Raw genomic sequence first — 209,854 nt, 5'->3', positions numbered from 1 at the left:
AAAATCCATGGACAGAGGAGTCTGGCAAGCTACAGGCCATGGGGTCGCAAAGAATCGGATGCAACTGAACGACTAAGCACAAGCACCTTCTGTAGCGTAGCCGCTGTGACCCAAAGCAAGACTACCTCTGCTAGGGTCTGTACTGGAATAGGACCTTCCTGGTGTCCAGATGTCGTGTCGTGTCAATTCCAACCTGACCTGCCTCCTAACTATGAATAAGAAGATTTTCTGGCCAGTTTCCCTCTCCTCTCCTGACCCCCAAATGGGAGGCATATGCCTCCAGGCTTGAGGAAGGGTGGTGAATCTACTGATTTTTCCCTCGACCAGTGCACTTTAACCCTTCCGACGTCTGGACCCTTTGAAAAGTTGATGAAAAGTATGGTTGTTCACGGGCGGAGAGGGAGGTGGGAGGGGGGATCGGGATGGGGAACACATGTAAATCCATGGCTGATTCATGTCAATGTATGACAAAACCCACTACAATATTGTGAGGTAATTAGCCTCCAACTAATAAAAAAATAAAAATAAAAAAAAGAAAAGTATGGTTGTTCAATCCTTCAGTCGTATCCAAATCTTTGCGGCCCCACGGACTGCAGCACGCCCTGCTTCCCTATCCTTCACCATCTCCTAGAGCTTGCTCAAACTCATGTCCATTGAGTCAGTGATGCCATCCAACCATTTCATCCTCTGTTATCCCCTTCTCCAGAGGTCCTCAATGAAAACATTGCTCCTAATAATTGAGCTCCACAGAATTTCCCCAAGTGATTCGTAGGCCCAAGTTAAAAACCTCTGCTTTACCCCTTCCTCTCTGTCTGTGAAGTCAACTGTAGAATATCAGGCTTGTGAAAACAACAACTTTCTTGAGCTGTAATCTCACTGTGTGACGTTGCTAGGTTAAAAGGACTAATAGGCCTAAGAAGTAAAGTTCAAATACTTTATGCAGAAATATAAATTTGCCTGAAACTTCTATGTTTTCCCTAAAATTCTCTACTTACAGTCTCCAGACACACCTTAACCTTGGGGCCTTGGTATATTGGTTCATTCTCATTTCTTTATTTAAAGTGTCGACCTTAAGGGTTTGGTTCAAATGCCTTTTTTTCAGAAGGCTTTACTCCAACAGGAAGTCTCTGAGTGCCACCATCTCCTATTGTCCCTCCTCAACCACCACCATGGCCTGATGCTCCATGGGCCCTATATTTCCACCAGCCCTGTGGTCCCCACCACCAGTCACAAGGCCTTCTCCCCTGGCTTCACCGTGTCATCAGGCCAAGGTCACACTCCCTGGGGCACTGGGTTCTCCTGCCACTGCCCGACTTGGAGGAGGTGCCTCCTCACAAGGTGTGTGAGTTGCCTTCTGAAGGGGATAAAGGCATAAACCCAGAAGTGTAGAGAGCGAATTTAGTGTGTTACCGTTGGTCACTCAGTCGTGCTCAACCCTTTGCAGCCCCATAGGCTGTAGTCCACCAGACTCCTCTGTCCTTGGGATTTCCCAGGCAAGAATACTGGAGCAGGTAGCCATTCCCTTCTCCAAGCGATCTCCCCACCCAGGGATCTGTGCAGGATCGAGCCTCCTGCACTGCAGCAGATTCTCCACAGTCTGAGCCAGCAGAGAGCAAATTTAGATCCACAGGAACAAGGCAGGTGGGAACCTAAGAAATGCATCCCCTTTCTTTCCCCTCTGCCAGGCTATTCCACAGCGCGGTTTCTCTGCACAGCCTGCCAGGAGACATCCTTTGTGGCCGAGCAGGCACGCCTGCCCAGCCGTCAGCTGAGTTTCTGGCAGTGGCCAGTGCAGTGCTTCCTACCCACCCCTGCTCCATTTCCCCTTGCCTTTGTCCTCTCTCTTGGGCTGAAGCATCAGCTCTCATCAAGTCTGCCTCCAGCCCTCGTTTCCAGGGACACGGCCCACAGACAGTGTCCTGTGCTGCTTGTGGTCCAGGCTATGAAGCAGCCACTGAAAGGCTTCACCCGGCTCCCCCGAGTGCTCCCTCGTCTGCTCGTAAGGTCTCCTCAAGATGCCTCTCCATGGCCTCAGCCTACGCTGTTTCTCGGGACTGGAGTTTCCTAAAACACAGGACTTCCCATTTAATTTATTTTTGGATGGGAACGGTGCTTCAAAAAAAAAAAGTTTAGTTCTTTCAAGGATTTTTTTTTTTTTTTTGCCGCACCACAAAGCATGCAGGATCTTAGTTCCCTGACTAGGGATGAACCCGTGTCCCCCAACAGTGAAAGTGCGGCGTCTTAACCACTGGACTGCCAGGGAAGTCACTAGAGGGACATCTTTAAACAGCACCATCCCTTTTCTGAGTCTGACAATTTTACTTCCCATGTGGGTGGTTTATTGCTGCTGCTGTTGTTGTTGTTGTTTTGCCTATAGAATGAATTTTCATGCCAAAGAGTTCCCGAAACCACAAGAGGAAATAGTTTTATTCCACTATCATGTTCGCAATACTGAATGGTAAATTTTCCTTATACCGTTTTGGAATGACTATGGAAGCCATTGTTCTGGGAGAGCCTGGAATTAACCTGAGCGATTCTGCTAAAGTTTCTTCATGGCCCTGGCTCCTGGTCAGGGCATGAAGCCTACTCATTAGTAATGTTGATTTGTGGGATTGAGGAGGTTCAGGGAGATTTGTACCAGCTTGTCAGTGCTGTTTATTGGAAACAGTGAGATACAAGGACCTACTGTCCAACACAAGGAACTATACCCAATATCTTCTAATGATCTATAACGGAAAAGAATCTGAAAAAGAATATATGTGTGTAGTTTGTGTATAACTGAATCACTGTGCAGTACATTTGAAACTAACACAGCATTGTATATAAACTATAATTTTTAAAAAAATTTTAAAATAAAGAAGAAAACAAAAAACAGCGAGTTACAGGATTTGCACATGGCCTCGGTGAGACCCCAGGGCTTCCCTGGTGGCTCACATGGTAGAGTCTGCCTGCAGTGAGGGAGACCTGGGTTCAATCCCTGGGTTGGAAGATCCCCTGGAGAAGGAAATGGCAACCCACTCCAGTATTCTTGCCTGGAAAATCCCATGGATGGAGGAGCCTGGCAGGCTATAGTCGATGGGGTGGAAGAGTTGGACGCGACTGAGTTAACATGTCCATCCATCGGTGTGACCCCTAGAGGGCGCTGCTGTTGAAGCCAGTTATGCCTTGGCAGTATGCCTAGGTGACCCCGGACATATAAAAAGCCCCAGCTGAACTTCTCTTTGGGGCTCCCTGGTTCCGAAGTGTTCCCAGTGGTTCCTGATCCAAGAGAGGGAGCGCATCTGGCCACACGTCTTCCAGAAAGGGTGGACAAAGGATCCTGTGCCTGGTCTCTCTAGAATCCTTACAGTAAAACAACCATTAACTGTGATGCATATTAACTTACTGCTGTTGTTATATTGCGTCCTGTTTCTGTAGCAAACTGTAGGAGTTGGATCTGGTGAGTCTTTTTAGCAACTGGATTCCTGTTTAACTGTCACTTAGTTATACCAGTACTCTTGCCTGGAAGATCCCATGGATGGAGGAGCCGGGTAGGCTGCAGTCCATGGGGTCGCTAAGAGTCTGACACTACTGAAGTGACTTAGCAGCGGCAGCAGTTATACCAGCGCCCTTATGTTCAATGCAGTATTCCAAATGGATTGCTTCACCTGACACACGGTCCCCCAAGAGTTTACACCTGTACTCCCAGCATGCTGTTCAGTGCACTGAACGGAGGGTCTTCCATGCACCATCTACATTGCCCAAGAAACTACCTGAGACTGGTGCTTCCCCTAAGGTGTGGGGTGTCCTGAGTGGACTTTCTTACAGGCACCATCTCAGTTCCCTAGCAAACTTCAAGAACTTGGCCCTTAAATGTATTTCCAACATGTTGCTCAGCACACGATGTGGGGGAGAAGTCAAGGGGCTTAGCCTCTGTCATGCTGCAATGTCATTTATGTATTAATAGTACTGAAACCACCAAAAATTATGACAGGGCTGGCATGAAGGGAGCGCCAATGATGCAAATACTGAAATCTTCAAGAGGAGAGACCCAGGGGTCTGTAGTGACCTCAGCAGCCAGGTCTGATGATATGAGACTCTGGAAAGAAGGACAGAGAATGGTCTTCAGGCATCAAGGAGAACACCACCTCTGGGCTCAGGGCTGTGAGTGCAGAAGGCAGGTTCAGCAAAGAAAAGCCAGGGTGCTGTGATGGGAGGACCATGGACTGGCTGCTGGACAACTGAGAACCTTGACTGGCATTTGGGTCAATGAGACTGGGGCTTCCTGATGGAGATAACATGCATTAGCTCAGTGACACACTCCAGGTGTTGATCTTATACCTTGAAGTGAGCACGTGCTCCGTAGATTGTTGTGAAATCATGAGTGAATGAATGGCTCTCTGGCACTGAAACTAGTTTGAGACTGTTTCTCGGCACATCATCATTCACAGAGTATGGTTCCAGCAAGCCAGGTCCCGAGATATTGGGTGGTCTCCACTGTGTTAACGTGAATGGGAGGAGACAAGCTTGAATCGGGGGTCCACGTGGCAGACTGGAGGCAGGAGTGGAAAGTCAGTCACAGGCCTCAGTTGGGGACAAGGCTGAGGGGGTGAGGGGGTGTCTGTGGAGGTGGGGCGGCCGACAGAGGGAGGGTGTGGCTTTGGATCAGGGCCACTGATTCAGCAAGTCCACTCCTGGGCATAGACCCAGACCAAAGGTAATTCAAAATGACACATGCACTCCTGTGTTCAGTGAAGCACTGTTTACAACAGCCAAGACACAGAGACAGCCTACATCCACTGACAGATGAATGGATAGAGAAGACGTGGTGCGTGCATACAATGGAGCAGCAGTCAGTTAAAAGAGTGAAATAATGCCATTTGAGGAACATGGATGGATCTAGAGATTATCTCACTAAGTGAAGCACGTTGGAAAGAGAAAGACAAATACCGTATGACACCACTTAGAGGTAGAATCTAACACAGGACACCAACGAACATCACTGTGAAAGAGAAACAGACGCCCAGAACAGACACATGGCTGCCAAGCAGGGCTAGGGTGGGGAAGGGAAGGACGGGGAGTTTGGGGTTAACTGGTGCAAACTATTGTATATAGGGGGTATAAACAACAAAGTCCGACTGTATAGCCCACATGGAACTATATTCAATATCCTGTGATAAACTATAATGGAAAATAATGTGAAAGACAATATATATGTGTATAATTGAGTCACTTTACAGCAAAAATTAACACAATGTTGCAAATCAACTATATTTTAATAAAACAAAAAAAAATAGATTAGGGTCGTTGATGACTGACTGTTTACATCTTTCATGTGTAGTTTGGCCTGCTCTCCTGAGGACTTCAGTTGTTAGTCTTGTATCTCGTCACTGATATCCTGAACATGCTTGATAACTGGACTGTATTCACAGTGTCACTTGATTTAAGACACAGCCCTTCTACACTTGACTCAGTGGGAGCTGCCTTCCCTGGCCTCTGGATGAACACTGCTATGGGCCATTGACATGCTCTCTTTTCCTTACGTAATAAAAGTAGGGGCTCCTCCTTGTAATGTGCAGAGTCCCATCAGATATAAGAGAGTCTAGGACACTGGAGTGTGAGTTTCAGGTTGGTGTCGCCTTGCTAAAGTTGCACAAATGTTAAAAAAAAAAGTTGCACAAATGTAGCCTTTTGGGCTACATCCTATAAGGATGAGAATAGTTGTATAATATGGGATCTATTTTTTTCAAAACTAACATTTCCCATCACATATCTTTATAATTAGGACATTAACAGTCAATAACATTCAGATGCATGGCAAGTATGAAATTAAAATGGTAGAATCAGAACTTCCCTGGTGGTCAAGGGGTTAAGATACTGTGCTCCCACTGCAGAGGGCATGAGCTCAGTTTCTGCTTGGGGAACTAAGATCCTGCATGCCAGAGGGCACAGCCAAAAAAATTAGAAAAAAAAAATACAGTAGTCAGTAACCTACATTTTAGCTAGTGTTGATGTCTGTGGAAGTTTTAAAACAATGCTGTAAATCCTTTGACACTTCCATCATCAAGAGGTAGGGGTTATGGCTCTTTCCCAGGAGGGTAGGGTTGTGATTGTATCCACCATCCATCAAGAGAGTCTGGCTTAGTGGAGTCAGGTGACCTCTGAGGCTAGGTTTTGAAAGGCCACACAGCTTCTATCGTGGTCACTGGAAGGAATGGTCACTCTTGGAGCCTAGAGTTTCCTTGTAGGACTTCCAACTACACCTAGGCCACCGTGGGGAAGCCTCATGTAGGTGGTCTGGTCTGCAGCCCTGGACTTCAGAGTCCTCGCAGTTTAAGTACCAGCTGTGTGAGGATCAAGGACTGGCCAACTTCTGTAAAGGGCCAGACCACGTGGCTTTGTGGCCTCTGATCTCTGTCACAGCTGTCCGACTCTGCTGTGACAACATGGGAGCAGCCGCGTGGCTGTGTTCCGGGAATCCTGATCTGCAGACACGGGCAAAAGGCCCACCAGCGACAGTCTGCGGATCCCTGTTCCAGATGCTTCTAGTCCACAGTCACTGAACCCAATATTTCAGCAGAGATGGAAGAGGTAAGACAAGTCATCTTCTTTGTGCCCTGTCTAAATCTCTGACCCACGGAATCTGTGAATCTAACACAGCAGCTGTTGTTTACCCATGCTGTGTCTGGGGTGGTATATCACACAGGAATAGATAACTAGACAGTTTTATACTAGGAAAGCCTACTCATCAACAGTGTATTAAAAAGCAGAGTCATCACTCGGCCAACAAAGGTCCATATAGTCAGAAGTATGGTTTTTCCAGGAGTCATGTATAAATGTGAGAGTTGGACCATAAAGAAGGCTGAGCACCAAAGAATTGATGCTTTCAAATTGTGGTGCTGGAGAAGACTCTTGAGAGTCCCTTGGACTGTAAGGAGATGAAACCTGTCAATCCTAAAGGAAATCAACCCTGAATATTCACTGGAATGATGGATGCTGAAGCTGAAGCTCTAATAGCTTGACCACCTGATGTGAAGAGCCAACTCATTGGAAAAGACCCTGATGCTAAGAAAGACTGAAGGCAGGAGAAGAGGGTGGCAGAGGATGAGATGGTTGGATGGCATCACCAACTCAATGGACATAAGTTTGAGCAAACTCCGTGAAATAGTGAAGGACAGGGAAGTCTGGCATGCTGCAGTCCATGGGGTTGCAAAGAGTTGGACATGGCTTAGCGACTGAACAAGAACAAAAGCCTCATCAAGAATGTGAGGCATTGCAAAGACTTGAAGGAGGATAATTAACCAAGAGGGTGTGAGTCCAGCGGAAGAGCATTTCAAGCCAAGGAAACAGTTGGTGCAAAACCCTGGGATGGAAGAGAGGCTGGTGTATACGAGCAGCAGCAAGGACACTGCAGGAGAACAGGGCTCTGCTGAGATGCCCTGGCGACCCTGCACATCCACGGAGGTGTGCAGGTGAGGCTTGACTCCAATTCTACCCAAGTCTTGGGAAATTGTGCCATGACTCCTCCTGGGGCAGGGGGAGGTGAGGCTGGTGGGCAGCCGTTGGAGGCATTTTCTTATCCCTATCTCACAGCACGCCTGTTTCTCTTTCTTCTCCAGACTTTCAGCTGGGCACGTGAGTTAGTTTCCACCCCTCCTCACCATGCCCTCATCCCCCCACCCAACAACACAGCAGCAGTCACCTCTGAAAATCAATGAGCTGCTCGGCTGTACTTTAGAGTTGGCTGCTCATCAGAGGAGCTACCCACTGCTCTTGTCCACCCCTCTGGCTGGGTGTCATCCAATGGGAATAGGGATGCCAGTAGCTGACATCATGCTGATTTTGCTGTCAGTTAAGTAACAATGGATCTAAATCCCTTTGGACTGGTTGCCTCCTTACAGCCAAATCTAGCCCACTTGACCAGCCAGACTGGGGTCAGGAACTCTGGACCAGAAAGCAGCATAAATGGAAGTGGAGAAAGGAGATGAGGTCAGAGACGAGAGGGGACCAGGCATGTATTCCCCTGTAGGCCACAAGGCAGGACTCTGGCTTTCGTGCAGAGAGGAAGTGGGAATCACTCTCCGGTTTTGAGCAGAGGAATGGCATTATTGATTCATGTTGTCCAAGGATCACATTAAAATACATTAATTCTAAAGATGTTGCCTTAAAGATAGTAATGCGTGCTGAGTCGCTTCAGTCCTGTCCGACGATTTGTGACCCTATGCGACCCCTGTGGACTGTAACCTGCCAGGCTCCTCTGTCCATGGGATTCTCCAGGCAATAATACTGGAGTGGATTGCCATGCCCTCCTCCAGGGGATCTTCCCCACCCAGGGATCGAACTCATGTCTTTTACCTCTCCTGCATTGGCCCCACCAGTATGTGTGCATATCTATATATAAAATGTTAAGTCACCCTTTCAATTATGAGTACAAGTGGCTGACATTTCTTTCACCGTTAACTTTCTGTGCGACTGCCCTCTTGGCCCCGCCACACTTTAATCACTGGGGGGCCTTCTCTTCCCACTTCCTAGGTGTTCATCTCCCTCCACGAGCATCACCTCTTTTGAACTTCACAAGGGGGCACAGCAAAGAGTTCTTCCCGGGAGGCGGTGAGCTCCTAGATGCCAGGACTGTCTCACAGCTTCGGCCCGGAAAGGCGCTCGGCCGGGAGCGGATGGATGTGGCGATCGGCAGAGAGCGCCGCCAAGGTGGCCTCGGCCTCTGGGAGCGTTGCTGCCTGGGTTTTAAGTCTGCTGAGCCGCGATTGCGGGACTGCCTCCGCCTCCAAGCCGCAGGCACCCTAAGTCTGCCGGCAGCCTCGGGCACCCTACGCTCCTCCTCAATTTACTCTCTGTCCCTCCCACCTGCACTAGTCGGCCGTCGGGATCCCCGGGAGGCCGGGGGCCCTTTCTCCTCCGCAGACCTCCAGTCACCCCTCCCCTTTACGGTCCTCACCTCCCTCCCCTCGCTTTCAGCCCCGCACCCCCGCGCAGGTCAACCCAGGCTCAACCCCACCCCGCGGCCCGCCCCTCTCCGCCCCTTGGGTCTAGCCCAGTCCCCTTCCACCCTCTCCGCCGCCCGCCTCTCCCGGCCGCCTTCCCGCCCCCTCGTCTCCCCGACTGGCTGGGTGGGCTCAGACTCGGCCCCCGGCCCGTCCCCCTCCCTCCCTCGCCGCCTTCAACCGCGGCTCCGCTCTGCGCCTTCGGAGTGGGCTGCCCGGGTCTCCGGGACGGGGCTGTTTTCGCGCGCGCTAGGCCGGCGACGCGGCAGGTTCCGGACGTCCATCTATCCGTCGGTCCAAAGAGACTTTTCAGGTCCGCGATCTCGGGATGGGGCGGACAGTGCTGCTGTTCCTGCCGTGGCTCTTCCTCCCGGAGCTCTGGACGCGAGGTGAGGGCAGGAGGTCGGGGGTTCGCGCCCGGGAGCTCCGGGGAGGGAGCGCGCAGATCGGGGCGTACCCAGCTGCTGGCAAGCTTGCAGACCCCTCCCCGCGCCCCAGAGGTGCCAGGTGCTGAGGTGCAGGGCTCCCGCGTACCCACCGTCCTGGCATCCAGGCTGGGTAGTGGGCGCGCGTCCCGGCGGAGCCGGGGAGGGGTGGGCGCCGAGGGCTTGCAGTGACCGCGGAGAGGGAAACCGAACTCGGCCGGTTGCGCTGCAAGTCCTAAAGTTTTCGGCGGAGGGAAATGCGCCAAAAACTTTTCACTGGAAGTAGTTGTGTGGTTGCACCCCAGTTGCTGGCGGTAGTTCTGGGAGCCGCAGGCAGACACCGTCTCCACCCCGGGGGACGGGAGACCCGCCGGCTGCGGGAGTTGAGGTCGCAGTCCCGGTGCAGCGATGCCCCGAGGCCAAAGCGCGGTCCGGAGGGACTCGTCGGGCTGCTCCCCTGGGCCTTCAGGGGCTAAGTTAACAGCGACGCCCTGTGAGTGGAAAGGGTTAGAAGTTTAACCTCTGAAGTATTTCTTAAGGAAGCTGGAAGAAACTTAACCAGGCTTTATGCTGAATAAACACACATCAGGCATTTTCCCTTAGCTTAAAGGTTTAGCTTTTATAAAAACCTATTGTGGTCAAAGGTGTTTTTGAAGAGTACCTGGAAACTTGAGTTACACTTAAGCAGTTTACTTCAGAATTTTTCCTGAGAGAATTTCACTGGAAAGCTCAGTTGCTCAAATCAGAAATTCTTAAGCAGCTGCACCGTCTTGTTACACATTAAATTACACGTGCAATTTATAATTTGAGGCAATGTAGCAAGCCCTCGCCCCCCCCCCCCTCAGAAATTCCTCAGCACTTCTGCTAGATCCGTTTTTCATAATCTGTTACATTTTGCTACCAGGGAAGTCTGGCCATAAATAGTCTTGGATGTAGTGAGTGTGGTGAAGATTATGGGAAAAGTAACAGAAGCAGTCGTTTTGGGGAAGATTTTTTAAAATGGAGTGTTTTTCTTTTTCTACTTTTTTTAAGCATTAGTAATAATAATAAACCTTCTGTAGCTGATAATTACTTTAAGCAGATAATCATAAAAGTCTGTTAAAATCCACCCAGCTGGAAGAATGAAGAGTTTCTCCAATTTTTCTTCTCCTACCTTTTGTTTTCTATCTTGAATGTACCTGTGAGATGTCTGACAGTGTTTCATTTTGTGGACAGCAGTTCAAAGAATGGGATTCTCACTAGCTGAACTAGAGCAGACCTGGTGGCTCAGATGGTGAAGAATGTGCCCACGGTGTGGGAGAGCCGGGTTCCATCCCTGGGTCAGGAAGATCCCCTGGAGAAGGGAATGGCTATCTACTCCTGTATTCTTGCCCGAAGAGCTCCATGGACAGAGGAGCATGGCGGGCTGCAGCCCATGTGGCTGCAAAGAGTCAGACATGACTGAGCAACTAACACTTTCTCACACTCGAGGGTCCTTGTCTAGTTTTAAGATTTTCATATTACATGTTGTGGTTCTAAGTGGTTTACTCAGCAGACAGCAGAGCCAGGAGAGATAGGGTATGAATGTGTGCATAGACTCTACACTGTAGGGAGTGGGTAATTACAATTTACACATCACTTCAACCCTGAAATCTTCCCTTCCCCTTACCCCCACCCCACACACACAAACACCCTCTCACAAAGATAAACACACAGAACTGAAACTGCTGACCCAGGGGCATTTCTGGACTCTCCGGTTCTTTCTGTTCCGTCTCTGATGGGGGTGCCAGTGAGCAACAAATCAGCAAAGGGCAGCTCTAGAGGCCCAGGAGAAGCTGGAGGATGAAAATACAGAAGTGCATCTTGCTGTGATTTATGGTGGTACTGATGAACCTATTTGCAGGGAGGCAATGGAGACAGAGACACAGAGAACAGACTTACGGCCCAGGGCTGGGGAGAGGACCGAGAGGATGAGATGAATGGAGAGAGTAGCATGGAAGCATATACACCACCATATGTAAAGCAGACAGCCAGTGGGAATTTGCCGTTTGACTCAGGGAACTCAGATGGGCTCTGTGACAACCTAGAGGGGTGGGTGGGGTAGGAGGCAGGGAGGTTCAAGAGGGAGGGGAGATATGTATAGCTATGGCTAATTCATGTTGATGTATGGCAGAAATCAAACCAATATTGTAAAGCAATTATCCTTCAATTTAAAATAAACTTTAAACAAATGCAGAAGTGGATAAAAGTGAAGGCACTGCAAGGACCTAACCAGTGATGAAGCTGTGCATTTGCCTTAGCACAACCCTTAGAACTAATTGGGCTTTTTTTCTTTTAATCTCACATTTTTTTTCCCCATATATTTGGCTTCATCAAGTCTTAGTTGCAGCATTCGGGATCTTTATTGCCTTACACAGGATCTTTCGTTGCAGCATATGGACTCTCTAGTTGGGGTTCAGGCTTTGTTGCAGGGAGGCTTGTGGGATCTTAGTTAACCAACTGACCAGGGATCGAACCCAAGTCCCGTGCATTGCAAGGTGGATACCAATGGACCAGCAGGGAAGTCCTTAATTGGGCTTTAAAACTCTTCGGTATTACGGTTTCTCTCCCAAGCTGAAGCTGTCACCATATTACAATATACTGTAAACATTATTCCAGAAAGAACTTTAAGCTGTCTAGTTGCTCATGGGCTTTGTATCAATGGACTCAAATGCTTTGGGGGAAGAAGCAGGGCACATTTCAAAAATAAGTAACTTTTCAAAAGTTATTCTGATCTACTTCCTTAGAGTGATGATTCTGTGTGTGTATGTGTGTATGCTCAGGTGCTCAGCTGTGTCTGACTCTTTGCAACCCCATGAACTGAAGCTCGTCAGGCTCCTCTGTCCATGGAATTTTCCAGGCAAGGATACTGGAGTGGGTTGCCATTTCCTTCTCCAGGGGATCTTTGACACAGGGATCGAACCTGAATCTCTTACTCTGGCAGGCAGATTCTTTACTCCTGAGCTACTAGGGAAGCCAATGTGATGAATAGAACACTATTATTTTTCAAAATGATAACTATTGTTTCAATCTTATTTTTGAAAATAACTTCCAAGTAATCCTAGGAGCAGGGTCAGTGGGTTGCCAGTCAGAGCTGGTTATAAACAGTGCCAGTGAATTGATAACACCCCACCAGGTAGAGAGGCTGAGGCTTGCTTTAAACAGGTTCCCCCACCTGTAAATGAACTCGTGCCAACCCGCCACTTTCTGAGTAGTGGCCAGAATGAGACTTTGAAGCTGAATTGGACTGGGCTGTCCCCTTGGCGGACATCCTCCGGTGGCCTCCCCTTCGGTACCAAGGTTGGCAAGGACTGGGGTCCTGCCTCTCCTCTTTGACTCATTTTCAGTTTCAGTTCTTGCTGCTCCAGCCACACTGGTCTTTTTGGCTCTTTTGCTGTGGAAGTTCCCTCTGGCTGGAATCTTTTCCCGAAGATTTCTGCATGCTAGCTCAGTTGCTCTCCTGAAGAGGCCTTCCCTCACTGCCACCTTAGCTATACTTACGCACACACTCTATTAAACCACTCTACTGCTGTCTGATGGGTTCCTCTCTGTTTTCCAAGCAGGGCGCTCAGTATCTGCTGTTGCTTAGTCGCTAAGTCATGTCCTACTCTTGTTGACCCCATGGACTGTAGCCCGCCAGGCTTGTCTGTCCATGGGATCTCCTGGCGAGAATACTGAAGTGGATTGCCATTTCCTTCTCCCGGGATCTCCATGACCCAGGGATTGAACCCTCGTCTCCTGTATGGGCAGGTGGATTTTTTAACTACTGAGCCACCCGGGAAGCCTGCTCAGTGTCTGCAAAGACCAAGGCCTCTGTGGGTGTCGCTGTGTCTTCCTCCTGCTTCTTTCTCCCTTCTGGCTTTTCCAGAAACAATTGCCGCAGCACCCATTCCCTTGTGCTTGGGGCTTGGTTGTTAGAAAACAATTTTTCATTTCACTGTTATGCCAAAATGATTTCATTACTAGAAAGGTTATAGTAGATTTGTGGACTGTATTAAGGCCAAGAGAGCAAAATTAGCATTTTTTATAGTCTCCTGACTTAAGATAAAATTAAAAGCCAATTTTTCATGTTAAAGATACAGTTTAACAGCTCCTTGCCCAGAGTGATTGCCTAATTCCCAGGTCACTGTGGCCCCGAGTGTCTTGACTTTGGCATGTTGTTACTAGTTTAATCTTAACCCAAAACACAGGGCTCAGAGTGGGGGTGGGGGTGGCGGAAATGCATCTCAGCAGGGAGTTAATTATTATAAAAACGTGGAAAAAAAGCAGGTTATTATTAAACCTGTGTGCTTCAAGGGATTGGAATGGAAATGTTAACAGGGGCTGAGTGACCAAGTGGGCTGGGCTTCCTGTCCTGCCTGGCTGGCCTCTGGGGAGCCCTGGGTGCAGTGACTAACTCTCAGGACCTCAGTTCCCTCGCGGGTCTAGTGGAGCTCTTCGTTGTTTGTGGAACCACTGGGAAGATAAAGGAGCCAATGTCATGTGGTAAAGCCTCTCAAACTATTAGCCGTTGTTACCTGTGCTCCCTCCCTTCTGAACTCAAATTTTGTGGTAATTGTTTTCCTAAACAAAAGGGACTGGGGGAAAAGTTTCTCCTTTTCTCACTGAAATGTGTCCTAAGTTGCAACTTGAAACAGGAGGGCAGATCTGTGGGCCAGCCCCGCCTCCACTGGTCATAGCGCTTTGGTGGAGGGCTGTGGGGGGGTCCATTCTGGAGCGCAGAATTCCTTGCTCGGCAGGACTGTTTCCCGGTAGTTCTTCGAGCAGAACCCACACTTGCTACCTCAGACAAGGCAGGACCTGTCCTGACTGCTCCCCTTCCTGCCCCACCATGACCCTCACTCCTTGAATTCAGGCTTAACTTGGTCCAGGAATAGCTTCCCGCCATGTGCCTCTCAGGAAGGCATAAAAATGAAGCCCAGTTCCTGCTCGGCCTTTCCCACACCACTCTACTCTGAAGTGGGTGTGGTTTTGTTTTGGTTACTTTTTTTTTTTTTTTTGGTTGAGTGTAAACATCCAGATAATTCCTTTCCTTTTTTCCAGATAAAACTAGGTTTGCCAAATGCAGGCTTCCGGTTGCAGTGGCTACAGAATGAAGCTTTGTTCCTTAGGCGGTGCTGTTTGCCTGTGTCTGAGTGGGCACGTGCAGGTGGTCTGTAGCAGATGGACCAGGCAAGGAGCCCCAGGTGTGCTTCTGCTTTCCAGGTGCATCCTGCCTAGTGGCAGGTGTGAGCAAGCCCCCCACGTACCCCAGGAAAAGCCCAGACTCCTCTGCCTCCCATACTCTGGGCATTTGCTAACCCCTGACCCAGAGGGAACTTGTTCTCTATCTTGTTCCTGGTTCCAGCCCTGCTGCCTCCAGCTAAAATGCTGAAAATGCCACCTGACAGGAAGATCTTGTGGCCCGTTTTAGAGAGCAAGAATACTCAGGGTACCTACCAGCCAGCACTTTCTCAATCCTAGGCCTTAATTTTCTTTGAAGTGAGGCTGTTGAACTGTATGAAAGATTTTTTTTTTAATATGGACCATTAAAAAAAATAATTGTATTTATTTATTTATGACTGTGCTGGGTCTTCCTTCTTTGCCGCTCGGCTTTTTCTCTAATTGCCGTGTGAGTGCGCGTGCTCAATCGCTTCAGTCCTGTCCGACCGCGCCAGCCAGACTCTGTCTACGGAATTCTCCAGGCGAGAATACTGGAGTGGGTTGCCATGCCCGCCTCCAGGGGATCCCTCCGACCGAGGGGTCGAACTCTCGTCTTTTACATCTCCTACACTGACAGGCAGCAAGTGGGGGCGACTCTCTAGTTTCGGTGCACGGGCTTCTCATTGCAGTGGCTTCTCGTTGCAGAGCGTGAGCTCTAGGGTGCATGGGCTTCAGTAGTTATGGCTCCTGGGCTCTAGAGCACAGGCTAAATAGTTCGGGTGCACGGCTTTAGTTGTTCCTCTGCATGTGGGATCCTCCCAGATCAGGGATGGAACCCGTGTCACTTGCATTGGCAGACGGATTGCTTACCCCTGAGCCACCAGGGAAGCCCGGGATATGGACGATTTTTAAAGTCTGACACTCTGTTTTCTGTTGTGGCCTTTTGGCCAAGAGGCATGTGGGATCGTAGTTCCCTCGCCAGGGACCAAACCCGCACCCCCTGCGTTGGAAGATGAAGTCTTAACCCCTGGATGATCAGGGAAGTTCCATGGAAGATTCTTAACCACAGCGAAGGCCCAGGTCTCCCTGGGTTCATGAGGCCTGGAAGCTTGGCCCCGCCAGCTGCTGGGCCGCCTGCACTCGCGGTCGCCATTTCCACTGTCTGAGCCTCTGTCGGCCAGCAGGGTCCGGCGGGCTCGGCCTGGCTGCCACGTCAGGTCACCTCCTTGGGCCCCAGTGTTTCAAAGAGAAGGGAGGGTGCTGTTGCTGCTGTTATTTAGTTGCTAAGTTGTGTCCAGCGCTACTTGTGACCCCATGGACCATAGCCCACCAGGGTCCCCTGTCCATGGGATTTTCTAGGCGAGAATGCTGGAGTGCGTTGCTATTTCCTTGTCCAAGGGATCTTCCCCACCCAAGAATCGAATCCGAGTCAAGGAAGAATAGTTATGTCTTAAAGAGTTTGTTGAAAATTCAGCACTCCATTCTAAAACATTTTATTTCATCCTTTTGCCCCCAGTCCAGTATTCTTGGGCTTCCTTTGTGGCTCAGCTGGTAAAGAATCTGCCTGCAATGTGGGAGACCTGGATTCGATCCTTGGGTTGGGAAAATCCCCTGAAGGGAAAGGCTACCCACTCCAGTATTCTGGCCTGGAGAATTCCATAGACTGTATAGTCCATGGGGTCACAAACAGTCGGACACGACTGAGCGACTTTCACTACACTCACTTGTCCATTTCATCCACCGTTAGTTCATCTTTCACTTAATGGTAAAATGGATTTTCCAGGAGTCTTGGGGGATGGCAGGGGTGCGGGAAGGAGCAGGGCAGAGGGGAGAGGGAGAAAAAGAGAGAGGAGACATGTTGACTTTATGTTTGGACTGAGATCATAGATACACGAGAAATTTTACCCCAAAAGCTAAGCAAGCATGTTGGAGTGACTTAGGCTTAGAGAAAAACCGTTGCATTTCATAATCACAACGCATAGGTATTTGTGGCAGCAGATTTTATGCTTGTATGTTTCTCCCTGTCCTCAGACATTAATGGGGTCTTCTGGACTTTTCCCAGTCAGGCCCTTCATAGGTGTTGTCTAGCTTCTGGGGAGTCAAGCAAGGCCCCGGCAATATCTGATCATCACTGGTTAGAGCTTTGCCCCAGCTCACTCTGGGATGGGGCCCATCCGCAGAATTTAGGTCTCAGGCTGGAACTTGAGGATCAGGCAAATGCTGTCTGCCAGGTCCCTTTTCTTTATAACCTGCTTTTGGGTTCAGGGATTGGGGGTGGAGGGCTGACGGCTCCAGTTATGTCAGCATTCAGAGCCAGTGGACGTCTTAGAATTTGCTTAGCTCTGGTCCTTCCTCTCCTTGGACATACAAAGGAAAGCCTTGTTTATTTTGGAGAAGGGATTGTTTTGCTATTGTAAGCCACAGGGCTTTCAAAGCTGCTCATAAAAGACCGACCTCACTATCGTTGTTGAAAATGATCTTTTCTACAAGTAAGAACAGGCTGTCTTCATGGAGAATATTAGAGCATAAAGTCAAACTTGCTGAAAGCACTTTTCTGTCCCGGTGCTGCGCAGTGAATGCGCAGTGAGGTGATGAATATTCATGGCCTCCCAAGGGTGGCCTGTTTTCCACTCGGCACAGTTCAGGGCAGGCTGCCTCCACACAGGAAGTGAAAGCACCCTTTGAGGCTCTTTTTTCTTTTTTTTTTTAAAATTCGGGCACATGATTTGAAGATTTGTTGATGAAAACAAGGTTCTTTGAAAGTTTGAGGACAAAGGAAAAAGGAAGCTCTTAGACTTTAGCAGGAAATCTACAGCATTAGGTTAAAAAAAAAAAACCACTTTGAGAGTCTGAACATGTAAAGTCCTCAGCCCAGTTGCAACGTGCAGGGATGGTCATGTTGCAGAAACTGCATGTCTCCGTTGATCACATAGGGGGCAGATAGGTGATTCTGGGGTCTCTTCTGGGCAGGAAACAGATTGCATCTGAAAGAGAGATGTGGGCTGGAACAGTTTCTCTCCTTGAGAGTCAGACATAGGGCCTGCGTGAGTATGGTCCCCCAACCCACCGACCCCAGCCCTGTGCCTGACTCTGGCTATAAGTGTTTTCAGCCTAGAAATGGGGCCTGAGGCAGTGTAGGGTGTCCCTTAAAAATGAGTCATGGGACTTCCCTGGCAGTCCAATGGTTAAGAGTCGATGCTTCCAATGCAAGGGGCACCGGTTCGATCCCTGGTCAGGAAACTAAAGATCCTGCATGCCTTGTGGCATGGCCAAAACCTAACTAGCTAAATAAACTAATAATACAGTCTTCACAATTCCCTGGTGCTCCAGTGGTTAGGACTCAGCACTTGCACTGCCATGGGCCTGGGTCAAAAAATAAATGAAGTCTGGAAAAAAAAGAGTCCTGCCTGTATGGTCTTTCCGTGGGCAGCTGCCGTTCCCTGCTGCCCTTGCTGACTGTGTCCCCATGAACTGCCCTCCTCTCCCCACCCCCACCTCCAGTTCTATCTGGGGCAATAGAAGAGTCTGGAAACACAGAGGTGTATTTCTGAGGATCCCGGACGTGCTCAAAATCCTTCAAGCTAGGCTTCAGCAGTACTTAAATTAAGAACTTCCAGATGTACAAGCTGGGTTTAGAAAAGGCAGGGGAACCAGAGATTAAATTGCCAACATTCGTTGGATCATAGAGAAAGCAAGGGAATTCCAGGGAAACATCTGTTTCTGTTTCATTAATTACTTGAAAGCCTTTGATTTCGTGGATCACATAAAGCTGTAACATTCTTAAAGAGGTGGGATTACCAGATCACCTTACCTGCCTGCTGAGAAACCTCTATGCAGATCAAGAAGCAAGAGATAGAACTTGACATGGAAAGAAGTACATCAAGGCTGTGTGTTGTCACCTTGCTTATGTAACTTGTATGCAGAGTACATCATTCGAAATGCTGGGCTGAATGACACACAAGCTGGAATCAAGATTTCTGGAAGAAAGATCAACAACCTCAGATATGCATATGACACCACTCTAATAGCAGAAAGCGAAGAGGAACTAAAGAGCCTCTTGATGAAGGTAAAAGAGGGGAGTGAAAAAGCTGGCTTAAAACTCAACATTCAAAAAACAAAGATCATGGCATCTGGTCCCATCACTAAATGGCAAATGGAAGGGGGAAAAGTGGAAGGAGTGACCTATTTTCTCTTCTTGGGCTTTAAAATCAATGTAGATGGTGACTGCAGCCATGAAATTAGGAGACTCTTGCTTCTTGGAAAGAAAGCTATGACAAATCGAGACAGTGTATTAAAAAGCAAAGACATCACTTTTACTGAAAAAGATCCATATAGTCAAAGGTATGATGGTCTTTCCAGTAATCATGTATGGATGTGAGAGTTGAACCATAAAGAAGGCTGAGCACTGAAGAAATGATGCTTTCAAATTGTTGGCCTGAAGAAGACTCTTGAGAGTCCTTGGACAGCAAACAGATTAAACCGGTCAATCCTAAAGGAAATCAACCCTGAAGATTCAATGGAAGGACTGATGCTGAAGCAGAAGCTCCAATACTTTGGCCGCCTGATGCAAACAGCAGACTCATTGGAAAAGATCCTGATGCTGGGAAAGAGTGAAAGCAAAAGAAGAGGATGGCAGAGGCTGAGATGGTTGTTGGATGGCCTTACCAGTTCAATGGGTATGAACTCGGGCCAACTCTGGAAGATAGTGAGGGACAGGGAGCCTGGCGGTGCTGCAGTCCATGGGGTCACAAAGAGTCAAACACTACTTAAAGATGGAACAACAACAGTGTGTGGAATTGGTGTTAATTCTTCTTTAAGCATTTGGTATAATTCTCCAGTGAAATTGTTTGGGCCTGGAAATTTGTGGGTGTTCTTTAAATTATAAATTCAATTTCCTTACCTGGTGCTATTCAAATTATCTGTTTCACATTGAGCAAGTTGTGGTTCAGTTCAGTTGAGTTGCTCAGTCGTGTCTGACTCTTTGCAACCCCAGGGACTGCAACACACCAGGCCTCCCTGTCCATCACCAACTCCCAGAGTTTACTCAAGCTCATGTCCATTGAGTCAGTGATGCCATCCAACCATCTCGTCCTATGTTGGCCCCTTCTCCTCCTGCCCTCAATCTTTCCCAGCATCAGAGTCTTTGCAACTGAGTCAGTTCCTCGTATCAGGTGGCCAAAGTATTGGAGTTTCAGCTTCAGCATCAGTCCTTCCAATGAATATTCAGAACTGATTTCCTTTAAGATGGACTGGTTTGATCTCCTTGCAGTCCAAGGGACTTGTGAGTTGTGGTAGTTTGTGTTTTTTGAGGAATTGGTCCATTTCCTCTATGTTGTTGAATTTGTATGTAGATTTGTTCATAGTGTTTAGTTATCATTATTATGATTTTTATGGTTTTTTGACAGGAAAGTAGGATTTATTGGTGGACATGAGTAAGGAGGGGACAGTGCCAAGGCTCTCCTGAGTGCAGAGCCTGCCATTTGTCCAGGGGCCATGATTACGATGTATTTAACCAACAGCTATCTGGGATGAGCTGCTTTTCTGTCACCGTGTCTTCAAATTCATCTATGTTAAACTTGGTAAATCCCCACATCTTGGAGATGTGGATCTTCTGGCAGCCTGGGAACTTGAACTTGGCCCTGTGAAGGGCCACAGTCACATGTTCTTTTTTCTGCAACTTGTTGTGGGTGGACATTATGACTTGACCAACGTGGACTCTGGCCACTGCCCTGGGGCTTTCTAGAGGCCCTGCATATACTTGTCTGGAGCCGAGATTGGGGACAGCATACTAGACATGAATGTCCACTGGAAAAGGCTGTCTGCAGGGTCTGTTAGAGCAACCCTTACAGGCAGCAGGCTGCAAAAACTCTGGAGGAGGCTGCTGTTTGCAGTTATTGCACTCTAGATTCCCCCGGGAAAGGAGCACAGTGGGCTTCAGTTCAGTTCAGTTCAGTCACTCAGTCGTGTCCGACTGTTTGCGACCTCATGAATCGCAGCCTGACAGGCCTCCCTGTCCATCACCAACTCCCGGAGTTTACTCAAACTCATGCCCATTGAGTTGGTGATGCCATCCAACCATCTCACCCTCTGTCGTCCCCTTCTCCTCCTGCCCTCAATCTTTCCCAGCATCAGGGTCTTTTCCAATGAATCAGTTCTTCGCATGAGGTGGCCAAAGTATTGGAGTTTCAGCCTCAGCATCAGTCCTTCCAATGAACACCCAGGACTGATCTCCTTTAGGATGGACTGGTTTGATCTCCTTGCAGTCCAAGGGACTCTCAAGAGTCTTGTCCAACACCATAGCTCAAAAGCATCAATTTTTCGGCGCTCAGCTTTCTTCATAGTCCAACTGTCACATCCTTACATGACTACTGAAAAAACCATAGCCTTGACTAGACAGACCTCTGTTGGAAAAGTAATGTCTCTGCTTTTTAATATGCTATCTAGGTTGATCATAACTTTCCTTCCAAGAAGTAAGCGTCTTTTAATTTCATGGCTGCAATCACCATCTATGCAGTGATTTTGGAGCCCAAAAAATTAAAGTCAGCCACTGTTTCCACTGTCTCCCCATCTATTTCCCATGAAGCGATGGGACCAGATGCCATGATCTTAATTTTCTGAATGTTGAGCTTTAAGCCAACTTTTTCACTCTCCTCTTTCACTTTCATCAAGAGGCTTTTTAGTTCTTCACTCTCTGCCATAAGGGTGGTGTCATCTGCATATCGGAGGTAATTGATATTGCTCCCAGCAATCTTGATTCCAGCTTGTGCTTCTTCCAGCCCAGCGTTTCTCATGATGTACTCTGCATATAAGTTAAATAAGCAGGGTGACAATATACAGCCTTGACGTACTCCTTTTCCTATTGGGAACCAGTCTGTTGTTCCATATCCAGTTCTAACTGTTGCTTCCTGACCTGCATACAGGTTTCTCAAGAGGCAGGTCAGGTGGTCTGGTATTCCCATCTCTTTCAGCATTTTCCACAGTTTATTGTGATCCGCATAGTCGAAGGCTTTGGTGTAGTCAATAAAGCAGAAATAGATGTTTTTCTGGAACTCTCGCTTTTTTGATGATCCAGTGGATCTTGGCAATTTGATCTCTGGTTCCTCTGCCTTTTCGAAAACCAGCTTGAACATCTGGAAGTTCACGGTTCATGTATTGCTGAAGCATGGCTTGGAGAATTTTGAGCATTACTTTACTAGTGTGTGAGATGAGTGCAATCGTGTGGTAGTTTGAGCATTCTTTGGGATTGCCTTTCTTAGGGATTGGAATGAAAACTGACCTTTTCCAGTCCTGTGGCCACTGCTGAGTTTTCCAGATTTGCTGGCATATTGAGTGCAGCACTTTCACAGCATCGTCTTTCAGGATTTGAAATAGCTCAACTGGAATTCCATCACATCCACAGTGGGCTTCCTTAGTAGCAAACATATTGTTTCATTATTATACTTTTGATGTCTTCAGAGCCTGTAGTTATATTCCCTGTTTCATTCCTGATATTAGTAATTTGCGTCTTTTTTTCCTTTGTCAGTCTTGCTAGAGACTTACCAATTTTATTGATTTTTTTTTCAGACAGCTAGCTCTTTGTTTCATTGATTTACCCTACAGCTTTTCTTTTTTCAATTTATTTTCTATATTTATTTTCTTCCTTCTTTTTGTTTTGGGTTTGCCTTGCTCTTCTTTTTCTATGTTATGAGCACAGACTACTAAATAAAATTTCCACTCAAAACTGTGTCAAATATGTCCCACATATTTTGATATATTGTAACTTCATTTTCACTCTGTTCAATGTATTTAAAAAAAATTTTCCCTTGAGACTCTCCCTTTGCTCCATAGATTATTTAGCACTTAGTTTGCAAGTATTTGGAAAATTTCTAGTTACCTTCTGTTATTAATTTATATTTATTTCCATTGTAATCAGGGAATAAAAACTGTACCACTTTAGTTCTTTTAAATTTGTTAAGATTTGCTTTATGGCTCACAAAGTAGTTTATCTTAGTTTATATCCCATCATCATTTGGAAAGGATGTGTATTCTGCTGCTGTTGGGTGGAATGTTCTATAAATGTAATCTAGATTCTTTTCATTGGCAGTCTTATCAAGTTCTTCCATATCCTTGCTTATTTTGTGTGCAGTTCTTTTTTCCATTGTTGAAAGAGAGATGTTGAAGTCTTTCCTATCATTGTTGATTTCTCTGTGTCTCCTTTCAGATCTTTTCTGTTTTGCTTCACATATTTTGCAACTCGTTGCTTTGGTTCATGCTTGTTTAAGACTGCTATGTCTTCTTGGACTTTTATCATTACATAGTACGTCTTACTGGTAATTTTCATTGTTTTTGAAATCTACTTTATCTGATGTTAATGTAGTCATCCTGCTTTTCTTTTCATTGTGGTTGTATGATTTTTTTTTTTTCTATCTTTTGTACTCAACTTGCCTGTATCATTTTATTTGGAGTGAGTTTTTTTATAAATGGCAGATAGTTGGTTCATGTTTCTTTAATCTACTCTGCCAATCTTTGTATTTTAATAGAAGTATTTAGATCATTTATGTTTAATGTAATTAGTGGTCTATTAGGTGTTGATGTTTTACCAGTTCAAGTAAATTACACAATCCCTACTTCCTTTTAAGTCCCTTTCAGTTCAGTTCAGTCGCTCAGACGTGTCCGACTCTTTGCGACCCCATGAACTACAGCACGCCAGGCCTCCCTGTCCATCACCAACTCCTGGAGTTCACCCAAACCCATGTCCATTGAGTTGGTGATGCCATCCAACCATCTCACCCTCTGTCGTCCCCTTCTCCTCCTGCCCTCAATCTTTCCCAGCATCAGGGTCTTTTCCAATGAGTCAGTTCTTTGCATTGGGTGGCCAAAGTATTGGAGTTTCAGCTTCAACATCAGTCCTTCCAATGAACACCCAGGACTGATCTCCTTTAGAATGGACTGGTTGGATCTCCTTGCAGTCCAGGGGACTCTCAAGAGTCTTGTCCAACACCATAGCTCAAAAGCATCAATTCTTCGGTGCTCAGTTTTCTTTATAGTCTAACTTTCACATCCATACATGATCACTGGAAAAACCATAACCTTGTCGAGATGGACCTTTGTTGGCAGAGTAATGTCTCTGCTTTTCAATATGCTGTCTAGGTTGGTCATAACTTTCCTTCCAGGGAGTAAGCATCTTTTAATTTCATGGCTGCAATCACCATCTGCAGTGATTTTGGAGCCCAGAAAAATAAAGTCAGCCACTGTTTCCACTGTTTTTCCATCTATTCTGCCATGAAGTGATGGGACTGGATGCCATGATCTTAGTTTTCTGAATGTTAAGCTTTTTTTTTTTTTTTTTTGAAATTTAAGCTTTAAGCCAACTTTTCCACTCTCCTCTTTCACTTTCATCTAGAGGCTCTTTAGTTCTTTGCTTTCTGCCAGAAGGGTGGTGTCATCTGCATATCTGAGGTTATTGATTAAGTCCCTTTAGCTCCCCCATTTAAGCATAATTATCTTAAATATTTCTTCATCATGTATAAAATCACATCAGACAGTGTTGCAGACAGTGTTGCTGGTTCTTCAACCATCAGACATAGTTTAGAAAAATTAAAGAGTAGAAATTCTATTGTATTGATCAATATTTTTGTTTTCTGTGTTTTTTTCCTTCCTCCTAATGATTTAGGCTTTATTTTTTTTTTTTTTTATTGTTTCCTTTCTGTTTGGAGAATTTCATTTAGCTATTCTTTTAGAGTAGGTCTGCTGATGACAAATTCTCTTAGTTTTCCTTAGTATGAAAATATTTTGGTTTTCCTTTCATTCCAAAAGAATTCTGAGTTGACATTCCTTCTCTCTTATCACTTAGGAAAACATGCCACTTCCTTCTAGAAATTCACTGTCATTTGAATTGGTTTCCCCTGTAAGTAAGGTATCATCTCTCTTAGTGCTTTAAAAATGCTTTTTTTTGTCTTTAGAATTCAGAAGTTTAACTATAATGTATCTTTGTGTGGATGTTTTTTGAGTTTATCTTATTTTAGATTCATTCAGATGTTGTATTTTGTAGGTTTATATCTTTTTTCATATTTGGGAAGTTTTCAGCCATTATTTCTCTAAGTGCTTTTTCAGCTTTGCCCTCTTTATCTTTTCTTTTCAGAACTCTGATGATACAAATGTTAGCTCTTCAGTAATAGTCCTACAGGCTGCAGAGACTCTGCTCATTTTTTTATGTTGTTCAGATTGGATAATTTCCTATTGCTCTATCTTCTGGTTCACTTATTCTTTCCTCTGACCCTTCATTCTGCTGTTGAGTCCATCCACTGAGTTTTCTATTTTGATTATTGTATTTTTTAGTTCAAAAATTCCCATTTGTTTCTTTTTTCACTCTTCTATTTCTTAACTGAGACTTTATATAAAGTATTTGCTAAAAGATTTCCTATTTTATTCATGAATTTCATATTCATTGAAGTATTTTTCAAATATCTATTTAACTGCACCAGGCCTTAGTTATGGCATGCAGGATCTTCAATCTTTGTTGTGGCATGTGGGTTGTTTATTTGTGACATGTGGGATCTTTCAGTTATGGTATGAGAACTCCTAGTTGTGGCATATGGGATCTAGTTCCCCAACTAGGGATTGAACTCAAGCACGTCACATTGGAAGTCGGAGTCTTAGCCACAGGACCACCAGGGAAGTCCCTCATTGAAATATTTTTATGATTCCTTCTTTAAAAGCTTTTTTGAATAACTCTCTGTTATCTTGGTTTTTGTATTTCATTCAGCTTGAGAAAAAAAAAATTTTTTTTTATTGAAACCTAGACATTGAGAGTATTATGTGACTGACTCTGATTTGCCTTTTGTTTCATGTAGTTTCCTTTGAACTGCTTTGGGGGTAGAATTCTACATTCCCCAGTGGGTAGCCTTTCCCTTCTCCAGGGGATCTTCCCAACCCAGGGTCGAACCCAGGTCTCCCACATTGCAGGAGGATTCTTTACCAGCTGAGTTATGAGGAAAGCCCTGAGTTCCCCACTCAACCTCCATTGACATCTGAGGGTGGGATGTTTTTGCCAGTCAGAGGTAGGGTGGCAGCTCTGGCTGGGGAAAGGGTAGGAGTGCCTGGTTACTTTACGACAGTTCCCACCTGATCGCCCCTGACCCTAGAGGAGTGGTGAAATCTCTGACTCCTACTGGGTCTCCTCTCACACCACCCTGCTGGGGACAAGGAGAGATGCTGTATTCGTGCCATGTGGAAATAAAAGTCTAGGCATCCCATATGGGCTTTACTAACACCAGCCAGTGGGGTGAAAATGCCACCTCTCTTCTTGGCCTTCTCTGATACCACCCAGTGGAGCATTTGTGGCACCTCTTTATAGCCTGGTCAGGGTTCAAGTCTAGGTTGCCCACTTGACCTTTGCTGGCGTGGGTGGGGATGGGGCCAAGGCTTTTTCTGGATTGTTTGCCTGGAGAAGAGCAGTTTGCTGTTTAAAAGCCTTCTGTCTTGCCCGGCTGCCCTTCCCCAGTCCTTTGATTAGAGGTAACAGGCTTTTGTTGTTGTTTTTTGTCTTTGCCTGTTAGCATTTCCAGATCTGGGATACCCCGAACAAGAGGAGACTCGGGGAATTCATCACCATGTTGTTCTTAGGTCCCCAAGACCCTAGTCAGACTACCATCTCTCCACTCTTCAGAGTTTTTAAAAAAGTTCCTTTTATACCTAATACCCTGTGTTTTCATGTTTACTTGGTGGAAGAAGTAGGGAAAGATCCATTTACTCTGCCTTGGAAGGGAATTTCTTGCCCTCTTGTCACTTGGGAAAGTTATGGACAAACAGTGCTGTCTAAGGATTTGGTCCTTAGAGATGGTGACCTTTTTTTTTAATGATTCATTTATTCATTTAATTGTTGGTTGTGCTGGGTCTTCGTTGCTGCACTTGGGCTTTCTCTAGTTGTGGCGAGCAGGGGCCACTCTTCATTGTGGTGGCTTCTCCGCTTGTGGAGCACGGCCTCTAGGCGCACGGGCTTCAGCAGGTGCAGCTCCTGGGCACCTTAGTTGCCGTGCAGCCCATGGGAGCTTCCCAGATCAGGGATCAAACCCACGTCCCCTTCATTGGCAGGCGGATTCTTAACCACTGGACCACCAGGGAAGTCTGAGATGGTCACATTTTATTTTATTTTATTTATTTATTTTGAGATGGTCACATTTTAAAAGGAAATGTTTCTTCCTGGAAAGAATGGCTAAAATGAATAGGATTTCAAGTATTAGTGGGCTGGAGGATGTGTATTGCAGGTGGCAGGGCAGAAGAGTTAAACCTGGGGACAGAGCGTCTCTCCTGGGTCTTGTGAAAGCCACAGCTGGCCCTTGCAGACAGCCAGCCCCAGACACGAGGCCAAGCTTCACAACCCTTGCCAGAAAGCGTCCCCTCAGACCCTTGGCGTGCCGCCAAAGGGGAAAGAGAAGGAAAACCACCCTTGGTTGGGTAAACATACATTCCTGTTTCCCTGCAAGAGGCGGAACAAGCCAAGTCAGCACCGTCGGTTCTGTGTGTCCGCCTGTGGAAGTCCAGGCACGACTCGCTGTGCCTTGGAAACGAAGCAGATCAGATGTCTCAGGTGACCGTGCACGTCCTCAGTGGTCTCCTCTGGCTGCCGAGAGAAGCAGGCATCACACATCTTCCTTCACAGACCAGGAGAGTGAGTCCCAGAAGGACACGTGCCTGGGGAAGGGAATTCCTGGTGGTCCAGTGGTTAAGACTCTGGACTCCCACTGTGAGGGATGCAGGTTCAATCTCAGGACAAAGAACTATTAATAAGGTCCCACATGCCTCTGAGGTGTGGCCAGAACAAGAAAGGACAAGTGATTGGCACAGGGTCATCTCTCTTCTGAGTGGCTGAGCCAGAACTGAACTCTGGTACCATAGGCCTTGTTCATCCCAGGCTCCCAAGCCACAATGCATTTAAAACATCAGGGTTCCCAGGCAGGAGCCCCCACCCCCCACCCCACCCCCCCAGATGGTTTGGGCCACCAGATGGATCCATTCCCTAATACCCTAGGAATTAGGTCTGACCCCAATTCCTCTAGAATCACTAGAGGAGATTTTTGAAAATCTCAATACCTAAGCTGTACTGCTGGCCAATAAATTCAACCTCTGAGTGAAACACAGACATCAGAGTTTTAAAAGCTTCCCTGGAGATCCTAACATTCCTCTGGTTTTGAGAGCATGGTGGAGAGTTAGGAGATGATGTGAAGATTCACAGTCCGAATCTGGAGCTCTGTTTTCTGGGTGCATTAGTGCTCAACTACCAGAAAGGACTGGACTTCCCAGGTGGCTCAGTGGTAAAGAATTCACCTACCAATGCAGGAGACACAGGTTCAGTCCCTGGGTTGTGCAGATCCCCTGGAGAAGGAGATGGCAACCCACTCCAGCATTCTTGCTTGGAGAATCCCATGGACGGAGGAGCCTGGCGGGCTACAGTCCGTGGGGCCACAAAGAGTCGGGCACGACTGAGCAGCTGAGCACGCAAGCAACAGAAAGGACTCGGGGGTCACAGTCTGCGGGGAAAGGTGCCTTTGCAAAGCACTTCTGTTGAGAAGTCAAATGCTCAAATCAAAAAATGGGTGCAGGCAGAAGGGGTGATGGGGGCTATAAAGCCCTTCCGGCTTCTTGCAGCTTCTGCGGCCGAAGTGTGTGCACAAGGCTCTTCTTGGAAGGAGAGCTGCCAGCAGTCCTGGAGAGAGATCTCAGTTCCCAGCCCAGGAATTAAACCTGGGTAGCCTGGAAAACCAAGAGCCCTCGCCACTGCACCACCAGGGGCTCGGAGCAGAGTGGCCTGGTTCCTGACCCTGTTTGAAAGCAAGAATGTTTCAAGGAGGCAAAAACTGCAAAACAGACACAAAATTTATTATTAGAGACACAGTACAATGTATGGGAGAGAATGACTATGAGGGAAACTGGGTCTTGTTCTGTCAGTCTTTCCCATCAGGAAGCTTCCATAAGCCTCTTATCCTTCTCTGTCAGAGGGCAGATAGAATAAAAACCACAGTCACAGAAAACAAATCAAACTGATCACATGGACCACAGCCTTGTCTAACTCAATGAAACTATGAGCAATGCCGTGTGGGGCCACCCAAGATGGACGGGTCATGGTGAAGAGTTCTGACAAAATGTGGTCCACTGGAGAAGGGAATGGAAAACCACTTCAGTATTCTTGCCTTAAGAATGAAAAGGCAAAAAGATATGACACTAAAAGATGAACTCCCCAGTTCGGTAGGTGCCCAATATGCACCTGGAAAAGAGTGGACAAATAACTCCAGAAAGAATGAAGAGATGGAACCAAAGTGAAAGCAACATCCAGTTGTGGATGTGACTGGTGATGGAAGTAAAGTCCAATGCTATAAAGATCAGTATTGCATAGGAACCTGGAATGTTAGGCCCATGAATCAAGGCAAATTGGAAGTGGTCAAACAGGAGATGGCAAGAGTGAACATCAGCATTCTAGGAATCAATGAAATAAAATGGACTGGAATGGGTGAATTTAACTCAGATGACCATTATATCTGCTATTGTGAGCAAGAATCCCTTAGAAGAAATGGAGTAGCCATCATGGTCAACAAAAGAGTCCGAAATGCAGTACTTGGGAGCAATCTCAAAAACGACAGAATGATCTATGTTCGTTTCCAAGGTAAACCATTCAACATCACAGTAATCCAAGTAATGCCCTGACCAGTAATGCTGAAGAAGCTGAAGTTAAACAGTTCTATGAAGACCTATCAGACCTCCTAGAACTAACACCCCAAAAAGATGTCCTTTTCACCATAGGGGACTGGAATGCAAAAGTAGAAAGTCAAGAGATACCTGGAGTAACAGGCAAATTTGGCCTTGGAGTACAGAATGAAGCAGGGCAAAGGCTAATAGAGTTTTGCTAAGACAGTGCACTGGTAATAGCAAACACTGTCTTCCAACAACAGAAGAAAAGACTCTACACATGGATATCACCAGATGGTCAACACCGAAATCAGGTTGACTATATTCTTTGCAGCCAAAGATGGAGAAGCTCTATACAGTCAGCAAAAACAAGACTGGGAGCTGACTGTGGCTCAGATCATGAACTCCTTATTGTCAGAAACAGACTTAAATTGAAGAAAGTAGGGAAAACCACTAGACCATTCAGGTATGACCTAAATCAAATCCCTTGTGATTATACAGTGAAAGTGACAAATAGATTCAAGGGATTAGATCTGATAGACAGAGTGCCTGAAGAACTATGGACGGAGGTTCATGACATTGTACAGGAGGCAGTGATCAAGACCATCCCCAGAAAAAGGAAAGCAAAAGGCAAAATGGTTGTCTGAGGAGGCTTTACAAATAACTGAGAAAAGAAGAGAAGTGAAAGGCAAAGGATGAAAGCAAAGATATACACATATGAATGCAGAGTGCCAAAGAATAGCAAGGAATAAGAAATAACAAAGAATAAGAAAACCTTCCTCAGTGATCAATGCAAAGAAATAGAGGAAAACAACAGAGTGGGAAAGACTAGAGATCTCTTCAAGAAAATTAGAGATACCAAGGGAACATTTCATGCAAGATGGGCTCAATAAAGGACAGAAATGGTATGGGCCTAACAGAAGCAGAAGATATTAAGAAGAGGTGGCAAGAATACCAGTTCAGTGACTGAACTGAACTGACATTATATAGGAGAGCACACAGAGAAATGGTTTATTTATGTCAGAGGCAAGGCAGAGATCCACCTGGGAGGAATGTGGGTGTCCTGAGTGAGCAGGCGCACAGTAAGGAGGTGACGTAAATCACTTATACAGGACAGTCCTTCCAGGTCTTCATTTACCTTTGGCCAATTATCTTTTTTCTTTCTTCACACCTGACTGGTCCGTTCAGTTCAGTCACTCAGTCGTGTCCAATTCTTTGCAACCCCATGGACTGTAGCATACCACACCTCCCTGTCCATCACCAACTCCCAGAGTTTACTCAAACTCACGACCATTGAGTCAGTGATGCCATCCAACCATCTCATCTGTCATCCCCTTCTCCTCCTGCCTTCAATCTTTCCAAGCATCAGAGTCTTTTCAAATGAGTCAGTTCTTCGCATTAGATGGCCAAAGTATTGGAGTTTCGTCTTCAGCATCAGTCCTTCCAATGAATATTCAGGGCTGATTTCCTTTAGGTTGGATTGGTTGGATCTCCTTGCAGTCTGAGGGACTCTCAAGAGTCTTCTCCAACACCACAGTTCAAAAACATAAATTCTTAGGCACTCAGCTTTCTTTATAGTCCAACTCTCACGTCCATACATGACTACTGGAAAAACAATAGCCTTGCCTAGGTGGACCTTTGTTGGCAAAGTAATGTCTCTGCTTTTTAATATGCTCTCTAGGTTGGTCATAACTTTTCTCCCAAAGAGCAAACGTCATTTCATTTCATGGCCACAGTCACCATCTGCAGTGATTTTGGAGCCCCTCAAAATGAAGTCTGTCACTGTTTCCACTGTTTCCCCATCTATTTGCCATGAAGTGATGGAACCCGATTCCGTGATCTTTGTTTTCTGAATGTTGAGCTTTAAGCCAACTTTTCCACTCTCTTCTTTCACTTTCAAGAGGCTCTTTAGTTCTTTACTTTCTGCCATAAAGTTGGCATCACATGTGTATCTGAGGTTACTGATATTTCCCCTGGCAATCTTGACTCCAGCTTGTGCTTCGTCTAGCCCAGAGTTTCTCATGATGTGCTCTGCATAGAAGTTAAATAAGCAGGGTGACAATATACAGCCTTGACATACTCCTTTCCCAATTTGGAACCAGTCTGTTGTTCCATGTCCAATTCTGGTCCATGGACCCTCCCCAAAATGTGTGTGCAACTTTTTTCTAAGATGGATCCCACCACAGAGGCCTATGAGTATATGTCCACACTTATTATGGGGTGGGGTCAGCTCCCTTTTCAATCCCCAAGAAGCTTTCCTGCGCATGTGAAGACGGGAAAGTCTTTTTGACCTCTGGAGTGGACACCTTATCTCTTTTTTTAGCAGAGCTCAGCTTTTGCCACTAGCCTTGTCCTTGGCGTGTCTGAGCACAGAGGAGGCTCAGTTTTACTCCACTTGACAAACACCAGGTGTCCAGCCCGGAGGCCCACCGTCTCCTACCGCAGCTCCACAGTTTTTATTGAGTCAGTGTATTGGGGGAACCAACGGAAGTAGAGTCACCCTGATAATCGTGGGTTTGGCTCTGAGACCCGAGCCCCTGCACTCCTCAGGTCAGGGCTCAGAGAGGGTAGGTAGCTGGCTTAGTGTGTTGGGATCCTTGTTTGCCCCTTCACACCCCCTCCTCCCTCTGCTCTCTGCCCTAGGAGGTCAGTCTATGGGGGCGGGGGTGAAAATGAACTCCCTGGACAGTGCTACAGCCAGTGTGTGCTGAAAGAGACTGTTTTACTTATTTGACTAAGTATAAACCGCATAGGCATGTTTATCTGAAGTTCATGTGAAACTGGGGCATGGTGCTTATTAATCTGGCAACCATCCCAACCCTCTCCCCGCACCCCAACCCCAGCCAATGGACAAAATCTGACCCGCCAACACCATGTTTTATACCAGCCCCACTTTCTTCTCTCTGTGCAGGTCTCAGTTCACTGGTGTCTCTGCTTTTTTTCTGCTGAGGCTGTGACTCCTCTAGGCACATGCAACCTACCAGTTATTCCTCTTTCTTTCCGGTAAAGCCCCTGCTAGGGCCCCCTCCCTCAGGTCAGCTCGTGGTTTCTGCCTGCAGGCTTTTGCTGCACTGTTAAATTTTCTCTAAGTGGCGGAGTGCTCATGTTTACCATTTATAGTTTGGTAGCAATCAGGTCAAGTGATTTTAGGTTGAAAGGTTTTGGAAAAAATGTCCTCTTATTCAGTGTTGCTTCTGTTTATCAGCTGAGACTCCTGTTTTCATAAAGTGACTTGATACTAAGTAGAAAGTTTTTGCTTGTGCTGGGTTTGGCCTCAGCCAGCTCTGGGGATGAGAGGATCAGGTTTTGACCAAGTGACAGGGAAGCCCGTTAGGGACACGGTTCAAACGTCAGCCAGGGAGGGGGCTCGCCTGGAAGGGCTGTCCTCTGGTCCGCATGCAGCCCTTTCCCCTGGGGAGGGGGGACCGTGGGCTGCGACAGGGAGGGGGACAGGGAAGCGGTCGCCAACAGGATTCCAGGGGCCAGAAGCCTCTTCTGTGAACTGCAAGCCCACCCCAGAAGGGGGCCTTTCTCCTTCCAGCCATGGGGGCTGCTTGATAGCAAATGCCACCCTGGGACAGAGGGGCTGAGGAACTCTTAGCGCCTGGACAAAGCACATCCTATGCTTTCCGGGTGGTTCAGTGGTAAAGAACCCATCTGCCAATGCAGGAGATGTGGGTTCAGTCCCTGGGTCTGGGAGATCCCCTGGAGAAGGCAGTGACTGCCCACTCCAGTATTCTTGCCTGGAGAATCCCATGGACAGAGGAGTCGGGCGGGCTACAGCCCTTGGGATTGCAAAGAGTCAGACAGGACTTAGCGACTAAACCACAACAAAATCGCATCCTCCTGGCCCACTCCTGCTCTGCAGTGGGGAGCATGAAACCCCGAAGAGTTCAGCAAGAAGTCTTCACTCTTGCATCCTCCTCTGGGCCTCCGGATTTTGAGGCTGAATTTCAGAGAGGTCAGGTCATGTCACCACCTGTTCTGTTGTCTGAAAAGGAATACAAAGAGCCAGATGTGGGTTATATGACTGACACTTCAGCCCTGCCCTCATTTGACCCATCTGGCCAAGGTGCTTCCAGTCCCTCCGCAGGTCCTGGGTAATAACACAGGCTGACAGAGCAGCAGTCTGCATTCTCGCTCCCACACGGGCCGCTGCCCTGCCCAGCTGTCCTCCCACAGCTTGGAGGGACTCCAGGGCCAGGAGGCGGCGGAAGGCTGCCACTCCACCCGCTACTCCGAGTCCTGCCATTTCAGTAGCTGCTGCTTTTTCCCTTGATCCACCTTGGGCTGTGGTCCTACAGCTTCAAGAGAACTGGAAGGTTCTCCTGCTGGGAGAGGGTGGTGACCAGCCCTGGGGAGACTCCTTTGGCCATCACAGACCACAGATGTGATTTTTCCTCTCATTCGTGGGTGGCAATGATGTGGCTGCCATGTTGCTGTTCTCTGCGTTGTCTGAGACAGACCTCACCTGTTAGTCCCAGCACTCATTCCACAAAGCCCCCAGATTCCCCCTTCCGGTGTTCAGCAGGTCAGGTTCAGGGCTTCCCTGGTGGTGGTCCAGTGGGTGAGAATCCACCTGTCAGTGGAGGGGATGTGGATTCAGTCCCTGATCCAGGGAGCAGTTAAGCAGGTGCGCTGTAAGTACTGAAGCCTGCTCGCCTCGAGCCTGCGCCCTGCCACAGAAGCAGCCGCTGCGGTGAGAGGCCCCTGCACCGTAACCAGAGAGCAGGCCCTCTCGCCTCAACTGGAGAAAATCCGGCACACAGCAATGCAGACACAGCACAGCCAGAAAAAAAAAAAAACCCAGGCCAGGTTCAGAAGCAGGAAGTCACAGCAGCAGCCAGCGTCTGTGGCATTTGCTGATGGATCGCTTTCTTCTCCTTATGCCCCGCAGTGCTTCTGTCCTTGAAGAGGATCCGCCAGTTACAGGACTTTCCCCAGGTCATCTCTCAGGCGCCCCGGGACGGGGTGGTCCTCGGCTCTGAACACTGAGCTACTGGTTAGCCCTGAGCATCACTGCCCACCAGCCTGTCTGCTATCATGCACGCTCAGCTAGTGCCCCGCAAATATTCATGAATTTAAGGGTGGGGTGCCCTATGTGATCACACAGAAAATAGCCTACTTTTTAAAAGCTTATTTTAGCAAAGTATAGTTGATTCACAGTGTTGTGTTAGTTGCACGTATATAGAAAAGTGATTCCATTATATAATGTTTTTATATTCATATTCTTTTCCATTATAGCTCATTACAGGATACTGAAGATAGTGCCCTGTGCTGTACAGCAGGACCTAGTTGTTGATCCAACTCATGTATAAGAGTTTACATCTGCCAATCCCAATCCATCCTTCCCCATCTCCTCTCCTCCGTGACAGCCACAAGGGTGCTCTCTGTGTCTGTGAGTCTGTCTCTGTTTCATAGATATGTCCATTTGTGTCATAGTTTAGATTCCACATATGAGTGATGTCGTATGACGTTTGTCTTTCTCTGACTTACTTCGCTTAGTGTGATAGTCTCTTGTTCCATCGTGTTGCTGCAGATGGCATTATTTCATTCTTTTTATGGCTGAGTAATATTCCATTGTATATATGTACCACATCTTCTTTAGATCCAACCAGTCCATCCTAAAGGAGATCAGTCCTGGGTGTTCATTGGAAGGACTGATGTTGAAGCTGAAACTCCAATACCTTGGCCACCTGATGTGAAGAGCTGACTCATTTGAAAAGACCCTGATGCTGGGAAAGATTGAGGGCAGGAGGAGAAGGGGACAACAGAGGATGAGATGGTTGGATGGCATCACTGACTCAATGGACGTGGGTTTGGGTGGACTCTGAGAGTTGGTGATGGACAGGGAGGCCTGGCGTGCTGCAGTTCATGGGGTTGCAAAGAGTCAGACACGACTGAGCAACTGAACTGAAGCTGAACCACATCTTCTTTAGCCATTCATCTGTCGATAGACATTTAGGTTGTTTTACGTGTCTTATCTATTGTGAACAGTGCTGCTATGAACATAGGGGTGCATGTATCTTTTTGAGCTAGAGTTTTGTCCAGATATGTGCCCAGGAGTGGAACTGCTGGATCATGCATTCAGTCAGTCGTGTCTGACTCTTTGCAACCCCCAGAGTATAGTCCACCAGGTCCATGGGATTCTCCAGGCAAGAATACTGAGGTGGGTTGCTATTTCCTTCTCTAGGGGAATCTTCCAGACCCAGGAATCGAACCCACACCTCGTGTGTCTCCTGCATTGGCAGGTGGGTTCTTTATCCCTGCCCCACCTGGGATTGCTGAACCATTCAGCAACGGAATTTTTGGTTCAGAAAATGGCTCTTTCCTTAGTGTCCCCTCATGTACCAGTTTTGAGTCTAAGAGACTAAGACCCCTCGGTATCTGCCCCTCCACAGTTTCGCTGTGGTTGGAGAAAGAGGTGCTGCTGTGAGGCCCTGGCTCCAGCCCCACCACAGTCCCACTTCCGGTCACAGCAGTGTCCCTGCCTGGACCACCTCTCTTCCCTGCTCACTCTTCATAGTCCCCCACCCCTGCCTGTATCACACTCATTTACCCCATAGATGCATGCCAGGCATCAGCCCGGGTTCAGAGAATGCCAGTTCCAGCCCTCAGGGAAGCTACAGGTAGATTTGTTCAGAAGAACCTGGCAAACCCCACACAGTGGACAATAGATCTAATCACTTATTCGTTTGCTGGAGAAACATTTGCTAATCTTATCTCCTGGAGCCTGTCCCCCGACCTGAGCACTGGAGGAAGACGGTGGGCACACAGGCCCTTGTCTTTGTGAAGATGACCTTGGAATCTGGTCAGGGGCTGGAAACGCATGGGCACAGGGCAGGGGCGCTCCGTGACAAACTCCAGGATGCATGTGGCCCCAGGGTTGGCAAATGCAGCTGCTGGAACCCCTGGGCAGCTGTACTTGGATGTGAGTGGGAGGCCGCTTATCTGGGTTGCTCAACTGCGTTTGCTTCTGAGGCAAAACTTCCCACTTTAGCTACTGTCCAGTCCATACAAAGAAATAACCTTAAAAGAAGAGAGGGGAAAGAAGAGGAGGAGCGATTTCTGCTGAATTTCACAAGCAGCTTGCTTTTCCACCTGTTACATGGAGAAAGGATGAAATCCTTGTTAAGTCTGAGGCTGTGGGTGTTTAATACATCTCTGACATGGCCTAAAAAAAATGGTCTCCACAATGGGGATCATCAGACAGGCCCACCACGTTCACCTGTGTCATCTTGAAGATGCACTAATGAGAACGTGGTAATAGAAATCGTAAACTTTGAAATTTTTGATCTACTCTCACCCTCCCAGCATCACACGCTCCCAAATAATTTTAAAGTGTTCTACTTCTTCGAGGAAAAACAGGGGGAGGGGCATTTTACAACTGACATAGAATACTGAAAAATTAGCAGCTTAAAACATCATTTATTTTTTAAAAAGAACTTCTGTTTACTTGTTGACGCTGGGTCTTCATTGCTGCGCGGGCCTTTCTTCGGCTGAGGTGAGCGGGAGCTGCTGTGTAGTCGTGACGTGCAGGCTTCTCTCCTTACAGAGCGCGGACTCTAGGACACGTGGGCTTCAGTCACTGCCGCTTCCGGGCTCCAGGCACAGACTCAGTCGTTGTGGCCCACGGGCTTAGATGCTGTGCAGCATGTGGGATCTTCCCGGACCAGGGATCCAACCCGAGTCTCCTGCACTGGCAGGCAGATCCTTTGTCCCTGAGCCACCAGGGAAGCCCAAGTGTCATTGCTCTGACCCTGGGGCCCAAAAGCTCGGCCCTGTCCTCACTGTGCCTTTTTCCCCATTGTCCGTGTTCATTTAGTCAAGGCCACCTCACAGGTCACAGGTCTGGGGAGGCCATGCACTGCATAGCACATATTGTGAAGACTCCGTGAAAGGTAACACCCCACTGCAGCCACCCCTCTAGCAAGAGCTCTGCCGTGAGACCTCACTGGGCCCCGAGAGTCAGCCCCTGTGAGCAGCGATTCTTAAGGACTGGGCCGTGGCAGGTTTCCTGGGTTCACAGTGAGTGCTTACGATGAGCCAGACAGAGCACTGACTTTTTTATTGCTATCGGTGATCCTATGGGCCACCATTACTATCATCCCCATGTTCCCAGTGGGGGCCTGCTCTTCAAACCACGGCCAGGATTAACCTGCCAAATGGCCACTTCTGAGAACTATTCTCAGTCCAGAGATTATGTGCTTCCTAAATATTTGTGTCCAATTTACCTCTTTTTTTTTTAAAGATTTTTTTGACATGGACCATTTGTTAAAAAGTCTGTACTAAACTTGTCACAGTACTGCTTCTGCTTTTTATTTTGGCTTCTGGCTGGAGGCGTGTGGGGTTTTTGCTCCCTGACCAGGATTTGAACCTGCACCCTTTGCACCTGAAGGTGAAGTGTTAACCATTGCATCACCAGGGAAGTCCTGTGACATTTTTTTAAGTGTATTTTAAAATTTCTTTTATTGAAGTATAGCTGATTTACATGGTTGTGTTACTTGCAGGTATACAACAAAGTGATTCAGTATTATATATAATGTGTATATATATATATACATATATATATATATACACATACATATCCATTTTCATATTCTTTTGCATTATGGTTTATCACAGGATATTGAATATGGGCTTCCCTGGTGCCTTCGATGGTAAAGAATCTGCCTGGAATTCAGGAAACATGAGTTCAGTCGCTGGATCAGGAAGATCTCCTGGAGAAGGAAATGGCAACCCACTCCAATATTCTTGCCTGGAGAATTCCATGGACAGAGGAGCCAGGCAGGCTGCAGTCCATGGGGTCACAAAGAGTCGGACATGACTGAGTGACTAACATTTCTATTGAATATAGTTCCCTGTGCTATACGGTAGAACCTTGTGGGTTATCCACTCTGTATATAGTAATTTGCATATGAACTGACCTTTCCTTTTGGGGTGATGGTAATGCTGAGAGCGCTGTCAGGATCAGTCCCTGCTCTGTCTCCTGCATCCTTTCTATTGCTTCCCAGCCGCTCCCGTAGTTAGGCCTCAGTGTCTTCCTTCTGGGTTTCCCACTTCCTGGCCGTCTCCTTGCTCTCTCCCTCCCTCCTGTGTCCTGGTCAAGCACAGCTCTGATCTCCCTCCCCTGCTCAGAAATCTTCCAGGCATCCCTCTTGTCCCCACTGGGATTCAGGGCTCTCCACGTTCAGCCTAATTCCATTTTTTTTTTTTTTTAATTTTTATTTAGTTGGCTCCTCTGGGTCTTAGTTGTGGCATGTGGGATCTAGTTCCCTGACCAGGGATTGAACCAGGCCCCCTGCATTGGGAGTGAAGAGTCTTAACCCTGGGCCACGAAGGAAGTTCTCTAATTTCATTTCATCTCTCTTTTTCTCCTAGCACAGAAGTACCACCATGAAGCTAAATTGGTATTCCCAAACTCTCAGGGCCTCTTCCTTTCCCTCTAGTTTTCCACCACCTCGGCCCCTGGAAACCCTGGCCATCTTCGCCTACTCCTTCTTTAATTCATTCCTTTACTTACTCATTCAACAAACCTGTAATATTTTGAGTACCTTCTAGGAACCGACTACAGTGTGGGGCTTTCAGTCCGTCCAGCAGCAGAGAAAGAACTGAGAATATTACAGCAGATACTACGAAGGTGGCGGTTCCGAGCCCCTGACCTGGGAGGTTAGCTAGACAGAGTCGGGTGGGGGGCTGGGGAAGGCCTCCCCCCAACAGTTGGCTGTGTCCCATCCCCCGTTTAACTCCTGGGACTCTCTGCTCCCCCTCTCCTGGGACATTTGCCTTTCTGTATCCCATTTGACAGTCACAGCTAATCTTAGACCTGCAAGTGCTGAATAAATAATGTCAGCAGTTAAATCATACTGTACCAGCTTCTGGCAAATCAAATTCTGGAGATTACTTATCTTTTAAACCATCCGTAATGATTATAGGTTTTGGCTGTGCCCCAGTTTCAGTGACGTCATCTGACTGGGTGGCTTTGCCATTAGTTCGTTAGGTGAGCTGCTCAGTTCATAGAAAACTGAAGCTTTTACACTAAATTGTAGTCAGAGGTTATCTGGCAGGGTTGGGATTATAAAATAGCTTTCCATCTTATACTTTCTGTGCTCCCATAAATACTTGAATTTTTTTCAGCAGATTTGTGCTACCTTTATGATTAGAAATATTCAATGTTTTTAAGGAAATGAAACAAACCAAAAGAAGTATTATCTGCTTCTCCCAGTCTACTTTTTTTGCCCTTTATTTAACATACAACAAAAAAAGTTGGAGGCTTCCCTGGTGGTCCAGTGGTTAAGACTCCAGGCTTCTGCTGCACGGGGCACCAATCCTTGGTTGGGGAAGAAAGAGCCTGCACACCATATGGTGTGACCAAAAAAAAAAAGAAAGAAAAGTTATTTGGACAAAACCCCTGACTCCCAAGCTCAACAAATAGGAAGTGCTACAGGTAAGTTGGCTCTAAGAGGCACAAGTGAATTATAAGTGTTTTGAAGCCTATAGAAAAAGAGTGTTCTTGAGGAGGGTCTGCAGGCAGACCAGATAAATAGCCAGAGCATCCATAACTGCAGAAGGGACCCCAACATCAGAGAAGATGGACTTCACCTCTTCCTACCATCCCTGTGCATAAAATTTGCCTGGCGTGAGGGTGACAGGAGGGGCAGGGACCCCTCTCGGGAGAGTTACTCTGATCTCGACTCCTTGGAATAAGTGACCGCTCCCATCATAGCACACTCATCTGTCCGGATCACTGGGCTCCAGGACAGCCAGCAGCTGACCCACAAAGCCCTCTCCCAGAGGCTGCAAAGGACACCTGCACCCCAAGAACCCCTGAGACCTCAGCCTCAAGAACAAGCAACAAGCTTTGCCTGTTTTTAGAGTGAAGCCTCTTGTCCTTCAACCTGGAATTCACCCAGGAACCAGTTCCCAAGTACAGCAACCATGAGTCTCCCTGGTGGGAGAGAGAACTGGGTGGAGAGGACTTCTGTCGGGAAGTCCACTGAGGCAGGAAGTCCAGCCCTCCACTGAGGGATGAGTGTGTTCCGAAGTGTCCTGCAGGGAGGAAGCCAGAGGCATAAATTCTCAGATTCCTCCTTCTACCCCCAAATCTGCTTGTACTTCTATCCACCAAATAAGTACTTAACTGAATACTTACATTAAAAGTTACTTCTTGTTTATCTGAAGTTCAAGTTTAACTGAGCGTCTTTTGTTGTCATTTGCTTAATCTGCCGTCTCTGCACGCGCACACAGACACACACACACACTCAGGGAGCCTAGGAGGTGTGGTATCCTGAGAGCGGCAGGAAGCACGGCCTTTCTGCAGGACTAGGTGCCTCTGTGTACCCCCATCACTCGCCCACAACCTGCCAGCCTGTGACTCTCCTCCCTGTCTGTCTCGCCACCTCTGGTCAATGTGCTTTTTTGTTTCTAAAATTTTTTTTAAATGCTCTTTCCCCTCACGGAATGTGCCTTTTATTTCTGGCCATGCCACACAGCATGTAGGATCTTAGTTTCCCAACCAGGGATTGAACCCATGTCCCCTGCATTGAAAGAGCTGAGTCTTAACCACTGGACCATCAGGGAAGTCCTGATGTGTTTGAATAGATAACAACTATTAATAGTACAGAATGTATATTCCAAAACTGCCATTAACACTAAAAATATAACAGCTGTGAGCCTCTATTTTAGAAATTCTTGTGGGTCAGATGAAATCAGCATATTTCCAGGTCTATTCCAGCAGGCAGGCATTTTGCTGGAAGCTCCAAGTCACTGTATAGCTGGAGACATCAGCACACGTTGACTTTTCCCCCATCCCTAGAAATGGGTCGTGCTGAGGCACAGAATTATAAACTTGCCCCTCTGTGACCAGCAGCAGCCTTTCCCGGACTGGTGGCCGAACTTCCTGCATAAAGCCTTGTGGCTGATGGAGAGAAGGAAGGTGCCCTCAGGCACCATCGCCTGCCCGCCACGCTGGTGGGTTAAGTATGAGGGATTTGGAATGAGTCGCCGTTCCAAAAAACGGGTGAAGGTGGCCAAAGGTACAAACTTCCAGTTATAAAATAATTAAGTCCTGGGGGTGTAATGTCGAGCATGCTGACTGTAGTTAGTAATACTGTATCGTAGCAAATTCCCTGGCGTTCCAGCGGTTAGGACTCTGTGCTGTCATTGCCGAGGCCCCAGGTTCAATCCCTGATCAGGGAACTAAAATCCCACACATGGCTATCTGAAAGTTATTAATGGCAGATCTTAAAAGTTCTCATCACAAGAAAAAAAAATTTCCATTTGTGAAAATGGATATTAACTAGACTTATCCTGGCAGTCATTTTGCAAACTATACAAATATGGAATCATTCTGCCATACACCTGGAACTAATATATTATATATATATGTCAATTATATCTCAAATTTAAAAAATTTTGATGGTGAAGATTATATTTCTTAAGTTTTCTATAGGAGGAAGTCTACAAATGAATAAAACTGTGAAAGAAAATATTCACACTATTCATAAATAAATTAAATAAATTCTGATCATGATTTCTGAGGATATTGAGGATGCCCAGTTCTCTCTCATGCTGGCCTAGAAAGTTGGGAACCTACTTTGGAAACTCCATTATTTAAAAGGCTAAAAATCCAGGACTTCCCTGGCGGTCCAGTGGTTAAGACCCTCCCCTTCCAATGCAGAGGGCGCAGGTTCAATCCCTAATTGGGGAACAAAGATCCCACATGCTGTGTGGCTCAGCCAAAAAGTGAAAAAGTTAAATAAAAAAGAGTGTGGGATGAATAGAGAGAGTAGCATGGAAACACATACATTACCATATGTAAAATAGAGAGCTGGTAGGAATTTGCTGTATGAAGCAGGGAGATCAAACTCGGTGTTCTGTGACAACCTGAAGGGGTGGATGGAGTGGGGGTGGGAGGGAGGTTCAAGAGAGAGGATGTACTCAGATGTATAGAACAGACTTGTGGACTCTGTGGGAGAAGGCGAGGGTGGGATGTTTCAAGAGAACAGCATCGAAACATGTATATCTAGGGTGAAACAGATCACCAGCCCAGGTGGGATGCATGAGACAGGTGCTCGGGCCTGGTGCACTGGGGAGACCCAGAGGGATCGGGTGGAGAGGGAGGTGGGAGGGGGGACCGGGATGGGGAATACATGCAAATCCATGGCTAATTCATTTCAATGTATGACAAAAACTACTGTAATGATGTAAAGTAATTAGCCTCCAACTAATAAAAATAAATGAAAAAAAAAAAAGAGAGGATGTTTGTATGCCCATGGCTGATTCATGTTGATGTACGACAGAAACCAACACCATATTATGAAGCAATTATCCTCCAATTAAAAATAAATAAATAAAGTTAACATGGTGGAATTAGCAATTAGATTAGGTATATGTTAGGAAACATCTTGACAGGGGAGAATATCCACTATATATTTTCAAGAAAAAAGGAAGTTTTTTTATGTTCAGTTTGATCCAAGTTTGTCACATAGGTGTTTTTTATGTGTTGAATAAAATGAAAGGATTATACCTAAAAAAAAAAAAAAAAGGCTAAAAGTCTGATATTCTGTTTTGCAGCTATTGCTGAGATGAAGGAAGGAACCAGCCCCAGCCTGCCGTTCTCTGGCTCTCTGCCAGGAAGCTTACAGGCTGACCACACTCCATTTTTCTTTCCTCACACTGGTGGCTACCAGCCCACCACTGTGTCTCCACCCATCCAGCCTGGAATCCCAGACCCTGGAAATGTAGCCTTTCCCAGGGTGACCTCTGCCAGGTCCAAGTTCCTACCACCTCTTGCATTTAATCACACGGTTGGCCATATAATACTTTCTGAACACAAAGATGTCAAGTTTAATTGCTCCATCAACATACCTAACATCTACCAGGACAGTGCAACTATTTCTTGGTGGAAAGATGGGAAGGAATTGCTGGGGGCCCATCATGCAATTACTCAGTTTTATCCAGATAATGAAGTTACAGCAGTCATCGCTTCCTTCAGGTAAGTGTTCTCTCTCCCTTTCTTTGAAAATGTTATGTTTTTGCTGATTCAAAAGCAAAAGGCTTGTCAGTAATCAAAACAGCCTTTTGTCTTCTGTGTTCACAGCCCCACCAGTCCATTCAGAGTGTAGATTAATAGCCGGTTGTATTGTTGATCTCTTTCATTGGATTTTGGCCCCAGTGGAATTCTTGGTGATCGGACGCTCTTCCCAGCTGGCCTGCAAGTCCCACCAAGTCCTGCTGGACTCCAGAGCTCTCCCAGTGGGTGAGAGCTGTGTCCTTGCCTGGCATGAGGAGCCATCAGAATCGCTGGGCGGGCGTGGCGCCTGTCAAACCGTGTATCCCTTTCGTTTGCCCTGTCTCTTCTTCCCCCTCCTCTCCCAGCAGCCCTTGTGGCTGCAGATACTGGTGCTGATGTTGACCTCGTGCCGGGGCGGGAAGGAGGCTGCGAGTCTGAGTCTGGGAAGCTGAGACAGACCTTCAGCCACTTGGCTCTCCACCTCAACGTTCCACTTGGTATTGGCCCGGCCAGGCCAGGCCATAACCTAATAACCCGTCATCCCAAGGACTGAGTCCTTATATGCCAGATCCTGGAGACAGTGAGACAGTCGCTCCTCTTCTCACCATCCCTTTTCATTCTCTCTCTCTCTCTTTTTTTTGCTATGTCATGTGACATGTGGGATGTTAGTTCCCCAACCAGGGGTCGAACCCATGTTGCCTGCAGTTCTGCAGTGGAAGCATGGAGTTAAACCACTGGACCTCCAGGGAACCCCCTCCCCCTCCATCCTCTCCTGTTTCCTCTTAGCCAGGAGGGCATTTGTGTTTACATCAGGACCTCCTAGCACATGCAGATGTAGAATTAGGTGGACGGTGGTCAGGCTTACCTGGCGGCACTGGTGGTGAAGAACTCACCCGCCAGTGCAGGAGATGTAAGAGATGCAGGTGTTATCTCTGGGTTAGGAAGATACCCTGGAGGAGGGCATGGCAACCCTCTCCAGATATTTTTGCCTGGAGAGTCCCACGGTTGGAGAAGTCTAGCGAGCTATAGTCCATGGGGTCGCAAAGAATCAGACACGACTGAAGCAACTTAGCAGGCACACATGGACTGTACTCACTGAAAGCTCAAGATGAGGTCGGAGCCCAGCAGCGATGACGCAAGAGCCTTTTCTCTGGGACTGCACCACGCCGAGCGGAGCGTCTGTGATCTGTTGTTTTTACTTTCTCTGACCTGATGTTTGGGCCACTTCCAGGCTGTGTCACATCTTTGGGTGAGTCACTGTATGTTTCCTTCTCAGGGAAACCACCTCTGAGTTACCACAGACCTGGTGAGTCCAGCTGGAGTTCACTGTGTCAACATGTCTGTAAGACTCCACCTCCTTTTTTTTCTGCATTTTCCAAGTTATCTTGGTCATCATCAAGGCGTAGGAAACAGCTTGCACGTCTCTCATCGGTCGATTTAAACTCTGGCTCCGTCTCCTGGGCTGCCACTCTCAGCTAGCGACTGAGACCACGCAGGAGACTTGACTGTAGTTTTTTCTCCATCGTCTACAGAACACAGATGTTTTTCCATTATACAGACACAGCTTCTGATGGGAGAACTAAAATCACCATTTCATAAGGAATAAGGTGTAAAGGCTTATAAAACCAAAGTCTTGGTCCCACTGAGTGTCATTTACAAGGAAAGCGCAGCCCTGCTCTGGCTGGGAGTTCCAAGCTGGGGTCCTGCCACTGGCTCCCGTGAGACCGTGAGTGAGCCTCTGTGTCTTTCTTGGTCTTCTTGCCAAAGAGATGGAATTGGACCACCAGACTGAAAGCTCTGGGTGTGCTCTGAAGGGCCATGACATATTTAAAAGACTTGGAGAATTTTTATACCTAGAGTAGGCAGTGTCTTGTTTTGAACTTAGGTCTTTAGAGATCGGAAGGTGAGTAGGTGAAATTTTCAGAACTTTAGAGAAAAATGTATACTTTTGCACATATTTGGTTGAACTCTCATAAAGTCATTCGGAAGGGAAGCAAATCTTATGTGACCTCCCAACTGAGCAAATTTAGTGATCAGAATTCTTACAAAGAATGGATACTCAGCTGGACTGAGTAATATTTGGAGCAGCATCAAGTACACCACTGAGATATTCACTTTATTAGTGTTCAGGTAGCTGTGGGTAATTCAGTGAAGTAAATTGAAGTAACTTGATCCAAGATGATAAATATTTGTATAATTTCTTTGCAAGATAGAAGGATTAAGAGCCTAATTTGATGTCTTTTAGATGAGGACCCTGAGGTCCTTATAAATTAGGATGACTTGCCCAGGGTAACTAGGTAGTAAGCTGGGAGTAAGCTTAACTAGGGAGCCTGATTTGCACATCTCTCCTCATATCCTCTTTTCTCACATCTCATGGGCCCCAAGGAAATTCACTCTGGTTCCCAGCAAAGTGAAGAGTTAAAAACTAGTTCTAAGCTTTCAGTGGATGCCATTTTACCAGGAATTCATTAGCTTGCAATTTTGTTGGAGATGCCACTAACAGTACCTGCATGGACCACATTTATTTAAGCAAATATGCAAATGATAGATGACTACATATAAGCAGGGATCAGATGTCTATTAGTATTGATAGAGTCAAGAGTCATCTTGCATTAATAGGTGTAGGGAACACTCAGTGTCTGGTTGGAGTATCCCTAACCAATAGCTTGGTGGTTAATACAGAAAATCTCCACTCCTGGCCCCATGCCCCCCACCCTATGCCTAATCCTGGATGGTGCATCACTCGAAAGCAGTTGCTAGACCTCCGTTGTGGGACTTGTCATCAGGCTGGACATCCGCAACACTCCACTCAGTATCCTACCCCATCTACACCTGATATCAGCTCAAACCATAGGGTATTTGTTCGTCTATCCTGGGGACCCTGTATGGCCAAGACTTCCCAGTGAAGTCTCTAAAGAAGACTGTAATTCCCAGGACAGTTATTCCTAAGGGCTTCCAAGGTGGCGCAGTGGTAAAGAATCTGCCTGCCAATGCAGGGGATGCAGGTTAGATCCCTGAATCAGAAATATTTCCTGGAGAAGGGAATGGCAACCCACTCCAGTATTCTTGCCTGGGAAATCCCCATGGACAAAGGAACCTGGTGGGCTACAGTCCTTGGGGTTGCAAAGAATCAGACACGGCTTGGAGACTAGACAGCAACAGTTACCTCTATAGTCTGGTATCAGGTGGAAAATAGCTCTCTGGCTTAGGTTGAAACACTCATCAGGTAAAATTTTCTAGGAAGGCACAAGCCTTCAGATCAGAAGACTTGAGGAGACCCACCCTCAAGCAAAAACAAAAACTGATGCTCTTGTGTATTGATAGGCCCTGCAGACTTAGTCATTGGGCGATTTATGGCAAAGGGAGGGTGTTTGATATTTGTTTTCTGTGTAGTCTAAGGGTTCCCAATGCTCTTTAAATTCTGGCATCCTTCCCAGTGACTCAAGCTGGACAGATTTTACTTTCTTAGTACATTTTCCTCGTAAACATGTTAAGTGGGTAGTTTGGGTTCCTGCATGCTCCTTGTGCCTGAGAGACTTGTTGGTGGGCCCTGCAGGTTCTGAGAGCCAAGATCCTTGCCCCACCCTGCCCCAGCTGGGTCTGCCTGATGCCCTCACTGGTTGCTCTTTATCCTGCTGCTTTTGGTGACCCCAAAGACGGAATCGTACATGGGAGATCAGCCAAGCCATCAGCTGGAAAAGCTATTTTTAGCCACAGATTGCTGAGACTTTCAGACTTGCTTTATATTCAATTCAGACTTCTTTTCAGGTCAGATTTTTCTACCAGATTCCTGAACTCAGTTTATCCATGGAATCCTGTCAGCACCATCTGAATGATGGCTGGTTAAATAGGAGGCTTATCAGTGGGTCTTTGTATTCTTTTTTTAGCTTTTTTTTCTTTCATTTTTAATGTTTGTTTGTTTTTTATTGTTGTAACATGCACATAACATAGGCTTCCTGGGTGGTTCAGTGGTTAAAAAAATCCACCTGCTAATGTGGATTCGATTCCTGGATTGGGACGATCCCCTAGAGAAGGAAATGGCAACCCACTCCAGTTTATTGTTGCCTGGGAAATCCCATGGACAGACGAACCTGGCGGGCTGCAGTCCATGGGGTCACAAAGAGTCAGGCGTGACTTAGCTGCTGAGCACACATGCACACATAAAATAAAACACCATTTTAACCCTTTCTGAATATCCAAGTCAGTGACCTTGAGTACATTCACATTTTTATGCAACTATCACCACCATCCAGCTCCAGAATTCTTACATCATCTCAAAGTGAAACTCTGTACCCATGAACACTAGCTCCTCACTCCCCATCCCCTCCAGCCCTTGGCAACCTCTGTTCCACATTTTTTCTCTATGAATTTGACCAGTCTGGGTATTCAAGAGGAGTCAACTAATATTGATCCCTTTTTGTATTTCCTTTTTTTTTTAAGTGACCAAATATTTATTGAGTTCCAGATTTCCCATAGGTGCCATATATCGTGTAGAGGTGGGTGTTAGACCCTCCATTTCTGAGAAGGAACAGAAGCACAGACAGGTGGAGAGATGTGTATGCACTCCCCATACAGGTGACTCAGTTAGTAAAGAATCTGCCTGCTAATTCAGGAGACCTGGGCTCGATCCTCATCCGGGAAGACCCGCTGGAGGAGGGCATGGCAACCCACTCCAGTATTCTTGCCTGGGAAACCCCATGGACAGAGGAGCCTGGTGGGCTACAGTCCATGGGATCACAAAAGAGTCAGACATGGCTTATCAACTGAACTACCACCGCTACCACAAGCCGTTTGTGAGCAGGTCAGCCTCGTTGTAACCACTCTGGGGGCCGAGAGATGTGTGTCCTTGTAGGATGTTCTGGGGCTGTGTTAGCTGAGGGGATCCTGCTGGGGATGAGCTTTTGCAGCTGCCGGCCCCCTTTCAACTGCCCCTTCCTCACCTCTCCAGATGGTTCCTGTCTAGACATTGGGTCTGAGTCTTTGGTTTCTTTGGTCTTCCCCCGTTCAGATGTTTGACTAGAATCTGTTGGAATTCTTAAACCTTTATTAAAAAGTGCCTGCACATGCTAAAGTAGTCTGTCTATCCCACTCCAGCCCCCAGTGCTTTCCCGATGGGGAGCAGAGGTGACCCACTGATTGGGTAACTTTCCAGAGATATTCAGAGTCGTGTGTGTGTGTGTGTGTGTGTGTGTGTGTGTGTGTGCATACCCGTGCCAGGCCCCAGCATGGTATGTTAATCTAATAGAGTATTACTCACAGCTGTGGTTAAATCAGTACCCAGGGTTCACAATTTCTGTGGCTGTGGAAATGCTATTTTCAGCCGAATCATGCCGTCAAACTGTAATTACATTGGCCTTCTTGTCGAGCTTTTTGATCTTCCTGAATTTAATAGTTTCCTTGCCAGCCCATTAGTTCACTTAATTTTGTTATTTTTGATCGCTCATTCTGCTCCATGTTTGAAAGGAAAATAGGCATCTCCTCTCAAAATGACACATTTCTTAGGACTGGAGTTTTTCCTTGGAGGTGCCAGACCTGGAGCCGTTCCTTTCTCTCCAGCCCAGACACATTGCCCTCCAGGCCTGGGGTCTGGCTGAGTCATCTTTGCTCTTATTGTTGGGAGCCTCATTCCTCCTGATTTCTAGCTCCTGTCTCCCAGAGCCCAGCTTCCCCTCTTCCTGGCTTACTCCCTCACTTTACCTGGAGCCCAGCCTGCTTCTTGCTTTCTGGGCTCTTGAATATCTGAAAATGCCATATTTTTCCTACTCTGATCAAAAGACAGTTTGACCAGATACAGAATTTAAAAGGAAAACAATTTCCTGCTGTCACCTTGAAGTCACTGAGCTATTTCCTTTTTGCTCTGAGATTTGTTCTTGAGAAGCATGACGCTGTTCTGATTCACTCGTAAATTGCCTGCTTTTCCTTTCTCTGGAATCTTTTGGGGGCCTCCACTTTACCTTAGATGTGTGACATGTCTAAAGGGCTTAGTGAAGCTCCTTGGCGGCTCTTTTCTCTCTTGCTCTGCTGCCTGCCTAATGACCAGGTGTGGAAAGATCCACATCTCCAGTTCTGGGCATTTGCTTGAATCATATCCTCCCGCTCCCCTCTCTGTGTTCTTTCTGGAATTCCTTACTCAGTCGTAGGAATGTCTAGATTGCTATTCTGCGAGCGGAGCCTTTCCTGCATTTCTCCCGGGGAGAAGGAGGAGATGGGGGACCACTTCCCCATTTTGAGTCCCAGCCACACCCTGCCTTCATCCCGGGAGCCTTTATGTGATGTCTATGAAACAAAAAGTAGAATTGTTTGGGAAAAGCGTTCCTGTGCTATAGGTGAGATGAATCTGGACTTGGTAATTAATGCAGACACAAGTGGTCCTTCTCACCAGATGCTGCTAAACCTTGCCTAAAGCAAATGAGTAAAGACCAAGTGTTTGTTTTCAGGCAAGGCTTTATTGATTCTTTTTTGTGTTTCTTTCTTTAAAAAAAAAAAAAAAAACAGAAAGTGACCAAATATTCATTGAGTTTTGTGTTCTCCTGCTCTCTCCCAGTCTGAATTTTCCTTGCTGGTTGGTTGAAAATACTCCTAGACTTTTCTGTGCAGTCTGATTTCTGCAGCCTGCGTGTGCCGCCCCATGGTTATCTGCGTTTGCTGATTTCTTGGGTTCCCCGGGGGCTGTGCACCCTGGCCTGGGTGCAGCCTCACGGCGGCTGTGGCCTGCCTTCCTCTCTGGTGTCACTTCCCCTCTGGTTCCTGACTCACTGATTCTTGGATCTCATCGTCCACTCTGTTCAGCTCCTCCCTGGGTTTTCCTGCAAGAAAATGATGCCTCTTTCAAAGTGAACTTGTGAAATGAGTGGAAACGATCCTCTTTTCAGTAGCCATGACCTTGGTTTCCCTCAGAACTACAAAGAAGGCTCGACGGATCAGCATACAGAATCTGCCAGAAGCTTCGTGCACTGTGCAGCCCCTGCTTGTTACCTGCAGTGAGCAGCACACCAGCCCCTCTTCCTCTCATCTTCATCTCCTTCTGGTAACCGTGACACCCCAGCAGATTCTCAGGGAGGGCCCACTAGCCCTTTATTTGGAGATCTTTGTCCTGTGAGGTCTCTTTCCATGTTCTTCTGGTGACTTCTAGGCACTCTGACATAAAGCCCCTCCCCTAAAGCTTGGCTTTCCTGGTGGCTCAGATGGTAAAGAATCTGCCTGCAGGAGACTCGGGTCCGATCCCTGGGTTTGGAAGAGTCCCCTGGAGAAGGGAATGGCAACCCACTCCAGTATTCTTGCCTGGAGAATTCCATGGAAAGAGAGGATCCTGGTGGGCTACAGTCCATGGGGTTGTAAAGAGTCAGACACGACTGAGCGACTAACACTTTCCCAAATAAGTTGCATCGAGGAGCAAACCGCTAGGAAGACAAGTGGACCTCTCCACGTTTTTCTTTTTTTCTCTTTTTCCACTATCACAGTCTTCTTGGTTGTGTCTGATGCACAGAGAGGAAACCAGTGCTGTGGGGCTAATAAAGGTGTCTTCTTTCAGGGAGCATCAGAGGGTATTTCAGAGTGTTCTCTCATCCCCTGCTGCCCCAGCTAAGAGCAGGTGTCACATCTGTGTTATATCTCCCTGTTTGTAAACATGTTGAGAAATTGACAAGCAGGACTCTGAACCTCTTTGAGCCAAGGCCTCCTGTTTATATCAGATATTTAATAATGTACCATGTTTACACTGTAATATGAGGAAAACAAAAGGAAGGTGCCTGGTAATTAAACAGTGTAAACGTGACGGTGTAAATACTGGGCATGACCACACCAGGAGAGGTAATAAAGTCCACAGCAGCTTGCGCCATGCACACACTCCTGCAGACAGAGATGCTGTCAGTCATCCTTTTTCCAGACGATGACTGAGTCACCACCAAGCTCAAAACAGGACAAGGAGACGCTAGCCTACCATTTGCATGGTCCTGGGCAATGAAATGGATATTAATACCAGGCAAATTACCTTGTGTGTATACGATGGGGTTCGGTTCCAGTCTCTGAAGGTCATTTGGGTTGTGGAAAAGTTGCCTCTGACCCCTGAAAGCCATGTTGGCCCCTAGTTATGTGGCCATCCAGGACAGTCCCACAAATTTGCAAAATGCCTTGAGGAGTTGTACTCTGATATGGAGAACCCTGGTGTAGAGCCTACCACAGAAATCCAGACAAGTGAGCGCACAGGTGTCAGGCAGGGCTGTTAGGAGAAACAGAACCAATAGGATACACACATGTGAAAAGAGAGAGAGCAAAAAAAATTATTTTAAAGATTGATGTCATTTTAAAGATTTCATGTCACTGTTGTTGTCATTGGTGTTGAAGTCATGTCTGACTCTGTGACCCCATGGACTGTAGCCCACGGGGCTACTCTGTCCGTAGGATTTCCCAGACGAGAATACTGGAGTGGGTCGACATTTCCTCCTCCGGGGGATCTTCTCAACCCAGGGACAAACCCACGTCTCCTTCATTCTTTACCACTGAGCCACTAGGGAAGCCGCTAATGTAACTGTTGGTGTGCAGTCGCTCAGTCATGCCTGACTCTCTGCGACCCCATGGACTGCAGCATGCCAGGCTTCCCTGTCCTTCACCATCTCCTGGAGTTTGCTCAAACTCATGTCCACTGAGTCGGTGATGCCATCCAACCATCTCATCTCTGCTGCCCTCTTCTCCTTGTGCCCTCAGTCTGTTCCAGCATCAGGTAACTGTAGGTGCTGCCCGATCTGAAATCTGGGGAGTGTCAGTGGGAGACCCAGTGGAGAGCTGACGTTGCAGCCTTGCGTTCCAAAGGCAGTTTGGAGGCAAATTCCTTGTTCCTCAGAGGACCTCAGTCTATGCTCATAAGACATTTACGTGACTAAATGAGACCCACTCAAGCAATAGAGAATAATCTGCCTTACTCTGAGTCTACTGACTTGAATATGAATCACATCTGAAAAATTCCTTCACAGAAAAATATCTGCATCTAGAGTAATGATTGACTAAATCTCAAGGTGCCACGACCTAGCCATGTTGACCTACACGGTTAATCATCACAGTGAAAGATAAAGAAGTTGAAGAATGTTGATTCCTGTAGTAGAAACTCAAAAGGTCATCAATGAAATATCTTTGTGTTTCTCTCTCAAGCATAACCAGTGTGCAGCGTTCAGACAATGGGTCATATGTCTGTAAGATGAAAATAAACAGCGAAGAAATCGTGTCTGACCCCATCTACATCGAGGTTCAAGGTGAGTCCAAGGTGTCCAGTTGCCGCTTGGTGGTTTGTTTTAGAGCCTGTGTTAATTGCTTTGTGCATAATGCCCCAGAGCTTGGCATGCCCATTTGTTTGTTGTTGGGTTTTAAAAAAATTTTTAATAGAAGTTGATATACCGTATTGTGTAAGTTTCAGGTGTATGGCAAAGTGACTCAGATATAGATAGATAGAGACGTATATATATGTATATATATATATATATATATATATGTATGTATGTATGTTTGATATTTAATCGCTAAGTTGCATCTGACTCTTTTGTGACCTCATGGACTACAGACCACCAGGCTTCTCTGTCCATGGGATTTTCCAGGCATGAATACTGGAGTGGGTTGCCATTTCCTTTTCCAAAAGATCTTCCCAACCCTGGGATTGAACCCATGTCTCTGTTTTGGCAGCTTTACTGCTGAGCCACCAAGGAAACTGTGTGTGTATGTATATTATATATTCTTTTTCAGATTCTTTTCCCATATAAGCTGTTATAAAATATTGAGTATAGTTCCCTGTGCTATACAGGAGGTCTTTGATGTTTAGCTATTTTATATATAGTAGTGTGTTTATGTTACTCTCAGATTCCTAATTTATCCCATTTGTATGCATACTCTGTGTGCAAAACTTCCAGATCCTTAAGCACTGAGATTTTAAAGGCCATCTTCTTTCTTAGATTATAGATTATTATGAAATGAACTTAATTCTTAAAGATTTAGCTCTGTTAGGCACTAAGCCTGAGAAAAAAAGGGGTTATGGACCTCCTTGCCTTAAGGTTATTTATAATTTAAAAAACTAAAGTCTTGGGGCCTCCCTGGTGGTCCAGTGGTAAAGAATCAACCTTCCAATTCAGTGGACGTGGGTTTGATGCCTGGTCAGAGGACTAAGGTCCCACATGCTCTGGGGCAACTAAGACCCAGCACAGCCAAAATCAAAACAACAACAAAAATAAAACCTGAAGTCTGTTTTAGGAAACAGAATGCAATTTATTAAACTGTTCTCAGTGCTGGCACCAGATGCCACTCACCTAGTCAAGTGCCAGTTATTTATTATTTAGTGTCCTTTACTGCAGTGGTGACTACGCCAAAGCCTTCGACTGTGTGGATCACAATAAACTGTGGAAAATTCTGAAAGAGATGGGAATACCAGACCACCTGACCTGCCTCTTGAGAAACCTGTATGCAGGTCAGGAAGCAACAGTTAGAACTGGACACGGAACAACAGACTGGTTCCACACAGGAAAAGGAGTACGTCAAGGCTGTATATTGTCACCCTGCTTATTTAACTTATATGCAGAGTACATCATGAGAAACGCTGGGCTGGATGAAGCACAAGCTGGAATCAAGATTGCCAGAAGAAATATCAATAACCTCCGATATGCAGATGACACCACCCTTATGGCAGAGAGTGAAGATGAACTAAAAAGCCTCTTGATGAAAGTGAAAGAGGAGAGTGAAAGAGTTGGCTTAAAGCTCAACATTCAGAAAACTAAGATCATGGCATCTGGTCCCATCACCTCATGGGAAATAGATGGGGAGACAGTGGAAACAGTGGCTGACTTTAATTTTGGGGGTCCAAAATCATTGCAGATGGTGACTGCAGCCATGAAATTAAAAGATGCTTACTACCTGGAAGGAAAGTTAGGACCAAGAAAGTTAGTATATTAAAAAGCAGAGACATTACTTTGCCAACAAAGGTCCATCTAGTCAAGGCTATGGTTTTCCCAGTGGTCATGTATGGGTGTGAGAGTTGTACCATAAAGAAAGCTGAGCACCGAAGAATTGATGCTTTTGAACTGTGGTGTTGGAGAAGATTCTTGAGAGTCCCTTGGACTGCAAGGAGATCCAACCAGTCCATCCTAAAGGAGATCAGTCTTGGGTGTTCATGGGAAGGACTGATGCTGAAGCTGAAACTCCAATACTTTGGCCACCTCATGCGAAGAGTTGACTCATTGGAAAAGACCCTGATGCTGAGAGGGATTGGGGGCAGGAGGAGAAGGGGACGACAGAGGGTGAGATGGCTGGATGGCATCACTGACTGGATGGGCATGAGTTTGAGTAGACTCTGGGTGTTAGTGATGGACAGGGAGGCCTGGCGTGCTGCGATTCATGGGGCCGCAAAGAGTCGGACACGACTGAGCGACTGAACTGAACTGAACTGAACTGAAACTGACTGCAGTGGTCCCCGCCCTTTTTGGCACTGGGGATCAGTTTCGTGGAAAATAATTTTTCCCCAGACAGAGGGGTGGACGGCGGGGCTGGGAGAGGGGAGTGGTTATGGTTTCGAGACAATTCAAGTACATTACATTTATTGTACCCATTGTTTCTATTATTAGATCAACAACACCTCAGATCATCAGGCATTAGATCCTGGAGGCTGGGGACCCCTGCTTTCCTATCTTGCTTATGCAGACAGTGAAACCAGGGAGAATAAGCTAGTTTCAACTCTGCCTGGGATTCCTTTTTCAATCCTTAGGGTTTCTCAGGCACATGATTCAGTGCAGTTCTGATGCCATGCCATGACATGGGCTTGGTAGGGGAGAACTGGGGCATCAGGCAAGGAGGAAGGCAGCCTCCGCCCTCGAGGAAGCTGAGCTCCGTGGGGACATGAGCTGACGCACAGGTAAGCCAGGCAGGTCCTGCATCGTGGGCCTTGCCTGTCTGGTTCGGCGATGGCAGGGCCTGCCAAGAGGGGCTTCGAGGAAGAAACATCTTCATCATCAACCCAAGTGGCCACTCCCCACTGTCCCAGGGACTTGTCCTCCAGGGTCTCTGCATCCCTGCTCGCCGAGGAGCCCCATCCTCAGGGTCATCAGGAGAATGACTTTGCTGCTTTCTCCTCACCCTTCTCATCTCAGGCTTTAGAGAAGGTGATTAGCTTTTCAGCGAAGTTCAAGGAGACTTGTCTCCCACTGAAAGGCCACTGTACTGTCCGTTCTTTTCTAAACCTGAACTTGATACACACTGATGCTGCAGGAGGCCCGAGAGAAGGAGGTCCCTCATGGGGGTCTCTTTTGGAGCTTTGCTCTGGGCCCATCTCAGACTTCCCTGGGCAGCTTCCCAGGTGGTGCTGGTAGTAAAGAACCCACCTGCCAGTGCAGGAGGCCTAAGAGACGTGGGTTCAGTCCCCGGGTCGGGAAGATCCCCTGGAGAAGGACATAGCAACCCACTCCAGTGTTCTTGCCTGGAGAACTGCCTGGAGAGAGCAGCCTGACCAGCTACAGCCCATGGGGTCACACAGAGTCAGACATGGCTGAAGTGACTTGGCAGGCACGCATGCATGTCCCAAACTGGACGGCCATGCCACAGGATTCTGTCAGTATCCACTGGAGGGGAGGGGTCCTACATTTGCTGCTAATCTGGGGAAACTGTTCAGAAGACATTTTACTTGTAAAATCCCAGAAAAAAAAATGCCCAGGGTAGGAATGAGTTAGGTTCAAATGAAGCTTGGTAAAACACTGAAGCTTGAAAAAAAGAATCCCATTTTACCACTCCCATGTTATTCCTGCTGGGACTGGATCTGTGAGCTCCCAGTCTCCAAAGGACACAATTTAAATGCTGGAGGTCAGTTCACTTGATCTGTTAAAATTTTGGCACATGCCCTGAATAAGTACCAACTGGCTGTCTCTGAGCTGTTCTTAAGGTCTTTTCACCGTGACCCCAGTTCTGGAATCAAAGTGGGAGATCTTGAGGTTGTAACTGTGTAACTCTGCACTGTTTTCATGAGTTTAGGCTTGGAAAAACTGTTCAGGTTTACACAGGTGTACAGATTTTAAAATTTATTATCACCAACATGAAAGTCTCACACGCAACAGGTTGTCCTCAAAAATGGACCGGCCACACCAGTCAGAATGACCATGATCAAACAGTCTACAAATGATAAATGCTGGAGAGGGTGTGGAGAAAAAGGAACCCTCCTATGCTTTTGGTGGGAATATCAATTGGTAACCACTATGGAAAACTATGGAGGTTCCTCAAAAAACTAAAATTACAGTTACCATGTGATTCACCAATCCTACTCCTGGACAAATATCCAGAAAAGGTGCAAACTTTAATTTGAAAGGATACACGCACCCCAGTGTATCAGAGCAGCACTGTTTACGATTGCCAAGACACGGAAGCCATCTAAATGTCCATCAACAGCTGAATAGATAAAGAAGATGTGCCGTGTAACAGAATATTGTGTGTGCTCAGTCGCTAAGTCGTGTCTGACTCTTTGCGACCCCATGGACTGTGGCCCTCCAGGCTCCTTTGTCCATGGGATTTCCCGGGCAAGAGTACTAGGGTGGGTTGTCATTTCCTTCTCCAGGGGATCTTCCCGACCTGCATCTCTGGCGTTGGCACACAGATTCTTGACTGCTGAGCCATCGGGAAGCCCATAGTGGAATATTACTCAGCCATAAAAAGTGAAACAATGCCATTTGCAGAAACATAGATGGACCTAGAGATTATCATACTAAGTGAAGTCAGAGAGAGAAAGACAAATATATGGTATTGCTTATACATGGAAATGAAAAAAAAAAGGATACAAATGAACTTATTTATAAAGCAGAACCAGACTCACAGAAAAAGAAGACAAACTTGTGGTTACCAAAGACGAAGGAGTAGAAGTTTCCGATGCATGGATACACAGCACCGTGTATAAAATAAACAGGCATGGCACAGGGAGCTCTATTCAGTATCTTGTAATAACCTATAATCGAAAAGAATCTGAAAGAAGATGTATTTTTGCATATGTATAACTGAATCACTTCACCATACACCTGAAACTAATGCAGCATTATAAATCAAGTATGCATGCTCAGTTGCTCTGTCGTGTCCAACTCTTTGCAACCCCGTGGACTGTAGCCCACCAGGCTCCTCTGTTCATGGGATTCTCCAGGCAAGAATACTGGAGTGGGTTGCCATTTCCTCCTCCAAGAGATCTTCCCAACCCAGAGATCGAACCCGCGTCCCCTGCACCTCCTGCATTGGCAGGCCGATTCTTCGCTGCTGCACCACCTGGGAAGCCATCAATCAAGTATTAAAAAGGGGGATGGGGCAGACCTGTCACGTGGCTTTGTTTTCACTCCGTGTTTATTGAAGGAATCCTGCCAGCCTTTCCCAGGAGCTTAAGCAACACCTAATTTCACAACTGCCAGGCCTCCCTTCTGGAAAAACCAGTTCTGAATCACCGTTGCTCCTTTGGGAAAGAGTCCTAGAAAGCCAGCTAGAGCTAGACTGGTAGGAATTAGCTTCTGTGTGCTTTCTTACTCAACTTCATCGAGGTGAAAGCTGACCGTTTCAGACCTGAGTGGTGGACAGAAAGTAAAAGTTTAGTCTCTCAGTCGTGTCTGACTCCTTGCGACCTCATGGACTGTAGCCTACCAGGCACCTCTGTCCATGGGATTTCCCAGGCAAGAGTACTGGAGTGGGCTGCCATGTCCTTCTCCAGGGGGTCTTCCTGACCCAGAGAGCAAATCCACGTCTCCTGCATTGCAGGCTGGTGGGCAGAGAGAACTATTGCGAGTCTGGTGCAGTTTCCATTCACCCGGGGGCTGCGTCTTGGCCTGTGAATCTAAACCTTCTTCCACTTACCACTTCCTCTGCAGGACTTCCTCACTTTACGAGGCAGCCCGAGAGCATGAATGTCACCAGAGACACAGCCTTCAACCTCACCTGTCAGGCCGTGGGTCCCCCCGAGCCCGTCAACATTTACTGGGTTCAGAACAGCAGCCGCGTTAGTGAACTTCCAGAAAGCTCCCCCTCTGTTCTGACTGTTCCTGGTGAGTCTCAGTTGTGCATTTGTCTGTTGTTTGCTTTCTGACAGTGGAAGGGAGCAGAGGTTTGGGGGGGGGGGTGCCGTAGTGTACAGCAGCGGGCACTCGAGGAGGATAAAAACGCAGGTGGGGCAGCCCAGGGTGGCGACCAGATGGATGGGGAGGCAGGTGGAAATCTTGGGGGTCAGAGGTCACAGTGCAGGATGGGTGTCTGTGGTTACGTCGATCAAGTGGCCAGAATCTTGGAGCCAGGGCGGCCGGGAAGCCCTGCTCACATCTCCCGTGGCAGCTGTGGCCCAGCTGGCCTGGCAGGTCTTGCCTTTCAGGAGCCACTGATGTGAAGCCCTCAGTGAGGTGGCGGTGAGGAAAATGCCTTGGTCACGGGGGCAGTCGTGGGAGGGTTGAGTCACTGTGGCGCTGTGACTGCCGTGAAGGTCAGCAGTCATCAGCTTTCCATCTGAGTGGGCGTGACCTGGCTTGGGTCCCAGCCCTCCCACAGCGTTCCTAGGGTCAGCGCCAGGGATGGTTCTGTGCTGCAAAATCCGATGGGCTCCTCTTTGGTTCCTCTCCTTGGGTCTCCCAGCAGCGTCTGGTAAGGTTACCACCCCCTAACCCTCCCAGCCTGCATGTACTCAGGGAGTATTCTGTGAGGACGCTGCATGCCAAAGGCGGCCTTCTGAAACCTGTCTTCCTGGCTTCCTGCCTCAGTGCTCTTCCTCTGCCCACGAGAGGAGTTCTGAACATGCTGGGTGCCACAGGGCTCAGTGCTGGACCGAATTCTGTTCCCTCTGAGGCACTCCCGCCTGGGAGATCGCCTCTGGATCCTAGCTTCACGACCGTCCTTGTGATGATGACTTTGAACTTTGTATCTCTGGCTCAGACTACCCTCCTGAGCTTCATGCTCCTTTCCTGGCATGTCCACTTACTGGATATGCAAGTGTGTTAAAATGAAACTCTTAATTTCCCCCGTCCTCTGCCACAGAGCTCCCCATCCTAGGAAAGCGTGTCACCATCTGCCCATCCTTGCTCCTTCTCACTGTTTAGATTGACCACATCAGGAGGTTGCCAGTCGTGCTCCCACGATGCATCTCGCATGTCTTTCCTGCCTCTCTGCTGCAGGGCCCTGCTCCAGGTCACCCCCAGCTCTTGCCAGCATCTCTGCAGGAGCACCCTAGCTGGTCTGTTTGTGTCCAGCCTCATCCCCACCCTTGTGCTCCATGGTAGGTCATGTCCCCTGCCTGCTGGGGCTCTTCAGTGGCTGCCCGTTATCTCTGACTTTCTCTCAAGAGGCCTTTCTGTTTCTCCTCATAGGATCTTCCTGCTCTGGTCCCCACTCTACTTTCCAATCCCACCCCCACCCACTCTTTCCGCCCTGCTAATTAAGCACCAGTCACACTGATTGTCTTTTGTTTTCTCAAAAGCATCCCCCTTCTCCCTGCCTCAGTACCTTTGCATCATTTCTTCTGTCTGCCTACAATGTTATTCCATTTGCCCTTCATCCTGTGACACATGTCAGGTAACACTTCTGCACAGAGGTCTTTTCTGGTCATCCTTTTGGGTCCTCCTCACTCCTTTATTGACTCTCAGGCCTGGCACATATTCTTGTGGACTTCCTTCGTTGCACTGGTCACAGTCTATCATTACCCTGTTTATTTGTTTCGTCTCCTTGTCTGTCTTCTTAGAGAATGAATGCTTAGTAAGGACAAGGCCTTTCTCTCTCCCAAGACCCAGCCTGACTCATGGTAGTACTCACTGAATGTTTATGGTGAGAATGGGCCAGCAAGTGATTGCCAGCTGGAGGTATTGTCTCTGAATCGCTTTTCTTACTCCTGACTCCACGAGGAATGTTATGATTGTCTCTGCCTTCATCTGAGTTTTCTTTGAGTTTCTCTGAGGAATTGATCATCAAGTGACTTATTTGTTCAAAATCAACTTTAAAAAAATACATCCCACCTTCTCTGGATGATTGTTTTGAAGTCCTGTAAAGAAGATTTATGGGGCATGCAATGAAATATGTAGGTTAAACTGACATATAGTTAAATGCATAGAACTTAAGCACACACTCAGCGAGTCATGATGAATGTAGACAGTCATGTGACCACCACTTCAGTCGATATGGAGAACACTGCTATCTCCCGGGAAGGACCCCCTTTTCCCTGCGGGTCAGCCCGCATCTCCCGCAGGTGACCCTGTTCTGATGTCTAGTTTCATATATAAATTGTGCCTATTATTGAGATTCACGTAAATGAAACCATAAGGTATGTATTCTTTTGTGTTGGGCCTCTGCATCTATTGAGGTCATATCATTTTTTGCCTTTATTCTCTTCATGTGGCAAATTACATTGATTGGATTTTCGAATTTTAAACGAGTGCTGCATTCCTGGGCTAAACTCTGCTTGGTCCTGATGTATTGTGATAGATTTCATTGGCTGATAGGTACTAAGTTAAATATTTTTGCATTTAATCTTTTTCTGGGGTAACACCGACTGCTTGTACTGCGAGCCGCTTCTGCTCCCAATCACTGTGAGTTAGTGAGGACCCGTGGTCAGGACAGCGTCTGCCACAAGCCTGCCCTCACTGCAGCCGCCATCCACGATTCTCTAGGGAGCCCACAAGCCACCTGTTCTCCTTACTTACTGGCTGTCAATTCGGAGCTTCCTATGGCCCCCTTGGGTTTCCCAAATGGCTTGGTGGTAAAGAATCCACCTCCAATGCAGGAGATGTGGGTTTCATCCCTGGATTGGGAAGATCCCCTGGAGGAAGAAATGGCAACCCACTCCAGTATTCTTGCCTGGAGAAATCCCATGGACAGAGGAGCCTGGTGGGCTACAGTCCAGAGGGTCACAGTCTGGTGTCCCTTAAGACTTAGTGACTAAACAACAGCCATCATGACCCCTTTGGGTTCAGTGATTTTTTAGAATAACTCATAGAACTCCAAAGAGTGCTCTACTTACATTATAGTTTATTTCAAAGGATACACTCAGGATGAAGTCTGGGAGGGTCTCAGATGCAGAGCTTTTCTGCCTTGAAGAGCATCACCTGGTGTGTTCACAGAACAAGAAACTACTGAGCTTTGGTGTTCAGAATTTTTTTTATGGGGGCTTCGTTATGTGGCATAACTGATTAAAGCATTAACCATGATGGAATACTGTCTCCAGACCACCCTCTCTTTCCTAGAGGTCAGGAACTTGAGCTAGTATCAGGTGGATCAGAGCCCCAACCCTCCCATCACGAGACTTAGTCATTCTGGTGACCAGTCCCCATCTTGAAGTCATCTATGGATCCACCTGGAGTTACCTCATTAGCATAACAAAGCCACTCTCGTCACTCAGTAAATTACCAGGGACAAAAGCTAGTGCAAGTCGTTATCACTCAACAGTGTTCACGAAGGAAACTGGTTTATAATTTTGTTTTTGTGATGTCAGTTTTGGCATCTGGGTAGCACAGACCTCATAAAACATAGTTGGAAAATGTTCCCAACTCCTCTCTTTGTTGAAAGAGCTTGATAGCCTTGGTGTTATTTTGAAAAGACGTGTGTGAAGTTAAGTGGAGATTGTAATCTCTTGTGTTTTGAAATTTTTTTTTTTACCTTGCTTTAAAAAAAAAAAAAACTTTTTATTTTATGTTGGAGTTAGCCAGTTAACAGTGTTGTGGTGGTTTCGGGTGGCGGCAGAAGGGCTCAGCCAAGCATACACGGGTCTCCGTTCTCCCCCGGCCCCGCCGTTCCTGCTGGCGCTCAGCACTGGACAGAGCGCCCTGGCTGCGCAGTAGGATCTGCTTGGCTTTCCATTTGAAACATGCTGACTGCTTTCTTTCTGATCATGCAGTTTACATGACCATTTTGGCGAAGGTTAATGTATTTGTTCACGTTGAGTCTGAGGTTAACTGAAATCCCCAAGCATTTTTCTCATAAATTGCTGCAAAATCAAGACTCTCCTGCTTTTTGTATACTTTATTTTGAAATTTCAGCCTACCATGTGACCTTTATCCCTATGAAAATTTATCTCATCATCCCAACCTACTAAGGCCATTTTGAACCTTGATTCTCTTATTGGATTAGCAAATTCTCTCCCTGTTTCCTGTCTAGATTCTGATCCAACCAAGGACAAAACACAGTGGCCATCAGGCACCCTCTGAGTTGATATGAATTCATGAAATCAGCTCTTTTGTCTACTTTTCAACCAGCAGTAAATCTGCCTAATTTTATTTTTTCCACCATTTATCTCTCCATCTTGTCTTCTAAGATATTCCTTGATACGTTGGACTAGGAACTGTCCTGGAAAGACTAGAAATCAGTTTGCAATTCATTTTGAAATCAGACTTGACTTCCTGTTGGTGAGCTGAATTCCACACCTGTCCTCCTAGGACAGGTGTCCGAGACACCAAGTTGATAACCTTCTCTGAAGTTCTACTGTGGATTCTGTCTCTCACTGATTTTGTACTTGCCAAAATCAGTGTCATTTTCTTTATGAAAACAAGGACAAAATCTGTCCATCTCTGTTCATCTAGAATTTGTTTTGTTTTACATTTTGGCCACTGCTCAGCATGTGGGATCTAGTTCCCTGACCAAGGATTGAACTCATATCCCCTGCATTGGAAGTAAAGAGTCCCAGTCACTGGACCACCAGGGAAGTCCCCATCTCTGTTCATCTAGAACTTTTCCTCTTCAGTTTTCTTAACAAGTAGAAGGATCTGCAAAATTTAATACCCAAGGCTGTATATATTGATATAAGTTGTTTCAACTTGGTGACCTTATTTATTTCTAAATGGTCAGATATACCATTACAACTGACACCTATTTTGGGCTTTAGAGTCTTTACAGTCTTCATTTTACTTTCTTTAATTTGAAGATTTTTGTTCTCTTTGGTTAAGAAGATAGAAGTAAAATAGAAATTGAGCATTCTTTAGGCTGATAGTGTGCTTTTTAACATAAACTTTAGTGGGATATGGTTAGATGAAGCTACACATGTGATAAACTTACACAAAGCAACATGCACACACACACACACAAATGAGTCCACATGTAACTGGAAAAATCTGAATAAGCTCCATGGAAGGTACCAGTGTCAGTTTTCTGGTTTTGACACTGTAGTTATTTGAGAAATTGGGGAGGTAGGGTGAAGGATGCGTGGAACTCCCTGTCTGTTTCTGTAAATATACAGCTAACATTTCAGAATAAAAAGTGTTTTAAACTGTTAAAATTTTGCAGCACTGTGAAAGAACTACATTCACACTTATTCTTATTTACTTCTATTCTTAACTTAGAAGACAATTTAGTGTGATACCTGAGCCCCTCCCAGTAAGTAGATGGTATTTAGGGAACTAGGCTGAGGCTGTTTTGACTTGAGATGGCTTTGCGGGGCTGTGTACCCACTCAGAGCCTGCCTGGAGCAGGCACATTTAGGAACAGGAAGATCATACACTTTTCCCTCATGACACCAGTTGTTTTTTCTTCTGTGATGTAGGCGCTGTCTTTAAGAAATGTGAGCAAAGAAGTACTTTGTCTAAAGGGCGTGGTTCTGAGTCAACAAAACCTGTCTCAAAGGTTACATGCTGTGTAATTCCATTTAGGTAACATTCTCAAAATGAAAGGGTTATAGAAATGATGTACACATCAGCTCCTGCCAGGGATCAGGTTGACGGGAGGATGTTTGTAAAAGGGGTGGCTTGGGGGAGCTTTTTTTCTTTTGGCTCTACCACTCGGGCATGTGGGGTCTTAGTTCCCCAACCAGGGGTCAAACCCGCACCCCCTGCAGTCGACGCTCACAGTCTTAACCACTGGACCCCCAGGGAAGGCCCTGGGAGCTTCTTTTTGGTGATGAAACAGTTGATTTGTATACATATTTGTACCTGTAATAAAATTTCATAGAAATTTCATAAAAGTCCCGCCTCCCCCAAGTAAAGCAAAACCAAAAACTAGTGAAATCTGAATAAGGCCTGCCTGTATTTTAGTTAGTAGTATTGGGCTTCCTGGGTGGTTCAGTTGCAGGAGACACAAGAGATGCAGGTTCAGTCCCTGGGTTGGGAAGGTCACCTGGAGGAGGAAATGGCAGTCCACTCCAGTATTGTTGCCTGGAAAATCCCATGGACAGAGGAGCCTGGTGGGCTACAGTCCAGAGGGTTACAAAGAGCTGGACACGACTGAACAACTGAGCGTATGTATAGTGCTCCAAAGTCACTTGATCATGTTACTGTGATTAGGTAAGGTGTTACCACTAGGGGAACCTGGGTGAAGGGTGCTAGGAGCTCTGTACTAGTTCTGTAATTTCTTGCGAATTGAAAACTATTTCAAAACAAAAGTTACTTCTTCCCCCCAAGGAAGTACTTTGTCATCAGCAAAATCGAGTCCCAAAATAAAGAGCAGAGCTACAGAAAGCTTTTGCTCTATGGTGTTTAGCGACAAGATATGTTATAGGTTAAGTGGTTGAGATCCCATTAACTAATGTCAGTTCACCGTTGTGTGTCCCTAGGCAAGTTACTTGACTTCTTTATATAAAATAGGGATAATAACAGTGTCTACCTCACAGAACCTTTATGAAGATTCAGTGAAATAATGTATGTAAGGACTTTGGTACAGAAGCAACCTACAGGAATGACTCACATGTTACCTGAAACAAATTTTTGTATGAAACAATTACTAACTCACTGTCCATTCTGAGCTACCTTCCTACCAGGATCAGGAACTTAGGCTGATCTTTCTGGTTTTTACTTTAAAAAAAAAATGTTTTTGTTTACTTCTTTATTTTTGGCTGTGCTGGGTCTTCATTGCTGCTCAGGCTTTCCTTAGTTGGGGCAAGCAGGAGCTACTCTGAGTTGCAGGCCCCGGGCTTCCCATTGCGGTGGCTTCACTTGTTGCTCTAGAGCACAGGCTAAGTCATTGTGGTGCACGGCTTAGCTGATGCCCAGCATGTGGGATCTTCCCAGACCAGGGAGCAAACCCACGTCTCCTGCATTGGCAGGTGGATTCTTTACCACTGAGCCACCAGGAACGTCCTGGTTTTTACTTTTAAAAAATACGTGTTTGATGTTAAAATCCACATTTAGAAAACAGCTAAGCTAGTTTTGCTTTTAGTTAATTGGCTATAGTGCTTTTTCTTTTTTATTATTATTACTATTTTTGGGCCATACAGCAAGGCATGCAAGATTCTTAGTTCCTGGACCAGGGATTGAACTCCTTGCAGTGGAAGCATGGAGTCTTAATCACTGGACCGCCAGGGAAGTCCCTGTAGTTCTTAATATTTGTTGTAGTGACAACAGTAACAATAATAACTAGAATTTGTGTGTCAATTTGTAGTTCTCACAGTGCTTTCAGTAAAGAACCTCATAGCAGTCAACGATACAGTTAGATATTTTCTAATTACCATCTTACAGATCAGAAAGAAATTTGGAACAAGTAAGGGACCTGCTTGCCTAAGGTCTAGCCTTTGTGTGGCAGCTGGAACAAGCCTCATAAAACATAGACTAGGTCATATCAGTCTTCTGCTCAAAGCCCCAGGTTTTCCATATCTCTTGGAGGACGAAGGCCTGACAAATATATTCCCTGACTTCAAACCTTTCCTCACCCTCCAGAATAAACTTGGCGCATTCTCTCACCCCAAGTCTTTCCTCAGAGAACGTTCCTCAAGGAGCCACCTCTGACTTGCATGTTTAAAAAATCACTGCCACTTCTCCACACACCCTGACCCCCTGACCCTCTTCTGTTTTTCCCGAGCATTAATCGCCTTCTAATAGAGCATGCAGCTTATCAAACGGGGCAGGTCTCTGCCTCCCCCTGCCTGCCCCCTGCAATGTCTTCTGCCTGCCTTTTGTATCTGGAAAACTTTATTCAAAGAATAAGTTTAATCAGAGAAGTGAGAAGTGTGGAAACAAAGGGAAACAATCAAAGGAGACTAGATAATAATAATGGAGTCATCAAGCATAGTCAGGGACCTTTAGCTCTTTCTCAAGGGCTGTGGATGAGATTCTGAGCCACATCCTGTGAGCTGTCTTATAGACACCTAGCTGGAGAAGTTAACTACCTGATGAGCAGACTGTACCCAGCACACCAGCTGTCACAATTCCGGCAATTGGCCACAAAAAAAAAAATGGGAACAAAGGAACCCTAGAACTAAAGATTAACTGTACCTAAAACAACCGAGATGATGCTGGTCAGATGACTGATGACCAATTTGAAAATAACTTAGAAATGACTGTGCGGTTGCTGCATGTAGACCCCCGACAGTCTGTCTTTAAAAGCTCTCACCCGCTGCTTGTTGGGGTTGGAAGCTGGCCTTTGGACAGATATCTGCCACCCTCCCCCACCCAGTTGCCAGCACCTGAAATAAAGCAAACTTTCCTTTCCACCAATCTGACCTGTTCATTGGCTTTTGAGGGGCAAGCAGCTGGACCCACAAACTCCTTTTGGTAACATTTATCAAGGCTATCATTTCTCACCCTCTTTTGTCCTTGAGAATGTGAGCTTTATAAAGGCAGGTATCTTTGCTTTATTCATGGATAGATCCCAGGTGCCTGGGAAAATATCTGGCACATAGCAGCTATGCAGTAAATGTTGAGTGAATGAATTCAGGGCAGAAAGTGAGTTCCAAGTTCATAAGTGTAAGCCCTTCATTTATGCAGCATATTATTGTATTTCTCTCCTCTCTGGGTAGAAGGATGAACACCAGGGGAAAAAAATAAAAGGACAGTATTGTTTAACCCAGAACTCAAAGAAACACCCTGGCTGTGCTCTTAGGAACTGCCTCCTCAGCAGTTCCGATTGTCCTTCCCTTGAGGGAGCATCCTGTGGCTGAATGTTCCCTAGAGTATCTTTCAGACCTTGTGTCAGGAGCTGTCTTTTTTTAAACCAGCAGAGTATCAAGCAAGAGGGGCGCAAACCATCATAGTGAACTTGGGTGGGATGTCCTGGAGTCTGGGGGTACCCACGAGAAGAGGACCTGGCAACAGGAGATGTGGAGGTGCTGCGGTTGGGGATGTTTGCAGATTGGATGGGAGGGTGGAGACGTGGTGGGTGGGTACTTCTCTCCCTGGAAAACCACAAGGGTTGGGCTCTAAAACTTCAAGATCTATTCTAGTCTAGTACTGAGGGAGGAGAACAGAGAAGTGATGGGGTAGCTCTCTTTCTTAGTCCATCTTGGTTGCTGCAGTCAACCCAGGTTTATAAATGAGTCTCCCAAGTGGGAAGCTAACGCCCTTAAGCCAAAAAAAAGTATCACTGAATACATTAAGCCAGGAAGCCTATATTTGGCCTTAAGTTTTCACCCATTCAATTCTAGAGTAAATTAATCTGGGTTGGAATCAGCCTCCATTTCTCTTTGCTAGCCTCTGTTTAGCCTGTGGGCATTCACCACCTCAACCGGTGGGATACCCTACTGCCCTTGATGGTTTGGCTTCTTGTGGGCAGTTCTGAGTCGGAGAGGGTGCCTTGTGCCAGGGAATTAGCTACTGATTATTTCCCTGACTTTGTGTGTCCTCCAAAGAGAAGCACCAAGAGGAAAAATGTCTTCCCCCTTAACCTAAAATCCTGTTGCATGAGGAGTGGTTTCACTCTCGAAATCGATCAACCTTGCAGGACCAAAAAGCCATGGGCCTAATTCATCTTCCTTTGGGATCTGTAGGAGATGGTGGATCTCAAGGAAGCAAGTCCATCCTCTTGTCTCCTTGCAGGGCCAGGCTTGCCCTCACCACCGGTTGTCAGAGGGATTCATAGTTTGTATTCAAGGGTTTCCCAAGAGTTTGGACAAGGGTGATTGAAGTCAAATGACTGGTTTTAGCCTGCAGAAGTCTGCTCAAATATGTACAAAATGTAAGTTGCCTAGCAGCTCCCTGGGTCTTATGATTGAGCCAAAGCTGATTTTTCTAAACATAAGCCAAGTTTTGCCAGTTCACATTGCCTGGTGAAACAGGCATCTCATTTGGGAACTGATGACCTGGAAGGTTAAACAGCTGATACTGCAACAGGAAAAGCCAAAGGTCACAGGTCTGCCTGTGAAAAAGTGGTGGGCTACAGGGGCCCCAGGTGGTGGCACAGAGCAGTGGTCCCCAACCTTTTTGGCACCAGGGACCAGTTTCATGGAAGACAATTTTTCCATGGACCAGAGGTAGTGGGTAGGGGGGATGGTTTTGGGATGATTCAAGTGCGTTACGTTTATTGTGCACCTTATTTCTATTATTATTATATAATAATATTATATTATATACTATATTATTATGTATTTGGCTGTGCTGAGTCTTAGTTAGTGGCACATGGGCTCTAGTTCCCTAACCAGGGATCAAGCCTGGGCCCCCTGCACTGGGAGCTCAGAGTCTTAGCCCCTGGACCACCAGGGAAGACCCCAAGCTTGCCTTTTTATCTCACTGAAATGTCCTTTCAGTAAGTAAGCCTGAAACTAGCATGTAGCTGATTATTCTGTCACCCCTGAAAATTCCTGAGACATTATTATCAACTAAAGTCCATAGTTTATTCAGATTTTCTTAGTCTTCACCTTAGTCCTTTACTTTAGTCCTTCACTTTAAGTCCTTTAACTGGCCTAGGATTTAGTTGTGTTTCATTTGGCTTCTCTTGGTTGTGACAATGTTGCAAACTTCCCTTGTTTTTAATGACATGGATGCTTTTGAGGAGTACTGGTCAGGTCTTTTCTGTAGTGTGTCCCACAGTCTGGACCTGTCTGATGGTTACCTCCTTTTCCTCATGATTAGATTTGGGCTCTATGTTTTGGTGGGGGAGGACCCCAGAGGGAAGTGCCCTTTGCATCACATCACATCAAAGGTACACTCTGTCAGCATTGACCTTGACCTTGACCCTCTGCCTGAGCTAGTGTTTGTCAGTTTCTCATTTGAAAGTTTTTCTTTGATTCCCTTTCCATTTCGATCTCTTTGGAAGGAAGTCATTATGTGCAGGAGTAAGGATCAATGCTCCTCTTTTGGAGTGGAGCATCAGTATAAAAATCACTTGGAATTCTTCTGCATGGGGGTTTGTCTCTTCTCCTATTTATTTAATCATTTGTGTATATTGGTAAAGGGGCTCCCTAGGTGGCTTAGCAGTAAAGAATCCGCCTGCCAATGTAGGAGATGCAGGTTCCATCCCGGGGTCAGGAAGATCCCTTGGAGGACGGCATGGCAACCCACTCCAGTATTCTTGCCTGGGAAATCCCATGGATGGAGGAGCCTGGTGGGATACAGTCCATGGGGTCAAAAAAGAGTTGGACATGACTGAGCAACTAAACGACTCATGGATAATTATTTTATACTTTGGGTTACAATCTAATGCTACTTTATTTTCTTGTTCAACTCGTTCGGCTTTGGTGACTGGGAGTTTTTTAGCTGGCTCCTGGGTCTCTTTGCCACCGCCCCCACCCATCCTTTTGTGCATGTGTGGGTGTGTGTGTGTCGCATGTTTAATATTTTGCTCCAGGCTCATCTTACATGTTTACTGTTCCAAACTGAAAATCAGCATTTCTCCGAGGAACTCTGGCTCCTTTTACTGACGTGTAGTATTATAAGAAACCAAGGGGGACTTCCCTGGTGATCCAGTGGCTAAGACACCATGCTACCAGTAAGGAGGCCTGGGTGTGATCCCACATGCCGTAACTAAGACCTAATGCAACCGAATAAATAAAAATATTTTAAAAAGAAAGAAACCAAGATCTTGGGACTTCCCTGGAAGTCCAGTGGTTAAGACTCTGTGCTTCCAATGCAGGGGACATGGGTTCAATACCTGGTTGAGGAACTAAGATCCCACATGCCACACAGCACAGTCAAAAGAATTAAAATAGTAATAAAATTAAAGAAACCAAGATCTGGATTGCTTCTCTTCCTTTCTCCTTAAAATTAATGAGTCAACTGAATATTTTTCATTTCTAAGATGTCTTTAAACCTCTGAAATGGTAGAATTTTTCTTCATTCAGTACCAGTGTCTTCAAGTAAGAGTGATGCCTTGTGTTTACATAATTCCTTATGAATACATTGATTTTTACTATTAAAAAAGAATCAGTGCAACAGAAATTTCATTCATCAGAAGTTTTAAAAACGGTGACTTTTGTCCTGCTCTTTCTGGAGTCCTGACATGTCCACAGTGTGTAGCATAGGATATATGGGGATGCTAAGCAGGGGGCTGTCTAGGTGAGCCCCATAAACCACTTTTCTTAACACTGACACCAGTAATTCCCATTGCAGGCTTCCCGGGTGGCACGCTGATAAAGAACCTGCCTGCCAGTGCAGGAGATGCAAGAGACATGGGTTCCATCCCTGGGCAGGGAAGCTCCCCTAAAGGAGGAGATGGCACCCATTCCAGTTTTCTTGCCTAGAAATTTGCAGGGACAGAGAAACCTGGCGGGCTACAGCCCACGGGGTCACAGAGTTGGACACAGCTGAGGAATTAGGCACGCACACAATTCCCATAGCTCTGTGCTGAAATTTTTAAACTAAATGATACTGCTTTGTTACCCCATGTCTCACCACTGGGGAAAAATAAAGAATTTTAATAAATTACAGATGTCTTTTAAGCCCATTGTTGCCTTGCTCCTGGTACCTAGGGTTTAATCCTAGGTTTGTTTTTCAAACACCAACACACATTTTTAATTAACTTTGCATTTATGGCTTGAAGCACTGAACCACAAATTAAAAGGATGCCCAGACTCCCGCAGGATTCTGATAAACAGCAGCCTGTCTCTCCAGCCCTGGTCTCATGGGTCTCCTTCTCCTCTAGGCCTGACCAAGACCACAATCTTCAGTTGTGAGGCCCACAATCAGAAAGGGCTGACCGTGTCCAAGAGCGTGCAGATCAACATCAAAGGTAAGTGTCAGGGTGGGGTCCCCTCTGCATATTGCAGGGGAAGTACATTGTGAGCTGTGCAGCCAGCTGCCTGGGATTGAGCCCTGGCTTCCCTCTGTGGCCTTGAAGAAGTCACTCAACACCTTCAGTGTTCTCCTCTGTACAATGGTGATAATTACAGAACCTATCTCTTCTTGAGGGTTCAATGAGATAATGCAAACAGAAATACTCATAACAGGGCCTGACACTTGTCTTTGATCAACAGTAACTAGTTGAGTTTTCTGCTCAGTCAGAGAAGAAAATAGGCTGAAATGTTGACCCAGATCATCTTAGCTCCTCTTTTCACTTTTTACTCTTCCATACTGAACTAGCGCCCACTGATCTAGGGATGGGCTGTGTCCTTCCCTGGGCAGCTGGAGCTGGAGCCAGTCCCCCAAGCAGCTGCTCTGAGAAGGGAGGAGGTCAGAGTCATGCCTCTCCTGGGGGCCCAATGCTCTGGTCCCTCTTTCTCCTAATCTCTGTCCCACCCCTTGCATCCCCTAAACTTGGATGTAACAAAATGAAAGGCAGGCGTTTGAAGGCTCCCCCAGGCTAGTAGAGACATGCCAATCCAACATCTGTCTCTTCCTCCCCCTTCTGTGGGATCAAAGATATTTAAACCTGAAACTTTGGAAAAATTGATACAGATGAACCTATGTGTAAAGCCTAAATCGAGACACAGATGCAGAGAGCAAACTGAAGCTGGGGTGGGAGGGATTGAGATGGATATATATATATATATATATATATATATATATATATATATACTACTGATACTGTGTATAAAATAGATCATTAGTGAGAGCTCAATATATAGCCCAGGGAATGCGACTTAATGCTCTGTGGTGACCTAAATGGGAAGGGGAAAAAAAAAAGACGGATATATGTATATATATAACTTATTCACTTTGCTATACAACAGAAACTAACACAACATTCTAAAGCAACTATACTCCAATAAAAACTTGTAAAAAATAAAATAAAAATCTGAAACTTGAAAGGAGAAACTTTTGTTACCTTTTCAAATCATCTCCTTAACCTTTCTCATAGAAATTCAAGGAAATAATATGTTTTAGTATTTGTTCTTAATTTATATTTCTAATTAATTAATGAATTTTTATTGAAGTATAGTTGATTTACCATATTGTGTTAATTACTGATGTACAGCAAAGTGATTCAGTTTTTACATATGTATATGTAAAGTGTATATATATATGTGTGTGTATATATATATATGTATAAATATATATATATATACATTTAAAAATATTCTTTTCCCTTATGGTTTATCATAGGTTATTGAATATGTAGTTCTTGGTGATCTACAATAGGACCGTGTTGTTTATCCATCCTATATATAAAAGTTTACATCAGCTAACCCCAGCCTACCATTCCATCCCTCCCTTAACCCCCTCCACCTTGGGGGTTATTTGTTCTATTCTCTACATTATTTGTTCTTAATTTAAATATTGAGAAGGAAATATTGAGTTCGTACTCCTTTTGGTCTTGTTATTGGAGGAAATGACAGAGGGAAAAAGCAGTGTGTTCAATAATGAGTTAAAGTGTGGGTGAGGCGTAGCAGAAGACTCAAAAGTAGAAGGCACTGTAGTTTTTAAAGGTGCTGGTGTCCGCTGCTGTTGCTCAGTTGCTCAGACGTGCCCGGCTCTTTGCGACCCCATGAACTGCAGCACACCAAGCTTCACTGCTGATGCTTAGTTTCAGCAAATCAGCTAGAAGAAGCTATGAGAGGGCATTTTCTAAAACTTCATTGGAATGGAAAAATGAGCAAACTGAAAGTTATTACAAGAGGAACTGTATAACTTCCTTCCTTCATTATGAATCACATTATTAAAATTTTCAAAAGAAATGCCAGGAATTTCAGGAACCCACCAGTGGGCGTAAGTTTATAAAGACATTTTCATAAAGCATCAATATCTTAAAGTTTAAAAATCCATAAAGTGAGAAGCACTTCTTGAATTTTATGCTTCAGACAGAATCTCAACTAGGACTTTAACAAGTCCTATTTCTTAAACTCAGGTTTTGGGCTTTCTTAAACATGTATGTCAAAGCAACCAAAACTCCCTGCCAATCTGTCATCAATTGAGGTGTATGTAGCCAGATTTGGATCTGGAAAAGCAGATAATGTATTTAGGAAAGTGAGTCAAACGGAACTCTGGCTTTCTCACTCATCAAGCTGTGTGTCTCCTGGTAAAACTGGAATCCTGGGCATGCCCAGTGGGTGCTTAATATGGTCTTTCCTTCCCCTCATCTGTGCCTCCTGTCCTCGCCTTCATCGCCAAGACATCTCCCCCAGACCTGGTGCATGTGTTGACCTCATTTCGTCCTCATTTCAGCCCCATCGAACAGTGCAGTCTCTCCCCATGCAATAGAAGAGAAAGCTGAGTGGAGAGGGCATTGAACTGTGCCGCGGTGGGCCGTGCAGCTGGCTACGTGGTGATCACACTCTCCAGCCTGTCTTCACTGGTCTTCACGCTGGTCTGCTCCCTGCTCCCTGCTCCCACAGCCAGCCACCAGTGTCCTGATGAGAGATACGCAGCTCTGGGTTGAGACAGACCTGAGTTCAAGTCCCCATTCTGTTGCTAGTGAGCTCTGTGAGCTTTGGCAAGTTTTTAACTTCTTTGGTCCTAAAATTTCCCCTTCCATCTATGGGGATTGTAAGACTACTTCTCTCATAGAGTTATAATCATGATCAAATGAAGTCCATAAAGATTCCTGGCACATAGTAAGCACTCATTCAAAAACATTAGTCATCTTTTGGATTATAAATGCTGTTGTGTGTGTGTTAGTCGCTTAATTGTGTCTGACTCTGCAACCCCGAGGACTGTAGCCCACCAGGCTCCTCTGTCCATGGGATTCTCCAGGCAAGAATACTGGAGTGAGCTTCTGTTTCCTTCTCCAGGGGATCTTCCTGGCCCAGGGATGGAACCCAGGTGTCCTTCATTACAGGCAGATTCTTTACTGTCTAACCCACCAGAGAAGCCCATAAATGTGGTTATTAACATTAATTAAGAGTTTAGGGACTTTCCTGGTGGTCCACTGGTTAAGATGTTGTCTCCCAGGGGGTGCAAGTTCGATCCCCGGTTGGGGAGCTAAGATTCCACATACTTCACCGTCAAAAAATCAAAATCTAAAGCAGAAGCAATATTGTAACAAATTCAATAATGACTTTAAAAAACTGGTCCACATCAAAATATCACACATATCAAATGAAAGTTTAATGTATGAGTATTCTCTGGCAGTCCAGTGGTTAGGACTTCGGGCTTTCACTACTAAGGGCAAGGGTTCAATTCCTGGTTGGGGAACTAAGAATCCTGCAAGCCATGTGGTGCAGCCAAAAATAAATAAATAAATAATGAAAGCAGTATTGATTCACAGATTTTAATACATTAAAAAAAAAAGATCCATGTTGAATGTTATCAATAATGTGTTAGATTCTGTTAATAATAGATTATTAGTAATAATCTATTGCTAATGAATATCTAGCCATGTCCCACCTGTGACTGAGGTCATCACACATTCATTACAGCCTGCCCTCCCCTCCCCAAGAGCAGATGCACTTGGCTCTTTGGCTTAAGCTGACTCACCCATTTCCTCAGCCAAGAAAGCGTCCTTCCACCATCACACACACACACACAGGCACACGCACACATGTTCCCATGGTACCCCTCTTTTTCTCAGGGCAAGACACTCCTCTTTGGTTCATGTAGGTCTCCCCAACTCAGCTTTTAGCTGAGGGATGAAGACAGATGTTCAGGTCCAATTCCTGGGTCCAAAAGATTCCCCTAGTGTAGGAAATGGCAACACACTCCGGTATTCTTGCCTGGGAAATCCTACTGATGGAGGAGCCTGGCGGACTACAGTCCATGGGGTCGGAAAGCAGTCAGACATGACTGAGCGTGCACACAAAGACAGAGAGAAAGGGAAGAAATGGAGTAGTGACAGATTTCCTCTTCTTGGGCTCCAACATCACTGTGAATGGCGACTGTAGCCGTGAAATTAAAAGATGCTTGCTCCTTGGAAGGAAAGCTATGACAAACCTAGACAGAGTATTAAAAAGCAAAGACATCACTTTGCAGCCAAAGATCCATCTAGTCAAAGCTATGGTTGTTCCAGTACTCATTTATGAATGTAAGAATTGGACCATAAAAAAAGCTGAGTGCTGAAGAATTGCTGCTTTCAAACTCTAATGCTGGAGAAGACTCTTGAAAGTCCCTTGGACTTCAAGGAGATCAAACCAGTCAATCCTAAAGGAATTCAACCCTGAATATTCATTGGAAGGACTGATGCTGAAGCTGAAACTCCAATACTCTGGCCACCTGATGCAAAGAGCTGACTCATTGGGAAAAACCCTGATGCTGGAAAAAATTGAAGGCAAAAAGAGAAGGGGGTGACAGAGGATGAGATGGTAAGATAGCATCACCAACTCAATGGACATGAGTTTGAGCAAACTCCGGGAGATAGTGAAGGACAGGAGAGCCTGGCGTGCTGCAGTCCATGGGGTTGCAAAGAGTTGGGCACGGCTTAGCGACTGAACACCAGTAACGACATAAGGCAGATAGGGAGGGCCATGGCTCTTTGCCCTCATTTAGAGTACCAGCGACACCCCTGCACAGAGCAGGAGGAAATGGATATCTCCCCATGCTTGTCCAGCTAAAAGCTCTCAGGTCATCAGTGGGTAGGAACATAGGTCTACATCCCACGTCTGGTCCAGGCAGCCATCCTGTCACTGCAAGACCAATCTAGAGGCTTATATGATTACCCTCACCCAGAAGGTGGCTCCTCTTTAAAACTCATGTTTAATTTTCCCAATCTCAAGAAGCAGACATGGGGTTGGTATTAATGCACCTGTTTGGTATCTATGACCTCCTGTGGTTTATAATTGTGTCTGTGGTGTGTCTTTTGTCTTTTATGTAGCAATTCCCTCCCCACCTACTGAAGTCAGGGTCCACAACAGCTCCGCACACAGCATCCTCATCTCCTGGGTCCCAGGTTTTGACGGCTACTCCCCGCTCAGCAATTGCAGAATTCAGGTAACCTTTCTTGATGAAGAGAACTAGCTATTTGAAGCTCAGTGACTCTGCCTGATTTTTTTTCCACCTGAAGAGTGGCACAGACATCAAGTTGACACCCCTATTCAGAAGCCCTTACCTCCTGCCTGCCCCGTGTCCACCAGCCGTGCGCCATTCTGTGATGTTCTGCCCTCCTGGGATGCTGTGCCCTTCTTTGTGCGTGGTCCAGGGCCCAGCTGGAGGAGAAATGTATTTCTAAGAAAGAACGTCATGAGACCAGGGAGAATGAATTTTTAAGGTACAAAACACATCTGGCTTGTGACCAGGGGTCCAGGAAGCCAGGCATTCTCCAGCCTGGCTCCCCCTGGATTGGTGGCCATAAAGGACAAGAGACAAGTCATCCTCACTATTGAATGTACCAACTCAGCCTGTTGGAAAAATTGGGGATGACAGACCTTGTAGAGTCATCTCTCACTATCTAAAATTGATATAAAATAGAGCTATGAGAAATATAAGTTAGGTGCAGTGGTAAAGAATCCGCCTGTCACAGCAGGAGATGCAAGAGATGCAGGTTCATTCCCTGGGTCGGGAAGATCCCCTGGAGTAGGAAATGGCAACCCACTCCAGTATTCTTGCCTGGAAAATTCTGTGGACAGAGGAGCCTGGCGGTCGCAGAGTCGGACATGACTGAGCACACACACACACATCCTAAAATGATGCCTTGCCATGAAATAGACTCTGCTGTGAGCATTCACTTCATAAAATATGGAAGGGCAGCAGTAACACTATCTTTTACTGAGTGCCCACATGTGGCCTTACATATGTTCTATCCTGGAGAATGTTCTGTGTGCACTTGAGGAGACGGTGTATTAAGCTATGGCTAGGTAGAGCATTTGCAATGTCTGTTAGGTCCAGATGGTTTATATACAGTCTTGTTCACTTACTCTGTTTCCTTGTTAATCTTCTGCCTTGTGCTTTGTCTATTATCAAAAATAGGAAATTGTGATCTCAACTATTGTTTTTGAATTGTCTATTTCTCCCTTCAGTTCTCTCAGTGTTTGCTTCATGTATTTCAGGACTCTGTTGTTTTAGGGAACAACAGGGCCTGTTTCCCTGTCTGTGGACATAACTGTCCCCGTATACAGACACAAATGAGGCATGGATCAGCCTCCCTTTGCTGAAGCACAATTTCAAGTGTACACCGTAGTGGTTCAGATTTTTATAGGTTACACTCCATTTACGTGTGTGCTGTGCTTAGTTGCTCAGTCGTGTCCGACTCTGTGTGACCCCAGGGACTGCAGCCGCCAGGCTCCTCTGTCCATGGGATTCTCCAGGCAAGAACACTGGAGTGGGTTGCCATGCCCTCCTCCAGGGGATCTTCCCAACCCAGGGAATGAACCCAGGTCTCCTGCATGGCAGGTGAATTCTTTACCCTCTGAGCCACCAAGGAAGCCCAAGAATACTGGAGTGGGTAACCTATCCTTCCTCCAGGGGGACTTCCTGGCCCAGGAATCGAACCAGGATCTCCTGCGTTGCAGGCGGATTCTTTACCAGCTGAGCTACATAGGAAGCCGGTACTCTATTTATAGTTATTATAAAACATGGTTATATTCCCTATGTGGACTGGCCTTTTTAAAGATTGTTTCCAGTCACTGAGCTGCTTGAAGAGTCCAAGAGGAACATGAGACTCCTTCCTGTAGGAGGTTGTTACGTTCAGGGAGGCTGAGGAAGAGTACCGTTCCCCAGAACCCTGCCACCCCCGAGAAGAGCAGTTCTTGGGGTAGATGTGAGGCAGAGTAGGGTCGTTGGGAAGTCTGAAAGCACCAGGTCACCCTCCAGGAGGAAGATGGATCACCACAAGCTTCTGTGGTGCTTTCTGTCTCTCTTTGCCCAAGCTTTGCATGGCTATGGTATGAAGAACCATACTGAGACTGCCAAATTGCAGCCCCCTTGCCCACGTTGGGTCCTATGGTTAACCTGTTCAATGGTTTTCCTGTCTTTCTCCCACCAGCTAGCTCAGACTCCCTTCACCCATTCTCCTCTCCATCTCTCCAGATTTAGCAAATAGAAACACAGTTACTTTATAAGATAATTACACTGCTGATTTTGTGTCATACCTATACCCATAATTATTGGTTGTCTATTTGATCTTCGCTGGAGCAGCCGTAAATAGACTCCCCATGTCCAAGGTCAGCAGCGCTGGCTGCGCTTCAGTGGACCAGCTGTGTGGAGATGCCTCACGTCCAAGGTCAGAGAAACCCCAGTAAGACGGTAGGCGCTGGAGCTGCTGTGAAGAGATACCCAATGTCCAGTGGCAAAGGAGAAGCCCCAGCAAGATGGTAGGAGGGGCGAATTCATGTTTAGAATCAAACCCCATTCCCACCAGAGACACTCAGAAGGATCAAACAAACCGGGGTCCAGGGACCCCACAGAGACTGAGACAGAACTGTGTTTGGGCGTCTCCTGTGGAGGTGTGGGTCGGCAGTGGTCTGCCGCAGGGACAGGGGCTCTGGATGCAGCAGACGTGGGTGTGGCGTACGCCCTCTTGGAGGAGGTCGCCATTAACCCCACCACAGAGCCGCCAGAACTTACATAGGTCTGGGGAAAAGACCCTTGGAGGGCACAAACAGAACCTTGTGCACCAGGACCCAGGAGAAAGGAAAGGTGGCCCCATAAGAGACTTGCCTGTGGGTGTCCAGGATTCTCTGGGCTGGTGGTGGCCCGCTGCAGGGTTGGGGGCACTGAGTGTAGCAGTGCACGCATGGGATCTTTGGAGGGAGGCCACCATTATCTTCAATACCTCCATCATAGTTTGGCCCCAGGTAAATAGCAGGGAGGGAACACAGCCTCCACCCATCAACAGAAAATTGGATTAAAGATTTACTGAGCATGGCCCTGGCCATCAGAACAAGACCCAGTTTCCCCCTCAGTCAGTCTCTCCCATGAGGAAGCTTTCATAAGCCTCTTATCCTTCTCCATCAGAGGGCAGACAGACTGAAAGCCACAATCACAGAAAACTAACCAATCTAATCACTTGTACCATGACCTTGTCTAACTCAGTGAAACTATGAGCAATAACGTGTAAGGCCACACAAGACGGACAGGTCATGGTGGAGAGTTCTGAAAAAATGTGGTCCACTGGAGAAGGGAATGCAAACCACTTCAGTATTCTTGCCTTGAGAACCCCATGAACAGTATGATAAGGCAAAAAGGTAGGACACTGAAAGAGGAACTCCCCAGGTCGGTAGGTGCCCAATATGCTACTGGAGATCAGTGCAGAACTAACTCCAAAAGAATGAAGAGACGGAGCCAAAGCAAAAACAGCACACTGTTGTGGATGTGACTGGTTGTAGAAGCAAGGTCTGATGCTGTAAAGAGCAATATTGCAAAGGAAACTGGAATGTTAGGTCCTTGAATCAAGGCAAATTGAAAGTGGTCAAACAGGAGATGGCAAGAGTGAATGTTGACATTTTAGGAATCAGTGAACTAAAATGGACTGGAATGGGTGAATTTAACTGAGATGACCATTATATCTACTACTGTGGGCAAAAATCACTTAGAAGAAATGGAGTAGCCATCATAGTCAACAAAAGAGTCTTAAATGCAGTACTTGGATGCAATCTCAAAAACGACAGAATGATCTCTGTTCATTTCCAAGGCAAACCATTCAATATCACGGTAATCCAAGTCTATACCCCAACCAGTAATGCTGAAGAATCTGAAGTTGAACGGTTTCATGAAGACCTACAAGACCTTCTAGAATTAACACCCCCAAAAAGATGTCCTTTTCATTATAGGGGACTGGAATGCAAAAGTGGGAAGTCAAGAAACACCTGGCGTAACAGGCAAATTTGGCCTTGGAGTACAGAATGAAAAAGGCAAAGGCTAATAGAGTTCTGCCAAGACAACGCACTGGTCATAGCAAACACCCTCTTCCAACAACACAAGAGAAGACTCTACACATGGATATCACCAGATGGTCAACACCAAAATCAGATTGATTATATTCTTTGCAGCCAAAGATGGAGAAGCTCTATACAGTCAGCAAAAACAAGACCAGGAGCTGACTGTGGCTCATATCATGAACTCCTTATTGCCAAATTCAGACTTAAATTGAAGAAAGTAGGGAAAAACCACTAGACTATTAAGGTATGACCTAAATCAAATCCCTAACGATTATCCAGTGGAAGTGAGAAGTAGATTTAAGGGACTAGATCTGATAGACAGAGTGCCTGATGAACTATGGACGGAGGTTCATGACATTGTACAGGAGACAGAGATCAAGACCATTCCCAAGAAAAAGAAATGCAAAACGACAAAATGGCTGTCTGAGCAGGCCTAACTAATTGCTGTGAAAAGAAGAGAAGCCAAAAGCAAAGGAGAAAAGGAAACATATACCCACTTGAATGCAGAGTTTCAAAGAATAGCAAGGAGAGATAAGAAAGCCTTCCTCAGTGATCAGTGCAAAGAAATAGAGGAAAACAATAGAATGGGACAGACTAGAGATCTCTTCAAGAAAATTAGACATACCAAGAGAACATTTCACACAAAGATGGGCTCAATAAAGGACAGAAATGGATGGACCTAACAGAAGCAGAAGATATCAAGAAGAGGTGGCAAGAATACACAGAAGAACTGTACAAAAAAGATCTTCATGACCCAGATAATCACGATGGTGTGATCACTCACCTAGAGCCAGACATCCTGGAATGTGAAGTCAAGTGGGCCTTAGGAAGCATCACTACGAACAAAGCTAGTGGAGGTGATGGAATTCCAGTTGAGCTATTTCACATCCTGAAAGACGATGCTGTGAAAGTGCTGCACTCAATATGCCAGCAAATTTGGAAAACAGCAGTGGCCACAGGACTGGAAAAGGTCGGTTTTCATTCCAATCTCTAAGAAAGGCAATCCCAAAGAATGCTCAAACTGCCACACAATTGCACTCATCTCACACGCTAGCAAAGTAATGCTCAAAATTCTCCAAGCCAGGCTTCAACAATATGTGAACCTCAAACTTCCAGATGTTCAAGCTGGTTTTCGAAAAGACAGAGGAACCAGAGATCAAATTGCCAACATTTGCTGGATCATCGAAAAAGGAAGTTCCAGAAAAACATCTATTTCTACTTTATTGACTATGCCACAGCCTTTGACTGTGTGGATCACAATAAACTGTGGAAAATTCGGAAAGAGATGGGAATACCAGATCACCTGACCTGCCTCTTGAGAAACCTGTATTCAGGTCAGGAAGCAACAGTTAGAACTGGACATGGTACAACAGACTGGTTCCACACAGGAAAAGCAGTACATCAAGGCTGTATACTGTCACCCTGTTTATTTAACTTATATGCAAAGTACATCATGAGAAACGCTGGGCTGGATGATGCACAAGCTGGAATCAAGATTGCCGGGAAAAATATCAATAACCTCAGATATGCAGATGACACCACCCTTATGGCAGGAAGTGAAGAAGAACTAAAAAGCCTCTTGATAAAAGTGAAAGAGGAGATGAAAAAGTTGGCTTAAAGGTCAACATTCAGAAAACAAAGATCATGGCATCTGGTCCCATCACTTCATGGCAAACAGATGGAGAAACAGTGGAAACAGTGTCAGACTTTACTTTTTTGGGCTCCAAAATCACTACAGATGGTGACTGCAGCCATGAAATTAAGAGACACTTGCTCCTTGGAAGAAAAGTTATGACCAACCTAGACAGCATATTAAAAAGCAGAGACATTACTTTGCCAACAAAGGTCAGTCTAGTCAAGGCTATGGTTTTTTCAGTAGTCATGTATGGATGTGAGAGTTGGACTATAAAGAAAGCTGAGCGCTGAAGAATTGATGCTTTTGAACTGTGGTGTTGGAGAAGACTCTTGAGAGTCCCTTGGACTGCAAGGAGATCCAACCAGTTCATCCTAAAGGAGATCAGTCCTAGGTGTTCATTGAAAGGACTGATGCTGAGGCTGAAACTCCAATACTTTGGCCACCTCATGCGAAGAGCTGATTCATTGGAAAAGACCCTGATGCTGGGAAAGATTGAGGGCAGGAGGAGAAGGGGACGACAGAGGATGAGATGGCCGGATGGCATCACCGACTCAATGGACATGAGTTTGAGTAAACTCCAGGAGTTGGTGATGGACAGGGAGGCGTCGTGTGTCCATGGGGTTGTAACGAGCTGGACATGAGTGAGCGACTGAACTGAATTGAACTTTAAATATAACTAAGTGTTCTGTATTTTCTCTGGCAGTCCTAGCGAAGTTGGTCAGAACTGGCTCTACAAGTTATATACTTTTATATTGTTTTTTTAAAAATTGGAATATAATTGCTTTATAATTTTGTGTTAGTTTCTGCTGCACAGCAACATGAGTTGGCTAAATGTATACATATATCTCCTCTCACCCCACCGGCCATCCCAGCCCTCCAGGTCTTCGCAGAGCACCAAGCTGTGTATTAACAGTGTATTCCCATTTCTGAAGGGACCAAGTATAGTTTTGCAGCAGATTTTGTAGCAGATTCCCAGTTCATTGCAATGCTAAACTCTGACTTAGTAACAAATGAATGTTTGGACAAGATTCAGATCCATGCACTAGGAGGACACACCCTCTCACTTCCTTTGGTCCCGGCGTTGGTTTCATTCTTCACCCATTTTTGGGCTCTGGACTCCATGTCTATTTTTACCTCTCCCACATAGTCTTACTGTTGCATGCCCAGGACCCACCGAGCACCGTCGCAGAAGCCGCAGCCTCTTCTAGGAACGTGTCTTCCCGAGTGTCCCTGTGAGTGGCAGCAGGGCAGTGTCCTGCTCCGGAAGCGGGCAGGGGTGCGGAGCCAGGCTTTCTTCCACCTTCGTTCCAGTGCTTGGTCACCAGGAAGTCGGTGCAGACTTTAAAGTGAAGAAACAAAAAGTAATTTCTGCCAACAGCCACCACCAAGATAAGCACCCAGCTCCTGGGGTCTCCTCTGGCGGCTCCTCAGGCCAGTGGGCTCCGTCTTGCCACCCGGTGGAGTCTGTGGGTCTGAGTCAGACATGAGCCTCGACCCCAGTGCCCCTCCTCATCGTATACGCTGGGGGATTTAGAATTCCAAAATGTCAGCTTGTGACTCCTTGACCTAAATTTCAAACATATATCTCTTGAAATAACAAGACTGTATATCCACACCCTATAATTTCCAGCCCATTATTATCAGGAATTCATTTTGTGGGTTTAAGATTTTTTCCCCAAATTGTTCTTGGTGACTTCCATTTTGTCCAGTACTATTTAGTCTTTTCTGATTTTTATCAGTACAACATGTTTTAGAAATAGTGAAAAATACGCAGTGAAGGCTTCCCTGGTGCTCCAACGGTGACGAATCTGCCTGTAGTGCTGGACACACAGGTTCGATCCCTGGGCTGGGAAGAGTCCCTGGAGAAGGGCGTGGCAGTTCACTCCAGTATTCCTGCCTGCAGAATTCCCTGGATAGAGGAGCCTGGTGGCTGCAGTCCGTGGGGTCGTACGGAGTCAGACACGCCTGAACGACTAACACTGTCACTTCACCTTCAAAAACATACAGTGAAGGAGAACTCTGCATGACCCCAGATAAGAGGTTTCCAAGGGAAAAGCTGGAAGTTTCCATAAGACTAGATTTGCTGGGGATTCACTCCTCTTGGCTATACATACAGAAGACATCTGGAGAGGGATATGGGGAGACTGGTGGTGGTTATGGAGGCAAAGATGGGGTACAAGGGCTCAGAAGAAAGAGCTGATAGGTTTTCTAAAGATTTGGAGAAAAGCTTGTTGGGTAAGGTGCAAATAATCCTTTCCTATATCTCTCCACCAAAAAATGCCATAAAATCTGCATTATCTGTGTGTGCTTTTGGAGTTGAGTTTATATTGGAGTGGGAATTAGGGGATAAAAATAAAGGACATGCTCAAAGTAGCCTCAAGACAACAGCAGAATACCTCAGGTTACATAATGAAATACAGATTATTATTATTTTTTTAAATTAAGTGTCTCATCTTCTAAAGTAGGATTTGAGAAATGTTCTCTTTAAAGGGTCAGATTGTATATATTTCAGGTTGTTATTGTATATTATGTGAAACAACTGGGAAAAAAAAAAGACCAAGAATTAAAGTGATTCTGAGAGAGGAAAAGCTACTTTTCTTTTTGGTTAAATGTAAATTATAGGGATTATAATGTTAAGATGATGACTTATTTGCTCTGTTACCTGCCACAATGAGAACACTTATTTCAGGCATTTTTCATCAGGCTCCCAATTGTGGCTCAGGTAAGTAGCATGAGTAACACGCTGGTGGGAAATTTAGGGTGTGACCCGAAAGGAAGCAGGTACTTCCTTGCATGCAGAGGAAGGGCCGTGCACACTGCAGGCACGGATGCCCCGAGTCTAACATTCCTGCTGCCTTACTCACTCCTGGTCCACAATTTGTACTCTTCATTTAGGTCAAGGAAGTTGAGCCGCTGAGTCATGGCTCAGTCAGGATTTTTAACACCTCGGCTTCAGCACATCTGTATCAAATCGAGCAGCTGCAGGCTCTGGCGAATTACAGCATCGGCGTGTCCTGCATGAATGAAGTCGGCTGGTCTGCAATGAGCCCTTGGATTCTTGCCAGCACAACCGAAGGAGGTAATTCCTGGGGTTCAGAAATGAATATTGTGCCTGATGGCATGTGATGAAATAGATCCTTCCTGATGGGCTGGTTCAGACTTTAACTTTTGTTTGTGTGGCCTTTGTCTCTGGAAGAGAATTTTATGGAGATGGCTAATGAAACTGGGAAAGATGTTTCCTTCCATACAGTAAGTTCGCTACATACAAACCTTTAAGTTGCGAGCTTTCAGAGATGCCCTCGCATCTGGTTGCAGCACGGAACCGGAACCTGCGCTGTCAATGTCAGGCAGCTCGCTGCCGCCTCCTCTGGCGACGATGCTTCGGCTCTGCCATCCCCACCTCCTCTGTCCTTCGGGCAGTAACTCTTCTTGCCTGCTCGCTGGGTGTCGGCCCATGTGCGCCAGCTGCTGCACTGCGCTACTGGACTTTTTAAAACATGAAAATGTTCTATTTTTGGTTTGCCTTTTTATGTATTATTTGTATGAAAAGAATTATTGTAGGGTAAGGGAGTTAGAGAAGGTGAAGTTCAGAAAAAGAACGAGACGGGCACTTTACGGGAACAGATCACCTTCAGTGAGGCGAGAAGGGGCAGCAGTCAGATTAGCGAGCTGCTGCACTGACCCAAGAAAAGAGTAAGTACACACAGGCGTGTGTGTGGAAAGCTACTGTCTCAAGGGGGCCTGTTCTTCTCCACATCCACGGTTGTTCGGAGAAGTTCTCTCTTAAAAGGCTGGGGCAAGGAGTTCTGGAGATCGGCCAGAGGCTGGGCCCGGCTGGGAGCTGGGCCCGGCTGGGAGCTGGGCCTAATCAACCTTAATGTCCATTTTTTTCTTCCGGCGAGAGAGTTCTTTGTTTTGCATAGAACGGTGGGGAGGGCCTGGAGGGGAGTTTTAACTCCAGGCTATTTTGAGCCGTGTAACTTTCCTTCAATTATAAACCTATTATAGTACAGCACTATATAGCCAATGGTATTAGTTGGGTACCTAGGCTAACTTTGTTGGACTTACAAACAAATTGGATTTATAAACGCCCTCTTGGAAAAAGAACTCGTTGGTGTGTAGGGGACTTACTGAATTTGAAAAGGGTCTAGTGACAAACCTTATACTTACTATGTGTAGGTGATTTTTTCTTTTATATAGGAAGATATTAATAGTAGCACACTCTTTATAGCATATGTTAATTAAAATGTAACTGCTTCCCAGGTGGCACTAGTGAGAACCTGCCTGCCAATGCAGGAGATGTAAGAGATGCCCTTCCGTCCCTCGGTTGGGAAGATCCCCTGGAGAACGAAATGGCAACCCACTCCAGTATTCTTTTCTAGACAATTCCATGGACAGAGGATCCTGCCAGACTGCAGTCCACTGGGTCACAAAGAGTCAGACACGACTGAAGTGTCTTAGCGTGAAGCATATATGAAAGTTATTACTAATAGCCTCAAAGTCAAGAAACTAATAAATATGAAGGTACCTAATGTTCAAGAAGCACCTACTACGTGTCACTGACCATCTTAGGTACTTTATGTGCATTATTTCATTAGCTCCTCGTAGCAACTGTATGAAGTAGGTACTGTTGGTTCTATATTATTTTCTCATAGCAAATTTTATTTGTATCTGTAAACTTTCTGTGTACTGCTTTTGATTTCCAAGATCTTACATTTTTTCTATGAACATTGAAGTGAACATTGTATTATAGTTATGTTAGATTTCAATTGTACAGTTTCTATTATTTCTCAGTTTAGAGTTCTGGATTGCTTAGAGTCTCTTTCCTGCCCTGAACTCCCACCTTACCTAATCAGCGCTCTAATTTTAATACAGACTGTGGGAAAGGTCTAGATCACAAATTGTTAGGGTTTAATCCTTGCACAAATGAAACTAGTGCCAAGGTTGTAAAATATCTTAAATGAAGAAGAAAAACCTTTGAGAATGATTTTTATATGCTGTTTCATTTTTATTCAGCTAAAAATATTAACAGTTTCTGGTTTCTGTTTTGATTTCTTCTTTGAGCTGTTAGTTCTTTAGGTGTCTAACGTAATTTCCAAAATATTTAAGGGGTTTTCCAGAGATCTTTGTATGCCTGACTTTTAATTTCATTTTACTGGGATCAAAGAACATAATTTGTGTTGCTTGAATCCTTCGATATTTATCAAGACTCATTTCCTGGTGCAGAACATGATGTGCCCTGATAAATGTTCAGTGTGCACTTGAAGAGAATGTGCATCCTGCTCCGATTAGATGCTCTTTGTTGTTGTTGTTCAGTCGCTCAGTCGTGTCCGACTCTTTGTGACCCCATGCACTGCAGCACGCCAGGCCTCCCTGTCCATCACCATCTCCCAGAGCTTGCTCAAACTCATGTCCGTTGAAGTCGGTGATGCCATCCAGCCATCTCATCCTCTGTCGCCCCCTTCTCCTCCTGCCCTCAATCTTGCCCAGCATCATGGTATTTTCCAATGAGTCAGTTCTTCGCATCAGGTGGCCAAAATATTGGAGCTTCAGCTTCAGCATCAGTCCTTCCGAGTGAATATTCAGGGTTGATTTCCTTTAGGGTTGACTGGTTTGATCTCTTGCAGTCCAAGGGATGCTCAAGAGTCTTCTCCAGAACCACATTTTGAAAATATCAATTCTTCAATGCTCAGCCTTCTTTATGGTCCAACTCTCACATCTGAACATGAGTACTAAAAAAAACATAGCTTTGATCATATAGACCTTTGTCAACAAAATGATGTCTTTGCATTTTAATATGCCTGTCTAGGTTTGTCATAGATGGAGTGTTCTATAATGTCAACTTGGTCAGGTTTGTGGGTAGTGTTTTTCGAACTGTATTCTTAATGACTTTCTGCTTCCTTTTTCTATCAATTATGTAGACAAGTGCATTAAAATCTGCAATTATAATTGTGAATTATCTATTTCTATTTGCAGGTCTAGCAGTTCAGATATTTTAAAGTGCTGGGTTTTTTTTTTTTTTTTTTGAGACCCAACTATTTTCCTATTTATTTATTTGACTGTGCTGGGTCTCCATTGCAGCAGGTGGGATCTTTAGTTGTGGCATGTGGGATCCAGTTCCCTGACCAGGGATTGAATCGAGGCCCCCTGCATTGGGAATATGGAGTCTTAGCCCTGGACCACCAGAGAAGTCCCCAAAGTTCTATTATTTTCGGCATAAATGTTTAATATTACTGTGCTTTCAGGATAAATTGGCCACTTTATCATTATGAAATTATTTTCTTTATTTTTGGTATTAATAGCATTATTTGTGAAATCTATTTTATCTGATATTAATATAGCCATTTTAGCTCTCTTTTGATTACATGGTGTATCATCTATTCATACTTATTTTAACTTATTTGTATCTTTATATTTGATGTGTGTTTCGTATCAGGAGTACTTTACTTCACAGTTTTTGCCTTTGAATTGGGATAGTTAGCCCTATAAAATGTAATGGTATCACTCATATGGATAGATGTGTTGTTTAGTCACTAGGTCGTGTCTGACTCTTTTGTGACCCCATGGACTGTAGCCTGCCCAGCTTCTCTTTCCATGGGATTTCCCAGGCAAGGATGCTGGAGTGGGTTACCACTGCCTTCTCCATCTCCTGCTTTGGCAGGTAGGGGTTTTTGTTGTTAGTTTGTTTGTTTAATCACTGAGCCACCAGAGAAGCCCATGGATAGATTTACATCTACCATATTTTCTGTTGGTTCTGTCTATAACCTGGTCCACTTTCTTCTTTTGGATCCGTTGAGTGTTTTTTATTCTGTCCGTTTCTTTGTAGCTCCTCATCCCTCTCCCCCTTTCCTTTTGTAGCCCCATCAGCAGCACCTTTGAACGTCACCATGTTTCTCAATGAGTCCAGCAACAAGGTGGCCGTCAGGTGGATCAAGCCTCCCGTTAAGCGGCAAGACGGGAATCTGGTGGGCTATCACATCTCTCATGTGTGGCGGAATGCAGAGACATCCGTAAGTCTGAACTGTAACAGGTGGTCTTGTCGCCTTGGATTTGTTGACATATACTGCTTTAGAACTTTCTTTTTGTAGTAAAAAGACCTGATATTCCTAGGTTAGGCAAGGCATCTTCCAGTGGGAGATAAACAATGTTACAAATTGCTGGCTAGCTTAGTTCTCAGTTGTGTCCGACTCTTTGTGACCCTGTGGACCATAGCCCACCAGGCTTCTCTATGGGATTTTTCTGGCAAGAATACTTGGAGTGGGTTGCCATTTCCTTCTTCAGGGGATCTTCCCAACCCATAGGAGTCGAACCCAAGTCTCCTACATCTCCTGTGTTGCAGGCAGATTCTTTACTCGCTGAGCCATTGGGGAAAAATTAGAAGTGCCTAAAAAGTTAAATTCCATTTGGAGCTTTCGTCACTGACTCTTCATCCATTAATTTATTTCCTCAGTCAGTGCAAATAGAACTCATTCTCTGTTATCATCTAATTGTTGCCTTCATGAAATTTTGGCTCTCTGAGGAAAATAGTGAATTACTCAGAGGAGTTGCAGGGCTTAGCAGTCCTACAATTTATATTGGGCTTCCCTGGTAGCTCAGCTGGTGAAGAATCTGCCTGAAATGTGGGAGACCTGGGTTCAATCCTTGGCTTGGGAAGATCCCCTGGAGAAGGGAAGGCTACAATTTATAGCCTCTCAAAAATTCCAAAAGATGTTTTTCTGGAAACTGTTGTTAGGGAAGAATCCCAGCCTCATGATGGATGGCAGAGAGTAACTGGACTCCAAAGGGAAAGGTTCTGCAAGCAAGCAGGTGGCATGGCACAGCTCTGTAGAATGTACTGTATAGCACAGCTTTGTCAAACGTGATTCCAGTCAAGCCCGGGGGGACATCTGGTTTTGATTGCTGTGGGGTCTAAAGGTGCGGGGAACAGCTATGGTGGGACCATCTGATCCAAGGCAGAAATGGGGGAGGGTCAGCCAACAGTGGGCAGCTCCCAGACTGGACCCCCTCCCTCTTGGGAATGGAAGAGGGTTGAAGTATCACTGACTTCTCATGAAATAGGCTATCTGTACAAGAGCAGATCCACTTGCTTCATCCTCAAGACTGTCTCTTTACCACCATCATGGAGAGCATGGTTCTCTTGTATTGTCACATTCCTGATCCAGACTTCAGCATCCTCATGGCATTTGTACAGAGCATCACATGAAGGTTAATGCAATGTCTTGGCATGAGAGAGGGGTGGAATGAACAACTGCACCACCTGATGATGTCCAAGCTTTGTGCAGTCATTTTCAACCTCAGGTCATCCAGCTTTAACCAAAACTGCTATCTTTCAGAAAAACAATTGGGATTTACTCTTTTTTTTCCTGCCTCAGTTTACCTCTCAGGAAAGCACACTGTTGGACGCAGTCAGTGATGGAAAAGGAAGAAGGCTTAGAAATCCATGGCTTCTTCTGCCTGGTACTAAATGATAACAGGATGCTATTTGTACCAGTCAAGACCCTGCTTAAGAGTTGCAGCTATGAGAGAAGCAGTCCTCGTTTCCTGCTTTTTTGTTTCAAAGCATTTGTGCAAGGTGCCTGTTGATCACAGTTCCTCACTGACTGGGTCAGGGGAGTCAAATACCTCTCTTAGAGGAAAGCTCTTTTTTACGATACTACATTCTTAACAGAGACACATGAAGCTCTGATGATTGAGTTCTGATTCAGTAGGAACTTTCTCTGATTGACCGAAGAAAGTGATTCTCAACAGACACTTGAGTGATGAAGAAATAAGCCAATTTCTTTCAAGGGCTGCAGGCTGGGCTTCCCTGGCGGGTCAGTGGTGGAGAACTCGCCTGCCAATTCAGGAGACGTGGTTCCTGCTCCGAGAAGATGCCACATTCCTTGGAGCAACTAAGTAAGTGCGCCACAGCTATACAGCCCGTGCTCTAGAGCCTGGGAACTGCAATTACCGAGCTCGTGTGTTGCGACTGCAAAGCCCTCGAGCCTCAAAGCCTGTGCTCAGCCACAAGAGATGCCAGCGAAATGACGTATCTGTGCACCGCAACCAGAGAGTAGCCCCCGCTCTCCACAACTAAAGAAAAAGCTGCCCAGCAGCAAAGACCCAGTGCAGCCAAAACAATAAATAAATAAACTGCAGAGAAAGTACTGCAAATCCTAATTAAAGGCCTAGTGATGGGAGTTGACCTTCCAAATAAATAAAGGGGAAAAGTGTTAGTCACTCAGTTGTGTCCAACTCTTTCAATCCCATGGACTGTAGCCCACCAGGCCCCTCTGTCCATGGACTTCTCCAGGCAAGAAAACTAGAGTGGGGTGCCATTTCCTTCTCCAGGAGATCTTCCCAACCCAGGGCTCAAACCCGAACCTCCTGTGGCTCCTACATTTCAGGCAGATTCTTTACCTTCCAAGCCACCAGAAGAGCCCAAAGAGGAAGAGAAAGCAAATTAAAAAAATAAGAGCCAGAGGTCATCCTGTCTTTTTCTCCCCTGGTGTGAGTCAAAGATACTTCTTTAGAGGGCAGCCTGGCACTGACGGGAGCTAAAGGGCGAGAGTGATGAAAGCCTTCTGGATGATACCAGCAGAGAGCCTGATACAGTGGCACAAGTGCCGTTCAGAACGGTCCCCTCTGTGAGAGAGCAACATGGCACAGTTAGGGCTGCGACCTTTCCGCATTGCCTCCTGGGGGATGCTGGATTTTCCCAGCGAGAGGGTCATTTGCATTGTACTCATTCTCTACTCTGTTTGGGTAGCATTCTCTGAGGCAGGAAGCTCCCATCTCTCTGGCCGAGAACATGCGTCTTTGTTGCTCAGTCGTGTCCAGCTCTTCGTGACCCCGTGGACTGTAGCCCACCAGGCTCCTCTGTCCTTGGGATTTCCCAGGCAAGAACACTGGAGTGGGTTGCCATGCCCTCCTCCAGGGGATCTTCCTGACCCAGGGATGGAACTTGGGTCTCCTGCATTGCAGAAGGGATTCTTTACCGTCTGAGCCACCAGCTGCTGGAGACAAAGAAGAATACTGAAGAGAAGCTCTCCCTCAGAGGAGCCTAGAACCTCTGTCTGAACTGAAGCTTGAAATGAACTCTGTGTCTATCTCTTAGGTTCCCTAATCTGCCTTCGTTTCCAAAGAGCAAGAGTTTGACACGGCTTCCCCTGAAAATTGTCCTTTCATTTTCATTTGAAGAAAATTGTTATTGGGACTTCCCTCGTGGTCCAGTGGTTAAGACTCTGCCCTTCCCCAGCAGCGGGCACTGGGTTGATCCCTGTTTGAGGAGCCAAGATCCAACATATCGCAGGGCACCACCAAAAAATAAAAACAGAAAAGGGGGGAATGGACATGTACACGCTGCTGTATGTAAAGTGGATAACCAGAAAGGCCTTACTGTGCAGCACAGGGCACTCTGCTCAGTGTGATGTGGCAGCCCGGATGGGAGGGGAGTCTGGGGAGAAGGGACACATGTATGTGTGGCTGAGGCCCTGTACTGTCCACCTTCAACTGTCACAACGTCGTTAGTCATCTATACTCCTATATAAAATGAAAAGCTTTAAAAAGAGAAGAAAAAAACTGTCACTAAAGCTGCATTCTCTTTATGCAAGGTGGTGAAAGTGGATATTTTGGAAGATATTCCAACTTACTACTCTAATAAAGATTTTTTTTTTCGGTACAGAATTTCAGAACTTTCTTCAAGTAGTCTTTGAGTGGGTTCACAGTTTGCTGAAAATTGTAATAACCCACCAAAGTTTTCAAAGTTTTTACCTTCATTATCTTACAACTGTTGTGTCACTTGCACACTAAGAAACTCCTGATATTTATTATATGGACACTTTCTATATCTTATATATATATTTATATATATACTTGGGTGTGCTTGGTCTTAGTTGCTGCATGTGGGATCTAGTTCCCTTATCAGGGATCGAATCTGGGTTGCCGGCTTTGGAAGCATGGAATCTTAGCCACTGGACCACCAGGGAAGTCTCCATTTTCTGTATCTTGATGAAGATTTCAATGTTTTTTGTTCTCTGTTTCTTGCTATCCCTTGCTTTCTAAGTCAAATTTTAAAATATAAAGGTCAGGATCAAATAAAATCTGTTCTCCTTTAAGTTGGAACTGTGCCTTCCTCATCTTTGCACCATCTGAACACAGGACCTTGAACTTGCTTTGTAGCATTAATGGCGCTACGGACTTCATGCATGGTCCTGGCTAAAATCTAAACCAGAAGAAGAATTTCTCTCTGTGAAGGGGACTATCTTTTGATAAATGTGGACTAGTATTTCTTGTCCCATTCCCATTCCCATAAAGTGTCTGTAGACCTGTGAGAATTCAGTGAGAAGATAAGTTTATAAAAATATTGCATATTATAAGCCCTTCTTCAAGACCCACAGTATACACTGGCAAGTTCAAGGCTCTCCAGTGTTCCACAGTAAATAAATCTCTTTACCTTTGACTTGGACACGAAGAGTCAGACACGACTTAGTGACTGAACAACAACAGCCTTTGACTCAGAATTGCCCGAACCATAGACAGAGACTCACACAAAATTTATTTCCTGTGCCAGAGAACATCATGATAGTTGAGGTTTGGAGTAAAGGAGAAAGCACTCTATAAGCACTTAATTCTGGCTTGTTTTTTCTCAGACATCCCCCCACCGCCTCCCCCTTGTTTTAGTGGCTCCAGTTGCATACCAGTGGCTTTAAAACAAGATAAATAAGTAAGGCCAGATATTTTTAAACGGAGCACATTTTCTCTGGAAGAGGAAGTGTCCGTGCCCTCCTAAATGTCGGTTTTAGTCACAGCTCTTAGAATCGGAAGGAATGGAGCCCACCCACGCTGGTTCAAGGGAAATGGTGGGCAGTCAGTGTCAAGGTTCAGTGCGGCTCCTGGGCCGTGCTCTGTGGGCATTGAGGGCGGGGTTCTTGAGTAGATAGTATTGTTTTTCCTTCATGTGCTTTATAATTTTCTCAGAAAAGTTAAACCTTTATCTACTGTGTTCCCACAATTTCAGAAAAGAGAGCAATGCAGCCATTGGGATAGTGGAGCATTAATTTTTCATCCCATCCAGTAATGAAGTCATACAATGATGCAATGGTGCAATGTCCTAACTCAATGTAACGTTTCATTACATTTTAAAAAATTTGTTTTTAACTGGAGGATGATTGCTTTACAATATTGTATTGGTTTCTGCTATACATCAACATGGATCAGCCCTAGGTATACATGTGTCCCCTCCTTCTGAGCCTCCCTCGCACCTCCCACCCCATCCCAGCCCTGTAGGTTGTCACAGAGCTCCTCCTCCTTTTTTTTTTTAATTTGGTGGCGCTGGGTCTCAGTTGCAGTCTGTGGGATCTTTAGTTGTGGCATGGGAGCTCCTAGTTGGCGCTGGGTCTCAGTTGCAGTATGTGGGATCTTCAGTTGTGGCATGAGAGCTCTTAGTTGCTACGTGTGGGATCTAGCTCTATCCCACTCAGGGGTAGAACCCGGGCACCCTGCATGGGAACGTGGGATTGTAGCCACTGGACCGCCAAGAAGACAGTCTTGCCCTTGCCTCCAGTGCACCTGCCACGCGCTCCTGTTCTTCCAGAGGACTCGCTGAGCCCTCCAAGCACCATTCCTGCATGGCCCTAGTAAGCCAGGGTTCCCCAGGCCTGAGGATGCTGCCAGCCCGTCCTGCATCCCTGCCTACCTTTTGCCTCTCTTGGCTGTGACCTGAGTGAGGAAGGGATGTGCTGGAAACATAGCCGCTGCCCCTGGGATGTGGCTGGGACCGCTTCCCTTAGAAGAACTTCTCTTGGAAGGACAAGGCCCCTAGTGCCTCAGTATTTCACTTCTTTTCCTTTCTTGTCTGCCCCCCAGAAAGAGTTCTCGGAAGAAGTTGACCAGAACAGCAGCCTTGCTCAGTTTCCTGTTCAAGTGCACAACGCCACGTGCACCGTGAGGATTGCTGCCGTCACCAAAGGCGGCGTGGGGCCCTTCAGTGACCCGGTGAACATCTTCATCCCTGCACGAGGTGAGAGCTGGTGCCAGATCGGCTGATGGAGTATCAGTCCAGGCGACACATGGGCTGCCAGAGAGCAGCTTGTGGGATGGGCAGCTTGTTTAAGAATGAACAATAGGGGCTTCCCTGGTGTCCAGTGGTTAAGACCCCGAGCTTCCACTGCAGGGCACAGGGTTCCATCCCTGGTCGGGAAACTAAGATCCCACTTGCTGAATGGCTCCTCCAAAAAAAAAAAATAAAAAACAGAATGAAAAAGACCAAGAGGAAATTCTGCAGTGATGAAGATAGTTGACAGGACAATACGCTTACAGAGCTGCCTGTTCTCATGAGTCCTCCCACTGTTACTCTCCAGGGTAATAACTTCCTAGGAAGTTTCATCCTTTCAGAACCCAGAGTTCAACTGGACTTACTAAATTTAGCTGTTATGGTTTTTAGTGTGGTATAGTTGATTTACAGTGTTGTGTTTCTGCTGTACAGAAAGTGAATCAGATATACATGTATGTATGTATATGTGCCTGTGTATGCTTAGTTATTCAGTTGTGTCTGACTCTTTGTGACCCCATGGACTATAGCCTGCCAGTCTCCTCCATCCATAGAATTCTCCAGGTAAGAATACTGCAGTGGGTTGCCATTCCCTTCTCCAGGGAATCTTTCTGACTCAGGAGTCAAACCTGTGTTTCCTGCATTGGCAGGCAGATTCTTTACCACTGAGCCAACTGGGAAGTCTTTTTAGATTCTGTTCACTCCTTTTTAGATTCTTGTCCCATATGGATTATTGCAGAGTATTGAGGAGAGTTCCCTGTGCTCTATTTAGGTTCTTATTAGTTATCTATTTTATATATAGTACTGAATTTAGTTTATTTTTTTATTGTGGAGAATAATTGCTTCACAATGTTGTGTTAGTTTCTCTGTACCACAAAATGAATCAGCCATGTGTATACATGCGTCCCCTCCCTCATGAGCCTGCCTCTCACCCCTCCATCCCCTCCCTAGGCGTCACAGAGCACCGAGCTAAGCTCCCTGGGCTGTGCGGCAGCTCCCCATGAGCTAGTTTAAACGGTAGTGCACGTGTGTGATGCTCCTGTCCCCCTCTGGCCCACCCTCCCTCTGTGCCCACATGTTCGCTCTCTATCCCTTCCTCTGCTATCCTGCCCTGCAAACAGACTCGCCTGTACTGTTTTTCTACATTCCATTTTTATGAGTTAATATACCATATTTGTTTTTCTGACTGCTGAATTTAGTTAAAATGATGTATACAGGACTGAATTTTTGATTAGTCAGGGTGGCTAGTCCTCAGCTCTTTATAATTAGCATTGCTTGTTTGCTGGTGTTTTTTTTAAGTAGTCCAGCTTGCCCTGTGACGAGTCAGTCAAGCCTTGGGTAATGTGCTTCATAACTGGGTGAAGAACATGATGGGTACAGAGCATGAACCATTTCCTATAGAAACATCTTTGGACAGTGCTGGCTCACCCAGCTAAATGCTCAGCCCTGCGTGTTGGCCTCTGCATATTCTTGGAGTGGCCTTTGGCAAGGTGGCACTATGGTGCCCCAGGGGGCCCAAATATTGTGTTTGGTCACATAGACCAGGGAAGCCACCTTCTTCTGACGCTGACCCACCCTAAGTTGTTTGGTAGTGAACTGCTGTCATAAATCCCCACGGACATCTACATGGATATGGTTTGTACATTTACAAAGTTCTTGCCAAATATGGCCTTTGTACCAATAGCAGACAAGACTTGGGAGCAGACCACTGAGTTCCCACCTCTCTGCCCCAGTGCCCCTCAAACGTGCTCTCCCTTGTAGTGCTAAATTGAACCCTTATTTCAGCTCCTACAGACCATAGGCTCTGTCCCTAGGGAACATTAGTCACTTATGCTGGGGACTCAGGGTACGTCTGCCTGGGAGAAATTCAGGGATGAGGAGATTCTGATTCTAAAAGCACAGGTTAAAAATCAGAGTTTAACACAGACATAGGAAACATGCAGTTACCAAAGGGGAAAGAGGATAGAGGAAGGATAAATTAGGAGTTTAGGATTAGCAAATAAAATAGATAAACAACTATTAGTTTCTACTGTATAGCATAGGGAACTATATTCAAAATCTTATAATAAACCATAATGGAAAGGAATGTGTAAAAGAATATATATAATGTGTATATACATGTATACACGTGTGTGCGTGTGTGTGTATTTGTGTATACAGGGCTTCCCAGGTGGCTCAGTGTAAAGAATCCACTTGCTAAGGAGACATGGGTTTGATCCCTGGGTCGGGAAGATCCCCTGGAGAAGAAAATGGCAACCCACTCCTGTATCCTTGCCTGGAAAATCCCATGGACAGAGGAGCCTGGTGGGCTACAGAGCAGGGGGTCACGGAGAGTCGTTCGGACGCGACTGAGTGACTGAGCACGCAGACACACACGTGCGTGTACCTGAATCACTTTGCTGTTCACCAGAAACTGACACAGCATTAGAAAGCAGTTGTACTTCAGTTTAGGAAAACATCAGAGTTTAAGATGACAGACTTTTCCTTGTCACACATAATGAATTATCCGAAATTATAAAAGGCTTTGCTGTCCTGGCAGGCCTGACTTTGCAAAGTTCTAATCTGCATATATTTCAGTTACCACAGTTTAGGTAAATCACACCCATTCCCAACAATACAGTTCAAAGTTGAGTTACCAGCGTGTATTAACCGTGATTGTATATACGTCTCCATCATCTCTGTAGTACGCAAATCACTCCACAAGCAACAGGTGTATCTTGGTTGTGACCAGTTGGGTCACTTCTTTTCAAGTCTATCTGTGGTTGATGACCATGCTCTCCTTAGTCTGTTCACGTATGTCTAAGAGGCATAGCGCTGGGTTACTTCCTTTCTCCCAGAGGCAAAACTCACATGACATTTCACAAAAGTAGCTATTTGAAAGCTAGAGTTGGTGAACAACGGTGAAAGTGCGGAGAAGAAAGGAAAGGGAGGTGATGTTGGAAGTAGAGTTGAGCATGTGGAGTTATGGGAGAAAGCGCTGGCCGTGGGCACGTTGACGCTGCTACCATTTGACCCATGAGATGAGCAGCTATCGAGCTGGAAGGTCTTACCCACATGAATGAAATGGCTGTGCTAAAAAGAGGATCATGTCCCAGAGGAAGATATGCTCGCCACAGTCTTCACAAGTGTGCTGCCCCCCCACCATGCTGGTGTACTGAATTGAGAATATGCAGATCATGACCTCCTGAATGAGGAGCATGTACCAGACACATGGGGTCTGGTTAGTTAACCGGGGGCAGGCCCGACTTTGGGGAAGTGAAAACTCTGAGGTCATTTTGACGGGCAGTTTCAATACCCCCACACAAAGGAAGTAGGGTCACAAGATTTATTACAAATCCCAGATGTGGAGGTGGGTGAGGGGGTGAGAGAGCCAGAGGAAGGGCAGTCCTCTGTCCCAGGTCACAGCAGGTGGTAGAGGGTGGGTAGCAAATGCCTATACTTTACTTTTCAAAGGCTCAACTCCAAGTGGTTATTTGAAAAGGTGCCCCAGGAAAAACAAAGTGGGAACTTGCAGCAACACTTCTAAGTTCAGATCTTTATCAAAATGTCCAGACTCCACTGTAAGTGGGACTGTCATACTGTAAAACGCTCCAGGAGTAACTCAAAATAGCCATTTTCTCATCACAACATTAAAGGAACTCACAGAGGTATTTTACAGCATCGAAAGTGCAGAGGATAAAACATTGGAAGTTGATCCAAATTTGGAAAGGAGTTCAACATTCACCAGAGCATGGAAAATATTCATACATTCTCTCTATATTCTAAGCCGTGTAACTGAAAACTGGCAAGCACTGTTCAAACTACTCTCGATATCTTTTTTTTTTAACAACAACAACAAAAAGCATTTTGATTCTCAATCTTCCTAGTGTTTTAGAGCATACCAGTTAAATATTAGTTTTACTATTTTTCAGGTGGCCTGCCGGTAAAGAACCTGCCTGCCAGTACAAAAGATGCAGGAGGTATCAGTCCAATCGCTGGGTCAGGAGGATCCCTGGAGAAGGAAATGGCAACCCACTCCAGTATTCTTGCCTGGAGAATTCCATGGACAGAGCAGCCTGGCCAGCTATAGTCCATGGGGTCACAAAGAGTCAGACTCAACTGAGCACCTGAACACGCTTACTATTTTTTCAATTTCTTATACATTTATAACTGACATGAATAGAGTTTCCCCAATATTGTAAATCGACTATCCCAAATCCCAAGGAGGTGTTTTGAATTGATTCTATTTGTATTTTACCAGGTTCGATCGATTTTGCTCCTTCATCTACCCCAGCACCTGGCAACGCAGATCCTGTGCTCATAATCCTTGGGTGCTTTTGTGGATTTGTCTTGATTGGGTTGGTTTTATACATTTCTCTGGCCATCAGGAAAAGAATTCAGGAGACAAAGTTTGGGTAAGTTTCTCAGTTTAAAATGCTTTGGTCCGTGGTATTGATGAAGTTGCTATGTGAAGTGACATTGCCTCTTCTGATGGCCTTGCTCCTGTATCCAGCTTGGTCCCTGTCTTATGCACCTCTTGGAGGCAGGCTGCTTCTCTAATTAGGCCAGTGTCACAAAGGCAGCCAGTAGTGAAAATTTTTTACTTTTTCCAAAGTCTCTTCCTGGAACTCTCCTTTCTTGTTTTTCTTCAGGAAGAAACGTAACAATTTTTAGGGCATTAAATGTTGTGAAGTATTTTGATACTCGTTTCAAGATACATTAAAGTCAAAGTGCTAGAATGACAATAATGTTCCCAAGAAGAAACCCAATATATGTATAAAAGCTTTGTGGGAAAATGTATTAAACTTTATTGACATTACAGAGGAAAACTCAAATAAATGGAAAGATGTGTACCATGTTCATGGATGGGAAGGCCCAGTTTTGTCAAGAGATCATTTTCCCCCAAGTTGACCATAAATTCAATTTAATCACCATCTAAATCGCTGCAGGGTTGTCCATTAAAGCTGATGTGAAAATGTATCTTGAAGAGTAAATGAGCAGAGAGAATCATGGCAGTTTTGAAATATACAAAATTTTGGGTGGAGGCTAGTCCTACTAAGTATAAAAACATGTTTAGTGATTAAGACAGTGAGGTTTTGTTACATATAGAGAAAACTCAGTCTGTGGACATCATAGGGTGCCCATATGAGGTGGGAGTAGAATAAACATGAAGATTCCATTTCAAATCTTTGCAGGAAGGAAAGAATATTATATATATATATATATATATATATATACACACACACACACACACACACACACCGCCTGTTCTATGCATTGAATGGAGAGAGATGAATAGGACAGACATGGGGCTGCCTACATGTACCTTATATTCTGACAGTTAAGAAATGCAGAATAAAATATTCCTAGTGAAAATATTTCTATCAGCTAGGCCTCCACTAACTCATGGTTCCACAGAACCTAAAAGTTTACCACCAAAACAGATATTAGGTATTATCTGATTCAACCCTAGCTTGAATAACTTGGTACCATTTGAGGTTGAATGTTCTAAAACTTTCCGGAGTGGAGTTATGAAGTACAGCAAATATATTAACAAAATTACAGGACTGCTTCAAATATTTCGGAACAAAATTATCAGGAACCATTACCAGGAACCATTGAGCAGAAGCTGAAAAGAAGTGATAGGTTGATGACAAATTATTTTTATACTGAAGTCAGTTTCCATGGGTTTTCACTACAAAACCCTAGATTCATTTGTTCATTCATTTGTACAAGCACCTTTCATTTATTCATTTATAATGAAAATACATTTATTTTCTACTTATAAAATTAATATTCTTATAGTTTTTTTGTTGTTAAAAAATCAGATTATATAGAATAGTTGAAAGTAGAAAGTGAAACTTGTCTGTAACTCCATGGTTGATATTCCATGGTCTCAGTTGCTATTTTGGCATAAATCCTTCCAAATTGTTTGCCTTGCATATAAATATATTATTTTTAATGTGTTTTCTATTTTAAAATAATTTATATACATAAGAAAAAGTGAGGTTAAGTCTATAATTTAGACTCACTAATTCATAATACTTTCATACCAATTAGGCTAAAGCAGTGACTAAATGGATTTTTAAAAATAGGCTTTATTTTCTAGAGAAGTTTTGTATTTACAAAAAAATTGAGAAGGCAGTATAGACACTTTTCATATACATCACATCCAGGATCCCCTTTTATTAACAGTTTATGTCAGTGCATTAGTGCATTTTATGTTAGTTATATTTGATACAATCAGTCAAACAGTATCAATACATTATCGTTAACTAAAGTCCATACTTTATTCAAATTTCCTTTGTTTGTACCTCCTGTCCCTCTTCTATTCTGGGGTCCTGCCCGGGACACCACACTACGCTTTGTTGTATGTCTTCTTAGGCTCCTTGACACTTTCCCAGACTTTCCTTGTTTTTGTTTGCAGGAGTACTGGCCAGGTATTTTGTAGGATACCCTCTAGTAGAAGTTGTATGATGTTCTGGTCATAATTAGACTGGGGAAGTGGACTATTGAAAGGAAGACCGCAGAGGCAGAGTACCACCTTCATCCTGTTACATCAAGGATGCACACTGTCAGTGTGGTTTCACTGATGTTGATCCTTCGCCTGGCTGAGTCAGTGTCTGCCTAGCTCCTTCATCACAGTGGTTTTCCCTCCCTTTTTATACCGGGCTCTTTGGAAGCAAGTCAGTGTTTGCAGCTCACACGCACAGGGTGAGGAGTTAACACTCCCCCCATCTCTTGCAGACGGAAAGTGTTAGTCGTTCTCAGTCATGTCTGACTCTTCGCAGCCCCATGGGCTGTAGCCCACCAGGCTCCTTTGTCCAAGGGATTTCCCAGACAAGAATACTGGAGTCAGTTGCCATTTCCTTCTGCAAGGGATCTTCCCAACCCAGGGATGGAACCCGGATCTCCTGTATTTCAGGCGGATCCTTTACCGTCTGAACCACCAGGGAAGCCGTAAAATACAGAGTATGTATATGAAATATCTGGAATTCTTCTGCACAGGGGACTGGTCTCTCTTCCCCTCTTTATTTATTTATACACACACACATGCATGTATATACCCAAGCATATATATATGTATCAGTTTGGATTCATGGATATTCCTTTTATACTTTGGGTTATAATCCAACACCACTTCATTGTGTTGCTCAAATTGTTACAGCTTTGGCTGTTGGGAGCCTTTCAGTTGTTCTAAGCTCTCCATGGTTCCTAGACAGTCCTAAAATGGATCTAAGGAAGAAGCTTATTTCTCCTGGTGGGGAATGTTTCTGGCCTAGAAGAGCTCTCTTAACAGGCAGCAGCCTCGTAGCACCTCGTGGACTCAGCCCCGGCCTGGGCGGCTCTCTGTCTCTAGTCTGAGATGTCCGTTATCGTTCACCCAGGAGCGCCTTCACAGAGGAGGATTCAGAATTGGTCATCAGCTATATGGCAAAGCAGTCCTTCTGCCGGCGAGCCGTCGAGCTCACCTGTAAGTTGACCTTCATTTCTCTTTTGCAAAAGCCAAGATTTCTGAGGGACTTCCCTGGAGTCCAGTGATTTAGACTCCACGCTTCCGGTGTAGAGGGTGCGGGTTCAATCCCTGGTCAGGGGACTCATTTCCCACATGTTGTGTGACCAAAAAAAAAAATTGAGAACAAGCAAAGAACCACAAATTAATTGCTGGATTTCTAACAAAAGCCCAAAGGAGTTGAAGAATATCTTTAATGTGCAAAATGTCTTTGGAAAGCAACAAGCAGAGAATCCGACATGGCCCTGGGCTTCCCTGCCGGGCAGGTCCTTGGAAGCCTGGAGCTGTCCTCGGGTGAAGCCCCTGGGGTTAAGGACTCCTGGTGCTTTGAAACATGGGAGGAAGAAGGAGATCTCAGGGCGAGAGGAGAAGATGCGGGCAGAGGGACTTGAAAGAAACAGCAAACCGACCGTCATAACCTCAGAGCTCACTTCCTGTTTTTTCCTGGCAACCAAGTCAGAGAACAACTTCCTAACATACTTTGTGACAATTATGGTTTGAACTTTGCTGAATCAGAGCGGCAACTCCTAGTTTCAAAGAATGGGAATAAACAGCTCTGTTCTTGAATAATTTCAGAAACAGTGTAGAAAGTGTTAGAATATTATCAAATTCAAGTGCCTGGATGTTTGCCGAAAAACAAAACAATAAATAAATATAAGGATGATGGAATGCAGGTTGCTATGAAACAAAAAGTCATTTGATGTAGAATGTTATTAATTCCTTCTCTAATCCAGAAGTTTTGAGGTTTAGGTGTCTATTCTTGCATTAAAAAAAAAAAAAATCCTCTGTTTGGACCAATTTCTTTCTCTGATGAGAGGACGATTTGGGTAAAATTTGTCCGCTGAGAGCTAATGTGTTATTTCTAATGATCCACATTGTTTTTCTTTCAAAGTCTTGCTCTTCCCCAAACTATGCCACAAACTGAATCCTTTGCCAGTAGTTACCAAACTGGTCTCCCTTTCCTGGTTAATCCTTCTTATTGATAACACTGATGGTGCAGCATATCTACCCCTTACAGGAAATCTTGGTCTTCAATCTCCCCACCAAGTATTCAGCTTAGCACCTCTTATGTCATTAGATGAGGTCCTACATACAGCAAAACAAACTGTGCCTTTTTCTCTACATGTTTCCTGTGGATTCTGTGCCACCTTCCCCAGCATGGGAGGGCAGGGGAGATGTCCTGATGACTTTTTTGTATCCCACAGTTAAGGGGTAATAGTAAATCCTAGAAAGAATATTGACTTGTCTTCCTCACTCTTTTAAGTGAAGGGCAAAGCTGCCCTGCATGAATCTGATTGCCAGCTGCTGCTACTGCCCAGTGGGAATGGTTCTGATTTTTATAATCATTCAGGATTAATTTTGCCCTCATGGATTGATTTTACTCACTTTAATCACAGCAGGATTAAATACGATATTTCATTACTGACATTTGGCAGGGAGAGTTATGCATATAAAATGAGGAAAATGTTAAACTTTTTTATGGAACTTTATAATTTTAATTATGTTCACATGAAAGGAAGCATCCTGACAGGTCATATATGTTCTGTCACTCCTTTTATAGTACAGAGCTTAGGAGTCAGTGAGGAACTGCAAAATAAACTAGAGGATGTCATGATTGACAGGAGCCTTCTTATTCTTGGAAAAATTCTGGGTGAAGGTAAGCAGTTTTTTTTCTTTCAAAATATGAATAAAAAGGTAAGCAGTTCACAGTCATTTTTTAAAATATATATATTAAATAAAATACCATTCTTGTGACTTTAACTTATAATACAAATATTCATAGTTCTATTTTATAACTTTTAAAATGAAAAAGTAAACAGTGATTTATGAAACTCAGATGTGACCTATGAAAAGAGCCTCAGACTTCCCTGGTTGCCCAGTGTTAAAGAATCTGCCTACTGATGCAGGGGTCATGGGTTCAATCCTGGTCAGGGAAGATCCCACATGCCGCGGGGCAGCTAATCCTGTGTGCCACAACTACTGAGGCCCAAGCACTGCAACAGGAGAAGCCTCCACCATGAGAAAGCCACCACCACAACTAGAGAAATCCCGAAGACCCAACACAGCCAAAAGCAAATAAATAAATAATAAAATTTTAAAAAGAAAAGAGCCTAAAAAAAAAAAAAAAGAAAAGAGCCTGTATGAAAAGAGCATCTTGAAAATATTAATTCCCTTCCATCATTAAAAAGCAGCAGTTCATTGGTTGGCTTACCATACACTTTCAATATTTTCCTCTAGTTCTTAAGCTTACTATTTTTTGCACCTGCCAAGTTACATAGGAACAAAAGTGAAGATATACATTTCATGTCAAGATCATCTTCAGATGAATGACAGAAGTATTAAGTTTGTACTTGATGCATGTCAGTAACAATTTCCAGGTTGTCTTATGGTTTCCCGGATCAGTTATGATGCTTAATAAAGTGATGAACTGCGCTAAGTCTGAGCCAAACAAGCCTGTGACAAGCAGGAGGCTAGTGTACGGCCCGTGCCCTGGGTTGACCAGTGTAGGTGGCCTGGGCTGGCTCTGACCAGCTGCTGTGTGGAGGTCACTCTGGGGTCACTTGAAAACAACAGCTTTGGTGCTGTCCCACTTTTGTGGGCAGGAAAGATTTGCACAAGGTCAATATAGATGTTGTTTTATTTCACAGGAGAGTTTGGGTCTGTCATGGAAGGAAATCTTAATCAGGAAGATGGGACCTCTCAGAAGGTGGCTGTGAAAACCATGAAGTGTGAGTTAACCCTGATTGTTCTGGGGGTGGGCAGCTGTTTCAGTATCTGGTGCTTCATCAGGCCACTGATGGGTGATGGAGCTCATATGTCAGGACCCTGTCAAGTCACAGAGGGAGACCTACTATGATGAACTGTTCATGCCCGCATGGTATGTTCTTTTCTTTTTTAACGTTTTGTTTATTTATATATTTATTATTGAAGTATTGTTGATTTATGGGCTTCCCAGGTGGTGCTAGTGGTAAAGAAACTGCCTGCAGTGCAGGAGCAAGAGTTTGATCCCTGGGATGGCAAGATCCCCTGGGGAAGGGAATGGCAATCCACTCCAGCACTCTTGCCTGGAGAATCCCCATGGGCAGAAGAGCCTGGTGGGCTCCAGTCCATGGGTCACAGAGAGTCAGACACGCCTGAGCCACTGAGCATGCATGCACACAGTGGGTCTGCAGTGTTTCAGGTGCACAGCAAAATGACTCAGTCACACAGATATATTTTTGCATATTCTTTACACTCGTCAAGGAGGGGGAAGTTTGCCTCTCCACCCGTCTTAAGTTCTCATGGCTGGCCTAATAATAAAATTGACACAGGACAGATTAAAAGGAGAAAAAACATAAATTTTAATTCATGCCCAGGGAGATCTCATAGAAATGGGACTTACAAAGTGGCCAAAGGAGGCAGTGTATAAATGTTTTAGAGAAACGACACAACTTTGAGGAAATGAAAGGACAAAGAAACTTGAGTTTGAGATGTCCAATTAAGTGAAGGATCCAAACAGAGTTTGGGCTTGGGGTAGTCAATTTAAAGACCTATCAAGGTTTGTTTATACAGGCTTCTTCAGCCTGAATTCCCTATCTCTGGTGATAGGGATGTCCTTCATCTTTCACGTGAGAGATTTATTTCCTGCTTTCAGGAAGACAGAAAGGAGGGTCAGAGCGTCCCCCTTGCATTAGCCGTTTCCTAAGTAACTGTAATTCAGAATAATCAGTATGCCATTGTGGCATATTTTGGGATGACCCACCCAAACAATAGCGTCTGTTGTTTACTCTCTAACTCCCTGCCTCTGTCACCTGATAGAGATAATGATTCCAAAGTAAGGCATGAATTTCCAAGGCAGGGTGGATCTGGTAGCAGCACCTGACCCTAGGGGTCATTCTGGCTTAGCTCAGTGGATTCACTTCCTCACTTGAGGGTGGTTGTGGGTCTGCAGGAAGCTGTGGGCTGCCTGGAAGGCAGGATTCCCAGAGAGAGAAGTGTTCTTTGATCAAAGGCATAGGAAGGAGTGCTGTGGTCATAAACTACAGTCTCCAAGTGAACCCAGAAGAGTGCCTGCATCTAGGTCAGGAAGGGCCTGAAAAGTCATCACAGAGTCTGTTTCCAACCCATGAGTGGTAAAGCACTGTTAAGAGTCTTCAGCAAATGAGGAACAAGAGTAGACGATGTTCTGGAACGTTCACTTTGGTTGCAGTGTGGAGGAGGAGGGACTATTAATACAGCGTTGACAAAAATAGTGAGAGATGCCAATTAGAACACTCCAGAATCTGTGCTGGTGTCCAGGGAGACACGGGCTCAACTCCTGAGTTGGGAAGATCCCCTGGAGAAGGAAATGGCAAGCCGCTCCAGTATTCTTGCCTGGAAATTTCCATGCACAGAGGAGCCTGGCAGGCTACAGTCCATGGGGTCGCCAAGAGTCGGACACGACTGAACATGCACAGGCCTCCCTCGTGGTCCAGTGATTAAGACTCTGCGCTCCCACTGCAGGGGGCACAGGTTCAGTCTCTGAGAGAACTCTGGGCAGGGGACTAAGGTCCCACGTGCCACGCAGTGTGGCCACAAAATAAATAAGTAAGTAAAAGTACATTTTAAGAAAAGAATGAAAGAAAATAGAAAATTAGGGTAATCTGTATATGAATCGCATCCATGCTAATGATCAAAGATTGAAAGCCCAGCCTCTGGCCTCCAAGTCACACACTCATCTGTACTGGCCTGCAGGACTTGGACCACAGGGGAGGGTTTTGCCCACCAACACACTTGGTTGTTTGGGGCAAAGTTGGCAGACATTTCTTGGTTTGCTTTGATAGTAGGATTAACATATATTAAGCCCATAGGAGGTACAGACTCTGTACTACGTGCTCTTATATGTGACTCCAGCCAACACTCCCCTCCTGTTATGTGCATTCCCTAAGGTGTGCTGGCTTTATGTTTGATTTTTTTTTCCTGTTTTTTTGGTAGGGGTGCACCCTGCAAGATTTGCAGAATCTTAGTTCCGCAACCAGAGATTGAACCAGGGCCCTTAGCAGTGAAAGCTCAGAATCCTAACCACTGGACCACTGGGAATTCCCTATGGTTGATTTTAATTGTAGCGGCTCAGTAGTAAGGAATCCTCCTGCCAATGCAGGAGACATGGGTTCAACCCCTGGGTCAGGAGAAGATCCCCTGGAGGAGGGAATGACAAACTGCTCCAGTGTTCTTGCCTGGGAAATCCCATAGACAGAGGCTACAGTCCATGGGGTTGCAGAGTCGGACACAACGTAGCGACTAAAAAAGCAACATAACCCACAATACATCATCCTAAGAATCTTTTAAGTTTACAGTTCAGAGACATTGAGTACATTCATATTCGTGTGCAACCATCACCACCATCCACCTCCAGAACTTTTTCCCCTCACAAAACTGAACTCCATACCCATTAAAGAACAACCCCCATTCTCCCCACCCCTTCTTGCTCCTGGCACTCAGCATTCAACTTTCTGTGAATTGGACTTCTCTAAATACCTCACAAAAGTGGAATCATATAGTATTTGTCCTTGTGTGACTGGCTTATTTCACTTAGCCTAACTATAGAATTTTAGATGTCTCTTTTGAGTTGGCTTGATTCCAGAAACTTGGTATGAAAGTGCATCTAGTTCACAAGGCAGAGTTGGGCAACCAGACTTGCAAGAAATGTGCTGAGAGAGAGAAGCAATTTGTTCTTTTTTTGAGGCAAAAATCATTGCAACAGACCAGCTGGATTCGATTTTAGGTGGTGTTTTTTTTGTTTGTTTGTTTTTTGCTCTTAATAATCAGTTCCATTCAGTCGCTCAGTCATGTCCAACTCTTTGCGACCCCATGGACTGCAGCACCCCAGGCTTCCCTGTCCATCACCAACTCCCAGAGCTTGCTCATACTCATGTCTATTGAGTCGGTGATGCCATCCAACCATCTCATCCTCTGTTGTCCCCTTCTCCTCCTGCCTTCAATCTTTCCCAGCATCAGGGTCTTTTCCAATGAGTCATTTCTTCGCATCAGATGGCCAAAGTATTGGCATTTCAGCTTCAGCGTCAGTCCTTCCAATGAATATTCGAGACTAATTTCCTTTAGGATTGACTGGTTTGATCTCTTAATTTTTAGAATGGTTTTAGATGTATAGAAGGGGGCTTTCCTGGTGGCTCTAGCAGTAAAGAATCCACCTGCCAATGCAGGAGACATGGGTTTGATCCCTGGGTCAAGAAGATCCGCAGGAGAAGGACATGGCAACCCACTCCAGTATTGCCTGGGAAATCCCATGGACAGAGGGGCCTGGTGGCCTACAGTCCAACAGAGTCACAAAGAGTCAGACACAACTTAGTGAGTAAACGGCAACAGGTTACATTAGGGCTCAACGTGTGTCATATGTTCTGTAGGATTTGACAAATGCATTATGTCCTGTGCCCACCATTCCAGGGCCACACAGAAGTTTCACCTCCTTAAAATCCCCATACGCAACCTATCCATCCCTCCCCCAACCAGTCCCTGCAACCACTCTAACTGTCACTATCATTTTGCCTTTTCCTGATTTTACTTTTAAAGAATAAAATTGCTATTCCTCTTTCCCCTTTTCTGAGTAATAACTCATGGCTAACCCTTTCCATCTTTTCTTTTAGTGGACAACTTTTCACAGCGAGAGATTGAGGAATTTCTCAGTGAGGCCGCGTGCATGAAAGACTTCAACCATCCGAACGTCATTCGGCTCCTAGGTACTCAGGGAAATGCAGCATTGGGTGGCCGGAGGGCCTCGGCTGATACACTCTGGGCCAAAGCAAAAATCTCTGGGGCAGATAAATGTTATGCTTTGTATAACCGCAGAGTACTTTATAACATTGGGTTTTTGCAAATTCCCTGGCAGTCAAGTGGTTAGGACTCAGCAGTTCCTCTGCAGAAGGCCTGGGTTCAATCCCTGGTTGGGGAACTAATATCCTGCAAAAGAAAAAAAGAGTTGGATTTTTCTCCCAAAACACTTTTTATGGTTGCATTTTTCTGGCTGGTTGTAAAAATAGGCCTGAATTTCCTGGACACCAGTGAACTCAGGAATGTTTAGTGTCCACAGAATCCTAAGTTGCTGTGGATTAAAATAGCCTCAGTTACCTCCCACCCCCAACCCCCGCCCTTACAAGGCTTCCCTTATGGCTTGGTAAAGAATCTGCCTGCAATTCAGGAGATCTGGTTCACTCCCTGGGTCGGGAAGATTCCCTGAAGAAGGAAACAGCTCTTCCGGTATTCTCTCACTCCAGTATTCTTGCCTGAAGAATCCCATGGACAGAGGAGCCTGGCGGGCTACATTCCATGGGATCGAAAAAGAGTCAGACATGATGCAGCCCTTAAACCACCACTACTACCTGACTTACAAGACATGAAAGCTGGCTATGCTATAATTTGTCTTGATCTGAGGTTGCACATGAATCAAATGCTAGTAGAGTAAAGCTGTAAATTAGGCAAATTCCATAGATCATCTTCGAAAAACAAATTTTCTTAAAACTTTTTTTGGCTCCACCAAGCGACATACAGGATCTTAGTTCCCCTCAGGGATTTAATCTGCTCCCTGCAGTGTAAGCTTAGTAGTAGTAACCACTGGGCCACCAGGAAAGTCCCGAGAAACAGTTTTTAAACCAACTGAATTAAGTCCCATGAAATTTGTCAACATAGATCCCAAGAAATGTGGCTTCCCTGGTGGCTCAGACTGTAAGGAACTCGCCTGCAATGAGAGAGACCTGGATTCAATCCTGGGTCGGGACGATCCTCTGGAGGAGGGCGTGGCAACCCACTCCAGTATTCTAGCCTGGAGAATCTCATGGACAGAGGAGCCTGGCGGGCTACAGTCCATGTGGTCGCAAGAGTCAGACATGACCGAGCAGCTAAGCACAGCACACACCAAGCAATCAGTACTTGAGAATATATTAAAAATTTTTAACATATTAATTTATTGGGATCTATGTTGGCAGTTTCATGGGATTTGAGTCAGTGATTTAGCAATGAGAATTTGGTTTTGTGACACCATTTACTAAGAAATACTCAATGGAGAGCTGGTCTCAAGTGGTTGGTGTGTGATGCTCTTCCAAAAGGGGAGAGCAACCTAAAAATAATTGAATGTTCTGCTGACTTCTTTTTTGGCTGTCCTTTGATTTGACAAATGCTATATTCTTGGGGGAATTTTCAATGTTTATTATGATGGACACTGCCGGAGAGATGGGAAAACTGATGTTTGGAGACAGTGTTGTGTCAAAGAAACTACTGTTGCTCATTTGTAGCTATTGACTTCAGCAGTCTGAGGCCAGTGGTGCTTAGTCATTGTATTACCACGTGCAAGAGCTTTGCAAGCCTGATCTCAAGTGACAGACAGATGCTGATTCTATCATCTGTGGCCATGATGTGGAGCTTTTCCTGTGTATAACTTAACATTTAGAGACGTGGATTTTACCTATCGGCCCTCGGAATTGATTTTTCCAATGGTTTTAAGTATTTGGTTGCAGGGGACTTAATATGATTGATTATTTAACCATCATCTGAAACTAGTTTGCCCTCGAATTCTGCTGTGGTCACTTCGCCCTCAGTTTGACTCAGTATAACAAAGATCAATGAGTTTCTACAGCTATACTTGTTTTTTGTTGTTTAGTCACTAAGTCGTGTCTGACTCTTTTGCGACCCCATGGACTGTAGCTCACCAGGTTCCTCTGTCCATGGGATTTCTCAGGCAAGAATACTGGAGTGGGTTGCCATATCCTTCTCCATGGCTGTTCTTGGTATTGATTAATTTTTTGAGAACTTTCATGCAAAGATTAGAACTAGTCTAAAAGAAAAAAAAAAAAATACCAAGAAGTGGACCCCAGTGTGTATTCTATATTCTAGGACACAAGAGTGTGTGAGTTATGAGTGTTTTGTTTTTTAACCGTTAATTTGAGAGTGCATGGTTTCAATTACCCAGCGCTCCTGCAGCGCGTTTTTTGCTCAGTGGTAACAAGGGCGCTTTGTAACTTACTCTCTGGTTTTAATTCCAGGCGTGTGTATAGAAATGAGCCCTCAGGGCATCCCCAGGCCCATGGTGATTTTACCCTTCATGAAATACGGGGATCTGCACACCTACCTCCTCTATTCCCGACTGGAGACAGGACCAAAGGTAATTCATCACCCCATTGCCTGAACAGTACTCAGGGCTCCCGAGACAGGGCCAGGACAACCTCAGTGTCTAACCTAGAAGGTGAAGCAGGGAGGAGGGGACACTGGCCTTTGTCCAGTGCTCGCTGCAGGCCCTGGAGGTTGATGTAGGGTGTTCGTGGTCCCAGCAGGCCTGCCCACAGGTTTCATCACCCTCATCTTATATGGGGGAGAAACCAGCTGGGAGTGGAGCTGAGTGGGCCCCTCTTGCTATCAGAGCAGTTCTTTCCTTCAAAGTCTTTTGGATTGTTTACTATGAAATCACCAGATGTTTACTTTTTTTTTGGATTGTTTACTTTGAAATCACCAGATGTCGGAGCCGTCTCAGTTCCCGGTTGCACGGAGTTGTTTTTCAGAGAACCCGAGGGGAAATTGGTTACATCCATCTTTCTCTTTGTCCTGTGCCCCTCTGTCGTCAGAAAGCATATTAGGAATTGCTGGGCCTGCCTGCCTACCTTCCGCGGTTTCCCTGAGAGAGGGGCACCCCCGAGACCCCACAGGGCCAGCCTTGCCCTGAAGCCCCACAGCACAGAGAAACCAAACAGAAATAGGCCCTAGCCTGAAGCGCCTCACCCGCCAGCCCCGGTGGTGGGAGGAGTCCTGATAAGACCAGCGGCACGGGGAAGGTCCTCATCCCACAAGACGGGGGGGCCTGGAGGGGCAGCCGCTTACTGAAACTTTATCGAGACAGCTGGGAGAACCACAAACCTGGGCTTCTCTGGTGGTCTCGTGGTTGAGGATCCACCTGCCAGTGCAGAGGACCCGTGTTCCATCCCTGGTCCAGGAAGATCCCATATGCCACGGAGCAACCAAGTCAGTGCTCCACATCTACTGAGCCTGTACCCTTTAGCCTGGTTATACCTGGCTATACCCCACAGCCTTCACAACTGCTGAAGTCTGTGCAGCTAGAGCCCGTGCTTCCAACAAGAGAAGGCACTACAGTGAGAAGCCCCCGCATTACAACAAAAAGTAGTCCCCGCTCACTGCAACTAGAGAAAAGCCTGTGCAGCCACGAAGACCAGAGAAGTCAAAAATAAAGTAAGTAGGGACTTCCCTGGTGGTCCAGTGGTTAAGACTCTGCACTCTCAGGGCAGGCGGCCTGGGTTCCATCCCTGGTTAGGGAACTAGATCCCACCTGTTTCAACTAAAGATCCCATGTTCTGCTACAAAACATCGAAGACTCTGACTGCGTAACTAAGACATGGCAGAGCCAAGTAAATAAATACAATACAATTATTTTTAAAAACAAAATAAATCTTAAAAAAAAAAAAAACATAAAACTTGAGATCAGTTTAGGGAGAACATTTTCTGGAGCCTTCTCTCCTGTACCTTGCTGCCCCTGTTGGTAGTGTATGCAAGTGTTATGGAAACACCAGATTTTTTATTTTCTTTTTCTTGGTTTTGTTCTGTTCTTTTGAGGGATGGTGGAAAGGACCTAAAAGGGAAAGAGTTCCTGCCTTCTTCCGGCTCCCGTGGTGGTCCTAGGCTCATAACCTGTTTTGGTTTTTACAGTTTATGCATTTATTTTTGGTTGTTCTGGGTCTTCGGTGCTGTGCTCAGGCTTTCTCTAGTTTCGGTGGGTCGGGGCCACTCTTCCTTGCGGTCCACGAGCTTATTATTGTGGTGGTTTCTCTCGCAGTGGAGCACGGGCTCGAGGGCACGCCCCTTGGGTGGCTGTAGCATTTGGAGCTCAGTGGCTGTGTTCATGGGCCTGGGACACCCGGGCCTCAGTACTCGTGCACACGGGCTTCAGCTGTGTCTCACGGGCCCTGGGACACCTGGGCCTCAGTACTCGTGCACACGGGCCTCAGCTGTGCCTCACGGGCCCTGGGACACCTGGACCTCAGTACTCAGGCACACGGGCTTCAGCTGTGTCTCATGGGCCCTGGGACACCCAGACCTCAGTACTCATGGCACACGGGCTTCAGCTGTGTCTCATGGGCCCTGGGACACCCGGGCCTCAGTACTCGTGGCACACGGGCTTCAGCTGTGTCTCACGGGCCCTGGGACACCCGGACCTCAGTACTCGTGCACACGGGCTTAGGCTGTGTCTCACGGGCCCTGGGACACCCGGACCTCAGTACTCGTGCACACGGGCTTCAGCTGTGTCTCACGGGCCCTGGGACACCTGGACCTCAGTACTCGTGCACACGGGCTTCAGCTGTGTCTCACGGGCCCTGGGACACCCGGACCTCAGTACTCGTGCACACGGGCTTCAGCTGTGTCTCACGGGCCCTGGGACACCTGGGCCTCAGTACTCGTGCACACGGGCTTAGGCTGTGTCTCACGGGCCCTGGGACACCCGGGCCTCAGTACTCGTGCACACGGGCCTCAGCTGTGTCTCATGGCCCTGGGACACCCAGGCCTCAGTACTCGTGGCACATGGGCTTTAATTGTGTCTCACGGTCCTGGGACACCCGGACCTCAGTACTCGTGCACACGGGCTTCAGCTGTGTCTCACGGGCCCTGGGACACCTGGGCCTCAGTACTCATGCACACAGGCTTCAGCTGTGTTTCACGGGCCCTGGGACACCCGGACCTCAGTACTCGTGGCACACGGGCTTCAGCTGTGTCTCACGGGCCCTGGGACACCCGGGCCTCAGTACTCGTGCACACGGGCTTCAGCTGTGTTTCACGGGCCCTGGGACACCTGCCTCAGTACTCGTGCACACGGGCTTCAGCTGTGTCTCACGGGCCCTGGGACACCCGGGCCTCAGTACTCGTGCACACGGGCTTCAGCTGTGTCTCATGTGCCCTTGGACACCCGGGCCTCAGTACTCGTGCACACGGGCTTAGGCTGTGTCTCACGGGCCCTGGGACACCCGGACCTCAGTACTCGTGCACACGGGCTTCAGCTGTGTCTCACGGGCCCTGGGACACCCAGCCCTCAGTACTCGTGCACACGGGCTTCAGCTGTGTCTCACGGGCCCAGGACACCTGGGCCTCAGTACTCGTGCACACGGGCTTCAGCTGTGTCTCACGGGCCCTGGGACACCCGGACCTCAGTACTCGTGCACACGGGCTTCAGCTGTGTCTCACGGGCCCAGGACACCTGGACCTCAGTACTCGTGCACACGGGCTTCAGCTGTGTCTCACGGGCCCTGGGACACCCGGGCCTCAGTACTCGTGCACACGGGCTTCAGCTGTGTCTCATGGGCCCTGGGACACCCGGGCCTCAGCACTCGTGCACACGGGCTTCAGCTGTGTCTCACGGGCCCTGGGACACCCGGGCCTCAGTACTCGTGCACACGGGCTTCAGCTGTGTTTCACGGGCCCTGGGACACCCGGACCTCAGTACTCGTGGCACACGGGCTTCAGCTGTGTCTCACGGGCCCAGGACACCTGGGCCTCAGTACTGATGGCACACAGGCTTTAGTCGCTCCCTTGAATCTTCCAAGATCAGGGATCAAACCCTTGTCTCCTGTATTGGCATGCAGATTCTCATCCATTGTATCACCAGAGAAGTCACATCAGTTTTTTATTTTAATGGATCATACTTTCACTGTTATGTCCGAGGACTCTTTGCCTAACCCTAGGTGTAAGAGATTTTCTTCTATGTTTTCTTCTAAAAATTTGTTTATGTGTTATGTTTAAGTCTATGAGCCATTTTTCATTAATGGGGTGAAATTTAGTCTGTTGCTATTTTGTTTATAGATGACCAGCATCATTTGTGAAAAGGCTATCCTTCATCCATTCATTGCTTTTGCACCTTTGTCAAAAATCAACCATGTACACGTGTAGGTCTGTTTCTGAGTTCTCTGCTCTGTTCCATCAAGCTATGGGCCATCCTTTGCCCTTACCACATCATCGATATTACTGTAGCTTTATTGTCGTAAAATCGGGTAATGTGATTCCTCCAAATTTATCCTACTTTTTCAGAGTTGTTTTCACTATTCTAGTTTTGTTGCCCTTCCATGTAAATTCTAGAATGTTTGTCTGTGTCTGCCAAGAATACTGCTGTCATCATGGTTTTTTGAACAAAATTAGTAAAGAAACAAATTAAAAATTTTGAAGTTTTAAAAAAGTAACAAGTAAGGAAACAAGTACACAGCCTTTTACTTGCTAATGAATCATTTCTATTTGCAAAAATACAGGTGTATTTCCAATGATGAAAACCCCCAGGTTTTTATAAAAATTTAAAAGGAGTATATTTTTATGTTTTGCTACCTTATAGCCACAGGTAAAGCTGGAAGTCACAAAATGCTTCATAGGCAAACTAGAAAATCAAGCTTTTATTCAAATCTCCGCTACCTTATCAGTCAGGTCCTCGGGAATAAGTACCTTCTGTTCTCCTAGAGTGGTCTCAGTCACATGCATGTGCTTTTTCAGCTGGGCCGTGTGACACGCACTCACACCAGGTGTGAGTAGCACCCCTGGTCTTCTGATCCATGGACACTGGACACTTCTCTATTCATTTAGAACTAATTTAATTCTTTTGTTTTATAGTTGTCAGAGTATAAGTTTTGCACTTCTTTTGTTGAATTTATTCCTAAGTATTTTGTTGTTAATTCTTTGGTAGAGTTTTCTTAATTTCATTTTTGGACAGTTCATTGTTTAGGTCATAGAAATGCAATTGAGTTTTGTATGTCAACCTAGTATCCTGCGACCTTACTGAACTCATTTACTAGTTTTGCCATACAGTTATCTTTTACATGATCTTTGGTCACAGTCTGCAGGAATAATGTAGTTGTGCTTAGAAAAAAAATGACACAAATCAATAGCACCTGATATTCATTATCCTTTCACAAATGTCAGCAGATTTGATATTTCTTAGCACCCAAATCCTTTCCTAGAGATTAGAATATAGAAAACTAAATGCCCCAAATGTACAGAATAGAGGCATGAGGTTTCATGCCTGATTTGCTTACATTTTCTTTAAGGGTAAAGGATAATTAAAGCATTTTTTTATACAGTCCGTGGTTGATGTGTGTCTTAGTTGGGAAATATAAATTATTAAAAATTCAGTGTCTTGGGATTTTCTTGGGTCCTGTGGCTAAGACTTCACGCTCCCAGTGCAGGGGGCTTAGGTTCAATCCCTAGTCAGGGAAGTAGATCCTACATGCCACAACTAAAGATCCGAAGTGCCACAACTAAGACCTGGCACAGCCAAAATAAATAAATTTTTTAAATAAATAAATAAGTGTTTTAAAAAATTCAGTGTCTTCATCAGTACCACTTTAGAAGACTCAAGTGCCATAGAGAGTAAGCCGTGACAGCCCAACCCCTTGGGGGAGAATGTATCAAGGATGGACTCATGTGAACCCTTCCCTTTAGGGCTCCAATTGCACTAAAACCTTGGATTACTACACAGAAGTCTTCTGAATCATCACCCTCGTAATCAATCCCAACACAGTAGATTTTCTAACACGCAGTCTGGTTTGATTTTTACAACCTAGGGGAAAAAAATACACACTAGACTGTTCACACTTAAAGAAAGGCCCCCTAGAGAAACAAAAATGAAAACTCCTAAATCCTTACTTGTGGTTCTTTGGACCCATGATAAGGAGTAAAGACTATCCTACTTTCTGTCCAGAAGAAGAAAAGTATCTTTCAAAACATTTTAAAGTGAAATGGTAGCAGATGCGGGTGCATAATTGGAAACAGCTACTTCTTGGAGGGCTTTTTGCCATCCAAACCCTGGACCTTCCCCCCACACCCTCCCCCACTGAAACCAGACCGCCCCTCCTTTCCCTTCTTGGCCCGACTGCCGCTCAGAAGGATACAAGGATCCCGTGTGACCTTATGACTTGTGAAAAGACTATTACTCACTGTCAATACTTCTAAAGAAACAATAAGATGTGATGTTTGCAAGAAGTTTTATGGTTTGCTGGTTTTGTTTGTGTCTTTTCATCCCTTTTAAAAACCTCATTTGTGAGGTTGCATGCATGCTCAGTCTCTTAAGTCGTGTCTGCCTCTTTGTGACCCCTTTGGCTGTAGCCCGCCAGGCTCCTCTGTCCAAGGGGCTCTCCAGGAAAGAACACTGGAGTGGGTTGCCATGCCCTCCTCCAGGGGATCTTCCTGACCCAGGGACCAAACCCTCGTATCATGCATCTCCTGCATCAGCAGGCAAATTCTGTACCACTGAGCCATCGACGTTAGTGATGTGGAAATTTCCTTGTTTCATGGCCACACTTCTAAGAAATAAAGCCATCATTTTCCCCCTCAAAGGGAAATAACTTGGTTTCCTTTTTAAAAAATAATCTCTCAGGAATTCTAGCAGTTAGGACTTGGCACTTTCACTGCCATGGCCTGTGTTCAATCTCTGTGTTAGTCACTCAGTCATGTCTGACTCTTCGCGACCCCGTGGACTGTAGCCCACAAGGCTCCTCTGTCCACAGAATCCCCCAGGCAAGAATACTGGAGTGGGTAGCCATGCCCTTCTCCAGGGGATCTTCCCCACCCAGGAAGTGACCCTGAGTCTTCTGAATTGCAGGCGGATTCTTCACCATCTGAGCCACCGGGGAGCCCGCGGGTTCAATCCCTGTTGGGGAATTAAGGTCCTATAAGCTCACAGGGCCTCCTGGTGGCTCAGGTGGTGAAGAATCTGAATGCAGTGCAGGAGATCTGGGTTCGATTCCTGGGTCAGGAAGATCCTCTGGAGAAGGAAATGGCAACCCACTCCAGTATTCTTGCCTGGAAAATCCCATGAATGGAGACGCTTGGTGGGCTACAGTCCATGGGGTCTCAAAGAGTCAGACACGACTGAGCGACTAGCTTCATGCTGCACAGCGCAACCAAATAACAATAACAGTCTCTCTCTTCCCACCCCCTAGCATATCCCCCTGCAGACACTGCTGAAGTTCATGGTGGACATTGCCCAGGGAATGGAGTATCTGAGCAACAGGAACTTTCTGCACCGAGATTTAGCTGCTCGAAACTGCATGTAAGAGTCCTGGCTCATCCTGGAAGCAGTTGGAACCCCATGGTGGTCGATATTTGTAGGAGCGGCGGGTGGCATGTTGCTGTTAAAATATAGAGGAGGGCTAGATTTGGGAGAGGGATGGGGTGGCTGGCTCTGGAGACAGGGTTTCTACCACCCTGAGATATGACTGGGTTTTTTGCTTGAGGGTTTTCCCTATCTCTGCTTCCAAGAGTCTGGTTGACTTCCAAAACTTTCCCCTGTGACATTTTTTTTTTTTAATTTTTATTGGAGTCTGGTTGAGTTACAATGTTGTTTTAGTTTCAGGTGTATAGCAAAGTGAATCAGTTGTACATATACTTATATATCTACTTTTTTTACATTATTTTCCCATATAGGTAATGACAGAGTATTGAGTAGAGTTCCCTATGCTATGCAGTAGGTCCTTATTAGTTATTGTTTTTTATATAGTAGTGTATATAGTGTGTATATATGAATACTTTTTTATTTTCACACTCTCATGCAGTTCGGAGTCCTAGCTGTGACTTAGGGACCCTCCCTGACTGCCATCAGGTTTTTTGGGATCCAGAATTACATATAAGTCCACTCAGCATGCCTGAGAAATCCATGGACAGAGGAGCCTGGCAGGCTGCAGTCCATGGAGTCACAAAGAGTCAGGCACGACTTGGTGACTTAACAGCAATCATGAAGACAGTCATGAAAAGCATAACAGTTCTGTCCCTGAGTTTTCACGATGCTATCTTGTGAAGCAGTTTTGTCCTGAGTGCACGAAAACTTTCCTTCTGTAGCAGAGAGATAAGGGCTTACACAAGAACTTTGAACGTCAGCTTCCCCCTCTTTTCAGTCGGCTTCAGTAACCACTGTTGATGTTGAGTCGCTCAGTCGTGTCCCACCAGGCTTCTCCGTCCATAGGATTTCCCAGGCAAGAATACTGGAGGGGGTTGCCATTCCTCCTCCAAGGAGCATTCCTGATTGAACCTGTGTCTCCTGCATTGCAAGCAGATACTTTACTGCTGATCCACTGGGCAAGCCCACTTTTTGTACTTATCCTGAATGTTCTCAGTTGCATCAGGCGCAGACCTGGGATTTAAGGCTTTGCCTCTGATGTCGCCGAGGATGTGAACTCACTCTGTCTCTCTCTGTAGGTTGCGAGATGACATGACTGTCTGTGTGGCGGACTTTGGCCTCTCTAAGAAGATCTACAGCGGTGATTACTATCGCCAGGGCCGCATCGCGAAGATGCCTGTGAAATGGATCGCCATAGAGAGTCTCGCAGACCGAGTCTACACCAGTAAAAGTGATGTGGTATGTTCAGAGCTTTGATTCGGGCCCTCGCATTGCAAAGATGAAGGCAAGTTGAAAGAAATGACCTCAGCTGGTGCCACAAGACAACTCACTCTTTGATCAACTGAGGATTGGGGCAGGCTCACCCTTCTTTTATTTATTGCTTGATGCTTTAATTCCAGGTGGGACACTAGATTCTGGTAAAGTAGCCTGACATGCAAAGGCCCTTCATTTATCCCCACTTTCCTCTGATACAATATAGTGACTTATCACCCGCAACTAAGATATTTCAGATTCACATTAAATTAAATAAATTCATCCAATGGCTGTTTGGAACCAAGACGCTGTATAAAAGGGCTGTGTAATGACAGATACCCTTAACCAGAGATTTGGGGGAAAAAAAAACAGGGCTTCCCAGGTAGCTCAGTGGTAAAGAACCCGCCTTCCAGTGCAGGAAATGTGGGTTTGATCCTGGGGCCGGGAAGTTCCCCTGGAGAAGGAAATGGCAACCCGCTCCAGTATCCTTGCCTGGAGAATTCCGTGGGCAAAGGAGCCTCGTGGGCTACAGTCCACGGGATGACAAAGAGTTGGACACAATTGAGCCCACATGCGGGAAAAGACAACACTTGCCAACAACAGTAGGAACAGAACATTAAACAGAGCAGTGAAGTGACAGAAGGCTAGACTGCCTTTGTCTCATTTCCCAAAATACTTTAGTAGAAATGGGGAACTGTGACGTTCCAACCCCATGTTGTTGCCATGTTGGGAGAGCAGCGTGCCTCCAACATAATTGTCAGCTTTGTACACCAGCACCAGGGCTCTAAGGAAATGACCTTTCCCAATGAAAAAGTCCATTCAGCCTTTCTGGAAAGACTTGAGTCCTCACGTTGTCGCTTTGTCCTCAGTGGGCATTTGGCGTGACCATGTGGGAAATAGCCACACGAGGAATGACCCCCTACCCCGGAGTCCAAAACCATGAGATGTATGACTATCTTCTCCACGGCCACCGGCTGAAGCAGCCCGAGGATTGCCTGGATGAATTGTGAGTCAGTTGCTCTCCATTTTGGGGCAGCCGGCAAAGAGCTGGGGACACACGGCCATTGGGGTGGGGCCGCTTACATGTAAGGTGGGTGTGGGCAGAGGGTGACACGCCCAGACATCAGGACCAGGACCCTCTTGTGGGGGGGAGGTGGCACGTGCTCATCTGCAGGGACCCTCACGTGCTTTCAAGGTCTATAGTCACCTCTAGGAAACGCATTTGGCCTTCTGTATGGGTGGAGGCAGAACCCGCAGATAAAGAGAGCCAAGTGTAAGGGACTTGAGCATCTGCAGGTTTTGGTGTCCACTGGGCTTCGGAAAACAATTTGTCATGGATATGACGGAGGACTGTAAATCCTACAGATACACAGGTTGACTTCACAGTGCATAGGGTACTTGGATGATTCACTGCTCTCTCTCTTCTCAAGAAAGGTTGGCTTTATCTGTGAGTGGGGACAACACTTGGTTGCAGCGCTCGGGCTTCTCTGCGGTGGCATCTGCTCTTGTGGAGCGTGGGCTGGAGGGCTCAGGCTCAGTAGTTGTGGCACACGGGATCGTCCTCGCAGTGTGTGGGCTGCTTGTGGGCTTAGCTACCTCGCAGTATATGGGATCTTAGTTCTCCAACCAGGGTCTAACCTGTGTTCCTGCATTGGCAGGTCGATTCTTAACCACTGGACCACCAGGGAAGCCCCTCTGCAGATTTTATAAAAATAATTTCCTGTGGCATTCTCACCATATTTAACAAGAACTTTTCAGGACCGGGGACCTGCATGGGCTCCATCACGTAATGCTTTGCCGGGCTGCTAGGGCAGGTGGGCCTGTGCAGGAACCCCCCCCGCCGCCAACACACAGACACACAGACACACTCACACTCGCACCCTGGCTCTGCTTTCTCACACCCCTGAGAACACCCCTGTCAGTTTGCTCGTGCGCCTCCAACATCCCATCTCAGCCAAACAAGGAAGCTTTTTTGATCAGAGCCTTACTCTGCTTGGAGGTGGTGGTGGTGATTATGGTTGTAAATCCATTAAATTTAGAACAGAAACAGAAAACCCAAGCCCTTTAAAAAAAAATCATGAAATCCTAATTTAATTAGATCTGGGGTTTCATGGTTGTTTCTGCAAGGACCATGTGAATGAAATGTTTGCTTCTGCAAATGAGGAAGACCTTTCCATGAAGCAATATTGAATAGAGCATTTTGTGGCTGTTTCTTTCTTGGCTTCTCTTGTGCTCCAGGAGAAGTTGATTATCTGAACTCTTAGCAAGGTCTAAGCTGTGTCACATTGTGGTTTCAGATGATTCATGTAAAGCCAAGGCGAGGGAATGCTGAGTCGGTTTTCTGAGAGATTCTGTAGTGAAAGCCTCAGTGTCAGCAATGCCAGCTGGCTGGGAAGCCAGATGAAGCAGCAAGTCTGTGGTCTCTGTGCCCTGACTGGCCCCTCACACCACTGCGGACTTGCAGAGGCTCTGGTGAGCCAGGCCTGCTTCCCAGGTCCCCTCTAGAGTCTGGATGCTGGGAACAACAGTTGTTCAGTCACAGTTTTAGACTTCACTTCTTATTCCAGTTCTCTTGCTATTCCAACCATATCTCCAGTTGTTTCTCTTGCTATTGTTGTTCAGTCACTAAGTTGCTTCCAACTCTTTGTGACCCCATGGACAGGCTTCTCTGTCCTTCACCATCTCCCGGAGCTTGCTCAAACTCATGTCCATTGAGTCAGTGATGCCATCCAACCATCTCATCCTCTGCCACCCTGTTCTCACCCTGCCCTCAATCTTTCCCAGCATCAGGGTCTTTTCCAGTTAGTTGGCTCTTCAAATCAGGTGGTCAAAATATTGGAGCAGTTACTTCCTCTACTGAAGCCTTGACCCTAAAAGTCATCCTTGATGGTTGGAATCAACTTCTTTCGAACTCCTATGTATGATGATATTTTGACCTCTTGCCATGAATTACAAATGTTCTAATGGCATCTATCAATAGAATAGTGAATCTTTTCAAGAATGTTTTCAATTTACTTTGCTCAGATTCATCAAAGAAATCTCTATCCACAGCAGCTATAGCTTTATAGAATATATTTCTTGAGTATTAAGGCTTGAAAATCTAAATTACTCCTTGATCCATGGGCTATAGTATGATATTGTGTTAGCCGGCAGAAAATAGCATAAATCTTGTACATCTCCATCAGAGCTCTTGGGTGATCAGGTACATTGTCAATGAGCAGAATTATTTTTAAAGGACTCTATTTCTCCGAGCAATTGATCTCAACAGTGGGCTGAAAATATTCAGTAAACCATGCTATAAACAGATGTGCTGTCATCCAGGCTTTGTCATTCCATGTACAGAGCACAGGCAGAGCAGATTTAGGGTAATTCTCCAGGGCCCCAGGACTTTTGGAATGGTAAAAAAAAAAAAAAAAAAAAACCCACTGGTTTCCACTTAAAGTCATCTGCTAATTGATGACTTCCAAACAAGAGAGTCAGTCTGTCCCTTAAAGCTTTGAAGCCAGGCCGTGATTTCTGCTTTCTGGCTATGAAAGTCCTGGATGGTATCTTCTTCCAATCAGGACTATTTTGTCAACTCTGAAAATCTGTTGTTTGGTACACTCATCTTCGTTCACTATCTGAGCTACATCTTCTGTGTAGCTGTGGCTTCTGCATAACACTGCTGCTTCACTCTGCACTTTTATATTATGGAGACAGCTTCTTTTCTAAAACCTCAGGTTAGCTTCAAACTTTTCTTCTGCAACTTCCTCACCTCTCAGCCTTCATAGAATTGAAGAGAGTTAGGGCCTTGCTCTGAATTCGGTTTTGGCTTAAGGGAATGCTGCGGCTGGTTTGATTTTCTATCCAGACCACTGAAACTCTTCCATGTCAGCAATAAGGCTGCTTTGCTTTCTCATCATTCATGTATTCCCTGGAGCAGCGCTTTCAGTTTCCTTCAAGAATTTTTCCTTTGCTTTCACTAACTTGGCTAACTGTTTGGCCCAAGAGGCTTCTGACCTGTCTTGGCTTTCATTCTTGACATGCCGTCCTCACTAAGTTTAATCATATCTAGCTTTTGATTTAAAGCAAGAGACATGTGACTTTTCCTTGCACTTGAACATTTAGGGGCCATTGCACGGTTGTTAACAGCTTAATTTCAGTATTGTTATATCTCAGGGAGGAGAGAGGTCCAAGGAGAGGGAACGGGACCGAGGAATAGCCAGTCGGTAGAGCCGTCAGAGCATACACAGCATCCACTGATTCAATCTGCCGTCTTCCATGGGCACAGTTTGCGGCATCTCAAAAATATTATAAGAGTAACACCAAAGAACACGGAATCATAGGTCACCCTAACAAACAATAATAATGAAAAAGTTTGAAATATTGTGAGAATTATCAGACTGTGACACAGTCTAATGCTGTTGGGAAAATGGTGCCAACAGACTTGCTCACTATGGGGTTGCCACAAATCTTCAGTTTGTGAAACCCAGTGACTTCCCTTGCAGTTCAGTGGCCAAGACTCCGTGCTCCCAATGCAAAGGGTCTGGGTTTGATCCCTGGTCAGGGAACTAGAGCCTGCATGTCACAACTAAAGATCCCGTGTGCTGCCACAAAGATTGAAAATCTTTGTGCCACAGCTAAGACCCAGTGCAACCAAATAAACCAATAAAAAGTTTTAATTTGTAAAAAAAACACAGTATCTTGAAGTGTGATAAAATGAAATGCAAGAAGGAGTGTGGGTTTATGCCTGTGGGGGAAAAAGTGCAATAAAACAGTGTCTGCTTGTGCTATCAAACCACAGAAGTCCAGGGCTGGGCAGGGTCTAGAGTGGTCACTCTTGTGGGAACCTAAGCACAGTGATATCATAGAGCATGTAAATGAATGAGCAGTTCAGGTCCCTCTTTCCTGTAAGAGTGCACTGGCTGTCCTTTCTCCTGTCTTCCTCTTTTCATCACCCCCAGGATCCTAGCGTATCCTTTGGGTGGCATCCAAACCTACTTTTCTTAAAATTATCATCTGATCATGAAAACGCTCCTGAACACAGTCTTTCCATGGTCCCCGATTTGCCCAGAGAGTAGAAGCCAGGTGCATGAGGGTCTGACCGATGGCAGGCGGGGCAGCTTAGTGGTTAGGAACATGGGCTGGGGCACCAGACACTCCTCAGTATAGGTCAGTTTCCCCATCAAACTAGGGAGGGCCAAGCATCACCCTCTCCGGAGCCTTGTCTATAAAATGGGTTTAACAGCACTTGTGTAGGGATGTGTGTTGCTGCCAAGCTAACATGTCTAAAAGTACCTTAAATGACAGCTGTTAGGTAGTAAATACTACAGGTCAGTCATCATTCGTTTTACTAGAGAAGGCAGAGGTCACGGGCAAGAGCGGGGGCCCCCGTGTCTGAATGGCCGTGCATGGCTGCTTCATGGAGCAGCGACAGATGGCCAAGACGTAGCAGCCCCACACATGCCCGAAGCTGCAGCCACCCCAGATCAGGGGCTGTCCCAGTGCAGGGCTCACCTGTTGCTGTCACAGCACTGCCCTCATGGTTCACACACCTGTCCACCCCAACCCACCTCTCGACTTCATTCCTAGGGCCTCCCAGGACCTGGAATGATGGTGAGTGTGGAGCCAGGACACTGACCCCGACTCTCGCCTCCATCCCCAAGCCCCTCCATTCCCTCCTTTGTGGGACAACCGGATGGTTGGCACATGGGCTCTGGGTGCTGCTCTGGGGAGGTCACACACTCTTCTTCGCTTCCAGGTATGAAATCATGCACTCGTGCTGGAGAGCCGAGCCCTTGGACCGCCCCACCTTTTCAGTGCTGAGATTGCAGCTAGAAAAGCTCTTAGACAGTCTGCCTGCAGTTGGAGACAAAGCCGATGTCATTTATGTCAACACGCAGTTTCCAGAGAGTGGGGAGGGCCGGGCTGAGGGCTCGGCACTGGTCCAGCTGGACTTGAGCATCGATCCCGACTCCATCACTGCTTCCTGCATGCCCAGCGCCACCATCAGCGTGGTCACCGCGGAGGTTCATGAGCACAGACCTCAGGAGGAACGGTACATCCTGAATGGGGGCAATGAGGGCTGGGAAGAGCCAGCTGTGGCTTCCCCCGCCACAGGAACAGCGGAGAAGAACCGGGTTTTACCGGAGGACACACTGGCAAGGAATGGGGTCTCTTGGTCCCAGTCCAGCACGTTGCCCTTGGGGACCTCAGGGCCAGATGAACTTTTATTTGCTGATGACTCCTCAGAAGGCTCAGAACTGCTCATGTGAGGAGAGCTGAGACACTGCTCCCAAACCCTGGAAATTCCTACTTTGAAGACCCTTGATTTTTTTTGTATTTGTCTTCCTTAACAAGTAATGCCGCAGCCGGAAAGCACCATGTGAATGTTGTCAAGTGAGTCATCATTGTTTAAAGTACATAATATATATTTATTTAAAGAGATAGTATCTATATGTATATGGTGGAAAGAGACAAAGGTATTCTATTTTAATAAAAGATGACTTATATCATGTCACTTTTCTAGCATATCGTAACATTTAAGCTGTAACAGCCTCATCTCTACGGCAGTTCCTGGATGTTAACATTGGCACAAAGTTTTTTTTTTTTTAAGTTTTTTGTCTTTTTCATGACTATTAAATATTTGTAAAATGAAATGTCCTATTTGCCATTGCTTCTGGTCTTAAGAAAAATCTGGTGTTGCCACCTGAATCATGTATTTGATAAGAGTGATTCATGTTTAAAGTTTTATAACTAATGAATTCTCTGATCTGGCTTCCTAATAAAATGTGAATGAGGAAGAATGTGTGGTACTTACTTGAGACTTGGGAGGATATGGTCACTGGCTGCCCCAGTGCCTTTGCAAAGGAGTTCTCCTGATGCCTGGCCCTTGATGCAGTTGCTCTGACCACTCTTAATATTGTTTCTTAAAGATACAGAAGAGACTTCAGTGGTGGTCGAGTGGTTAAAAATCCACCTTCCAAAGCAGAGAATGTGGGTTTAATCCCTGATCAGGGAGTTAAGATCCCACACGCCGCAGGGCAACTCGGCCTGAGTCCTGCAACTCGAGAGGCCTGTGCGTGGCAGCCACTGAGCCTTCAAGCTCTAGAGCCCATGCGCCACAGCTGGAGAAAGCCAAAGCTCTGCAACCAAGACCCAGTGCAGCCAAAAGAAGATACAGGAAAACCACTCCAGAGGCCCAAAGAGGAAAAGCAAAAAATATCAGGGGGCTGAAAAATACAATCTGAGGGGAAAGATGTAAAATAAGTCATAAAAGGGACTTTTCTCGTGGTCCAGTGGTTAGGACTCCACACTCCCATTGCAGAGGACACAGGGTCCATCCCTGGCAGGACACTATGGTCCCGCTTGCCATGCAGCTTGGCTAAAAAAAAAGAAAATCATAGATGAGTTCAAGAGGTAAAGCAGTTTTCTGTGGGAAGGCATGACTCGTGGGAGGGAGATGTGGGCAGTGGACAGGAAACACGCTTAGAGCTCAGGACCCCTCAGTTCACATCCCAGCTCCGCGGGGTCGTAACAGTCATTGCTGCTTGAGCACTTGTTGTGTCTCAAGCACTTTATGAAAGCCACATTAATCCGGACATCACTCACATGGGTACCAGTGCCATCATCATGCGTGGGCTGGTAAAGCGAGGCTGGAAAGGTTGAAGGTCTTCTATGGCCCCTGTCTGGAGAGGGCGGGAGCCAGAATTCAGAACCAAGGAATCCGAGCTGGCTGGCTCAAGCATGTGATCTGGGGAGTCTGTTCCAGAGCTTCTTGACCTTCTAACTTTAACAAACACATCCATGTGTGCATGCTAAGTCACTTCAGTTGTGTCTGACTCTTTTCGACCCTATGGTCTGTAGCCCACCAGGCTTCTCTGTCCATGCAATTCTCCAAGCAAGAATACTGGAGTGGGTTGCCATGCCCTCCTCCAGCATAATAAACACATGGATAGCACTTACTATGTGGCCAGGCCCAGGAGTCATTTAATCCTCATAGTAACCTTACCAGGCATTGTTTGTTGTTGTTTAGTTGCTCAGTTCTGAGCGACTCTTCTGAGAACCCATGGGCTGTAGCCCAGCAGGCTCCTCTGTCCATGGAATTTCCCAGGCAAGAATACTGGAGTGGGTTGCTGTTTCCTTCTCCAGGGGATCTCCCTGACCCGGGGACTGAACCTGCGTCTCCTGCATTGGCAGGAGGCTTCTTTACTATGAGCCACCGGGGCAGACCAGGTAGGTACTACTACTATCTCCATTTCACACATGGGCAGATGAGGCAAGAGAAGGCTAACTTACTCTGCTAGTAAAGCAGTCAACGGATGTGATCAGGTTCAGTGTTGATCCTTCCAGCGCCCATGGCAGACAGGCAGGCCAAGCCCTCTGGCATCCTCAGGCCTGTTTCACTTGTGAATAGCTTACCCCAAGCCACTGCAGCCTGCAGAGATCAGCATGTGGCCCTCCTAGCCTGGGTCCTCATCCCAGCTCCCAGCCCAGGTGCCCCAGTCTCCAGGGTCAACTGACTCTATTGTTACTATGAAATGCTCCAGACCAGAAAGTTCTAGGGGGTGGAAAGGAATCTGCATTGTTATGAGAAATGCCAGCACCACATTTTATCAGTGAAAGGAAAAATAAACAAAAGGCTGTTAGAATCTATCAAGATAATTTCTGTTGGAAATTTTTGAATGGTTATTTGAAAATCAATAAAAGATTTTGTATCACCTGCTTTGTATCATCTGCTTGTGCAAATAAAGTTTCCTGTTGGCGATGACTGTTGAGAATGTCCTTTACATCCAATAGGGATTTTAAAAGTAACTGAAACACGCTTTGGGGAAATCATGACCCAACCGACAAGTTCAAGCAAAAACACCCAAGTTAAAAAGGTATGTTCATGGCAACTTCCCTGGTGGCCCAGTGGTGAAGACTCTGCACTTCCACTGCAGGGGGCAAGAGTTTAATCCCTGGTCAGGGAACTAAGATCCAGAAAAGCCAGGTGGCCAAAAAAAAAAAAAAAAAAAAATGTTCGAAACTGTAAGATAAAGTAAGCAAATTGAGAACGTACTTGGGAGTTTCATACACATTTAATGTGACATATCTAAAGTAACATGCTTTGTGTTTTGTGTTTCTAATTTTAATTACATAATGTAAACAAATATGTAATGAATAAGTCATAGGATGCCCTCGGCCCCCCAAATCCTGTCCAGTGTGTACAGTACATGCCATGTGGCCTGAGAAGGTCTGGGAAGCCAGGGTCAATTCTGCTGTAGAGAGAAAGCCATGGCTTCCAGCTTCTCCCGAGACATGGAAGAGAAATTAACTCCGCCCAACCCCACAGCGATGCCCCAGGGCCTTGGCCAAATGGGACGCGATGGCAGAACACCTCTCACCACCTCCTTTTCTCAAGAGGAGGATAGAGCCGGACTACTCTTGATCAGGGGACTTCCCAGGTGGCTCAGTGGTGAAGAATCCGCCTGCCGCAGGACATGCGGGTTGGAACCCTGGGGTGGGAAGATTCCCGGGGCAGGGAAGGGCAGTCCACTCCAGTATTCTTGCCTGGGAAATCTCATGGACAGAGGAGCCTGGAGGGCTTCAGTCCTTGGGGTCACAAGCAGTCAGACATGACTTAGCAACTAAACAACAACAACCCTTGTTGTTGACACTTATAGTCCCCTAACTGAGACAGTCGGAACCACTGCATTCTTCTCTCGGCCACACTGGAATATCTGAAAGCGCTAACTTTCAGAGGACCTAATCCCTGACAACGTGTTGCCCAATCTTCTGATCATGAACTGATACATAGCCTTTCAAGTTCTCTTTTGTATAAACTCAGATTACTTATGTAAGTGACTCTGAGGAGCAAAGAAAAAAAAAAAACTGGGGAAGAGAAAACAGGGAGAAACAAGTTGTGTCATTCCCTTCAGCTAGGCTGGGATGGGACTGGGGAGGGCAGGAGAAATAAACAAACACCTGAAATGCTCTTGACCTTCAGGTTGAGAGTAACTCTGCCTAGGGAGCTGTTTTTTCCTCCCTTTCTTCCCTCTTTCCCTCTCTTCCCACCTCTCCCCTTTCTTTCTTCTTTTCTTTATCCTTTTCTTTGTTTTTCTGCCAACTCCCCCTCCACGCCTTTTCTCATCTTTCTGAGTAGAAAGGAGAAGTAAGGATTAGGGCATCGTGAGCCAGCCATGCAGCCAGTAGCAAGGGCCAGACGGGAACCAGTCCGAGCCTTCCTCCAGTCATCTCGAGCAGGTCACTTTGTTCTCGCGGAGGCCAAGTGTCCATCCATGTGCAGGAAAGATAGCGCCGCCTTCTCCTGCAACACCTAGGGTGGTCGTGTAGGAAAGGGAGGTGGCAGGGTCTTTGAAAGGACCTTATAGTTGTTATCAAGGTTTTCCCCAATTAGAGCCTTCTCTCCATTCCATTCCTTATGCATTGCAAGTTCAGCATCTGCCACAGAAGAAGCATTGTCCCTGATTATGTTACCAACTGCCTTCAATATAATGCAAATCGACTTAAAAAAATGCACTATGTGAGAGCTGCAAGTTAAGTGTTATTTAGGGCAAGATGAGAACTATAGCCCAGGAGGCAGCACCAGCACCTTTGAGAAAATGCTCCAAAGAAGCAGCGGGAAGATCAGTATATATGTGAGTCTGGCAATCAAGTACATAGTGAACTTCTTTCAGTGGGTGTTGAAGGTCAGTAGCTGCGGCAGCACATGATTTAATCCTTTCGGAGGTAGATGGCAGATGCCAGTTTGTAATTGACACAAAGTAACTCAGAAAAAGACTTAATCTGTGCCAGTGATGCACACAGTGGGGACACTGGCAGAGGGCAGGAGATGGGCCCTTATGCCCCAGAGGCAAGCGACTCCCTACACATCCATATAAGAGCCATATCTGATGCCCAGATATCATTCCTATTGGTCACCCCCAGGAATTTAGTTATTTGAGCCTCGTTGACTATTCTCTTTCCATGTATGGGTGATCAAGCAGGGCTGGCTTGATCAACAGGATTTGAGGACCTAAGTTGTCAGAGTGCCCTCCCTCTGGCTCCCAGGCCCCCAGACCAAGCAGATCCCCGCTTAGGAAATGGCCAAACCAGAGCTCTTATCTTACAAACCAGGGAGATGCTGGCCAGACTTGTCCTGACTCATGAAAGTAAAGACTTTTGTAACTTCTCCGTGTCAATGACAAAAGCAAGTTGGAACTTCTGATGAATCAGTGGGAAAATAAATCACCCGAAAATAAACCAGTTACAACAGCAACTTAACTTCTCTAAAGACATTTAGGTACTCTGAGTGACAAATGGGAAAACAGGAAGTTTTGCTTTCTTTAATGAACATTTCAGTAACAATGGTGTTTCCACGTACAAAACTACATTAAAATATAGATTTTATTTTCTCCCTTTTAAAGCTCTAAGGACAGAAGTAAAACTGCCAATACTATTTGAGTTTAGCATGCGCAAATTGCCTAATTTATTTGTATTTTCCCAAAATAATTATTTTTGGAAATTGTGGCCCAAAGATCACTACTTCAGAATATTTTCATGTAAAATTTACTAAAAGCCATTGAATTTTAACTTACAGTATATGAATTTTATGGTATATAAGTTATATCTCAATAAAATGTTTTAAGTTTTAGAACTTTGTTCTACCAGATATTTCAAACCCTCCTTTCTCTCTATCTTGGTGAACTATGGACTGGTAAAAAGCAAGTACTTAAAGACGCCTCAAAATGATCAGTCCATGATTATTCATTTTTGCTTAGCTATTAAGGAAATTAGACAAAACTTTCAGTTTTTACAATGATTTAAATTAAGATAATTTAAATATATAGAAAATTATACATATTTATATAATATGGGAAATTAGAATATGCCACCTCAAAATATGCCACTTTGGCATAAGGATAACTTTTTTTCCCAATTATCTTTTATCTTAAAAAAAATCTGATTGGAGTATAGTTGCTTTACAATGTTGTATTGCACTGTTGTACAGCAAAGTGAATCGGCTGCACATACATCCTCTCTATTCCCGATTTCCTTCCCATTCAGGTCACCACAGAGCATTGAGTGGAGCTCTTTGTCCCGTACAGTAGGCTCTCATTAGTTATCTATTTATGTCAGTCCCATCCTCCCACCATCTCCCTTTCCCCGTTCGGTGTCTGTTCTCTACATCTGTGTCTCTAAGGATAATTTTAAGTGAGAATCAACAGATGCAGAAAGAAGCCCTCTCAGCTTCTTTATCTGACAAGCTTCCCTTATCTGACTAAAAGCAGAAACCTCTAGAATACGTGGACTTCCATAAATCTCCTTTCCAGGGCAAATTTTATGGCTACAAAGAAGACAGGAAGTCGGCTCTGACACGGACCTGCATAACCGAACCTTACTCCTTTACCTTCCCCCAAATATTTACCTTCTGCTGTCTGCCACTCTTGAAAACATAAAACCCCTTTCCCTCTATCTTGTCACTTCCCTAAAATTTTATTGTTCTTTATTAAAATGCTGCGTAAATCCCAGGTACCAACCATCCCTTTGAGTTACTCATCATAGAGTTCTCCTATGTATATTCATAATACATGTGTTAATAAACTGATTTTCTCTTGTTAACATTTCATCAGTCTGATTTGCAGGGTCCCAGATGAGAACCTAGGACCACAGAGAAAAAAAGTTAACTTTTTCCTCCCCTATAATAGAACTCATGTACCCCCTTCCTAAATTCATCAGTATGAACATTTTACCAAAGTATGGTCTGTCTTGGTAAATGATTATGTAGACTTGAAAAGAATGTGTATTTTCTTGTTTCAGAGTGAAATGTTCTATTACGATTAAACAGGTCAAGTTGGTTGATTGTATTGTTGCAGTCAATTATATCCTGACAGATTGTTTTTATTTCTGTCCATTATTCAGGGAAGATTATTGAAATCTCCAACTATAACTGTGGATTTTTCTCTATTTCCTATTAGTTTTTCCTTCATTTGTCTTAAGCTCTGTTAATAGGAACATAAATGTATAGGATTGTTGTCTTTCTGATGAAATGACCTTGCTATATCCCTTATAATAGTCTCTGCTATGAAATCTACTTTGTCTGATGTTAACATAGTCACTCCAGCTTTCCTCTGTACTGTCAGCAAGTCATATTATTTTTCATTCTTTCAATTTTAACCCACTTGTGTCTTTATATATAAAGTGCTTTTCTTGTAAGTAGAATACAATTGGCTACTGTTTTTTTAACCATCTGATTTTTTTTTTAAACCATCTGTTTTAACTGCTGCCTTTTAATTAGGACAGATAAACATGTATGGTAGATAAGTCATGTATCGATGTGAGAGTTGGACTATAAAAAAAAGCTGAGCATTGAAGAATTGATGCTTTTGAATCATGGTGCTGGAGAAGACTGTTGAGAGTCCCTTGAACAGCAAGGAGATCCAACCAGTTGATCCTAAAGGAAATCAGTCCTGAATATTCATTGGAAGGACTGATGCTGAATCTGAAACTCCAATACTTTGGCCACCTGATGGGAAGAACTGACTTATTTGAAAAGACGCTGATGCTGGGAAAGATTGAAGGCAGGAGACGAAGGAGACAGCAGAGGATGAGATGGTTGGATGGCATCACCGACTCAATGAACATGTGTTTGAATAAACTCCGGGGGTTGGTGATGGACAGGGAGGCCTGGGGTTCTGCAGTCCATGGGGTCGCAAAGAGTCGGACATGACTGAACAACTGAACTGAAACATAATTATTGATACACTTGGGTTTCAGTCAGTCAGCTTGCTATGTGTTTTCTGTTTTATCTGTTCTTAATTCACTTTATTTACTTTTTCTGCCTTCTTTTGGAATAATCAAATTTTTTCTGATTTTATCTCCTATAGATTGTTAGCTATAACTTTGTTTTTATTCTTTAAGGTTTATAGTAGATATGCTTAACTTATAACAGCTTCTGTTAAATGATTTAAAATGTAGTATTAAAAGTCTTACAATGGGGACTTCCCTGGTCCAGTGGTTGGGAATCCAGCTTCCAATGTAGAGGATGTGGGTTCAATCCCTGGTCAAGGAATTAAGCCTGCAAGCCACAACCAAGACCCGACACAGCCAAATAAATAAATACCTGCTCATAGCAGTCTGGAATTGACAATGTAATTGGTGCCTTCAACCAAGGACTAACAGGTGTGACTAAATAAATATTCCAGCTTGGGCTTCTCTGGTAGTTCAGTGGTAAAGCCTCTGCCTGCCAGTGCAGGAGACATGGGTTCAATCCCTGCTCCAGGAGGATCCCACATGCCACGGAGCAATTAAGGCCATGCACCACAATCACTCAACCTGCGCACGAGAGCCCAGGAGCCACAACTGCTGAGCCCACATGCTGCAAATACTGAAGCCTGTGCACCCCAGGTAGGCAGCAGCCCCTGCTCACTGCAACTAGGAAAAGCCTGTGCAGCAATGAAGACCCAGCACAGCCATAAGTAAATAAAAAATAAATATCCCAGCTCCCTCATCCCTTGTGAGCTGACTCTGAGGCATGTGCCTCACATTTTCCTGCAAGTCTCTCTATGGGATACACTCCCCTTGCCTACAAAGGTGCTGACTTGATAACTCCCCCTGTGTTTTCCTCCCCTGTCACATTTCCTCACTCCCTGCATCAGTTTGCTAGGGCAGTCAAAACAAAGCACCACAGGCTGGGTCACTTAAATAACAGAAATTTATTTTCCTAGGCTTCAATCAAGGGGTCAGAGATCAAGGTGTTGGCAGGTTTGGTTTCTTCTTAGGCCTCTCTCCTTGGCTTGTAAATGGCCGTCTTCTTCCTATGTTTTCACATGGTCTTTCTCCTGTGTGTGTTTATGTCCTCATCTCCTCTTCTTACAAAGACCTAGTCATACTGGAATTGTTGTTCTTCAGTCACTAAATCATGTCCAACTCTCTGTGACCCCGAGGACTGTAGCCCACCAGGCTCCCCCGTCCCTGGGATTCTCCAGGCAAGAATACTGGAGTGGGCTGCCATTTCCTTCTCCAAGGCATGCATGCATGCTAGGTCGCTTCAGTCGTGTCTGACTCTGTGCAACACTATGGACAGCAGCCCACCAGGTTCCTCGGTCCACAGGATTCTCAAGGCAAGAATACTGGAGTGGGTTGCCAGTTCCTTCTCCCCTCAAATGAACTACTTCCACCTAAATCCTTATCTCAGGATCTGATTTTGATCTTGCACGGCCTTGGTCTGCAGCGACTTGAAGCACGATTTCAGCTCCCGGCCAGAGACTGAGGTCAGGCCGCAACAGCGAGAGCGCCGAACCCTAGCCACTAGACCAGCAGTCGGTGACAAGCCCCTGGCCCATGTGGCTTTGCAGGAAATGAATTTCCACGAAGGAAAGGAAAGTAGTGAAATAACTAGAGAGTTTATGAGGAGGAAAGGGGTGCGTGTGGATAAACACACAGGTGGGCACAGAGAGAGAGGCGTGCCCTCACGGCAGTTTGAATCACTGGCACGGGGGCGTCTCCTCCCGGTTTCCTGGTCAGCCCCCGCTTTGCTTGCTTCTGAAGCTGTGCTTGGGTTTTGTCAGGGCCTCCCGTGTGTGCACACGCGTCTCTTAGCCAAGATGGACTCTAGAGAAGAGGCCTGTGGCAGGTTGACATCGCTCCAGTTTCGACCTCCAAGGAGCCTTGCTGTGTCTGTACAGTCAGGAAGGCTCCCTCGACTTGAAGAAATCTGTGGTCTCTTACCTGGGCAGGGCTTAGCTTCTCTCCTCTTAATCTTGGAGTATCTCTCCACAGGGGACAAGCTCCAGCTGCTCTGCCTGGGGCTCATCTACCTCCTGCCTCACTCCTGGGGGGATGCTAAAGAAATCTCTAAGAAATAAAAGCTCTTGAAAAAAAGTAGATAAATCCCCCCAATACACTCATGATGTCCACACTTCAGGCGAATCAGGTGGATTCTTTACCAGCTGAGCCACCAGGGAAGCCCTTACCTTGTATTACATTGTCTTATCAGCTCCTTCCAGCTTCATTTCCTCACAGTGATGGAACTACCCTTGGTAGATCTCTGTATCCTTATCCAGGCAGTGTCACTTTCTATCTTGGAGGTAGAAAATGCCAATTTTACTTCATTTGCTTAAGTCAGTGATGTTAGTTATAATCTTTCTTGGAATCTATGTTATAATAGAAATGCAGAAAGAAAAAAAACATAAATACCATTTGTTCTTTAATAATGTAAAATCCCTACTATGTCCATTACCAGCAATCAGTACAAATGGGTGATAACTAGCACTGAGTAAGGCACACAATGTTTGTTGACTGATTAAAGTTTTAATGATTTATTTATTATATAATTGATACAATTTTATTTTTTTGACCATTGGGCTTGCAGGATCTTAGTTCTCTGACCAGGCTTCCACCATTGAAATTGCAGAGTCTAACCACAGGACCACCAGGGAATTCCCATGGTTTTAATGATTTAAATTATATATATAGCATCATCAGTTGAAGTTGGAAGATAAAAAATTCTGGATTAAAAAGCCATTTAGACAGTGTTTTCTATAAAATATCTTCAATCTGCTAACCTACTGGAGAGAACTTTGAATTTTCATGGTTGTATAACAGGGGTCTGTATGAAGTGTTTCTTGTTCTAATTGTTTTAGTCACTAAGTCGTGTCCAACTCTTTAGTGACCCCATGAACTGTAGCCCACCAGGCTCCTCTGTCCATGGGATTTCCCAGGCAAGAATACTGGAGTGGGTTGCCATTTCCTTCTCCAAGGAATCTTCCTGACCCAGCGATTGAACCTACGTTTCCTGCACTGGCAGGTGGACCAGTGAACCACCAGGGAAGTCTGTATGAAGCATTAGTAAACAATACAATTTACACAGAATAGAAAAATATATGACATACAAGTTTGTTGTGAAAAGGAACAGTTAGAAATTCAACCTAGCTAGTCGCTTTGTAGAACGTTCATTTTGAGTTTATCTGAGGTTTTCTCATGATTTGATTCAGGTAATGCATTTCTGGCAGGAAAACCACAGAAGTGATGCTGTTTCTTTTCAGGGCATCATGTCATGAGACATATGAAGTCAATTTGTCCCACTTGTTGTGATGTTAACTTTCATCATTAAGCTGGTGTCTGCCAGGTTTGTCTACCATAAAATTACCATTAAAAAAAATTACCATTTTCCCCTTTATAATTAATAAGTAGTTTGTGACAGATACTTTCTTATCAAACTTTTAATTTTAGAATCCAGCTGATGATTCTTTCTGAATTAAGTCGCAGTTCAGTTCAGTCGCTCAATCATTTCCCACTCTTTGTGACTGAGAAAGTCAATTCCTAGGCAGGTTGATAAGAAGTCTAGGGGTCCCCATGGAGAGAGGGGTCTGGAATTCTCAAGGAGGAAGAAAGCACAAACTTTTTTTCCCTCTACATTCCTTAGGATTATATAACAATAATGTAGCCTGCTTGAGGACAGTCTCTGGAAAAAAGTTTCTGTCTAATCCTGTTATCTTAAGGTGTAAATTATGGGAGTAGGCCTAGTGAGGTCTTTACAACCTCCAGACATTCTTTTGATTCACTGTAATAACTAATTTGAGAGTATATAACTCCATTGCTAGTGCTAGCAAGGGGGTACTCTTTCTGTCCCCTTCTAATGCCTATGTCAGAAGCTTTCTCTATCTCCTTTATGTTTCAATAAAACTTTATTACACAAAGCTCTGAGCAATCAAGCCTTGTCTCTGGCCCTGGATTGAATACTTCTCCTCTGGAGGCCGAGAATCCTGGCGTCTTTTCGTGTGTCAGCAACAACCTTTCATCTTGGGGGCTCATCCGGGATTCTTCAGGACAAGGTAAGGATGCTTGGAGCTCTAGTTCTTTGTTCTCCTAGCGAACACGTTTTCTGCTGTACTTTACTAACTCTATGGTGTGCTTGTGTGAATGAATGACACGCCCTGCACAAAGCAAGTGAGGAGCCCTGCTCTGCGGTTCCACGGCGACCTCATACGGCTTATGGCAGAAACCTGTTGGGGGTTTATACCGACCTGCCAATGCCAAGAGGCACCCAATGTCTCCTTGGGGGACTGACCAGAAATGGGCAAAGCATGTGGACCAAACTCTCCTTTCTCGGTCAAACTTTTCGGTGTCTTTGACCATTTCATAACTCTCGGAAATTAGAAGTACTAACTTAACCTGTCAGATCATAGACTTTCAAGGGACTTGTGATTGTGCTGTTAATGTACTATGACTTAGGAGTGCCAGGCTTGGATTGGTGGTCAGGAAGTGCCTAGCCTCACTAGGCATGGAAGCTAGATGGAGCTCTAGCTCCAAGAGCATCTCTGAGGTTAAAGGTTACTCAGATTGGAACTGCAGTGGGGTTTTTTTTACTTTGGTAATGCTGGCTTTTAGTGGACCAGAGAAGGCTCTTATACTGGTGTGGTGAAGCTTGGAAGGAACTTCTGTTTTATGTTCGTATCGGTCTTGTTGTGGTCAGGAATAGACTCAGACTCGTGCACAAGCACTCAGGTGATGAGTGTTTCCCCCAGCGGTTTAGCCAGAAGGTTACTCTGATCGCACCCCAGGTGGCATCAGAGGCAAGCAAGGTTTTAACGGTGAGGAGCTGGATGTCAGTCAGGGATGCCATCAGGTCTACCCCTGGTGCATCTCCACCCCGCCTCGGTGATAGAACTGGGAGGGACTAGTATGCCTCCTGTGTCGGTAAGGGACAGATTAAGTCCAAACAGGAAAGAGAAGCTTTGGTGTAAAATCTGTCTACACCCCCATCTAGAGCAAGGAGGTGTCACGCGAGTGTATGCTCCTCGGTTCTTTGTCTCGTCACAACAAGAATTTGGAGTGACGGACATTGAAGCCCCTTGGCGGGTCACAGCTCTCGGAGGACAGGCCGTGTTATAGCTCTCAGGTCTCGAACGGACCGTGTTATAGCTCTTAAATAAATCAGTGTTACAGCTCTACTTATTTAGATAATAGCAGGAAAATCCATCTTTGAGGCGTGAGGGCACGTCGATCCAGAGACGTGAAGAGAAGACCGCCCCATCGCGCAGGGGAGAAGGAGGGAGCAAAAGGGAGAGATGAGGGCTTTGGCTCCTCTGTTTATATGTTTCTCTGTCCCTGGGCCTGCCTTATGTAAATTGGGCTTAGGCAGGAGCGTTGTTTGTTTTACCCGAGGTTCTCACTCCGGTCCTCGGACCTTCCTTTGTTCTATTTTCATGGGCTTTCCCTTCCAGGTCTTTTAGCCACCGCCATTGTGGACTCTGTGAGGCTGCCAGGGTTAATACCATGACAGGCGGCCTGGACCTAAGTTTTGGCTTCCCCCGAAATGATAAGATTCCCTACCCCCATCAGGTAACCTGAAGCCAGCCAATATGCGCCCAGTAAGAAACAAAGGAAGAGCTGAAAAGCCCGCGAATGCCCAGGTTTGAAAAAGCCCGCGAAAGTTTGTACCAATAAAATTGCTTTGCAAACATGTAACCAATCCGCTTAAGCCAGCTACTAACCTCTTATGCATACCTTATAAATTTGGATAACAGCCTCTGCTCAAGGCTTTTCTGACCTTGCGCCACTGTGTTGGTTGCAGCAGAAGGCCCTGACTCGAGTCAGTAATAAAACTTCCCTTTTTGTAAATTGCATTGTCTTGGAAGTTCTCTCTTCCCGCTCAGGGATTCGGACATCGGGTAGAACAGACTCTTTTTCCCTATTCTAACTACCTAACAGAGGGATGACTCTGGTAGAAAGATGGTGCTGGTCACTTTTTTTCTCTGTTACAGATGGGAGTTAACAATTCCAGCCTCAGTCCTTTGAACTGTATCCTGAAAAACTGGGATAGATTTGATCCCTGGGGCTTAAAAAAGACACACCTGGTCTTCCTATGTGATACTGCATGACCACGGTATCCATTGGAGGACAGCAAACGGTGGTCGGTTGGAGGGTCTCAAGTATAATACTGTTTTACAATTAGACCAGTTCTGTAGAAAACAAGGGAAATGGGTGGAAGTAGCATATGTGTTGCCCTTTTTCTGTCTGTGAAATATGCCAGACTTATGTCCTAAGAGTACAGATTTGGGTGTGACTCCTTCAGCTCCCTCCTTTCCTCCTACTTTGCTAGATGAGATGGAAGATAGGAGACAAAGAGATAAAGAAAAGCAGGTTTCTCCAATCTATCCCTGGGATCATATGCACTGAGCAGCCAGAGAGACTGAGGAACAGCCCCACAAGCTGTTGCTTCTTCATGAAGCACCCACTGGGAGAAATAATCAGTCTATGAGTGTTAATAAGCCCTTTTCCTATCAAGAAATACAAAGAATCAAGGAGAATCAGGGAGACTATTTAGAAGACCCAGAAAAACAGTTTTTAAAGGTGTTACTCTGTTTTATGACCTTACTTGGAAGGATGTGACGTATATCTTGGGACAAACGCTGACTCCGGACTCAAAGACTCGAGCTTTGGGAAAAGCAGTTGTTTATGGAGATAAATGGTTTGGTATTGAATCAGTAGGGAAGAGGGAGGATGAGATAACCGCCCTCTCCACTGGAAATCAGGTGGTCCCAACTACAGAACCAGACTGGGACTACAACACAGCTAAAGGAAGATGGGATTGTTAGGGAGTTAGAATAGGGAAAAAGAGTCCAAAATCGAGGTGGCTAAAAGACCTGGAACGGAAAGCCCGCGAAAATAGAACAAAGGAAGGTCCAAGGACCGGAGTGAGAACCTCGGGTAAAACAAACAACGCTCCTGCCTAAGCCCAATTTACATAAGGCAGGCCCAGGGACAGAAACATATAAAAAGGGGAGCCAAAGCCCTCTTCCGCTTCTTTTCTGCTCCCTCCCTCTCCCCCGTGCGATGGGGCGGTCTTCTCTTCGTCCTCACGCCTCAAAGACGGGTTTTCCTGCTATTATCTAAATAAACAGAGCTGTAACACTGAGCTGTAACACTGATTTATTTAGGAGCTATAACACGGTCCGCTCGAGACCTGAGAGCTGTAACACGGCCTGTCCTCCGAGAGCTGTGACCCGCCAAGGGGCTTTAGTGTCCATCACTCCAAATTCTTGTTGTGACGAGACAAAGAACCGAGGAGCATGCACTCGCCTGACGTCTATGGGGCCGTGACTCGGATAAAACCTGGCTGAAACAACCTCCTCGCGGAAGGGGCCAAGCGCAGCAGGAGCCCAACCCGGCGAAGCTCCCGAGGTCCAAGCAGAAGTCGAAGAAAACCCAGCGCAGGGGAAGGCCCATCGTGCTGGAAGCCGGGGCAGCGAAAACCGCCCTCACGCCTCAAAGACGGATTTTCCTGCTATTATCTAAATAAATTGAGCTGTAACACTGAGCTGTAACACTGATTTATTTAAGAGCTATAACACGGTCCGCTCGAGACCTGAGAGCTGTAACACGGCCTGTCCTCCGAGACCTGTGACCCGCCAAGGGGCTTTAGTGTCCGTCACTCCAAAGTCTTGTGACGAGACAAAGACCCGAGGAGCATACACTCGCCTGACAGGATCAGAATCATTTTGTTAGATGTATTCTTGAAGGACTTGGGCAGGCGCATGCTAAGCCTTTAAACTATGGCAAATTGGCAGACATAGAACAGGAAGAGAAGGAAGCTCCTGGTAAATTCCTAGATAGACTGAGAGAAGCCCTTGGCAGATTCGTTGAGATTGATCCCGAAAGTGAAGAGGGAAAAGTGATCTTAAAGGATAGATTTCTCATTCAGTCGGCTATAGATATTGCCAGAAGCTATTAAAAAGAGCGTATGGACCAAATCAGTCTTTAGATAATCTGCTACAACTGGCCCAGTCTATTATGGAAGGGAATATGAGGAAATGAAAGAAAGGCACAAAAGGACAAAGGAACAGGCAGAAGCCTTCACAATGGCTATGAAAACCGTTCTTAAACAGCCTGAGAAAAGTGCCCAGAGGGACCCAGGTGAAAAGGGATGGGCTTGCTATTTCTGTGGAAAGGAGGGGCATTTCAAGTGAGACTTCCCTCAGGCATCCACGCTGCCTTCGCCTCCCCGTCAGGTCTGCAAAGGACCACACTGGAGGAGAGATTGCCCCCAGAGGCATAGGTTTCAGGGGTCGGCCTCTCAAGACCACCAGGGCTGAAGGAGCCCGGGGGTCCCCACACAAGCTCCCTAATTACACCTGAGGGACCCTGGGTATTAATAACTGGGGGGAGGGGGCAATCCATCAATTTCCTTTTAGATAGTGGGACAACTTACTCCGTGCTTACTGAAGCCCCCGGCCCACTTTCTTTCGGATCCACTTCCGTAATGGGATTGTCTGGATGAGCCAAAATGTATTACTTCAGTGTATGTCAGTTGTGACTGGGATTCGATGCTATTTTCACACAAGTTTCTTATTGTGCCAGAATCACCCTCACCCCTTTTGGGGAGGGATATACTGAGCAAGGTCCATGTCTCTGTTTTCATGAATATGGAGCCCTCCCTTTCTCTCCCTTTAGTTGAACAAAATGTGAATCCTAGCGTATGGGCTGATGGAAAATCTGTGGGTCAAGCACAAAATGCTATCCCTGTAGTTGTCAAGCTCAAAGACCCACACTTATTTCCATATAAGAAGCAGTACACCAAAACATGAGGTTAAGGAAGGGTTAAAACCCATCACTGAGAATTTAAAGGAACAGGGACTATTAATTCCCTATAACAGTCCATGCAATACTCCTATTTTGGGTATAAACAAATCAAATGGTAAATGGAGAGTAATTCAAGATTTACAAATAATAAATGAGGCTGTAGTTCCTTTACACCCTGTGGGGCCTAATCCTTATACTCTATTGCCTGAAATTCCTGAATGAGCCAACTATTTCTCAGTAATTGATTTGAAAGATGCCTTCTATTCAGTGCCTCTGGTGGAGGAGAGTCAATTTCTGTTTGCCTTTGAGGACCCTACACAGCCAGCTCCTCAGTTAACCTGGACAGTTTTGCCCCAGGGATTTCGTGACAGTCCTCATTTATTTGGACAAAGTTTGTCACGGGATCTACAAAACTTTAAAGCTCTGACGCAGTGGTGTTACAATATGAAGATGATATTTGGCTCTGTGCTGAGACAGAGGAAGTTTGTTCACGAGCTTCAGAAGACTTCTTAAATTTTCTGGCAGGCTGCGGTTACAAGGCATCAAGAGAAAAGTGAAGGAGTCTTTGGGGCCTGGAAGAGAGAACAGCAGTCTCCGAGGCCCCTTGCTGAATCATCTAACTTCGGAGAAAACAAAGCATGGCTTTAGTTCCATCCTGATGCTCCCGGCCAGTTGCATCTATCTGGGACTTATCACCCCCTGTCCAGAAACCTAAACCCGCTCCACCCGCCCAGAAGACTTATCACCCCCTGCCCAACTACAAGTGTCATCTCAACAAAAGAATACTCAGAATATCCCGCCTGGTTGACGTTTCTCTTATCGCTTCCACAAACCTCCCTATAAGCATGAAGCCTCCCTGATCCCTTTTTGCACTCAGCTTGGTCGTTAGGCCGACTGTCGCCCCTCCTTGCCTGAATAAAGGTAACCTACTTCTGTTGAGGTCGTCTTTCCCTTTCTGCCTCGCTGGAACTATGCCTTACAAAAAGGCTCAACTTTGTCAACAATCTGTTAGATATCTGGGCCTAACCATATCAGAAGGGACTAGGGCCATAGGCCCCGAAAGAGTCAAACCTATACTAAACCATCCCCTACCTATAACTTTAAGACAATTGAGAAGACTTTTGGGAATCACAGGCTACTGTCATATTTGGATTCCGGGCTATGGGGAACTTGCCCGGCCTTTATATAAACTTATAGCTGAAACTCAGCAGGCCCCAACCGACAAACTGGTTTGGTCTCCAGATACTCAAAAGGCTTTTAAGGTTCTTCAGACTGCTCTCTGGCAAGCTCCCGCTTTGAGTTTGCCCACAGGGTCAGAATTTAACTTGTTTGTCACTGAAAGAAAAGGTGTGGCCTTGGGGGTTTTGACACACCACCGAGTGCCTCACCAGCAACCTATTGCTTATCTAAGCAGAGAATTGGATGTAATTTCAGGTGGGTGGCCTCACTGCCTAAGAGTAATTGGGGCAGCGGCTTTATTATCACCTGAAGCTTTAAAAATAATTAATGATGAAATCTTACTGTACTGACTTCTCATGATATGAGTGGAATCTTAAATTCTAAGGTTAATATTTGGATGACAGACAGTAGGCTTCTTAAATATCAGTCATTGTTGTTAGAAGGACCAGTAACTAAGCTTAAACTTTGTGGAAATTTAAATCCTGCCACTTTCCTTCCTGAGAAAGAAAATGAAACACCTGATCACGATTGTTCCCAATTCCTAACTTTAAACTATGCAGCTCGGGAAGATCTAATGGATACCCCACTAGACAATCCTGACATGGAAATATTTACAGATGGCAGTTCTTTTGTTCAGGATGGAAAGCGTAAAGCAGGTTAGGCCGTGGTGACTGCTGAACAGGTTTTAGAAGCAAAATCTCTCCCCCCAAGGAACCACTGCCCAGTTAGCAGAGCTTGTGGCCCTGACCTGAGCTCTAGAGTTAAGCAAAGGGCAACGGGTGAATATTTACACTGATTCTAAGTATGCTTATTTGACTTTACATGCTCATGCTGCAATATGGAAAGAAAGACAGTTTAAAACAGCAACAGGAGAACCTATTAAACATTTCAGAGAGATTGAGAGACTTTTAACTGCTATATATTGTCCTAAAGAAGTAGCCGTTATGGTATTTTTCACAGAACTAGAACAAATAATTTCACAATTTGTATGGAAATACAAAAAACCTCGAATAGCCAAAGTAATCCTGAGAAAGAAGAATGGAACTGGAGGAATCAATCTGCCTGACTTCAGACTATACTACAAAGCCACAGTCATCAAGACAGTATGGTACTGGCACAAAGACAGAACTATAGATCAGTGGAACAGAATAGAAAGCCCAGAGATAAATCCACGAACCTATGGTCACCTTATCTTCGACAAAGGAGGCAAGGATATACAATGGAAAAAAGACAACCTTTTTAACAAGTGGTGCTGGGAAAACTGGTCAGCCACCTGTAAAAGAATGAAACTAGAACACTTTCTAACACCATACACAAAAATAAACTCAAAATGGATTAAAGATCTAAATGTAAGACCAGAAACTATCAAACTCCTAGAGGAGAACATAGGCAAAACACTCTCCGACATAAATCACAGCAGGATCCTCTATGACCCACATCCCAGAATTTTAGAAATAAAAGCAAAAATAAACAAATGGGACCTAATGAAACTTAAAAGCTTTTGCACAACAAAGGAAACTATAAGCAAGGTGAAAAGACAGCCCTCAGAATGGGAGAAAATAATAGCAAACGAAGCAACAGACAAAGGATTAATCTCAAAAATATACAAGCAACTCCTCCAGCTCAACTCCAGAAAAATAAATGACCCAATCAAAAAATGGGCCAAAGAAATAAACAGACATTTCTCCAAGGAAGACATACAGATGGCTAACAAACACATGAAAAGATGCTCAACATCACTCATTATCAGAGAAATGCAAATCAAAACCACAATGAGGTACCATTATATGCCAGTCAGGATGGTTGCTATCCAAAAGTCTACAAGCAATAAATGCTGGAGAGGGTGTGGAGAAAAGGGAACCCTCTTACACTGTTGGTGGGAATGCAAATTAGTACAGCCACTATGGAAAACAGTGTGGAGATTTCTTAAAAAGCTGGAAATAGAACTGCCATATGACCCAGCAATCCCACTTCTGGGCATACACACCAAGGAAACCAGATCTGAAAGAGACACGTGCACCCCAATGTTCATCGCAGCACTGTTTATAATAGCCAGGACATGGAAGCAACCCAGATGCCCATCAGCAGACGAATGGATGAGGAAGCTGTGGTACATATACACCATGGAATATTACTCAGCCATTAAAAAGAATTCATTTGAATCAGTTCTAATGAGATGGATGAAACTGGAGCCCATTATACAGATCGAAGTAAGCCAGAAAGATAAAGACCATTACAGTATACTAACACATATATATGGACTTTAGAAAGATGGTAATGATAACCCTATATGCAAAACAGAAAAAGAGACTCAGATGTAGAGAACAGACTTGTGGACTCTGGGAGAAGGCGAGGGTGGGATGTTTCAAGAGAACAGCATTGAAACATGTATATTATCTAGGGTGAAACAGATCACCAGCCCAGGTTGGGTGCATGAGACAAGTGCTCGGGCCTGGTGCACTGGGAAGACCCAGAGGGATCGGGTGGAGAGGGAGGTGGGAGGGGGGACCGGGATGGGGAATACATGTAAATCCATGGCTAATTCATTTCAATGACAAAAACCACTGCAATGATTTAAAGTAATTAGCCTCCAACTAATAAAAATAAATGGAAAAAAAAAAAAAGAAGTAGCCGTTATGCATTGCAAAGGACACAACAGGGATGGGAGTAAAGTAGCTGAAGGTAATCAGCTGGCTGACTGTCAAGCCAGAAAAGCGGCACTTTATGAAACCCCCTCACTACAGATGCCTTTGATCTGGACAGGTCCTGTGGAACAGGAAAAACCACAATATACTGAGGAAGAATTAGAAAGATACAAGAAAAGAGGAGCAAAGATTACTGATAAAGGATGGTTACAGTCTGAGGATGGACGATTAATAATTCCTGAAAATGCTCAGTGGAAAATTCTTAAGGGTTTACACCAGAGTTTTCATTTGGGTGCAGAGAGTACTTACCAGATGGCTTCTCGTTTGTTTGAAGGTAAACATGTAATGAAAACTTTAAAGAACATTATCAAACGGTGTGAGGTTTGTCAGAAAACTAACCCAAAGGTTGACAAAACTAACCCAAAGGCTGAAAAGCTAGCAAAACCTGGATTACAACGAAGTGGAAAGTATCCTGGAGAGGACTGGGAAATTGATTTTACTCATATGCCAAAAGCTAATGGATATTCTTGCTTACAAGTTTGGGTGGATACTTTTACTGGATGGATTGAGGCTTTTCCCTGTCATAGTGAACAGGCTAAGGAGGTTATAAAGATTTTAATCCATGAAATTATCCCCAGGTTTGGATTGCCACAGAGGTTTCAGAGTGACAATGGTTCTGCCTTTGAAGCTGCTGTAACTCAGGGGCTGTCTAAAACTCTAGGAATAAAATATCACTTACACTGTTCCTGTAAACCCCAATCCTCAGGAAAGGTTGAAAAAGCTAATGGCATTATCAAAAGACATCTGCGCAAATTAACTCAAGAGACGCAGGACAACTGGATTAAAGTCCTACCCATAGCTTTAATGAGGGCTAGAACTGCCCCCCAAAAAGGAGGGACTGTTCCCCTTTGAATGTATTTATGGAAAGCCTTTCTTAGGCACAGACATTGTTATAGACCCTGAAGACTTGTAATTAACTAATTATGTAACTCAGCTCTCAGCTTTTCAACAGGCATTAACAACTCTGGGAGACAACTCCTGACCCAGCCTCTGAGTCAAACAAGCCTCTATTTGAGCCAGGAAATGAGGTCCTCATAAAAACACTGAGGTCTGGGGGCCCATCCTTTGAGCGCCTCTGGGAAGGCCCTTACCAGGTTATTCTTTCTTTTCCCACAGCTGTCAAAGTGCCAGGAATTGATTCGTGGGTATATCACACGCGAGTTAAGAGGTGGCACCCTGACCAGAACTAAGTGATTTCATTTTATGTCTTTACTTTCTATGCTCTGACTTTGTATTTTTCAGATGGGTCTGATAATCTATGTGAGCCTACTTCTGCTGACTCCAAAGATCCTGAGTCTGCTGTTTGATCCTCAAGACAATGCTTTCTTGTCCTGGGCTCACTCCAACGCAGCATTTCACAATCAGTCTAATTGCTGGGTCTGTGGAGCATTCCCCTCTTCATCAGTGGAAGGCTTCCTGTGGTGGGCATCTCCACTTCAAGGAAAAGACTTACTGCAATTCTGCGAATACCTTCAACAACAATCATATGCAATGCCTCTTCTTCATCTGATGACATCTAACAATCTTAAAATGGACTGATGTAACTATGGACATAATGTGACTTTTCATTTTGATTTTAACTTGGTTTAATGACTATTTTGCCTTACATCTGTAACTGTATAATGGGGTTTTCTAACTGCCTAAAGGCTTTTAAGTTTCAAATGGTTGTCTGAGCTCCTATGAGTGCCACATCCTCCTCCAACTATTACTTGGGGCCCCTGGATCAGAAACCCTCAATATGAGGGTTAGGAGAATATGTTGCCTCAACAATTTAGGGGCCATGCCCCTAAACAGCAGCAAGTAGTTGTGGAACAAAAACGACGCCCCTTTCCCTTGGCAACATAATTCTCCTAAAAGAAAAGGGGGGAATGAGAGAGTCAATTCCTAGGCAGGTTGATAAGAAGTCTAGGGGTCCCCATGGAGAGAGGGGTCTGGAATTCTCAAGGAGGAAGAAAGGACAAACTTTTTTCCCCTCTACATTCCTTAGGATTATATAACAATAATGTAGCCTGCTTGAGGACAGTCTCTGGAAAAAACCTTCTAGCTAATCCTATTATTTTAAGGTGTAAATTATGGGAGTAGGCCTAGTGAAGTCTTTACAACTCCAGACATTCTTTTGATTCACTGTTATAACTAATTTGAGAGTATATAACTCCATTGCTAGCGCTAGCCAGGGGATACTCTTTCTGCCCCCTTCTGATGCCTATGTCAGAAGATTTCTCTATCTCTTTAATATTTTAATAAAGCTTTATCACACAAAGCTTTGAGCAATCAAGCCTTGTCTCTGGCCCCGGATTGAATTCTTCTCCCCTGGAGGCCAAGAATCCTGGCGTCTTTTCATGTGTCAGCGACAACTTTTCACGACCCCATGGACTGCAACATGCCAGGCTTCCCTGTCTATCACCAACTCCCAGAGCTTGCTCAAACTCACGTCCATCGATTCAGTGACGTCATCCAATCATCTCATCCTGTGTCGTCCACTTCTCCTCCTGCCCTCAATCTTTCCCATCATCAGGGTCTTTTCCAATGAGTCAGTTCTTCGCATCAGGTGGCCAAGGTATTGGAGTTTCAGCTTCAACATCAGTCCTTCCAATGAACACCCAGGGCTGATCTCCTTTAGAATGGACTGGTTGGATCTCCTTGCAGTCCAAGGGACTCTCAAGAGTCTTCTCCAGCACCACAGTTCAAAAGCGTCAATTCTTTGGTGCTCATCTTTCTTTATGGTCCAACTCTCACATCCATACATGACGACTGGAAAAACCATAGCCTTGACTAGACGGACCTCTGCTGGCCAAGTAGTGTCTCTGCTTTTTAATATGCTGTCTAGGCTGATCCTTCTTGCCTGGAAAATTCCATGGATAGAGGAGCCTGGTGGGTTACAGTCCATGGGGTTGCAAAGAGTCAGACACGACTGAGCAACTAACTTACTTTCTTTCTTCTTTTCTAGGTTGGTCATAGCTTTCCTTCCAAGGAGCAAGTATCTTTTAATTTCATGGCTGCAGTTACCATCTCCAGTGATTTTGGAGCTGAAGAAAATAGTTTCTCACTGTTTGCATTGTTTCCCCATCTATTTGCCATGAAGTGATGGGACCGGATGCCATGATCTTAGTTTTTTGAATTTTGAGTTTTAAGCCAGCTTTTTCACTCTCCTCTTTCACTTTCATCAAGAGGCTCTTTAGTTCTTCTTCACTTTCTGCCATAAGGGTGGTGTCATCTTCGTATTTGAGGTTATTAATATTTCTCCTGACAATCTTGATTCCAGCTTGTGCTTCATCCAACTCAGCATTTCACACTGATGTACTCAGGATAGAAGTTAAATAAGCAGGGTGAAAATATATAGCCTTGATGTATTCCTTTTCCAATTTGGAACCAGTCTGTTGTTCCATGTCCAGTTCTAACTATTGCTTCTTGACCTGCATATAGATTTCTCAGGAGGCAGGTAAGGTGGTCTGGTATTCCCATCTCTTGAAGAATTTTCCACAGTTTGTTGTGATCCACACAGTCAAAGTCTTTGGCATAGTCAATAAAGCAGAGGTAGGTGTTTCTCCGGGACTCTTGCTTTTTCCATGATACAATGGATATTGGCAATTTGATCTCTGGTTCCTCTACCTTTATATTCTTTGCAGCCAAATAATTATATAAAAAATTATATTCTTAAAAAAAAAATTATATTCTTTGCAGCCAAAGATGGAGAAGCTCTATAGAGTCAGCAAAAACAAGACTGGGAGGTGACTGTGGCTCAGATCATGAACTCTTTATTGCAAAATTCAGACTTAAGTTGAAGAAAGTAGGGAAAATCACTAGAACACATTCAGGTATGACCTAAATCGAATCCCTTATAATTATACTGTGGAAGTTAGAAATAGATTCAAGGGATTAGAGCTGATAGACAGAGTGCCTGAAGAACTATGGAAGGAGGTTCATGACATTGTACATGAGGCAGTGATCAAGACCCTCCCCAAGAAAAGGAAATGCAAAAAGGCAAAATGGTTATCTGATGAGGCCTTACAAATAGCTGAGAAAAGAAGAGAAGTGAAAGGCAAAGGAGAGAAGAAAAAGATATACCCATATGAATGCAGAGTTTCAAAGAATAGCGAGGAGAGAGAAGAAAGCCTTCCTTGGTGACCAGTGCAAAGAAATAAGGAAATCAATCAAATGGGAAAGACTAGAGAGCTATTCAAGAAAATTAGAGATACCAAGAGAGCATTTCAAGCAAAGATGGGCTCAATAAAGGACAGAAATTGTATGGACCTAACAGAAGCAGAAGATATTAAGAAGAGGTGTCAAGAATACACACAGAAGAACTATACAAAAAAGATCTTCATGACCCATGTAACCACGATGGTGTGATCACCCACCTAGAGCCAGACATCCTGGCCTTAGTCAAGTGGGCCTTAGGAAGCATCGCTACGAACAAAGCTAGTGGAGGTGATGGAATTCCAGGTGAGCTATTTCAAATCCTGAAAGATGATGCTGTGCAAGTGCCGCACTCAATATGCCAGCACATTTGGAAAACTCATCAGTGGCCACAGGACTAGAAAACGTCAATTTTCATTCCAATCACAAAGAAAGGCAATGCCAAAGAATCAAGTATGACAGTTACCAAATGATAATTTTCTAACTCCATTAATTATTTATTTGTTGGTGTCTTACAGTAAAGAAGAGGTTTTTTTTTCTTCTCCTATTTATTTAATCATTTGTAAATTATTTATTTAATATTGATAATAGACATTAAAATAGGTGTGAGGCGATATCTTATTGTGGTTAACTCGCATTTCCCTGATGGTTAGTTATGTTGAACATCTTTTCATGTGCAGCTACATTTTACTCTTACTTAGGGTGGCCTTGAAAGAGGAGGGTGAGGATGAAATCCTGTCCATGTCTCCAGGGTGGGGCATGGGATAGAGGCTTTAAGCAATGCATCTGGTTATTCACTTTTCCTGGAAAGAGTTATCTAAAGTTGAAATATACATGGATTTATGGGCAGTGGTTAATGGCTTGGCCGGCTGGTCACGAATTGGGAGGGAAAAGATCAGATGTGAGAGAAGAAGGTCTGGGATAGAAGCATGTGAGTGGATCAGTGGAAAAGGACATAAAGTGTCCTTCATTAATAATAATAATGGGAGCACCTACAATGGAAGAGGCATTAAATGGTGATGTGATGGTAACCATCACCACTGCATCTTTTAAATGCAGCACTAATTTCTGCCATTCCCCCCAGGAGATAAGATGCTTCAGTCATCGGGGCAGATTCAGAGGCTTCTACTTAGCCATCTCCACTAAAACAACTCTTCTCCTAGACACCAAGGACCAGTGTTAGATAGTGTCAGCTATCAGCTATGCGTATTCCAATTATACTCCAGACTCTATTTATTACCTGGCCCCTTAGGCCTCCCATTCCAATAGCAAGCCAACAGCAGCTCAGACTCTGTCCAATATTTCTTGAATTGTTTGGGTATCCCTCTTTTTTTGGGGGGGTATTCCTCTTTCCCCAATGTACAGTTGCCCAAATGAATTATTCCTTTGTGGAGCCCTCTGGTCCTAGATCCCCTAACTTTTCTTCTCCTCCACAACTCACTTATTCCACAACTCAATTATTCCAGCCAGAAACCTTGGTTCCAGCCTCAACTCCTCTCTTTCCTAATCTCCGGTATCCAATCTATCACCAAGGGTTTTGTTTTGTTTTTGTTAGTTTGTTTGTTTTTAAAAGTCTCCACCTCACATATCTGTGGAATCCATCCAAATCCCCATTCTCATTGATGCTTCTGTGGTTGAGACCATCATCTCTGAATTACTGTAATTTATTCTTCACTGGTCCTACAAAGCATTGATGTATTCTTAACTGATCATCTCATCACCCTCCTTACCACAGTTTCCATATGATAACCAAAATGATCTGGTCACTTCATCCTCCTTGCTTAAGAATCCTTACTGCCTCACTGATGTCTTAGACTAAACTGCTTAGGAGGACACTGATATTCTACTACTGTTTAAATATTCCCAGTCTTCCCACTGTCCATCTCACACCAATAACTAGTCATCTGGTAGGTCTTTCTGTTCCTCCAGGCCCTTGGCACAGGCCATTATTTCCATCCACATAGCAATGATATCAACTACTTGCTGGGAAAGGCACAGGTGGCTCAGACAGTAAAGAATCTGCCTGCAATGTGGGAGACCTGGGTTTGATCCCCAGGATGGGAAGATTACCTGGAAGAAGGCATGGCAACCCACTCCAGTATTCTTGCCTGGAGAATCTCCATGGATAGAGGAGCCTGGAGGGCTATAGTCCATGAGGTTATAAAGAATCGGACACAACTGAGCGACTAAGCATAGCACAGCACAGGGTGACTGATAAGGCCAGTTCCTCTTGACTATAAATTGATCATATTTTACATTAATGACTGTTAAACTAAGATTTCATTCTCCCTCTGGACATTATTTACATTTAATAATGAATGAACAACTGCAGTTCTCTTTGACAGCAAGGTAAGTTATTCACTTTTCACAGTCGAAAATGCCTGGTGAAGTAAACAATTAAGACAGACAAAAGCTTTGCCCCTCTGAGCTTTAAACAGTAACCAGGCAACTGCATTTGTTCTAAAAGTTATTAACCATCCCACTGACAATATACTCACAATACAGTGCCTTGGGTTCAACTGACTCAACCTCAAAACACTTTGCAGGCACGCACCATGAATTTGTAAAACAATTTGTTTCCCCTGAGATGAGGGGTTTGGGGTATGAACAAATGCAAAGGATCCAAGAAACTGAATCACACAGAGAACTTTAACTAGTAGCCCCACCCTATAAGCCTCTGTCACCCTGTTTGTTTAACCTATACACTGAGCACATCATGGGAAATGACAGGCTGGCTGTTACAAGCTGGAATCAACAGAGGTGGGAGAAACATCAACAACCTCAGATATGTGGATGATACCAGTCTGATGACAGAAAGGGAAGAGGAACTAAAGAGCCACTTGATGAGGGTGAAGGAGCAGAGAGAAAGAGTCGGCTTAAGACTAAATATTAAAAAAACTAAGATCATGGCATCTGGCCGCATTACTGCATGGCAGATAGAAGGGGAAAAGGTGGAAGTAGTGGCAGATTTCCTCTTCTTGGACTCCAAGATCACTGCGGACAGTGACTGCAGCCATGAAATCAGAAGACGATTGCTTCTTGGCAGGAAAGCGATGACAAACCTAAACAGTGTGTTGAAAAGCAGAGACATTACTCTGCCAACAATGGTCTGTATAGTCAAGGCTACGGTCTTCCCAATGGTCACATATGGTAGTGGGAGCTGGACTATAAAGAAGGCAGAACGCCAAAGAATTGATACCTTTGAACCGTGCTGCTGGAGAAGACTCCCGAAAGTCCCTTGGACAGGAAGGAGATCAAACCAGTCAATCTTAAGGGAGATCACTCCTGAATATTCACTAGAAGGACTGATGCTGAAGCTGAAGCTCCAGTATTTTGGTCATATGTTGCGAACAGACGACTCATTGGAAAAGTCCTTGATGCTGGGAAAGATTTTTTTTTTAATCTATTAATCAGTACTTTTTGGTTATGTCGTTCAACTAACTATTAATCCTCATACAGACATTGCCATCCACTTAAGTTTCTCTATTTGTTAAAACTTTATATTTTATATGCTGGGAAAGATTGAGGGCAGAACAAGAAGAGGGCGTCAGAGGATGAGATGACTGGATTGCATCACGGATTCAATGAACATGAACTTGGGTAAACTCCAGGAGATGATGAGGGACAGGGAGGCTTGGCCTGCTGCAGTCCATTGGATCGGAAAGAGTCTGGACACGACTGGGCGCCTGAACAACAACAAAAGCCTCCGACCACAGCCACGTGGAGTCTGGGACCTGAGCTTTCGGCCTCTGGCTAAAGCCACCTCCAGCTCAGGTACGTTCAGAACCCCGCCTCCCCTCCCACCCGCTTCCACACTCCGGCCCAAAGCTGAGCGCCTCCGCTCGCTTCCTCTGCCGGCTCCCTCCCTGCCCCGCCCCGCCTTCATATTTGGACCCGCCTTCCTCCCCGCCCCTTTTTCTTTCCACGCTCTTGCCCCACCTCAAGCTCCAGGCCCCGGCCAGCCCTGAGCCCCGGCCTTTGCTTCCTCTCCTGAGCCCCGCCTCCACACGAGCCTGGTTCAGAGCCCCGCCTCCCCTGCCGCCCCGCTTTCACACAGAGGCCCAACTCCGAGGGGCCCCGCCCCTCGCCTCCCCTCTGGGCCCCGCCTCCCCGCCTGGCCCCACCTCCACGCTCGGAACCCCCTACCCCGTCCCTCCCCCTCACTCTTCAGGCTCTGGCCCCCAACCCTATTCTCCGCCCCGGCCGGCCCTAAGCCCCGCCCCTCGCGTCCTCTCCGGTCCCTGCCTCCCCGCCCCCTCCCCTCCCGCTCACATTTCACGCTCTGGCCACCCCGCCCACTTTCCGCCCCGGTCGGCCCTGAGCCCCGCCCCTCGCCTCCTCTCCGGGCCCCGCCTCCCCGCCTGGCCCCACCTCCACGCTCGGATTTCCCCCACCCCCGCCCCTCCCCCTCTACTCTTACTGCTCCGCCCCCCGCTCCTACTCTCCGCCCCGGCCAGCCCTGAGCCCCGCCTCCACGTCCTATCCATACTTCCTGGGCCCGAGCCCGCCTCCCGGGGCGGGCCTGCACCAGGTGCGGGCTCGCGGTGTGGCGGAGCGCCAGGTGCGGCTTCCGCGTAAAGATGGCTGCCGTCTGCCGCGACGGTGTCTGGCGCCCGCCCCGCCGCAGTCTTACCGCCGGGCGCCCGCTGCTGCGCTTCGCCCTCTGCCTCCTGTGCTGCGGCCCGGCGGCTGTGGGCGCCGTCCCCGAGATCGGGCTCTGGACCGCGACGATCAGTGACGTAAGCGGAATGTCGGGACCGAGGCGAGGCGCATCTCAGGCCCGCGGGGTTCTCTGGGGCCCGCTGGGAGCCAGTCCCGGGCTTGTTCATCTGGCCAAGTCTGGGCGCCCGATGGGTTTCCTGGGCCTTTTGTCCGCTGTGGGCAGGGAGCGTCCCCTCCTTCGGTCAGACCTGGCCTTTGGGGAAGATGAGTCAGACTTCTGTGCAGGGGGGCGGCTCTCCCTTCTGAACCCTGTTAGTGAAAATCACCTTTCCCGAAGTCCTGGCCTCGCTCTGCTCGGACAGGCTCTGGCTAGATCAGGCCCTTCTTTATTCAGACCTGAGCCCTGAGTCGGACACGACTGAGCGACTGAACTGAGCCCTGAACCCCTCGGCACTCCTAGCGGCATCTTTGGATTTGACCCCTCCTCATGCCGGGGTGCAGCCACAGGGCCACACCTGCGTGGCCACAGGAAGGACTTTCCAGGGTTTCAGTTTCCGTATACATTTATAAAGCGTGTTCGTCTTTATTCCTCTCTTTCTTCTTCCCTCCCTCCCTTTTTCTTCCTTCTTCCTTCCTTCCAGAAGGGAACAGGCAATAGTCATGCCGCTGCCTTTCCCTCTTTGTGGGTTTCTGAATTTCTGTCGGGCTCCTGTCATAGTTCTGGGAGTATGTGTAATTAAAGGACATTTGCAAGGCTAGTCCGGAGACTTGAGCCCGTGTCTTCCTTTCCAGGGCAGGCCATTTGAGAACTTAACATCCGGTAGTTTCATGTCTCATGTTGTGGGATGAATGCCGGGGTAGAATTTTGGAAAGATTTGCTAAAGAAGGACAGGAAATCGAAAAGGCCTTACCTACCGCTCTTCTAGAGTCAGATGATTCATCCATCTCTGTTTGAGATGAATATTTTCCACATGTATAGAAGCGATGTCTGAATTCTTTTTATTATTTTTATTTCTGGCTGCGCTGGGTCTTCCTTGCTGCCTGTGGGTTTTCTCTGTTTGCTGTGAGAGGGGACTGCTTCTATTTGAGGTGCTCAGGCCTCTCACTGCAGAGGCTTCTCTTGCCGTGGAGCAGGGTCTCTAGGACTGGAGCCTCAGTGGTTGTGGTGAGCCTACAGCGTACGGGATTTTCCCGGACCAGGGAGCCAACCCGTGTCGCCTGCATTGGCAGGCAGATTGTTAATCTCTGGACCACCTGGGAAGTCTGGATGTCCGAATTCTAAAGGCAAAACTTACGTTTTGATTTCTTCAATCAGAAAAAGAAAGTAGTGTAGGAGACTACAAATTCTTCCTATAGCACAAAAGCTACACAGAGGCTAGAGTGCTTATCTTTCTGAATCTTTAAGACCCAGTGCAACCATTTCTTCCAGGATTCTTCTGGGTTGGTGCCCTATTTTGTGTACCAGTCATAGGCCCTGCGTATCTCCATTATTGAATTTCTCTGAACAGTAAAAAGCAAAATTCAGAGTGTAAGGTAAGGGAGTTAGGGAAGGCGAGGTTCAGAAAAAGAAGACCTGCACGTTACAGGAATAGATCACCTTTAATGAGGCGAGAAGGGGCAGCAGTCAGATTAGCGAGCTGCTGCACTAACCCAAGAAAAGAGTAAGCATATGTAGGCATGTATGTGGTAAGCTACTGTCTTAAGGGGGCCTGTTCTCTCCAAGGTTTTTCAGAGTAGTTATCTCTTAAACGGATGGGGCAAGGAATTCTGGAGATCAGCCAAAGGCTGGACTGGCTGGGAGCTGGGCGTAATCAACCTTAATGTCCATTTTTTTTCTTCAGGTGAGAGAGTTCTTTGTTTTGCATAGAACGGTGGGGAGGACCTGGAGGGGAGTTTTAACTCCAGGTTACTTGGCTATTTTGAGCCAAGTAACTTTCCTTCACAGAGAACTACACTTAAGGTTTCCTGCTGCTTCTGTAGTGAATGGGCAATAGCATAAACTAAATCAGAATAAATTGGAAGTAAATTGGCTGCAAACAGACTCCTTCACCATATCTGTCAAGATCTTTGCCAAGTACACTTTGGATAGGGAGATTCCTAAAGCCATGGGGAGAAAATAACTTTGCTTCTTGTGTGAGAAAGAAAATTTTTCTTTGGATCCCACATAATCTTTATTTTTGTTGTTTAGTCACTAAGTCATGTGATCCTCTTTTCTAATCCCATGGACTGTAACCCCCTAGGCTCCCCTGTCCATGGGGTTTCCCAGGCAAGGATACTAGAGTGGATTATCATTTCCTTCTCCAGGGGATCTTCCTGACCCAGGGATCGAACCCATGTCTCTTGCATTGGTATGTGGATTTTTTACTGCTGAGCCTCTAGGGAAGCCCCAGGTGATCTTTAGCCCTGTGTCATTCAGAACAGTAGCAATCCATAAAGCTTTTTGCAAAGGGTAGGCTGATTTTTCTTCCCCTCCCCTATTTCAGATTGTCAAGACTTGTTGTGGAGAACTGGAAAGGAAAGTGTAGTTTTCTTTCATTTGTCCTGCAAATTCATCCAGAAGTGGTTCTTTCGATCGTAAAGGTCAGCAGTTTAAGTGCCTGCCTACCATGTGCCATGCACTACATTGGCCATCGCTGTTGGAAGGATGTATTTTAGACACAACCGCCTCTCAAGAAGCTCACACAGTGGTAGGGAAAGCAGATTCGTGGGTAGTAAATACACACACGGTGGCATTCTTGGGATATTACTGGAGCACTGAGGAAATCACCTAACCCCGCTTTTTGGAGTTGGTGCCCGGCTGACTCTGAAAGGATGCGTAGATGAAGAGGAGGTGGCGAGTATAACAGCAGCCGTGTAGAAACTCTTGGTGAGTCTGCTGACTGAAGGCAGGAGTGTTAGTTGGGATTGGACCACAGTAAGCCTTCCATCCCTGAGCTTGGCCTTGAGCCTGTGGCCAGGGGTCTCAAACTCAAGGACCTGTGGGGGCTGAGGCAAGTCCTGTCGTGAGTGAAGCAAAGTAGGTTTGGGGCTGGTGGGTAATGCTGTGAACTGCACATGGCATGCCATTGCTGAAGAGGGCGCTTGCCATTCAGCTCTGGCTGTGGATGCTATAGGGTGGTCGACACATTTTTATCTTTTTTGGCTGCACCGCACAGCGTGTGGGGTCTTAGTTCCCCAACCAGGTGTCAAACCCTCACTCCCTGCAGGGAAAGTGCAGAATCTTAACCTCTGGACCTCCAGGGAAGTTCATATATTTTTACTATGTCAACTAATTCAGAAAAGTTTTAAAAGGCTCCTTGTGGGCCCAACATAACCCATTTTGTAGGTTGAATTTATATGTTGGTCACCAGTAGCAACTTGGGAGTGTGAATGAGAGCAAGCCATGGAAGAGTTTTAGACATTCCTGCTAATCACGGTGGCTGTTATCTGAGGATGAATTGTAGGCTCCAGTCTGAGTGGAGGCACCAGTAAGTGTAGGCTTGAATCAGGCCAGTGGCGGCAGGAATAGAGTGGGTGTTTGCTTTGTCACTCAGCCATGACTGACTCTTTGTGGCCCCCATGGACTGAAGTCTTTCAGGCTCCTCTGTCCATGGGATTTTCCAGGCAAGAATACTGGAGTGGGTTGCCATTTCCTCCTCTGGGGGGCCTTCCCAACGCAGGGACTGAACCCACATCTCCTGCATTGGCAGGTGGATTCTTTACCACTGAGCCACCAGGGAAGCCCTGCAGGGATGGAGAGAAAGGGCTAAATCTGAGAAGTGTCTGTGAGATGAAGTAGGCGTGCCTTGGAGATGGGGTGATGGAGGTGAGAGACCAGAAGGAACCATGGCTTGAGTGATAGGGGATGGCATAACCTGCATACAGCCAAGCTGGTCAGCACAGGAGTAGCTGGTGAGGAGCAGAGTGGGAGGCGTCTGGTTTAGTGCAGGGGACTGTGGACAGTAGTGGACATCCCAGAGGGCATGACCTTGAGGTAATTGGGTATGTGGACGTGCAGCTCAGAGGAGGGATCTGGACCAGGGATTTATTGATGTTGAAACTGTTGAGGAGGGATGGGATTTCCTTGGTGGTCCAGTGGTTAAGAGTGAACCTTCTAATGCAGGGGGTGTAGGTTTGATTCCTGGTTGGGGAGTTAAGATCCTACATGCCTCAAGGACAAAAACCCAAAAGATAAAACAGAAGCAATATTGTAGCAAATTCAGTAAAGACTTTAAAAAAGAATGATCTGCATTAAAAAAAAAAAAATCTTGAAAAAACCGTCAGGGAGGGAAAAGGGTTATCAAGAAAGAACCATTCCTCCTGTCAGGGTTTTCCTGTGATTCCTAACCACTTGTTCGCTTAACTTAATCTCTTCTCACAGAATTTTTATTCTTGGGGAGGGCAGACATGGATCAAACCAGTCAATCCTAAAGGAAATTAGTCCTGAATATTCAGTGGAAGGACTGATACTGAAGCTGAAACACCAGTACTTTGGCTACCTGATGTGAAGAACCTGATGCTGGGAAAGATTGAAGGCAGAAGGAGAAGGGGACGACAGAGGATGAGATGGTTGGATGGCATCACTGACTCAATGGACATGAGTTTGAGCAAACTCCAGGAGTTGGTGATGGACCGGGAAGACTGGCATGCTGCAGTCCATGGGGTTGCAACGAGTTGGACATGACTGAGTGACTAAACTGACTGAGGGCAGACATGAAATACTAGCTAGTATAAGATTTCATCGTAGTTGTGGTAAGGGATGTGAGGAATGGGTCCCACAAACCTTGGAAGGGGGGGCCAGCCTGGTATGGGCCCTGGTGGAAGATGCCCCGAGGAAGGGGATTTTGAACTGGGCGTTCAGGGGTCAGAAGGAAATAACTAGAGGAGGAGTAAATTTTCATGTAAGTTTTCAGGTTGACCACTAAGGTCCTGAGGGCTGGAAGGAGCGTTATGTTTTTGAGGACTGGAGGGAAAGGTACAAGACAGGTGGTCTGCCCACCTGTCTTGTGGTATAGCGCAGTGGTAAAGAATCTGCCTGCCAGCACAGGAGATGCAAGAAACGCAAGTTCGATCCCTGGATCGGGAAGTCTTGGAGAAGGAAATGGCAACCCGCTTCCTTATTGGGTGGGAAATCCCATAGACAGAGGGGCCTGGTGGCCCACAGTCCATGGAGCGTCGAAGAGTCAGACATGACTGAGCGCACACAGAGAGGGTGGTATGCCACAGCTCAGAGAGAGGCCAGCAGTTTCATCAAAGGTGCGTTTATGTTGATGCCAGGAGAGCAGACGCAGACGCACAGACACGCAGCCCTCCCTCGGCTCCTGTGTCCTGCTGGCCCCAGGCTGTGAGCCTTGTGGGGCCTCACGTCCGCTGCAGGGAGTAGGTCACATGGGACAAGGCTCTAAGCCAGGCAGTGATGGGACCAGGTTTATGGGTTGCTTTGTTTTTCCTCTTTTTGACCACACAGCATGTGGGATCTTAGTTCCCCCACCAGGGATCAAACCTGTGCCGTCCGCATTGGAAGCATGTTGTCTTAACCACTGGACCACCAGGAAAGTCCCAGACTTATATTAAAAAATAATAATTGATGTGGTCACAGGGAGGAGTGGAAGGATTGTTGTTCGGTCGCTAGGTCGTGTCTGACTCTTTGTGACCCCATCGGCTGCAGCACACAGGCTTCTCTGTCCTTCACCATCCCCAGAGTATGCTCAGATCATGTCCATTGAGTCAGTGATGCCATCCAACCATCTCATCCTTTGTCATTCTCTTCTTCTTTTGCCTTCAATCTTTCCCAACATCAGGGTCTTTTCCAGTGACTTGGCTCTTCGCGTCAGAGGGCCAAAGGATTAGAACTTCAGCTCTAGCATCAGTCCTCCCAGTGAATACTCAGGGTTGATTCCTTTAGGATTCATGGTTCAGTCTTGCAGTCTAAGGGACTCTCAAGAATATTCCCCAGCAGCACAATTCAAAAACATCCGTTATTTGGTGCTTAGCCTATTTTCCAGAATACAACAGTACTTTTAAACAGTAGAGAGAAATGTTTTAACAAGACTTTTCTTTATTAGTTTTTTAAAATACGTATTTATATATATATATTTTGGCTGCGGTGAATCTTCGTTGCTGTGCGCGAGTTTTCTCCAGTTGCAGCGAGTAGGGGCTACTCTCTAGTTGCAGTGCGTGGGCTTCTCCTTGCGGCGGCTTCTCGTTGCAGAGCATGGGCTCTGGGCGAGTGGGCGCTAGTGGCACCCGGGCCTCGTGGTTCTGCGGCATATGCAATCTTCCCAGATCAGGGATCAAACCAGGGCTCCTGCACTGGCAGCTGGGTTCTTATCCACTTACCACCAGGGAAGTCCAGTATATTTATTTCTTAATTTGGCTGCACCGGATATTAGTTGTGGCTAGTTAGCTAGTTACTAGTTAGATGTGGGATCTAGTTTTCTGACCAGGGATCAAACCTGGCCCCCAGCTTGGGGAGCAGGGAATCCTAGCCACTGGACCACGAGGGACGTCCCTAACAAGATCTTTCTGTATTTCTTTGTTTCTTGTTACAGAAATCAGGACCTTTGATATTTAGGAAAACCATGTTTAACTCTACTGAGATCAAGTTTTCTGGTAAGTATAATAATCTAATATAATACTGAAGTAACAATAAATTATAAGTAAGCAACATATAAGCTAATATATTAGCATAATATAAACTAACAGGACACAGTATAATATTATGTGTTTTAAACTAGGCAGATGTTTTTAGGTGATTATAACATTTTAAGAGTCTCTCTTGATCTAGTCAAATTGTAGTTGTTTTCAAGAATGGATTTTTCTAATCTTGTCTCAGAAAATGAAATATGAATCATTCTTTAAAAATTATAGTTACAGCCTAATAAAGGAATCTTCAGCAAAAAAGTATTTCACTTCTGTGAAATTTGACTTTGAATCCCTTTTAAAGTATAATACATTTTTTTATGGATATAGGAAATGCCATGATTGTGATGAAACCTTTGTGCCTCTGAAATCTGTCTAAATATACATGATTATAGTATGAAATAAAAATTATTAGACACTGATATTTTAATTAGGATTTTAGGGCTTATGAAAGCGAAAGTACTGCTTGGGACTCTGTCTGAATACCGGTATGTCATGACTAACAAGTCATAGACGGGGAGGTTTTCAGTAAGTTTAGTGGGTTTCCAGCCTTCTCTAGTGGCTCAGCAGTGAAGAACCTGCCTATCGATGCAGGAGATGCGGCTTTGATCCCTGGGTGGGGAAGATCCCCTGGAGGTGGAAATGGCAACCACTCCACTATTCTTGCCTGGAGAATGAACCCCATGGACAGAGGAGCCTGGGGGGCTGCAGTCCGTGGAGCTGCAGAGCTGGAGACGACTTAGGGACTAAGTAACAGCAGGTGGCTTACACTGGATCTCAGTGTTTCATGGTAAACTCAGTGGGTCTACTGGGCTCTCATTCCTCCTAGTGTTTCCAGGAAGTTGACTGGGTCAGCTGGTTGCCAGGGCTAACGTTTGGGGATAAGGAGTAGTTTTTTTGTTGGGTAGAGCCACTTGGCTTCACGGATTCCACAGCCATGCCCATTTTCTCTCACACCATCCTCTGATCATCTGGTGGACTGTTCTGCCCTGTGTGGCCTCTGCTGATGGAAGTAGGCGAGTCATTGGCTAGAAAGCAGAGGCGGCTTCAGAGCAGCTGCCTGAGATCACAGATCTTCAGTTGGTGATAAGAACTTGGTAAGAATAAATCAAAGCCCACGGTGGATGAGGAAAAGATTTTGGCATCTCAGTGCTTTAATAAATTCATGTCACAGTGTCTAGACAAGATTTAAAACACTGGTGCAGACAAAAAAAAACACAGCTCTGTGGGGGAGTAAAGGGTTATGTGGACCAGTGAAACAGAGAGTTTGGTTTTTATGGCTCGAGCGGTAAAGAATCGCCGGCAGTGCAGGGGCCACAGGAGGCCAGGTTCCATCCCTGGGTCGGGAGACCCCCTGGAGGAGGAAGTGGCCACCCACGCCAGGGTTCTTGCCTGGAGAACCCATGGGCAGGGGAGCCTGGCGGGCTGCAGTCCGTGGGGGCGCAGGGAGTGACATGCCTGAGCAAGCGTGCAGCACAGTGTGAATGTGCGGGAGCAGCCTCTCAGTGGGCCACGGTCCAGTGTCCACATCCCTAACGGGGGAGAGAGTGAGGCAGCGGGGGGAGTCGGGAACAAAAGCACTTTTAAAAAGTGGAAAGCCGGCAGTGCCTCAGCGCTGGTGGGCGAGAGGTCTTTCTTGAGCCGTGACCGAGGCTCTGACAGGTGGCTGGCAGGGGTGGATGCGGCACCTGAGCCTCCTTGTTCTGCTGCCGTGCTCACCAGGCAGCCTTCTCATCACACTGGGCCTCCAGGAAGGCTTGTTGAAGAGAGTTAGTCGATCATGACATGTCTACTTTATAGTTAACTATTTATTTTAAGTGAGCAATTGGGTATTTGGGTTTATACATGTACAGCTGTAGTGCAAAAGAGGAGACAGCATCTCTGACTTCTCACAAAGTGAAATTTTAGTGCCTGTGAAGTTAAGCATTGGTCCCTTGGACATGCGTCTATGCTGTTTGGTGGGTCAGACATCAGGCTTTCCCATAGGTGACCCCGCACTCCTTAGCAAACTGCCTCAGGCGGTCATACTTCTGCCTTGCCCTCATGCCTCCTGGGCCTTTGCTTCTCCTGTCTGTCCACCCTCTTCACTGGGCAGACTTCTGTTCTTTCTTCATGAGCCTGCTGGGGCCCCATTCTTCATGCCCTCGTGACTATCTCAGGCACCTTGCCCAGGGCTCGCTTGATCCCCTGTTCTCAGCCTCTTCCGCCGTCAAAGGTGCCTGTTTAACTGTTAACCCTCCTTTCCCCTAATTCCTCTTTTGTCAGGCATCCAGGGATTATTCTAGTTTACCATTATGTTTCTTCCTGGCACACAAGGGCTACTTACTCAGTACTTCTTGGGTGGATAAGTCAGTGAAGAACATTTCAGAGTGAGATAAACAGTGACTGAGCATATCCGGTTACTCAGTTTAACACTGGACTTAACTTATAGATGAAATGACTAGTCTTACAGCAACATTTGGTTCACTGTGATAATTTAGTGTAATGAACTTATCTGTCTCATTCTGCGGTGACTTTTTGGAGGAATGGGGTAACATTTTACTCATTGTTTCCTTAAGGTAGCCTATTTTAAGTTGAATTTTTGAAATCTGAAATTTAAATCGGGGTGGGTGTATGATATTATTTACAACATTGTCACTATAAAGTGAGACTGTCTTTTCTCAACAGTGAAGTCATTCAACTGCCCCGGGCCTGTGAAGTTTTCCATTGAGTGGCACTTGGAGCGTCATACCTGTCACAGTGAATATTCTGAGTTGGAAGTAAGTAAAACACAAACTTTAAATGAGTGTAAAGCTATGAAGGAAAAATTACAGAGTGTAAAGATTTTTTTTGCTCATCAAGTGAGGAGTCTAGAAATAGAGACTGTAGTTTTAGAAGTGCCACAGATTTATTTTGGGACTTAACAATAAATGCTTTAATTATGTCAAAATATATGCTTTCTAAGTATACAAATCTATCAGATTCCTTGTATCTTATGAAAAACATTAGTAATTATTTAAATCAGAGTTATAGGAACCATTGATAAAGGGATTGTGAATCATACATAAATAAAAACCAACTTAATTTAAAGAAGAAATGTAAAAATTTCATCCATTCAGAAAATGAGTAGCAGGGGACCTAAGGCTTTAGTGCAGATGAACAGATTTCATGAGTATGAGTAGGTCTCATCAAGAAGTGAGGAGGGAGACGGGAAAGTGTGAAAGGAGAAAAAGGAGGCCAGCCTAGGTCAGTGTGTGCTTCCTAAGGAAATCACAAAAATATTCGCTTAGATTGCATAGACATCAGATTTAGGACATCTAATGTTGATACTACCCTATTAGCTGATAAACAAATCTTATTCAGATTTTGCCAGTGTCCCAAGAATGTCCTTTTTAGCAGCTTTTTTTTTTTCTTTTTTCTGATACAGAATCCAATCCAGGATCACATTGTATTTCTGCAGGGTTTTTTTTTGGGGGGAGGAGGGGGCAGCTGTCATTCATGACATGACATTGATATGTACAACTGATTTATTTTTATAAAATGTCCCTCAATTTGAGTGTTTCTCACATTTTCTCATGAATAAATTCAGGTTATATTTTTGTCAGACATACCATACCCTGGAGAAGGAAATGGCAACCCACTCCAGTATTCTTGCCTGGAGAATCTCATGGATAGAGGAGCCTGGCAGGCTACTGTCCATGGGGTCACAAAGAGTCAGACACGGCTGAAGCGACTTAGCATGCACGCACTAGAAAATATACTGTTTTGTCCCATTTTTGATGATGTTAATTTGCTCAGTCAGTTAAGGAAGTTTCTGTCAGTTTTCCACTGTAAAGCTGCTACTTTTCTCTCTGTTGTTAACAATAATTTGTGAAGAAATACTTTTGTATTTACGTGTAAATATCCTGTTTTTTCCACCAGTCCTTGCTTTAATGCTCTTTGATTCTTGCCTGATTGATTAGTTGTTACTGTGGTGATTGCTGGGGCTTCCCAGGCGGTGCTGGCGGTAAATGCCCAGTGGACAGTGCAGGCAGATGTAAGAGATGCAGGTTCGAACCCTGGGTCAGGAGGGTTCCCTGGAGAAGGGAAGGGCAGCCCCGTCCAGTGTTCTTGCGTGGAGAATCCCATGGACGGAGGAGTCTGGTGGGCTCCAGTTCATAGGGTCACAAAGAGTCAGACATGACCGAATCGACTTAGCCCTGACACACAGGATGACTGCTAAATGGTGATTCTTTTAATTCCATGTTTTCTTCCACATTTACTAGCAGCCTGCTATCAGAATGCACTCTCTCTTTTCCTTTACCTTATCTGTCAGTCAGTCAGTTGTCAAGATGGACTCGCTGATGTTTAGTTTGTCAGGTGGGTTATGATCTCTAACTGTTTTTATGTATTTTGCTCACGTTGTCCCATATTTGGCCAGTGGTCGTCGCTCAGTCGTGTCCGACTCTGTGACCCCATCAACTGCAGCACGCCAGGCCTCCCTGTTCGTCTCCATCTCCCAGAGTCTGTTTAAACTCATGTCCATGGCCTTCCATTTGGCCAGTGAAAGCCTCTTAATCTTTTCTTGATACCCGGGAGCTGCCATTAGGAGCCTGGTTTTATTTATCCACCCAGGAGCCTGGAACCTCATTGTTAGTTGATGTGTAAATGAAATTTCCCCTGCACTCACTTGGGTTTTGCCATCTTTGCTTTATGTTAGTATGTGTTTGGTTTATCTTTCCTTGTAATTGAATACTGCTTCTTTCTCTAAAATCCTTTATACATGGAGTAGAATGAAAGTAATCTCAGGACAAAGTATTATACGCAAAATTATATGCAAAGCTTTTTTTCTTTTTGGTATTTTGTTCTACTGAATGCTTCAAGTGTTCCAAACAAAGTAAATTTTTGGTATTGTTTAGATACTAAGTGAAAATAAATTATGACATAGAACTTTACCTTGCATAGGAGCTGTCACAGAAACATGAACTTCAGGTCACTGAAGACTTTTGTGCTCATTATTTCAAGAACAGTGAATGCTGGACAACAAAAAATGAAAATGTAGAGTGCAGCAGTGATTTACAGGTGTTTCCCCCATTGAATGTGAGTATCTGTCTCTCTGTGTTGAGATCAGATGTATTTGTTTCCCAGTGAATATAAGTATATATTTAACTTCTGTTTCACCAGTATTGTGATAAAGAAAGGTCTTAACTCATCAGTTTTTAGGTTTAGTTCTGTGTGTGGCAGTACATAGTAAGTGAGATTGGTACCACTGTTTCATGCCTTTGTACCCTGTGCAGCAGCATCCTTAAAGAGGATCTTTTTATCATCCTTTCATGATCTGCTGTCACTGCATCCCTCTCTCTTCTGCCCACCCCAGTCGGGTCTTTGCCAGCCTCACCCCATCAGAATAGCTCTAGTCAAGGCGATCAGTGACCTCCATGTCATTAGATCCCACGTCTGTTGCTCTTACTGAAGGTCTGTCAGCTCTCCAGCATTTAACACACCGGAACTCTCCTCTGTGCACTAAACCTGGAAGACTAGACTCCAAAATGTTAGTAGTGATCATCCCTGGGTAGTGAGGCTGTGGGTCGTTTTAAGTGAATTATTTTGTCCGGTAAATTCTGAAATGAAAATGTCTTTAATAAAAATTTCGGGGACTTGCGCGATGGTCCAGAGGGTTCAGTGCCTGGTCAGGGAACCAGCTCCCCCGTGCCATAGCTGAGACCCCGCTTGCCTCAGTGAAGACTGAAGATCCCAAGCACCATGACTAAGACCTGGCGCAGCCAAATAAGTATTTTTTTAAAAATCTAAAAGAAAAGTTTTTTCAAAGGTTTCTTTTAAAAATTTTTGTCGAGGTATAATAAATATAAAATAAAGCATGCATATCAGAAGTGTAGGGCTTAACGAATTTTCACAGCCTGAACCTGCCCCCATGGGCCCAGATCAAGTGTAGACCATCGGGGCACTTTTGGTCCCCCCCCACCCCCACCCCGCCAATGGAACACTGCCCTGGGGCAGAAAGTCATTGTTCAAGCGTAGGCTTTTGTCGCAAGCGCACAGTGAGCTTTGTTCTCTGGTGTTCGGCCTTCAAATCTTTACTTTTTTTGTAACAGCTTTTTTTTTGCCCTCAGTTTGTTAGAATTATTTTTCCTCAGGAAATGCAACAGTATAAAATGGAATTATTTTGTTCTTTTTTCCAGAATAAACAACTAATATCAAATACCGGAAATGTTTCAAACCAGGAAGGATCAACAGTAAGTCACTTTCTTTGCCTTTAAATCAAATGTATACAAGTTAGAGTAAGATTGAGCAGAATCTGCTGATGGATAGATACTCATGATCTTAAGTAGGGTGAGTAAAATTAGGAAAGAAAAAAAGAAATGTAATTTAAAACAGTGTATTTTGTTACACATGTCTGTGTGAATTTTGTACATACTTGTTTCTTTGTTTAAAAAATCTGTTTAAAGCTATAATTTAAGCGTAACTTCTATGTAGTCTTCCTTTACTTTAAAAAATAAAATCCCCCTGTCACATGCCTTAGCACAGCAGTGGGCTAGTCGGTATCGTCTTTAGGGAAACAAAGAGACAGAAACTACGATGTAGCACCAGGTGGAGGAAAAATTTAGAATCGGGGGGCATTATTAAAGTCAGGAGACTAAGAAGTTGAGAGGGCTACAGGGCGTTGAGTGTAGGAGCCGAAAGCAGACTCAGGAGAGCTTGAGGCTTGCTTTTAGACCGGGACCGTCTGCTTGCATGGTCTTCTGCAGCCACCTTACGGAACAGTCTGATGGTGGAAAGGCGTTCAGTCTGCAGTGGTGCTGAGCCAGCTCTGCTTTGTACACATGCTGTCACAGGTGGAGGAGGAGGAAATGACAGGGAAGACTAGGAAGTGCTCAGGAAGGAGGCGTGTGAAAAGTTTGGTCCAACTACATGGGGGTGTTGGAGGGTCCCAGGCAGTTCCCAGGCGGCCGGGTCAGCTTCTCAGTGGGTCTGAACTCTCGCAACAGAGTGCCCAGCAGGCATTTAATTTAAATAGCTTAGCCCAGCAGTCCCTAACCTTTTTGGTACCAGGGACTGGTTTCGTGGAAGACAATTTGTCCATGGACCAGGGGTGGGGCATGGTTTCAGGATGACCCAAGGACATTGCATTTATATGCCACCACTGATCTGCCAGTCAGAGCTCAGGCAGTAATGTCAGCGATGGGGAACAGCTGTAAATACAGAAAGCTTTGCTCACTCGCCCACCGCTTACCTCCTACTGTGTGGCCCAGTTCTAACAGCCCACAGATTGGTACTGCTCTGTGGCCCGGGCAGTTGAGGACCCCTGTTTTAGCCTATATACTGTATCTGAGTCATTTTCAATCATGTTATATGACATCTTTCTTCCCCTGTTCAGTTTTAAAACACACACATTTTAAAACCAAATGCTTGATGATATTAGAAAAACTACTTGAAAGGTATTACTAAATATAGAATGGTAGCTTTAAGAGGAAACCCGTAGAAATATAAGAAGTAGAAAATATTGGCAAGTGGAAAGGCTTTTTCCCTCCTCCATCCTTTGGGTCTGGAAGGATGGTGGTTAAAAAAAAATGGAAGAAATGCTTCTACTCTCCACTATCCTTCTACAGCCTGCCTCTCCTTTTATGTGTGTGTGTGTGTGTGTGTGTGTGTGTGTGTGTGTAAGGAGCCAGTTCCTTTTTTTTAGCTGCACTGGGTCTGCCTTATGGTGCCAGGGTTCTTTGCTGCAATATGCAGTCTTTCTAGTTGTGGCGCTTAGGCTTCTCTTGTTGTGGAGCACAGGCGCTGGAGTGCAGAGACTCAGTAGTTGCAGCACCGAGGCTTGGTTGCTGCTGGCATGTGGAATCTTAGTTCCCCGACCAGGGATCAGACCTGCATCCCCTGCATCGAAAGTGGATTCTTAACCACTGGACCGCCAGGGAAGTCCCCCCAGTTCGATTCTTAACAGTTGATTTAAAACATGGTGAACAGTTGTTTAGCTATATCTTGTAAAGCAATTTTAAAAACTAACTTAAAGGATTTTTTTTCCTGTTTCAGGATGTTGTAGCCAAAACACAAAGAGATGGGTTTCATATCTTTATTGTTTCTGTTAAAACAGAAAAAACAGATGCAAGCTGGAGTTTGAACGGTATAGTTAAACAGTATGCATGTTTACAGTCTGTTTTTACTGTGTTCTGTATTTTTGTCTTTAACTCTGTATTTTTGTCTTTAATTCTACATTCTCTGTTAAAATACATTATTCAAAAAGAAATTTCTTTAATCACAAAAATGAATAATCTGTTTATTTCAGGGACTTAAAACTTTATGCTTATCTTAACTCTAATATTTTTTTTTTAAGAGACTAGAAATTTAAAATTAATTTAAGCTAAATTAAAAAAATTTTTAACTTCATGGAGGGGTACAAAATTCTCCAGATTAAAAGAAAAATATTTTAGCATGTAGAAATGGGTGGGCAACACCCTAATTGTAGTTGAAATAGATTATATTCTGTTTCTTGAAAATGGCCATCATTAGGGGTTTAAAATTTTATTCTTTAAAAAGTTTAAAAAAGAAGTAAAACACATGTGTTGGTCGCCTAGGAGTAAAAGTAGCATCTCTGGCAACTGTGGCTTCTGTGCCCTGAGCTCCCCTGCCTGCCCAGTAAGGTAGACCCTCTGTTACGTGAAGCTGTGGCCCCTGGTGCCTGGTGTGAGCCCAGGCTTGCATCAAGCAGTTTTCAAGGGGGCAGATGCTCTCAGAGGTCCTGGAATTGCCTTGTCACTCACTCACTTTCTAGGCTGGGAATCTGCTGGGCTGACAGTAGCCAAACAGCTTGTGAGCATCCTGGGAGTTTGCAAACTGCCCTGATTCACCCACTGGGACACAGGGGAAGCCACAGTCTGTCTCTGAGGGGCACCCAGTCCAAAGGGGAGGGAGAAAGCAGTAAGATGAGACAGGCATGGCTTCGGAGGAGACCCAGAGCTGTTCTTCCCACTGAAGCTGGTAAGGAGGCTGCTCTGCAGAAGGCGAAGCAGGGCTTCCTCCTGGAGGTGCTGCAGTGGGCCAGACCATGCCACACAGGTGGCAGGGGCCCCGCTGCCAGCCTGCTCCCCACCGCCTTTGTTTCCTTGATACCAGTAGGCGGTTTTAAGCTGCTGCTGAAGAGTGAATGGCGCAGCTGCTGAGCCCTGCAAGTCTTGTACTGTGTCTGCCACTCTGTTATTGCTGTGTCAGACAACAACCCAAACTAGATTCTGGAGTTCAGTAATTTGTGCAGGTTACGTTACGAAAGACAGAGTCCTCAGTGAGGTCAGGGACTCAGCCAGGGTCAGTCTCCGACCAGGACTACTTTGCTGTCTGCCTAAGCGTCACCTTAGCCCATGTTGTATAACAGTATTTCTATAAGTAAAGATATCTTGATAAGGTTACATAGTCAAACAGCTAGTAATTACCCAGTACTTTGTGTGTGCTAGGTGAAAATTTAGTGTTTGTTCACTTGGTTTATATTCTTGGAGCCTTAGAATGAGCTTACGTTGAAAAACTTAAAAAAAACCTATTAATTTTAATACCTTAATTTCTTTATCCCCATCCTGCCTTCTCTAGTTTCTCTTTCTATGTTGGGACCTTATGGATATATCTCTGCATCAGATTGGCCTCTAATGATTGTGAGTATCTCTGATAATTTTTTTCCTTTTTTTAAAAATGAGTTTTGTATCCTAATTAGAATATTCAAAAATTTTAAGAGATGAGTAGCAGTGATTCCTTAGTAGCTAACACTGACATAGCCTCTGTTTCTGGCTCCACGGGCACTGGAAAGTAAAGGGTTGCAAACCTGAGTGTAGAAATGCCAGCGTTCAGCTTTGTGCCGGTGCCGCGCTGCTGCAGCTGTGACCTTGTAGTGCAGCTTGACGTCAGGGAGCCTCAGTTCTCCAGCTTTGTTTTCCTTTCCTTGGCTATTCAGGGTCTTTTGTGTTGCCTGGGAACCTCAGTTTTCAAATGATCAAAAGGTGTAATGGACTAAAATTGCTTCTCTTCCCACAGTTCTACATGGTGATGTGTATTGTTTATATCTTATATGGTGTTCTGTGGCTGATGTGGTCTGCCTGTTACTGGAAAGATATATTAAGAATCCAGTTCTGGATTGCAGCTGTTATTTTCCTGGGAATGCTTGAAAAAGCAGTTTTTTATGCTGAATACCAAAACATCAACAGCACTGGGCTATCAAGTAAGTAGTGACTGTGTCCATGAACATGGTATAACCCAAGAGCCTCCTAGCATTTGTGAGCAGAGCAGAGGGGACTGCCCCTCACCTTCATCCTGTGGTTTGGGAACAGCCATAGTATAGATGAAAAGGACAGAAGCCAAGAAGAGTGTCAGAGTAGGTCTGTGAACCAGGATAATATGTGTATGGTCTTTGCTTTCTGTATTCTTGCTGACTTTCCCGGGGAGAAGAAAATTCCCTAAGGTTCAGCTGCCAGTGACTGGCTTAAAGCAGTACAAAATTCTGGCCTGGGGACTTGGGTGCTACGGGTCCTTTTAACATATTTCTCTTTTTTTCATCCATCCTCTTTCTTCTCCTTTCCCCAACAAAAAAGAAAAGAAAGCTTGGCCACAGGAGTCAGATGAGCAGTGTAGAATGGATGGTGCCTGCAGCCTTTTACAAAGAACTTCATGTGACCGTGGGAGGCACCGTCCCAGTTCACACAGCAGAACGTGGGACGGGGGACACCGGCCGGGCATTCAGTTGGGCATCTTCAGATGTGTGCCCCAGACTGCTTAAATAGAGTGGACTGTCTGTACAGAGGGGCTTCCCTTCCAATGGTTAAGACTGTGCTTCTAGTGCAGGGAGCACAGGTTTGATCCCTGCTTAGGGAACTAAGATCCCGTATGCCTCGCAGTGTGGCTGGTAAAAAAAAAAAAGTGGGAGGTGGCCAGAAAAGTAAAGATATAATTAATTTCATTGCTGCACCTTTGAAAGAGAGATCGCTCAAAAGGATAGAAAGCACTCAGGATGTACTCAAATAGTCAGTTACAAATGGTCATGGTGCAGATTTTAAAGGGTGTAGTTACATGGTTCTTTATTTTAAAATCCTCTGGGGAAGAAGGGTGAGTTGGTATGTAGATGAGATAAATACAACATAATGTTGATAAGTATTGATGCCGAGTGATAGTACCTGGTAGTTCATTATACTGCTTTCTCTGTTGGAGAGAGAGAAAACTGTATTGTAGTTTCTCAAAAATGAAAAGTTTAAAAGGACAACATGCAAAACAATAAAGCAAAAACATACATCTCGTGAGGCATGTTGGGGGTGTTATTACTCTCTAAGGAGTTTTAGTGATGTATAAGCACGTGTGTGTGTGTGCGCGCGCGTGCCCGCCCTAAACCAAATGAGGAAGAAAGGGTAAGTTGCCACTTGTGACTGGGTGTTAAAGCATTCTTGAGTGTCAGAGGAGGTAGGTCCGCTTCTTTGCTGCCAGTGGTGAGGGGGTCTCTGTCTAGAGAAGGTGGTGAGAACTTGGGTGAGGGGCAGCAAAAGCCTGAGATCCATGAAGAGAAGGAGAGCCCACCTGCCATCCTCAGGGCCATCAAGCCCTCTGAGGTGCCTCCACCAAGGCTCGGCAGAGAAAGCCCAGGCAGCTGTCCTTGTCTTCGAGGAGTCCTGTGGAAAAGAGAGGCACTAGACAGAGCCTGGGCTGATGTTCCTGATTTCCCCAAGTGTGCACTCTGTAAGCCAGGCTGTCTTGCTTAGCATTGGTCCTGGAAGGACAGAATCTGGAAAAATCAAGCAGTGAAGAAGCAGTGATTGTTAGGACCCAACAGGACGCGCTAGGGACAGGTCACTTGACTTGCGCTGCAGTTGGGCAAATGTAACAAACTTACTCCACAGTGTATCTGAACTTCTTCAGGGTGTTGGATGAGGTCTCCTGTGGTTTCTTCTGGACAGGATGGAGAAATGTGAGCTGAAAAGAATAATTAGGTGGATTAACAGCTGGTTTCTGAGTGTCTTTTTCCTCCTTTCTGTCTTCACTGCCAGAGCTCTCATCATTTCTTGGCTGGATTCTGGAGTCGCCTCCTAAGCATTTTCCTGTCCTATAGTCTGTTCCTTTCCAAGCCATTAAGTAGAGCAATCTTGATAAAATAAAGCTGCCCGTTTTATTCTAAGGGTCAGCAAGCTCTTCCCGCAAAACCTGCACAGGAGATATTTTTGACTTTGTTGGCTCTGTTGCACCTTCTCAACTCCTGTCTTAGGAGCTGAAAGGTGCCACAGACAACAAATGGACATGGCTACATTCTCCAATAAAACTTTATTTACAAAGCACATGTCGGGCCAGATTTGGCCTGTAGGCTGTAGTTTGTCGATGCATTTTTCACTCTTTTTTTTTTTGACTTATTTTTATTTATTTATTTGACTGCTCTGGGTCTTAGTTGTACAACATGTGGGGATCTTTAGCTATGGCATGCAAACTTTTAGTTGTTCCTTGTATGATCTAGTTTCCTGACCATTGGTTGAACCTGGGCCACCTGTATTGGGAGCGAGGAGTTTTAGCTACTGGAGCACCAGTGAAGTCCCACTCGTATTTTTTTTATTGTCGTTGACTTCCCATTGACCTTAGCAGCAAGACCAGACTCATGGCCTGGCATAAAACCCAGGTGAATGGACCATGCCTCTGTCCCAGTCTCATTTTGACCTCTCTCATTACATGCCTTGCTGCAGACCTGCCAAACTTTCACATCTTGCAGCATTTTTTTTAGCCATGCTGTGAGGCATGCAGGATCTCACTTCCCTGACCAGGGATCTAACCCACACCTTCTGTAGTGGAAGCACAGAATCTTAACCACTGGACCTCCATGGAAGTTCCATCTTGCAGCATATTTTGCTTTTTCTCTTTCTTCCTTCATGCCTCTGCATGTGCCATTTCTTTTGCTTTTCCCCTTCCCCTCCTCTGAACAGTTAACTCCTACTCAGCCTTCAACCTCCATCAAGTCCCTTGGACTGCACGGAGATCAAACCAGTCTATCCTAAAGGAAATCAACCCTGAACACTCATTGGAAGGACTGATGCTGAAGCTGAAGTGACAATACTTTGGCTGATGCCAAGAGCCGACTCATTTGTAAAATACCCTGAAGCTGGAAAAGAATGAAGGCAGGAGGAGAAGGAGGTTGACAGAGGATGAGATGGTTGGATGGCATCACTGACTCAGCAGACATGAGTTTGAGCAAGCTCTGGGAGATAGTTAAGAACAGGGAAGCCTGGCGTGCTGCAGTCCATGGGGTTGCAAAGAGTTGGACACAACTTAGCAACTAAACAACAGCAACAACAGCTTCAAACCCTGGTGTAGATGTCACTTCTGAGAAGCTTTTCCTGCCCCATGAGGTGTAGGTCGCTTTTCTTGCCGTCCTGGGACACAGACTGTGTTTCCTCCAGCTCTTGTTGTATTCTGTCCTGCCCAGAGTCCAGGCCTCACAAGGGCAGGGAACACGGTGTTTCTTTTCCTGTGACAACCACACAGTAGGAGCGGAAATCAGTAAATGATGGGGGCAACCTGGAGAAAAGAGAGCTCTTGAGGACATTATGGTTTTCAGGTATTTACAGGACAGGAAAGGACTCTGGGCTTCCCTGCTGGTTCAGACGGTTAAGAATCTGCAAGAACCCAGGAGACCTGGGTTCGATCCCTGGGTCAGGAAGATCCCTTGGCGAAGGGAATGGCAACTCACTCCAGTATTCTTGCCTGGAGAATTCCATGGATAGAGGAACGAGCCTGGCAGTCCATGGGGTTGCAGAGTCAGACAAAAGTGAGTGACTGCTGCTACTAAAGAGGTCTAGTTCTTTATAGCCTCAAGTGGAAGAGTAAGAACAGAAGGGAGCTCGAGGAGACAGGTTTCCGGTGGACTTGAGAAAACCGCGCCCCAGAGAGCCGATCAGATTCAGAGCGAATTCTTCACTGAGGTTGCAAACAGCATTAGATTAGATGACCTTTAAATTTAAATGTGGCTAATTCATCTGAGGTCAGAATATATTTGTACGTAGTACATGTGTAGACTTAGCAACAGGCGTCCAGGTGGACCCAGAGCAAATGGTTTTCCTTCTTTCCCATCAGCCCAAGGGTTACTGATATTTGCGGAGTTGATATCTGCAATTAAGAGGACTCTGGCTCGCCTCCTGGTGATCATCGTGAGCTTGGGATATGGCATCGTAAAGTAAGTGGGAAAGACCCCGCACCTCTACCCTGTGATCGCGTCCGTCTCCGTGATTGCCCCTGTGAAGCTGGACACCTCTCAGTATCGAAACAAAAATCCCAGAGGGAAATACCTGCCAGGATGTGTTTTTTTAAGGGACTTAAAATTTTTTTATCAATTAAGGGCATCAGGCCCTAGTTGTGGCACTTGGGGTCTTTGTTGCATCGTGGGCTTCTCTAGGTGAGGGCTCCAGAACGCACAGGCTGTCTAGTTGCGGCACAGGCTTAGTTGCCCGAGGCATGTAGGACCTTAGTTCCCTGGCCTGGGATTGAACTTGTGCCCCCCTGCATTGAAAAGTGGATTTTTACCCACTGGACCACCAGGGAAGTGCCTTTAATGGATTTCTGTGCACTGGCTGTTTCATGCGTGCGTGCTCAGTTGCTTCAGTCGTGTCCGACTCTTTGCAAGCCCATGGACTGTAGCCTGCCAGGGTCCTCTCTCCATGGGATTCTCCAGGCAGGTATACTGGAGTGGGTTGCCATTTCCTCCTCCGGGGATCTTCCCAACCCAGGGATCTAAAGCATGTCTCTTATGTCTCCACTCCCCTGCACTGGCAGGCAAATTCTTTACCACTAGTGCTACCTGGGAAGCCCAGCTGTTTTATACTTTCCTCAAATAAAGATCCTAAGTTCCAGTAACTTTATAATTAGATGAATAATCAACTTTAAGGACAATGGAAAATTTTAGATGATTCTTGAGGCTCAGGTCATTTTCTGGTTTCCTAGGCAGCACAGTTGGGTGTTATGATTGTGTTTGAGATATTGTAAGAGAGCATGCTCTGATTAAACACCAGGTCAGCAGAGTTTTTGTCTGAAGCCTGGCTATCCCCTGCAGATCCTATCAAGACCTTTTCTCCCTCTTACCTTTGACTCCCTGGTTGTGAACATGGAGGAGTCTGTTCTCTAAGACTCTGATTCCCAGAAGCTCAAACCTTCACACTGAACCACAGTTACATCTTTTTTTTTTTTAATATTTATTTATTTAATTGGCTATGGTGGGTCTTAGTTGTGGCATGCAGGATCTTTAGTTGTGGCATGTGAACTCTTAGTTGCAGCATGTGAGGTCTCGTTCCCTGACCAGGGATCAAACCTGGGCCTTGGGATTGCATGTGCTGAGTCCTAACCACTAGACACCAGGGAATTCCAGAAATTTCAGTTCTATTTTCAAATTGCCAATTGCTAAAAACCATCATCTTTGCATATTCCTGACTCAGTTATACTTTCAAAGAATCCAAACTGTTATTTTAATCCTTTTTAATTTGAAGAATGAAAACTGAAGTCTGTTAGGACTCTTGTTTGGAGGTATTGAGAGAGAAAGTGGTGGGATTTGATTTCCTGACATCCTGCTCTTTCTCTGCCCACGTCATAGAATAAAATAAAATCCACATAAAATAGTGGATTATCTCTGACAAAACACATCTCAGAACGGTTTACAGTGTATCTTTGTGAAAGACTTAAAGGATTAGTTCTGCCAGTGACCCTTAGAAGTTGGCACTTACTAGGTTTCATCAATCTTCTCATCCATTCTGTAGACATAGTACTTGGGTTATGTTAATTATACTGCTTGGATTTCAGCAGCAAAATCTTCTGGTCTCAGAAATGTTGCCTCCGGTGGTCCAGTGGTTAAGAATCTGCCTTGCAGTGCAGGGGACCCCAGTTCAATCCCTGGTCCAGGAAGATTGCATGTGACGCAGCGCAGCTAAGCCCGTGCTCCACAACCACTGCACCTGTGTGCTAGAGCCGGGAGTGGCCCTGCGGGCCCTCCCTCTGCACCTGCTGAAGCCCGCACGCCATGGAGCCTGTGCTCTGCGACAGAGAAGCCGCACGCCACTAGAGAGGAGCCCTGCTCTCTGCAGCGAGAGAAAGCCCACGCTCAGCAACAGAGACCCAGTGCAGCCATAAACAAACAGTTTTTGTTTTAAATGTTGTTTCACAGGCATCGATAGTTTCAAGTCCTAGAGAAGGAGGCCCATTTTTCTTGAGCCTGTTTCTGCCTTGTTCCCGGGGATTAATCCTGTTTTAAACAGAATCCCTCTATGGTAGGAGCTGACTGATGTGATTGGATGGTGACGTCCTTGGTGTTGGAAACGGGGCCAGTTACTGTACTCAGATGCGTTTTACTTATCTTTTTCTTTTTTCCTGTTTCCTCCTCCTCATTCTAGGCCTCGTCTAGGAACCGTCATGCACCGGGTCATTGGATTGGGGGTTCTTTATTTTATCTTTGCGGCTATTGAAGGCGTGATGAGAGTCATTGGGGTAAAGACTGCATCATTCCACTTGCACTTTTTTTGTTGTTGCTGTGAAATTCGATTTTACTTTCTTATCTCCTGAGATGAATTTTTAAAGATAGGAAATTTGTGAAAAAGGCCCAATTTTGAGTACCCCCTCCCGTGCCCTGTGGACTATTTCTCTTTTTTTATATGTCCTGAAAGTAAAAGACTAACCAGAGCACTTTTTAAAATGATATGATTATGAAGGCACCACCTGGTATCATCCTAGGAATTAATAGTCCCATCTCAAAAGTGTTCATGGCTATTCTTTATTGAAGAATGTTCATCTTTATCATTACAGCCTGAACACGTTCATTTCTTCCTTAACCCTTCGTTTAAACGTGTAAGTGAGCAGAAAGTTAATTTTACCTTCTGTGCGTGCAGACATTACGTGTCATCGCTCCTTTAAGTGTCAGGTAGCTGTCCATTTTCCCTGACTCTGGTGGGCTCAGTATTTAGGGGACTCAGTGGCCCTACTTCTGGAGGAACCAGGATGAGGTAGTGTTCTAGGAAGAAATGGCTCTGGCAGCCAGGGCAGCAGTAGTTTACCCCAGAGAAGAGCGAGCGTTTGTATCTGCAAAGACCCCTAGATGTCTAGCTCTTGGTTTTCCTTAGTAATATGTTTGATGACTTAGTGATTAAGGAGCTTTTTATATTTTTGTTTGATTCAGAGAACTGTGTAATTTTTACTTAAAACGTCTTTTGGGTTAGATACTGAAATCAGACCGTTGCGCACAGATTGAATAATCTGTACGTTGCCACATACACTTACTTCACATAGTTTGATCTGATGTTTTAAAGCCGGGCATTTGTCCAGTAATGTTAAAAGCCTCACCCTTCTTCCAGTGTCTTTGACATAGCGCATTCTGAGTAGAGACAACTGTTCTCTTCATCTCTGACTCCTTGAAAGGTGCATTTATTATTACTTTTACATGATAGTGAAGAACTTTCTGTTTACATATATAATTCATAAAAGCTTATCTTTGCTGGGAAGAAAATAGAAAGGAGGATAAACATTCCACGGATCGATGAGGTGTTTCTTTAAAATTTGACGTGGTCATCATCTTAGATGTGACAGTTTTGGGTGTGATTCTCTGTCAGCTCTTGAGTGGAGTATGCATCCAGTCTGTGGTTGCAGTTCCTTTTCCTTATTTTACCTTTTTCACATCCTTTCACTTGCGGGGGGAAGAGGAGGAGCCCATTGCTTTAGGAGCCGTGGCTGCAGGTTTGGTCAGAAGAGGGCAGAGAGAGAAATGGTTGACCTGAGTTGGGTGGGACATGCTGTGTTTTATTTGCCACTCCATAATAGCATTTTTACATTATCACTAGACAGGCTGATGACAAACTAACATTTGTGGCTGCTGAAACAGATAAATACCATGTGCTCAAATACAATTCTGTTAGGCAAAAAAATCTTTTATATATGTAGCCTTTTGTAAAATGATGAGGAGATAAACTGTTTTTCTTCATCAGATGATAATTATTATAATGAAATTTTTACGTTCAGATATTTTCCTTATTTTTCTTTTTCAGGGTTCTAACCATTTAGCTGTTGTCCTTGGTGACATTATTTTAGCAGTTATTGACTCCATTTTTGTATGGTTCATATCCTTTACTGTGTCCTAAAATTGTTGTTGTGTCATCAAAATCATATTATTTTTAATTTGTAATAATACCAGAGAGAAATATAGTTATGCGTTATAGGAATTTAGTTGAAGATGAAAAAGTAACAATTCCTCAATTTAAAAAAATCTTTATTTTTTCTATTAGTTTAGCAAGCTTAAATGAACATACTGAGGAATCAGGTAGAGGAGACAAATACTTAACTAGGAGCAACATAGCAATAGTAATTGCCATTTTACAGAGGTGCTTTGCAAACAGGAAAGAGGAATTAATTGCAGGCTGACAGTCCAGAAAGATTTCAGGGAGATGGTGACATTTAAATTGAGACTGCATGGACAAATGGGAATTTACTAGGAAAAGAATTAGGGTTTCCCAGGGGGCACTAGTGGTAAAGAACCCGCCTGCCAGTGCAGGAGACGTAAGAGATGCAAGTTTGATCCTTAAGTTGGGAAGATCCCCTGGGGGAGGGCATGGCAACCCACTCCAGTATTCTTGCCTGGGAAATCCTGTGGACAGAGGAGCCTGGTGGGCTACAGTCCGTAGGATCGCAAAGAGTCAGACACGACTGAAGCAAGTTAGCATGCACGCATGGGAAAAGAAGTGGGGGGAAAGCATTCTGAGAAGATATGAGGGGACCAAATCGTTGGGAGCAAGAAAATATAGAGACAGTGGCAGAATATCTCAAACCAGCTTGCCTGTAAGTACCTTGTGTGGGAGAATCTTAGAAGGTGGGGCCAGAAGGGAAAGAGACAAGGACATGCTTAAGAGTTTAGAGTTCTCCGAAGGTAGAAAATATCAAGGAGTTGAAGCTGCACAGGTGAATGGCATGATGAAATCTTCTAAGAGAGAACTCAAGATGACTTTTTAAAAAAAGCGTCAGAGGACTTGCAGTCCAGAGATTAAGACTTTACCCTGGGACCTGGACAAGCAGAACTGCAGGGGAGGTGAACTAGCTACTGGGTTTCCCTGGTGGCTCAGTGGTAAAGAATGCGCCTGCCAATGCAGGAGACTCGGGCTGGATCCCTGGGTCAGGAAGATCCCGTGGAGGAGGAAATGACAAGCTACTCCAGTATTCTTGCCCGGAGGATCCCGTGGCCAGAGGAGTCTGGTAGGGTAGAGTCCATGGGGTCGTTGAGAGCTGGACACGACTGAGCAACTGAGCACACAACGCAAACTAGCTGCTAGCAGGGCTCAGCATTACCATCGCTGACCTTCGTGTCTTCTCTGCTGTCATCGCGTGTTTAGAAAGTGAGCTTAAGATATTTGTTTGGTTTGGAATTGTCTTATTTCTAAGCTTGGGTATGCTTATGTGAGGGAGCATATGTTCCTCCATCAACTACTTGAGCTACAGACTTTGCATTTTAAAAACCTATGTTATCGTTTCTACTGGTCATTTACAGATGTGTGTTTCAAAGAATTCTTGCTCTTAACCACCCGCAAGGTAGTTCATTGGGAAAAACACACAGTCATGCAAATTGGCAGAAAATTCCAGAGAAAAGTGGCTATAAGCGCTTTAATTCCATCTGGATTTGAATGAGGGTAACTTGCCACCTTTATGGACAACTTTGGCTTTGGTTCCAACACGTCATGAGCCAGATTCAGCCGGGGAGATACAGAAGAGAAGGGGAAAGATTTAGCTCGCTCAATTATTGATATTTTTAATAAAGATGTTAGAGATCAAAGTCATAAAGATATCCAGAAATTGAAATTCTCTCGGTTTGCATTTTATGGTGAGAGAAAAGGAAGTTCAACCTGAATTTCTGATGTCTGCTCTTGGATTGCTGTTTGGTAGTTTTCGTTACTGGGAAGAAAAGCCCACTCTCTGTACAGAGGCAGTGGGTTTCCTCAGCGATTACCAGGGACAAGCAAAGAAGCAGGGCCCGGTCCTGGTAGAGCCAGGGCTGGGATCATGGCCGTGCTGCCTTTGCTTTCGATGAACCTGGCCTGGCAGCTTCTTTCAGAATCTGATGTTACCCACAGTAAGAAAGAGTGGCCTGAAGACGCTGGACGCTGCTGCCCCCTGCCTCTCTTCCTGCTTTTTCATCTCTTTCGTTTTGCTCTTTTGCTGCAGGCCCATGACTCTGACCTTGTGCTTCTGGCCAGCCTACCTCTGTCTCTCCTTGACTCTGGCTTGTGCTGGTGGATATCCTTTTCCAGCCACGGCAGCAGCGCGCGCACGGCGACTCCTGCCAGGATGGTGGGGCCTGCGTGCTTTCACTACTGCTTTAAACGTGTCCGGTCTTGATCCTGTTTATTGAATAATGTGTATGTCCATCTCTATAAGTCCTGACAGCAGCCTTAGTTGGTTGAATTGTGTTCTGATAGAAATTGATCTTCTGTTGCAACTTAATGGGTCATTTGTTGTTATTCATTCGCTCAATTGTGTCCAACTCTTTGCGACCCCATGGACTGCAGCACACCAGACTTCCCATCCTTCACCATCTCCCAGAGTCTGCTCAAATTCATGTCCATTGAATTGGTGATGCCATCCAACCATGTCATCCTCTGTCTCCCTCTTCTCCTCCTGCCCTCAGTCTTTCCCAATATCAGGGTCTTTTCCAATGAGTCAGCTCTTCGCATCAGTGGTAAAGAACTTGCCTGCAATGCAGGAGACACAGGTTTAATCCCTGGGTCAGGAAGATCCCCTGGAGGAAGACATGGCAACCCACTCTGGTATTCTTGTTGGGAGAATCCCATGGACAGAGGAGCCTGGCAGGCTATGGGTCCTTGAGATCGCAAAGAGTCAGACATGACTGAAGCGACGAAACACAGAAAAATTGAAAAGCACTTAGGTAGTTTTAGGGCTAAAATGAATTTTTTGATTAATGAAGTATTGGGAATTTAAAGAGGAGGCATAAATAAATCTAAAATGTGCCACTTCCATCCCCCTTTGCTCAGCTCTGTGATGTATGTTCAGTGGGTCATGCCTGCACAGGGCTTGGTGAGCTGCAGAGAAAGCTGCTCATGTTTACAGAGCTCTGGCTTCATCACAGCCTCACCGCCGAGGAGCCAGTGGACAGGCCTCTCTCTGCTTCGTATCTGACGATGCTGCTGTTTGCCTGAGTCCTGTGCTCCTGGAAGATAGCCACGCTTAAGACAGCCTCCACCTGTTCGTGTTTGGGAAAAGGCTGATTTACTATTAACACCAAAAGCTGCCTTTCCCCATGGGACTTCAGTGAGATTCCCAGGTGTTCCCTTGTTTACTTACAACAAGGCCAGACACAAACCTGTGTATGTACCTATTGGCTAATCTGGACAAAATGTCAGACTGCACCAGACCGACTGAGCCTTCTCCTTCCCCCAGGTCCCTGAGCTTTCGTCCACCCACAGCCCTCTTTCACAGCCCTTCCTGATAACCTACAGGCCTCAAGGAAAGTCATAACCCTGAGCAACTGGCCGGTCAGGCCAACCCCTTCCCCACACCTGCCACTCTCGAGTCCTATTTACACCTCCTGACAAAAGCAAAGGGCTTTCCTGGTGGCTTAGTGGTGAAGAACCCTCCTGCCAATGCCAGAGATGCAGGTTTGATCCCTGGGTCGGGAAGATCCCCTGGAAAAGGAAATGGCAACCCACTCCAGCATTCTTTCCTGGAAAACCCCATGGGCAGAGGAGCCAGGCCGGCAACAGTCCATGGGATTGCATAAGAGTCGGACACAACTTGGCAACTAAGCAACAACAGTAATAAAAGCAAAGCTCTTCCCTGCCTGACCTTTGGGACGCCCACAGATCTTACAGTCAGAATATTCTCCATATTGCAATAATCTCTTGAATAAAGTCCTTCCCTAAGTCCAGATTTGTTTTACTTGATATATATATATTTTTTAATTTATAAAATGGAATTGATAGACGACTTAACTTCTTAATTATGATCATTCAGAGGGTAGAATGAGAATAGACCAGAAACAAAAAAATAAGAAAGAAACGGAGACAGAAAACCGCAAGCCAAGTGGCATGTCCTGATGGCATCAGAAAAGTGTGTCTGGCCCAAGGGGGACCTGGCATTTAGTCTGTGTCCTGCTCTGTCCTGTGTTTCGAGAACTTGGCATTGAAGGATCACAACACAGGTCTTGTCCCTTACATTCTTTTTCCTTGAAGTTTGTTTACTTAGTTCAGACAGTGGTAAATTGTACAACAAAATCTGAAATAAAATTGCTATCGTGATTATACATTAGTGGAAAAGACATTTTCTGTGTTTTTATTAGTTTTAAATTATAGGAACTCTGTGTAGCAGTAGTTTTGGAAATGTAGCAGAAGATTCTTATTTCGTTTTTTAATCTTAACTATGTATTTTTATTTAAAATTTTTCCCTTAACTCTTTTTCACATTTTTATAAGTTTGGCACAAACTATGAAGACTCTCAGACTAAGAAAGAACACAGTAAAATTTTCTTTATACAGGCACTTTACAAATACCCTGATCTTTGCCATACTGGGTAAGTTATCTGATTTTTCTTTTATAATAAATTATTTTAATATTGTATATGTTCCTTCAGAGGTTGACTTTTTTTTTTTTTTCGGTGTGTTTCAGCATCTGTAGTGTTTATGGTGTGGACAACTAAGACATTTAGGTTTGCAAAATGTCAATCAGTAAGTATAATCTTCCTGTGTAAATAATTTTCATTTTTAATTGTACTGTTTTATTTTGTGTAAGTTTGAAGAGTTTAATTTGTGTTTGTAGACCAAGATAAGTGTAGTGGAGATATTCCATTTACTTGGAATTATTTTGTGCAGGATTAAAAAACATTTTTCTCCTTTAAACGAGTCTGAAACAAAGTTCCTCCTAAATCTCCATTTCCAATTACTCCCTTTTCTCAGCTTCTTTTGTTGTATTCTGAAAAGGAATCCTCTCCCTGAATAGTCCAAGGTAACAGGAAATAATTTTCTTCAAGCACATAGTGTGATTGGGTTGCTTTGTGTCTAAGTGAGATTCTAAATCTTAAGCTTGACGTATTTCTAGGATTTTATACATGTTTATAGTATACCCATCATGAATATTCAGGAGTATTCTCCTTGGATTCTCTAGTTAGAAGATATATTTCTTAGACTGAAAATATAAAAGGCCCTTTTGGGGATTTCTTGATTTGGAAATAGCCTCTAGTTCTATATTGGTTGTTGTTCAGTCGCCAAGTCTGACTCTGCGACCCCATGGATTGCAGCATGCCCGGCTTCCCTGTCCTTCACCATCTTTCAGAGTTTGCTCAGACTCATGCCCTTTGAGTCGATGCTGCCATCCAACCATCTCATCTTCCGCTGCTCCCCTTCTCCTGCCCTCGTTCTTTCCCAGCCTCAGGGGCTTTTCCGATGAGTCACCTCTTCCAATCAGGTGGCCAAAGTATTGGAGCTTCAGCTTCAGCATGAGTCCTTCCAATGAATATTCAGGGTTGATTTCCTTTAGGATTGACTGGTTTGATCTCCTTGCTAGTTCTATATAATTATAAAGAGCCCTGTGAAAACCCTGAACTTTTGCTGCCTTAAGGAAAATTTCATGAGAGAAGAAACTTCTTGTCTAGAAAATAAATTAATTGACCTTTAAAGCCCTTTTCAGTTCTAATCCTTTTCATGATGCTGTTTAATTTGTTAGGGTTTTATTCATTGGATTGATTATAAGGCCCAACTAAACTTTAATATGGATTTTAAGATAGAATTTCTTAGTTTTTAGGTTTCTTGAAAAAACATCTCATTTTTTGGAAGACTTACTGGTTGGAAGGATTTCATTAGTACTTGTCATTATATACTATTTCAGTGGGAAATCTGTTTATCAAAAATTAACTTTTCCTGTTTGAATCATCCTTGTTATAGGATTGGATGGAACGCTGGGTTGATGATGCATTTTGGAGCTTCCTTTTCTCACTTATTCTTATTGTCATAATGTTTTTGTGGAGACCATCAGCAAATAATCAGAGGTACCTTACATAGTTGGGCAAGGATTTTGTTCATCTTCTGCTCCAATGTTAGAAAAGCACTTATAGAAACAAGAGAAGCAGTGATTGTGTCAAGAGGTAACAGTCAGGTGGGGAGACAAATACAGTGAAAGGAGACAGTGAAAGAAGGGCGGTGTAAGGGGCAGGACAGGGGTCTCCCCGCAGGAAGAGGGGAGAGGGGCCCCTGGAATGACTGTTTGGGTGTAAACTGAACATCGAACAGGTTTAAATACATTAGTAAAACTACTCCTTGTTTTTTATTTAGATATGCCTTCATGCCTTTAATAGATGATTCTGATGATGAAATTGAAGAATTCATAGTAACATCTGAAAATTTAAGTGAGTGATATGTTTTCTTACTAAATAACCACTGTATCTATTGTAACAAAGAAATATTGTGTCTCTACCTGTGATGCAAGGTCAGCAACACTTTTTTTCCTGTAAAATATTTTTAAGACTGTATCTGAGGAAAGCTCTGTCACAGTAGACTGTCACAAGAAGAAGAGTCAGTGATGAAATTTTCCAGATTGTTAATATAGTTGGAGCTTTTGTTTGCTCTTCATGTCTAAGTATTGAAGTCAGTACACTTGTTTTCCACAAGACTGATTTGGTATATATTGTACTTAGCTCCCAAATAATATTGATCTTCTTAATGTTGATTGCTAAATTTTTCACAGCAGAGATACTAAAATTCAGTGTGTTAGTTCTGGCTCCAATAATGATGGAATGAATTGTATTGGATAGTCCTCCTGCTGATAGCTAGAATAAACTCTGGACAGAATTTTTTTTTAATTAATTGTTTAAAGGCACTGGAGAGCAATGAAAGGCAGGCAGAAACTGGAAGAACTTTCACTGTTGAAAGAAAAGAGCCGCACTTAATAAGTTCCACATTTATAGAGCTTTTGTCCAGAGTATGTGCCCAGTCAATGAGACAGGCTAGAGCTCAAGCTGGTAGGCGTAATCTCACTGATGCAAGGAGTTGGGGAGTGAAGCTTGGGGATGTAAGAATGCCTGGAAATTGAGAGAAGAAATCCAGAAAAGAGAGCCACGAAGGAAGAAATTCCACAGTCTTTAAAAAGTCTCTCTAATCTTGTCTGATGCCTGAAAGGGGCATTGAGACTCCAAAAGGCAAGGGGGAAAACAATAGCTGTTTGGCTAAGAAGCAGAACAGAAATTTCAGCACATGCCCACTGCAGAGGTTGAAATTCAAATATCAACAGGTTAAAGTGCTTGGGGAAACCCCGTGGGCTTTCCATTAAACCCCAGGAGGGCTACTCCTTGGAAATAAAGACCACGCAGGCTGGGACCACGGAAATGTACCCTAGGACCAGAGCTAAACTGAAATAAACCCCGATAAAATCTGAAAGCATGTCCCCCAGCCATAATCTGAATGCCTTCTAGGACAAAACACTTCTCAGAGATAAGGGAGTCCAGAATCTATAAGTTACCATTCTCAATATCCCATATACAATGATAAATTATTAGACAGGGAATGAAACTGGAAACTGTGACCCATAGTTAAGGGAAAAATCAATCAATAGTGATCTAGAAATGGCCCAGATGTTACAATTAACAAGAAAGACTTTTAAAATAATTGTTATAAATATGTTAAAGAATCTGTGATGCTTTCAAACTGTGGTGCTGGAGAAGACTATTGAGAGTTGCTTGGATAGCAAAGAGATCAAACCAGTCCATCCTAAAGGAAATCAACTCTGAATATTCATTGGAAGGACTGGTGCTGAAGCTGAAGCTCCAGTACTTTGGCCACCTGATGCAAAGAGCTGACTCATTGGAAAAGACCCTGATGCTGGCAAAGATTGAGGGCAAGAGGAGAAGGGGGTGACAGAAGATTAGATGGTTGGATGGCATCACTGACTCAGTGGACGTGAGTTAGAGAAAACTCTGGCAGATGGTGAAGGATAGGGAAGCCTGGTGTGCTACGGTCTGTGGGGTCACACAGAGTCGGACACAACTTATCGACTGAACAACAACAACAAAGAATCTATAGGAATAGATTGGTGAAGGCAAGAGAAATTTCAGGAGAAAAGAGGAGGAACCAAATAAAAATACTAAGTATAGAAATTGGAAAGAAAGTGGAAGTGAAGTCACTCAGTTGTGTCCAACTCTTTGTGACCTTGTGGACTGTAGCCGGCCAGGCTCCTCTGTCCATGGGATTCTCCAGGCAAGAACACTGGAGTGGGTTGCCATTTCCTTCTCCAGGGGATCTTCCCAACCCAGGGATTGAACCCGGGTCTCCCGCGTTGCAGGCAGACGCTTTACCCTCTGAGCCACCAGGGAAGCAGAATATCTGAAGTAAATTCATGAAATAGGATTAACAGTAGACCAGTAAATTGGACACAACCAAGTAATGGTGAGCATTTGTAGACAAAGCAAAAGAAAATTTTCAAGCTGAAAACCAGAGACAGAAGGCTAGAAACAAAGTAAACTGACTTCTGTGACCAGAAAGACAGTATTAAGCAGTCTAACAGGTACATAGTTGAGCTCTAGAAGAGGAAGAGAGAATGAGGCATAAAGGATATTTGAAAAAATATTGGCCAGAAAATTTCTAAAATTGATCAAGAAACAAAAATGAAACTGACTGAAGGAAGAGCCCTGAAAATAGTACATACCTGGAGAAATATAAAAAGTCACTATTTTTTTAAAAAGTCTTAAAAGTCAACTAACTTTTTGTAGCAAAAATAATAATGTGAGATTTATAACATAGTAGACATGAAGTAAATGAAATCAATATTGTATTATAGTTCTTAATAAAGTAGTAAAGCAAATTGCAATTTGAATAGTAAAGCAAAATAGACTTAAGTAACCTACTTTGATAATTAAAATAAATGCAAGTGGACTAAATACTCAATAGGAAGAGATTGTCAGATTGTTAAAAAAAATATGAAACTCAGCTGTGTGATGTTTATAAGGGACACCTCAAAAATGTCACAGAAAGGTTGAAAGAATGGAAAAAGATAAACCATGAAAACACTAAGCATTGGAAAGCTAGTGTGGCTGTGTGGTGTCACTTCTTTATGATAAAATGATGAATTTATCATGGAGACATAGTAGTCCTAAATGTATATATATCCAATGACAATTCTATCAAATTTTGGTTCATGAATTTTGAAGCTCTAAAGAAAGATACAAATAAGTTGATATTTTAACACTTCCTCTTCAGTGATTGATAAGACATTAATACATATGTGTAACAATGTACAAGAACTGAATAAGGCCATTGACCTTATTGATTTGATTGATATTTATAGACCATTACATTTAGCAACTGAAGAATAAGTGTTCAAGTCTGCATTACATAAAATAACCCGTGTGAGTGACTGTTAAAAATGTCTCCATATATTTCAGTGGTTGCAATCACAGAGTGTGTTTATGTTCACAATGGTTAAGTTAGATGCATAACAGTATATCTACAAAATAATCAAGTATTTAGAAATTAAATAATACATTTCTAAGTAACTCATGGAATGAAGGAATAATAAAAAGTATTTCATAATAAATGATAATAAAAGCATAACATCACATTTTATAGGATGCAACTAAACCAATTTGTAGAAAATTAATAGCTCTAAGTGTCTATATTACCAAGGAAAAAAAACGACATAAAAATCAGTGATGATATGTTTCCATCTTGAGAAGCTAGTAAAAAGTGATAAATTAAACTGGAGTAGTTAGAAGGAAGGAAATAATAAAGTTAACTGTCTACATCAGTGAAATAGAAAACAGGGGAAGAGAGAAAATCAACAAAGCCAAATGTAGTTTCTTTTAGAAAAGATTAATAAAAATGGATTAGCCTCTAGGTAATCTAAACCAGAAATAGAGACCAACAATATAGCAAGACAAATTTCCAACACTGGAAAAATAAGACATTATTACAGTAAGAAAGTAGGTAAGGGAATATTATGAAGACATTGCGCATTTGGATAAAATGAACAAATTCCTTGAAAAATACACTTAAGAAACTACCCTAATCTAACCCTATGCCACTAAATTGAAATAGCCATTTATCTCTTAAGGAAATTGGATTGAAGTTTAAAATCTTCCCATAAAGCACCAGACCCAAATGACTTAACTAACCTTCAGATACTTAAGGAAGAAACATTCTAATCTTACACAAATTCTTCAGAATATAGAGACATAAGAATACTTCCTAATGTATTTTATGAGGCCGGCACAGCTCAAATGCCAAAATCTAACAAAGACAAAAAAGAAAAAGTTACAGACCAATATCACTCATGAGTAGAGACATAATATTTCTTTAAAAACATGAGTAAATGAAATCTAGCACAGTACTGAAAGGTCACTATTGTCAAGTGGACTTTTCTCCATTTGGAAATCAATCAATGTAATTCATCTAAAGAATAAGGAAGTAAAATGACATAATTATCTCAATAGGTACAGAAAGATGTATCACAGAGTTCAGTACCTATTCATTTTTTTTTTTTTATATAAAAGCAACCCATTTAGCAAACAAATTACAGAACAGTATGAAAAAACTCCACACCTGAAATCATACTTAGTGGTGAAATGGTGAATTTTCTCCCAAGACTGGAAACCAGGTACAAAGATAACTGCTCATCACTTTGACTCAGCTTCAGAGCAGGAGGTCCGTCCCAGCTGGTGCAGAAAGGCAAAGCCCACAAACCAGCCCAAAGAATACAAAAGGCATAAAGTGTGGAAAGAAGGAAATCTGTTTGTATTGGTAGAGAGCAAGGTTATATATGTAGAAAATCCTAAGAAATCTATAGAAAAAGAAAAAACACAGTAGAACTAATAACTGAATAAAACGGAGTCATAAGATGTATGTCCAATACAGAGATATTAGTTGGTTTTTTTGCATACCAACTGGAAATAATTTTAAAATGAAATTTAAAATGTGATTTACAATAGCTTCAAAAATAAAATATTTAAGAATAAATTTAATGGAAAAAATGTGCAAAACTGCACTGAAGAATACAAAACAATGCCAAGAGAAATTATAGAATAGGTAAATGTAGAGCTTTAACATGCTTATGAATTGTAGCTCAATATTATTAACCCATCACTTACCTAATTTATATGTGTAATAGATTCAGTACAATCCCAATTGTAAGTCTAGCTAACTTTAAAAAAAATGCTTAAGCAAATTAAAAATATGTTTTTGTTGTCATGTCTAACTCTGCAACCCCATGGCCTGTAGCCTGCCAGGCTCCTCTATTCATGGGATTTCCCTGGCAAGAATGCTGGAGTAGGTTGCCATTTCCTTTTCCAGGGAATCTTCCCGACCCAAGGACTGAACCTGTGTCTCCTGCATTGGCAGGCGGATTCTTTACCACTGAGCCACCACAGAAGTCCTTTAAAATATATATGGAATACAAAAGATCTGGAAGAGCCTAACCGTGCTTGTAGTTACAGCGTAGATCTTGAATCAGTATGCTAAGTGAAAGAAACAAATTATGAAAGATTGTATGTTATATGATGCTATTTACGTGAAAAGTCCAGAATAGATCAATCCATGGAGATGGAAAATAGATGAGTGTCTGCTAGGGGCTGGTGGAAGGAGTGAGTTGAGAGTGACTGCTAATGGGTATGGGAGATGGTGATGTAAAGCTTCTGAAATTAATAGTGGTGATGATTGCATAATTCTGTAACTGTCCTGAAATCCACAGATGTGTATCCTTCAAAATGGTACATTTTATGGTGTGGGAATTACGTCTAAATAAAATGAAATTAATGGACTTACTCTGATTTCAAGACAAAAATTTCAAGTTATACTAATCAAGACAGTGTGGTATTGGCAGAAGGATAGAGATGTATCAGAGTATCAAAATAAAGTCCAAGAAATAAATTAATAAATTAGGAAATTAAATTTCAGAAAACTTAAAAGAAGAGTCCAGAAATAAATCAGCACATATTGTTCAGTGGATTTTGTTGTTGCTTCAGATTGTTTTACCAATGCAATAACACTTTGAAGAATGTACTTTTCAGTCAGTTCAGTTCTGTCCAATTCTTTGTGACCCCAAGGATTGCAGCATGCCAGGCCTCCCTGTCCTCAACCAACTCCCGGAGTTTACTGAAACTCTGTCTGTTGAGTTGGTGATGCCATCCAACCATCTCATCTTCTGTCATCCCGTTCTCCTGCCCTCAATCTTTCCCAGCATCAGGGTCTTTTCCAGTGAGTCAGCTCTTCACATCAGGTGGCCAAAGTATTGGAGTTTCAGCTTCAGCATCAGTCCTTCCAATGAACACCCAGGACTGATCTTTAGGATGGACTGGTTGGATCTCCTTGCAGTCCAAGGGACTCTCAAGAGTCTTCTCCAACACCACAGTTAAAAAGCATCAATTCTTCAGCGCTCAGCTTTCTTTATGGTCCAACTCTCACATCCATGCATGACCAATGGAAAAACCAAAGCCTTGACTAGATGGACCTTTGTTGACAAAGTAATGTCTCTGCTTTTTAATATGCTGTCTAGGTTGGTCATAACTTTTCTTCCAAGGAGCAAGCGTCTTTTAATTTCATGGCTGCAGTGATTTTGGAGCCCCCAAAAATAAAGTCTGTCACTGTTTCTTCTGTTTCCCTATCTATTTGCCATGAAGTAATGGGACTGGATGCCATGATCTTTGTTTTTTGAATGTTGAGCTGTAACCCAACTTTTTCACTCTCCTCTTCCACTTTCATCAAGAGGCTCTTTAGTTCCTCTTCACTTTCTGTCATAAGGGTGGTGTCATCTGCATATCTGAGGTTATTGATAATTCTCCCAGCAATCTTGATTCCACCTTGTGCTTCCTCCAGTTGAGCATTTCTCACGATGTACTCTGCATATAAGTTAAATAAACAGGGTGACAATATACACTCTTGACATATTCCTTTCCTGATTTGGAACCAGTTTGTTGTCTTTTACTAGTGCCAAATTAATTCCAATATAATAGGTTTTTGAAATTAGAAGTCTCTTTATAGAGTTATTAAATGTGAGGCTACAAAGGAAAATGTTATTATTTTATAATTTTGTGTATTTCTATAATGTTTCTCATTACAGCTGAAGGAATAAAATTAAGAGCCTCAAAAACAGTTTCCAATGGAACAGCTAAACCTGCTACTTCTGATAATTTTGTGAGTATAATATATATTTAATAGTCTTTAATACTTTAGAAATCTGTATGAATGTTGCATTCATCAACCTTTCAGAGAACATTTTTTACTAGGTTTTTTTGTATGAAAGTAGATGTTACCAAGTAGTGGTACTAGTTAAGTCTGACAACTGCTGTAAACCCTCACTTTTCTTTACATAGTTTTATTTACTTGTTTCTGACTGTCCTGGGTCTTGGTTGCTGCTCAGCCTCTCCTCTAATTGCAGTGAGTGGTCTGCTCTGGTTGCGGTGTCCGGGCTTCTCTTGTTGCGGAGCATGCGCTCTAGGCACACGGGCTTCGGTAGTCTCCGGGCTCCGGGTCTCCAGAGGGCAGGCTTCATGGTTGTGGTACATGGGCTTAGTTGCTCCATGACATGTGGGATTTGCCTGGATCGTGGGTTAACCCTATGTCTCCTGCACTGACAGGTGGATTCTTTACCTCTGTGCAGCCAGGGAAGCCCCTTGCTTTTCATGTGTTGTCTTTGGACCAGAATTTCACATGTATACCAGACCTACTGAATCTAAATCTGCTTTTTAACAGGATTCCATTGATGAGTCACATGCATATTAAAGCTCGAGATGCTTTGTTACAGTAAAAGTTTGTGTTAATTTTTCAGCATTTTTAAGTGATCTTTGAAGCCATTTCAGATGATGTTTATCTGTTGGAGGACTGTTAAACCACATAAGCTTGAATAAAATGCTAAAATGTAGGGTAGAAATGAGTTTTAAAATGTTTAATGCACATTATTTATGCATAAAGTGGTAGTTATGAAAGTAATTAAACAAAATGGAAATGCCTATCATACAGTTTTATATTTGGCTTTCTTACCTCTGTTGTGGTTAATAAAGTGTAAAAATTTATGTACACACCTAAATTGTGACAGGATGGATGGTGTATGCAACAGTTTCATTTGTTGGATTTGGTAACTTCTCTTAATTTTTATTTTTGGTAATTAGTAATTCTTTAAAGTGTGTTCTTTGAATAGTTTTATGGTAATTTAACTAAACTTTAAAAGTACAAGAGTTTTGGGACTTCCCTGGCGATGCAGTGGTTGACTGTGCCTCCACTGTAGGGGGCACAGGTTCTATCCCTGGTCAGGGAACTAAGATCCCACTTGCTGCATGGTCAAACAAGTGAAAATAAAGTACAACAGTTTTAGTTATCTGCTGTTAGAACTGTTAAACCTTCAGCTTGCTAAGAAATTTTCCTCTTATTTTAGGGATTTGTCTCAGTTTATTTTGAAGCTCAATTTTTGCACGTATAGCAAGGGAAAATGCTTTCATTTCTTGAAATTATGTAGCCAGCCCTTGATCAGAAGTTTGGAACCTTGTCTTTTCTTGATCAACTTATTTCTCACTGAGATTCACTCAGAGAGTTGGGTTCCTACTAGTACTGGCTCAGCTGCTTTTTCTTTTTCTCTAGGTAAGCAAAATATCTTTACTGCTAGAACCAGAGGATTCCATATAGCCAACTGGACTTATTTTACATTGTAAACCAAAATATTCAGTATACCTTTTATTTTTCTTACTCTCAGTAAAATGACTATGAGCATGTTTTCTGTAGAAATAAAATGTAGGTACCCTAAGTGAAAGTGTCAATCGCTCCGTCATGTCTGACTCGTTGCAACCCCATGGGCTGTAGCCCACTAGGCTTCTCTGTCGGTGGAATTCTCTAGGCAAGCATCCTGGAGTGGGCAGCCATTCCTTTCTCCAGGGGATCTTCCAGAGCCAGGGATGGAACCTGGGTCTCCTGCACTGCGGGCAGATTCTTTACATCTGAGCCACCGGGGAGCCCCCAAACTGACTGGCTTTGCTTTGCTTTTCTCCTGTAGAGAAATGAGCATTAAACACAAACAGTTGGAATACATAGGGTTTTATAAAGTTAGAATATCTCTGCCATCATCTTTTACTTTTGAAAAATTATAAACTCATGATATAAAATGAGCACATTAGGCGTGATGAATGCTGGAAGCAAAACAATGAATACAAATCAGTATTCATGCTGTTTCTTATCTTATAAATCAACTCTTTATTTTTACTGTGATTTTTCAAGACAAAAAAAATAATACCTTTGCATCTAACTAAAACCAGAGAATTACAAAAATCCAAAGTCCAAATGTTTGTTTGACTATTTAAGAAAATTCTGGCATAGTTTCTGTGTGGCATGAGTGAAGTTCTTAGGCTATGTAGAAATTAAAAGAATGTCATGCATTTAAATGTAAATGCTTAAATTATATATATATATATATATATATATATATATATATATATAATATTTCAGAATTCTGCTTCCAGGTGTTATTCAGCAAATGCTAATATGTAAATGTTTATTTCTACAGGGTGAAGATTTGAAGTGGGTGGAGGAAAATATTCCCTCTTCATTCACAGATGTGTAAATATCCTCTGTTAAAGTTTGAATCTAACATTTGGGCTGTCCTATAAATGGATAATTTTCGTACTTTTTAATGTGTTTTTAAGCCTCTCTCCTCTGTATGTTTCTATAGACCTCCATCACTAGTGATGGACAGATCAACTTCATGTTGAAATGCAAAGAAAACATTGCCCTGCCTTGGTCTGTCTGTCTCCTTCCCTTTTAGTGTACAACAACTCTTAGTACTCCTGCCTGTAACCAACTCCTTTTATATAAGTTTATCAGGATCAGAGTCATTTTGTTTTCATTTTTTTGTTTTGTTTTGTTTTCATTTTATAATGTGGAAAAGTTCAAACTTTTTTTTATTTAAACACATGTAACCACAATAACATGTAGAGTGGGAATGCTTTTGGAGGAGAAACACGAGCTTAGGAAAACCAGAGTGCAGAGGAAGCCTCTTTGGGTTCCTCTTTATCGGTGTCTATATCTGGCCGTGGTCCCTGGCCACGGACTACTGTCTGTATCTAACTGCAATCCTCGGGCCATGGACTGGTATTCGTCTGTGGCCTGTTAGCCACATGGCAGGAGGTGAGTGACAGGCAACTATGAGAAGCTTTATCTATATTTACAGCTACTCCCCATCACTCACATTTCCTTCTGAGCTCTGCCTCCTATCAGATCAGTGGTGGCATAATAAATATAATATGCTTGAATCATCCCAAAACCATCCCCACCTGACCCAGTCCCCACCCCGGTCCATGGAAAAATTGTCTTCCCCAAAACCGGTCCCTGGGACCAAAAAGATTGGGGACCGCTGCTATGTGACACCTGAATTCCAGGTAGCTGTTTCCACAGTAGACAACAGAATGGCCAGAGGGGATGTCTCCACATACTGTTTGTTCGTTTCCCTGCTCCCATTTACTTCCTATTTAGACCATTTCTGTCTAATAAGAAGTTTAGCTCAGTGCTACCCAAAGTGCATGTGCTGTTTACATAGGAAGTTAAGAAACTGGACTTCACGTCCAGGTGTATGTGAAGTCCTTTTATATGCTTCTGTAGGAGTGGAACAAAAGTTTTGCAAGTTATAGGGCAATTTAAACAGATCATGAATAACCCATATGACCTAATGTGTTATCTGACATTCACATAATGTATATTATGACTTTTCTGTATCTCTGATAAATGAGAAAGGTCAGCTTAGCATAGTTCACCTTCCGTTTCAGTGCCCTGATCCCGTCTTAGTAAGTTCTAGATGGTCATTTCCCTCACAGCAGGAACCGTTCTGGAGACTGCTCGTGTTCATCTCTAAATGAGGTGCCAAGTGCCCGATGGGCTCTCTCCTCGGCCTCCAGGCTTCTGGTCCACGTGTCCCTCAGGTAGTCGTCTCCTCGGGATCTTCCTTAGCGGTGCTGTTCTGAGCCATCTAAGCGGCTCCTCCCGCACACCCCCGAGGCCCCCACTTCACCTTCTTCCGTCTCTCGCACGAGCTGCGCTGCCGGTAGCACCTGTTGGACTGTGCATCGATGAGGCTTTCATGTTGAGACCTTTGGGCTCTCCCTCTCGCTGCTCCAGCGCACACCGAGGCCATTTGTCTTTTCTTTTTATCTGTAGTATTCTCTTTCTGAACAGTTATGTTGTGTAATTCTTTCTGTTTCCAGTACCCTTCACAGATTTGTGTCCAGTCAAGAATACCAGTGACATAGGAATTAACTACTTGATTCTATAAGTACCACCTTTTGTAAATGTCCACTCATCCATCTTTTTAAAAATATGTGTGATTTTAATTATAATGGTGTCTGTTTAATGGGCACATGATGGTGTGACTTACAGGTTCATAGTGAGAGGATGATTGCACTCAAGCCTGTTGACCCCTCTTTCATTCTCAGAAAAGGACATGACACGTGGGTTTTCAGATTAGATAGCACATCACTAATCAAGACATTTGTCCAGCTATTCAAAGTTAAAAATTACAGGGGCTTAAAAATAAAAATAAAATTGGTTGCCCAAGTGTATAGCTCAATGCATTTTTAATATAAGCACACTCATGTAACCAGCACCCAGATACCAGATCAAAAGCTGGAACATCACTAGCACCCTAAAAACTATCTTATTTTCCTCCCAAATCATGACCCCACTCTCCCACAGCTAGTGCCCCACTGGTGTCTGTAACTGAAGATTACCAGTGTTGGTTTTACAGCTTGACCCCTCAGAACTTCATACCTCCTGTTGGAGGGCCCTGTGGTATCCCAGTCCGCTGATTGGAGCATGTTAAGGGCAGCAGTGCTGTGTGTCTGCTGGTGACGCCGGTAGTCATTCCTGTCAGCTGTGTCTTCCAGGAATGGGAATTGGTGGATCGTGGGATATGCTTATATTCAGCTTCTGTAGATTCACTGGACTTTCAATAACTTTGTCGACTTTTTTCTTTTATTTCAGAGCTCTTCCAGTGTTAGTGGATTCAGATGAGGTAAAATATTTTTGCTTGTGTCTTGGAGCTCTTATTTTCACAAAGTAGAAATGAATCTCAGAAAGAAATTCTGAAAGTTACTTTTTTATATGATTACAAATAAGCAGACTCAAAGACTCTGCATTGAGTTATGGGTGAAGTTTTGAGGAACTAGATTCTCATTTAAAACAGGAGCAAGATACTGACATGTAATAATAATATTAATATATAATAAATGCTTACTGGTATAAGAGGAGGGACGAATTCTATTAAGTTTTGAGTCTGATTTTTTAACATCGTAAGATATAAGAGTTTAGAAGACTTCAAGATGGCAGTTTGTCCAAATTAATCCCTTATACTTATAGATATTTTCCTGCAGGAAATAGAGTTTCTAACTGACATACATTTACAAAGTAGGAAATGTAAACAGACGATGTGGGTTTAGGAAGGTTTCTTGAGGGGGGGAAATTAGTTGTGGGTCACCTGGATATTTCAGTGCTTTGTCATACAGCAAATTCCCACTGGCTATTTTACATATGTTAGTGTATGTGTTTCCTTACTCTCTCCGTATAGCCCACCTTCTCCTTCTCCCACCCCGCCCACCCCTGTGTCCGTAAGTCTGTTCTCTGGCTGGGGATTTGACCCTAGTAGGATGGGAACTTCTAAGCAGGCTGCTGTGTATATAAACCTTGCCACAAAACCATTGCACCCGACCTGTTTGCAGAATCGAGTGGCAGTGAAGCCACAGGCAGGGAGCAGACTTGTGGACGCAGCGGGGAAAGGGGAGGGTGGGGTGAGTTGAGGGAGTAGCATTGAGACGTATATCGCCATATGTAAAGCAGACAGCCAGCGGGAGTTTGCCGTATAGCACAAGGAGTTCAACTCGGTGCTCTGTTGACAGCCTAGAGTGGGGGATGGAGCGGGGGTGGGGGGCAGTTGGGGGAGGGTCAGGAGGGAGGGCACATATGTGTACCTGTGGTCGGTTCATGTTGATGTTTGGCAGAAACCAACACAACATTGGAAAGCAACTGTCTTCCAATAAAAAAAAAACAACTGTCAATAATTATGTGTGTCGTCCCCCCCTCCCCCGCCAAAAAAGACCTTCGGACTCCAGGATTTATAACTACAGACATATATACCAGGGAATTACTCTTAAAGGGGCATTTGTGGTATTCATTTGATAAATGATTGATTTCTAATTTCAAAAATACAGAAACTGGTAAAGTCAGACAAATACCTGGATGATTATACTCCATAAGTAGAAGTCTGGATTATATGGTTTTTATTTGTATATTGTGGCATGGAAGGCACAAAATTGTGATTACTTTATAGTGACTCTGTAGAGAATTGTGTTAGGTCTTGGAAGAAGCATCAAGATTTTGATGAATATCTCCTCCCCCCCCTGCTTTTTTTTTTAAAGGAAATTATGACCAGATCTGAAATGGCAGAAAAAATGTTCTCTTCTGAAAAAATAATGTGATGGAACCCATATAAATGAAACCTATGTAATGATGAAGGACTTCCTCAAGACTAAAAGAGAACTTTGTTTTGATATAGTGCAACAAGTTTTTACTGCATCATCTTGGAAATCTATGTATGAAAATTAAGAATTCAGATGGTAGAAGGGTTCTGTAACCCTTTTTAAACTGACCCTTGAGTGCCAGTTTCATGTCCATTAAATTGCCTACTTGGCAATGATCTGAGAGAAGTATTGTAATAAAGATAGAGTCCCAACTACCCTTAGCTGATGGGTGGCAGACATGTGGATTTGGGCATGTGGGTTCTCTCTTTTTTTTTTCCTGAAAAATATGACAATTTAAAATAACTTACATTACATCAACGTTCCTGTTGTTCTGCTGAGCTTCAAAACAGTGATATGATTCTTCTGAGATGTGGTTAAAGCAGTGTCTCCATCTATTGGGTTTATAATTATAAGTTACAATAATAATTCTCTTTGACTTTCATGCTGAAGTGATTTGGTAATATTGAGTTGGCCAAAAAGTTCATTTGTTCCATGAGAGGTTACAGGAAAACCTGAACGAACTCTTTTGCCAACCCAGTAAGTGAAACTCGATTAATGTTGGAACATGAGGATGTATATATGGGTAGTCTTGCTCTGGGTGTGATGTGTGTGTGTGCACAGGTCTGTGCAAAGGCCTTGGGTGCAGCTCACACCATGCACATCAAATCGTTGATCTCTGAGCTCAGGGGAACACAGAACACAGTTCACGGAGAGAGAGGTCCCTTCTGAAAATCTGCTCCGCCTGTCCCCTCCCTTAGGCCAGGTGTGAACGTGCTGCTGCTGAATCTGCAATGGGACAGGTGGGGTCACCTGGCCACGTGGTTCCACTGGAGCACTTCCTCCCAAGCAAGCTGGGAGGCTCATTACCAGTGAGCCTTGAGGAAACTAGAACCTTCTATATCATCCTAGCATGTTTGGTTTTTGTAATAATACATGTATTTAACTGTATAGTAAGTATATCACTATTAATCTTGTAATTAATTTTTTAACCTTAAATGACATTTTATACATTATTTTATTATATATGTAATGTGTGATTTGAAAATTTAGAAAAAAAATTTTTTTTTAATGCAGAGCATGCTAAACTTGAAAAGCCATTGGAAACAGTGACAGAAATGGTAGCTGCTTTGCTGCTTTCCTGACCAAAGATACAGGACTAGTGGATATTTAGAATAGGAATTAAAGTTAGACTCTTCTGTTTCTTTCTTTGAATGAGTTCTAACCTTGTGGAGTTGAGGATGACTTCAGAGTTTTTGATAAAGAAGCATCAAAGTCTTAACCAGTACAAACACTTGAATCATAACCTTCCTTTTTTTTTTTCTTTCCCATAGTGAAGCCACAGAACAAAATGGTTTGTTTCAAAAGCCTAACTTTTGAATTGGTTTCTCATTTACTCATTTCATAGGGGTTAGTTTTAAAAAAAAAAGATTTCTAGTAGTAATGCCTCTTGAAAGGGACTTTCAGCTGTATTTTCAGTAGTGAATGTTGGACCCTGTTGTACTGAGAAAGGTGTGGCTTTCATCATGCTTTTGCTTTGGGATATCCTTCCCAAGAAAAGAATGTCTGACAATGTAGGTTCCCTTCCTTGTCTCCGTTTCTGCCACAGTAATGGACTCCACCTGAGGTGCTTCCCAGCGTTTGTGTCCATTTTGATCGCGGTGTATATTTTGTGCTCAGCCCAGTTGTTTCCGAGCTGGAGGTGACCATTTCCTCCTTGTTCCTGACATTTGTATCTGATACCACTCCCCAGATTTTGAAGCAGATTGATCCCCAACGCATACGGCTCCAGTTGGATTTTGAGATGCAGAGTCCTGGGCTTTCAGCCGCAGAGGTGGTGGAGTGTGAGTAGGGAGTCAGTGGAAGTGTGCAGTGATAAGGGTAAACACCTCTGACGTAACCTGGATAGTGCTGATGAAAACACTTCTTTCTGCATCTGGCAGGCCAATAATGCTGTGCCTGCATAGCTCAGCTGCGCACCAGAATGTGGACTTTCCTCATCATCTCAGAAAGCAGTATTTTCTCCTGATAACCTCATCAGAAGTGTTTTCCAAAGGATATACACTGTGTCTGTCACCCTCAGTGGTCAGTGTGTTGTCTACTGATGACTCAGCCTGAATCAGGTATCAGAGGGCCTTCTTGGCCCCCTCACGTGTCCAGGAGGGGGCGCCCCAGAACTGTAGCCTTAGATCTTGTGAAGGACCCCCGGGGAGAAGTCACAGTCTGGAACACTGTTACAGCTCATCACCATTGCTTCTGCTCAAAGATTCCAGAAACTGGTGGCCAGGGTCTTTGAGGCTGCCACACCAATTTATTCTTAGGATGCCATCAGGGTGGGTCTCCCTATGATTGCAGGGATCTGAGGGTGAGAGTCCAATTCTTTGTGTTTCTAGGCAAAATGCCTAAGTGTTCTTACTGTGCCATTTGTGTTAGATTTCTGTGATGTATGAAGTTGGCTTAAAAGGGAATTTTCATGTTTTAAGTTAGAGGAATATTAGTATCTGCTTTCAAGGAAAGTTCATTTCAAAAATAAGGAAAAATAGATGAATGTGTGAATTTTTTGAGCCCAAGAGATAAGATGTTCCTACACTTTTCCTGTGAAGAAAATATTTAAAATCGTTCACATATCCTATAGAGAGTACTAGACTTCCCCACTCTAACACAGTATATTTGCACTACTATAATGTGAAGACTGAAGATATAAAAGATGTACATGTGATTGATTTTTATATCTTTTTTTAAAAAGGGGTTTGAGTCTGCTGCACTAGACTATACATAACTGGTTTATGAGACATGTTATACTAGCTTTATAAGCCCCTAGTGTTGGAACTTGTGTCTTGGTATGATCAACAACGGGTGATAAGCAATGTAAAACACCACGCCTTATAAGAAAGAAGTTTAATGTATTGGTCAGAGTACTAAAGAATGTATTTAAGTGACAAAAGGAGATTTAAAGACATGTATATTATAACATAGGAGCTCAAGAAGAAACTTCTTTAGAACTAGGAAAGCATGTATTTGGGAAGAAAATTTAGGGGCTAAAGTTGTATATTTTTTATTTAAGAAATTAAATTATTGTATAATTTGGAAGACGTTGCTTTGAATGTAGCACAAAACTATTTCAAAGATTTTTATTTGAAAAAAAAACTGACGTATTTTTGTGCCTTAATATTTGTTCTGACAATAAAATGATTTCTGAGATTTTGGATGATTGATTCTTGGTAATATCTACGAGTACTAAAATTATTAAAATCTACAGGAAATGTAGACTCTGATAGATAGTAGGACATAAACTTCCCAAAAGAGGAGGAACAACTAACAAACATGGACAAGTGTTCAACCTCAGTAGTGACAAACGTGAAATGAAAGGAGAAACTTTTAAAACCTCAAATTGATATGTTTATACTATTAAGAATTTGTAACAATTGTTTTGCTTTCAGTGTCTAAGGAAATGAGCACATCAATAGTGCCAGGCTCCTCTGTTCATGGGATTTCCCAGACAAGAATACTGGAGTGGGTAGCCATTCCCTTCTCCAAAAGATCTCCCTGACCCAGGGATCAAACCTGTGTCTCCTGTCTCCTGCATTGCAGGCTGATTCATTACATTCTGAGCCACCAGGGAAGCCTGGCTTCTGCATAAAAGTGTTTAGCATTATTTAAAGTAGAAGAAAAAATAAGCAAACTAAACATCACAATAGAATGGTTAAGGAATTATAGTTTAACCAGCTACTCTGCAACCATTACATTATGAAGACTATATAATAACATAGAAATGTACTTACAAGAGATATGGCACTTCCCTATGGCAGTGGTTAAGAATCTGCCTGCCAATGCAAGGGACATGAGTTTGGTCCCTGGTCCAGGAAGATCCTACATGCCATGGAGCAACTGAGCCTACGCTCCACAACTACTGAGCCCGTGAGCACAGCTAGAGCAGGCCTCCCGCACCACGGCTGAAGAAAACCCGTGCACAGCCACGAAGACCCAGCACAGACACAGCATTTTCAAAAATAGAGAGCTACATGTGAACTCATGCAAACACCAGGTAGAGAAAAGACTGAGTGACAACAAATCACAGGGGTGCTTAGAGTGTTTAGGTTCAGCTAGGCTGTAAATAATTACTCAATTACATTTCAAGAGGCTAAGACAAAAAGTTAATTTTTCCTAACTTGTACGATAGCTGCAGAGGTGAGCAGGGTAATCCTGCTCCACACGATCTTTCGGGGGCCCAAGGTGTATTTTCATCCTGTGGGCCCACCATCTCCTGGGCCTGCCATCTGCATCCAGCCAGCAGAAGGGGAGAGCTGCTCCAGACCCGGGGTTTTGTAGGGCAATAGAGTGGTGCCCATCACAGCACATTTCATCAGCAAAACTCAGGTCACAAAGCCACACCAAACTGCCAGGTAGACTGGAAAATGGCGTGAGCCGAATGCCTGTTTGCTATATATATTTTTTTTAATGATTTGTTTTTTTGTCTGCTTCCCTGGCAGCAGTGAGTGGGGGCCACTCTCTAGCTGCAGCGCTTGGCTTTCTCACTGTGGCGGCTTCTCTTGTGGGGCACCAGCTCCAGGGTCTCCAGAGCACAGCCTTAATAGTTGTGGCTCACGGGTTTACTTGCTTCGAGGCATGTGGGATCTTCCCGGATCAAGTATGGAAACTGTCTCCTGTGTTGGCAGGCTGATTTCTTTTTCACTGAGCCACCTGGGAAGCCCTGGATCATCACATATATGTATCAAAATGTAAATAAACATTCCACCTTTTGTGACCCAAAATGAAGGAAGGGAGAGGGAGGAAAGAAAGTGCCTAGTGCCTAGGCCTTCTCGAGACAGCTAAGGTTATTCTAAATTTAGCGGTGATTGTTGTACACGTTATAGAGACAGTTCAAACAGAGACTCCTCCATACAAAATGCAAACACATTCTGAGGTTTATTTATGTGTGTTAAAATGAAGTTACCCTGGGCTTCCATGGTCTCATTGGTAAAGAATCTACCTGCCATTTCGGGAGACCTGGGCTCAATCCCTCATACAGGAAGACCCGACATGCTGTGGAACAGCTGAGCCCCTGAAACTACTGAGCCTGAGTTCAGGGTTTAGGGTTAGCAGCCCCTAAACCACGGAACCTGAGCTCCAGAGCCCAGGAGTCACAACTACTGAGCCCGTGTGCTGAAACTACCCAGCCCGTGGACCTAGAGCCTCTGCTTCAGCACCAGAGAGGCCACCGCAAAGAGAAGCCCCCCGCCTGCCACAGTCAGAGAAAAGCCGGCACAGCAATGAAGACCCAGCACAGTCAAAAATTTAAAAAGTTTAAAAAATGACATTACCCAAGTCACGTCCTATGCCCCTTCAATGATAGTGGATTGACAGCTAAATTCCTACTAACACCACCTGGTATGGTACTGAATTCAGATGTAAATAATTTTGACAACAGTTCCTTTAAATCATTTTGGGAAAGTAATAAGAAGCTGCCAAAGAACCCTGGCGTGCTAGGTTCATTGGGTTGCAAAGAGTTGGACATGACTTAGCAACTAAACAACAACAAAATAAGAAACTGCAATGCAAGTTTCTGTACACGAATACTTTTAACCCTACCCAGCAGAATGTGCCAAACTATGTCTCTGAAGAGGTCTAACCTCAACATTTTTGGTCTCTAATTCTTGCCTTTAAAAAATCTGTAAATTCACTTTTACTCACCAAATGCCAACAGAGAGGCAAAATTTTAGTTTTAAAAAATGTACACTGAGTGCCACCATTGTGGCAAAAAAAAAAAAAAAAGGGACCAAGAAACAAGCAAACCTCCCCCTGAAAACTAAAACCCCTTCTCATTTTGGTATGTTTCTAGCCTCTTTCAGAATTAGAACTTGAAAGCTTGGAAGGGGCCTCTGTGCATTTTACAGATGAGAAAATGAGGAACAATTGACTCCAGGTCCCTCTGGCCAGATTTTGCTTTTCTCAGCTCTGGATACTCAGGGTCAGAGGGAGAGAAGTGTCACAGGAGGGTTGAACTGCACATCAAAACTCAAAATATACTTTCTACGATTTGTTTATCCCTTGCTTCCTCATTTTATATTACTGTATTATCTTTCACTCTAGCCTCCAAATTCTTATCTCAACATGGAGTCATAATTCTGATTCTCTGCTTCTTCATTTGATAAGTGGACATTTCCTTGAGGCATAGTAGAGTTCAGAAAAGACAGTGTCTATTTTATTTCGTTTTGGTTTTTTAAATTTATTTTTAATTGGATATTTTATTTGTAACACTACTGAACATACTGATAAAATATTCAATCCTTAAGTTTTAATTTGCTTTTTTAAAAAATTAAATGGAGCATGAAGAAGCTGGACTTTTCACTAAGAAATTACTTTTTAAATAATGCATTTATGATTATAAAATGCATGTGTAGATTTCAAGTTCTGATAATGGGGAAGTACCTTCTTTTGACTGCCCAGACAACAACTCTAGATACAATTAAAATAACCATGTTGACGACATCAGAGAGAGAGAGAAGCGGGGACATACTGGAAATGCTATCCGATGAAGGGAATTGCACTGTGCATTTCCCGTTTTTACGGCTTTTACACTCAGAGCAGGCCACAGCGTGTCACGTGCAGATTAGACCCAGTTATAAAGCCTGAATCTTCCTTGTTGAATTGGAAGATAGAAATTAGAAGAACCACAGTAGCTGCAAAGGGAGAGGATTATTGAACGAGAGAACCAAAGGAAGCAAGCACCACCTTCTGTGTGCGCTGCGTTCTGCTTGGCCGCTCAGTCGGGTCTGACTCTGCGATCCCAGGGACTGCAGCCTGTCGGCCCCTCTGTCCCCGGGGATCCTCCAGACAACATACTGGAACGGGTTGCCATGCCCTTCTCCAGGGGATCCTCCTAACCCAGGGATCCAGCCCAGGTCTCCTGCAGTGCAGGCAGACTCTTTACCACTGAGCCACCAGGGAAGCCCACATCTGTGTTTAAACTTCCCAAACCACGGGCTCGCCCTGAGCTGTGCTTGTATGGTGCAGACTCTAAGGCTAAAGCACAGATGGCCAGCAGGCATACGAAAAGATGCTCAGCGTCACTGATCATCAGAGAAATACAAGCCAAAACCACAATGAACTATCACCTCACACCTGTCGGAATGGTTATCATCAAGCATACCACAAGTAAATGTTGGCGAGCATTAGCACACTGTTGGCGGGGATGTAAATGGGTACAACCACTATAGAAAATAGTATGGAGGTTCCTCAAAGAACTACAAATAGAACTGGCATCAGTCAGTCAGTCACTCAGTCGTGTTCAACTCCTTTTGACCCCATGGACTGCAGCACGCCAGGCTTCCCTGTCCATCACCAACTCCTGGAGCTTGCTCAAACTCATGTCCATCAAGCTCGTGATGCCATCCAACCATCTCATCTTCTATCGTCCCCTTCTCCTCCTGCCTTCAATCTGTCGTATGATCCAGCTATTCCACTCCTGGATATATATAGGAAGAAAATGAAAACAATAATTTTAAAAGATACATGCACTCCAGTGTTCGTAGCAGCATTATTTACAATAGCCAAGATGTGGAAGCAACCTAAGTGTCTACCAACAGGTGAGCAGATAGAGATGCAGCACATACATACAACGGGGTATCACTCAGACATAAAGAATGAAATTCTGCCAATTTTGCATTGCCATGTGTATCTCCATCTGCATTTATCTAATTTTTTTTCTCATGATTAGGTTGAAGTTACCCATTTTTGGCAAAAGAATGTCACAGAAGGCACACATGTTTGTGCCTCAGATCAGAGGGTACAGGATATTGCCTCATTGATCTACTGTAAATTTAAAATTTTCCCTTTCTAATATATGTAGGTACTTGGGGGAAGATACTTTGAGACAATGCAAAATTCCTGTTTCTGCTTAAATACTTACTCACTGATTTCAGTTTTCATTGGTGGATCATGCCCGCAGCAGTTATTACCTCTGTGCTTGAATGGTACTTTTCTAATTTTCACACTTTTTTTCTATATTTACTGATTGTAATTGTTCTATAAAGAAGAGTTGTTTCTCCTCCCTTTATTTTTATTCAGCTATGTATTTACATCCTCATGGACTCATAGATTTGGTTCCACTTCATGAAACAGAAACCCAACTACCAGTGACTTAACCCGACAAGTGTTTAATGTTTCTTAGGTAACAAGACATCCGGAAGAGGCCCGGTACTGTCACGTCTCAAAGAGATCATTAAAGAAGCAAGCTCCCTCTGCTTTCTTTTTTGAAAAAAGATTATTGAAGTACATTTGATTTACAATGTTGTCTTAATTTTTTCTGTATAACAATGTGACCCAGTTATACATACATATATATACACAAATGTATATATGCATTCTTTTTCATATTCTTTTCCATTATCACAGGATATTGAATATAGTTCTCTGTGCTACACAGTAGGACACTGTCATTTATCCATTCTCTATGTAACACTTGCGTCTGCTAATTCCAAACTCTCAATCCATCCCTCCTCCACACCCCTCCCCACTAGGCAACCACAGGTCTGTTCTTTGTGAGTCTGTTTTGTAGATAAATTCATTTGCATCATATTTTAGATTCCATATATAAGTGATATCACATGGTATTTGTCTTTTGCTTTCTGATTTCATTTAGTATGATAATCTCTAGGCCCATCCATGTTGCTGCATTATTTCATTCTTTTTTTTATGGCTGAGTAGTATTCCATTGCATATATGTACCACATCTTCTTTTTCCATTCATTTTTCAATGGACATATGGGTTGTTTCCCTGACTTGCGAATTGTGACTAGTGCTGCTATGAACACATGCCCTTTCTCTCTCTAAACCTGCGTCCTAAGCACTTGACTATAATCTCACAGTCATGGAGTTGCTGCTGCAATTTCAAGCACTGGGTCCACGCTCCAAGCAAGAGGAAGAAGGACACACATCTTTGAGACTGTTTCTGTTTATCCAGAAACTGGGCCCGTCTGCTCAGCTTTACTTACATCTCATTAGTCAAAACTGGGTCGCACAGCCAAGGGAGTCTAAAGAGGTAGTGCTGGGGGCATTTTTAACTGGGTGTATTAGAGCCCTAGACCAAGGCAGGATTGACTAGTAAGGGAAAAGATTAAGAGTGTCCTCTTACTGCCTCGGCCTGACTGTGTGTGCACAAGCTTCATCATGTGTCTGTTCACCTCATTTCCTGCTAGAGGACAGTCTGAAGGGAAAAAATATTTTCAATTTATTGACAATGGTCACTCTATCAGTCAAAAGCCAAGAAATGGCTTGCTCAAATTAGGATAATTTGGGGACGATTTATTTACAGGGTATGGACAGGATGTACAAATGCCAACCAGAGGACTGCCCTATGCCAGGGCCACTAATGAAGGCACTGTTGGTACCCCTTGGCCCAGGACAGGGGGAGGGGCTGGGAATGCCAAGGGAAGAGAGGGATGGAGAAGAGGTTGCCTTGTAAAGAACAGTGATTTTCTGTCAAGGGATACAGCCAGCTTGACTCAGCCTCAGGACCCCACCCGTCTCCATCGGATCTCCCACTGCACATGCTCAGACTCCAAACACAACCAGAGGACAGAGAGCACCCAGGGGTGTTAATGCCATCCCTCAGGTTGCCCTCCAGGGCAGAATGCATCCGGAGGGGCGAATTGAGTGTCACCTGGCAGAACTGTACTGTTTTGAACAATATTAAGTACAAATAGGCCCAGTCATTAATTTCAACAATTCCTTGGAGGTTATTGTAAATAGGCCTAACTTGTATAGGTGTAATCTTTGCAGTGAAAATATATCCCTGAAAAATTACCCCTAAAGCTAACTTTTATATACTTGCCTTTGAAAATATCAAACACTGGCCAACAAGAATAATGAGCAAATTCTTGTGTTTAGTTTCAACTGCAGCAGAAAGCATGCTCCTTGGGACCAGACACATTCAAGTGTAAATCCTGTTTCTCCCAATTACTAACCTGATGTTTGATCTTGGGCAACTAAGCATGCTAAGCCTCAGTTTCCCAATCTGCCAAATGGAAATAATAATAGGACCCATTTTGCTGGGTTGTGAGGGGATAAACTAGAACATTCATGAAATGCTTACTAGAGGATATGGCATACAGCTGGTGCTCAAGATATGTTGGCTCCCTTCTTCTGTTGTCCCCCACGCAGGACCATCAGAGTCAGTTTATGCAAAGGTTAGTTTGTGGAACCCTGAGCAGCCCAGGGCTTATCTTCACAGTCTGTTTGCTCTTAGCGGCCTTGGCAGGTATGGGCTTCTGAGGGGCTGTTGATGACCACAGGTCATGGACTATTGAGGACAGAGAGACAAGGGGCAGTACTGCGGGGGCAGCGGGACCTTAGAAGGTTAATTCCGACCAGACGCGAGGGCACTGGAGAGAAGTCAGCCGTAGGACAAGGGCAAACATTGGTAAGTACAAAAAAAAATAATCTGTGTTGAAACTTAGGAATGCTTGAAAAGTAAAGAAGTAGAGGAAGAAAAAGGAGAAGGGGAATGAGAAGATGAAAAGGAGGTGGAAGAAGAGAAGGAGGGGGGGAGCAAGGGAGAAAAAGCGAGAGAGAGAAAGGAATGAAGGAAGCCAGAAACCAGAAAAACTCTGTTCCTGTAAGCAAAGTTTCTGAAATCCTATGACTGAATATTTAAGTATTTAAAGTGTGGGATGAAGGTTGAAGGTAGCCTGTCCTGGAAACAGCCCTGCTCTGGAGACCCTTGAGTCTGCAAACCACAGACCAGCCACTCAGCCACTCCCAGCTTTTGTTTCTTCACTGGTGAACTCAGCAGTGTCTTCCAAGTCCGTGCATCCATTCAGAGGGCAGGGCAGGACGAAAGTTCTCAGGCACTTCTGCCTGGCTCCAGCGCACAGCAGGCACCGGCTGAGAAGCCTTGGTTTTGGGGGTGGCAGTTGCCATGTAAACATAAGGTGGGATAAAATACAAAATAGACACAGCCTCACTGACCAGAAGAAATTCTTCTCTGGGGTGGAGGAGAGGAGAATACACAGAT

At 44.8% G+C, this 209,854-nt stretch overlaps 2 protein-coding genes, 1 long non-coding RNA gene and 1 other non-coding gene across 5 annotated transcripts; 2 read left to right on the top strand and 2 right to left on the bottom strand.

Annotated features, from left to right (window-relative positions):
* Positions 1–9,058: 9,058 nt before the first annotated feature.
* On the top strand, positions 9,059–126,312 carry MERTK (MER proto-oncogene, tyrosine kinase). The gene is made up of 19 exons (XM_020900825.2): positions 9,059–9,370; positions 42,803–43,223; positions 52,386–52,486; positions 58,091–58,264; positions 70,962–71,048; positions 76,002–76,117; positions 84,533–84,716; positions 88,496–88,647; positions 94,484–94,637; positions 98,908–99,061; positions 102,035–102,120; positions 103,721–103,816; positions 104,808–104,888; positions 108,783–108,875; positions 111,171–111,289; positions 118,101–118,210; positions 119,353–119,512; positions 120,397–120,533; positions 125,268–126,312. Exons 1-19 carry the CDS (start codon positions 9,310–9,312, stop codon positions 125,779–125,781), a joined length of 3,000 nt encoding a protein of 999 aa, XP_020756484.2. The 5' UTR covers positions 9,059–9,309; the 3' UTR covers positions 125,782–126,312.
* LOC139031697 (small nucleolar RNA SNORA70) lies at positions 20,380–20,514 on the bottom strand. Its single transcript, XR_011484186.1, has one exon. It is a non-coding gene; the product is annotated as a small nucleolar RNA SNORA70 (small nucleolar RNA).
* Positions 126,313–128,516: 2,204 nt separating the features above from the next.
* Positions 128,517–154,809, bottom strand: LOC139037449 (uncharacterized). The gene is made up of 3 exons (XR_011490280.1): positions 154,727–154,809; positions 135,463–135,642; positions 128,517–129,949 (listed from the first exon to the last, which is right to left on the bottom strand). It is a non-coding gene; the product is annotated as an uncharacterized lncRNA (long non-coding RNA).
* On the top strand, positions 154,519–202,041 carry TMEM87B (transmembrane protein 87B). Of its 2 annotated transcripts, none has more exons than XM_070473976.1 (19): positions 154,519–154,832; positions 161,286–161,346; positions 164,044–164,135; positions 166,300–166,434; positions 167,535–167,588; positions 169,390–169,480; positions 170,935–170,996; positions 171,373–171,556; positions 175,432–175,531; positions 177,732–177,825; positions 181,534–181,607; positions 183,788–183,894; positions 183,990–184,048; positions 185,261–185,364; positions 185,648–185,721; positions 192,417–192,490; positions 194,847–194,899; positions 197,312–197,342; positions 198,742–202,041. In XM_070473976.1, exons 1-19 carry the CDS (start codon positions 154,674–154,676, stop codon positions 198,799–198,801), a joined length of 1,668 nt encoding a protein of 555 aa, XP_070330077.1. In that variant the 5' UTR covers positions 154,519–154,673; the 3' UTR covers positions 198,802–202,041. The 2 variants fall into 2 exon arrangements, with proteins under 2 accessions (XP_070330077.1, XP_070330074.1); XM_070473973.1 differs by lacking the exon at positions 181,534–181,607 and adding an exon at positions 179,373–179,446.
* The last annotated feature ends 7,813 nt before the right edge of the window (positions 202,042–209,854 follow it).

This window comes from Odocoileus virginianus, chromosome 2 (assembly GCF_023699985.2).
Source record: "Odocoileus virginianus isolate 20LAN1187 ecotype Illinois chromosome 2, Ovbor_1.2, whole genome shotgun sequence".
In the NCBI taxonomy this organism is placed as follows: Eukaryota; Metazoa; Chordata; class Mammalia; order Artiodactyla; family Cervidae; genus Odocoileus; species Odocoileus virginianus.
Note: the sequence above shows the minus strand (reverse complement) of the source record. Positions and strands in the feature narration are given on the sequence as shown.

Excerpts from the sequence above, each read along its gene's own strand:
- MERTK (XM_020900825.2), top strand. The coding sequence starts at position 9,310 with ATGGGGCGGACAGTGCTGCTGTTCCTGCCGTGGCTCTTCCTCCCGGAG. Across the intron at positions 99,062-102,034 it reads ATTCAGGAGACAAAGTTTGG|GAGCGCCTTCACAGAGGAGG; the intron begins GTAAGTTTCTCA and ends TCGTTCACCCAG. Across the intron at positions 108,876-111,170 it reads GAACGTCATTCGGCTCCTAG|GCGTGTGTATAGAAATGAGC; the intron begins GTACTCAGGGAA and ends TTTTAATTCCAG.
- TMEM87B (XM_070473976.1), top strand. The coding sequence starts at position 154,674 with ATGGCTGCCGTCTGCCGCGACGGTGTCTGGCGCCCGCCCCGCCGCAGT. Across the intron at positions 183,895-183,989 it reads CCTGATCTTTGCCATACTGG|CATCTGTAGTGTTTATGGTG; the intron begins GTAAGTTATCTG and ends GGTGTGTTTCAG. Across the intron at positions 194,900-197,311 it reads CCCTCTTCATTCACAGATGT|AGCTCTTCCAGTGTTAGTGG; the intron begins GTAAATATCCTC and ends CTTTTATTTCAG.